At 43.8% G+C, this 288,358-nt stretch overlaps 1 protein-coding gene across 1 annotated transcript; it reads left to right on the forward strand.

Annotated features, from left to right (window-relative positions):
• The first annotated feature begins 72,553 nt into the window (after positions 1 to 72,553).
• Positions 72,554 to 216,783, forward strand: LOC126471387 (mediator of RNA polymerase II transcription subunit 12-like). Its single transcript, XM_050099511.1, has 6 exons — positions 72,554 to 72,664; positions 86,890 to 86,973; positions 159,573 to 160,722; positions 160,772 to 161,994; positions 168,267 to 168,710; positions 216,163 to 216,783. The coding sequence occupies exons 1-6, from the start codon at positions 72,554 to 72,556 to the stop codon at positions 216,781 to 216,783; spliced, it is 3,633 nt and encodes a 1,210-aa protein (XP_049955468.1).
• Positions 216,784 to 288,358: the final 71,575 nt, after the last annotated feature.

The raw sequence follows: 288,358 nt of genomic DNA on the forward strand, positions 1-288,358 counted from the left end.
AGAGGTTCTTCCGATGCGGAGTTCAGCCTCCTTCAGTAACACACGGAATTCAGAATGTATCCATTCCCTGAAACGACTCACAGCCGTGCAAGAAGTACCGATTTTATAAGAGCTGTTGATGTAGCATGTGCAGGAGAATGGGGCAGAGGAACGACCAAACTGCGACCATGCGCATTAGATACCTGGTACTGTTGTAATTCTGACGCTACTGTTTGTAGACTTCATCTGTCTATATGTAACCCCACCCGTAAGTGTGATCCACTGGTAGTATACATTCTCGTAGAATGGATCCCTGGGTCTCGAGGGTGAGTGCATGAGAAATCTTGTAGTGTGTGTGTTCATGAGAAATGTGTTCCCTTCAGCTTAGAAGGATAGAAGGCCCTGAGCATGCTGTGTGGTAAGGTGAAAGAATTGCCAAGGGCACAAGAAAAGCAGGATAATAAAGGTAGAATGTGATAAGCGTTCCAAGAGATCCAATGGCCTGTTAAGTCAAGAAGTAAATAAGTAGTCTAAGAAGAAATATGATGAGTTATCATAACATGTTAAATGCAGTCTCCAAACCGTATCGTATAAGCCACCAGACACTCTTGTGATGGGATTTTTTTCTGTAAAATGCGATATGGTATTCACTCGATGTCGTAATCGTAGATGTAGATCTTTTCTAAATGCTGACCCAGAAGCTATGTCTGACCATAGGAGTGGGAAGAGTGGTGCCATTACTATTTTGTGGGCAAATCTGTGGGAGTATGGTGGCAAAGCTTTGCTGCAGATGGTTGCTGCTGGCATGTGCGTGGTTTTGGCGTTTCATTTACAGTGACAGGGCTGTTTATCTGTTTATCCGACTTGAGACAGAGCAGGCTTGGCCCTGATAAATCTGCCAGCACGACTGTAAGATAAGGTTCCTGCATATTGGCACTCCACTGACAGGCTTCAGCGGTGTTGTCCAGAAAGCGAATGAAGGCGGCGCATTGGCATGAGAGGCGCACTGCTGTCCCGTAGCACTAGCTGTCATTTTGAAGCCAGCAGTACCAGCAGAACACGCACGCTTCACCCGCTGAGGCGACGATATGGAGCCGTCAGCAGCAGCCACAAGTTGGAGCCTCTATCACTATACCTCTCTACCACTGCAGGATAGGGCTATCCCAGGCTCATTTCGTCTTTGGGATTGGTGCCCGCCCAGGGCTCAACAACGGCAGCCGCTTTCGGCACTGTCTTAAGGGGAGTGGCCGCGGTGCCCACCATCAACCACGAGGACATAGCCGCCTGTTGAGGAAATGGCTATCGCTGCGAGTACGCCATCTGTCAGCGAGCGCAGCGGATGCAATGTGACTGCGTCATAACTCACACAACGGTGCAGTAGGCACAGGCGTCGTTAGTCCTGGGTACCCTTCTCACACTGAGCCAGCTGTCTCCACGCCGGCCGCGCAACGCCCACCAGATTCTGAGTGAAATAAATCGCTTTTGTTTTCATAGCGGTGTTTCTCTGAGTTGCCGTTCGATTCCCGGCTGAGATGTCGAATGTAATAAGACCTGCACCAAGGATGCAGGACCTGCCCCGTAAGGGGCCTCCCGGCCAATAAAGCCAAACGCACATTTCCATTTTTTCTGAGTTGCCACCCACCTGCAACTTCGCCACAACCCTACACCACGCACCTTCTCCCACTGGAGCCACCACATTCCTCCCGGGGTTTACTTCATTATCCATAAGAATGGCATAATTTACCTTGCTGGTACACTTGCTAACATTTTACTACTCAACGCTCAGAACTATTTTTTTTATTACCATTACAAAATTGGTTAGTGAAATTCGTTATTTCACAGGTATGTGAATGACATACTAATTTTACTTGGTGGATATATATGTGTATGTGTGTGTCTGCTTCTGTTTTTCGGGCCATTTTAGGTCTTGTGTTCTCATCACCTTCTCTTTTTTCCTGTTCGCCCAGTGTTCCATCATCCCTTAGCTGTGTTTTAGTCGAGTCTGTTCAGTCCATTGCGTTCGTTCGTTGTGTGGTATCTCTTGCAGTTTGTTTCTGATGATCACGTTGCTAAGGAGTATATTGTTTTGTATTGTTTCCTGTGTGATGTTGGGTTATTCCATGCCATTTCCTACTGCATTCATCCATTTGTTGTTTTTCCTTGTGCTAACCCAGTCAAAGATCCATCTCGTTATCCCACGCGGTGCCATTCTGCTGAGGTGTCCGTAAAACTGTAGTCTTCGTTTCCTGATTTGGTCTGTTATTTTCACTGTGTGTTCGTATAGTTCTTCAGTTGGCCTCTTTATCGATAGCCCACCTTTTTGCGTCGCCCCGAATATTTTCCTGAGTATTTTTCGTTCCGTCTTGTCTCCCTGTTTGATTCGTGTTGTCCTTGTACAACTGTGGTCTCGGCTGCGTGTAGTACTTCTGGCAGCACCACCTTCTCGTAGTGTCGTAGCTTGGACTTTCGTGAGATAGCCTCCCTATTGTAGTGATTTCAAGTCAATTTGTAGGCCTTCTCTAGTTTCGCCCTTCTCTCTTCATTAGATACCTTATTTCTTCCTGTAATTTGTATTGTTTCTCCTAGGTACTTGAAGTTTTCTGTTCTGTGCATTGTCTCATATTTTGTGTGTAGTGATGAGTGTTTTTGGGTGCTCATTAACTGTCTTTTCTCGTATGATATCTGTAGTCCGGTCTTGGCTGCGATTTCGTGTAGTTCCTCTATGGCTCTTATTGTCTCTGTTTCTCGTACATTTGAGATGGCTAAATCGTCTGAGAACGCTAGGCACTTGACTCTTACTTTTCCTAACATGACTCCTTTCTGTTACTTTTCCCATTCCTCCATTATTTTGTCCAGTACTATGTTGAACAGCAATGGCGAGAGGCCTGAGTCCTTATCTGACTTTGAATTTTTCTGAGAGCTCTCAACAGAACTTCACTTTAGATGTCGTGTTTGTTAGTGTTTGCTGGATTGTGGTTAGTGTCTTCTTATCTACTCTGTATTCTTTCAGTATTTTAAAGAGGGTTTCTGTGTCTATTGAGTCGTACGCCTTCTTGAAGTCGAGGTGATGGTTATGTTCTGTTTCTGTTGCAGTATCATTTCAAAGTTTTATGTCTGTTCAGCGCACGACATGTGTTTACGAAACCCAGCCTGCTATTCGCCAGTCTGGTGGTCTGTTTGCTTCTCCAATCTATTTGGCAGTGCTTTCGAAAGTATCTTATATGTGACAGGTAACAGTGAGATGCCCCTATAGTTGTTTGGGTCCGACCTGTCCCCTTTCTTGTGTAGAGGGTGTATCAGTGCTTAGCGCCATTCTTTCGGTATCGTTTCCGTTATCCATATCTGTTTTAATGAAATAACTTCCACAAAGTTATTACATCTATGATTAAGCATGGTCAACATAATAAAATAAACCTCCTCAGTCAAAACAAAACAATACAAATAAGACGATACATACAACGGCAAAAATCCACAATAGTCAACCAACTTCATATTAAATAGCTGCACACGAATTAAAATAAAACAAAAGACAGCATTACGCTAAGAAAAACACGAGGAAACGAAAGAGTTCTGTAAATGTCATAAACTATTTGGGAAAATTTTGAGATAAAATAATAAAATGCACTTCATACAACCAACTTGCCAATAAGTGTCAAATCAAAAACAGAATGCTACCATGTATATCTCACAAATTAGAACAATCCCACAAATTTACCCAATCCATTGTTTCTAAGTGAAAATAGATAACCTAGAGAAAACATACGCCGGACAGAGAGGAAGAAATTTCGAAGCAGTATTCACAGAAGATCTGAATCACACAGACGTCAAACTGTCTTCACTTTGCCCACACCTAAACCTCAGCCAATCACACAATATCATGTCTGTCAGTCCCCACAGCCGCCGAGAAAGTTAGCTGCTAAATATTTTAGAAGAAATAGAGAGTTTAACATATATGAGGAATCATCCTGACTTCATTTAGAACGAAAAGCCCGACCTAAAACGTAAAGAAATTTATCGAAAATTCCATCAGCGTTGTTGTAAATGTTGAATGTGGACGTAAATACCTTGTGTTTAGAAATTTCATTAACACACATAATACAATTTAGGAATGAAGTTACATAAGTTCTGTCACGATCAATTCAATTGTATCGTTAGGTATACGGCAGATCGTCACTGAAAACTGCACTGTACCCAAACGTATAGTTGACTACCACTGGCATACAGCAAGACAACAATATGTCTGTGGCTAAGAAAACAGTACATGTATAAGTCGAATTAAATTACACGCAGAAATGGCAGTCAAATTAAACATTATGGAACACTATACACTAGAAGTTAACGTGCTCTGGACGGTGCATGTATCAGTTGTCACGCAAAATACAGATCGCTGGAATAGTAAGTGAGACGTATGATATCATGGAAAGGTATTAAGCCACATAATAACTGAACAAAACATAATCACATTTATCCTGATTTGGCTGCTTCATTCAAATGCCCAAACGAGAACATAGAATGCTCTTGGTTCTACATAAGAACATCTACGACAGTGACCAAAGATTGCCTCTCCCTCACACTCCGCAGCATGTGCATCTATCCATCTCCGCCCCACCCCCTCTTTCATCATGTTTGCAGTGTCGTTATTAATTTTAGTTTAACTATATAAGCTGAATTGGTAATGCTATAACTTTTTATGAACACAGACCAACTGTGCTAGAATTCGTAGAAACGTGTGTGAAAATAAAGTGATGGAAAGGGTTTAATACAAATAACTGAATCAGGTGCGTTATTCAACTTGGGGTTAACGTACGTAGTTCAACTGAAAATTCTATGACGTTCATTACGACAGAGTTACATGGAGAGATAATGATTCTCAAACCTACCCAAAATCTGTAAATGAGTGTTTTCACTGGTCTGATGTCGATATAATACGTCGTTTCAATTTACGTAAACCTCGTCCGTAATTTCAAGCAAGCACACACTAGAAAATACAGTGTAATTGTAATAGACAAGTGGCAAACTTGATTGTAAACTGCTAAATGGAGTACTTATTCTCTAAACACGTGTGTTGGAGAAACTGGGCAAGAATTTCCGTTTCTCCCGATGATTTAGGTTTGTTTAGTTTATCTACCGGGTGATCAAAAAGTCAGTATAAATTTGAAAACTTAATAAACCACTGAATAATGTAGATAGAGAGGTAAAAATTGACAAACATACTTGGAATGACATGGGATTTTGTTAGAACAAAAAAAAAAAAAACCAAAGTTCACAAAATGTCCGACAGATGCGCGTCGTTTGGTGATGATCGTGTGCTCAGCCGCCACTTTCGTCATGCTTGACCCCCCAGGTCCCCAGACTTCAGACATCTCTAGGATGCTGAAAGACAACATCCGACGCCAATGCCTCACCATAGCTCCGGACATGCTTTACAGTGCTGTTCACTACATTATTCCTCGACTACAGCTATTGTTGAGGAATGATGGTGGACATATTGAGCATTTCCTGTATAGAACATCATCTTTGCTTTGTCTTACTTTGTTATGTTAATTATTGCTACTCTGTTCAGATGAAGCGCCATCTGTTGGACGTTTTTTGAACGTTTGTATTTTTTTGGTTCTAATAAAACCTCCTGTCATTCCAAGCACGTGTGTCAATTTGTACCTCTGTATCTAAATTATTCAGTGACTTATTCAGTTTTCAAATTTGTACTGACTTTTTGATCACCCGGTAGATGACTGTCTAAATTCTCCTGCAACAGGTAAGCGTCATTCCGTTCTCCAAGAGATTTAGCGCGCCGTCTGTGTTGCTCCCGACTGTGAGCGTGTATGACTTCTCATGTACTCATGATGTTTAGAGCTCTCATGCTCTCTCTTTCATCTATCAAGGCTTCTACTGTGATACTCATTGTACTGAACGTTGGGAAAGGCTAAGTCGATGACTCTTACGAAAGAATTGTAAAAATTCTCGATGTTGATCACTGTATTACGGTAACGTCAGTGCTATTAATTGCGTGGAACGAGTATAGCTACTTACACTCAAGATTACATACTCTCATACGCAATAATTTGTGTCTCATTTAACTTACCACAGTTTTCTTTATGTTTACTTGCGTTGTGAGGAGATCCAGCGGCATATACGGATAGTCGAGTTTCTGATTTGATTTAAAGGGTCATATTTTCATACCGATGTTCGTTGTTCTATAGTTATGATTACAGCTGCGTTATTAATCATGATACATTATTCTCATAGTGGTTTGTGGCAACATGTGCTAAGAAAAACACATTCGTCAAGTAAATGCTACCTCATGGCTGTGTTAACACTGATTATCAGTTATATATCGAGTATTTTGTATGTAACGGAACTTTCCCCCTTACTATAACTGAAAATCTGTTTTCTTCCATCACAGGTACTGGAGATTCCTGGAGTGCTAGCCGGTGCTCAAATGGAGAGCAGGAGAGACCTCTTAAGGTCTGTGGCACGATACCACGGCATCTGCAAGGTTTTTGGGCTGACGCCGTTCACAGTGGACACTGAGAGGTGTGAGCTACGGAGGACACGTCTTGGTACACTGTACGCAGCGGTTGTTCTCTTCATGACCCTGGTATCATCAACACTTCTGTGGTACTCGGTGCCAATTTTGCACGTCAGAAGAAAGGATTCCTTAAACTTTGTGTGGCTGGTTGCCTATGCTGCGGCGCTCTACGTCACCATGATTACGGCGGTCTTTACAGACCTGTTTCGAAACACCCGCACGTACCAGAAGATCTTTACACTGTTGTGATATCGGGACAGCGGCGTCTTGGATTCTCATCGTTTCTCCAACGGAGCAGTAAAGACCTCCTATGTGGCAGTTTACGCCATGTCTCTAGCTCTGATTGTTGCTCTTTTTTCGTTGGATTGCCGGAGAAGCGGCATGAGCTGGGAGCTTATCCCCATGTTCTTCACACATAGTATTGTACCAACTGCTGTTTCCAAGTACGTGGCACTTGTTCTTCTGGTGAGGGGTGACATACGACAACTCAATCATAGCCTGGGAGCTTCGGAGCAAATGATCAGCCAGCGCCGACCACTTGCAGATCGCTACCGGAAACTGAGGAGAGTCTACTCGGCACTGTGCCACATGTCGCAGGAGGTTCTGTCGGCGCACGAGCCATTCTTAGTTTCTTGGTTGGTGACAGCACTGTTCAGCATTTCCTGGAACGTTGTTGCGATAATGTTATTAGAGCGGGACAGATGGCTACACGTGATATATATTTTGGTTCTCTCGTGGCAGTCGTCACAGGTGTTAATGGTAACGTCGGTCTCTCACGCGCTGTCCAGGGAGGCGGCGCAGATAGCTCCTGTCCTGTGCCGGCTACTGCTGGGTTCGAATCTCAGCAGCACAGAAGCGGTGGAGCTGCGTTGTTTCTGGCGTCTGGCACGCAGCCAAAGCCCCGCTCATCAGCTGTACGGCGTCACTCCGATGGATCTGCGGATGTTGGTGACGTCCTTGTCCTTCATCACAACCTCTATTGGCATACTGTCGACTTTCTGGGCAGTATTCTGAAGAATCACTAGTTCTAAGAATTAATAAGAGCAGTATTGCTTACAGTGGGGAGTTCTCCAGCGAACCCTAAAACAGTGATGCTATGACTACGGTTTTATAGAATATATCATATGTTATATTAACTTGTACTTGAAGTGTAGGACACTATTTAATTTATTTAAGTTACGCGTCTACTTCCGTTGGACAAATTTGAAGAACAGATCTCTGTGGTCATGGAGTACCTCAGTTCATGAAATTACAACAGAAAAGGAGTATTAGACCAATAAAATGTTTATGAATCCCAAACATACGACTGACTATGAGTTTATATAAACGTAATCAATAATGTAACACAGGAATTAGTTTAATTTTGCAAGGAACTTCACTGCTGAATAAAAGGAGTGACGCATGAGGAAACTCTTCAGCTTGGATTTGAAAACGCGTGGATTACTTCTAAGATTTTTGGATTTTTTTCGTGCTGCACAATAGTGCACCCCGTTCAGTAGAAGAGTGAAGACGGTACAATCCAAATGCAGATTGGCTTTCTGCCTGGTATTAACTGAGTGAAAACTGCCAACTCTTGGGACGAGGCTGCCATTTTTAAACAGAAACGATATTAAAAGTCATGCTGGGTGGACCATTTTAGTAAATAAATGAGAATAATGTGGGATAGAGATGAGATACCTCAAATTGTTTTAGGTGTGAGTTGTAAATAGCAAAGACGGTCACGCAATGCTACTAATAACCCTGACCTAGATCGTGATTTTCAAGTTAACTTGGACGTTAAAGTCATTTTCTTTAAATGGGAACACTAATATTTGATTTAACATTTAAAAAGACGGCAAATTACACGCGTAAAATGATACATTATTCAAGGTCATGGCTAGCTCAATGAAGGTAAATAAGCAAATATGTTTTTTTTTGTTCTAGTAGAGATTATTCACATAAAATAGAGAAGGGCACAGCAAAATCTAATGTTCGATACCAATTGGAAGGAGCATCCCGAGGAATGAGAGAGGAGGGGGCTCATTAAACGACTTGTAAATCAATGATCTACGTTTTATTTATGTTTGTTCTGTTTTACAAATACCACAATAAAACCTAGACACTGTGATGCATTTATTTTTACCAATAAATTCATTAATTAAATCTTAACGACCAAATCTGTGTTTGCTCTTTCCAATTGCAACAACACGAACAGGGGTTTCCATGAAACGATGCTCAGCATTTGATAACTGCCTTTAAAATTATGGTTACGGTAATGATACGTGACCCCTTACAGTCTGTATCTAGCAACGTAGTTTGCTGTATCCCTCCTCTATTCCGAGTTAATCCCTACTAGAACTAAAAACGTATATGCTTATATCATCTTAACTGAACCTTACCTTGACCATGAATAATGTATCATTTTATACGTGAAATATTTCTCTCTTTTCAAATCCTGAATCAAATGTTAGGGTTACACTTCTGAAAAACTCACGTTGACCTCCAAACCACCAAGAATATCGCTTTCAGGTCACGGCAATTAGTAGCAATACATGACCCTCCTTGCCACTTGCAACTCCTATCTAAAACATTTAGCTGTATCTCATCTCTGTCCCGATTTATTCCCTGAGAGGCCAATACCAGAACATCCAGACTAATGAACAGAGGTAGACAATAGGTTCTCGACCATATGCCACTTACTGCCCGAACCGCCCGTTTCTGAGTCAAAATTGCCCTTTGAGAATGGGAAGAGCTACTCCAAAACATAATATTATACATCATAAGCAAATGAAAATAAGCAAAGTAGACTATTTTTCGTATCGAACTGTCACTTACTTCAGATACTGTTCTAATAATAAAATGGCAGCATTAAGTCTTTTAACAAGATCTTGAACATCGGCTTTCCACGATAGTTTAGTATCTACCTGAACGTCATCTGAACTGTTCAGTCTCACTAATCACATGGCCATTCTGTGTAATTAGAACGTTAGGTTTTGTTGAACTCTATGTTACAAACTGTAAAAACAGAGTTTTACTGTGGAATGTTTAGTACTATAACGATTCTGCTGTGATGAGGTCATTATTTTTCAAAGTAATATCATTACTTAATATTGCACAAAGTAGCTACACGGTAGGAAGAGGACATATTCAAGGCTTTTGCGTAAAACAGCCAGTAATGGTGGAATGAGTTTCATTGAAAACCATTACCCAACATTCATCTTAGCTAACTGAAGAACTAGAGCAGCTCATGAATCTCAGAGACGCTGGGCCGCTGGTGTACAAAATGCTCCCCACGTCTAAAAGCCATAGTGCTTACAAGCGGAATAGAGTCAGTCATGGTGCGAGAAATGCAAAATTCACGCATCCACGTACATTAACCGACAGCAGAAGTAGGTGACCTCTCCTATCGAAAAGCGTGCGCGTTTTTCGTACAGAAAAAGTGAATGCTACACCTGACCACACTGTCTCAACCGAAGAACTGAACCGATACTTCACATTACCCTCAAACACAACTTGTCCACAAACAAAATGGAGTCACATTGTTAACGTCATGTTGGGTAAGCTACTGTAGCCACGAAAAATTCTTTCTAAAGCATGTTACTCTCAATACCGTCAAATAGGCCGTTATGTATATCAGATCAGCTACTACTGGACACGATGGTATCACGACACAAACGATGGAGCACGTAACTGACCCACTAGTGGCCACTACAACAGAGGTCTTCAACCACTCCTCAACAACAGTTGTTCTCCTAGATATCAGATCAGCATCTAGTGGACACAATGGCATCACGGCACAAATGATGAAGCTAATAACTGACACATGTCTTCAGCCACTCCTCAGCAACAAGTGTTCTCCCAGATGCCTCGAAACAAGGACTAGTTAAGCCACTAACAGTGCGACTCTTATGTTCTTCTTACAGTCCAGCAAACTTTTGACACTGTCGAATTTGACGTTTTGCTTGTCAAACTTACCATCCTAAATTTCTCGCCAAGCACAGTGCAACGGTTTCCCTCACACCAGACATCTCGACAGCAATGCGTCATATCTGGCACCATACAGAGACAATGGAGGCAGGTTGTATCACGTGTGCCCCAGAGTTCGGTATTAGGTAATATACTCTTTTCACGGTGATGTGTCATTGATTTTGTCTTGCTGCAAACAGCACGTGTACGCTGATGACCCCCAGCTGCATCTAATTGCAAAAAGAATAGGCCTGAAAAACAGCTATCGGGAATCTCAATATCCATCTCTGCGCACTATCAAAATGGTTGCAGGATGTAGGACTAAACTCAACCCAAACAAAACACAAGCCGTACTGGTAGGTCATTCTAGGCTCATTAGCCCGAAATATCGGGAATCGCTACCATCTTTAACCCTGTATGGGAACGTATCAGCGTCTCTCCTTGGGCAAACAGTCTGATAGTAATAGATGAAAATCTAAAGTGGACTAAGCCCGTAACTTCAATGTGCCCTGCATAAATACTTCCATTTACTGATTACATTGATATTATACTGCAAGGGAATTCTCAGGAAATCTTATGCACTTGGAAGTGGTTATGAACGCCTCTGTTCATTATGTGTCGATGTTCGAGTCTCTGATCAGATTTCACCATCGTATGTGTAACTACACAGCTGGATGCACACAAGCGCAGAGATTTCGACACCCTTTGTTTTCTCTGCTGTTAAAGAACACTGTGCGTCATAAGTTTACTAAGCTTTAACACTCTTTTTTGAAAAAAGTAACAGTAACACGCGTTCCCATCAGAGTAAAATACTTTTGGTCTCACTCCACCGTTCGGCCATTTTCTTGTAACATTCTTAGTAGCAGTGACGCAACTGTGGAATAACGTCTCACGTCATATTAGAGAACTGAACAATATCTCCAGTTGAAGGAGACAGTTAATGACATACCTAAAAGCAATACTGATTATTACTATTATCCCTGTACACAGACGTTACCCTTGCACATCCTTCATTCAAAACAGATCTCTCTCATTTCCAAGTATTCTTCGATGTCCAGTCTCCTTAAGTTTCCTTTCCTAAGAACTCGCTATCTCATAGCACGTATATTTTGTACACCTTTAGTTTGTTAAATATCTTCCACTGTTATTATTGTGATGTTATACTGTGCAGACTGAAGCGACGAGTGAAAATTCGTACTAAGGCCAGGATTCGTACCCAGACCTCTTTCTCACTAGGCAGATTCGCTAACTGCTACGCCACCCTAGAATACTGGCGTTGCACGACTGCATGGACTATCCTAGCAGGCCTCGAAAATTCCATACAGGCCTCAGCCCACTTCAGATTCAGCCTACATATATACACCGTAGATGTTTGAGACTTGAAAAGGTCCCTGGAATCATATAGTTTCATTTGATTAAAGAACTTATGCCTCGGTTTGGTTCGACGCTGAGGTGATATTCCAGTACAGTCGTACAGCCTCTGCAGTGCTGCTGTTAGTGTCTAGGGGCAATAGCGTGAGGTCTGAGGGTGGATTGGCTGGAGTTTGGACAGAGGAGGGAAGTGCGCCAGGTTAGCCCGCGCAGATGTGCGAAACCACTGTGCCAGGGTGGCGCGGTGGTTGGCGCGTCTGCCTGGCGAGCAGGGGACTTGGGCTGGAATTTTAGTTTGTCGCTTTAGTCTGCATGAATACATCATAGATGCCTGAGACTTGGGAAGGTCTCTGAAGTCATATAGTTCTATCTGACCATCATTATTATTGCTATTATTACTATTACTATTATTATCATTATTATTACTATGAATATTAGTAGCAGTAGTAAAGTGCTGCCAGTATTCACTTTACTAGTTCATTATCAGTACTATTTCCTCACAGTGCCACAACAGACATTCATATCACCTTAATATTATTTGTCTTATTAAAACTGTTATTTACTAGGTGACTGTGATGTAGAGAAGGCACTGCGTGTTTGAAACCCTCGTGTGGTGTAACAGAGGGCTTCACTGTCGTTATGACATCAACCTCAAAAATTAATAATTAGAAAATAAAAGTAAAATAAATGAATAAATATCACTCGAAATATAACAGAGGGATTAACAGTCGTCATCAGAGCAAGCTAAACAAATGAATAATTAGAAAATAAAATAAATATCACTCTAAAACATAGGAGGCAAAATAATACTGCTGCTAGGTTAAAGGTGACAGAAATCAGAAGGTACATTGCTGGTAGCAGAGTGGCGGAAGAGAGGCTGTAGAAGGCTGTTGTCAGAATGAGCCTGAAGTTTGCCAGTGGAGGTGGACTGTTCAACGGACCTACGGGAGTGGCCACGGGGACGCCGGTCCACCGCAGCAAATAAATGAGGCTGCACAAAACATCTGACGTGGCTACGTGCAGGTAGTTTTCCACCATGCTATCTTCTATTGGACGTTAACTCGAGTAACCAGTTTCTGTATCGCGAAACGCCTAAGGCTACAATAATTTGATGGACGTTTGTCTTGCTAGAGTCCACAGTCCTCTAAATAGTTAACAATAATAAATTCCACAGAATCTACGCTTCTGCACTTCAGAAACAAGACAGTGCAGGAATTTTAAAACATAGTACCAAGAATGCATGAGGAATTGGAAAAATCAAACTAAATATTCCAATTTAGGAACACTTAAAACACCATACCCTTTATCCAACCAACTTAGAACGCGATATGAAAATAAGTATAGCAAATGTCCACAACAAACACAAGAACAGCATAATATTCAGAAAGTGTTAGGAGAGAAGAAACACGTTTAAAGGACTAGACACATATCGACGCAAACAGCCTGCTAAAATTACTAGAAGAAATGAAATAGTAAATATAAAAATTCTAAAATGGTACCCACCGAGGTGTCGGAGTGGTTAGGTTTACCGTAATTTCTCTAAATCGCTTCAAGCAAATGCCGGGATGGTTCCTCTGAAAGGGCACGGCCGGCTTTCTTCCCCATCCTTCCTTCATCCAATGGGACCTCTATCACTTCGCTGTTTGGTCCCATCCTCCCTAACCAACTAACCAACCCGAAATGTATACAACCATGTTAAATCAGTACATACTACCATGTTAAAGAACGCATGCTTTGCGACACAGGGATGGTTCACTAATAACAGAAAGAGGTATTCAACAGTTCGTAATAACATCCAACAGGAGGAAACAGCATTCGAAACATCAAGTAAAAAGATGTTCGTTTCCTAGCTTGCGAAAACGAAGTATCGTATGGCAGAAAACAGAAGAACAGCTGTAAAAGAGGAAAAAGAATGAATGTTGACTCGCATCTACGGAATTTGTAACCAGAAATTTATACTTCTCTATATCATAGATAAGATGAAAGTGCTGGAACTGTTTATAACCTCAATGCACAATGTCCAGAATGTAAATCAAAACAGCTTAAACGTAAATCCACATACATTCCAGGCCACGGAAGATGCCTTGCAGTTAATAAAGGTGAAATGTGTATGGAGAAACAAATATATAATGTGATCTTTGCATATCAGTGACAAGGGGACATTCTCAAGTATCAATAAAGGAGCGTAATAAAACTTGGTGTGTGTAGAGGAGGCAAAACAATTCAGTATGTATTGCTTTTGTTTCTGTGTAGCGTCACTTTCGAGCGCTAAAACACATCCAGAAAAGTGATGTGGAATATTTATATAGAAATATTTCTCATATAAAAGTTCATATACAATTAGTGTTCATGAAACTGATTTTTGTAATAACTGTACGTTTCGCAAAATATACCAACACCACCCTAATGTATTTTGAGAAATGAAAACTTTTGTTAGAGCATTAAATTAAAGAAGCTTTCAAGCGACATATGTCCCTCTATAATAAAGCTTGGATCTGAAGTACTATTTGTACAAAATAACCTATATACAACAGCTGACAGAGTTATTTCTACGTTCCTCATTAAAATAGCGAAACATTCTCTATTAGTGCTTTGTCCGCAGTTCGTGGTCGTGCGGTAGCGTTCTCGCTTCCCGCGCCCGGGTTCCCGGGTTCGATTCCCAGCGGGGTCAGGGATTTTCTCTGCCTCGTGATGAGTGGGTGTTGTGTGATGTCCTTAGGTTAGTTCGGTTTAAGTAGTTCTAAGTTCTAGGGGACTGATGACCATAGATATTAAGTCCCATAGTGCTCAGAGCCATTTCTCTTTATGCTTTTATTTATTTTAATTGTATTTGTTTCATGTATCAAACTGTTATTTTACATTTTACATTCTTTCCTTTGTTTATTAGTTTACTCTTTTATGTATTTGTATTTTGTTAATTGAAAATAATAAGTAATTCATTATAATGATACAAATCATTTCAATGAAGATATTGTGTAAATAATGCTTAAAATATAACGTTTTCCTTCACCATGCACATAACGTGAACGGAATTTCTCCATATAATTTACGTGACAGAGAACAGGAGAAAGTTGGTGATTGAAATATCGTGAGAAGGTGCTGGCTCAGTGAAAGATTCGTGTATCATATCCGTGACACTCCCTTCAATATTTAGCGATAATACGAAACGAGCTTCCCTTCTTTGAACTTTTTCGATATCTTCCTTCAACCCTACACTACCGGCCATTAAAATTGCTACACCACGAAGAGACGTGCTACAGACGCGAAATTTAACCGACGGGAATAAGATGCTGTGATATGCAAATGATTAGCTTTTCAGAGCATTCACACAAGGTTGGCACCGGTGGCGACAACTACAACGTGCTGACATGAGGAAAATTCCCAACCGATTTCTCATACACAAACAGCAGTTGACCGGCGTTGCCTGGTGAAACGTTGTTGTGATGCCTCGTGTAAGGAGGAGAAATGCGTACCATCACGTTTCCGACTTTGATAAAGGTCGGATTGTAGCCTATCGCGATTGCGGTTTATCGTATCGCTACATTGCTGCTCGCGTTGGTCGAGATCCAATGACTCTTAGCAGAATATGGAATCGGTGGGTTCAGGAGGGTAATGCGGAACGCCTTGCTGGATCCCAATGGCAGTCGAGATGACAGGCATCTTATCCGCATGGCTGTAACGGATCGTGCAGCCACGTCTCTATCCCTGAGTCAACAGATGGGGACGTTTGCAAGACAACAACCATCTGCACGAACAGTTCGACGACGTTTGCAGCAGCATGGACTATCAATTCGGACACCATGACTGCGGTTACCCTTGACGCTGCATCACAGACAGGAACGCCTGCGTTGGTGTACTCAACGACGAACCTGGGTGCACGAATGGCAAAACGTCATTCTTTCAGTTCTGTTTACAGCATCATGATGCTCGCATCCGTGTTTGGCGACATCGCGTTGAACACACATTAGATGCGTGTATTCGTCATCGCCATACTGCCGTATCGCCCGGCGAGATGGTATGGGGTGCCATTGGTTACACGGTTCGGTCACCTCTTGCTCGCATTGTCGGCACTTTGAACAGTGAACGCTACATTTCACATGTGTTACGACCCGTGGCTCTACCCTTCAGTCGATCCCTGCGAAACCCTACATTTCAGCAGGATACTGCACGACCGCATGTTACAGGTCCTGTACGGGCCTTTCTGGATACAGAAAATGTTCGACTGCTGCCCTGGCCAGCACATTCTCCAGATCTCTCAGCAATTGAAAACGTCTCGTCAATGGTGGCCGAGCAACTGGCTCATCACAATACGGCAGTCACTACCCTTGATGAACTGTGGTATCGTGTTGAAGCTGCATGGGCAGCTGTACCTGTACACTCCATCCAATCTCTGTTTGACTCAATGCCCTGGCGTATCAAGGCCGTTATTACGGCCACAGGTGGTTGTTCTGGGTACTGATTTCTCAGGATCTATGCACCCAAATTGCTTGAAAATGTAATCACATTTCTAGTCAGTTCTAGTATAATATATTTGTCCAATGAATACCCGTTTATCATCAGCATTTCTTCTTGGTGTAGCAATTTTAATGGCCAGTAGTGTATTTGATGTGGATACTACACCACGCAGCAGTGCTCCGGAAGAGGCGGACAACTGTAGCGTAAGTAGTCGCTTTAGATTGGGTTGGTTGTTTGGGGGAAGAGACCAAACAGCGTGGTTCAAAAAATGTTCAAATGTGTGTGAAATCTTATGGAACTTAACTGCTAAGGTTATGAGTCCCTAAGCTTACACACTACTTAACGTAAATTATCCTAAGGGCAGACACACATACTCTTGTCCGAGGGAGGTCTCGAACGTCTGCCGGGACCAGCCGCACAGTTAATCACTGCAGTGCCTTAGACCGCTCGGCTAATCACGCGGCCAAACAGCGTGGTCATTGGTCTCATCAGATTAGGAAAGGATGGGTTGGGAGGTCGGCCGTGCCCTTTCAAATTAACCATCGCGGAATTTTCCTGGAGCGATTTGGGGAAATGACGGAAAACCTAGATCAGGATGGCCGGACGCGAGATTGAACCGTCGTCCTCCCGAATGCGAGTCCAGTGTGCTAACCACTGCGCCACCTGCTTACATTACCTGTAATATATTAAGTGTTTTACCAATGAATCGCAGTCCTTTGTCTGCATGATCGTTCCATTTTATGTTATTCATAGTTGTAGCTCCAAAGTATTTATTTGAGTTTACAGCCTTAAGATATGTGTGATTTATCGTTTAACTGGAACTTAGCCGACTATTTTTAAAGCTCATGGGCATGACATCACAATTTTCATGAACTCGAGTCAATTGTCACTTGTTTCACCATATAAATATCGTGTGTAAATCGTTTTGCTATTCCTTTTGATCATTTCATGGCATTATATGACGGTAAACGATAGCATCATCAGCAAAAAATGTTAGAAGACTGCTCAGATTGTCTCCTAATTCCCTTACGTAGTCCAGAAACAAAAAAGGGCCAAAAACGCCCGCATCTCGTGGTCGTGCGGTAGCGTTCTCGCTTCCCACGCCCGGGTTCCCGGGTTCGATTCCCGGCGGGGTCAGGGATTTTCTCTGCGTCGTGATGGCTGGGTGTTGTGTGATGTCCTTAGGTTAGTTAGGTTTAAGTAGTTCTAAGTTCTAGGGGACTGATGACCATAGATGTTAAGTCCCATAGTGCTCAGAGCCAGAGCCAATAACACTTCCTTGGGGAACGCTAGATATTAGTTTACTCGATGAAGTTCCAGCAGATATTAGGAGGTGTGACTTTCGTGAGAGGAAATCGAGAATCTTGTCAGACAATTTGGAATCAATTTGATTGCCCCTCTCGACAACACTCATTACTTCATGTGAATAAGAACCAAGCTGCGTTTCAGAACAACTCTTATTGCATGTTGGCTATGTGTCAATAAATCGTTTTCTCCAAAGTGATTCATTATGATCGAGCATACCTTACAGACTACTTGCAGTCGCCATTTTCGGCTTCAGACTCGTTCGTCACTGTCTTGTCGCGTACTCACCGCCATCAAGGTCTGTGGAATACGAGGTGCAGTGTAGCACGATCGGGCTCCTGACACCTGGCAAACTGAGCCTGCAGGTTCCGACTGGACTTGTAAGACTGGTTCAGGGTACGTTATGCCGCAGCCCTGCTGCTGGGAGCCCGCTGACCGCTGCTGTCACATCGCACCTCCCTGCCCGCCCGGAGCGTGCCTCGCTTCTCACTGGGACCTATTACATTGCATCTGTACACACCTCTAGGTGAGTGCATTAATGTAAGTGTGCGAGGTAAACTAAAAGCTAAACTCCATCCAAACAGGCCTTGATGGTCCAACGGTACCGACCGGCTGCCGTTTCATTCTCAGCTCATAGGCACCACTTCATGCGGATATGGAGTGGCATGTGGTCAACGCACCGCTTTCGTGTCCGTTGTCAGTTTTCATGACTGGAGGCGCTACTTCCCAATGAAGCAGCTCATCAATTGGCCTCACAAGGGCTGACCGCACACTGCTCGCTAGCAGCGCCTGGCAGACCAGTGCAGACAAGTGCTAGCTAAGCCCGACGTCACTTAGCTTCCGTGATCTGACAGCAACTCGTGTCACCACTGTGGCAAGGCTGTTGGATTCAGGGTGGGAAGCAATAACTACAAGGGGATGCAAAAAGACAATGCCACCAAATTTCTTGCTCGGTTCTGATTATCGCTTCAGATATTACACGCTTTTCATGTTACTCTGTCCAGTTAGACCTTAACTGACGAAGGCTGCAAGCCTTTGTCGCTACAGTGATCCCAATTGTACTGTGTAACATGGTGCTGTGTAATGTAACTGTCTCGGTGTGTGAGAAACAGTGCCCGTAATCGAGTTTGCATGATGATTGCCCGAAATGCAGATCGGCCCTGGATGCACGATCACATAGCCAAATCAGTTAAGGCACTTTCGTAAACTGGGAAATACGGGCTCAAGTCCAGGTCTGGCACAACATTTCTTTTTGAGCGTGAGACTGATTGGCTCCTTAGCAGTATTGTGACAGGTGCCGAAAGCTACATTCACCATTTTGACTCCGAAAACAAGAGAGTATTAGTCGAGTTCCACTACAAAAGATCACCAGCCATGCTGCCAGGAGGGAAAGTCACACACATAGTACTGTAAGATGTTCAAGTTCCGGTGCGTTTGGTATTCACTTCCAATGGCACCACCACTAGCACTGGAACGTACTGCGAGACCCATAGAAAACTGAAAGCACGAATTCGAAGAGGTCGTCCATACATGGAGCATCTCCTCCTTCAACGAGACTACGCTAGAAAACACATGAGCCCTGCGGCATCTGCAGCAATCCGACGCGATGCATTTGCTGTCACTGATCATCATCTATGCTGCCCCACCCTTATCCGCCCCCCTTCCCCCCCTCCCCCTTGATTTTCGTCTGTTTCCAAAACATATACTTCCAAACACTGTTGATGACTTCACTTTGATAGTGGTGAAGCGGTACAAGCAGTGGCGATATTGTCGCTCTGTCAACAACGTTAAACACTGCGACGCAATCAATGAATTCCGCTCTCCTCACGAGAAATGTGTTCGTCGCCAGTTGAGTAATAAATATTTTCACATGAAGAATAAAAATGTTAAAAATTTTATTTAAAGGGCTTTAAAAATTTCACATAAAAATTAACGAGGTACTATTTTTCACAATACCCTCTTGTATCCCAAGCATCGTATAACTGCGTAATACTGGTTTGTTCACATAAAAAATGGAGCTATTGACAACGAGAGAGAAGAAGTGGTAAGGATGTACCCTTTTTATGCAGACCATCCACATTGCAACAGCTCAAAATTCATGCAGAGCACTTTTTTTCGAGCAGTTACTAACGTCGTAAATAATTTTTCATTTTATGGTAAATATCAGTGAACGAGAATTGTGTAAGATATGAAGATTCGAACGAATATTATTATAGTAATTTCTCTTAATGAGCATTCCGCAGGTCTACTTACTCTGAGGTAGCATTTCCTCTGGCATTGCCCACAACTGCTACATATAATACATCTGACACTTCTAGATTGTCGTTTTGATATTCTGATAAAAACTCAAAAGGATAAAGTCCGTGAAACAGGGGAAATAACTTCCCAAACTTATTAAACCCAATATCATCCATCATGAAGCCCATGTTATGTTCTTTATGCCTTGGCTCCAGATACCTTTCCGACAAAAGGCGGCTGAAGTACACTGCCAGAAAAGAAGTACACACTTCTAGAGGTTTCCAGTTCACTTTCGATTTATTGTTGCAACAGTGCATATTAAGTACAAAAAATGATTACACTTACAGATCAGTAGCACGAAGCATAAGTCGTTCTAAGGTACCAGGCATCGACCGTTGGTGTGACACCCGTATTACTTCGTAGTGCGGCGCCCACAGGCGGCAACGTTGCGCTGACCCTGGCATCCAGTCGATCGTGCAGGTGGCGTGTACTGTCCTGCGATACGCCGTGCCTCGCCTGGTCGACCTGTTCACGCAGCTCTGTGAGAGTTGTCGGTTGACGAGTCGCACGAGTCACTTCTCGCCACGTCACACCGCACAGGTACTCGACTGCTGACGGGTCTGCTGATCGTGCTGGCCAGGGAAGTTGCTGCGCGGCATTCACAGAACGTCGACTTTCACGGGCACTGTGTTAGCGAGCATTTTCCTTTTGCGACAACACATCGCCCTCCCATTGCAAGAACGTCGAGAGAACGTGTTAACAACACTCTACATAAGCATCTCCTCCAGAAGAACAAAAGGTGAAAGAAAGTTGTAGCTTATCGCACCCCAGACCATGGGGCCTCGAATTAGGCCAGTGCGTCTTCGACGAATGCACTCTACGAAACAGAGGTCAACAGGTCAGTGTCGTAAGCACGAACGACCATCGCTTGCATGCAGGCAGAATCTGCTTTCATCGCTGAAGAGCAGCTGCGTCATTCCACCTTCCAGGTGATCCTCTGACGTCACCAGTCGGGTCTTGCACGTCGATGTTGTGGTGTTGGAAGGGGATGATAAATAATAAAAAAGGATAACGAATTTTTGGCCGTATATGTACAAAATTTATTGTCAAAATCGATTTTTCATTAGTAAAATAAATTTTCGATTGATAGGAATATCCTATGTCCTTAAAAATGTCCCGCAGTATGGCCTGGTGTTAATTGTACTGAACTTGCCTCTAAACGAGTGCCCCCTTCCTACTTCGAGTCATACAGCCTTCCGCCAACACGTGCTACTCGACGTAGCAGTTCAGTGGAAATTTCGAGCAAAACTCCTTCTCCTGCCTAGTTTTTCAGAAGAGCCAATAGCTGTTGGTTTCTCCAAATCCAAGCTGTGGCCGCTGGACTGCGGCTGGGCTGGACCTGCTTTGCAGCACCGGGCTTCACTTTCCACTCCTCCTTCTGTAGAGTCTCAACGGCCCGAGCCCCTACAGACGTGTACTGCTGAGAGACGGCTTTCAGCCGTCGGGCCCGCACCCCCTGCTGTGCCACTGACTCCGGAATGTGGCCGTCCCAGCGACGCAGGCCCTCAGGCAGCCCAGAAACGCTGATCCATCCGTGACACGCAGCACGGAATGGCCCGCTAGTTCACAACGTCCGTCCTTGTTCCGTGTCGTTTCTCAGCAAAAACATTGTGCCGTACTCTGCTTGCCAATTATACCTTGAGCAGGTAAACAGGCGATTAGTAACGTCATCCTCATTGCCTGCTTATGTTAAGGTTCTATATGTGGTGTCACCGCCAGGCACCACACTTGCTAGGTGGTAGCCTTTAAATCGGCCGCGGTCTGTTAGTATACGTCGGACCCGCGTGTCGCCACTATCAATGATTACAGACCGAGCGTCGCCACACGGCAGGTCTAGAGAGACTTCCTACCACTCGCCCCAGTTGTACAGCCGACTTTGCTAGCGATGGTTCACTGACAAGATACGCTCTCATTTGCCGAGACGATAGTTAGCATAGCCTTCAGCTACATTTGCTACGACCTAGCAAGGCGCCATTATCAGTTGCTATTGATCTTGTGATTCATGTACCGTCAGACCGACGTTCACCATTAATGGATTAAAGTTAAGTATTCCACCAGCTACGTGCGTTTTTCTAAAGTTTAATTTCCCCGTCCTGTTCCAGACTTCACGCCAGCCTGCGTGAGCTAAAACGCGTGCCTTTCGGCTTCCTCTTGTAACCCGGTGTTGGCTCTCCTGCCAACCCCCAACACTATATAACTTGTACTGGGTCTCTTACAGCTAGTAAAATACAAGTGCTGTACATCTTTCACTGCTGCCACGACGATCTTGACGGGTGTCTGCGTTATGTGGACATCCAGAACCTTATCTGCAAGTATGAGAATATTCGTGTGACCACTGATACTGGTACGGTTACGCAGCTGACGCAGCACACCCATCCTGTGTGGAAATTCTCCGAAAGCACCATCCCACCACCCGGAAGGCCACAATCTGTACCCTTTCAGACTCGCCCATTTGGCTGCAGGAAGCACGTGCAGCTGCCTGCGTGATCCCTACCTACGCACCAAACTGAGCCTCCTTGCTCCTATCAGAGGGTAGACACAGATGGCTCTGTGGTAGCTGTGCCACTGCACTGTGTGTCGGCGGACGGCGTTTAAACCATTGTCAGTACATCTGCTGTCCGTCAGGTGGTGCATGTCGTCACTAGATGACATCTTCTTACATACCGAGTCAACTGTCCAAATAATTTCAGCTTGGCGCCAGTAAGGGTACGACCATCACAAAAGATTTCATTCCTCCTTTTTTGATTGCTCTCTACTTTCGAAAATATTGCGTTATTGTTTTAAAGGGTCTAGGTAAAAGCTTAGGGCCTCTATTTGTCATTATAAATGTTTATTCGTGCCGTTTTTAATTTCTGAATGTGGGTCAAAGGGATGCTTCTGGTTATGAGGGTGACATTAAGCGCCAAAGTAGCATGTGACGAGTTCTTCGTTTGTCATACTTTTAGGAATACTCAAAGAAGTCATGAAACAATTTCATAAATTGCGTATGATTAATAAAAGCACCAAAGCAGAAGTAAAAACACTGTCATGATGAAATAATGAATTCATTAAATGTGTGCTTGTCATACTTTTAGTTTTCATTGCAGGACTTCCATACAACACTTTTCCGATATCCCTTCCGCTACTAGGAGGACCGAGCAGCCCCACGCGTGAGCGCCTCAGCTGCAGCGCGAGTTTCTCGCAGCGCCGCCTCCGAGCAGCTGCCGCGGACACCAGCTGATCATTACGTGCGTGCCGACTGCCTCTGCCACAGGCAGTCACTTGCTCATCTGTCACTGCGGGAACTCGCCCTCGCTCCACGTACGGCCCCCGCCCTCCGCCACTACGACAAGTCGCCAGCTGCTCCCCCTCCCCCCCTCCCCGCCACTCCACGCCACTCTTCTATGGAGAGACAACCGCAGCTAAGGTATAATACACGAATCAAAAAGGAGAAATAAAAAAATTGTTGTTACTGTCGAGATCTTTTGCACAAGAGTAAGCTTAGCTGGTTGTAGCACTTCCACTATCAGTGAAAAATACACCAAAGAATCCATAACAGACTACACGAGAATCAGTGTAGGCATCGACGGCGAATTAAACTTACGTAGAAAAAGGAGACTGCACTTTGCCGAAGACCACAGGCATCGGTCGCTAATGCGCTGTTCTGCGACGAAAGCAGAGTGGTATCGATGTTCGTACCGGGGTATGGAGAACTCGTGAGGTACGTAATAAGGAAGCTGCAGTGTTTCCAACAGTCAATTATGGACGGTACTCTATAAAGCTGTGGTAAGGAATTACCGCGTACACTGGAACAGAATTGGTTATGGTTCACAGGAGGCATAACACACGTGCAATAGGGGAGAAGTATATCAACGAAATGCTTGATCCTTTGTACAACCTTCGGCAGAAGATGTTGGGTAAAGATTTCTTCTAATGCACGACAACGCTAGTGACCATGTTGCAGCTCCAGCGCAAAATTTTCTTCGGCGACACAATATCAGTGTTCTAGAGTGGCCAGCATGTAGTCCCGAGGTAAACCCCATAGGACACGTATGGGATTTACTGAAGAAAGAGTCAGGACGCGTGCAAATCCTCCTGAACCGCTGCAGCGGTTGCAGGGAGCCTTACTAGTGGAGTGGCAAGGAACACCACAGGATTTCATTCGAAAGCTGATTCGAGGTATGCCGAGACGCTGTGCTGCCATTATTGAGCAGCAGAGGTCAACACGGGCTACAAGTGTGCATCGAGGCAAACAAACCTGTTTTTAACAATATTTTGAGAAATTAATGCTGCCACTCACCGTATAGCGGAGATGCTGAGTCGCAGATAGGCACAAAAAAAGACTCTCACAAATAAAGCTTTCAGCTATTAAGATCTTCGTCAACACTAGACACACATACGCACACACACACACACTCATGCAAAGGCAACTCCCACACACAACTGCAGTCTCACGCATCTGAAACCACACTTTTTTATGTGCAGTAAGATCTACTTCACTTTTGTGCTTCTTCACAGTTTTCTATACAAAAAATTAAGCATTTTCTTGTGATAAGACGTGGACTGTTGTGTAAACTAAGTTTTTTTTTGTAAAATCTAATATATTGACGTGTCTGGGACACCTGCGCAATCTCGATACTTCACCAGAAGGTGATGAGAGTGACACTCATCGAAACGTCACGGAATTTCGACGCAGCTGCCAGGACTGGAACTAGAAAAGATTTTATCAGTACCAGTAACGTTCACCCACTAGCATGGCACATTTAAAAGGCGGAGAGGGATACATGACAAGTGAGTATTGTTATTCTTAGCCAAGTCTTTGACATCAGTAACCTTTTCCTGTAATACAAAAAGGGTTGATAGATACACACAAAAAGCCGGTCATGGATGGTTGGGAGAAGAGGGTTGTACGGGCGCACGACGGCAAGGTCTTCAGCGCTCGCTCATTAACAGATTGAGACGGGTGTCAACAAAAGACTCAGAACAAAGGTAAAACACAGGTAACAAGGTTGGAAAAATATGGGCCTACCCACATCGAAACGTGGGACGGAGCATGCCGTCAAAAGTAAAACATGGACAACACAAGACGAAAGTGGTAGAGGGATCTAAAACAATATATCAGATGGAAGTGGCCGGCTGACCGCAAGGAAAAAAGGGAGGAGCCAGCCACTTTGCAGTACAATAGAACCTCCAGCCTAAAAGTTTAGGCCAGAGTCCAGACACATCACAAAACTTTAGAAACCTAGACACACACGTCTTATCATTAGCTAAAACACGGGGCAGATCCCCATCAACTTGTGCTTCTGCCCTTGCATCACGGTATAAAATGCAGTCTGTTAAAATGTGCCGGACAGAGATCTGCACACAACAAGCATCACAAAACGGGGGATCCTCCCGCCGTAATAGAAAGCTTTGTGTGAGGACAGTGTCCGATCCGAAGACGCGTGAGGGTCACTTCTTCCCGCCTGAGCAACCGGCAGGAGAAACGCCATGGCCGAGTTGTTGAGTTCACCAACCGCAATTTATTGGCCGTCACCGCCAGCCATTCTTCCTCCCACAACTCCATGCACTTCTTGTGGAGTGCAGAAATGACAGACTGCAAGGGAATAGTACACTGGACCACATCCTGCTCTCTGCAGGCTTCCTTGGCAGCCCGATCTGCCTGTTCATTGCCCCATATTCCTACATGACCAGTCACCCAGCAGAAGGACACCTCCTTACCCCGCCGCTGGAGCAAGTACAGTTGGTCATATATCAGCTGGACCATCTCCTCAGTTGGGTACAGATTCTGTAATGATTGTAAGGCACTAAGGGAATCGGAGCAATCGATTGCCCCGAACAGGATTCATCTGCTCCAGTGCCTTCAGGATCCCGTGGAGTTCCGCTGCGAAAACAGTATATTCATCAGGGAGGCGAATCCGGGTAACATGACCATCGAACACTACAGAACAGCCAAGGAAATTCTCCTGTTTGTAGCCATCAGTGTAAACGACGGTGAAACCGTGATGCGCATCTAAAATGTTAAAAAACTGAGACTGGAATGTAAAATCTGGTGTACTATCTTTCATAAAATTAGTCAAATCTAAAATAAGTGTGTCTCCGGAGTAGCCAAGGGGGAAATTTGCTCCAACCACGACGGAAAACCTGAAGACCAGCCATAAACATCGCAGAGAGGCAATCCTGTGCGCGAATCCCATAGGGCTGCGTCGCTCGTTGCCGGTTATGAAATAGCCGTGCCAGAGGAAGCTGAGCAACGGTATGATATGCTGGTGTGTCAGGTGTGGACAAAGTTTTATACGCCTGGCGCACCGTAAGTAGCCGTCGCCGCATATGAAGTGGCGGTTCACCAGCCTCTGCACACAGGCTTGGTATGGGACTAGTTCTGAATGCCCCAGTGGCCTACCGAAGCCCTTCATGGTGCACAACGTCCAACATGTTTAAGTGTGAAGGCCTCGCAGACCCATACACCGTGCACCCATAATCGAGCCGAGGTCGCACAAACGGCCTGTAAAACTGGAGCAGACAAGTCCTGTCAGCTCCCCATGTACTGTGGCTAAGACATTTTAAAATACTTAAAGCGTGATGTGACCGTCGTTTCAGGTCTTTAAGCTGAGGTAACCACGTAAGCTTCGAGTCAAAAACGAGACCCAGAAATCTCACCGTGTCTTTAAAAGTAAGGACAGTGTCCCTCATCCTCAACTCAGGGATGGTTAAAATCGAACGAGAACGGTGAAAAAGAACACATACGGACTTCTCGGTGGAAAACTTAAAACCACTCTTCTGCGCCCAGTCATCCAAACGTCTAAGAGTAAGTTGCAACTGATGCGTTGTCGTTGGAAGGCTTGAAGAAAAACAAAACAAAGAGAAAACATCCACAAACAAGCACCACTGGACAGGACTTTGCACTATAGAGGTAGTGATATCAATAGCTATGACAAAAACAGTCACACTTAAAACGATACTCTGAGGGACACCGTTCTCCTGCTCAAAGCGGTCAGACAGGACGTCACCAATTCGGAATCTAAAATATCGTCACGAGAGGAAACACTGAATAAAATAGAAAGAGAACCACGAAAACCCCATTCGTGAAGCTGCTCCAGAATGAGACACCTCCAAGTGGTATCGTAGGTCTTCTCGATGTCAAAAAATACAGTTGGTTACCAAAAAATTACAGGTCAGTGGATATGGAAACATATTAAGTAAGTGAGTATTGGCGAAGAAACGTGACACAAAGAAGAAAATGTACAAGGATGTCAAAGCTTTTCCAGCAGTCAAGACAGAAAGGCCTACATGGTTTACATGTTCGTCTTGAACAAGGTATGGCAATGTAAAGCGGTTATTCGGTGTCATGCGTAAATCATAGGAACCCACCAATTTCATATTTGATGGAGTGGAGGTGGAGCCCCTCCACGCCCACGGCAGGGTGGCCAAATCGAAAGGTCTATCGCCATCTGTGCATAAGGGTTAGTGATCACTAAAGTGAGGTGTCGCAGGATGTGGGTACTGCGATGTTTGCGTACGTCTGGTTAAGGTTAGCCATTTATAGGTGCTCATCTGGAGATAGATTGGGTCGAACGTCGAACGAAGGGTAGTGGTTTGAAGGGCAGAGGCAAAAAAGTGTGATAGTTAGGTCGGGTAGTAAGAGCAGTAGCGGATGCCTTGCTGACTGCGACAGTTCATGCAAGGGTAGATTTTTCGAAATATCGTGCACGAAGATATCGTGTCAGTGCCGTGGTCGTTATAATTAAAGGAGACCGGTGCGGCAGCGCAGTGCGTTTCCTCGAGCCCTCTGCTGCGCCGCTTCGTCAGTGACCTGGCACAGCATGTGCTGTCGGCCGGCGCCCCCTGCTGCTGCGTGGCGAAGTTCTGCCGCAGCCGCTCCTCCGGCAGCTCTGCTTGCTCGGCGGACTGCGCCGCGGTATCACCGGAGAGCTGCAGGCCGTTCTCTCGCGCATGCGCGACGTAGGCTGCCCTTTTGGCTTCTCGGTCCCTAGCGGGTCTGCCCCACGGCGGTCGGCGTCGCCGCCGCTACCGTTGGGGCGGCGTTCGTCTTTACGGCATTCTTCCCCTGGGGCGCTGCTGGGGCGGCCGGCGGGGGAGGCACCAGAACGCCCTTCTGCGAGGCTGCAGGAGCGCTCGCACGGGTTCGAACTTCTGCTGCACGGAGGCCTCGGGCGAGAACTGCACGCAGCTGCGTAAAGGCCCCTTCCTTCTCTGCAGCCAAAGCGGCTTTGAGGACTGCTGTGGCCGTCTCCACGGCGGTGCTGATGTCGACGCCGCTGCTCTTCACAGGGGCGCGGGCTGCCATTCGAACGTCTGCCTCCGGCAGGTCGTCCCCGATTTTGGCCGGAGGAGCTGCCCTCGGCTGAGCACGGCTGGTCTGCACCCGCCGTCGTCGCCGACGTCGTCGTCTCTTCCGCTGCGTCGGTGCGGCCGCGGTCGTCTCGCCGTCTTCGGCGCGACTGCGGACTGAAAAAGCCGGGCAGCCGAGCCAGCTGGCGACTTGCGGGCGCAAGTCGGCGAAGCTTCTCTACCGCGGTCGCAGGCGCGGCTGTCGTGCTCTCCAGAGCACTTGACGCACCGCGCCGCGTTGCGGCAGTACTTCGCGACATGGGCGCACTGGCGCTGGGGGTCTGTGGCGGTGGGGAGAGCCTCCGTCGTAACCGGTAAACCCAGCAGCTTCCGCAAGTCGGTCACCCTCGTTGTTGGCCGTTTGGACGGTCACGGCACAGGGCGGCGCTCTCTCCTTATTGGTCTGGTTGTGTAGCCTTGCGGTTGTGTTACCGAAACCTGCTCGCAGCAGCCCTTCCCGAACCCGAACCGTTGCTTCGTCACAGCAGCAAGGCAGCCCCCTTAGGAGTGCCTCGGTCGTCTTCTTCCTTCCATCGGAAGGCGCCTTTTCACGCGTCGGCGGCGCGTCGATAGTGTGGGCGGCCACAGCACTTCTGATCGCCCTGTGGTCGGCCAGGTGTGCTGCCCGAACGCAGATCAGCGAGTCTGTGGCGACAGGCCCGTAAACCACCTCGTTCTTGGCGCAATTCGTCATTAAGTCGAACAGCGCCGTAAACTCGCCTTTACACTTGACATACGAAGGGGGAACAGGCTGCGACTCACCTTCTCGGGTCTTCCTTGCTTGATCGGCAGACTGAGTGATACGCAAAACCGAAGGCCCCCTAGTGGCAGCAGGTTTCCTCTGCGCGTACGTCTTTCCCATGCTGTGGGGCGCAAGACAAGACAATTTGCTGGCGTTGTGAGAACTACACAAACGACAATTTGCTTTTCGCGGCGCCCACAGCACATAAGTGAATCTGGAGCTGTCCTCGGCCGAGAAAGCGTAGCCCGCAGCGGCACCGATGCGCGCGCCTCCCTGGCTCAGGCCGAACCGCCGCGCGAACCACTCCGCATCACTCCTGATCTTGTCACATGGTGCATTGTCGTACTTAAAAATGTCACTGGCGTCGGGAAACACGATCGTCATGAGGAGGTGTGCGATACTCCTTGGCGCGTCATGGCGCCTTGCTAGAGCTGCACTGGATCCACGGATGCCCACGAGAACGTTCCACAGCGCGTAAAGGAGCCGCCGCCAACTTACCGCCGTCCTGCAGTGTAGGTGTCAAAGAGGTGGTCCCCTGGAAGACGATGGATTCGCACCTTCTCATCGGCACGATGAAGATGGTATCGGGATTCATCAGACCGTGCAACGCTCTGCCACTGCACCAACGGTTCAAATGGTTCAAGTGGCTCTGACCACTATACGACTTAACTTCTGAGGTCATCAGTCGCCTAGAACTTAGAACTAATTAAACCTAACTAACTTAAGGACATCACACACATCCATGCCCGAGGCAGGATTCGAACCTGCGACCGTAGCGGTCGCTCGGCTCCAGACTGTTGCGCCTAGAACCGCACAGCCACTCCGGCCGGCACTGCACCAACGTCCAGTGCCGACGGTTACGTGCCAATTTCAGTCGTAGCTGCTGATCTCGTGGTGTTGAAATTGGCACATGCATGGGTCGTCGGCTGTGGAGGCCCACAGTTAGGAGTGTTCTGTTCTCTGTGTGTTCAGACACACTTGTACTCTGCCTGGCTTTAAAGTCTGATGTTACTTCCGCTGCAGTTCGCCGACTGTCCTGTCATACAAGTCTGCACAGCCCACGACGTCAAACATCCGTAATGAGATGTGGCCGCACACCCCACGACGTTTGGACGCGGTTTCATTTTAGTTCCGCCACTTGTTGAAGACACCCACCGCAGCACTCCCCGAACATCCGACAAGTCGTGGAGTTTCCGAAACGCTCCTGCTGAGCCTCAGGGCCGGCCATCACAATCTGCCCTCGATCAAACTCACACAGGTGGCGCGGCCTCCCCATTCCACACGCGGACAGCACGCCCACATATACTACGTGCGCCGTGCGTGTCTCTGACTACCACTCATTCCTGGCCAGTTGACGCTGGTGTCTTCTTGAGTCGTTTATATCGACAGTAGGCTGGTGATCACAATGTCCTGGCTCATCAGTGTATATCATTTATAAATGTATACGCTGTTGACCTTGGCTACGAGACGATGCATTCGCCCGTACAATCTACTAACTTAAATATTTGTGTTTAATCCGGCATGGGGTTTTCTTATCAATGCTTCCGAATATTGTCTTTGTCGTATGATACCTTTTACAAGGAAAGAGAATCGACAATAAACTAACACCGGCAACAACAGCTCAGGAATACATGCTGACGTCGCAAGTCGAATGTAAAGAGATAAAGAACGTGTATGCGGATATTGAACGGGTAAGTCAGCATGTAAAGAGAAATGAAAATCTAATAGTCATGGGGGACTAGAATGCGGTTGTAGGGTAAGGAGTAGAAGAAAGGGTTATAGGAGATTGTGGGCTTGGTAATAGGAATGAGGAAGAAAGCTTAAATTGAGTTCTGCGATAAATTACAGCTACTAACAGAGAATAATATGTTTAGGAAACACAAGAGGATGACGTATACTTGCAAAAGACCTGGAGATACAGGAAAATTTCAGTTATATTATATCATGGGCAGACAGACATTCCGAAATAAGATACTTGATTGAATGGCATATCCAGGATCAGATATAGACTCGAATCACAATTTAGCAGCGATGAAGAAGTTTAATGAGCCTAGTCAGGAAGAATCAACGCTCAAAGAAGATGGATACAGAAGAACTAAGGAATAAAGAGACACGCTTGAAGTTCTCAGAGTATAGATACTGCTATAAGGAAACGTTCAGTAGGCAGTTCAGTTGAAGAGGAATGGCTGTCTCCAAAAACGGCCATTATAGAAGTTGGAAAGGAAACTGACGGTACAAAGAAGGTAACTGAGAAGAAACCGTGGCTGATAGTAGAAACACTTCGGCTGATCAGTTTATCGATGAAAGAAGGAAGTGCAAAAATATTCAGGGAAATTTAGGAATACAGAAACACAAATCTCTTAGGAACGGAATAAATAGGAAGTGCAGGAAAGCTAAGACGAAATGGCTGCACGAAAAATGTGAAGAAACCGAAAACGAAATGATTGTCGGAAGGACTGGCTCAGTATATAAGAAAGTCGGAACAGCCTTCGCTGAAACTAAAAGCAGGGACAGTAACATTAAGAGTGCAATCTATTCCTCCAAATGAATACATAACATTCTATGAAAAACCCACATTCACAAACCTAATCACAATATTCCTTAGGGGATGAAAGTGATGGAATTCAGAAGTGGTAAATCTATCGAACAGGATCGGTTTCGCACTTAAGATTCGTCGATTTTCGCGCAGCCTAATTTTCTTCCACGTATTCCTGAAAACTTGCATAACGGTCTGGTGACAGTCGGGACTGCTGGGACCTGTGGGCCAGGAATCACGATGAGGAAACAACTGGGAAGAATGTTGCTTGGAAAAGAATGTGCGATATTTATGCTGGTAATGATTGGTATCTGGCATTTAGTAACTAGAAGCTACAAACCTGCCCAGATATCCGGGCGCGTTAATGCACCACTTCAGGGATTCGAGGAGGTGAACCTGCCTCAGATTGAATCCCCCTAGTGGATTAACGACAAGCGCTCGTTAGCCAGTCACCCTAGAGGTGGTTTCTACGCGGTTTTCCTCAGCCATCTAGGTAAATACTGGGCCGTCTCTTCTGTCCGGCGTCACATAGTACCACATAAACGTTTGGAAGAAAGTTGTCGCACTTAAACATGAGCAGTACACTACAGGCAGACAGATCTGGTACACAGACTCTGTCCCACGGGGAGCGGTGGCGTTAGGGAGGGAATCCGTCGCTAGCAGTCACTATCATTACTTTAACCCATATAACAATATCGATCACGTAGGAAACTGGTAAAAGCAAAAGTGAAGGAGAAGAACCAGGAGATACATAGTACTTCACTTCTGTGGGAAGGGAATGAGCTGGGGCCTTCACTTCTGATGGGACGAGTGTGCTACATTAAAGCCAATAAGATGGTTTGCTCTCTGGAATTACTTTATGCCTTGTGACGTGGAGATTGTTGAAACGGAACTGGAAAAAAGTTTTTAAGGGTTGAAATACAAAAGGTAGGTGGAAAGTGCTGATATAACATATGCAACAGATCAGAGCGGGAAAGGATTGGTGGTAGAATAAGGCTGACCTGACAAATTATCCTCTAGATTATATTCTTATTTATTTCTATACGGAATAGAATTGAGACATGTTGTATATATGGTTCTCGGGCGAGGCTTCTGATATCATAGTGAAAACTCCACAATATTTCGTCAGCGCAACTGGCCGACATCTTCAGGTGCGACGAACACGCTTCTAAGGCAGGACCAGAGCTCCCTATTTATGCCAGTCTTGGGCAGGAAGTGCGCTGGCGTGGAGGCGCCAAATTCGATGGCCAATAGCGACGATATCAACCGATAGCTGGAAGGACAGCAGCACCACCTACAGGATGAAGAACCAAAGACTTCGACGCACGCGCGGAGGCTGCCGCCGCTGCTCTGCGCTGCCATCGGCCGCCCCAGCGACCTCTGTCGGAAGCCGCAAGCAAAAATGCGCGTCCACGTAGGCGCCTTGATTTCCTCCCGTTGTCAACAGAAAAATTTATGTTGGTGGCGAATCGTCATTCGTCTTATGACCAATAGTACTCCTCTCTGCTCGAAGCGACTTCAATATGGCCAGTGCTGGATACCAAGCTGTATTAAGCTGAAAGCCCGTGTCTCTGTTTACAAGATTCGTCGAGCTACGTACTTCCACTGCTTCCTTAATAACACTGTCCCAGTACGAACTCGTCGATGCGAGAATTTTGGTATGTTGATAATTCATAGAATGACTTGTACTGAGACAATGCTCGGCCGCTGCAGACGTTTCTGGTAGCTCCAGACGAGTGTAGCGTCTGTGTTCAGTGCATCTCTCTTCTACAGTGCGACAAGTTTGTCCGATGTACGACATGCCGCAGCTACAAGGAATCTCGTAAACACCGGGTCTTCTTAGGCCAAGGCTGTCCTTAGATGAGCCCAAGAGAGTTCTGAGTTTTGCCGGCGGACGAAAGACACATTTAACTTTATGACTCTTCAATAATCAACCTATTTTTGAAGAGACACCGCCGGTGTATGGCAACACGACCATTCCCCTTTGTTCTTCGCCTTCTTCCACTTCCTCACGTTGGGTAACCCGCTTCGGTTGCAAGGCACGGCGAATCTCCCGTTCGGAGTATCCATTTTGTCGGAAAGTGGTACGTAGACTGGCATAAATAGGGGGCTCTGGTCCTGTCGTAGCAGTGTGTTCGTCGCCCCTGAATATGTCGGCCAGTTGCGCTGACGAAATATTGTGGAGTTTTCACTATGACATCCGACGTCTCGCCCTAGAACCATATATTCAACATGTCCGTCGGGAAAGCCTCAAGCAACACAGAATTGGGACATGTACCCATCATCAGCGGTACTTGCGCTACAGAGTACATTTACCTCAGGTGAAGAGTGTTCCATATCAGTTTTTTTATAGTTCAACGTAAAAGCTACGTGTACAGCTTTTAGGATTTGCGAACGATTTTTGCCAATAATTTACCCATTATTACCTCAGCATATACCAGTGATATTCAGCACATACAGTTGAGTCATAATTCGTGCACACTGTTTGACAGAAATTATTTACTCAGGGATGTCAATATATGGAGTCTCAACCTGACAACCAACACGATTGATGCACTCAAATCAACGTGCAACAGTACAGTTTTGTGATAATTGTCTGCTACTAATCGAGTTGATACAAACGTTCTGGTAAATGCGATAAATTGTTAAAAGAGTTGGCGGCCATCTGTAAGGAAATCATTCTACAAACCTTCGTCACACTTCTGTCGCCGACTGCACAACGTTCCTTAAGCTATCTCCATTCTTCCCTGTTCAAATCTCTTTCATCTGTGAGTATCAACAACATGAAATAAAAAACGGTAAATTAAGATTGTTCATATTATTTTGAATCGCACTGTAGATATTGTTAATATTTAATTGTCAAATTTGATGTAATTTACATCCAAAGGTAATGATTAACTGGACTGATCTCAGACTATACAAATTCGTTTATATATTACATTATTTTTGTTAACATAATATCATACAAAAGAATGTATTGCAACAACAGACACTTACAACAACATGGTTGAAATTTTCGACTATTTTTTGTTGTTTAACACTGTCTCTTCGTTGGAAACAATGACAGGATGTTTTGTCAAGCGTGTGAAACTTCGTGTTTTAACTAAAGTAGTTAGTTTAGTACGTTTTTCATCAGTTGCTGGGACTACCAGGCATAGTTTTATGTCACTAGCTGAATGTTTTTGTGTCTTTAGATGTAAACTAAATAAAGAAAGCAGAGGTTGAAAATACCGCTTCAGTTGTAAATTACTTTATTTTCACTCGACCAGTTTCGGACTGTTAAGAGCCCATCCTCAGGTGTCGTAGCTGTGCTGTGGTCCCCGATCACCGCGTGTACCAGACGCGGTGTGCTTCCTATGAGCGGAGAAGAGGGTGAACAGGGAGATAGGTTTCTGTCAGTGGCGTTCACATCTTCTACGGATATTGTTTTCATTTCTTCGTACCTTTCCCATGTATGTTATCTCAAGGCTATGCCTCTTTAACTTATAGACTCCCCAGTGAGTGAATTTATAGCATTATTCCATGGAATGACAACTTCGTGTTCTGGTGTGTGTTCTGATGTTTATTGTCAGCTTGGACATTTCAATTGAGCGTTTGATATCATTTGATAATCTCCTCAATAGGAAAATCTTCGTACTTTCTGTGAAATAAACACTAACAGTGTAATAGTAACTGATGAATGGAATACTGTAGGAGGCATGTTCAAAATAGTCTGCATAAAAAGAATCGACTGTCCAACAAAAATAACGTGATTTGTACAAAAGGACATCCAGCTACTTGATTTCTGTCCAAATTAAAAATTTTACTTGACAAAAGAGAAAGAAACATATTGCAACACGGTGAACCCATCTGCCAATAAACTGTAGTAACTGCCAAAAATTCATAAAGAGAGTAACCCTATCAATCCAGTAATAAACTGCAAAGTAGTTATTTATTCTGACTAAAACAAAGGTAATTTGTATACTTGCTCATGACTGTACATATGGAAATCAGTGTACAGTGAATAGTTCTAGTGGAGTGATACAACAAATTACAGACATCGATATCCCATCCGATTTAAAACATGTTTTGTTAGATAAAATCAACATGTACACCACCTTAATAGTTAATGAGACCATTGAAATTGCCGAAAAGAAGGTTCCCACACGTCGTACGTCGAACGCAGTATTTGTGGGGGAATTTTATTACTTTACTAAAACTGTAACTTTCCTACAACCATTCCAAGTTCAGTAACCAAATATATGTACTAGAATGCAGTTTAGTAATGGGAAACCAGCTTGCTGGAATACTCGCTAATATTTCACTACACCACACTGAGAACCAGTTCCCTTATAGCCATCCTAAATGGATTAATATGATCCGTTACCTCTAGAAATAGGTAGATGACACACTACTGTTACAAGACCGATCAGAAACGTAAATAGAGATGTTCCTCAGAATGGAATAAATTACACAAAAATATAATCAGTACGGAAAGAATAGATTGATACTCATCACATGAGGAGGCGCTGAGTCACTAAGACGCTCAATCAAAAAGACAGCTGAAGTATTGAGCAGTATAACAATATTCCCCTTCGGAAATAGAAAACACACACACACACACACACACACACACATTCACTCGAACACAACTCTCATAAAAATGGCCACTGTTTCTGGACGCTGGAGCCCGACTTATCATGAGCCAGGCTCCAGTGCCCACCGGCAGTGACCAGGTCTGTGTGAGTTTTTCTTGTGGGAATATCTGTTTGTTTTCTTCTTCTGAAAAAGCACTGTCTTAAAGCTCAGTATTTAGCCTGTTTTTTCATTGTGCCTGTCTGCAACTCAATGATTCCTTTATGCGGTGAGCGGCAATACACTCGTCCCACATTGCTGTTATTCCAGTATTTGATTTCACACAATAATATATTTATAATCGAACATGAACACCACGATAAAATAAACTTTCTAGATATAACTCAAATAGCAAAGTATTAGCAGAAAACGATGGCTACGATCCCATGTTAGCCAACAAATTTTGTATTAAGAAGCTACACGTAAATGGAAACAAAATTAAGGACAGCATTACGCTAACAAGAAAACATAACAAAAATAGCTCATTTCACTGCCAAAGCACACTGGCAAAAAATTTCAGATCAAATATAAGTTGCTAAACATGTATATGAGAGAAATGGAGTATGAATTCCGATGTTTCCACATGAATTAGGTTTTCTTGGCTTATCTTGAAGATTGCCGACACTACTCCTTCAAGTCGCAATCGCCACTTCCATCTCGAACTGATTTAGTGTTCCGTCGACAATGTTCCCGGTTATGATAAAATATTGCCTCTTGACGTTCCTTCTTTTCAGTCTTATTTATTTTCATTTACTTACTTACTTTACTCAGAATTATTTAAATGTTTCAGGCTCTGTATGTGGTGTAACGAAGACTCACTAAAGACACTCATAACAGTAGATTTTGCGATGTGCTTGATGGGTGTTTTTTACGAAACAATAGTAACACTTGTAGTAATTAATAAACATATTACAGGGAAGTCAGTCTTATTCGTTCTGTTAAGAGAACATAAAACAAACAGAACTTACGTACTCCTCATACTCAACAATTTATGAATGATTCGAACTGTCTTAGATTTCACTATTTGCGGTTTGTAGGGAAGCGATAACTATACTGGACTGCAAGATTATGTTTATTATGTTTTGTTTACCTATTTGACATGTCGAAAAATAATGATCATCCCTGTGGTTACTCCATTATTACCGTAATGGTTTTTGAAAACATACGTTAAGGAAAACTCATTTGTCATGAATGTGCTATCTCTGAGCTGAGTTTAGTCTGTTAATCATTTCTATGTCGATAATTTAAGATTTGTTCTCTATGTAATGCAAGCAACTTTCTTATTGTAACTGGGGACATGTTTTCTTTTATCACAGGTACTGATGGTGTCCTGTAGTGCTATCCGATATTGAAATGGCGAATAGAAGGGGCTTCTTACGATACCACGCCATCTGCAGGGTTTTCGGGCTGACGCCGTTCACAGTGGACACTGAGAGGTGTGAGCTATGGAGGACAAAATGGTTCAAATGGCTCTGAGCACTATGGGACTCAACTGCTGTGCTCATCAGTCCCCTAGAACTTAAACCTAACTAACCTAAGGACACCACACACATCCATGCCTGAGGCAGGATTCGAACCTGCGACCGTAGCAGCAGCGCGGCTCCGGACTGGAGCGCCTAGAACCGCACGGCCACCACGGTATGGAGGACACGTGCTGGTACACTGTACACAGCGGCTGTTCTCGTCATGAGCCTGATACTAGCAGCGATTATGATAAACTGGATGCAAGCAATGAACGCGATGAAAAATGATTCCATCACCTTTGTGTGGTCTGTGGCCTATGTGATGGCATCCCACGTCAACACGGTGGCGGCGGTCGCCGTAGACCTGTTTCGAAATACCCACAAGTACCTGAGAATACTCACTCTATTGTCTTACCGGGACAGCGGTAAGTCGCAGTGTCGCCATTTCTCCAGCACGGCGGTGAGGATCTGCTGCAAAGTGCTGTACGCAGGCTCTCTCGCGCTACGTGTAGTTGCTGTGACGTCAGTATATCTGATGGAAGGGATGAAATGGACGTATACGTTATCATTGTTCTCAAGTGGTATTCTACCTACAGCTGTTTGCAGGTATGTGGGGCTCGTTCTTCTTGTGAGGAGTGACTGGCGCCAGGTCAACCAGTGTCTGAGAGCTACAGCCCAAGTGAGATGCCAGCGGCGACCGCTTGCAGACCGCTACCGCGATGAGAGTCTACTCCGCACTGTGCCACCTGACCCAGGAGGTTCTTTCAGCCCACGAGATAGTCTTAATGGTGACTGCACTGTGGAGTATATCTTGGAATGTAGTTGCCGCAGTCTTAACACGTCAGCAGAAACAGCTAGTGGCGATACACATGTTGTTTCTGTCGTGGCAGTCGTCACTGGTGTTAATGGTGACAGTAGCCTCGCAACCGCTGTCCAAGGAGGCGGCGCAGACAGCTCCTGTCCTCTGTCGGCTACTCCTGGGTTGTCCGCAGCTCGTGGTCGTGTGGTAGCGTTCTCGCTTCCCGCGCCCGGGTTCCCAGGTTCGATTCCCGGCGGGGTCAGAGATTTTCTCTGCCTCGTGATGACTCGGTGTTGTGTGATGTCCTTAGGTTAGTTACGTTTAAGTAGTTCTAAGTTCTAGGGGACTGATGACCATAGATGTTAAGTCCCATAGCGCTCAGAGTCATTTGAACCATACTCCTGGGTTCGACTCTCCGCAGCTCAGAAACGTCAGAGCTGCGCCACTTCTGTCGCCTGGTCCGCAGCCAGAGTCCCACTCATCAACTTTACGGCGTCGTTTCCTTGGATTTGCAGATGTTGATTGCCTCCTTGCCTTTCTTTACAACTTCTACTGTGATTCTGTTAACTTTCTGGGAAGCGTTCTGAAAAAAAAGGACAGCCTGCTAAATATTGTTACAGCACTATTGGTAAACAGGGACTCTTCTGCACTTAAATTCTATAACTGTGTTTCTATGATTAAGAGCTATTAAGAGTCTGCAGCATTTTAACAGATGAGACCATTCTTCTTCAAAGTGTTTCCTTGTTTAGCATTATACTAGTATAGCACAGCGAAGGGGTGCGCAGATGGACGTGTTCAACTCTATTGTGCAGTGTATCTAGTTACAGGGTCTAGTTTCGCTCAAAACCAACAGGATATCTCCCATCGATTGAAACAGGGAACAAAACTGCTGCAGTTTCCACACTGAATTACATTTTCACACAATTGGTAATTATTAATAGCACGAGAGAAATGAATTACTTAAAATTATAAATCGCACGAATTTGTAATTCTTGGAACACACGTGAAGTTATTTCACGTAAAAGAAAGAGAAAAGTTCAGGAACAACAACTGGAATATTTTAGTGGGGACAGAAGCTGTGTTCCTCAGAAGGAGGCGGAAGGTTGACAAAGAGGTTCAGATGCGACACGGAGCCACAGTTACCAACAACAGGACGCGACAACAGAAGAAGACCGGAAACATTAGCTGACGCGGGTGAACGTTAACGGTGTTTCATCACTTTATGCAGTTGGACGTCAAACATGATTTATTGCAGCTGAAAAAACGTACCGCATCAAAAGTTACACTAGCCTTAATCTCGGACGTTAACGTAACTGCTACTTGCATTGTTGCATAGCGAAATCGCGGTACTACAGCCTTGAACACCACGACAGTCTCGAGATACCATCATAAAACGTAATCAAGCATCAATGAAACGGAATCCATATCGCGATCTTAATCACAGTTATTACTTGCCTTGACACAATCAGATACGTCCCAAGCAACCCGAGTGAATCATTTTTCTTTTACACCATATGGACATACATATTTTCTTTCAGCTGACCAAGTTCTTCAAATAACTCTCACACCAATTCCATCGATAGTAATAGATCTACAAACACAGACACGGTGCAGAACAAGAGTAGAAAACAACATATAGCATGAAAGACAAAATATGCACTGCCTTGGCAGGAAAGACTTTGAACTTTCTACAGTCATCACAGACACGGTCAGTACAAGCCGCTGAGCACTAAGATGGTAACCTCACTAAACATTATATTCACTTTAATGCTCACAGTGTACCCACTCTGGCTCAAATATCGATCAAACGAAACATCTGTCACATCATATACTCATCTTTACAGACCAGGACACAACAACTGCAAATCATAACTCACTTTTCAGTATACTAGGACAGAATCGTCTCGTCATTTGGAACACAGTAGAATCATAAAGCCATATCTCAAACGTCCGCAAAATATAAATATCCACAACATATCAGATTGTGCCCACACTTGTCTTGCATACGAATTGCTCTCTATCAAAGACGAATGTTACTCATTCAAGGGAACTATCATCAAGTAAAATATCTAGTAAAGGCTAAACATAACTGGCATAAATCCACCTTTATATCATGCACAGTATGTACTGAACCTCACTAGATAGATAATATCCACTTACAATCACACGTCACAGTTTCAGACTCACAACAAACAAACGAAAATTCCTAAGTAGTATCATCTCATTATATCATACATTATTCTGATAAACCCAATATCACTACATCAAAATATTCATAACAATGATACGATGAAAATGGACGTTAATCAAATGCAGATCTGACACTCCAACAAGAAACTGCACAGTGCATGCAGAAAATTACATCATTAATGAATAAAACAAAAATAAGAAGGTGTTATGTATCTATGTGAGACATGGTAATCACATCTCTAATTAAATCATCATGTGTAAGAGCACTTCACTCTGCCTCACTCGTCCCCATAATCAAGAAAAGCACTATAAATTGTCTCATCAATAGTACTCCTCAAGAACATTAAATTGCTCATCACATGTTCCACTATAATAATAATAGTCATACTGCACAACAGCAAATCTCTCAAATCCGATGGCACCTGGAATATCCAGAAGATAATCCATCCAAGTACTAACCAAGCCTGACATTTTTTAACTTTTTTTAATCTGCGAGATCCAATGTGGCGAGCTCATTGGCTATATCACCACTCATACAGAAGAAATTATTTATACATCAGGCTAATGCCTCAGTCATGAAAAAAAATCTATGAAACGTGAAAATATACTGAAAAGAGAACACGTGGAATGGTCTCGATAGAAAAAGAAACTTAACTGGCTCATAAGTAAAACACTAGACATTTTACACTAGATACCTTAACATCAGAAAATATGGTAGCTTCACACTATCACAAAGTAAGATTTCGACTTGACACTATATCAATTTTATATGTTCCTATTTGTTCTAAGACTATTGTTTAGCTTCTGATTGATACTGAGGTCATTAGAGATAGTTATCCAGTAACAGAAAGAAGTATGTGCTACATTTCAGAAAAAAAAATTTCATGTTTGCTATTTATATCCTTTGTTGGGGCAGCATTCACAAAACCACTGTAGGTGTGAAGTAACTTCTCTTTAAACTTCAGTTTGCTATCTCATTATTTAATAACACAGGCCAAGGATGGAAAAACCTTTTTTGCTGAAAATACCTTATTCTTATGCTTTTAGGGTTGGGAAATCTTAATAATATACTTAAAGAAACTGTTGTTGTTGTTGTTGTTGTTGTTGTTGTGGTCTTCAGTCCTGAGACTGATTTGATGCAGCTCTCCATGCTACTCTATCCTGTGCAAGCTTCTTCATCTTCCAGTACGTACTGCAGCCTACATCCTTCCAGGCGCTTCAGTCAAGAACCGCGCTGCTCCTACAGTCGCAGGTTCGAATCCTGCCTCGGGCATGGATGTGTGTGATGTCCTTAGGTTAGTTAGGTTTAAGTAGTTCTGAGTCTAGGGGACTGATGACCTTAGATGTTAAGTCCCATAGTGCTTTTAGCCATTTGAACCTGCATCCTTCTGAATCTGCTCAGTGTATTCATCTCTTGGTCTCCCTGTACGATTTTTACCCTCCACGCTGCCCTCCAATACTATATTGATGAACCCTTTATGCCTCAGAACATGTCCTACCAACCGAGTTTGGTCAGGACTGGCTCTCCCAAGGCCGTCAGTAGTTCTACTGGAATGTTGTCTATTCCTGTGGCCTTGTTTAGACTTAGGTCTTTCAAGTGCTCTATCAAACTCTTCACGCAGTATCGTATATCCCATTTCATCTTCATCTACATCCTCTTCCCTTTCTATAACATTTCCCTTGGGTACATCACCCTGGTATAGACCCTCTATATAATCCTTTCACCTTTCTGCCTTCCCTTCTTTGCTTAGAACTGGGTTTCCGTTTGAGCTCTTGATATTCATACAAGTGGTTCTCTTTTCTCCAAAGGTCTATTTACTTTTCCTGTAGGCAGTATCTATCTTACCCCCAGTGAGATAAGCCTCTACATCCTTACATTTGTCTTCTAGCCATCGCTGCTTAGCCGTTTTGCTCTTCCTGTCGATCTCATTTTTGAGTCGTTTGTATTCCTTTTTGCCTGCTTCATTTACTGCATTTTTATATTTTCTTCTTTCATCAATTAAATTCAATATTTCTTCTGTCATCCAAGGATTTCTACTAGCCCTCGTCTTTTTACCTACTTGATCCTCTGCTGCCTTCACTACTTCATCCCTCAAAGCTACCCATTCTTCTTTTACTGTATTTCTTTCCCCCATTCTTGTCAATTGTTCCCTTATGCTCTCCCTGAAACTTTGTACAACCTGTGGTTTATCAGTTTATCCAGGTCCCATCTCCTTAGATTCCCACCTTTTTTCAGTTTCTTCAGTTTTAATCTACAGTTCATAACCAATAGATTGTGGTCACAGTCCACATCTGCTCCCTGGAAATGCCTTACAATTTAAAACCTGGTTCGTAAATCTCTGTCTTACCATTATATAATCTATCTGAAACCTGTCAGTTGTATACATTGAAGAAGGCTGGAGATACTGACAAAAAACTGTGTCCCCTACCGTTTCTTCATCCTTTACAGTTAAATTTATAAAGCAAAGCAATTTTTTAAAGAATTTGACAGCTTTTATATAGTTAAAATAATTTAAAAATGAGGTGTAATGTATGTAGATGACGTTGATAACACTGCCGAAAAACATTTCCTGGGAAAAAAAGGCCGATTCTATTTTTATATTAACAGATGGTGTTTTGTTTACTGTCAACCTAACCTCACTTTACTGTTTCCTGTAATGTGCTCAGTGCAATATCTAATTGCGCTTGTAAAAGCTCTGCTGACAGTTGTTGTTATATTCATGGTGAATTTTGATTAAAAAACACAGAAGAAACATTACAGACTTTGTGAGAAAGGTTTATCTATCAGTCTTTGGATATAAACTTGGGGATGAACACAAATCTTGGGTGCTGTACAAGGTACGTTATCTGTGTGTTGAAGATCGGAGAAAATGGCACAAAAAGGAGAAAAAAGCCTTTATATTTGCTGTTCCCATGATGTGGAGGGAGCAAAGAAATGATTCTGATGATTGCTACTATTGCAGTGTTGATATTACTGGTCATAATTCGAAAAACAAGAAGGTATTAAGCTATCCTAACCTTCTGTATGCCATCCAACAAATAGGGCATGGTGCAGATTTGCCAGTTCCTGAACCACCATATGATTTAAATTTTATTCCAACAGAAGTATTTTCTGATGAACAATCTGATTTAGATGAAACAGGTGATGATGAATTCCATTGTAATACAGAAAATCTACAGTCCAAATTGTTCACTCAGACCGAGCTTAACAATTTGGTTAGGGATCTGTGCTTAATGAAAGAAAAAGCTGCATTGCTTGGCTCTTGATTAAAAGAAAAAAACCTATTGGCAGTTGGAACCAGCATATACATGTATATATAGAGAGAGCAGCAATTTTCCAATTTTTTTTAACAAGAATGTGAAATAGAGTACTGCTCAGACATTCCCGGTTTAATGAATGAGTTTGGTATTGAATACAAAAATGAAGACTGAAGGCTGTATTCATCTCAAACTAGTTTAAAGTCAATTTTATTACACATTGGTAACATGTATGCATCTGTACCTGTTGGAGATTCTATACATTTGAAAGAAAGCTATGAAAACCTAGCAATAGTGCTAAATAAGACAGGATATTCTGCTCATGGTTGGATGATAACGGGCGATCTAAAAGTAATACGCATGTACCTTGGTCAGCAAGGTGGCTTTACCAAATTTCCCCATTTACCGTGTAACTTCGAATTTTTGTACTATATAATAAAAAGTATATTGCTCGAAAACTATAGGTGATACAAAAAAAACTAAGGCTATATATGGATTCAGCTCATAAAAATTTATCAAGAGCAGCTATCAAAGTAAAAAGCAGTTTTTCAAAAAAAGTTTTCGTTGGCCTTGTAATAGTTTCCCTTCAACAAGGCCCATGACAGGCTCTGTACCAAGTTCATCACATTCTTCCACTACCATAATGACCCCTAACTCCTATTGTACACTTAATTTAAATAATTCTAACATAGATTCATCTCTCAATGCTGGTTTTACATGTACTGTGTGGTGAGCAGGTGCATCCACCAGCTCCACCTAACACGCTGTGAGCTCAGCCACAAACACTGGCTTGCACTGGGCTATCCGAGCTCTGCTTACCACTGACAGGCAGCTGGGCTACAGCAGTAGCCAGTTCATCAGCCTTGTATCTTTCCTGAAATACTATTTTCTCTCATCTGACCACTCAGTATAGCTACAAGTTCCTCTTGCACTAAAGCAAACGAACACAAGTAGAAAGCATAAAATATTGCAGTACACATTTATTACTTCAGTTCTATTTCCCAAAACCATGGTTTCATGAAATCAACCGAACCTATTAATACGTCAGCCTTCATATATAATGATTTATCTACACACAAATAATGGCACCATAAAAGAACAGGACAGTAGTTTAGTTTAGCAATAAGCAATGGAACTGCACTTGGCCACATGTTAATGTAACATTCCTCTTAGTGTGTACTCAATGGACTCTATTAACATCGTGAGAACAGGAGTGCATATACGTGTGTATCAGTTATTGTGTCAGTATTTAACAAGCAGTATAGAAAAAAATAAAGAATCACTGTCATGAGAAATTGTGTATCGTTAGAATTAAAATGCACGACTAAAACAGTTTTTCACTCGAGTATATTGCAGAATATATAAATTACTGTTCATTAACCGAGACCAACTTAAAATGTAGTTTAAAGATCGAGTGAAAAAAGAAAGTACCGTCACAGCAACGGCACATTTTAAAATATGCATTGCATTGAATAAAAAGGGCACATGCTGTGTGATCTTTTCGCAGAAATTGTTGTTCTTGTAGGTACAGAACCCCTATATTTCCGAATATTATTACACATGTTTAGTGGATTAAAGTAGTTGTTTAGAAGTAGACGGACACGTACGCTGGAGTTTGCAATGCGTGTTTGAGATGCGTGTTTCAAAGTTTTACTCACCTTCAAAATGGTCACCACCGTTGTATATAACCCGTTGACAGCGATGTGGAAGTCGTAGGATACTCTTAGCAGTGCCAGTTGTGTTGACAGTTCGAGCGGCGCGGCCTGTTGCCCGACGAATTTGTAGCAGTTCTGAAGCGAATGCCTTGAAGTGTTTCCTTCAGTTCAGAAATCGAGTTGAACTTACGAGGGCTTAAGTCAGGGGAGTGCAGTAGGTGGTATAGCACTTAGCAGCACCATTAGTCAAACAAATCAGTACCAGCTTTCATTGTGTGTGCTTTAGCATTGTCGTGCAAAATGATGTCAAGTCCTGTAGAAAGTGTTATCACTTTGTCTCTATGCTGTTCATTTTTGGAACACAACCTACGACCAGTTTAGTGGATGTGGTAAAAGAAATATATGATCAATTATGTTTTCAAATAATAACTAAACTGACATCTAAAATACGTAATAAAATGTTGGAGAGATTTCTACCAAGTTTTCTGCTGACATATGAACTAAATGTGATCAATTGTCCACTAAATTATTGGCGAAATTTCCACAAAGGATGAAGAGCCTTGTAATGATATTTTTACACAAATAGTGGATTTATCGGCGGGTGTATCAGAATTAAGATTAAAGTGTAATACCACGATAACCGATGTTACAAATTTATCGCTGCAACAAACGATATGTTGTTCCGACAAAATGAAGTGAATGCTGAAGTAACTACACTGAAAGATGTAATCAGTGATTGTCTGATAAATGAAACGATTGTCTGAAGAGATCAAACGTAATGGTAAGACTGTGCGTAAATTAAATCTTAAAGTAGAAAAATTTACTAGTGAACAACAGGATAATGTTAAACTGCTATTACAATCACAGCTACTCAGCTATGATAAAGGTAATTCTGAGTGGCATCCAAACAAAGATAAGTTTGTAAATGGACGTTTAGATTCTGAACTGTCACACGTAGTTCGGAAGTATGTGAATGAGCTATTGCCACAAGGAGGCAGTCCAGCCAAGGTCCTTAACTGAGAAAGTAAACAATTAAAGGTCTTAGCGGATAGAGACTTCTCACAGTGGCGAGAGAATTACAGGTCACAAGTCCAAGAAATGCAACAGGAATTACCCAGCGTCAAGCAATGTGTAAATAGTTTGTCGCATATTAGAACTAGAGCAGACGGCAGCTCTAGCCTTGTGCCTTGTGGGCATGAGCTAAATCATAGTGGTATGTCTCCTATCGATGTGTTGTATGGTATGCGGATAACGCCATAATTATCGTCTGTCCTACTGGATGAAGGCTTAATCAAACACAGGCAGTTTCAAACATTCATTTCTGAGAAAAAGTGTTTATGCTGTTGTATAGATTAAGGATTTTCAATGTGTACTGCCCAGGTCATTTACGGACAAACAGAACATACATTACCTTACAGGTTTCATACTGGAGGAAGACATCCCTTGGGCCACAACAACACCTGACTATTGGCAAGATTATGCTCATTTTGAGCAGGCATTTCTAGCAAAATATTTGTCTATTTCTGTGCAAGAGAGACTTACGAATGTCTTTAGCACAGAGCCCTTTAACAGCAAACAGGGCAGACTCCATAAATACTCCGAAAATTATATAAACAAGACCAGGTACTGGGACGACTTTTATGGATTTCCTTGGCCTGATACAAGAAGAGTCAAGAGCGGACAGCCACGGGAACGATGGTGCGGCTCAAGCTTCGCCATCGTAGACACAGTTGCGTCACCACAGACAACACAGTACATTGAGTGGCACAGTCGGGGCCGTCTCATATGCAAAATTCGCTGTAAACAGATACAGGCCCGCCAAGGAATAGTAAAAGAAAACGATGTGACACTCGATGCTCTGTGGCTTATTATGGGTATGGAACTGGGGACTGGCTGAATTATCATAATAACCTTGACAACAATGGAAACAACCGTAGGTGTATTTCCGCTACAGGGATTGATGAGCAACACTAAATACTCGATAAATATGATAGACACGAGATGTAGGAGTCAACGGTGGAACATATATTTACCGTTAAAGGAGACTGGCGGAATAGACATCTGACTGTAAACATAATTGTAGTGCAAACGAACCACATTTCTCAGACACTGGGTCAACAACCTAGACAAGGTTACATTAAGCCTCAAATGCAGACCATGGGTTGGTTCTGGAGGCATCGTAGGAAATACACTTAAGCTGCTACATTATAATGACGATAATGATATCAGGGAAGAATTAGTAATCAGTCACTTTAAAAGTCATGTGCAAAGCAAAGAAATTGCACTGGTTACTGCACATGCGCTAGTAGGAAATATTGCAGCTGATACAGGGACAATGGTAAATATTAGCTCCATCAGTTTGAGTAATAACCCTCTCAAGAACTATCGACTTCTGGATGCTATCGGGGTTAAGTCACAGTATTTCAGCATCTAGGCACTACTAGAAGTAACGTTAGGAAATTGAGTGATATTATGCCTGTTCTTAATCACATATGGACTAATAGTCAAGTTTATTTCGGTCCCAGACGTTTTACATGCGAAGAACGCGGTAATAACCTTCTCCATGGGTAAATGCCAGTTGTACGTCGACAACCTAAGAATCCAACAGATCTGGAAAAAGGCAAAAGTAAAACCTCGTAAGTACTGCCAAGAGATAAAAGTTCAATTAATTTAACCCAAAAGAGCACCACGTCTTCACACAGTGGTCAAGTTGATGATACAGGGAGTCAATAAAGTAATTCACTCTATCACTGTTGCCTCACGCATTGAGTTAGTAAGCTTAGTGCTGAAACATGTACACATATTTAGTGAGTGACCTGGTTTCAAAACCACTTACCGATATCGCATCAGTGTCCATTCGGAAGAGATTTGTTGCTACAGTACATATTCCATTCCATTGTCAAATAAAACAGCAACTAGTAATGAAATGAAACACATGCTGTGCGGTACATAACGGAGCCACCAATTGCACCACAGAGTCCGTTGTTAGAGTATCGAAACCTGAGGGCAATGTTCGTTTGTTTTAGGATGTGAGGCCAATTAACGAAACTATCTTTCCTGTACAAACTCATAGATACTGGAAGAGGAATTACACAATTTTTTGGAATTACATTCGTCACTAGTACTGGTTTCCGAAGTTCCTACAAGGAGATAAGACCAACCTAAGAATACAGGAAACACACGGCCATTATTTACGTTGGTGGAAGCTATCAGTTGTGTATGCTGCCACTTGGCTTACATGTAAGCGCAGAAGTAATCGTAACTGCACTGCGCACAATATTGGATCCTGAACTACTTGACCATACATAGACGGGAGAAGAAGATACACAGTCACTCGAAAAGACACAACACAAGTTTTCAAAGGCAGAAGTAAAAGCTAAGTTACAAATATCAGAATTTGTCAGCGAAAAGATTAAATTTCTTGGTGATGTTATTACCTCAACTGGAATTACACCTGACTGTGATAAAAATCAATTCCACCAACAATTTTCCGTATCCAAGTATTAAGATGCAACTTGAAACACCCTTGGCTTTATTCTAGTATTTCAGTAGATTTGTATGTGATAAGTTTTTGAATAGTTCAAACTTACTAGCTCTTTCAAACAAAAATGCGCTATGGATATAGACGACTGATTGTATGATCCACTAAGAAGAGTTAAAAGAAGCCTTAGCAAATTACTATATTCTGCATAAATCAGATTTCTGTCTAGTTACTGACATACGAAGTCACATGTGATCCCCACTCTACAGAGAGAGGTGCTTTGGAATCCACTGTTTTGGTGGATGGTGGAGCTCCACCTCACACTGGTCATGAGGTCAATCGCTTGCACAGCAACACATCTGGAGGAAACAAAATCATTGGCTGATCGTTCCAAATTGTGTGACCACAAGATAACCAGGTTTGTACACTTGTGATTTCTGATTATGTGCCTACTTGAAGGACAGAGTTTATCAATGGGACACAAACACATGTTGGAGGCTGAAGATGAGCATAGAGACGGAGGTAGTCGAATGCCGCATGAGAAGTTTCGGCACCAGTAGAGCTATAACTAGCGCTTCGTAATAAACCGTGACAGGCACGTTTATTAGAGGGTGACCTGTTTCGATCATCACACGACCATTTTCAGACCCACAGCCATATTGATGGACGATTCCTGTGTGTGGAGCAAGACCCGCTGAATGACGACAATCAGCAATTGCCTATCGTCAGTCAGTGCTTCCTGCTCCACAAGGAGATTGTCAATCAATATGGCTGTAGGTATGAATACGATCACGTGATGATCTAGACTGGTCAACTTCTAATAAACGTGCCTTGCGATCTAGACTGTTAGGATTTATTCCAACGATTATATTTTGTTCGCTGATTTCACCGGTGATGTTTTCAAAACTTTTATCTCTAGTACAATCCTGCCTATCGTGGATGAATTTGGCTGTCGAACTGGGCTACATTCTTAATCTGGGACATAACCACTGTTTGCTATTAACAAATGTTAGCGACTCATATAGAAATAAAAATATGTTACTTTGAATGGTTTACTTGTTATTTCTCTTCCTCATGATCGTACGAGCAAGGAAGATTGGTGTTTAATGGAGTCATCGGAGATGTGGTGCGAGGTCGTACTAGGACAGGACAGGGGAACAAAACCGGCCACGGCCTTTCAGAAGTAACATCGCAGCGTGTGTCTTAAGTAATTTAGGAAAGTCACAGAGATGCTCAGACGAAGATTTTGACCTTCGTCCTCCCGACTCCGAATCCAGTGCGTTAACCGCTGAGCAGCCTCGCTCACTTACACTGATGGACCATCAAAACAGGCTGACCACATTTCCAAAATCAATATATTGGACACAGCTTAAAAGCTGAAATGAATGGACATTTTGCGTATATTAGATTTTTGTCAAACTACTTGGTTTACGGAACAACTACACAGATCATCGAACAAAATACCTTGCATTACTAATCGAGTAAATACTTTACTGTTTTATTGTTGCGACATGCAAACACAGTATATGACTTTAATATAACTAAGTCCTTGACTAGGGTAGAAAATTAACTACACAGGATACTTATTTTGTCCACGCAATTGGTCTGGAACATCTTCAGTAGATAGTTTCTGAAAATGTTTCTTTCTTATATTTTGCAGAAGAATGTATGTCATTATGAAAGTAGCTAGGATGATTGCAGGTACTAGTAGATGGGAACAATGGCAGGAGGGTGTCCGCAATGAGGAAATCAATGAAAAACTGGGAATGAACTCTATAGATGTAGCAGTCAGGGCGAACAGGCTTAGATGGTGGGGTCTTGTTACACGCATGGGAGAAGCAAGGTTACCCAAGAGACTCATGGGTTCAGCAAAAGAGGGTAGGAGGAGTCGGGGCAGACCAAGGAGAAGGTACCTGGATTCAGTTAAGAATGATTTTGAAGTAATAGGTTTAACATCAGAAGAGGCACCAATGTTGGCACTGAATAGGGGATCATGGAGGAATTTTATAAGGGGGTTATGCTCCAAACTGAACGGTGAAAGGCATAATTAGTCTTAAGCAATGATGCTAATGATGATGATGATGTATGTCATTCATGAATTTTATACATTTTCAAGCAGAAATTTACAAAAATCAGCACATGAATAATCCTGAAATGTATCTTACTTCTGTGATGTTTAAAGCTTTCCCAGCGTACTGATTATTCCATAAAAACACGGGAGAACTGCCGGATATCAGTAACGTCCTACCACGATATTTCGGCGCAAAGTCTTCTGGCCATCTTCAGGTGAGTACCACTGTAATAGTACTGGCGAGTACGCGCTGAGCTCCGCTATTTAAAGCCGTGCAGAGTGATGAAGACCTACAAAGGACGGAACAAGGAAGAGGCAGAGGCTTTCAGGTCGATTGCTTATCTGCCATTTATTGCGAATATTTCTTCACATATAGGCAGAATATTGCGAAAGTATCAAGTGAGATTTATCTTCGCCCTCCTTCCAAAATTTCATCACTGGTGGGATCCGTTAATGACGACCAGGGTCTGCGTAAATCAGATGTTTACAAAATTCCGTGTGAATGCGGCAAACAACACGAACTGTGCAGGAACGCATTGTGGAACACCAACGGCATACTCGCCTTCTCTAAACCACCAAGTCTGCAGTCGCCGAACATTGTACTTCCACAGACTATTCCACGAATTACAATGACACAAAAGTTTTGGCTTATACATCAAACTTTTGGAGTTCGATTATCAGTGAATCTGTGGAAATAAGATTGTCTGACAACGAGACTCTCATCAATCGAGATAGCGGTTATCAGCTAAACTCTGCCTGGAATCCTGTTATAGAGATACTTCGCAGTCGACGTAGTTATCTGCATAAATATGAAAATCGACCTGATATCGACACGCCAAGCTTTCACCGTGGAGGGCGCGAGGCGCAGCGCACGGAGTTGTTATGAACGCGCACGCTGAGCAGCGCATGCGCAATGTCACCTCAGTATGGCTTTAAATAGCGGAGCTCAGCGCGTACTCGGCAGTATTACTACAGTGGTAATCACCTCAAGATGACCAGAAGACTCTGTGCCGAAGTATCGTGGCAGGACGTTACTGATATCCGGCAGTTCTCCCGTGTTTTTATGGAACTGTCTTACTTATAGTTATTTTCTTGACAGTTTCCACACTAAACCTCTTCTTTTGTCCGGTTCGTCAAGTGTTTGCGATCGAGAACACCATTTATGTAGTAGCGTTAGTGCCAGGTAGGGCTAGCAGAAATTCAGTAACGAGCTGGAAACTCCTGTTGAGATGCAAGGAAGTTGAAGATGAGAGACCTCCTCCAGTTTATTTTAATCAAGGAGTTCGTTTTCTTCGTCCCTTGGGTATGACCACATTTGTTCTCCATTTGGTTATGCTGCTCATTTCGTAATAACACAGTATTTCAAAATGTACGGGACGGTTAATGAAAAACGGGACAACATGCGTCCCATATGTATTTTGTGGCGCCAAAGGGACTCTCAATCTAAACAGGGGACGATCCCGTAAAATACGGGACGTGTGGTCACCGTACATTAAAGGCAGTGCTGTACTGGAGGGCGATGAAACAGTGCGGCGCAGTAAGTGACCGGTCTGACGTCACACCTTTTAGCAGCCGTCGAAGAAGAATGGACTGCACGGTCCAGACCTGCCCTTTTCATGGCGGCCGGACTGTGGGTCGCTGATATATTATAGAGATCGCTGTCTAGAGCATGCTGATGACAAAGATCGCTACCGAATTTTGTGGATTGTGGCTACCTGTAAATCAAGTAGTGTGCAAAAAGTCACTCGGTAATTCAGTGATGGACAACACAAACCGGATTCTTTCAGGAGCCTTCCGGAACCACATCATACTTTTGGAGAAAGGAAGCCGCAGCGAACAACGTGTAACTCTGCTTCCTGTGCTTAGTGGACCGTCATAAGCGCAGGAACATCGCTGCCGTGTTGGTATGTGGTCACCTGGAGCGATAAGTATGCCTTGCTGCAGGACCACATCTCGTATTCAACCGAGACGCCAAGTAGGAGAGATTGAAATAAACTTGTTGTTTAACTTCTAAACTCAGCCAACCACACGCTTCAAGTTTGCAAATTGCCATTGACGTACCGTCTGTAATCAACAAGGCTTCTTGATGTCTTCTTTATCTCATAAACGATGCCATTTGTAGGTTCTACTGCAATTATGTTTACGCGGTGACCACGACCTAGGCGAAGACACGGCGCAATATTTGTTTGTCATACATTATGTTACGAAAGACAGTGTCCAACTGTAAAATAATACACTGGTATAAAAACCTTTGAGTAAATGTGCGTACGAGACTCACTACATGAAAATAGATAAAGTATATGATGGAATGACATATAGAATTCTGGTACATCACACTAATGGTTGTTGTTTTCTGTTTCATCGTGGAGCTGGAATCAATAAGCGGCTCCACATTCATTCTTAATATGGTGGAAGGCTAATAAATGACAGTCGCCTTTAATCATATAATCTTCCTGTTCCATCACAGTTTAATTTTTTATATATTTACGATGTACCATCTTTTGTCGTTCGTTCACAAAACGCAAAGTCAACTGCCCCAGTATTTCTGTGGCAATTTTAGCGATCACAGCGGCCGAATAGCGTTTCTTAAGGACTCAGAACAGGATCTGCGAACTCTCGGTAGAAATGTTCGTGCTTGCTGGGCCAAATGATGTACAAAGCTGATCAATGACTGTGTAGCACGAAATTCTGAATGGGAGAAATGAAACTACGTATCGCTGCGCCTCGAAAAAGTTTTGTGTGAGAAATATAGTTTTTTTTTTTTTTAAGTTTCACCCAGCCGTAGTCAGTTAGTAGCGATGAGCACAGCCGGTGTGCTAAAGAAGTAAGCTACAGGGCAGTATTGTTGACACTGCGAACGGATGAGCTTTGCGGCACCTGTCACGGCTGAGGCACACGGGACCGCTAACACTGCAGCACAGTGTGGCCCAGAGTGTGGTGAGCAGCCCGGCTGTGCTTCATTCCCCAACCCCCCTTCACCAACTTATTTCCCAAGAAATCGTTGGAAAGTATTAAATCAAGGCATCCTGTAATGGAAACTTAGAAAGACTGTCCTCCTCACCTCTTCCCTCCCCTCCGTATCTTCAAACATTCAGAGCAAAGTACTCTTTATGTCGATCACTATATTAAAAGTCTATGGTGATGGAAACAGACAAGTGCGTATTTTACTCCCCCTCATTTCTCTCGTCTTTCCAGTTCGTCACAGTGTAGTATGAGAACATAGCCTATTTGCATGAATGGGAAATTAAAAATATCTCCCCATCCTCTCCCCGAATCTTCCCAAGTCCATATTTCTAATGAATCATAACACAGGATTAAAAGTCCGTTATGACGGGAAGAGATCAATTGCGTGGTTTATACCGCATGACCCTCCTCTCTATCAATAAATAACCATACTATAAAGACGGTGGCAAATTACGTTATTTCTGATGCATTCATCAAGTAAAAAGTAAAGCCTCTTCCTCTCCTAATCTCCACTCAATTGTAATGACGGAAGCACATCGATTGTGTGCCTGAAACCCCCCTCCCGCGAATACCATTCATGTTTCTAACTCATCAGTGTAGTGTTTAAATGCTGTACCAGAGATGTAGTAAAATCTGTGGAATCTACACTTGAACGTGAAAAATATTCATTGTTTACTACGAAGTCAAAGATGTGCATTATTTCCAGCATAAAAATTGTGGCAAATTACACAACTAACGTACAGAATGATTGTGTATTTTATAATATACCTCCTTGTGTTTTTCTACCAATCCCAGGGAAGTAATAAAATTCCAAAATGATTGAAATTGATGAGTTTTATGTTTTATGCCCCACACAACGTTCAGTAAATGCTAAACGGTAGACATTAAGCATGTTATGGCAAACAGTAAATGCTACACAGCACAAACTGTGCAATAAATACTAAGTGGTAAACGTCAAACAGTGAACACTGAATGCTAATGGTACATACTAAATGCTAGACGGTAAATACTGAACCCTTAACTCTGACTGCTAAATGGTAGACACTAAATTGTAAATGCTGTATGGTAAACAGTAAACCTTGAACACCTAACGGTAAACACACAGCGCTTAATTGTAAACACTAAACGGTAAATGCCCAACAGTAAATCTTAAATGATGGACAATAAATGGTGAACTTCAAATGGTGAACATTAAATGCTTAGTGGTTAAATGTTAAACACTGTTGAAATATCCGAGTGTATCTACAGACCTCTACGAAATTTATCATGCGTAAAATATGTGTTTAAATTATTTCTATGAAGTCAGTGCTGTATGTGTACATTAACACACCTCTGGAATAATATTAAAAAGTGACTCGAAGATCAAAGTTATGCATATTTATATACACACATATATCTGTATCTCTTATATAAAAAATGCTATACTCTTGTGTTGCCACTATAGCAAAGTAATAATTTCATGTCTTTCTCCGACTGGCTCACTCCTCATCTCTCTCTCTCCCCCCCCCCCCTCTCTCTCTCTCTCTCTCTCTCTCTCTCTCTCTCTCTCTGTCACACACACACACACACACACACACACACACACACACACACACACACACACAAAGTGAGAGACAGAGAAACAGAGAGAGAGAGAGAGAGAGACAGACAGAGATAGGAACAATACTGTATCATAATTACTTTATTATTTAATAACAGATTACTGAGGACGAAAGGGAAAGACCAACAATATACTGAAGAGCTAAGAATTTTTTTAGATAAAAATTTTCTCAGAGAACTGTTACAATCTATAATGTTGAAATATAGGAATTTCATGCACATTATTAATCGTTTTCCACACTTTTTTCGTATTGTCTATGGTAAGCAGCAATTTCTTTCGGTCTGAGATCGTATTTGAATTAACTCGAGTAGGCATCCAGAATTTCACTGCTGGATCTACGTTAACGAAATCGAAACAGTACTGAATAGTATTTTGCGTGCAATCTGCGCACATTACAAATAACATATTTTAAATATCGGTATCTGCTAGCTACTTGTACTGGAACTGAAACTTTACTGTCGTTTGTAACATCGTAGTCTTCTATAACAGCGCCGTACTTGGAATCAGTAAACCACTGCCCCTGAAGCGACTGTCTTATGTGCTCAGTGACTACTATAAGGGCTTTTAACTCACCAATGACCTTTTCTGTGAGACAGCCTCGTGAATATAGCAAGGAATCACGTCAGTCTTATCAGAGATCTAATATTAACATGTCTTATAGAGAGTAGTACTTTGTGAATAGAAACTGATATTTTCTGACAAAAAATTACCTAATAAAATTTTCTAAATCGACTGTGCCTGTGTTTTTGTCTCTTCTAGGATATATTATGCACAGTCTACCACTTTTGAGAAAGTATAGTTTAGTGAGACTGATGATCGAAAATTTTGATGGCAGATACACCTTGCAATCCTTAAGATGAACCAGCACCGTTGCTCCAAATTTGTGGGGAACATGTTCTGTGCTCACTATTGGATGGGCCCGCCCCTTCTCCAATGCCGATAGGGCATACCGCACTCCTCAGACACTTCCTGTTTTGTAATGTGTTACCCCTGTTTTCATGTATTACGATAAGTAGTCGATTAGCAAAGCGTATAAATTCTTATTAGTAGCAGGAAGGTTCAGCATCAGATGAAAACTTCCTAACGAATTTTTCCCGCATTTATCTTACGCCCTCCTTCTGAATCAGCATGAAAAATATGTGATTAAGAGGTATTAATCAGTCAGTTAATCACGATATCAGATAACGTTGCCATAGCTTCCGAACTGTTTGTGTTAGGACGTTAAAACTGCACGGTTGGCAGCGAGGCATGATTGGAATTATTACGCGCTGTATGTTTCGGGTTAGTGACAAAGCCCGCTTTCATTTCGATGGGTTCGTCAATAAGCAAAAGTTGGCGCATTTGAGGAACTGAGAATCCGCATTTCGTGATCGAGAAATCTCGTCACGCTCAACGGGTGCAATTTCCTGTCACGGAGTAGTCAGTGCGATATTCCTTGATCGTGCGGTAACTGCCGAAAGCTACGTGAAGGTTTTGGAAGATGATTTCATCCCCATTACATAAAGTGACCATGATTTAGACGAGATGTGTTTCACGCAAGAGGGAACTCGACCCCACCGAAGTAGGAGAGCGTCTGATGTCCTGGAGGAGCACCTTGGGGACCGCGCTCTGCCTCTGGGGTACCCAGAGGCCACTGCGATGGGCCTCGATTGGCCGCCATATCCTTCGGATTTCAGCACATGCGACTCCTTTTTGCGGTGCTATATTAAAGACGAGGTGTACAGCAACAACCCTGAAACCATTGCTGAGTTGAAAACAGCCATTGAGGAGGTCGTCGATAGCATCGATGTTCCGGCACTTCAGTGGGTCATGAAGGATCTCGCTATATGTCTATGACACATCATCGCGAATGATGGTAGGCATATCGAATGTCATAATCTGCTGGTATATCCAAATACCTGTAGTGACGTTTACATGTTGAATAAAGTGTGTATCTGCCGTAGCTTGTAGCTAATTTACGTTTCTTTCATACAGTTCGATAATTGTCTCCCTGTACCATTCCCGGAGACGGAGTCTCTCTCTCTCTCTCTCTCTCTCTCTCTCTCTCTCTCTCTGTGTGTGTGTGTGTGTGTGTGTGTGTGTGTGTGTGTGTGTGTGTGTGTGTTGGAAGGGAAACCTAGTTAAGCAGGCGGATTTTGATGGTCCAAAACAAAACCTATCGTTAACAAAGGTATTGCTGCAAAGCATATTTTTAATGAGTACGCCATAAAAATTGAAGTGGCAATGCACGTGTCATAGGTTCGATGGTAATGTGATCCTACTCAGCATTCACTGCAGCCATGTGGCTGATAATTCTGCGGCGTAATCTCGTGCAATGACTGTAACTTCTTCTTGCTCACATATCTTGCCCTGTACAATGTAAACGTAATCCTGACTCAATTATTTGATTAACATTTTCAGTTCATTTGAAGAAGCAAATATGACCTCCCACACATTATCCATTCTAAATCCACACCTGTAATCTGTCTGTGAACCACTTTCAAATGCATGGCAGAGAATGCGTGCTATTGCAACATTTATTAGTGTTCGTTCCCATTCCATTCACATACGGAATGTGTTAATAATTATTCTTTAAATAACTCATAATGCCTATTGGAGAGGTATGTGGATATGTAGGTATCATTTAGTTTTTTATTATTTTTAAAATTAAATATCGAGTGTTTTTAGCGAGTTATAATTTTTTCGTTATTTAATGGTTGTGCTCTTTTTATAGATGTGGTAATAACCTCTTTTTTCTATCTAGCCCAGTTTAAGTGGTATTTTTGTCAGCTATTATTCTTTCATTTGCTTTGCCATTGATTCTATAATCTGTGTTGAAAAACTTTCTCTGAAAGTATTTTTTCGGTGTCTGTAAAATCTACTGACTTTAATATTTCTTTTCTACTTGCAAATGTTGGAAAGGTTCCTATTTGAGCATCATAATGCTTTGGTAGAGTAGGTAAAAGCCATTCTAACCTTTTGTTATGCGTGGCAGTAATGTGATCAGATAACTGTTTAATTTTGTTCTGCATTATTCGTGGGACTCCTTTAAACTGTTTCTCGGTAATATGGTTTAGAAACTATTTTCTGTCCTAGTTACTTCTTCAGTCACAAGACGATTTTTGTAAAGATTTGTTGTTAGCAATCTGACCCAAATTAATTCTAATTTACTTTTCACCTTTTCCGCAGTGTGAAACGTACTTTTATGGTAAATTCTTGTTTAATTCGTCGTTACGTTGTGTTTAGTACATACCTTGTTAAAAATAATGTGTAGGATACACTCCTTTATTTTCTGTTTCGTATCCTGTAATATATAGGTTTCCTATAGTGCGTGATGGGGCATAACTTGATTGAATTTTCCTGCTTTGTGAATCCTGAAGGAGTGATCTGTTATACTTGCTAAAAGCATTCAACATCTTAGATATCATAAAACACTTCTTTATTTACGACGACCAGTTTCGACAGACTTGCTGTCATCTTCAGGTCTGTAAGAAAACACACATACATGGAATATGTTTCATAACATGAGTTGTGACGTAATATTTGACATAAAAGATTTAGTTTGGCATTACAGAAAAGTTGAACTGTACATTTACATACCTAAAACTCTTTTTGTTGTGCAACGTTTTCATTTTACATTGGACCTTATGCCAAGTTGTTATGTGGATAAAAATCAACAACTCAACAAGTTAGGAGTCAAACTTTGGCATAAAATAGAAGACCATGAGAATAAGTATAACTGCATAGGTGGCTATAAATTAAAATGTGATAAATGCAAAAGATTTTGTGTCTTTGATATTTTACACAAGTTTGCGGAGCACAGTGGAAATTATAATACCACTAGCTTCAGTGAGCGCGTAAGAGAGTCCAAGCCCAGTATAGTTAATATAGAGCATGACATGAAAATTTTACGCTATTCCCCTAAAGCTGGAAAACTAGACATTCTTTTAAAATTACAAGTATATAGCCGAGGAAAAAGTCAAGCAAGTGATGTTCTTAATGAGCAGTTCGAATTTGTAGATAACAATTCCTTCATCCTGTATAATCATGTGTTCTAATACTTCCCTTTAACACCAGCAGTTTCATGCCTTTTCTTATATGAGAAATTAGTAACAGAGTATGATATAAATGACTAGCCTGAAAGCGACTTTACATTATATGATAATATTCGTCAGCACTTTCGATAATGATTGCTCTACCATCTTCCATATGTTGGAAAAACCCTTATATTTTATTTTATTCATGTCACATGGCACACAGAAACATAGCATAACGTAAGTACAGACTTTTAAAACTATGCTGTTATACAGGCATGCTATATGTTGCACACTACTTAAACTATATATAACATATCTAAATAATATTAAATACTTCTGGCGCCTATAAAATATGTTGCACTTTCACATTTTTAGCCTTTACCTTGAAATGTTAATTGTGGTTTTTTTCCACCACCCACCACAACGCACTATTATGTTCAGTAATAGTTTCACACGAATTTCTTTGATATGGTCTCTCCTTACAAATATGTTACATCTTGAAGTCATCTATGTAACTAATTTACAATTGCTGTAAAATCATACTACTGTGTGAACCAGTGAGAAGCAAGATATGTCGAAATAGTTTTTAGCCTATGTACTAGCTTCACCTAACAACGGAATCTCCCTCTGACATCCCCCTCAGTTTTAGTGATAAGATGGTCCAGTGAAAAGTCTGTCAAAATCTGAACCCAGATCAAGCATGAAAATAAGAAGAAGGTATACTGAACTGTTAAGAAAAAGCGAAGTAGAAATAATGAGCTGTCCAAGCTTAACAAGTTCAATATTCAGCGAATATTTATAGCTGCGGCGTCGTGGTTAAGTGTTCAAGGGTTGGACTGTGTTCAAACCTCCATCAGCACAATTTTGTTCTCTGTATTCGCTGTATTCAAATTTGTGTACGTCTCGTGGTGTAACATCCATTTGCAACAGTGGGATGTAAGGAAGGGTCCCATAACGTAAGGTGTTATTATTGTATATTTATGTCAGTAATTTGCCATGTTCTAAAAAATTAAAAGAAAATTTGACTGCACATAGGGAGACAAGCTATGTCAGCTGTTAGATTACACCATCTCCTAGTATCCATAATGTTACTATATGTACATTGATATTATGAGTACACCACATTTCTCACAATGTAAAGATCTACCAAGACTCTTTATCTTAAATGAGTGTAATCTTATGTTTTTAATGTTTGAGACTCTTTGCACAAATATAACGGGACTTCTTAGTTATACCTTTAATTACCCTTCTGCAGTTACCCACTGCAGAAATGATATGCACCCCAAGTTGTCACTACGCTAAGATCGTTATTCTTAGAAATATTGTACTCCAAACACAGAAATAGAAAAGCAGCCATGTTGCTACCTGCATAACATAAATAACAGGTACTATTAGTTTTTGTCATGGTTGGTCACATACTGCTGTTTATGTGATAATTTCTCTGTCATACATATCCATATACATTTTCCTACATTGCAGTACAACACCTAAGTATGCACAGCCCCACATAGCAAAATACGACTGGCGCCTGTCTATAGCAACTTTTGTGAAGAAAAACTCTGTCCATCTAAAGGACGATCATCTATGTGGCATGCTTGAACTGTGGTTGTTTCTGGTCTCACCAGGCTCACAATATTAGCATTCTACGCTTTTACACATAGCTGTATGTGAATAATTATACTTCAAGGTCACAATAAACTAGTTGGAAAGATTTGTACATATTTTGTAGTTTGAGGGTATTTACTGAACCTATGCACTGCAAGTGCTACTCTATCATTGTTCAGGATGTATCCTACCAAACCCACTCTCGCCCCACTCCCTCACCATCACCTGCAGCAATGGACCTGTGCGCTTTCGCGACTGTTGCTTTGCGGTATGGATGCGGGACAACAACAAAAATGAAGTAAACTGTTGCAAAGTAAATACCTGAATTTTTCTATTATGCATGCAGTAGTAATAACATGCGAATTGGAAAATATGAATAAAAATGTAATTCAGTTGTAAGTAAAGTGCAGTTTTGTAACTGTTATTATTCGTAAAGGTCACTCATTAAAGTAGTTAAATCTAAATGTGAAAAGAATATTTTTTACAGTCTCTTACACGGTGCTGATATAAGAGTCACTTAGCGATTGTAGGACGCTTTACAAATGTTATCTTTTGCGATGTTACCGGTCAGGTGTATCTTATACACCGTTTCAAGCGGATTTTCACTGTTTAGGTTACGTCAAGCTTACTTAAATAATGTGCTGCTGTGTTCTGCGTTCATGTGATGTAATATATTTGTTAGATCACATGAACGCAGAACACAGCAGCTCATTATTTAAGTAAGCTTGACGTAATCTAAACAGTGAAAAAAGCCCATGTTGCCATTATATATATATATATATATATATATATATATATATATATATATATATATATATATATATATATATATATAAGTAATGGCAACATAGCCATTTGTTAAAGATGCTCTATGTTTTTTTTAAATATTTTAGTTATGGCAAGCCTTTTATAATGTGCTGATTTTTATAAACATGACTACTTCGCGTGACACGCAACATAAAATAAGCACGTTTCAAAACAAAAAAATTAAGATATGTAAATTTACAGTTCAACTCCCGTTTATGTAATGCCAAACTCAAACGTTTATCACAAATGTTGTCTCTTAAATAATATTATGAGACACTTTCCATGTATATGCTCTTTCACACAGACCTGAAAACGATAGCAACGTCCGTCGGAACCGATTGTCTTACATAAAGCGATGTTTTATATGGTTTGGGCTGTTGAGTGTTTTTAGGAAACAGATAATAAGTTACCATCTAAGAAGGTCACTGTGGTAAAAACGAATTACGTAGACTGTGAGATATTGCAAATAGAAGCAATAGCGAAAAAACCAGGGTCGTAATGAGGGGAAGAGAGGGAAGGTGGGAAAGTTAGATGTTGAGTGGGGGAAAGGAAAAGGAAGGGGGGAGGGATAGTGGTAGGGTGGTTAAGATGGTAAAACGAGTATAACACACAAAAATAACATAGCTGAAAAACTGTGAACAACAAACCTCTAGAAATATATTTACATCATAACGACGAAGAAACACAGAGCCACTTGCCTTAACTGACGGGGAAAATGATGTGTCCATTAGTCCTAAGCAAGCTCAAGCTACTTCTCTGTTACGTTAATGACAGTGGGAGTCTTCTGTAAAACACTACACAGAAACTAGAAGACTCAAGACTTTTGCACAAAGGAGGTAGAGGTTATAGGCTTCATCTAGTAGATGAATTAGAGGCATTTTAAACATTGTACTTACAAAGATGGAGCCATTTTAAATGAACTGGTGCAACTTAAACATAGACATTATATATCTGTGTGTGTGTGTGTGTGTGTTTTCACTGTTAACGTGTTTACATTCTCAATATTTGCTTCTAAAGAAGACGTTTTTATGAACGTTGAAACTGTGGTAAAGGGGTTTAAATAAATCTTCAATTTACCAACTGTTTCGATGTTATATATATATATATATATATATATATATATATATATATATATATGTGTGTGTGTGTGTGTGTGTGTGTGTGTGTGTGTGTGTGTCCATTCATGACAGTTTACTCCTCTGCCCTCTGCAAGGAATGACACATCCTTTGAAGTACACCCAGTTGTTGTTCTACTTACTCACATGCATTGAAAATGCGACACTCTAATGTTCGTACGTCAAGTTTTCCCACAACCAAACGTCTAGGGGGTGGTGATGTGGGGGACAAGCAGGCCATGGTATGGGGCTCCCCTGACCAATCCAGCGGTTCTGGAATGTCTGCGTCAGATGTCTGTGCTCATTGTGACTAAAGTGTGTTGGTGCGCCACCATGCATGAACTACACTCATAATCGTTACTGCACTGGTAGAGCTTCCAACAAGGTAGACAATACATTAATGAAAGGTTCTAGATAATGTGCCCCAGTTAACTTTCGTGGTCGCACATTAATCTATCGCCAACTATTTGAGCCCATACATTGTTTGAGAATCAGTGTTAATGTCCTCTTTCCTGAAATGCTTGCGGATTTACATCTGCACATATGCGACGGTTATGAAAATTCAAAACACCATCTCTTACGAACTGTGTCTCATTGGTAAATAAAATATTGGATGTGGACAGGGGATCTGTGGCACACTTCTGCAAAGCCATTTACAGAACCACCGTCTACTATGATGATCCTGTGGCCTTAGGTCCCGAACACGCTGTAGATGATAAGAGCATAGCAATTATTCATGAATTACCCCACAGATAGGAGAGTGAAACTTGCCTTCTGCTGTTGTCAATCGTCACACGCCGATAATATGGTGCTTTTTTGTTTTTCACCAAACACAGCACACATTCCTCCATAACAGGATATCAGGCGTTTGTACCGTGCAGCGCCTTCCACTATGAGTCTTCCGATGTGCAAGGGTACCTGAGTCCCTCAGACGTTTGAAATGTCTGATGAACAGAGTCTGCTGAACAGAGTTTCAGAGAGCACTCTGTACTATGGATTTTTTTAATTATTATTTCTTTAGCGTAGATGGCACAGGCTCGCACTCTACGTCCATTTGCTAAACCATAGCAGAATATCATATCCGCCATTTCATTTGTCGAGTAGTAGGCTTCCGTTGGTAAGAAGTGGTGGAAGAGAGAAAATGTAAATATACTACACCATTTGTACGTACAGTAACAGTAAACAATAAGTGAAGAAGATAAAACGCCATGATACCTACCCACGGTTGACAGTAGTGTATAGTATGGCACAGAAACACGACGAAAACTAGCGTAGCCGACAACACGACTCGAACCGCACAACTGACAGCAGACCACCTAATGGTAGGTAGGATACTGTGAGTCAGACATCATAATACCCTGCCGACGCTTTTGATGGAGTGCCAATACAAGAACTGTGCTAATATCAGCAACCAACCGACATGCAGCCCTTCCTATAACAACGTGTTTATGTCGGAAAGTATGTATTTCTGGAGCCATGTTTATCGGACTTAGTTTTCTTCTTTCGGTGAATACGACGACCTCTCGAAGTAATCGACATTTTTTGAACAACCTATATATCCTGATAACTCATACCTGTTTTTATTTTTATTTAATACGTATTTCACTATTAACAGTATTACTAAACACTCATGTGTGTTTCGTCATTTAATGTTATATTAATTATCGAGCAGCAACAGCATGAGAAGCTGCAATAGCAGAAGAACACCTGAAATTTTTTGGACATCGTCATCATTATCATGACCGCCGTTCTTAGTATCAAACCTAAGAAAGAAGTATATAACTATAAATAATGGGTAACCCATACATAAGGCGTTTTGATACCAGAGATTATTGTCTAGAATGTGTTTGCAGGATTTCAGTTTTCAAAAATCGAATATTTATTGGCATAACGGTCAACCATGATGGGTTCAAAGATCCCAAACAGTTTCTTGTCGCATTACCTCTCACCACAGACGATGGAGTCGCCGATGGCCTTCACTTAACGTCCGAGATCAGCGGCGTTTGAGCAGAGTTGTCAGTGCTAACAGACAAGCAATGCTGAGTGAAATACCTGCAGAAATCAGTGTGGGACGTACGACGAACGTATCCGTTAGGTCAGTGCCGCGAACTTGGCATTAATGGGCTTTGCATTAGACGACCAACTTAATGGGCTTTGCATTAGACGACCAACACGAGTTCCTTTGCTAACAGCACGACAGCACGTGTAGCGCCTCTCCTGTGTTCATGGCCATACTGGTAGGACACTACAGTGGGACACCGTAGCCTGGTCAGATGAGTCCTGATTTCAGTTGGTAAGAATTGATGGTAGGTTTTGTGTGTCATGGAGACCCTATGATGCCACAGATACAAGTTGTCAACAAGGCACTGCTGTGCAAGATGATGGTGGCTCCATTACGATGTGGACTGTGTTTACATGGAATCGATTGGGTCCTCTGATCGAATTGAACCGATAATTGACTGGAAATGGTTATGTTTGGCTTCTTGGAGACCAGTTTCTAACATTAGTGGCTACATGTTCCCAAACGTGTCACTGGGCCGCAATTGTTAGTGACTTGTTTGAAGAACATTATGGACAATTTGAGCGAATGATTTGGCCACCCACATCACCCGACGTGAATCACATTGAATAGTTATGGGACATAGTCTAGAGGTCAGTTCGCACACGAAGCCCTACACTTTCACAGTTATGGACTCCTACAGAAGCAGCACGGATGAATATATTTCAGCAGGCGACTCCCAGCGACTACTTGAGTCCAAGCCACGTCGAGTGGCTGCATTCCACTGGGAAAAAGGACGTCCGACAGAATGTTAGGAAGTATCCAATGAATTTTGTCACCTCAGTGTCACGTAAAACAAATCATGAATGAGAATATATTGAATATAAGCACTGAGACTGTTGGTTTGGAAAGATTCGTATTTAAGCTGCACATAGCCTCATCCAACCAGGAGAGACCACCGTTTTCCCACTTTCTCTAGAGGTGTCAATGGATTTTTCCCAGCCATGCTGTCTCAGTTATTCTCAGTTAGCGTTGCATTCGAAATTTCACTCAGTGCTCGGATGTCAAGGAGTAGCTGAGCATACAGCTTACGTGTTATGGCTACACGGTGCAAGTCGCACAGAATGAGCCGTTAGATGCTGTCTGCACCTCTTTATTATGACAAGGCTCGGTGTGGAGATGTACTATGAAGAGTGCTCTGTCTACTGCAACAGTGCACTCCTTGTGTCCCCTAGAGTCTGACTGTGACTCGCAGTGTGAGCCAGATCTGATTCTCTGGTGTTTGCGGCAGGTAATAGCTACAAAAATTTATACACGCATCCGTGAATTGAGTAGGGTGAGCAACACTCTTCGTTCTATGCACTGTTCCCATTAAACGTTAGTGACTGTCTCTGCCTCTCAGCTGGACTGTATCTTATCAGGATAGGTGAGACGTGCAGAGGCATCTCAGTGTGGGCTGTGTTGCTATCGCTGTGTGGCAGTGGCAGGCGAAGAGCTGAACTGACAGTAAGTAACACGTGTAATGTGGCTTGCTGATGAGCACAATGTTTCAGAGGTCTAGCATTTATATTGTTTTGCAGAAAAAAAAGATATCTAGAGATGATATTTAATGACGAGACAGATGCACACAAGCTATGTAAGAGAATTGATTTAATGAGGAAATTAAATTACAATGTAGTGCAGAGGGTAACTTCATGGAAAATTTATTGCAACTTCTGTAAAACCAACCAGAACTTATTACTGATCACATGTGTGTTTAAGGAGCCTAGTTGTGTTTGATATATGAAGTACCAAGATATGTGTGAGCAAGAAGGAGGCAGAGGGAGGGAAAGGGAAATGATTACCAGAGGTCGCAGCATTTGACATACTTAACACAGATATATATATATATATATATATATATATATATATATATATATATATATATATATATATATATATATATATATATAATGTATACATTTGGCCTTGGAGACATTTTGATCTTTAGCGAGAAGTAAATAATGTACACTCCTGGAAATGGAAAAAAGAACACATTGACACCGGTGTGTCAGACCCACCATACTTGCTCCGGACACTGCGAGAGGGCTGTACAAGCAATGATCACATGCACGGCACAGCGGACACACCAGGAACCGCGGTGTTGGCCGTCGAATGGCGCTAGCTGCGCAGCATTTGTGCACCGCCGCCGTCAGTGTCAGCCAGTTTGCCGTGGCATACGGAGCTCCATCGCAGTCTTTAACACTGGTAGCATGCCGCGACAGCGTGGACGTGAACCGTATGTGCAGTTGACGGACTTTGAGCGAGGGCGTATAGTGGGCATGCGGGAGGCCGGGTGGACGTACCGCCGAATTGCTCAACACGTGGGGCGTGAGGTCTCCACAGTACATCGATGTTGTCGCCAGTGGTCGGCGGAAGGTGCACGTGCCCGTCGACCTGGGACCGGACCGCAGCGACGCACGGATGCACGCCAAGACCGTAGGATCCTACGCAGTGCCGTAGGGGACCGCACCGCCACTTCCCAGCAAATTAGGGACACTGTTGCTCCTGGGGTATCGGCGAGGACCATTCGCAACCGTCTCCTTGAAGCTGGGCTACGGTCCCACACACCGTTAGGCCGTCTTCCGCTCACGCCCCAACATCGTGCAGCCCGCCTCCAGTGGTGTCGCGACAGGCGTGAATGGAGGGACGAATGGAGACGTGTCGTCTTCAGCGATGAGAGTCGCTTCTGCCTTGGTGCCAATGATGGTCGTATGCGTGTTTGGCGCCGTGCAGATGAGCGCCACAATCAGGACTGCATACGACCGAGGCACACAGGGCCAACACCCGGCATCATGGTGTGGGGAGCGATCTCCTACACTGGCCGTACACCACTGGTGATCGTCGAGGGGACACTGAATAGTGCACGGTACATCCAAACCGTCATCGAACCCATCGTTCTACCATTCCTAGACCGTCAAGGGAACTTGCTGTTCCAACAGGACAATGCACGTCCGCATGTATCCCGTGCCACCCAACGTGCTCTAGAAGGTGTAAGTCAACTACCCTGGCCAGCAAGATCTCCGGATCTGTCCCCCATTGAGCATGTTTGGGACTGGATGAAGCGTCGTCTCACGCGGTCTGCACATCCAGCACGAACGCTGGTCGAACTGAGGCGCCAGGTGGAAATGGCATGGCAAGCCGTTCCACAGGACTACATCCAGCATCTCTACGATCGTCTCCATGGGAGAATAGCAGCCTGCATTGCTGCGAAAGTTGGATATACACTGTACTAGTGCCGACATTGTGCATGCTCTGTTGCGTGTGACTATGTGCCTGTGGTTCTGTCAGTGTGATCATGTGATGTATCTGACCCCAGGAATGTGTCAATAAAGTTTCCCCTTCCTGGGACAATGAATTCACGGTGTTCTTATTTCAATTTCCAGGAGTGTATAAATTTGACATTTGTGGTATCGACAGTTCCGATGCCACAGTGTAGGTTGGCACTACGAGAGCGGACGATCTACACGGACGACAGCGCCATCTAGGAGACGCTGTGCAGCTCCTCGAGCGCCGCTCCACTTTCACCCAGTTCATGGAGAGCAGACGGCCGAGAACCATCGGTTCAGCTTAGCTTACTATGGAGATTTTCTTATCCGGACTTTGGCTTCGCACCTACGTGCTCATTTGTACCAAAGATACATATTCACTTGTATATTTTCATGCACCAGTGAAAACTTCTTTCACTTTACTTGCAGTACCGACGTACTTTACCACCCCTGCTCCTACTCGCTTCCTTTCATTCGGCCTCTTTGTCAGTTTTAAGGAGTAGAGCCACGCGCTGCCTTCCAAGCGGGATACAAAAACAATGACATCACATTAATATTATGTCACAGATAAAACTGCATATGTAAATAATGTAACATGGCACCACTTTTATGACGGAAATGATGAGTATTATGGACTCTGAAAGGATATGGTGAAAATCTTTATCTTTCAACACTAAACTGTGGCTTAATGTATGTAGGGAGGACAGTAGAAGGAAGTGTACTCATACGTCGGAAATATTATAATTTGACACCATTTTAAAATTGTTTAAATACTATGCTCCCATCCCTTGTTCGTCTGCAATATATTAAAAAATAAAGTAATTTTGATGTTGTTGTGTGTGAGAAAAGAAATTATTACTTTCAAAGAGAGACAACGGTAAAGTGTACAGCACTTAATGATGTGAGAAATACAGAGATATGTTTGTATGTCAATGATGCATAATGTAGTCCTTGGAATCACTTTTTAACATTATACCGGAGGTCTACTTGGATTGACAATCATATTTCACTTTTCATAAACTGATTCAGCTAAACAATATCTTTATCCGTCACCACTTTTCGTAGACATTTGTAATATATTTGCATGTTGCACTTGATATTAGCATTCACCATTAAACATCTCGTGTTTACCATTTAGCATTTCCCATTTAGCGTTTCTCATTAGACTCTTAGCGTTCATCATATAGCATTTTGGTTTACTGTTAAGTGGTTAGTATTTACCATTCACCATAAAGAATTGGGCTCTTGTTGTTTATCAGTTGCTGTTAGGCGATTAGCATTAGACATTTAGCGTTTATTGTTATCAACTACCTTCAGGCAGTCAGTGCTTACTTTATGGCATTCACCATTTTGCGTTCAGTGTGTGGTGTTTAGCTTTCACCATTAGGTGGTTGACGTTGACTGCAACTGTTGAGCATTCACCGCTTAGAATTTAAAGTTTGCTATTTAGCGTTTAGTATTTACCATTTAGTGTTCACTACTTAGCATCTACCGTTTAGTGTTTAGTGTGTCGTCGTATAGCGTTCCCCGTTTACTATTATGTTTAATGTACACTCTAGCTTTTACTGAAGGAGATGTGGGGTATAAGGCTCACAGGTGGTCTATTTTCATCATCTTGGGTTGTTAATATTGCACTATGAGTGGTTGAGAAGAAACGGACTCTGATTATAAACCACACAATTGGTCTTCTTAGATCATCTTGGACTTTTAATAAGGTGATATGATTGTATGGAAATACAGAAAAAGGGGAGGGGAAAAGTGTTTTAAATTTCCCGTTATCACAGCTGGGCTATTTGTTAATATTACACTCTCATTGCTTGGAAAGAGGAAAGGGAGGAGAGGGCATAAGCCAGATAATTACTCTGTTTTCGTCATCTTGGTATTTTAATATTGCACTGGAGATGAGCAGCACTGTACTGCACTTTGGTGAAGATGAGATCAGGAGGGCAGAGAGGTGGGTGGAGGTGTGGGGGAAGTGAAGAGGGGAGAGGGGAGGGGTGGGTATTTTAAAAACTACATTGACAGGATGCCTTCTTTCAATAATTCGCTGTGGTTAGTTGGGAAATGAAAGGAGGGGGGCTGCGGTATAATACTTAACTCAGCTAGTTGGATTTTTTAATTTCCCAGCAGTTCTTTTTAAATTTCCCAACATTGAAATCTTTAATTTACTTGAATTTACTGCCATCTGCAAACTTTGACTTCTAAATTTTCTGCATTACAGTACGCCGAGAAGCAGGTTTGTTTTGAATGTCCTTCTAACTTTTGTATTTGCTACTGCCTGCCAACTTGGACGTTTTTAAATTTCTCTCCAAACGCGACTACTGCGGCCCAACTATGGTGCCACCGAGCGGCAAAAACTGATACAATGAGGCATAACATGCATAGAATCACTACTTACAGATGCTCACTGTTGCCATTTTCTAATGTCAGGAAGATCGGAGCAGGTGCAGCATGGCCAGAGCACATAGTATTGGGCAAAACTGAGCGTGACCAGCAGTATCAGCATTACAGAAGACAAACCATTTCCAAAATACATTTACGTCATCTTTTGAGTGTTTACTGTTAGTTAATGTGATTCATATTTTGTTCATATAGCTTACATACACAGTGAGCAGCAGTGCATGCAGCAGCTACAAACAATTGGACTCCCAGAAGAGGTTCAATACGGCAATCGCTGCCGCGTTTTTCCCTTCGGAAAAAGACGGCATGCATCGTGTTGTTTTCAATTGCGACGCAATTTCTATGTCGCATCATTACTGGCCGTGTTCGAGGGTTACAGTAAACGGGCAGTGGTGCGTCGGATACAAACTACTGAACTTTCAAAAGAGGCTCCATGCGGTGACTGCACCCGCCTTAGTCTCTTGGAAAAAGTCGGCATGGAGCCTGTAGTTTTGAATCGCGACGCAATTTCCATGTCGCATCCTTACTGGGTTGGTTTGAGGGTTACAGTGAGCAGCAGTGCTGCATCAGCTACAAACTGTTGGACTCCAAGGAGAGGTGCAATACAGCGAGTGCAGCAGGCGTGTAGCACGTTCGTTTCCATTGCGGCGAAATTTCTGTTTCGCGTGCTTGCTGGGAGTGTTCGAGGGTTACAGTAAGTGGCCAGTGGAGCATCGGATACAAACTACTGGACTCCCAACAGTGCTCCATGGGGTGATAGTAGCCATGCTAGTCTCCCTGAGAAAGGCCTGCATGGGGCCTGTAGTTTTTAATCGCGACACAATTTCTATGTCCCATCCTTACTGAGATAGTTCGAGTGTCCCAGGCAGACGCACGCTGTTTCAACTACAAACTATATGGATTTCCAGGAGTGGTTTAATACGGCGAAATCAGCCGAGTTTTTCTTTTCGGAAAAAGACCGAATGGATCTTGTTTTCCTCAATTGCGACGAAATTTCTCTTTCGCGTTCTTACTGGGAGTTATCGAGAGTTACAGTAAACATTGGTGCATCGGATACAAACTACTGGACTCCCAAGAGAGCCCCTTGCGGTGACCGCAGCTGTTGTAACTGCGACCGGGACGACCGCGGGGTAGAAATGACGTAAAGCGCGGCGTGACCCGCGGACAACAGCACAACGGGAGAGGAGGGACACGACCAACGAAGGACAGAACAAACAACCACAAGACCGAACAACAGATTCACAAGAAAACCTAACAAACACGTCCAGTCGTACACAGATCAAGTCAGTAAGCTGCCTAACAAGAGGCGATGTGACAACAGACGTACTCGAGATTAGACTTCCTGGCTCAGCGAAAGGCAAGCGCTTAAGTACGCTATCGGGGGCGCCGCTTTTGGCCGCTGGAATCACGTGTTCCACTGTGACGCCCTCACACTAAAAGCGGACCAGGAGGCGAGCGCCGCCACAGCTTACGGCGCGTCGGTGCAGAGACCTCTACGTGTCTTCGACGTCCACGACGTCTGGCGCGGATTCAAATTCCGCGGCGCGCGGTGCCAGATCCCTCCCCCCTGAAACTTGCGCGTGGGGGCGGAAACGCCGCGGACGGTGCCGAGGTGGGCGGCAGTGGCAAGAGGAACTGGGAGTATCAACCGCAATTGGCGTGGAAGAAGGGACCCCCGAGGTATCCGTGACAGCCGATCCCGAGACCAGGGCGGGGGATGGAGCCGCCGATCCACCCGGAGGCTGAGAGGGCCGGCGGCAGGCCCGCGGAGAGACGGCAACCGGGGGCTGGGACGGTGACCCGAGGTCTCTGTACGTACCCAAAGGAGGTAGGGAAGGAGGCGGCGGCCCGAGTCCGTGGCAGCACGAGGGCGGAGCTGATTATGATGGCGGCGCTCCAACCATTTCGACGTCTGCACTGACTTAACACGCCGCCCACGGGCCGCGACGACCGTGGCGGGTGTCCAATCCGCCTTGCGCCCGTACTCGCGGGGCCACACGGCCGTGCCAGGGGTATACCGCTGCGAGGGCCGGCAGTGGGGGCGGGAGGAGGGCGGCAGCAGCAAATGGAGCAGGGGCCGCGGCTGTCGCCCACGGAGGAGCTCTGCCGCACTGCATCCGTCAATTGGCGTAGTGCGATAGGTTCTCAAAAACGGGGTGAGGGCCGCCATGGTTGGCCTCTCTGCCTCGCCATTGGACGAAGGGTGGAAAGGGGGGCTACGGATATGTTTGATACCATTGGCCTCACAGAAGTCGTGGAAGGAGGACGCCGTGAATTGGGGACCATTTTAGAGACCGACATGTGTGGGCGGCCATCAGTGGCGAGAACCTGGGCCAGGGCCTCTGTGGTGGTGGATCTCATGCGGACAACATATGGGTGTTTGGAGTAGGCATCGACGATGAGTAACCACATGGACCCCAAAAACGGCCCGCAAAGTCCTCATGGATGCGATCCCAGGGCTGGCGAGGCACAGGCCAGGGTGTAAATGACTGAGGGGTACTTGCTTGCCTGGTGATGCGCACACACAGTGCACCCATGGACAAGGCGCTCAACATCGCCATCGATGCTGGGTCAATACACATGCCACCGAGCCAAAACTTTAATACGGGACATACACCAGTACCTGCAGTGTGACAAACTGAGTACCCGAAGCCATAATTCCGGAGGGATGATCACCAGGTGGTATAATATTATGGCGAAAATGGGCATGTCCTTGTAATCCCCGCGTCTGGAGATTTGAGTAGAAAAGCGAGGAAGCAGGGAAGCAGGTTCGGATTACAAACAGTAACGCATTTGTGTCGAGGGATAACGATCGTGAATTTGTAGAACAGTTCTGAGCGTGACTTTGGTACACTGAGGGTGCTATGATGTAAAAGGGATGATTTTGTTTGGCAGAGGATATGAACTGTACGTTTATTACATCGACACAGAACATGGTGATATATTGCTGAGTTGGAGCTCCGTTTTGCGCACGAATATTCAAGCTCCTGTCCTGGGTGGGGGAGCACAGTAATTGAGTAGGATTCTTCACGTATTTGACGTTATGTAGGCTACAGAGTGATATATTGATGGGTCGTAGGTCGGTTTCACGTTGTAATATTCAAGCTCCTGTCCTCGGTGAGGGAGCAGTGTGATTGAGTAAGAGTCTTCCCGTGTTTGGCGATATGCATGGCGCTTTGCGACGTTTAGTTGTCGTTGTAATATGTTGATCTGTGTAAAATAACCGCTGAATGTCTTGTCCACAGAAGGAAAAAAAGGCTGAGGAGCGTCGATAACGGTGGCATCAGTAGTTCTACAGGTAAATTCGATAAGAGCGAATCATAATGCTCTATTCGTTCACATCCTTTGTACTGGGATATAGGAACCTCTACATAGCGGTGAGAACATTTGCATATGTTGAGAGCAAGAAGGGAATCACGTTTGGAGCGCTGGGAAGAGTGCATTAGGCATTATTTTCAAGAACAGGTTCTGTTAGTGCAAGAATTTCTGTACATACAAGCTGAGACGTGAAGAAAGCGAGCGTTAACTGTTTCTGGGACAGTATACAATTGCTGAGAGGTCGACCTGGCTGTTATTTTTTATAAATCCATGTGACATAAGAATAACATTGAGCAAATTTTAGATGGCGAGTCGCCACGCAGACATTTCATGGCTACGCATGGCTGAACGCACCTCATATGTTCCGTTAGGGGGAACTTTCACATGCATCTGGCGTCGATTCGCGGCTGTGCGCGCCCCGGGGGCGTCTGCACCAGTGTCCAAGTGAACACGTATGTGGATAGGAATTTGTCAGGTCTCAAGTGTGTAAGGGATGTGGCCACCTCATGCTTGAGGGTAGCTGTGTGTGGTTTGACAGCTGACAGCTGCGTCACTTGGTGAGGGTTGCGGCTAATCTCCTCTGCACTCTAATTTACAGGGGGTGGCCGGAGGTGCCTGCCCACATTGATTGCATTAATTTGTGAGCAGGTCTGTAGGCTGTGATATCCGTTATTTGGACAGTTTATGAGTACTGAGTGTTTCTACACATCACTGTGCAGAATTATTTAACAACAGTTTTCAGGTCTGTACTGAAATTATTCGGGAAAATTAGGAGTTCTTTGCGTGTCTGCAGACTGTGTACTCTGACCCCAAGCATGTAAGGGCGAGTGTTTTGTGTCAGTGTGACAAATATATTACATCGCTAAATAAAATTTTCCAAAATAAATAGAGTGCGCTGCTTCTTTAGTCTCCTCAGCAGCCCAGCACAACCTGAGTCATTTTAGCACCATTTTACCCATACAGGCCACCATCTGGGATTAGGTCACAGGAGGGATGACAGTACCCTCAAGTGGCAGTAATGTGTACTAGGTCAGTTGGAGCCAAGGTCTCGTGGTGGAGTCATTGCTTTCAAAATAAAAACTTATGTCCATCATAGACACATTAGTACAAGTTAGTGCACATTAGTACACTTTAGTACACTTTAGTACGCATTAGTACACGTTACATTAGCCCAACAACATGGGTTTGTAAGGGGACGTGGTGGTTGGTTGAGGATAATGGTATTTCCTTCCAAGTGTAGGTGGGTGTGGCATTTGCGAAACTTCATTTTTAACTCCACAGTAGCACTCTCTGATGGTGTCAATATGTACTAGGCCTCGTGGTGACCACAATGTATGTCGCCATCTTGAATAACGATAGTCGCATCATCAGATGACGTCACATACAACAGCGCCCTCTGGTGCTGGTACTGTGTCCTATGTCAGTTAGAGTCTGGAGCCCTTGGTGAACGCACTGTTTGCCGTCATCTTGGATTATATGACAGATGGGAGCAACCTCTGGTGGTGACCATGTACACTAGGTCTCGTGGTGAACACACTGGATGGCCCTACTGCGTGAAAATTATTAAATAAAGAATTATTTGCAGGTCCTTTCCCCACAATTTCTTAGGAGTAGGTGGTGGTTAGGTGACTGATGTTACAGCAAGTGCCCTTTCTTTCACGCCATTTTCTTAGCTTAGTAGAGATATGCAAATTAACCTTTGTTTACTGCTAAAATTCAAACTTGGTGCCAGTACACAGGAAGAGGTGGCAGTAGGGTGACTTAGGTTAGTGGAGGTAGGCCAAGTGAGCTATCTTCCCGCGATTTTCTGACCTTAGTAGAGATAACCGTAGTGCGGTGCATTATCCTGTTGGAATTTGAACTTCCCGCCACTTTTCTTGGGGAGGGGGGCGAGGCACCAAAATTCAAACTTCCTGCCAAAATCCGTCATCTTGAATGACGTCATGGCTGCCATCTTGGATGAGACCATGCGCTGTTGCCAAGTCTACATGACACCATATTGGATAACGTCACTGCTGGCATCTTGAATGCATCTGGCAACAATGCAAAGAGTCCTCGTGTCCCCCTTGCTCCAATACTTACACAAACTGCATAATTTTGAGATCGGTGATTGGCCTTTAAACAATGCCCTCAGTCAACGTTCTTGTCGGTCTGATTAGGGAATATGATGCTGGTTTGCGAAATATAATTCCATCATAAAGAAGTAAAAATTTTCTATGCACTATTTTCGCATTTCAGAAGAATTGCCAGCAGCAAAAGTGGTTAACATAATATTAAATTTTTTTAAATACCAGTAATATTATACTATGATTCGAGTTTTAACGACCACAAATCTTATGTCAGGGGTAATCCTGTGGTTTGCCTGCTCAATGAGCTCGAAAGACTTTCATCGGATGTTGATAAGCTTTACAGCGACAACGTTCCCCTTGACCCAATCGGAGGAGAATGATGATTTGTATAATAATGCAGTTGACTGCTATATCTGTGAGCTGCCGTTAGACAGAGAAGTGGGAGCTCCTCATAAATACCACTGACAGTTCTGTGTGCAATTTGAAGTACCAGCTACCAAGGCACATACCCATTGTCTTCCATAATTTAAGTGGGTATGACGCTCACTGTCTAGTTGAGCACTTGTCTGGTTGTGGTTGGGAGTAGAATAAGATCAGTTTTGTACATGAGAACATCGAGAAATGCATTTCATCTTCCAAATGAATGACGCCAAAAATTATGCTCCACTTCCTTGATAGGCTACGTTTCTTCAGGCAACACTCCTGAAAGTCATTGAATCTCTGCCTCAAGCTGCATTTCCCGACCTGTACACATTTCAGCTTGTGACTAGGAAGGGGTTTTGCCTTACGAGTATGTGGATAACATGGCGAAATTCAATGAAAGCAAACTACCCAACATAACTGCATTCTCCAGAAATCTTACAGGCAACGCCATAATGGATGCAAGGTATGAGCTTGCCACAAAAGTCTGGTAAGAATTCAAAATGTCCACTTTAGGAGAGGACGTACAACTTTACGTGGACACAACTGTGTGCTTTCTTGCAGAAGTTTTTGAGAAATTCTGAAGTCTATGCATGGTCACATACTGTTTGAATTCCGTCTTTTATTACACGGCACCCGGGTCATCTTGGGACGCAGTGCACAAGTAAACGAAGTGCAGTGTTGAATTATTGACCAATACTGACATGCTTCTTTTCTTTCAGCGTGGGATCCATGGGAGGACTTTGCCAATGTGTCCATAGGCACGTGAAGGCAAACAGCTCACGGATGAGTGACACGTTCAATGTATTCCTTGATTCAAGTTACATAATGTATCCGGGCATAATTAACTTATATGGACACGCCAGCAGCAATCATGGGTGACCGAAGACGAATGCAAGGGATTACGTGGAAAAATCATTGGGGGGTGTGGCAGCTGATTCTGATGTAAGGCCTGTGGTGGAGGCAGAACTCAAATACCCTATTAGTTTGCATGATGCACACGCCTATTTGCCGCTCTGTCTAGAGCGAGTTCCACAAGAAGGCTCCACCCCAAAACTGATGTCCCACAGAATAAGAAGGTTATCAGCCTTATGAAGGACGAGGCGAATGGATGGCCAAATGTGGAGTTTGTAGGTCTGTGATCAAACATGCATGCACTCCCGCACTGGAAGGTTCCAAATGGTTCAAATGGCTCTGAGCACTATGGGACTTAACTTCTAAGGTCATCAGTCCCCTAGAACTTACAACTACTTAAACCTAACTAACCTAAGGACTTCACACACATCCATGCCCGAGGCAGGATTCGAACCTGTGACCATAGCGGTCTCGCGGTTCCAGACGGTAGCGTCTTGAGCTGCTCGGCCACTCCGGCCAGCCATTGGATGGTGCCACCCAGAGGTGGGATAAGGATGCGCATCGTATGGCATTGAGAGTCCTCTCTATCGAAGACTATAAGCGGTGCCTGTGCAGTGGTGTTCATGGTGCTTCACTACAGCTGCCTGATATGGTACGACAGACCAGTATCCAGTCGAGAGCACATGAGGTGTACACTGTGGTGTAGTCTAAAATTGGCCTGTCATATCATGATGATAAAAGGCTCATTTGTGATGAGGGGACTGAAACTCTCCGATACTCACACACTACTCATGTTTAGCAAGAGAAGGGATGGTAGACTCTGAGTGAGAGAGAGACAATGAGGGAGACAGAGAGTGTGTCTGCAGAGCAGTAGTAGAACCCTATTTCATAGTATAAGTAATTTTGTGTGTGTGTGTGCGTGTGTGTGTGTGTGTGTGTGTGTGTGCGTGGTGTAAATATTTGTGTATACTGGATTCAAGTGTATATACACACATGGGCCAAGTGTGGAAAAAAAATAAAAAAAGTAAAAGAAAAATGTATTTATATGCACACCATGTGTGTGAGAGAAAAATGTTAAAAAAGCCTACACAAAAATATTAAAAACCTAAACACAAAAAAATATGTTTATATTTATTTATTTGTTCATATGCAATGCATGTGCAGACTGTCAACATATATTTCTAAGCACCATGTGCGTCTGGTAAATGGAATAATTTTTTAGGTTTTTCACCTGCCGTTAGCCATCTAAGTTAGAATAGCTTTTAAGTGTATATATATCTATGTAACTCAGAGTCCATCAGAATTGTTATTGTAAAAATCTTTACTATTGTGGCTGCTCAATTTAGATTCTAAGTGAGCACAGTCGACCATAATTACTGTAAAAGCTATGCTACTGGGACCGTGGAATTTAGTTGTAGTAAAGAAAGTATCTCCACATTAGTTTTTAGCGTAGATTTAAAAAAAATTCCTGTGTTATTGGAAAAAGAACTGTAAAAAAATATTCTTGATTTTGTAGTATGTAAGGTAAAAGTATCTGAACTGGAATATAAGAGTGAAATTGTACCTCAAGAATACTATGTCTTACCTCAAAAACTACATTGGGCCTCAAGAATTATATTGTACCTCAAGAAGTATGTTATATTTGTGTCAACTGAATAAACGAAAAAAATTTGTCACTATACGTCTTTGTCGTCAGTATTTACATGAATCCTGTCCCCTGTAGCGTTATATATATATATATATATATATATATATATATATATATATATATATATATATATATATATATATATATATATATATATGTATATATATATATATAGGGTGAGTCACCTAACATTACCGCTGGATATATTTCGAAAACCACATCAAATACTGACAAATCGATTCCACAGACCGAACGTGAGGAGAGGGGCTAGTGTAATTGGTTAATGCAAACCATAAAAAAAATGGACGGAAGCATGTTTTTTTTAACACAAACCTACGTTTTTTTAAATAGAACCCCGTTAGTTTTGTTAGCACATCTGAACATATAAACAAATACGTAATCAGTGCCGGTTGTTGCATTGTAATATGTTAATTACATCCGGAGATATTGTAACCTAAAGTTGACGCTTGAGTAGCACTCCTCCGCTGTTCGATCGTGTGTATCGGAGAGCACCGAATTACGTACGGATCCAAAGGGAACGGTGATGGACCTTAGGTACAGAAGAGACTGGAACAGCACATTACGTCCACATGCTAACACTTTTTTATTGGTCTTTTTCACTGACGCACATGTACATTACCATGAGGGGTGAGGTACACGTACACACGTGGTTTCCGTTTTCAATTACGGAGTGGAATAGAGTGTGTCCCGACATGTCAGGCCAATAGATGTTCAATGTGGTGGCATTCATTTGCTGCACACAATTGCAATCTCTGGCGTAATGAATGTCGTACACGCCGCAGTACATCTAGTGTAACGTCGCCGCAGGCTGCCACAATACGTTGGTTCATATCCTCTGCGGTTGTAGGCACATCACGGTACACATTCTCCTTTAACGTACCCCACAGAAAGAAGTCCAGAGGTGTAAGATCAGGAGAACGGGCTGGCCAATTTATGCGTCCTCCACGTCCTATGAAACGCCCGTCGAACATCCTGTTAAGGGTCAGCCTAGTGTTAATTGCGGAATGTGCAGGTGCACCATCATGCTGATACCACATACGTTGACGCGTTTCCAGTGGGACATTTTCGAGCAACGTTGGCAGGTCATTCTGTAGAAACGCGATGTATGTTACAGCTGTTTGGGCCCCTGCAATGAAGTGAGGACGAATGAGGTGGTCGCCAATGATTCCGCACCATACATTTACAGTCCACGGTCGCTGTCGCTCTACCTGACTGAGCCAGCGAGGATTGTCCACGGACCAGTAATGCATGTTCCGTAGATTCACTGCCCCGTGGTTTGTGAAGCCCGCTTCATCGGTAAACAGGTAGAACTGCAACGCATTCTCTGTTAATGCCCATTGACAGAATTGCACTCGATGATTAAAGTCATCACCATGTAATTGCTGATGTAGCGAGACATGAAACGTGTGAAAACGGTTACGATGCAGTATGCGCATGACACTACTTTGACTCAGTCCACCGGCTCTCGCAATGTCCCGTGTACTCATGTGTGGGTTCATGGCAACAGCAGCTAACACACCAACTGCACCCGCTTCTCCTGTGACGGGCCTGTTACGGACCCGTTTGCGTGCTACGACCATACCTGTTGCATACAGTTGGAGGTAGATGTTATGCAATGTGCGGCACGTTGGATGCTCTCTGTCCTGGTACCGTTCTGCATACACCCTGCAGGCTTCAGCTGCATTTCGTCGACACTCGCCATAGATGAGTATCACCTCCGCCTTTTCAGAGTTCGAATACACCATGGTCACTGTTCCTACAACACTACACTATCACAGACGTCTGGTAACACGGTGTACTACAGTTGGTCTGCGTGCGGAGACGAATGCAGAATAACAGTAGCAGCAAGCGCTACATGCGGACACTGCGACAGCTAGACCAAATCACAACAGTGCACTACAGCCACACTCGTAAACACGGTCGTCATCGTAAACATGTCCCTGCAGATGCTGCTCGCCGACCGTGGCCCGTGTTTGTTACAACACGCAACTGAACGTCGGATGTTTCAAGCGTCAACTTTAGGTTACAATATCTCCGGGTGTAATTAACATTTTACAATGCAACAAACGGCACTGATTACGTATTTGTTTATATATTCAGATGTGCTAACAAAACTAACGTGGTTCCATTGAAAAAACGTAGGTTAGTGTTAAAAAACATACTTCCGTGCATTTTTCTATGGTTTGTATTAAACAATTACACTAGCCCCTCTCCTCACGTTCGGTATTTGGAATCGGTTCGTCAGTATTTGATGTGGTTTACGAAATACATCGAGCGGTAACGTTAGGTGACTCACCCTATATATATATATATATATATATATATATATATATATATATATATATATATATACGGCTGCCTGTTCACAAATAACATTAGTTTTGCTGAAGAGTGAGTGCTATAAAGGAGATCAAGTTTAAGATGGATGATAGCAAAATATACAGAATGGCTGCGTGGAATTATCCCTATCGTGCAGCCCGAATCGGGTTATGGGAGCAGGAGGCATGTGACCGTGTCTACTTCCAAAGACATACAGCACACATGTCTAAAATTATATCTCTGGTGCTTGAAGAAACTCACAGACGTAGTATCTGGTTAAAAATGAACACTGTCAAAGCTGGAACAGGGTTGAAAAAAGAACACAGAGATTGTAAAGTAAAAAATAATTTATTTTTCATCCAGCCTAAAAGTAATTTTACATCTTCTTCTTCTTCTTGAGTCAATGGAGAGCAGGGCACCTGTAGAATTACAAGTCTTGAACAGTAACAAACATGAGGATTCGATGCATTCACGAGATCTTCTCCTACCCCTTCACGTAGATAATGGTATCTGTGTGGTTGAATAGTAGACGCGACATCACCATATCGTTATATGGTATGGCAGGATCATCTCAGTGAATTCCAACGCACTTCACATCCTTGAAAGACCTCGATGACGCTTTGTTTGCTGAGAATGTCTCTATTATTACGGCATCTTCTCTGTACACTACGAATGCAACATCTTTAAATATGAACTGTCTACACTCACCATCATAGAAACCCTGAGCGTCTGCAATGATGTTTACACCTTGAGATGCCATTGTGGAATGCTCTAGGTATGGCACAGCACCTGTTCATTTATACAGCTCGTTGTACAACGCCTGTGAGCGAGCGGTAGTTGATCACACAGTCATGTGGAACTAGAGCATACATGGCAGTGTGTTCCAGGAAATTTGCAGAAGATTTAAATTCAATACGTACATCTGGTGCAGATTTAATTATCTCGTTGTGTTTCGAGCGGCCTATTACGATGATCGGTGATGGCTTCTGTGGACTGAGTAGACAACCCCTTCTTCAGCACTTTCACATTAAGAAGCATGTTACCTAGCGTACATGTCATATGCTAGACTGTACAAATTTCATCCCACTGCAGGTGTAAATTGTCATATGGGCAGTGTGCCGTTTTGCAGGGGGGCGGGGGCGGGGGGGGGATGGGGGGGGAGAGGTATGGGGGGGGGGATTTCCCCCAATCTGCATCAGACCATCCCCTCCTCTGGTTTTAGTTTATGCATCCCAACCTGGGATGTTTATTTCCCATGCACTGGAGTAAAACTTTAAATATAATTTAAATTTGTGCAGCCGAACACTGAAAGTTTTTAATACAGTCTTACTATTAATAATATTAATATGTTTGCTTACTATTTTGAAAAAGTGTTATGTAGTAGTTAAGCATTTCAAAACATTTAGAACTAAATCATCATTAACATGTTGTCATTGTTGCTTTCGTCTAAGGTGCGTCATCCGTTTACTTGCGAGCTTGCGAGGGAAGTAGTGTGGCAGTGATACCGTAGCAGTCGTACCGCAGAGTTGGGTGAGCTGGGGGGCTGAAATTCCCACCCCGGGCCCTGACACGGGGTGGCGACCGGCCCGGTACCTGTGCGAACATTTACCGTTAGGCCACCTTTTGGCAACGGTATGATGCGGACTAACAGGGACGAAAGCACAAAGTGGTGCGAAGTGAGCAACGGTACTGGTCAGACGGGATCGGACAGTCTGACTTCGCTAGCCGCGAACCACGTGGGTGGAGCTTAACACAGGCTCCCCAGCATCGCGTACTCCAAATTAATTGGTGCCGTTCGTTCTTTGCCGCGTGTCCGCCAAACACACGGCGATCTTCACACGTTCCCGCTTCAGTAGCTTCATTAGTGAGTTGAGTGCGTCCGGGCCTGTAAGAACTACGGAATTTCAGGATGTCATTCAAACAAAGGAAAATTTCTGATTTCCTTAAGAGCAGTGCATTACCTGATACGTGTACAAACCGTGACAGTCAGGATACTAACAGTGGTGCTAAAAAGAGTTAAAATAGACAGTGAATGTAAAAAAGAAAACGGTAATGATGGTGCTAATACAGGGGAAGAGACTGAATCTCCGGTGACTGAAAACTGTGACACGTCAAAGGTAGGAATGGAAGTAACAGTTCTCTTGGAATTATAGTAGGAAATTGTGTTACTTTATCACGTTTTCAAAACTGGCAAAAGACTAATGCGTGGCTGCCCGTAAATGACAAAAACTTAGTAATATGCACAGTGTGTTCACGAGTTTGTGAACTTAAGGTGGAAAGCAGTGAACGTGTGCGTATCGATAACGCGTTTTTAGCTGGTGTTTCTGCTAATAACGCCAAAAAAATAAGTGATAAAATCGGGGATCATGCAAAGTGTAAATCACACATGAAGTGCGTGGAAAACACGAGTATAAAAGAGAAGAAAAGTTTACAAAAATGCGTCACTGAAATGCAAAGTTGTGGGGAAAGCAGCATCAAGAAAAAGTAATCGCAACTGCTTCGTTGTTCAAATCTGCATATGTAACAGCTAAACAGAAATTATCATTCAAATCGTATCCTGCAGTAATAGAACTACAAAAGCTTAATCGTTTATCAGTCGGTAATATGCCTCATTCTGACCATGCATGCCGAAATATCATTATGCTCGTAGGAGAAGAAATGAAAAAGAATCTTGCTCACTTCCTTGTAGAATCGGGTAGAAACTTCAGTATCATGATGGACGAAAGTACAACGGTTTCCAATAAAACTTGTTTAATAATATATTTACGTTTGTCCTTTGAGGAAATTGCTTGCAGTTATTTTTTTGACATTGTTGAATTAGAAAGTGTGACAGGAGAATGCATTTTCAGCACACTGTTAGCAGCTCTTGAAAAGTATGGCATTACAAATTATGTAATAAAGAAACACCTTGTAGGTATCACACCAGATGGTGCCTCAACAATACTCGCCCCTTAAAAAGGCGTAGCCGCTCTACTGCATAGTCATTCACATAACGATTTAACTGTCGTTCATTGTATGAACCACAAAATGGAATTAGCTGTCCACGATGTTATGAATGATGTAGCAGATGTATACCATGTTGTTTTTGTTGTGGTCTTCAGTCCTGAGACTGGTTTGATGCAGCTCTCCATGCTACTCTATCCTGTGCAAGCTTCTTCATCTCCCAGTACCTACTGCAACCTACATCCTTCTGAATATGCTTAGTGTATTCATCTCTTGGTCTCCCCCTACGATTTTTACCCTCCACGCTGCCCTCCAATACTAAATTGGTGATCCCTTGACGCCTCAGAACATGTCCTACCAACCGATCCCTTCTTCTGGTCAAGTTGTGCCACAAACTTCTTTTCTCCCCAATCCTATTCAATACTTCCTCATTAGTTATGTGATCTACCCATCTAATTTTCAGCGTTCTTCTGTAGCATCACATTTCGAAAGCTTCTATTCTCTTCTTGTCCAAACTATTAACCGTCCACGTTTCACTTCCATACATGGCTACATTCCATACAAATAGTTTCAGAAATGACTTCCTGACACTTGAAGCTATACTCGATGTCAACAAATTTCTCTTCTTCAGAAACGATTTCCTTGCCATTGCCAGTCTACATTTTATATCCTCTCTACTTCGACCATCATCAGTTATTTTGCTCCCCAAATAGCAAAGCTCCTTTACTACTTTAAGCGTCTCATTTCCTAATCTAATACCCTCAACATCACCCGACTTAATTCGACTACATTCCATTATCCTCGTTTTGCTTTTGTTGATGTTCATCTTATATCCTCCCTTCAAGACACTGTCCATTCCGTTCAACTGCTCTTCCAAGTCCTTTGCTGTCTCTGACAGAATTACAATATCATCGGCGAACCTCAACGTTTTTATTTCTTCTCCATGGACTTTAATACCTACTCCGAATTTTTCTTTTGTTTCCTTTACTGCTTGCTCAATATACGGATTGAATAACATCGGGGACAGGCTACAACCCTGTCTCACTCCCTTCCCAACCGCTGCTACCCTTTCATGCCCCTCGACTCTTATAACTGCCATCTGGTTTCTGTACAAATTGTAAATAGCCTTTCGCTCCCTGTATTTTACCCCTGCCACCTTTCGAATTTGAAAGAGAGTATACCATTCTTTGGTAGACAATATAAAAAACCGCTTTGAGGACTTGGATTTCTTTTCGGGTGTAGCCGTTTTAAATTCAGATACATGGCCTTCAGATGATGGTGTATTATGGTGACATGTCAATTTCTCGCTTGTGTAAAAAGATGGATTTTAAATTACGTGAATGCTCGTGTGCGTCACTGGTTAAAGATTTTCGAATCCATAAAGAAAATCCTCAACACATGCCCACTTCTGTGAAGGAACTTTTGAAAGCAGTCGAAGTTATACCTATATCTACGGCTGAATATGAACGCGGATTCAGTGACATGAATTTAACAGTGACTGATCAGAAAATCACTTACAAATTCTGACACTTTCAAATCTACTTCTCATTTCAATAAATGGACCTCCACTGCATTGCTTCGATGCAGAAAAATTTGCAACTAGGTGGATAAGAAAAAGAAGCCTTGCTTCTCAGCACCATAGCGCCCTTGACAAACCAACAGGCAAACCCTCGAACCTTCAGGAGCAGTCTCATTCATCTCGTCTCTTCAACTAAACTCTGTAAGTTAAAATGACAATTATATGCTTTTGTACTGGCTGAACCGGCGAACCGGCCACACTTTGCTGTGGCTTTGTCATAATACAATGATTTACAAATTAACATTCACTAATAATTTCAGAGTGTTAAAGTTAAGCACAAAACAAAACAAAAATTATAATTTTACATTTTATTCATCACGTATTTTAGTATAGTTTGAGTATCGTATGTTACATGAATCATTTACAAAGTTGTTAATTAACTACATATGAAGATTTATTAATTTTGTAAATGAGGTAAGTAAACTCTGCATTGCCCGGATGTCTCTACCTTCCCCTTATGTCCATCTCCTTGTTTTCCCACTCCCCATCTTCTCTTGCCCTTCTCTTTGTCCATCTGCTTCTCTCCTCTATCACCTTCTACCCCTCCGTCACTCTCCCCTTCGCTAAGGTCAATTTCTCTCCCCCTCAAAGTCAATCTCCTCCTCCTCTCTCTTTCTGTCCCTGTGACATACAACATATTGAAAGCAGTAATTTGCGTCTACAATTGCCATAAGGACAATGCCAAATGTTTTTTTGTAGTTGATATATTCACTTCCAGTATTCGGAGGACACATAATTTGCACAAGTTTGCCATGTATGGCCCCTATGCAGTGAGGGAAATTCCACTTCACTTCGAAATTTCTTGCTACCTTCTGCCATTCTTCAGTATCCTTTGGAATCTGAAAAGTAAAACATACTCATTACTTTCCCTACTTTTTCAGATTGATGACACAGAGGACACAGTATCAAAAGGTGACGGCGATGTAGCTCTTGAAGAACATGTACCTCCCACATATGTCAAGCACGTACCTTCAAATGTTCTTTTTAAAGCGCCCTTAGGGGAGTATGAACAGCAAATTCCGAGCATCGAAACATTGGTTGCAAAACCTAGGTGTGAAATTGTATATGTGGACAATAATAATTGTAACGAATTTGTTCAAACAGAAACAGAAGAGCTCAAATAATTCGATTTTAGAAATAAGTATTTTTAACAGTTCTTTAATATTCATTTTAATTTGCTTAAAAATGTCAATAAAACATTACTTAAATGAAATCAGTATTGAATGTTGCGTGCTTACCTTTATGTAATTCTTCAACACTAATGAAAAAGCTTCACATACCTCTGGCACTATGAGGGAAATAGCAGAATATGATACTTTAAATAAGTACATTAGTGACTTGCATAAATCGCCAGTGGCTAAAAATCGTGATGTGATGGCCCATCGAATTCTTGGTGAAATACTGTCTTCACAGTTGTTATCTTTCTTTACAATAAATGGTGTAGTTAACCGCATTAAGTAATTAAAGTCTTCAGTCGACATTCTCGTAAAATACTAAATAACGCACCATCTTCTGCTTCTAGTTCCTAGGATACTATTTCGTGGACCTTCTTTAAATACTCTTCCACCATCGTTTTCTTTCCCTTCGGTTTTCATTTCCGTTGTTAGCTGCATTTGCAAGTACCAAGTAGGCCCCCGCTGAGATCACTTTATCACCCATCATACTGCAAGACCGACACACGTGTAGCACAAATTCTGTTACTTCGGCATAAATTAACCTGCCGCATGCAACATACGCCGTAAGATGTTGCCTGTTGTAGCATTCTACAAGACGACGCACGCCAAATTTCCGTAGCATGCCACAAAGTTGCAAGACGTCGCCCCAGCGTAAACGAGGCTTTAGAGCCAGGTCTGTATTGTATGGTGGATGTGATGTGTTCCGTACGAAACTAAAACCTGCAATCAGATCCAAACGTCGTGGAAAACTGAAGAGGTGTCATCCTGCAGCAAGATAATGCTCGCCCACATTCTGCCAAACGGACAGCCGACGCAATAAAAGAGTTGATATTCGAGGTGCTGGAACATCCATGATATAGTCCAGACCTGGCTCCAAGCAATTTTCACATGTTTGGACCCTTAACGGAAGCACTATGGGGAAAACGATTTGAAAGTGATGAAGACGTCATTGCTGCGGTGCAATATTGGTTACAGATACAACCGAAAAACGTATTTTCTGATGAAATAAAAAAAAAAATTCGTAAAACGTCGGGAAAACTGCATTAAAGTCCAGGGAGGTTACGTAGAAAAAAATGCATATTTCAAAAATGGTTCAAATGGCTCTGAGCACTATGGGACTCAACATCTTAGGTCATAAGTCCCCTAGAACTTAGAACTACTTAAACCTAACTAACCTAAGGACATCACACACACCCATGCCCGAGGCAGGATTCGAACCTGCGACCGTAGGAGCCTCGCGGTTCCGGACTGCAGCGCCAGAACCGCACGGCCACCGCGGCCGGCTGCATATTTCAGTTTTCTATCATCAGAATAAGTACAGCTTTTCACAAATGTGCCTTTACTTTTTGAATTCCCTTTGTATACCTGTATGTAGATGATTTTGTAAATAAGCTTTACCTATAATGTACTTTTAAAGATATAACTAGGGATGACTTTTCTGATAGTGCCTACGCGTGAATAGTGAGTTTCGGCATTAACTTCTATTTATAAATAACTGTTTAAACATGGGTAACGCCACGGTCCAAGCTACTAACAGATATAATTATACTAACCCCCTAAGGCGTCCCCCCCCCCCCCCCCCCCTCTGCTAAAAGCGCAAATCGCACACTGCATATGGGTAGAATTCTGAATTCACGCATACTCTGGCGTTAGTTAACTTGCAGTTGTCGAATGCAGTGGAATCATTAGATATATTCCCGCTTTTGTCAGTCTGAAAATTAAGTATGGTGAATGTAGATGTCTGCAGATGTGAACAGGTTTTAATACCACGTGTTTGTCTGCTTGCAGACGGTAACATTCGATACTCGAAAACCCCCCCAAGAGAGAAATGTTAGTGATAGAAATGTACCGGAATTCAGGTCTTTTAAAAGCTTCAAACGCTCCTCGTCTGATACACTGATGTGGGGTATATTCCATATTATCTTGCTAATTGTGATCATATTCTCCTCTTGAGCTCCTTTAATGTACGAGTAATTATCCGTTGCACTCCGTACCAGAGTGAGTTCCTGTTTAGCATTTATAGTAATCTGTCTCATGTCCTAAAAGTAAACCATAAGCATTTTTAGAGGAATGCATGCAGTAAATCGCTTGTACTCTGCAACAGCTCTATCCTCCGGATCGTCTATGAATCATCCCACATTTTCTAAGGCATTGAAATCCGTGGCTGATGTAGAGACATATGTTTTAAGGGTTGATGTTATGCCACATTGTGTGCACGGTCGATCTCAGACCAATTGCGTTCATAGCGTATCTCTTGATACAGGGACACTAAGGCGTTACGTGTAAGCTTGGCTCTCACTGTACCCGCCGTTGGTTTCGTTGAATGACTCCTCCAAATATATGAAACTCTTGCATGGAAGCGTCAGCGCTTCTTGGTGCTGGAGGAAAATCATAATTTCATCATTCTTGTTAAATGTGGTTGAAATGTCAGGTTTATGCGAGAAGTATTTCTGACGTATAATTCGCTCATCATACTCTTCTGAACTGGTTATACTGAGTGAGGTCATCATTGCGAGGTTTCAAGCCAACTGATTTAAGAAACTCGTAGTTCACACGAAGTGACGTGCTATGGATTGCGTGCAGTGATTTTGTACTGTGCGCCGATCTTGGCTTAGATGTAATCGTACAATGATTTCCTCACCACGAAAGTCAACAACTTGATTATTCTGATCCACAATACGCTACTCCAACTGAACTGTCACTGGAAGGTATATTGCAATGGAAGGAGTTTCAACAATCTTGTACCGCGTTGCAACTCAAGGGAAGAATCCGTAAATAATGTGCATCAGACGGTCGTTGAGATAGGAGTTCGTTGCAACGTTACACTCGACTCCGATTGTGCTGACAGGCAGTATATCCACAGCCTGATCTGACTTGTAATATTTACTTGGATCTTTCTTCAAAACATGTCAGTTTGTGAAACCCCATAGGCCCTATTGAACCTTTCTGGTTAAAGTCAATTGCTGCATTTTCAGTCCTTATTTCATATTTAAGTGTATTGATGTTTGCATGCAGCTCAATAACTTTTCCAGACTGTTTTAAGACTTCGTTTAAATCGTGGATATCGTATGCGCCCGGTTCTATTTCCACAATGCCTTTTTTACCATTAATATCCAGATGTAGTTTGTTGTTAGTCTCAGTGATATTTGGGATGCCGTTGTACGGCTCCAGTCCAATCGATGCTATACTTCATACACCAATGCTCAAATCAACTGGAGGGAAGTAATTTGCACGCAATACAGATGATCGTTCTTTTAACGTCAAAGTGTACGACATTGCATCTGTACCTCAACTGATGAAGGAATGTTTTAAGCTCCTCCTTATATAGCATGCTTCTTTTTCTTTGTGAATGTCAAGAGAAACATGATGCCCAGATGTCCACAGAGGTATGTATTAAAGTCTTGATAGCTCCGATAATTGTAGAGCGCTCGTCTTCTGTGAGTGAAGTATCGCTGTATTTATTCTGGCGGTTGCAGGTCTCCAAATGAGCCTAAATAGTAGACAATCCGCATTTATCATGACGTGTGACACCCAGTGGGTGCCAGGACCTTCAGCAACAACTAAATTTACGATGGCACATTCACCAGTTTTCCACATAGTCTTCGGTAATGTATCCCGCATAAACACATCATGAAATCTCGGAATGTTGAATTTTTTCTAACAAGCTCGAGAAGAGCAGCATTTGTGATCTGGTAGGACTGCTAAAGGGCTTTTCTTTAATTTATGGATACGCCAAGCCCTTTCCTGTAAGATTTCAAGTATAGTCCTTTCCCCAACGGCTGTGGCTTCCATCAAGTGGTTATGTCTTCTTGCCCCTTCTAACTGCGCTTCGGAGTTCTGCGCGTTCTTGACTGTTCCAGCAACAGTTGCAGCACCACCAGCGAGGGACCCTACCGCCGAGAATGCTGGGATGAGGAACAAGAAAACACAAGACATCTTTCGTATTGGTGAAATTAGAGGTGCTTTAAGGGATCTTCTTCTTCTTCTAGCGCCTTTCAGACCGTTTTTAGCTTCAGGATGCAGTTCTTCAAACAACTCTGCTTTCACCCTTCTTCTTTTTCTTGTTTAAGGCACAACGTGCAGCATTCATAACCCGCTTGAAGTTCATCACTCATAAACTTGAAATGCTGCACTGCATTGATCTACACCAATATTCTTTCTTTTCCGTATCGCCTTAGCCTTATCAGCTAAAATTACCTCCAATGTGATGACTTGAGAGATCTTTATTTGCAACATATGCAATGTCATGTTCCATACACGCTTCGTCTGCACTTATCACCTCCTGCCAAGCGTTTCAGAATCTTTGTTCCATGTCCGCAGTAGTTATACCCCGGAATGTGGAATACCTGTGGCAGTTTGTCTTGTCTAGAATACCACCCCTCCTATAATGCGTCTCCTAGCACGCATGTTATGCTACTGCGGTGGTTATGGACTGTGCATGTGCAAATCGTTAGCATTAATCCATCTGTTTTGTGCTGCAGGAAACCCATGCAATTTGACTAGTGCTCTATTTCCCCGACGTCGTATGACTCTCTCTACGAGAAACATATCCGGTTCTGAGCTTTTCTGCAACTCTTCGGAGTATATGCAACCTGCAGTTTCCTCGCCTTTACGATCCTTTAAGATATAAGTTCTAGGATTCGTTCTTTGCACTTTGCAAACTGTAAATATCTCTGTTGACCACTTCGGTAGATATGATTTCTCAAATGCTTTCTTATATTTTGAGATACCTAACAAATGATCTACATAAATTTTCTGTTTGCATGAATCCGGCATTTTAATGCGATAGTCCACCGTATCCATGAGTACATTATCATGAAAATCGCTTCGTCTGATTTTTATTGTGGTATGTATGGTTCGATTATACTGAGCAATTATTTCTTGGAGGATATCTGTCCATTTGTATGATACGCGAAGATTAAAACGCATCCACATTTGACCTTTTATTGTCCTTTTCAGACGCTCCACGAAACTTGCTTTCACGTGGGTGAATGTTGTAACGTATTCCTTACCGCTGCATCACGGTCTTGGAAAACCTATTGTAAAACTCTCCACTTTGATCGGTTTTGAGGTTGTCTGGGGATCGATTCGTCCCTGTATGCAGCAAGCACTCAAACACATTCGCGAGCTTTCTACCCGTTTTTGTTTTAACAGGTAATGCCCAGGAAGGTTAGGAGTATGTATGAATAACCATTTAAATATAATTTAATTCATTATTCCCATGTGAATATTACCTGATATCCATAAGATCAGCCTGCCGTAAGTCACCCAAACCTCCAGTCATAAACTGCTTACGAGGGTATGTTTTGAGTGCTGCTTTGTGAAGTTCTCGAACTACTGTCTCCACACTTATTCGATGATGGCTCTCTCTCTCTCTACGCTTAGAAATTATTGCAACGGCCTCATCCGAACGAGCTGTATTACCTGCAGCAGCTGATGCCATGAGCAGCCATAGTCGATCTATTCTCTCGTCGGGGTCGTCATAATATATATACTGTGGTATCACTGCTGTATGCACAATGTCAATACCATCGCCGCTACTGTTATTGTTCTTGTTTTCGTCATTAGGTATTGGTTTTATAATGGTTTTATATTTCTTGTTGCTCAGGATTTTTGCTGATCTTATGTACATCAGTCACATGCGGTATTTCTCGGTACACTTCCCTAACTGAATAATTTATAAAGCCAGGTGTCCTCTCAAAGTCGCTATCACCAATCTGTGTTGTGTCACCAGTTACGTTTATAGGCTGCGTGCCCAACACGTACAGTCTTCCCCTGCTAACGCCGAATGTTCTGTCTATCTAACCAGGGACGTGACGGATAAGGAATTCGTCAATGCAACACCATCGTTATCGCGTGTTTTTGCCAAGAGTTGCCTGTGAGGTACAGTAAATGGCTTACCTCCTCGACTGCTGGCACGCTGAGGCGCTGCGGCCTGCGCGGCCACCCGTGTACCTGCGCTAGTGCGGCTGACCCTCGAGCTGCCGCCTGGGGCGGACCGCCCCTCGCTGCCCCACCCGCCCTGTGCTGAATATTTCTGCAGTGACTGCGACTCCACGCGAAATATTGTGTGCTCTCACGGCTGACACAGAATTATCGTAAATGCTCTCACTACGTAGTTCACCTGCAGGTGAATTACTACAGAATCAAACTGTCTGGTAAAACTATTTTCCTCCACCAAGAATGATATCTTTCTTGTAGTTTTCTTGCACTATTTTTGTAGATTATGCCGAAAGCGACGTGATTCGTTAGCTTTACATCAATAGTTTATTTTCTTCGATACCTGTTTATAATGTCTGCATTTATCTACGCGTTCCTCACCGTACTAACTCAAGAAAGAATAAAATAAGCCATAGATTATAGATTACTGTACGTCATTTTTGTTGTTCAGAACATCGTATTACGTCGTTTATAGGAGAAAGCGACTTACAGATCGTCTTTCATATCGCACTACACCATCGGAATTTACTGTGAGCAACGGTAAGAACAATTTTACTTTACGTCGTTAAATTTGTTCTGGTGTGATAAGAAATTTGTATCGCTGAATTGCCCGAATATTTGTTGCGCTTTGTAATTACCCGATTGTGCGTAAATTTGTTTCTTTGACCAAATACTTGTTGGAAAATCTGTTGAATACTTATGTTCAACAACCACATTTGAAAGCTGTGAAATCTCTGTCTTTTTGTTAGCACATGAAATTCACTTACAGAGAAAATTCAAAGTCATGAACTGTAAATTTAGGCGTTACTTTTACACTTTGTGAATATGTTTCCCATTCTTTTTGCTCCGGGCTTTGAACCGGCACTGACGAAGTTAATAAAAAAATTTTGTTTTTCCATTTTTATAATTTTTTTTTCGAAGTTTTTTCCCCATACCATTATTGTATTCGTTCTATGCTGCAATTAGTAATTCTGTTTTGTGTGGTATTTTCAAAACAGGATACGACACACAATGGTACCTTGCAAGTTTACATTCGTACCTGCTTTCTCGACTCACTTTTTATTTCCAGTAAACAATGCATCTACGCGTTAGCGCACTGTTCTTGGATTGCTCACTTGTTATAATGTCTGGAAAATGCCTTGCCACAAATCCTAGAGGATTATCATCAAAACACCTTCCACTGCCAGCTTTGCTGCGCTCTAACGCATACGTTTCTGTAAGTTTCCTTACCAGTGCAGATGAAACTGTGCTATCGTCATTTTACGACCTGTTAGCGATCTGTGTAGGACATGAGCATTTAAAACACACAGATCTAGAACGTGAAAAAAGAACTTTTTATACCACTTTATAGTTTTCCGTATATATCCGACAGAGCTAAGCAGCATATCAGAACGGTCAACTGCTCCCATATTCAAGTTATAATCTACAATGCTTTGTGGTTTCTTAATTTTTTCTCCAGTATTCCTGTCAATCTTTCCTGTGTCAACCATATCTATGGTGTTACATGTGGTCAACATCCACACTTCCCTTTTGTCACACCACTTTATAGCAAGCTTTGTATGAGTACATATAAATTGAATATCTCCACGTTCCAGTTTCTTTTGTGTCTGTTCTTACGGATAGTACCACATGCGTTCGTCCCATGCCTGTGAAGTCAAGCAAACAAGTCTGGGCTTGAGTACCAGTTATTGACGTAAAGGGTATGTCCACGCTCTAAATAGGGCTTCATAAGTGTAGTCAATATGTCACCACTCTTCCCCAAATTGTGGAACTCAGTTTCTGTCGATGCCCCTGTATAAACAATGAAATCCAAGACATAGCCAGTCTTACGATCACATAACACAAATATTTTTATACCGAATCTACTCCGTTTCGATGGAATGAATTGTCTGAAAAATAAGCATCCTCTGAATAATAACAAACTTTCATCAATGCAGAATTTCTGATATGGATTAAATGCACAACGGAAAGCTGTACGAACTTTATTGACAATGTTCCTAATTTTGAATAATCTGTCTCCTCCAGTACTGTCAAAGTCGTCACTGAAATGTAACATTCTCATAAGTAACAAAAAGCGGTCTCTTGTCATGAGTTCACTAAAAATTATTTAGAAGAACATCTCTGATCCAGTATTCGCTAATTTTCAGTTTTTTCACGCGAGGCATCAGAAGACAAACAGCTATGAAACAATACATTTCTTCATATCCAGTATCTTTCCACTGTGAGATTCGAGAATGCACTGATTCAGGAGTATTCTCCTTGGTGAATAAATAAAACCGATTCGTTTCGTCAGCTATATATTTCATCAGTTCTTGTGTAAAGAATATCGTGAAAACTGACAGAACACTTGACTCATTCCCTATTTGACACACATGTCCCGACAGCGTATCATCAAATGCGTGGTTAACAGGCTGAAAGTCATTTTCTTTCCAGTCAAATATATCACTAAGGCGCGCTTCCTTTGTAGGCGTTTCACTGTCACTTTCGATTCTTCAGATTCAGAACAACCAACATCTCTCGTTGAATCATGAGACCACATTGACAGCCCTGCTGACGTGAACGGTTTATGAATAGAGCTTTCGGACTCTGTGAAAGAGCTATCACTTTCGTCACAATCTCCTCGTAAGAATCTCCACGATTTCTTCCTCAGTGCAACCACGACGTCTCGCCATTTTCCTTGTAAAATACAGGACGCGAAGAATACTGATGTAAATACCGATGAACAGTGAACTGTAGTGCGAAGCCTAGGCTGACGACAGACAAGCTAGCGGCCAGAACTGCGAAAGGCTACTGAGACATGGGACGGGAAGTCCGCTGTCCGAGTTATCTCGTCATCGGCACTCGGGCAGCGGCGCGCCTATACTCGTCATCAGAACTCAGGGGCCGGCAAGCGGCCGCGACTCAACTCGTCAACACCGCTGAGGGGAAAACCGGCGGCCGCGACTCAACTCGTCATTAGCACCCAGGGAGCGGCACACAGCATGACGAGTGAACTCGTCTACAGCAGTCAAAAAGTTAAAGGCCTCGTCTCTTGGTGTTTGCTGTCAATCCCTATGCCCTAACCTTAATAACCGTAATTTCTCTCGAATGGCCTTCCGCGCTTGAATGACTTTCTGCTTCGTTGACATCTCGGTGAATACTACTCAGACGTCTCTACAGCCTGAGACTTTACACATCCGCTCTTGTTCCTCTTATTATCTGCCTGCTCCCCTTATCAACAACAACGACCTCTACATCTATTTTCCCCTCAATAGCCTCGACCTTATCAGTTAAAACGGTTACTTTCTTTCCGACTTCATTAATTATCTCATTTAATGCAATGATCATTCTCAGAAGAGTCTGGCAACACGTCTCTAGCTCCTTGTGCATGCCTCAAACTTCGTACCCAATACCTTGAATCCATGTACAAGCTAGTGTTCTGTCTGTGTGCACCCATCCTCTCGGGTTGAGAGCTAGACATGTGCCCGAATTTGTCCATGGTGATGTACTCAACTCTCTTACCAGGTTATATACACAGAAACTCTTGGAAGTTTCGCTTGTACCAACCATCATTCAGTTTTCTTGTTTTATCAATAACGAGAAACCCATACTGCGAATGATTCCAGCAATCAGCACGTATTTTTACAAAATCATTGAACAACATGTCAGTTCCCACATGTGCATGGTAAATGTGTTTTAAATTCAGATTATCTTGTTTGAAGGTTATAATGAGGTTCGCATTATCCCTAACCAACTGTTTCCGGAATCTGGAATATGTTTTTCCTAGATAAAATATATCAGCACCCATATGACAACCGCAACAGAAATATTTTCGAGTTTGCTCTTGGTTTTCCACAGGAACATTTTCAAATACGAAGATTGACTTCAGGTGGGAGGATATCACTGCTTTCACTGAACGTCTTGTAGGTAACACCTTTTACACCGCGCAATGTCTCCTGTAATGGTTGAGACTTGGGCTGAAATACTGTTTTTGACAATACGGAAATACGTTCAAATCGGACTCCATCTACATGTGTTAGCAGCGTCATGACATAAAATGGTTCAAATGGCTCTGAGCGCTATGGGACTTAACATCTGAGGCCATCAGTCCCCTAGAACTTAGAACTACTTAAACCTAACTAACCTAAGGACAACACACACATCCAAGCCCGAGGCAGGATTCGAACCTGCGACCGTAGCAGTCGCGTGGTTCCGGATTGAAGCCTCTAGAACCGCTCGGCCACCGCGACCGGCACCATGACGAAATAAGTCTTGTCAGACTTGGATGGATCCACAATGAGAAAGTCCTTGTGATGATATTTCACCCACCCTGCCATGATACTGACTGCGCCAGGTTCTGACTTGTAGTTGGCACATATTCACTTGTAAGGACGGTAATAGTATGTGTAACCACTATACCTGCATCACTTAACCAACTTAGCTACACTGGCTGCGTAGAGAAATCAGCTATATATTTTGCCCTTGAAGAGTCACTTCATCATTCATTTTGTCAATGACTGGTGAAGATATGTTTGGGGCATGATATAGGTGTAGAATTGAAAATAATGATATTAATAAGTGTAGAACTTGGACTATGATGAGAGAGGTATGAAACAAAACACGAACACTCTTTGAGATTCTATGTATATATATTATTTATTTAAATTTCATACATGAGGTGCAGTATTTAAAAAAAATCATCAGACTCTTTCTTTACCTTCTTCTTCTTCTTCTTCGCACCTGTGCAGTATTTCCCAAGCAAAGCTTTTTGACATGGAATAAATTACGCACAGACCTCCTTCAAGGCAATGGGTGCCTCACATTACTCTGGTTATTCACACAAACATTTAACCTGTTTCTCTTTTGGTTCTGCGTTCATGTGCAAATAAAGTTAATGCTCCAAATCATCACCATGTACACTATGCAGACGTGGGAAGTTTACATCATTGCATGCGGATTCTAGGCTCGACAACCAATGACTCAAGCTCTCCAATGCAAGGTGTAGCGCAGTATCCAGGTCGTGTAAGTTCATAACTGAGGCGTGCCGTAGATAGACACACTTGTCAGCCGATTTCACACTGCAGAGTCACTCTGTTGTATGTTGCAACAGATAATGTCACACCACTAAGGCGAATGTCCGGGGGACGGGGGGGGGGGGGGGGGGAATGAGTTGGATAATACTCTGTAGTCACTCAAAAATAGGCACTTTAACACCCTTCGATGCGTTTACAATTTATATTCCTACATGCAAGCCCCAGTCACGATGTGCTTCTATACCCACGTTTGCATGTTTTGTTCCACTGGGAGTTAATCAGCATATTGAACTGAAATACATGGGTACACTCGATACCTTCTTATCCACAGCATCTGCCCTGTGTGCCAGTACTAGCAAAGGGATGTTCAGCTTGCATGGGTCGTATATCAGTGACCAGTACTGTCTTGTATCTTGCTGTTGTTTAGGACCACCAGCAGCGTTCGATGTGTTGGGACGAGACTGCGCGTCCTCATCACACAAATCGATGAGTGGGACAGACAATAACAGCTCCTTGTCCTGCTCCAGCAAATGGGCTACGTGTGCTACAGGATCCCACGTGCTCGCTACGGGTCAGACGTTCTGGAGGCTGTTGCTGCCGCAGGTTCAGAGGTCGGTGCAGGTCTCGACAAGATGGCAGCTGAGGTTGCTACAAGTCTGGCCACCGCAGAGATCGACATGTTGGCGCTCGCCCCTGCAAGCTTGGGCTTGTAAGACATCAGATCACTTGAAGTTTGCTCCTGTAGTTTATTCATTTATTTATTTATTTATTTTGTGCTCTCATGTTATCACCAGTCTGATTAAATTACTTGCCATTACATCGACTTTAACACGTGTAAACAAGAAAAAATTGCATCTCTGAGCAAAATGGACCTACTCCATATCTTTCCGCCAAGATCTTTGCTAGAATCAACAGCTGGATGCTGGCTAAGTTTCCTTGTCACAGTGTAAATAAATACAGACTGTTTAAAAATATGTCAAGTGATGTACCAACTGGCCAACAAAATGGAAGCCGACAGATGGCTACTAACGAAAAAAGCCGTCCACACTGTCCGAATAAGTAAGAAACAAAATTATGCATCCATATTGATAGGTAAACAATAGCCATGGCGATACTTTAAAGTGTGTTCCATCTTCTTGTCACAGAGCCTGCAACCAGCATTATGCTAGAAATAGTGAAGTAACTTCTAGAAAACCATCTGAAGATGAACCGGTTCACGCAATAATAAATAAATATTAAAAAAGTGACTGGGTGCAGTTTCATATATTTACGTCCAGTTAATGGTCACAGGTTCTAAAATGGCCATAATGGTTAAGCTTAATCTCCTTCCTGTTCTTCCTCTGCTGCTGCTGCTGCTGCTGCTGCTGCTGGCTGACTGAGCGAGGCTGGGGTCACAGAGCTGATGAGCCTGCCCCATACCCCCTCCAGTGACGTCGCCAGATACCACCATCCTACTGGCTGAAGTCTAACACATGACCAGATTTAGGGTTGCTATTGGTTCTTGCCCTTTTTTTTCTGGACCGCCATCTTGGACTACATCATGGGAGAGATGATGTTGGGGGGAGGGGGTGGGGACAGTACTCTCTGGTGGTTGTGTTGTGAAATAGTTCAGTCGGTCCCCAACCCTCAGGGTTAACACCTATAGCTCATGTGGAATAGGGCAAAGCTTATGTGGAGTGTTAGGCAATTTCAGAAAAGGCAGGCGGTCCCAGCACAAGCATCTATCTACACGAGTACTGAACTGAATGTTCGCCATGCCATTGCATTGCCTTTATTGGCCGAAAGGCATTATCTTTTCTTTCCAGTCATTATGTAAGGGGCTATGGATACAGCCCTCAGCTGTGGGCTTGCATGTAGTACACATAAATTCATCCCTGCTCATCATCAGCATTTCCTCAACTGTTCACATGGATGCATGTGCCAGAGTGGGAGAACATCTCGCCTCTCGTGCTTCAGCTGGACTTTTATCGAACACTCTACATTTACAGCACACGCATTCATCAGTTTGAGCTGCGAAGCGTAACTTAGTCTGTATTTGTTTTCACCAAATATCAATGCTATCGACACAGTCCTCAGATGCTAATATACTACTCCTTCTCCAGCACAGACATCTCGTCCATTGAACATAGTAAACAGTTGCATCCATCCTCCCAGTCCAGCAGCTACACACAGACTTGAGTCCTTTCTCACCATTTTTCCTCAGATCACCATCTTTGATTACGTCATGGGTGGGGAGAGGGGGAGGGACGACTGTGGTCTTCGGTGGCGATACTGTGAACTTGGTCAATTGGACCTGGACCTCATGGTGAACATACTGTGTGGAGCTACTGTCTGTAACAACTCATACTATTTAAATAAACAATGCAATGCAAAATAGAGGCTAACGTCCATGCGATCCAGCAGCCCAGCATAGACTGAGTACTTCTCCTGCCAATTTCCAGATGGTGCAGGGGAATATAAGGCTGGTGAGGGGATGAGAGAGGGGAAAGGGGGCAGGGGGAGGGGAGGGAAAGTGAGTTAGGCTAGTGGAGATAGCCCAAATGTCCTATTTTCCCGTCAAAATTTGAATTTCCCGTCACAACGTCACTGCAACTTTGCCACAGCTATGGGTGTCATCTTGGATTCGCCATGTTGAATAAATTTGGCAACAATTCAGAGTGGGGTGACGCTGGCTTTGACCTACTACTACTACATGTTTTACTCTCACAAACAATTAAAATTTTAGTGATGTCTGATGACCTCTTCACACCAGTTTTTGTGCGAACAGTTTCCACAAGAAAATTAGATCTAGTAAAAGTATCACATTTAAGACACCCCTTGAAGTTTGATCTGTAGGTCTTATGAACAGTTGAATCCTCTCTTATACAAATAATGAAATTAATTTTGTTCTGCCGACTTCTGCGAACCACGAATTCCACAACCAATATATACTCCCTTCTTGTACTAAATTGTGCCTCCCTACTTTATCACATACATTTTAAATTCATGAATATATCATACAAAACAGAAACTCTTAAAAACTATACATGGAAAGACCCTTATTTATACACAATGTTTTTCACACTACACTCTTCATCCATAAGGTACAATTCTGTTGCCGTTGACACACATAATATTTACCTCCCCAGTTTGGATATCTTTTGAATCTCACTTTTTCCGCTTTTCGCCTGCTGTAATTCGAGCCCTCTTACCACCGGACTTTTGCGTTTACAGACAAATTTTGTGACTACCGCTGGAACACCATTTTTAGTTACGAGAAATCGATTTCAGCTGAATATCATCATTAGCGGATAACCCAACACATTTTATCTCTCTTGCTCCGTTTTTGTGGTTACGCTGCTTAAAATTACTCAGCATTTTATCCATATTAGTGGCATTTTTTCTATTCAAACGTCGAGAAGTTCGCCGATTCGTGGAATCGACATGTACCCCGTTTGCAGTATTTGTCAGCTGCTCTCTAAAATTGCGCTTTTCCCAGAAGTTTACAATTTTGCATTGTCCGTCGATACGTGTATACATATAAATTTTTGACCAATTTGCATAAATCTTTCGTGATGCGTCGTTTTTTGTCTTAGAGTGTATTTATGTTTTTTGTACACTGAAGTACCAAAGAAACTGGTATAGGCATGCGTCTTCAAATACAGAGATATATAAACAGGCAGAATACTGCGCTGCGGTCAGCAACGCCTATATAAGGCAAAAAGTGTCTGGCATAGTTGTTAGATCGGTTACTGCTGCTACAATAACAGGTTATCGAGGTTTAAGTGGGTTTGAACGTAGTGTTATAGTCGGCGTGCGAGTGATAGGACACAGCGTCTCCGAGGTAGTGATGAAGTGGGGATTTTCCCATACGACCATTTCACGAGTGTACCCTGAATATCAGGGATCCGATGAAACATCAAATCTCCGACATCACTGGGGCCAGAAGAAGATACCGCTAGAACGGAACTAACGACGACTGAAGAGAATCGTTCAACGTGACAGAAGTGGAACCCTTCTACAAACTGCGGCAGATTTCAATGCCGGGCCATCATATCATCGATATGGGCTTTTGGAGCCGAAGGCCCACTCGTCTATCCTTGATGACTGCACGACAAATAGCTTTACACCTCGCTTTGGCCCGTCAGCATATACATTGGACTATTGATGAATGGAAACATGTTGCCTGGTCGGACGAGTCTCGTTTCAAATTGTATCGAGCGGATAGACACGTACGAATGTGCCGATAACCTCATTAATCCATCGACCATGCATGTCAGCAAGGGAGTGGAGGGTCTGTAATGGTGTGGGACGTGTGCAGCTGGGGTGATATGGGACGCCTGATACGTCCAGAAAGGAGTCTGACAGGTGACACGTACGTAAGCATCCTGTCTGATCACTTGCATCCATTCGTGTTCATTGTGCATTCCGACGGACTTGGGCAATTCCAGCAGGACAATGCGACACCCCACACGTCCAGAATTGCTTCATAGTGGCTCCGGGAACGGTCTTCTGAGTTTAAACACTTCCACTGGTCACCAAACTCCCCAGACACGTACATTACTGAGAATATCTCGGATGCCTTGCAACGTGCTGTTCAGAAGATGTTAAATCCAACCTTGTCGTCAAATATGGGTGTCTAGGAAACCTTCATTCTCGGATCGCTACACAACATTCAAAGCAATCGTTTTAATAAGTTTTATTACAAGAGGAAAAGATTACAATACTTTGTCAGTTTCACAGATGTGTCGCAAGCAAAGGGTGACATGAAAAATAAGCAATGTTGTTTAGTATAAACAATTCCCAAGTCTGTGTTACATAGATTGTACAAGCAAAGTAAGTAGAGTCGATGCTGCTACAGAACTCGCTAATCTTGGACTCTTCAACTGGGCCGCGACCAGTCGGGAGCGTGGACGCCTTGACGTCCTGATGGGCTGGAAGCTGTGGCTGCAGGGAACCTCACTTTCAGTCGTACCCCACCACCCGGTTTTCGCTCTGTTGGAAACGTGCCTGGAAAACAACAAGAAGCGTACGCGTCCACCTCTTGAGGCCCATAGCTAGATGTAAAGGGCGTCGGTTGCTGCGGCGTGGGCGGCTCCAGGTGCATCGGTAGGACGAGAGGAGGCGAAGGCTCCGTCTCCACGGGATCGTCCCGCGTTGTCGTGATGACACCGTCTGGTGGCTGCTGTGGCCACGCCGTCTTCATAATACGTGAATCTGGGGGAAGAGACACAGGAGGATCACCGGACACATGACAGTGGCGAAACTGACTGTGATATCGGCGCTGCAATCCGTCTGGGCCTGAAATAAGGTACACGCATGCTCCAAGTTGACGAAGGATCTCGCCTTGCGCTCACCGTGTGCTGCGGCAAAGAACCCTGTAAAAGACAATAACACACGGCACGAAGTGGCACTTGCGACCTTCCTTCGGCGCCGGGCTCAGAGGAGGGTGGAACAGGTAGAGCGGTGTCCGATGGTGGCGGCTGTGACAATTCCGCCGGCGATGGTCCATCTCGTGGATGCGAACGATAAGAGGCGAGAAACAGTTGCAATGCTTGATCCCTAGTGTGTGCGGAGTGAAGCTTAGCAGTCTGCTGCTTGAGGGTTCTGAAAAAACTTTCCGCTTCGCCGTTTGACTGTGGGTGGAACGGTGCACTAGTTAGATGCTGTATGCCATTGGGCTGCGTTCACAGAATGTTTCAGATTCATTTGACGTGAACCGAGTGTGCCGTGCGCGACTCGTGTTCGCTCCGTATCTTATTTTAAATCCTGTTTCTAACCATACTGACACCTCGTTATGTTAGTTTCAATTTCTGTTGTCACTGAGTTGTTGCTTTGCCTGCCCTTGAGCGGCAGCAGCAGTGCTTATCGATATAGCCCTGCCACATTATCTTTGCTGTCTGCTACTACTTCCCAGTTGACGTCTGTCGTGCAGCGTGTACGAATGCGCCTGCAGTGCAGTCCGGACGTGGCAGCCGTAGAGTTGGGACGCGGTGGAAGTCAGTCGGGTTGGAGCAGTAGTGAGGCTTCGACAGCCGTGACTCACCCGGCCGTCGCCGGCACACGTGGCTTGAACTGGGGACGGTCTCGATTCATCGTCGGTTGGTCGTCTTACCAGACGACGTGTATTTGCTCTCTGCGGTTGGTTTGTGAGTTGGCGGTGTGTGTCTCAACTTGTGGGTCGACCGTGTCATTGCTCGGTCACTGCTTTTAGCATTGGTTGCGTTCTTCGTCCTAGTGTTTGTGAAATTGTGTGTAGCTTGTGATCTCAGCTGCTCTGTTAGTTTAGTGCTGTCTCCGTGCTGATGTGCGAGCAGTCGGTTGGTTGGTGTGGGTTAACCAGGAAATTCCGCGCGGCACAGTGGGCAGGGCCCGCTGGCGGTCTACACGCAGTGTCGGAGTGTGTGGGAGCTGTTCCGATTGCTACGAGGTTCGTGGCTCACATCGAAGCCAGTCTGTTCACATTGAGCCGTTGGTTTTCATGGTTGCCTGTTCCAGACTGAAGCGAGGGGCCGGTCAAAGTCTGTGTCACGGCTAATCGGAAGACGTGAAAGTGCGTCCGCATTACCATGTTTAGCTGTCGGCCGATACACAATCTCGTACTCGGATTGAGACAACAACTAAGCCTATATTTGCAGTTTTTGGGCGGTTCGCGCTGGATGCAACAAGGACTGCAATGGCTTGTTATCCGTTACTAAGCAGAATTTTCTGCCATACACAATAGCCAATGCCTCTTTCTCTACTTGTGAATAGTTACACTGAGCCTTGGAGAACACTTATGGTGCGAAAGGAATACGCCTATCTTAATCACCAGTTCTGTGCGACAGCACTGTTCCTATTCCGTAAGAGGAAGCGTCGTCTTGCAACACAACTGCTTTGTCAGAATCGGAGTGAACCAAGCATCGATCACTGAGCAATGCTTCTTTAAGTTTTTAGAAAGCTTCTTGGCACTCATCTGTCCAAACAAAGGCGACGTTCTTTCGACGCAAGCGATGCAAAGGAGCTGCGATTTGTGCAGCATTCGGTATGAACCGAATATTATAGTTCATTTCTCCTAAAACTAACTGCAATTGTGACATTGCGCGGAACTGGCAGGTCACGTATGGCTAACAAATGTGATTGTAGAAAATGTACACCGTGACTGTTTATGACATGACCAAGATACTGCAACACTTGTCCAGTCTACATTTTAGTCCTGCATCAGGTAACACTCGAAACAAAGCAAGTAAACTTTCAATACGATCTTCAGGTGTACGACCTGCTACGACAATATCGTCCAAGTAGTTTGAACAGTTGGGCTCTTGTGCAGTCAGCTGTTCCAAATACCGTTGGAAAATGGTATGTGTGGAAGTACTGTCAAAGGCAAATACTGAAATAAGCGCAAATGAGTGTTCACAATACACACTTTTTGACATTCTTCATCTAGTGATATTTGAAGATAAACGTCGTGCCAATCAATTTTTAAAAAGTAGCGACCAGCACTTAAGCTGTCCATGAGATCCTCTGGGCGTGGCAATGTATAAGTATCATTGACAGTTAGTGGGCTGACTGTTTACTTAGGCAACACAGAGGTGAATGCGACCTAAAGGTTTTGGGAGCAAAACCAGTGGACTTGCCCATCGACTTGCTTGTGCAGGCGCAGTAGCTTCACTGCCTTCCAATTCTTTGAGTTCCGCAGCGACTTCATCACGCAATGCAATTGGAACAGTTCTGGCCCGATAACATTTCGGCTGCGCATTGTCTTTCTTACAAGGGAACCTCCCCATCGCACGCCCCTCAGATTTAATTGCAAGTTGGCACAGTGAATAGGCCTTGAAAAACTGAACACAGATCAATCGAGAAAACAGGAAGAAGTTGTGTGGAACTATGAAAAAAAAAGCAAAATATACAAACTTAGTAGTCGATGCGTAAGATAGGCAGCATCAAGGGCACTATAAACTCTGAAGCGCCGTGGTCCAGTTGTTAGCGTGAGCAGCTGGGAAACGAAAGGTCTTTGATTCAAGCCTCCCTCGAGTGAAAAATTTTTTATTTTCAGACTATTATCAAAGTTAAGGCACTCAAACATAATCAACTTCGCCCCCCAAAATTCCAGGACATGTTCAGATTTGCTTGGACACATGCAGGATTTGACGGTCTACACACGGAAAAATTTGAAAACAAAAAACATATGTTTTGACATAGCACAGGGAAAATTGTGCGACTGTGCGACTGTGAAACTGTTGCATTCATTTGTTGCAGTTCATGCGACAAACTTTTTTTTTTGTTTTGGTTTTAGGGCTCAAAACTGCTATGGTCATTAGCGCCCGGTCAATGACTTAGGAAACCGTAAAAAACCGAAATTGAAAACCAGCAGCAATGGGAACGAAAGTCAAAAAATTATAGAAACTAAAAGCAGAAGGAAGGCTTAAAAATCCACTACAGAAAGGGGTTGGTTGTCCCCAAAAAAAGCTTCAAATGACTGACGTCATTTCACTGGCACTAATAAACTGGAGAACGCGGTCGGCTGAGCGCGTGTCATCTGCTAAAATCGACGATATATCAGGCGATGGCTGTAGACGGGAGCGTAACGGATTAAAATAGGGGCACTCAATTGAAAGGTGTCTTACCGTCCACAGCTGTGAGCAGTGGGGGCAGAGTGGGGGAGGATCGCCGCTTAAAAGATGTCGATGGCTAAAACGACAGTGCCCTATCCGGAGACTAGTTAAAATTATCTCCTCCCGACGACGCGTTCGGGAGGAAGAGGTCCAAGCACAAGGAAGAGCTTTCACGTCTCGCAATTTATTATGGGGAAGTGTCGACCAATGCGCGTGCCATAAATGAACAACATGACGACATAAAACGCTCCGTAGATCGGCGAAGGGAATCGATTGAATAGCTGGCCGAAGAAGAGAGACTGCAGCCTTGGCTGCAATATCGGCCGCCTCATTTCCACAGATACCAACGTGTCCTGGGAGGCAGAGGAACGCCACTGAGACCCCCCCCCCCCCCAGGTGGAGCAAGCGCAGACAGTCCTGAATCCGGTGGACCAGAGGGTGCACAGGATAAAGAGCTTGGAGACTGAGGAGAGAGCTGAGAGAATCTGAGCAGATAACGTACTGTATCCGCTGATGGCGGCGGATGTAGTGGACAGCCTGGAGAACAGCGTAAAGCTCCGCAGTATACACCGAACACTGGTCGGGAAGCCGAAAGTGATTTGGGGTGTCGCCAACAATATAGGCACTCCCTACACCTAACGATGTTTTCGAGCCGTCGGTGTAAGTAAATGTGGCGTCCGTCATTTGTGCACATAGAGCAGCAAATGCCCGACGATAAACAAGTGAAGGGGTACCATCCATGGGAAATCGACAAAGGTCACGGAGCAGGCAAATCCGGGGCCGGAACCAAGGCGGTGCTGTACCCCAAGTTGTCAAGAAGGTTTTAGGAAAGCGGAAGGAAAGAGAATGGAGCAGTTGACGGAAGCGGACTCCCGGTGGTAGTAGGGAGGAGGGGCGGCCTGCATACTCTACATCAAAGGAGGCGTCGAAAAAAAGGTCATGGGCTGGATTAGCAGGCATGGAAGACAGATGGCTAGCATAACGACTCAGAAGGACTGCTCGCCGATTGGACAGCGGAGGTTCAGCAGTCTCAGCATAAAGGCTTTCCACAGGGCTGGTGTAAAAAGCTCCAGACACTAAACGTAATCCACGGTGGTGGATAGAGTCGAGACGCCGAAGAATAGACGGCCGAGCAGAGGAGTAGACTATGCTTCCATAGTTCAATTTCGAGCGCACTAAGGCTCGATAGATGCGGAGAAGGACCACTCGGTCCGTTCCCCAGGAGGTACCATTCAGGACACGGAGGGTGTTAAGGGATCGCAGACAGCGAGCCGAAAGGTAGGAAACGTGGGAAGACCAGCACAGTTTTCTGTCAAACATAAGACCCAAGAATTTAGCGACGTTTGAAAACGGAAGGTTGACAAGACCTAGATGTAAGGAGGGCGGAAGAAACTCCTTACGTCGCCAAAGATTAACACAAACGGTCTTACTGGGAGAAAAACGGAAGCCGGTTTCGATGCTCCAAGTGTGGAGGCGATCGAGACATCCTTGAAGACGTCGTTCAAGAAGGCTGGTCCGTTGAGAGCTGTAGTAGATCGCAAAATCGTCCCCAAAGAGAGAGCCCGAGACATCAGGAAGGAGACAATCCATAATTGGATTTATGGCAATGGCAAACAGTACAACACTCAGCACGGAGCCCTGGGGTACCCCGTTTTCTTGGGAGAAAGTACGGGAGAGAGTAGTGTTCACCCGCACCCTAAATGTGCGCTCTGCCATAAATTCGCGAAGAAAAAGGGGCAGCCGACCTCGAAAGCCACAAGAGAACAGTGTGCGGAGGATACCTGTCCTCCAACAGGTATCGTATACAATCTCCAGATCAAAAAATATTGCTACTGTTTGGCCTTTACGGAGAAAATTGTTCATGATATAAGTGGAGAGAGCAACAAGATGGTCAACTGCAGAACGATGCTTTCGGAAATCGCATTGGGCAGGTGTTAGAAGACTTCGGGACTCCAGCCACCAATCTAAACGGCAATTCACCATACGCTCCAAAACCTTACATACACTGCTCGTGAGAGCAATGGGGCGATAGCTAGAGGGGAGATGTTTGTCCTTTCCAGGTTTCGGAACAGGAACGACGATAGCTTGCCGCCATCGTCTGAGAAAAGTACTGTCGGTCCAAATTCGATTATAAAGGCGAAGGAGGTAACGCAGACTATGGGGTGGTAAATGCAGCAACATTTGGACGCGGATACCATCCGGTCCTGGGGCGGAGGAGCGAGACGAAGAGAGTGCATGTTGGAGTTCCCGCATGGAGAAAACAGTATTGTAGCTTTCGCGATTTTGAGAGGAGAAAGCAAGATGTCGCACTTCCGCTGCACGTTTCTTCGGGAGAAACGCTGGCTTGTAATTTGAAGAGCTCGAAATCTCAGCAAAGTGCTGACCCAGTGAGTTAGAAATTGCGACGGGGTCCACTAATGTATCATGCGCGACAGTGAGCCCAGAGACCGGGGAGAAACTAGGCGTGCCTGAGAACCGTCGAAGCCGACTCCAAACTTCCGAGGAGGGAGTGATGGTGTTAAATGAGCTAATAGAGAATTTCCAGCTTGCCTTCTTGCTATCGCGGATGACACGTCGGCATCGCGCTCGGAACTGCTTATAGCGGATACAGTTGGCCAAAGTAGGATGGTGGCGGATAACGCAGAGAGCACGTCGCCGCTCACGTATTGCATCACGGCATGCCTCGTTCCACCAAGGAACTGGGGGGCGCCGGGGCAATTCGGAGGTGCGTGGTATTGAATGTTCCGCAGCTGTAAGAATAACGTCGGTAATATGTGTGACCTCATCGTCGACGCTGGGAAAGTGACGGTCATCGAATGTCGCTAGAGACGAAAAAAGTGTCCAATCGGCTTGGGCAAACTTCCAGCGTCGCGGCCGCATATATGGCAGTTGAGTCTGCAGTCTAAGGACACATGGAAAGTGGTCACTTGAGTGTGTATCATCAAGGGCGAACCATTCGAAGCGCCGAGCTAGCGGAACAGTACCGACCGCAAGGTCCAAATGAGATAAATTTGTCGTGGAGGCAGACAAAAATGTAGAGACCCCAGTGTTGAGGCAAACTAGATCCGCTTGGTGGAAGACGTCTAGCAATAGTGAGCCACGTGGACAAGGATGTGGAGATCCCCAAAGCGGGTGGTGGGCATTGAAGTCCCCAACCAGCAAATAGGGGGGTGGAAGCTGACCATGAAGATGAAGGAGATCAGCTCGTGCCATTGGTGTAGACGATGGAATGTATACAGTACAAAGAGAGAATGTGTATCCGGAAAGGGAAAGACGGATGGCGACAGCTTGGAAGGAAGTGTTTAAATGGATTGGGTGATAATGGAGAGTTTCATGGAGAAGAATCATGAGTCCCATGTGCCTGAGTGCCTTCAGCAGAGGGGAGATCATATCGGATGGACTGAAAATGAGGGAGAACAAAGCAGTCATGGGGACGCAGCTTTGTTTCCTGAAGACAGAAGATGACCGGCGAATAGGATCGCAAGAGGATCGACAATTCATCCCGATTGGCTCGAATACCGCGGATATTCCAGTGGATAATGGACATAGGGTGAACAGAAAATGGAGGAATGTGACCAAGGTCGCTGCCAACTCAACGACTGCTCAGAGCTTGCGACCGATAGCATGGAATGGCATTCAGCCGAAGGCAGAAGATCCTGATCCATAGGTTGGTCAGGAGCAGCTCCTGCCACAAGCGATCGGCCGGTTGATCGGCCGCTAGCAGTGCGCCTCGGCGACACAGAAGACGACCGAGGGCGATATCCGCCAGGTGGTGCTGTAGATGGGACACGCCTTGGCGGAGAAGGAGATGAACTGGGTTTCTTTGTAGCCTTCTTGGAAGTGTGATGTTTAGATGAAGGAGGAACCGATGGTTGGGAAGTTGCGGTACGTAAAAACTCGCCACGAGTATGCTCTTTTTTCGAAGTCTTGGTGTCTGACTTTTGGGCTCGAGATTTAGCAGAACCTGACGAAGAGTGAGCCAGAGAGTGGGCAGGCGAAAGTGGTGAGGTTGAACGGGCGATCTTTGCGCTGGCTGATCTGACGACCGTGGTACTAAAGGTGAGGTCGCAAGAGAAGCAAGGACAGTGCTGTATTTTCCTGTCTGAGGCATGGTGGGCTGTCGACTGGCGAATAATTTTCGAGCATCAAAGGTCGACACCTTTTCCTTCACTCTAATTTCCTGGATGAGCTTTTCATCCTTAAAAATGGGGCAATCTCGAGAGGAAGCAGCGTGGTCACCCATACAGTTGATGCAGCGAGGGGATGGAGGTGGACAAGCACCCTCATGGGCATCCTTGCCACACATAACACATTTGGCGAGATTGGAACAGGACTGGCTGGTGTGATTGAACCGCTGACACCGACAGCAACGCGTAGGGTTTGGGACGTAAGGGCGAACGGAAATTATCTCATAGCCTGCTTTGATTTTCGATGGGAGTTGAACTGTGTCAAATGTCAAGAAGACAGTGCTGGTTGGAATGATGTTCGTGTCAACCCTTTTCATAAACCTATGAACAGCCGTTACGCCCTGATCAGACAGGTAGTGCTGAATTTCTTCATCAGACAATCCATCGAGGGAGCGTGTGTGAACGACTCCACGCGAGGAATTTAAAGTACGGTGCAGTTCCACCCGGACAGGGAAGGTGTGTAGTAGTGAGGTACGCAGCAATTTTTGTGCCTGGAGGGCACTGACTGTTTCTAACAACAGGGTGCCATTCCGTAATCGGGAACAAGACTTTACAGGACCTGCAATTGCGTCGACACCTTTCTGAATAATGAAAGGGTTGACCGTGGAGAAGTCGTGACCTTCGTCAGACCGAGAAACAACAAGGAACTGTGGCAACGATGGAAGAACTGTCTGTGGCTGAGACTCAGTGAACTTACGCTTGTGAGCAGACATAGTGGAAGGTGAGGAAACCATTGCGGAAGAATCCCCCATGATTACCGGCGTCTCCGATGGCGCGCTCCTCCCTTGTGGGGGCCCTCTCTGAGGGCACACCCGCCTTAGGTGATTGTTCACACCTGAGGTCACACCTCCCGACAAACGGACGGAGGGACCAATCGGCACTTTCGGAAGGTATCAGCTCGGGTAATCACCCCTCCCTGGGCCTGGCCGTTACCAGGGGGTATGTACGTGTCCCACCTGTCTACCCGGGGCGGGGAATTACGCGTTACCCCGTCACCGGCTACGCATGGAAGTGCGTCGGTCGGCCTTCAGACACGCACAGGGAGGAAAAAAGAGAAAGGGAATGGAAAGAAGAGGGGTCTCAAACGCCGCAGCGGAGAAAAGTGCAAAGAGAAGAGGGAAAGAAAAGCGAAGGACAGAGGAAGGACAAAGACTTGCTAGTATAGAAAGCAAGGAATTTGTAACAGTTTCGAGCGTCCTTCTCCAGACGTAGGCACAAACCATACTCCCAGAGGGGGAGGAAGGGAAGGAAAGAGCCAGAGGTGAGGGGTGGGGGGAAGATGGGGGACAGGGAAGGATGCGGAAAGGGAGGGTATGCAGCCTGAAAAGGAAGGAGGACCACATTAGCTCGGGCTCCCGTGCTCGCTACGCACGTATCCACAAAAGAGTTGTGGACCCCCTGGGGGGATTACAAAACCTGAGGGGGGGGGGGGGGGGTGCGATGGGGAGGTTCCCTTGTTAGTAGTATGTGCAACAAAACTTTCAGCCTTGCCTAAAACTTCAGGAAAGAGTTCAGGGAACTCTTTCAGTAACTGAGCTACACTCTTTGGCATTGAGTGCAGTCACTGACAACACATTGTCCTGAATTTGAAAACAAAACAAAACAAATCAAATGCATCAAGGCGAAATACATTCTCATAATCGCGTGATTGTAGCACAGTGAAAGTCACAGTTCGCGTATGCGAGTGATACACGGCAGGCAAAGTACATTTTCCGAGAAAGAGAATGTCTTGTCCATTCTGAGCCATCAGTTGCGTACTAGTTTTAGACAGGTGTGGGGAGCCTAACAGTTCGTGTGTGTTCAAATGGCTCTGAGCACTATGGGACTTAACATCTGAAGTCATCAGTCCCCTAGAACTTAGAACTACTTAAACCTAACTAACCGAAAGACATCACACACATCCATGCCCGATGCAGGATTCGAACCTGCGACCGTAGCAGTCGCCCGTTTCCAGACTGAAGCGCCTAGAACCGCTCGACCACTGCGGCTCATCTATGTTACACAATTCAGCAATGTAACAGAGACACCCGTGTCCAACTAAAATTTCACACATTTTCCACTAATATGCAAATAAACAAAGAGTTTGTTGAACTGGCGTAGCTTTGAAGAAACTGTTTCCTGGCTAGTTTTTGTGAATATACTTTGAATACACTGCATTGATCACATCGGCCTTGTGACGAGATTTTTGTGAGTGAGCAGAATTCTTGTTTGTTCCGTTGCAAACATGCGGATTTACGTAACCTTACTTGCCACAAGCCTAACGCTGTGCTTGCCTGGATGGGAGATTTTGGCGTTTGTGCCGTGAATAGCACCGAGCGCACGACCTAATTCTGTTCACCTGTGTAGGGAAGTGTTTAGGTGGGGTGGCTCAGGTGGGCTGTTGCTATCTAATGGGCAGGTCGTAAGCAAGGGATGACAAATTGGTGGCTGCTCAAATTTATCGGCTGCTGCTGCTGTTGCTGCACCTCAATCACTCATCTACAGATTGTACAAAGTGCTGAAATGATGGATCTGACTGTTTCACAACTTGTTCTCTAATCCTGATTTAAGTTACATTGTACATGATCGCATCACGCAGCATTTCATCCCAATATAAAGCACGACATGTACATCTGATTTTGCATTTCCTCGTCACACCGTGTAAATCTGTTACCCACTCGCGATGAGTTTGTTCTGACCTTTTCTTGCAATTAAAGAATTGGTACCTAGCTGTCACCACATTCACTTGTTGGTCATAATAGCTAGTTAGGGAATCTTCAAACTGATCATAGGAAAGTTCACTCGGAGTGGCGTTAGGGAATCAATTCTGTATGAGGCGAAAGACTGATCTTCCTATCATGGGCAAAAACTAATGTAGGTTCACAGCACCTGGTACATTATGAACTATTACGTGGGCTCCGTCTGCCCCCGGTAGCTGAGCATGTTCGGTCAGAGAGCTGGTTGGCCTCTGTAATAAAAAACTACGTGGAAGGATCAACAAACGAACATGAACGGATGTCATGTGACGTCCGCAACAACCAAACAACGAAAAAAAAAAAAAAAAAAAAACGGTCACCGCGACAGAATGCCAGAATGTCAATCCTAAGGGCCCGGGTTAGATTTCCGGGAGGGTCGGCGATTTTCTCCGCTCAGGGACTGGGTGTTGTCTTGTCCTAATCGTCATCATTTCATCCCCATTGCCCGCAAGTCGCCGAAATGGCGTCAAATGGAGACTTGCACCCGGCGAACGGTCTACCCGACGGGAAGCCATAGTCACACGACATTTATTTTGCGGGGCTTCATATTATTGCTACCACTGGAGCCAGTCCTCGAATTTTTTGTTAGACTGGTGTAAAGGTGGAATGACCGTCGGAGCCACAATTGTTGCCTGTTGCTCTGTACTGGCGGCCTGATTGGTGAGCAGCTGCTGTACCATGTTTAGCAGCGTGACGACCTGCTGTGTCTGCATTGTATCTGTCGGTTGCAGCTGTGGCACCTGAGCAGGGGGTGGGAGGGGTGGGTTGTTCATACTGCAATAGACAAATGCAATAAACAAACAATGTAAACAAGGAAAAGAAGCACACAAGCAAAGAAAATTTCTGCAACGCCCACCTGAAAACACTGACTAGCAAAGACACTATAAATACTGCAAAGAAAAGACCAGGTTAGAATTAAAGCACAAGCAAAACACCAAAGCCCACAACAAAAGAAAATTCATGGTAGCCAGGCTCTGGGATCTTCTTACGCCTCGTCGCCAATGGTTAAATCAAGCTTAGTCGTGAAATATGCCAGCGGCCTTGTCGCAGTGGTAACACCGGTTCCCGACAGATCACCGACGTTAACCGCTGTCGGGCTGGGCTAACACTTGAATGGGTGACGGAGCGAAGAGGGTGCACTCAGTCCTTGTGAGGCAAAGTGAGGAGCAGTACTTGATGGAGACGTAGTGGCTCTGGTCTCGTAAACTGACATACGGCGGAGCGGTGTGCTGACCACATGCCCCTCCGTATGCGCATCCAGCGACGCCTGTGATGTGAGGACGACACGGCGGCCGGTCGATACCGTTGTGTCTTCGTGGCGTGTTCGGGCGGAATTTAGTTCGTTTTAGTCGTCAAACACTGTGTGTCGAGGAAACCTGCTTTCTTGGATCTCCAGACAACATTCAAACAAATCATATTAATGAGTTCTATTACAAAAAGAAAAGATCACAATACAAACTTTGTCAATTACACAGATGTGTCGCAAGCAAAGGGCGGCGTGCAAAATAAGAAATGTTCTTAAGTATAAACAATTCCCAAGTCCGTGTTATATAGATCCTACAAACAAAGTAACTAGTGTCGACGCAGCAATAGAACTCGCTAATTTTGTAGCTACTCTCCAACTGGGCCGCGACCTGTCGGGCACGACGCTTATGTCCTTTTCCCATAGGGACCGCTGCTGTCGCATTGTCGTCCTGGAGAGGGGTCGGTCAGCGTGCTATTAGCTGACCTCTTCTCACAGCCATCTCTTCTCTGTCGTTCCCGACTGGCTCTCCGGCGCTTGACTATACGCCGCAACAGAAGAGATCTCCATCGCCTCGTGCTTTTACTGATTTATGGCTAGCCCTACAGGATTCATAGTGCCAGTTTCCTCCGGAAATACTTCAGACATAAGTCGAGTCCATGTCACGTCGTGTTGCGGTATTTCTGCGCGCCCGCTTGGACCCTACACGATATTTGCCAGGTGAACCAGTTTCTTTGGCTCTTCAGTGTATATAACTTATGTTTTTCTCGTACTAATTTGACAAACACTATATCACCATGAGACGGCACTTGCATGATAAATTTCTTATCCTAATATTAGTGGCATGGCTTTTAACTCCTAACCATTAATAGACTTCGTAATTATGTTCATCGTTTCTAGCTTCGTTTCGTAACGTTACCCTGCAGTGCCTAAGTGGTGTGAACGACTACAGAATAGGTCTATCAGTACATCAAGTTGGAGATCTCCGTCGCCATTTTACACATTACGGTAGTCATCAAGGCATGGAATCGCTTGTGTGCAACAGCGTCCCCCGAGAAACGATTCACGTGACCTGAATACATGTGAGGTCTTCTAACAGTTGCTCACTGTCGATGCAATGTTAGCTTTGCTTCTGTCCAGCGTTTCTTGTCGCGTGCATTTAACCGTGATCTTCCTTTGTGGTCACTATCCCCCAGTGCAACAGTATTCAGTTATGGCTTTTCTTTCTGGGATATCTTTTGTAAAAAAAAAAATGTACAAACATAGCTGTCGATAACCACTCTTCCATCGTCGCACCCGTAAATACTACATCAACACATGCATCTACATAGATACTTCGTAATCCACCATACAGTGCGTGGCGGGAGATACCTTGTTCCACTACTATTTTCCTTTCCTGTTCTACTAGCAGACAGAGAGAGCGAAAAACGACAGTCTACATGTCTCTGTACGATCAGTCATTTCTCTTACCTTCGTGACCCTTACGTGAAATATATGTTGGCGACAGAAGAATCGTTCTACAGTCAGCTTCAAATGTCGCTTCTCTAAACTTTCTCGATATTATTCCTTGAAAGAAAGAACGCCATCTTCCCTCCAGCGATTCCCATTTGAGCCCAAGAATCATTCTCCTAACACACTATGTGATCTAAAGTATCCAGACACATGGCTGAAAATGACTTACAAGTTCGTGGCGTCCTCCATGGGTAATGCTGGAATCCAATATTGTGTTGGCCCACCCTTAGCCTTGATGAGAGCTTCCACTCTCGCAGGCATACGTTCAATCAAGTGCTGGAAGATTTCGTGGGGAATGGCAGCCCATTTTGACAGAGTGCTGCACTAAGGAGAGGTATCGATGTTTGGTCGGTGAGGCATGGCACGAAGTAGGCGTTCCAAAACATCCCAAAGGTGTTCTCTAGGATTCAGGTCAGGACTCTGTGCAGGCCAGTCCATTATAGGGATGGTTCAAATGGTTCGAATGGTTCGAATGGCTCTGAGCACTATGGGACTTAATATCTGAGGTCATTAGTCCCCTAGAACTTGGAACTGCTTAAACCTAACTAACCTAAGGGCATCAAACATCCATTCCCGAGGCAGGATTTGAACCTGCGACCGTAGCAGTCGTGCGGTTCCGGATTGAAGCGCCTAGAACCGCTCGGCCACAGCGGCCGGCTACAGGGATGTTAGTGTCGTGTAACCACTCCGCCACATGCCGAGCATTATGAACAGGTGCTCCATCGTTTTGAAAGATGCAATCGCTATACCCCAAGTGCTCTTCAACAGTGGGAAAAAAGAAGGTGCTGAAAACATCAATGTAGGAGTCTGCAGTGATTCTGCCACGCAAAACCAAAAGGGGTGCAAGCAAGGTGTGGGTGATTCGTCACTCCACACAACGTTTTTCCACTGTTCAATCGTCCATTGTTTACGCTCTTTACACCAAGCGAGCCGTCGTTTGGCATTTACTGGCGTGATGTGTGACTTATGAGCAGCCGCTCGGCCAGGAAATCCAAGTATTCTCACCTCCCGCCTAACAGTCATAGTACTTGCAGTGGATCCTGATGCAGTTTGGAATTCCTGTGTGATGATCTGGATAGATGTCTGCGTATTACACATTACGACCCTCTTCAACTGTCAGCGGTCTATGTCTGTCAATAAATGAGGTCAGCCTGTACGCTTTTGTGTTGTACGTGTCCCTTCACGTTTTCACTTCACTATCACATCGGGAATAGTGGACCAAGGGATTTTTAGGAGTGTAGAAATCTCGTGTACAGACGCATGACACAAGAGATACCCGATCACCAGACCACGCTCGAAGTCCGTCAGTTCCGCTGAGCGCCCCATTTGTAACACCATATCTCTCATACTCTACTGATTTATTTTGCTTTTGTTTTATTTAATGTTACATCGTTGAGCTTCTGTAAATGTTTATTGATTGAATTTATAACACGAAACTGTATACTCCTTCCTTTGTAAGAACTTTGATGTCATGGTTTGATTCTATGCAATGTAGTGTATCTGTCATTTAAATTGTTTGTCCTATTTGGAGGGAACAAAACGTACTATATATAATTGTAATTTCTGTGTGAATAATTTTTTGTAGAAATGTTGATATGTGCAAATGTTCTGGTTTATTTAAAATGTTTGTTTGCTGTTATGTAAATTGCTAACCTTCACTTTGGATTCTTAGTTAGTTTGTATGTAAAAGGTGTAGTGGTTCCCCTCCGGAACGGAACAGTGTAGCGCGCGCAAATTGTGGCTGGCCTAGGTAGAAAAGGTGGAACCAAGAGTCAGTCGGGGACGAGCTACCAAACTGTGCACTGCCTAAGTAAAGGTTGCATATTGTGGTGGTTCCGAGAGAGGCTTTTTCTGCTACTTTCCAATGCCTCGTATGGATGGATACATAGCTGGAACGATTCTAGAATTGGTATTCATCATCGCCACCAAGAAGGGCCAGAGTCCAGCAATTCTGTCTGCAAATCCGCCTACCAACATACAGTTGCCACCACATTGCGCAATCACTGTAAAGGAGTGCTATAATAATGTACAGTGAAGGATCAGCTTATTGGGCGATTTAGTGTGCACATATATAAGGTAACTTATAACAATTTATGTACCTACCTTGATTTTTTCCCTATTACAATAGCTCTGAGGCTCCTCTCCATTTGAACTATGATTACCGAGTGTCCTAGTTTGTGTAAAAAATGAAAGCCTAAAAAAATTAAATGATGTTTGATCTTTGGTAATAAGAGAGTATTCAGGTTTACTGTGGATTTCATGAAATTATGGGAGGTAGTAAATGTAGTTTTGTGAAAGCCTCCCAGTGATGGAAATACACTCCTGGAAATGGAAAAAAGAACACATTGGCACCGGTGTGTCAGACCCACCATACTTGCTCCGGACACTGCGAGAGGGCTGTACAAGCAATGATCACACGCACGGCACAGCGGACACACCAGGAACCGCGGTGTTGGCCGTCGAATGGCGCTAGCTGCGCAGCATTTGTGCACCGCCGCCGTCAGTGTCAGCCAGTTTGCCGTGGCATACGGAGCTCCATCGCAGTCTTTAATACTGGTAGCATGCCGCGACAGCGTGGACGTGAACCGTATGTGCAGTTGACGGACTTTGAGCGAGGGCGTATAGTGGGCATGTGGGAGGCCGGGTGGACGTACCGCCGAATTGCTCAACACGTGGGGCGTGAGGTCTCCACAGTACATCGATGTTGTCGCCAGTGGTCGGCGGAAGGTGCACGTGCCCGTCGACCTGGGACCGGACCGCAGCGACGCACGGATGCACGCCAAGACCGTAGGATCCTACGCAGTGCCGTAGGGGACCGCACCGCCACTTCCCAGCAAATTAGGGACACTGTTGCTCCTGGGGTATCGGCGAGGAACATTCGCAACCGTCTCCATGAAGCTGGGCTACGGTCCCGCACACCGTTAGGCCGTCTTCCGCTCACGCCCCAACATCGTGCAGCCCGCCTCCAGTGGTGTCGCGACAGGCGTGAATGGAGGGACGAATGGAGACGTGTCGTCTTCAGCGATGAGAGTCGCTTCTGCCTTGGTGCCAATGATGGTCGTATGCGTGTTTGGCGCCGTGCAGGTGAGCGCCACAATCAGGACTGCATACGACCGAGGCACACAGGGCCAACACCCGGCATCATGGTGTGGGGAGCGATCTCCTACACTGGCCGTACACCACTGGTGATCGTCGAGGGGACACTGAATAGTGCACGGTACATCCAAACCGTCATCGAACCCATCGTTCTACCATTCCTAGACCGGCAAGGGAACTTGTTGTTCCAACAGGACAATGCACGTCCGCTTGTATCCCGTGCCACCCAACGTGCTCTAGAAGGTGTAAGTCAACTACCCTGGCCAGCAAGATCTCCGGATCTGTCCCCCAATGAGCATGTTTGGGACTGGATGAAGCGTCGTCTCACGCGGTCTGCACGTCCAGCACGAACACTGGTCCAACTGAGGCGCCAGGTGGAAATGGCATGACAAGCCGTTCCACAGGACTACATCCAGCATCTCTACGATCGTCTCCATGGGAGAATAGCAGCCTGCATTACTGCGAAAGGTGTATATACACTGTACTAGTGCCGACATTGTGCATGCTCTGTTGCCTGTGTCTATGTGCGTGTGGTTCTGTCAGTGTGATCATGTGATGTATCTGACCCCAGGAATGTGCCAATAAAGTTTCCCCTTCCTGGGACAATGAATTCACGGTGTTCTTATTTCAATTTCCAGGAGTGTAGTCCAATTTACAGTGTTGTGGAGTTTCAAAGTCACCTATTTAATCATTTATTTGCAAGTAGAAGACATTGGTAATAAAGACAATTTGCTGTTTCTTTTAAAGATTAGAAGTTCATAAAACTGAGGCTTATAAAGTTTTTCTAAGCAAATGATCAGATTGCTGCCTGTAGTAAATTTTAAAAGGTGAGTCAGTTTCTTGCAATTTTGTCAACATTGTGTTTCACTGTAGTAAAAGTGGAAAACTGCAATAGTAGAAAATTATATGTTCATGATTGCTAAGTGTTTGTCTCTCTTGTGTATTGGAAGTGCATATTAATAGTATAACAGGATCCACAGTTTGTCTATTGTACTAATGCTAGGTAACAAATAACGGGAAGACCACTATTAATGAAAACCATAATTTCTTTATTCGAAAGAAAGTGAGAAGCAACCTGTTAGTAGATCCCAATTAACTTTCATTTTAAATAGTAAAGTATTTAACTGAGAGAGACTTAACCTATGTCCAATTTATGGTCCTGCAGTGAACGTTAATAGTAATGTTATAAAGACCATTCACTTTGAACAAGCTCTGAAAGTAATAGTGTGTTTCGGTATCTGTTATATTTTCGCAAATAATTTGTGCTGCTCTAGCTGTTAGTTTCAATCTTATCGTACACATATGTATGTGTCAGGGTTCATTGCACTCGCGTGTGGCCAAGTATAGGTTGTGTTTGTCCGTTAAAGTTGCTCACACCTACTTTCTTAAACGAGAACGTTCATCTTTCTCTTGCCTAATTAGGCTGGCGACCGTTTTCCTTATTCTTTAAACAGTATTGCTAGGCAAAAATATTGTTTGTTACTGTTCAAATATTTACGTAATTCTGACTTTCACTTGCGATGTCTTCCTTCAGTCCGACCTGGCGACAATACCAAACGCTCTAGCAGTTCTCAAGAATGAGTCACACTAGTGCCATGCCGGCAGCTGTGGCCGAGCGGTTCTAGGCGCTTCAGTCTGGAACTGCGTGGCCGCTACGGTCGCAGGTTCGAATCCTGCCTCGGGCATGAATGTGTGTGGTGCCATTAGATTAGTTAGGTTTAAGTAGTTCTAAGTTCTAGGGGACTTATGACCGCAGATGTTAAGTCCCATAGCGCTCAGAGCCATTTGAACTAGTGCCATATATGCGCCCTCCTTTACAGACGAACGACACATTCCTAAAATTCTCCCAATAAACTGAAGTCGGCCATTCGCGTTCTTCATGCCATCCTTATACGCTCGCTCCATTTCATATTTCTTTGCAACGTTATGGGTAGGTTTTTAATCGACGTGACTGTCAAGCAGCACACCACTAGCGCTGTATTCAAACATTACGGGTTCGTTTCTCCTACTCATCTGTATTCTATTTCTTTAGATTTAGAGCTAGCTGCCATCATCACACCGATCGGAAATTCTGTCTTATCTTGCGTCGACTCACAGTCACTCAACTACGACACCTCCCTGTACACCGCAGCGTCATCAGCAAACAGCTACAGACTGCAGCCCATCCGTTCCGCCAGATCGTTTACGTAGACAGAAAGTGACAGACGTCCTATCACACTTCTCTGGGGCAATCCTGACGATATCCCCGTCTCTGATGAACGCCCGCGGTCAGAGAACTACGTAATGGATTCTGTCACTTTATAAGGCTTCGAGCCACTCACGTCTCTGGGAACGTATTCCGTATACTCGTACTCTTCGTTAACAGTCTGCAGCGGGGCAGCGTGTCGAACGCTTTTCGGAAAGCTAGGAACATCGAATCCACCTGTTGCCCTTCGTCCATTGTTCACAGGATGTCACGTGAGAAGATGGCACGCTGAGTTTCGCAGGAGCGAAGGGCTCTAAAATCCTACTGATTCGTGGACAGAAGCTTTTCCATCTCAAGTAAATTTATTATATTCGAACTTAGAATATGTCAAGAATTCTGCAGAAAACCGATGCTAGAGTAATGATCTGTAATTTTGCGGGTCCGTTCTTTTACCCTTGTCATATACGGGAAACACATACTGTGTTTTCCTTCGCTGGGCGAGAGATTCGCGATAAATGCAGGCTAAGTAAGGAATCATTACCGTAGAGTACTTTGTACAAACGGACTGGATATCCATCCGGACTTGGCAACTTATTTGCTTTCAACTCTTCTAGATACTTTGCCACGCCGCGGATGCGCATTACTACGTACTCCAAGACCGTCAAACAGCGGTATGTTTGTACGATTCTGCTACCTGAACGATATCCTAAATGTGAAATTTAAAACTCGGGTTTTCCTTATGCTATCTTCTACTGCCCCACCAGACTGGTCAACGAGTGACTGGATAGAAGCGTTGGACCCGCTTAGCGAGTTTACTTACGAACAGATTTTTCTCGGTTTCTCGATAAGATCTTTTGCTAAGGTATGACGGTGGTAGTTGGCTTATGCTTGGAGCATCGATCTTTTTACAGCCGCAAGAATTTCTACAAACTATTGTCCCTCTGTTCTATGCGAGGGTAAATGTTGTCGGTATTTAAATATTTGAACTACTGGGTTAGTTACTTAATTTCTTTGTTCACTTGTAACTAGTTTTAATGCACAACTACGTTCCCTTTAATGATGCTGATCGGTCATAGCGTGTAATTTAAGGACCGATGTCATCAGCACCTCATGCATAATTAAGTTTGGTTTCTTATGTGTTATACATTTCTAAACAGGCGTGAATACAAAACTCCTGCATCACGTCACCAGTAATAAAAGCTTCCGGGTGAGGTCTGTGTAACTCAGGATATTTTTCTGCAGTGACGATCCCTGGGAAAGTTCGCAACAATGCACAGTCGGTGTAAGGGGTGTGTGTCGTTGATTAGCAATACTGCGATTTCAGCAGAGGCTGTAACAGCGGCGTTGCGAAATCGTGCGCTTACTGAAACCGAGAAGAAGCTGTCGATGTTGCTCACTGAAGTGATACAGCTTATCTCACAGCACGAGAGCCGCTCTCTTAAAAACTCTTTTCGGGCTTGGGAGCTTTTCAGGAAGTCTTAGCTCCACCTTTTGGGGCGCGGGACACATCAGTGCTGATAGGTACGACCCAAGAAGCTTGCTGTCAGCCTGTTATTCTTCTTACAACACGAGTTATAAACAGGGTGGTCCATTGATAGTGACCGTGCCAAATATCTCACGAAATGAGCGTCAAATGACAAAACTACAAAGAACGAAACTTTTCTAGCTTGAAGGCGGAAACCAGATGGCGCTATGGTTGGCCCGCTAGATGGCGCTGCCATAGGTCAAACGGATATCAACTGGGTTTTTTTAAAATAGGAACCCCCACTTTTTATTACATATTCGTGTAGTACGTAAAGAAATATGAATGTTTTAGTTGGACAACTTTTTTCGCTTTGTGATAGATGGCGCTGTAGTAGTCACAAACATATGGCTCACAATTTTAGACGAACAGTTGGTAACAGGTAGGTTTTTTAAGTTAAAATACAGAACATAGGTACGTTTGAACATTTTATTTCGGTTGTTCCAATGTGATACATGTACCTTCGTGAACTTATTTCTGACAACGCATGCTGTTACAGCGTGATTACCTGTAAATACCACATTAATGCAATAAATGCTCAAAATGGTGTCCGTCGACCTCAATGCATCTGGCAATACGTGTAACGACATTCCTCTCGACAGCGAGTACTTCGCCTTCCGTAATGTTCGCACATGCATTGACAATGCGCTGACGCATGTTGTCAGGCGTTGTCGGTGGATCACGATAGCAAACATCCTTCAACTTTCCCCACAGAAAGAAATTCCGTTGCCCAATAGTGCATATTATGCCGGTTTACGTTACCGCTGTTGGTGAATGACGCTTCGTCGCTAAATAGAACGCGTGCAAAAAATCTGTCACGTCCCGTAATTCGTAATTTCTCTTGTGCCCAGTGGCAGAGCTGCGCACGACGTTCAAAGTCGTCGCCATGCAATTCCTGGTGCACAGAAATATGGTACGGTTGCAATCGATGTTGATTTAGCATTCTCAACAGCGACGTTTTTGAGATTCCCGATTCTTGAGCAGTTTGTCTGCTACTGATGTGCAGATTAGCCGCGACAGCAGCTAAAACACCTACTTGGGTATCGTCATTTATTGCAGGTCGTGGTTGACGTTTCACATGTGGCTGAACACTTACCGTTTCCCTAAATAATCTAACTATCCGGCGAACGTTCCGGACACTTGGATGATGTCCAGGATACCGAGCAGTAAACATAGCACACGCCCGTTGGGCATTTTGATCAGAATAGCCATACATCAACCCGATATAGACCATTTCCGCAATTGGTAAACGGTCAATTTTAACACGGGTAATGTATCACGAAGCAAATACCGTCCGCACTGGCGGAATGTTACGTGATATCACGTACGTATACCTTTGTGGCTATTACAGCACCATCTATCACAAAGCGAAAAAAGTGGTCCAACTGAAGCATTCATATTTCTTTACGTACTACACGAATATGTAATAAAAGTTGAGGGTTCCTATTTTAAAAAACGCTGTTGATATCCGTTTGACCTATGGCAGCGCCATCTAGCGGGCCAACCATAGCGCCATCTGGTTTCCCTCTTCAAGCTAGCAAAGTTTCGTTCTGTGTAGTTTTCTCGTTTGACGCTTATTACGTGAGATATTTGGTCCGGTCACGATCAATGGACCACCCTGTATTTGCAGTCGTCACAACGTAGATGCTTCTCTTTGACTATGTGTATAGAAAGTTACTATTGGTAAACTAAAGGTTTGTTTTCGGATGCAGATGAAAGTTCCAGACACCTATTGGTAACTTGATTTCGTATGATAAACTTTTAAGTCAGTTTTGTACATTGCAGCACTTGTTGGTAGCTCGTGACTCAGTTGGAAAACTTCGTTGTTTGAATTTGTGTGACCTGCTTACTAAATTTGTGACTGTATATATGTAATGTATTTGATTATCATCAAATTGTGTCAGACGTTTAATGGCATAAAGTGGGAATTGAGACACTGTATGTCTACTCGTATATGGTCAGCGATGTAATCAGCAAGGTGACTGTGCATCAGACTATGTATTCAACGCGATAACAAATTTCTGGCAATCTTTTGGACTGTTAATGAAAGGTTGAGTTTTCATTACAGGAATTATATCAAGACGTGAATGAGAATATTAGATACAAATACGGTATTCAGTCTTAGATTAATAGTACGAGACAGAGAAGACGAATCGAGTACAGCGAAGAAAGCTGCACAGCGGTGCAAATTTTTATTTTTACCACAGAACACTATCGTTCCTAACACATTGCCAAGACAAAACAATTTATCTCGACATCAGCAAAAATGTGGAGTCGAACAACGCCATAGAGCATTTCAGTTCTAAGTGTACTACGCGAGGTGACGTCACAAGAAGTCAATATTATTCTGTCACAGGTCAAAACTGTGTATTTAGTAGTATCGCAAATTGCTCTTTAATCTTTTCAAGTTGTCATACTGCCATTAGCCGTTTCCCCTGGTCGATGACATACGGATAATCCATGTGACCATTCTTGCACCGCGATACTGCCGTTTTCTTACATCTGTCAAGTGGTAGCCATTACAGCTGGATAGCGCCATGTCGAGTTGAACCGAAGTGTTTTCAGCTGCAGTCAAATAGGCGGAGAGAACATTTGCCACAAAGTTATCGGGGCTACAACAGCGGTGGTGAGCACTGTGCCAGGTAAATGTTCTTTATTGCCACTTTACTGGGCGTTTTCTCACTGCAAAATTCAAGTATTTTGTCGCGTGTGTAGATGTTGTGCCTGCACGGTGGCGAACGTTTCACTCGGACATAGGGTCGACACTGTGTTCTTTGGGAGTACTTTGGGAGACAGAGCAGGGTGGGGTGTAGGGGCCGGCCATCGGCAGTGCCGCGAGTGCCCAGCCAGGCCCTCCAGACGCCGTGGAGACGTCCGTGGCTCGACTCGCTGACCTGTGAGCCCACGTCCCCTGGAACACGCTGCCAGCGGTTCTGTCAAGTCGCGGCACCGCTCTGACTCGGCGGCGCTGTGATGAGCGGTGGCACGTTAACGCACGTCTCTAGGGAAGTTAGACGACTGTGGCGTTATGCTAAGGTTTCGCTTTTGGAAACAGATGCAGCTCCAGTTGTAGACGTCTTTGCGTACCAGCTATAACTACTCGGGGACCTCCAAATAATATGGAGTCTATAGATGCGTAATAAATTTTAAAGTGTGCTGACGAGAAATATGTGCAGTTTCTTCGTGATACATAAATTAAATGGGGTTGGTGGTAAGGGGTATCGTCATCTAAATCTCTGTTTTATTTCAGTTTCCATCAACACCAAATAATTTTGACACAATCGCTTCTGCCGTTCATTGCATAACTCTTATGAATCTGTGTGAAAGATCTTTACCCGTAACAGATGGGGTGATTTCTGTCTGGTTTCCTTGGAAGAAGCTGTTCCATAGCCAGTTAAGGCAATTTTTATGTTATTCTTTAGCTTATTACACATACATTTTTATATACCACCGTATCCTGACGCTTTTTTTTCTTAATGTTGATCAGTTCATGTGTTCAGAATGAGTGTGCGCTGGTATGAGACTTCCTGGCAGATTGAGATGTGTGCTGGACCGAGACTCGAACTCAGGACCTGTGCCTTTTGCGGGCATGTGCTCTACCAACTGAGCTACTCAAGCATGACTCACGCCCCAGCATCACAGCTTTACTTCTGCCAGTACCTCGTGTCCTACCTTCCAAACTTTACAGAAGCTCTCCTGTGAACCTTGCAGAACTAGCACTCCTGAAAGAAAGGATATAACCTCTAGTGGCAGTACTGTGTGCTAGGCCAGCTGGACTCCAGACCTTATAACGAACACACTGGATAGAGCTGCAGCCTATGAAAACTCAAATTGTTTAAATGTATACTTCATGCAAAGTGAACACTTACAGCCATCCTATCCAGCAGTCCAGCACAGGCTGAGTCCTTTCAATGCCAATTTCAAGGAAGATGTGGTGGGTGGATGACTTAGGTTAGTGGAGGTAGCCCAACTGACCTCTTTTTAGCGTCAAAATTTGAACTTCCCGCCATTTTGTTTGTGAACAGAGTGGTGGGACGGGAGGAGATGGATAGGTTAGTGGAGGTAGCCCGGTTGACCTGGTTCCGCGCAAAAATTTGAACTTATATCATGACATCATTGTGAATTTGCCACGTCCGTCGCCGCCATCTTGGAACCGCGATCTTGAATAAATTTGACAACAGTGCAGAGTGGGGTGATGCCCCTCTTGTCCCACTACTTGGGTATCTGAGAAGTGACAGCTAGGAGTTTATTTTCTCAAAATTATACACACCAGAAGGCAGCCCATTGGATAACTTGTAAAACACTTGCAAAATGGTGTGTTGGACTAGCTGGCCAATATTTAGTAGAGCCTTCTCATTGGTGTACTATACTTTTGCACTAGTTTTGTGCAGAACCTAGATGAAACAAAGAATTTTTTTTGGATGGATGGAGACAGGGAAGCAGATGTTCGATGCTTCGAGATGGGCAAAAGCAGACGTTCTGACTCTGCTGGCACTGCAGAGGCCGGACTCGCTTTTCTGGGGGTCAGCCGATCACACGGCGGGCGGTGACCAGGGGCTAGCAGCAGGCTCCGCTGTGTGACGAGCTCGACGCTCCGACACGTCGCCTGCAGTGTGAATATCTCCCAGAGCAGCCTGACTGGGAAGGAAAGCAGCATCGCGCTTTTCGGTCTTGCTTCTGAACCTGATTAGGTTCCGTCATTCAACGCTAGATCAAGAATTCGAGTGCTCCTACGTGACTGACCAGCTTTTGTCAGTTGCATGCACGGAACATCTTTCTTGCACGATCAGCGCGCGGTGTAGCTGCGCGGTTTGCTGCGCCATGTCACGGATTGCGCGGTCTCCCCCGCCGGAGGTTCGAGTTCTCCCTCTGGAATGGGCGTATGTGTTGTTCTTAGCGTAAGTTAGTTTAAGTTACTTTAAGTAGTGTTTAAGTTTAGGGACCAATGACATCAGCAGTTTGGTCCCTTAGGAATTCACACACATTTGAACATTTTTCTTTTTCTTGCACGATGGAGCCAATCATTGCACAGACATATGTTTTATATTTTAGAGAATGATCTATTTCGACGATGGTCACTCCCAAACAACTTGTTTCTTACGGACGTTGCCAAAGCAATCCACCTCTGGTTCAAGTGCGCCTCGTTGTTCGTAATTCGTAGTCCCTCTAACCTCGTAATTCGTTGCTCACATCAATATATAATTATTGCTTTCTTGCTTGTCTATGTACTTACATGGAATGATTGTAACATATTGGGGTTAATTCGGTAGTTCGATAAATCCTCTTGTAATTAATTACACGTTTACTTATCTGTGGAAGAACTGACATCCAAAAGTCATTTACGAGGGCCATTCCATTCACAAAATTCAGGCCGTTGTGTGACAGTCATTCCCATTTCCGAGTTCGTGGGGAGTGATTTTCTCTCGGTCGTCACAGCAGCCAATACGGCTTGGTAGTTCGGTTGGCATCTTAAAGCTGCGAAAGCTTCATCTTGACACAATTTTTGAGACCGCTCACCTATTCGTTACATTAAATTGCGAAGTTTTGCTAACTGGTACAGAACATAAGTGGCTAGAAAACATGATTCTACCAACATACTGTCAATCTCATGTGAACCTACTGCATCTCATACAAAACGAACAGTGAGCGAGACACAATTATCTATGAGCATTACAGCTAGTAGTAACAACTCTGTTAGCGAAGTGCACTTTTTCCTGTTGTATGGAAAGAACCTCGCTGAGGGAATTTAAATTTTTTTTACAGTTAACTCCCCTGCCCCGTTTTAAGCTCGTCATGGCTGATGTGTTCTTTTCTTTAAACACAGCAATTACCGTTACGTTTGTGACACATTTGAATGGAGGATGTGTTTACATCACTTGGATTTCCGTGAATTTGATTGCGGGAAGCAGAGTACCTATCGCATCTAGTACTTAAGGCAACAGTTAAAGTAGTAAGCATGGAACAGGGAACCTCACGCATACTTAGCAAGAACAAATCCGCCAGAGCATTCGCAGCCCGATATACAATGCGGAGAACTCAGTCCTCACGACGATCGTCATATACTCACATCACGCATCTTTTCCAAAAATCAGGCACTGATTTGAGAAGTGCGAACAACAAAACCAAGGATGCTGTGTAGCATGTAGGAAGTAACATTTCGTGCTCAGTATTCGAACCATCGACTTTCTTAACTTAGTCGCAATCGTAACGTGTGGAAAAAAAGAGAGTTGAATGATTCGCACGCTGATCTCTTAGATTCGGAATGTGAGACTTAGTCTACTGCACACGCTTATATACGAGGGGTCTCAGGAAGTACGTAGAAACCAAAACCAAGATTTCTTGTCAGCGGTCAAAGGTTAAGTCGTTTCGGATGGCGTATGTCACTTCTGGATAAATGATATCTTCCTCCATTCGCTCACGCATTCGATTCACTTTTAAATATACTTCAAGTTCATGGCCTAGACTTGAAAATAGGTAGAAGCATAAAGCACAATTTTGTATCAGTCTCGAGAAAATCTCATTAAAAATTATTGATGCTGTTCGTAACAGATAATACTTTAAGATTATGTTTGGAGATTTGGTGGCGCGGATATGAATGTATCTATGTGTAATGCAAGGTCCTAGGATCGAGCCCGACCACCGGTAGGTTTTTCTTAAAATGTGGACACATTTATTCGAGTAAAATATTTTCACTCTATATATTTGATATTTAAAATACATAACCATATGTCCAATAACCACTTTGTAAGTTCACACAATGGATCACGTAATCAAATATTGGACTAATAACCGAAATACGTTTTTCAATGCTAGATGAAAATAGTGTTGTTACTTCACTCTCCACTGCGTATGCAAAATCTGTTTGTGGGCGGATGTTCTGAGCAGATCACCACCACAGAAGAAATGGAACGGAGATACTATGATTCATAGTATGAATAAATAGATAAATAATATATATCACTTTCTAAGAAATATTTATAAATCATATACACAAACCTACCCCGTGAACCAATCTATTAACTAAAGCCATACCAAAATCCTTACAGTGGTCCCTGAGAATTGCCTGAAAATAGACATAAGCTGCAGTGGTTGACTTTAATTTATTATTAAAAGAAATAGATCGTATCCGTACGGAACTAACTTTTGGCATGTGTTTATTCCATGTCGTTATGTATAAAAAATAAATAATGGGTGTTAGATCGTCACAAAATGGATCATTCGCTTGTATGCAAAATTACAGATTATAAGTTGTTGTTATACCCAATAACGTGGTTACAGGTTTGAGGGTCCTTGCTGCTGTTGGCAGTTTCCACGAGAACATTGCAGTCGTGCAGTAGAGCGACTGAGAATCGAACAAGTGTGTCTCCCTGTGACAGTGCATTCGCAGCAGATAGTGTTGACTGAATCCTCCAGTGCATTTAATAAGCGCCTTATTTGGCTGAGGCAGCAAGGGTGCTGTGACAGCACTACAGGAGTAACGGTTTCCGTTCGAATGGCTGTAGGTCAGTGACTGTGGACAAGTCTGTACTTAGGATTCATGAGACGCCCCTGAGCAAAAACATCTCTGCTGCCGCCGCCCACCACCACCACCACCACCACCACCACCACCACCACCACCAACCCACCGATATGAAACACAGATAATTATTTAAGATTGACTTTCGAACTTAAAAGAGTGATTTTAATAAAAATACGAACAGAAAAAATTAATAAACATTCACACAATACATATAAATGTAAACATTGAAATTGTGCTTTTACTCAAATTAAACAGAAACAATACAAACAATTTGCATTACATTTAGGAAGGTATCAGGACGCAAAACACTGACTACTGAAATAAGAAGGGATTTTGTCCCGCCGGCCGTTGTGGCTGAGCGGTTCTAGGCGCTTCAGTCTGGAACCGCGCGACCGCTACGGTCGCAGGTTCGAATCCTGCCTCGGGCATGGAGGCGTGTGATGTACTTAGGTTAGTTAGGTTTAAGAAGTTCTAAGTTCTAGGGGACTGATGACCTCAGATGTTAAGTCCCATAGCACTCAGAGCCATTTGAACCATTTGATTTTGTCCTTGCTCTGTCATTGGAAAACAAATTTACGATTTTCGCTTACTTCAGTTTCACTGTCAAATCTGACTCGACAGTAAAGCCACCGAAATAATTAAGACGATCCTGTTTTTGTGATTTTCTTAAATAATTATTTGTGTATTTTACAGTGGAAGAAGACCTTACTGTGGAGTGTGCCAGAGTGTATTTGAAGAGCAATGTTCAGTTTTGGCTAAAGATTCGCCAAGTTGCTACCTTTTGGCATCTCGCAGAATCCTGAAAGAGTTTGACTCACTTTCATTCTTTACTTGAGAGGTGTCGTGTATGAAGTGCAGTATCTCGAGTACAAATGCTTGTGGGGACGACGGCGTCGCTGACCAGTGAAGGCAGCTGTGTGGACTCGCTCTGACTGTTTAGTTCGCGCAATCCTCGGTCGTGTCAACATGTCCCGTGACACTTGTGTCGACAACATCATTATTACTACATGTACGGGGTGTGTACCGCGTGTATTGTGTATTAAACTGCGGTCCTAGAAACGACGGAGACGGTTCTTCCCGCCGTAACACCCAGTGGTCCACAACCCCACAGCAGTCCACCCCTCCGCCGCCCCACACTTAACCCAGGGTTATTGTGTGATTCGGCCCCCAGTGGACCCTGCCCCCCCCCCCCTTCCCAGGAACATCTCGTACCACAAAAGTGGATCCCGAAATGTCTGTGTGGTAGTGTAATGATGGTGTACGCGTACGTGGAGACAGTGTTGGCGCAGCAGTCGCCGACATAGTGTAAGTGAGGCGGAATAAGGGCAACCAGCCCGCAATCGCCGCGGTAGATGGAGAACCGCCTTAAAAACCATCCACAGGCCGGCCAGCAAACCGGACGTGACACGAATCGGCCGGACTGATTCGTGCCGGGGACCGGCACGCCTTCCCGCTCGGGAAGCACGGCGTCAGACCGCGCGGCTAGCCGGGCAGGCGTGTACCTCCTACTCTACACCCGTCCTCCACTGGTGGCCCGCAACGCAACACTCGAGCCGCCACGGCAGCCACTGTGACCCTCCCACACCTCCGACGTCACGGACCAGAGGAGCGCCCCCTTGACACGCCTACAGGACCTGCAGCGCCACTTGTTCCTCCTCCTCCTCCACCTCTGCTGGTCGCCTCACCGCACAGTGCTCGGGCCTCCAGGCAGGCGGCTCTGTGCAGACACCCGTCCCAGAGCCACCCGACATCTTTGTACGAGGGCCGGTGTGGAAGCTCGACGAGACAGCGCCACGCGACAGGGCTGCGAGCTGGACAGTGCGGTGGACCAGACGCTGTGTACCAGTGCTCGGTTTAGTTTTCCTTCCAGTAACTCGTACTGGCTCCATGTGGGTAAAGAGACCGACTTATGTTGTTGGTGGCTCAGGCCGAAAGTGGTTCATTTGCTAAACAGAAGGTGTATATACGTTTCTTTCCCATAATTCTGTAAACATGTTTAGGTGGTTGTGATTTTTTTAAAGTCAATTGAATTGTTGTTCAGAGGTTACTATGTATGGCCATTAACTTATGCAGACATTTAATAGCAATGAAGTGCACTCATTTCTGGTTTCAAGTTGTGGATTATGTGGGAAAATTGCTTTGAACAGATATTAATTAGTAAACAACTGAATGCTATTTGTGAGTTGAAGTTTATTGTGTTTCAAAACATATTAACGATTATTTTTAGTAGTTCACTTATGCAGTTGGGCGATTTAGAAGGCGCTACGGTCGCAGGTTCGAATCCTGCCTCGGGCATGGATGTGTGTGATGTCCTTAGGTTAGTTAGGTTTAAGTAGTTCTACGTTCTAGGGGACTGGTGACCTCAGAAGTTAAGTCCCATAGTGCTCCTAGCCATATTAATTTACAAGGCCTGTTGTGTTGTTTCCTTTTAAAAGTATTATCAATGTTATTAATAAAGAAGTGTGTTGTAAAAAAAATAAACAGTGAAGGAAGTACCTCAAATGTCCTTGGTCCACACCTTCCGTCATTCACCCTTGGGTGGTATTAACAAACCATGGAACCCCATTTCAGTTCGCAAATCTTGTTTCTTCTCCGTGGATTTTAATTCCTACTGCAAATTTTTCTTTTGTTTCCTTTACCGCTTGTTCAATATACATATTGAATAACATCGGTGATAGGTACAACCCTGTCTCACTCCCTTCTCAACCACTGCTTCCCTTTCATACCCCTCGGTTCTTTTGACTGCCATCTGGTTTCTGTGCAAATTGGAAATAGCCCTTCGCTCCCTGTCTTTTACCCCTCCCACCTTCAGAATTTAAATGACAGTATTCCAGTCAATACTGATCCGGTCGTGTCTTCTCTATCGGCGGTTTACTACAGCCATGGTATCCTACTAGATACGTGTTAAATTCTCGAGATCTGAACTGTAGACTTGTTGAATCCTGGACTACCCTTCCTGAATTTCGAGTGGACTTGGCTTCTTCAGTTCTGACACAAATACAAATGTTGTTGTTGTTGTGGTCCTCAGTCATGAGACTGGTTTGATGCAGCTCTCCATGCTACTCTATCCTGTGCAAGCTTCTTTATCTCCCAGTACCTACTGCAACCTACATCCTTCTGAATCTGCTTAGTGTATTCATCTCTTGGTCTCCCACTACGATTTTTACCCTCCACGCTGCCCTCCAATGCTAAATTTGTGATCCCTTGATGCCTCAAAACATGTCCTACCAACCGATCCCTTCTTCTAGTCAAGTTGTGCCACAAACGTCTCTTCTCCCCAATCCAATTCAATACCTCCTCATTAGTTACGTGATCTACCCATCTAATCTTCAGCATTCTTCTGTAGCACCACATTTCGAAAGCTTCTATTCTGTTCTTGTCCATACTCGTTATCGTCCATGTTTCACTTCCATACATGGCTACACTCCATACAAATACTTTCAGAAACGACTTCCTGACAAATCTATACTCGATGTTAACAAATTTCTCTTCTTCAGAAACGATTTCTTTGCCATTGCCAGTCTACATTTTATATCCTCTCTACTTCGACCATCATCAGTTATTTTACTCCCTACATAGCAAAACTCCTTTACTACTTTAAGTGTCTCATTTCCTAATCTAATTCCCTCAGCATCACCCGACTTAATTCGACTACATTCCATTATCCTTGTTTTACTTTTGTTGATGTTCATCTTATATCCTCCTTTCAAGACACTGTCCATTCCGTTCAACTGCTCTTCCAAGTCCTTTGCTGTGTCTGACAGAATTACAATGTCATCGGCGAACCTCAAAGTTTTTACTTCTTCTCCATGAGTTTTAATACCTACTCCGAATTTTTCTTTTGTTACCTTTACTGCTTGCTCAATATACAGATTGAATAACATCGGGGATAGGCTACAACCCTGTCTCACTCCTTTCCCAACCACTGCTTCCCTTTCATGCCCCTCGACTCTTATAACTGCCATCTGGTTTCTGTACAAATTGTAAATAGCCTTTCGCTCCCTGTATTTTACCCTTGCCCCCTTTAGAATGTGGAAGAGAGTATTCCAGTCAACATTGTCAAAAGCTTTCTCTAAGTCTACAAATGCTAGGAACGTAGGTTTGCCTTTTCTTAATCTTTCTTCTAAGATAAGTCGTAAGGTTAGTATTGCCTCACGTGTTCCAACATTTCTACGGAATCCAAACTAATCTTCCCCGAGGTCCGCTTCTACCAGTTTTCCATTCGTCTGTAAAGAATTCACGTTAGTGTTTTGCCGCTGTGACTTATTAAACTGAGAGTTCGGTAATTCTCACATCTGTCAACACCTGCTTTCTTTGGGATTGGAATTATTATATTCTTCTTGAAGTCTGAAGGTATTTCACCTGTCTCATACATCTTGCTCACCAGATGGTAGAGTTTTGTCAGGACTTGCTCTCCCAAGGCCGTCAGTAGTACTAATAGAATGTTGTCTACTCCCGGGGCCTTGTTTCGACTCAGGTCTTTCAGTGCTCTGTCAAACTCTTCACGCAGTATCGTATCTCCCATTTCATCTTCATCTACATCCTCTTCCATTTCCATAATACTGTCCTCAAGTATATCGCCCTTGTATAAACCCTCTATATACTCCTTACACCTTTCTGCCTTCCCTTCTTTGCTTAGAACTGGGTTTCCATCTGAGCCCTCGATATTCATACAAGTGGTTCTTTTCTCTCCAAAGGTCTCTTTAATTTTCCTGTAGGCAGTATCTATCTTACCCCTAGTGAGAAAAGCCTCTACATCCTTACATTTGTCCTCTAGGCATCCCTGCTTAGCCATTTTGCACTTCCTGTCGATCTCATTTTTGAGACGTTTGTATTACTTTTTGCCTGCTTCATTTACTGCATTTTTATATTTTCTCCTTTCATCAATTAAATTCAATATTTCTTCTGTTACCCAAGGATTTCTATTAGCCCCCGTCTTTTTACCTACTTGATCGTCTGCTGCTTTCACTACTTCATCCCTCAGAGCTACCCATTCTTCTTCTACTGTATTTCTTTCCCCCATTCCTGTCAATTGTTCCCTTATGCTCTCTCTGAAACACTCTACAACCTCTCGTTCTTTCAGTTTATCCAGGTCCCATCTCCTTAAATTCCCACCTTTTTGCAGTTTCTTCAGTTTCAATCTGCAGTTCATAACCAAGAGATTGTGGTCAGAGTCCACATCTGCCCTGGAAATGTCTTACAATTTAAAACCTGGTTCCTAAATCTCTGTCATACCATTATATAATCTATCTTATACCTTTTAGTATCTCCAGGATTCTTCCAGGTATACAACCTTTTTTTATGAATCTTGAACCCAGTGTTAGCTATGATTAAGTTATGCTCTGTGCAAAATTCTACAAGGCGGCTTCCTCTTTCATTTCTTCCCCCCAATCCATATTCACCTACTATCTTTCCTTCTCTCCATTTTCCTACTGACTAATTCCAGTCACCCATGACTATTAAATTTTCGTCTCAATTCACTACCTGAATAATTTCTTTTATATCGTCATACATTTTATCAATTTCTTCATCATCTGCGGAGCTAGTTGGCATATAAACTTGTACTACTGTAGTAGGCATGGGCTTTGTGTCTATCTTGGCCACAATAATGCGTTCACTATGCTGTTTGTAGTAGCTAACCCGCACTCCTATTTTTTTATTCATTATTAAACCTACTCCTGCATTACCCCTATTTGATTTTGTATTTATAACCCTGTAATCACCTGACCAAAAGTCTTGTTCCTCCTGCCATCGAACTTCACTAACTCCCACTATAACTTTAACCTACCCATTTCCCTTTTTAAATTTTCTAACCTACCTGCCCGATTAAGGGATCTGACATTCCACGCTCCGATCCGTAGAACGCCAGTTTTCTTTCTCCTGATAACGACGTCCTCTTGAGTAGTCCCCGCCCGGAGATCCGAATGGGGGGACTATTTTACCTCCGGAATACTTTACCCAAGAGGACGCCATCATCATTTAATCATACAGTAAAGCTGCATGTCCTCGGGAAAAGTTACGGCCGTAGTTTCCCCTTGCTTTCAGTCGTTCGCAGTACCAGCACAGCAAGGCCGTTTTGGTTAGTGTTACAAGGCCAGATCAGTCAATCATCCAGACTGTTGCCCTTGCAACTACTGAAAAGGCTGCTGCCCCTCTTCAGGAACCACATGTTTGTCTGGCCTCTCAACAGATACCCCTCCGTTGTGGTTGCACCTATTGTACGGCCATCTGTATCGCTGAGGCACACAAGCCTCCCCACCAACGGCAAGGTCCATGGTTCATGGGGGGAAATTGTTGAATGGTTCAGGATTCGATCCGGCGACCTTCGGATTACGAACCCCAGCGCTTACCGCTGCACCACGACGCTGCGGAATACATATAGCTCACTGAAATCCTTATAAGACTAAAAATTCTTGTTCTGTTCTTCAGCCAGTTTATCCAAAATCAAAAGGATATCCGCACCTCATCTAATCCATTAGCTTCTTTGATATCCGAATCATATTCGTCGAACAATTTCTTCGTTTTTCTTATCGTGTTTCTTGTCCTAACTTCACTTTCTCGAACTTCGAGCAATTTTACGAAGTGATTCAAATTTCTTCTGACATTGATTCTTGAAAAATTGGTATCCCATTTTAATTTCTTCCGAGAGACTAACTACGGAACTGTGCAACTGCGGAACACTGGCTGACTTACAACACTGAACCTTTCGAGAATTGTACCCCAACTCGCAATCGCAAAGGATGTTTCAAAACTACACAATTTCTCCGTTATGCCTTTAGCTTCAGAGTTCAACAAAGGCTACACACTTTAATTCCCAATAATTGACTGTGATGCTCTGACCACTGCCTCGCTATCTATGTTCGAAGTTTTGCAAACTTTTTCTCTTGCAGCCAGCCTGTCCAGTTGTAGAGAGGGATTTAATAGTCAAACTGTATTTGACGAAAAATGTGCTTAAGTATTCGATCGCTGACTACAACCACTGAAAGAATTAAATACAGCGTGTCCATAAGTTTTTACCCCACTTTGTATATTAAATATCTATGATGGTATTTTTTTGTTACAGGTCTGCTAGGGAACCCATTAAATTTCTATAGCACTGTGTCTCATTCGACACTTTTGCGAAAAGTAGCGCCTTGTGAGCTACAATGTAAAAACGGTTCCCCCCGCCACCACAGAAAACAGTGTGTTGTGTGGCTAGAAGAAACTAAATCATCGAACACAGTGAAGCGAAACTGTGTCCCATTTAAAAAAAAAAAAAAAAAAAAAAAAAAAAAAAAAAAAAAAATCACCTCAAGCTGCGGCAGACCACTTGTTTCGGGTGATTCTGGGCAGGTAGCTCAAACTGCATTCACGAGGTCGCCACCGAAACCGATTAGACAAGCTTCGATCGCCCAAGAATACAGTTCATAAAGCTGTTCGCAAACGTCTTAATCTTTATGTATACGAGGTCCCAATTTTTCACGCAATATAAGCAGATGATGGCCCAAAACATGAACGATTTGCAGTGTAGATGCTGAACGGTTTGGATGAGGACAATGATATCTTGAAGCGTGTGTGTTTTTCCGATGAAACTACATTTCACGTTTGTGACAGAGGTAACAAATGTAATGCCCGGATCTGGGGATCAGAAGATCCTCATATTGTACGAAAACAGCTTTGGGACATTGGAAACGTTATTTTGTGGTGTGGGTTGTGTGTGATCGAGTGACTGGCTTAATTTTCTTCCTCGAAATCAATATAAGTGAATATGTGAACCCCTAGACATGTTGGTGAATTATGCCGTACCCCATCCATGGGATATACAAGACACTGTCATCTATCAAGGAGATGTCGCTCCCCATCACTGGGCTCCAGGGATCCCTTAATGAAAGCCTCCCAACAGGTGGACAGGCAGAGGGGCCCAGTTCCGTGGCCGCCGCCGTCACCTCATCACATCACCATCCCCTTAGATTTCTTTCTTTGGGGATGTGTGTACAAAACAGCAGTTCGTGATATTGTGACAATGTAACACCGCATCAGAGAAGCCATTAGTACAATCACACCACACGTGGTGTAGAATGTGTGGCAAAAGATAGAATACTGTCTCGATATTTTGCGTTTACCAGTAGTGCACACGGTGAAGTTATTTCAGTGTTGAAGTGAATACCTATATTAAATGTCTATGTAATGTTCGAACCTTGATGAGTAGACACCCATGTGGATACCAAATCTTTCATTTGTCGTATTCAGTGAAGAGTTACACTGTTTGTTATCAGGGTAAACGATGGATTTATCACAAAATGTCAAAAAAAGAAGTGGAATGATAGCAACATTTTACTGTACTTCAGCCCACTAAATAGAATGTGTGTGCTGAGTAAGGAATATAGTGAGTGTACAGAGAGACAGTTTTAATTGTCGCTTCCAAGACAGGGTAAATACAGGGTGGTTTTAATTAAAGTGCAATTACTGCTGGAGGTCCAGTGCGGGCTGTAATTATCGCATGACAACGAAACTTGTACATATTCTAATGCGTTAATGCGAAACTGATTTACACGGGAAAAAATATTTGTTTTTTCCTTCAGGTGCAAATCTGGTGCTGCAAACTGTTTGTATGACAGTATGACAACCACGCTCTCATCTGGCTAGCCATAACGTGAGTGAACAGTGTGGCTATGGAGACGAGAAACAGTGCACTGTTAGTGAAAGTGGAATTTGCTGCCGCTCGCATAAAACAGTGTTGCATTGAGAGAGCATCGCTGACGGAAAGGTCTGGGGACAGGCCTGATGTCATTACATGGTATAATGAAGGTGGTAATAAAATTCGGAAACACGGCTGAGCTTGATGTGGCATCTGGAAGGAGAAGGCCTCCTACCACAGTGGAAGTTACTGATGAGGTTGTTGCTGCTGCTGCTGCTGCTGCTGCTGCTGCTGTAACTGACCACGCAGTGTGTCTGGGAAGTGCTAGTGCATGTGTAGTGTCACGAGAATCATCCATATCATGGTCAACAGTACGGAAAGTTTTGCGATACGTTTTCCCTCTAATTCTCTCCCATGACCCCAGAGACCTTGGACTTGGTGCGGAGGCTAACGTGCGTCAGGGATAAAGATAGCCGTACCGTATTTGCAGCCACAACGAAAGGGTATCTGTTGAGAGGCCAGACAAACTTGTGGTTCTTGAAGAGGGGCAGCAGCCTTTTCAGTAGTTGCAGGGGCAACAGTCACGATGATTGACTGATCTGGCCTTGTAACATCAAGCAAAACGGCCTTTCTGTGCTGGTGCTGAGAACGGCTGAAAGCAAGGGACTACAGCCATAATTTGTCCCGAGGGCATGCAGTTTTACTGCATGGTTAAATGATTGCGTCCTCTTGGGTAAAATACTCCAGAAGTCAATCAGTCCCCCGTTCGGATCTCTGGGCGGGGACTGCTCAACAGGATGTCGTTATCAGGAGAAAGGCAACTGGCGTTCTACGAATTGGAGCGTGGAATGTCAGATCCTTTAATCAGGCATGCAAGTTAAAAAATTTAGAAAGGGAAATGGATAAGTTAGAGGTAGATATGTTACAGTGAAAACCCGTTGTTAGTTAGAACGCGTTCTTACTAGTTAAAACTAGTGCATACTGAGCCACTTCATCAAAACGCGTTTTGCCTAGTCGAAATAAAAAAATAAAAACATTTTTGTATTGTGCAATGCAATATTTATTGAGAATATTGATAATATATCTAAGTCGTTAATATTAACTACAGCAATACAAAAATAACCACACACTGAAGAAACATTTGAAGGAAAATTACAGCCACTTTAACAATATTAGTTACGAAAGTGGAAACAAAATAATCATACAGTGAAAGTATATAAATTACTGATACATTTGACAAAAGTTGCCACAGTCTTAATAAAGGAGAAACGTGCCAAAAAATTTTACAATTAAATTTTGATTATATGTTATTGCAAGGCAAACTGTCTTGACATTTTGAGTTACAAAGTTTTCCTTTTTCCCAAGAAAAGCACCTTTTTTAAATACATGCCTTCTTACACACACACAGCGAACAAATTCTTGTCCTGATCCTAAGGCTGCCATCTTGGCAGCAGTTCTTAATGATACCTTTGTCTGTGGCACGTCTTCCAGCAGCAAGAATTTCTCTTTGGACACGTCGAATTCGGATCTGGAAGAGAACTTTTAATTAGTTTGTTTGAAAGGCGATTAGGTACTTAATACATATAGAATATATTACAATGTAAGTATTCAATCTTAAAATATGAATGAATTACTTGAATAGTTAGCGACGTTTTCGGAGCATTAAATCAATTAAGTAATGACTGTCTAACATTTGTCCTTAATTATTGAAATCAATTCAGAAATACATACCTGCAATACAATTTGTCGAGTATCCCATATATCTTTCTAATCTTGTGCAAGCCCTGTTCATCATTCTGAAGAACAACTTCAATAAGATTGGGGAGATCTGCTTTTGCGCTGTCGATAACAGGAATCGGTATAATTATATTGTCACAGATTTCTAGAGTAGCGCGTATTCATTGTGAAGCCATCTTCATCCTTTTGGCCTGTTTCGTCAGGTTTTCATGAGCGTTTTCTCTAGCTGTTCGTATTTGAGATTGTCGTTTCGTAATAGCTTCAGCTTCTGGTTCTTTGTGACAAGCTGGAGTTATCTGAGGCTCCGCACTCGTACTAGCTAACGGCTTCTGGATCCTCTTGCTTGGCTACTGCTGTTGTTGGAGACTGTATACGTGTACTGGGCAAAGCTGCTACATCATCTTGTCTGGCTGCAGCTGTAATCCGTCCATTGCCACTAACCATAACCGCTATCTCCTCTGAGTCGTGTGAGGGTTCCAGTTCGTCAGGTGTCTCATTTTCTGCGTCTACCACATTAATTTTATTTAAAGCCTCTTTAAGATCATGTTCATCTTTTATCTCCTTAATAACATCTAGAGCCAAACTCGAAGTCATAAACCCTACTCGTGGTTCTGTGCCAAACACAGCTTTGTAATGTGTTTGTTTGATACCAGAATGATATGCCCGATTTTTCATAAACTGTACAAAGCGAAGACCGTTTGACCAGTTGGTGGTAATGTTGTCTTTCATACACGAAGAAAATATTTTTTTTCAACGTCTTGGTTGGCGCGTTCAACAATACCTTGCCTTTGGCTGTGCGTCTGTGGTCCGTGAACCAGTTTACACTCAGGCCAAAATACAGCCAGCTCGTTTATGACAGAATTAACATATTCTCTGCCGTTGTCAGAGTGGAAAATACAAGGAGCAACAAATGTCAAAAATATATCTGCTAAATGATGTGCTATTTCCTCTGCCCTCTTGCTTTGCAGTGCACGTAACGAAACAAATTTTGTCAAGTGGTCCTGATACATCATTATATACTTAAATCCGCGACCTTCTTGAGTCTGCATGTCTTTTTTTGTGGTTTTAGGGCGCACAACGTCAATGGTCATTAGCGCCCAGACTACGTTAGGAATGCACCGCGAGGCACAAGTTTAAAACAGCAACTAAAAGGGAAAAAGATAAAAGACAGACTGACAGGCACTGGATTAAAAAAAAAAACAGCATAATCAAATGTCCTTAGAGAGGTTGGTCAAGTTGATAAAACGAAGAACGCGAGCAGCTGCTCGTGGGTCATCCGCTAAAATGGCATCTAGACTACATGGCAGGCCAAGATCAAGACGCAGTGTGTTAAAATCCGGACAGGACGTTAAAATGTGGCGGACCGTCAGCAGTTGCCCACATGGGCAGAACCAGCACCCCCTATAGAGGAAAGCCTGCGCGCCCGCTCAGTGACGTCACGCACGTAGTTTGGTGCCGATGCTCGCAGTCCGTTTGGCCACAGCAATAGACTGTTGCGGGAACCGCACGAGGAAAATTCGTAAAGAAATCTGACATACCTCTCTCATGAATTACAAGATTTCCTTTCTCAAATGACCCAGTTCTTTTGTGTGTAACTTATTTCTGCATACCTTTTAGCCCCGATGTAAAAAGTGGCTGTAATAACTTTCATTATCTGAGGCATCAAAACTCCCAAATGAATGGACCCATTTCATTGTAGTTTATTTTAAAGTTGCTTTAATGCGGATTGTCACGACTTGTTTGATGGCAGTCTGGTTAGCCGTTCAAAGATCGTCAGCTACAAAAAGTGCAAGTGTTTGCCACCAGTGTGCTCTTTCCCAATACCATTCCTAAACTGTAAGTGCTGTAGTATAAATTGTAAATCTCGAAAAGGCCAATCTAAACGTCTGCAACGGTATACATTTATCTTTTATGGCTGACCACCATTCACCATTCTTCCGTTTTGCAGTTCCTGTGTAAGACGATTTTGAATGACAAAAATTTTGATTGAAAGCCACCCGCGAAAGATTCTCGTATACTCTCGCGGACTTTCTTTTAGGGGTTTTGTTCTGTTTTTTAAGTTAAATATTGCATCACTTTGACGCAGGTCTAATAATGTGGACGGCACTTTGCAAAGTAGCACACTGGCAGCTAACATTTTACGGACACTGTTATTGCCGCTGTTTATTCCTTATGTAGCAAAATCCATTTTAAAACCTGATTGGATGATATACCTGTGAATTAAAAAAAGAAACACGAAAATTGGGCAAATAATGTTCGAATTATAACACACCCTATAGAGAGGCACTGGTAATAAGCAATAGTATGAGTCGTTTCAAAAACTAACACTGCCCTGAAAGACATGTTCTACATATGTTTTAGTCCACCATTTCAGCAACCTCGTATTCATGCTTTTTTTTTATTTAAAGAAATTTCTCCTGTTAATATTTTTTAAGTGAAATGCAGTTCTAATGAATGATATGATATCTCTTCTCAGTTTGTGCACCTTCCCCTAAGAAACTTTCTTTCCATTAAGAAAATCTCACTGACCTGAGATGAGTATGTAATGGTATTGCCATAAAGTTTTGGTATGCCAATACAAATTTCAATGAATTCTCTTTTCCCAGTAAGTTAACTAAATTTCCATTATGTATTGAAATTACAAGAGGTCTCAAAATACAGATTACCAGGTTAGAATTTCGCTGCTCTAAACTGAATACCTTTGAAGAAAGAATGTTTCTGTACTAAGAAGTATATACTTTGAAACAAACTGTTTGCATGAATTGCACATAAATAAATTTCAACTACAAAGTAAACTTTCATTTCATCTGTTGAGAAGTTTTATGACGTGATGTGACCTGTGATGAAATAATTGTGAAAAATGAACACTTACCTGCATTTGGCATCACATTCGGGCTGCACTCACCAGTGGCTTAGATACTTCATCCTTCCGTAAGTTTGGGGAAAGGGGTGGGGGTGGTGGTTCAGCTCTATTTAGTTGCAATACTTTAACAGATCATCATTCCAAAATATATATACTGGTAATTGTTTAAAAGTGGAAAACAAGTTTCATCTACTGACCATGCTGATATGAATGAATGCAAATTAAGTAAAAAAATTCTGTGTATGAATGAATTTATTTATTTCTTTTGTTCATCTTCCATACACTCTTGTCAATAATCACTAACACATGGAATGAGAAAAATTTTAGATTATAGTGGTTCACAATAGAAAATTATAGATGTACAGCATGAATACTATGCAGGGACAAAATAATTAAGACTTATGGACACCAAGGCCAAACATTAACAATAACCACATTCTTGAGACTTAAGATTCATAATTTTAGGAATAATAATGATAAATTTTGAACAACATTAATTATTAAATTGCTATTTTATAATCTCCAGGGTAGTAATGGAAGGTCTTTAAGTGGGACCCTAAAATAATGCAAATAAAACACTGCACCATAAAGTTTTGTGTAGGAAGAATGCATATGAAAGCACTGTAGTAGAAAAATGGCGATGCATATAGACATTATATTAGATCACCCTGTAAATTGCAAGTAATTACCAACTGTAAGTATGTGTTATGTGGCAAAAATGTGTCAGGTGTTGTTGGAATATGATATGGTTACATTAATTAGATTAGGTGAGTGAAAAGCAATTGTGACAGGCTTAAGCTTTTTTAATATTGTTTTATAAACAAATATATTCAAAAAGCCAACAGAAGGGCATACCTGAGAGTCCACCTCAGATATTTTTCTCCTCAGCAAAGATGAGCTAACAAGAAGGCACTTTATGGCACAGAGCAAGCATCTATTTAAAGAGCTCAGTAATTAGTCAACCTGAGAATTAGTGGCACTCAATAGTGCTTGTAACAGAAGTGAGAGCTGTTCCACAATTACATTACTATTAGATGAGGAGACCTGCCAATCATACACAAAGAAGGCCATGAAAGTACTGCAAAGCCCTCCCCTACCAGCTTCTCCATTTGTATTGGTAGTAAAATATATGCAAACATGATCTACATAAGAAAATGTTGAGAAAACAACAGTTATAACAGCTGCAGAGAAAGTAGTAAACTCAGAAAAAGAGAGGCAATTGTCACAGCATGCACATCTGCACTCATAACAGTGACAGTAGTAGAAGACAGAGGATCACCACAAACACTACGTGAAATCGAAATTTGTCTACCTAAAGAATGCATAAATACTATAGTAGCTTTTTCAACAGTAACAATTAATGAATCATTACAAATCGGCAGATTTCTCACATGTATCACAAGCTGAAGTAATAACTTCAGTATACAAAGAAAAGTGTTGCAGAGAATGTAGAGAACTATAGAGCAATTTTGCTCTTGTCTCCCATTTATCACCAAGACAAACTAACCTTGTTTGCAAAAAAAGTGGAGTCTGCTATAGCACAGTTTGTGTAAGTTTTTCTCAAAATAATAAAGGAAGGTGATCAAAATGGCGTTGTCTTGTCATTGTCAAAGGCATGTGCCATGTTGGGCCACATAACTTTATTACACAAATTAGAAATACTATGAATAAGGCATGCAGCAAAGAAGTGGTTTAAGTCATACTCGGAAAAGCAAGCGAATTGATTTCTAGGTTTCACATACTATAAAAAGATTACTATTGGTCCTCCCTCCTGTATATATCATTTACCACCCAACTTCAACTGAGAAAAAATTAGTGTAAGATTCTTTATATTAAAGATTTATTTCTTTGATAAAAATTTCACGTTAGGCTATTAGTGTTGATAGCTGTCAACAGCTGTATATTAAAATATTTATACAAACTCTCAGCCATAAGTTGCAATTTGGTAAGTTTGACTAGTTTCAGATTAACCTGACTAGTTCAGCTTAAGAGGCATTTGTTGATGTAGCAATATTACTGATGACAGGCTTTGTATTAATGATTTAAAAAGAACCTAAGATAAAGATTTCAAAGTTATGTTGTAAGAGTTTGCAGTTTTCGCTGAGTGTTTTTTGAAATTTTTTTTCCATTAACCTTTTTACAGTAGTTGTTTAAAAATATATTGACACCAACCCAAACAACACTTTTCATTATTGCCTGGGATGAATTTCCATTGCAGCATACCCCATCAAATAATAAAAAGTCATTTTCGTGAAGAGTAGCAGGTGCTACTGCACAGGCAATAGCACGTTGATTCGTACAGGCAAGAAAATCTCTTTCATGATCTTTGAGAAGTTTGCTGATGACAATATAAGTGTAGACAATCATATTTAAAATAGTGTCTGAAGGGTATTTTAGTCCTCCATGATCAAGTCTCTGTATCAAACTAAAATATTCGTTTATTGGCAACTCCTTTTCAATCACAATTTCATTAACGCAACTCTCACATTTCAGCTTCTTAATCACTGCATGAGCACAGTAGCCTGCAATGAAAGTTAAAGACGTTGCAATATCTTTCACTGAAAGAACGTTGTCTTGAGTTACACTGACTTCTATGTCTAATGTGTCTATTTCTTCAACTTCAGAAAACATAAAAATTTTTATGGCCCCTACTGTGATATTGCCATAGGAAGGAGAACATAAAACTAAAGGCATTACGCTTTGAATTCGAAGCTTCTTTTCTGCTTCATAGACTTGTGTCACTGAAACATTGTATTGGGAACCTGCAAGCGGTCTATACTTTCCAAAACGCCGCTCAAGCACATCTGTTTGTAGCTTGGCTGTCAGTAAATAGCTCATACCTAGCTCTTCAGTACAGTATCAAGCAATCTCTACAACGGCATATGTTGTATGCTGAATAGCAAAAAATGTTTCTTTTGTCAGAAACCCACTTGACAAACCTTTTGCTTTCCACACATCAAGCCAGTCTAGAAAATCTAGCAAAAATTGCATAGAAACGCTATCAGTTGTCAACGGATCCATATAAGGATCCTGTTTGTGTTTCCCTTTAAACACTGATTTCACATTCATGACATCAAACCCCCCCCCCCCCCATGAACCATGGACCTTGCCGTTGGTGGGGAGGCTTGTGTGCCTCAGCGATACAGATAGCCATACCGTAGGTACAACCACAATGGAGGGGTATCTGTTGAGAGGCCAGACAAACGTGTGGTTCCTGAAGAGGGGCAGCAGCCTTTTCAGTATTTGCAAGGGCAACAGTCTGGATGATTGACTGATCTGGCCTTGTAACAATAACCAAAACAGCCTTGCTGTGCTGGTACTGCGAATGGCTGAAAGCAAGGGGAAACTACGGCCGTAATTTTTCCCGAGGGTATGCAGCTTTACTGTATGATTACATGATGATGGCGTCCTCTTGGGTAAAAAATTCCGGAGGTAAAATAGTCCCCCATTCGGATCTCCTGGTGGGGACTACTCAAGAGGATGTCGTTATCAGGAGACAGAAAACTGGCGTTCTACGGATCAGAGCGTGGAACGTCAGATCCCTTAATCGGGCAGGTAGGTTAGAAAATTTAAAAAGGGAAATGGGTAGGTTAAAGTTAGATATAGTGGGAATTAGTGACGTTCGGTGGCAGGAGGAACAAGACTTCTGGTCAGGTGACTACAGGGTTATAAACACAAAGTCAAATGGGGGTAATGCAGGAGTAGGTTTAATAATGAATAGGAAAATAGGAATGCGGGTAAGCTACTACAAACAGCATAGTGAATGCATTATTGTGGCCAAGATAGATACGAAGCCCACACCTACTACAGTAGTACGAGTTTATATGGCAACTAGCTCTGCAGATGACGAAGAAATTGAAGAAATGTATGATGAAATAAAAGAAATTATTCAGATAGTGAAGGGAGACGCAAATTTAATAGTCATGGGTGACTGGAATTCGAGTGTAGGAAAAGGGAGAGAAGGAAACGTAGTAGGTGAATATGGATTGGGGCTAAGAAATGAAAGAGGAAGCCGCCTGGTAGAATTTTGCACAGAGCATAACTTAATCATAGCTAACCCTTGGTTTAAGAAGCATGATAGAAGGTTGTATACATGGAAGAACCCTGGAGATACTAAAAGGTATCAGATTATATAATGGTATGACAGAGATTTAGGAACCAGGTTTTAAACTGTAAGATATTTCCAGGGGCAGATGTGGACTCTGACCACAATTTATTGGTTATGACCTGTAGATTAAAACTGAAGAAACTGCAAAAAGGTGGGAATTTAAGGAGATGGGACCTGGATAAACTGAAAGAACCAGAGGTTGTAGAGCGTTTCAGGGAGAGCATAAGGGAACAATTGACAGGAATGGGGGAAAGAAATACAGTAGAAGAAGAATGGGTAGCTCTGAGGGATGAAGTAGTGAAAGCAGCAGAGGATCAAGTAGGTAAAAAGAAGAGGGCTAGTAGAAATCCTTGGGTAACAGAAGAAATATTGGATTTAATTGATGAAAGGAGAAAATATAAAAATGCAGTAAGTGAAGCAGGCAAAAAGGAATACAAACGTCCCCAAAATGAGATCGACAGGAAGTGCAAAACGGCTAAGCAGGCATTGCTAGAGGACAAATGTAAGGATGTGGAGGCTTATCTCACTAGGGGTAACATAGATACTGCCTACAGGAAAATTAAAGAGACCTTTAGAGATAAGAGAACCACTTGTATGAACATCAAGAGCTCAGATGGAAACCCAGTTATAAGCAAAGAAGGGAAAGCAGGAAGGTGGAAGGAGTATATAGAGGGTCTATACAAGGGCGATGCGCTTGAGGACAATATTATGGAAATGGAAGAGGATGTAGATGAAGATGAAATGGGAGATAAGATACTGCGTGAAGAGTTTGACAGAGCACTGAAAGACCTGAGTCCAAACAAGGCCCCCGGAGTAGACAACTTTCCATTGGAACTACTGACGGCCTTGGGAGAGCCAGTCCTGACAAAACTCTACCATCTGGTGAGCAAGATGTATGAGACAGGTGAAATACCCTCAAACTTCAAGAAGAATATAATAATTCCAATCCCAAAGAAAGCAGGTGTGGACAGATGTGAAAATTACCGAACAATCAGTTTAATAAGCCACAGCTGCAGAATACTAACACGAATTCTTTACAGACGAATGGAAAAACTAGTAGAAGCCGACCTCGGGGAAGATCAGTTTGGTTTCCGTAGAAATACTGGAACACATGAGGCAATACTGACCTTACGACTTATCTTAGAAGAAAGATTAAGGAAAGGCAAACCTACGATCCTAGCATTTGTAGACTTAGAGAAAGCTTTTGACAATGTTGACTGGAATACTCTCTTTCAAATTCTAAAGGTGGCAGGGGTAAAATACAGGGAGCGAAAGGCTATTTACAATTTGTATAGAAACCAGATGGCAGTTATAAGAGTCGAGGGGCATGAAAGAGAAGCAGTGGTTGGGAAGGGAGTAAGACAAGGTTGTAGCCTCTCCCCGATGCTATTCAATCTGTATATTGAGCAAGCAGTAAAGGAAACAAAAGAGAAATTCGGAGTAGGTATTAAAATCCATGGAGAAGAACTAAAAACGTTGAGGTTCGCCGATGACATTGTAATTCTGTCAGAGACAGCAAAGGACTTGGAAGAGCAGTTGAACGGAATGGATAGTGTCTTGAAGGGAGGATATAAGATGAAGATCAACAAAAGCAAAACGAGGATAATGGAATGTAGTCGAATTAAGTCGGGTGATGTTGAGGGTATTAGATTAGGAAATGAGACACTTAAAGTAGTAAAGGAGTTTTGCTATTTGGGGAGCAAAATAACTGATGATGGTCGAAGTAGAGAGGATATAAAATGTAGACTGGCAATGGCAAGGAAAGCGTTTCTGAAGAAGAGAAATTTGTTAACATCGAGTATAGATTTAAATGTCAGGAAGTCATTTCTGAAAGTATTTGTATGGAGTGTAGCCATGTATGGAAGCGAAACATGGACGGTAAATAGTTTGGACAAGAAGAGAATAGAAGCTTTCGAAATGTGGTGCTACAGAAGAATGCTGAAGATTAGATGGCTAGATCACATAACTAATGAGGAAGTATTGAATAGGATTGGGGAGAAGAGAAGTTTGTGGCACAACCTGACCAGAAGAAGGGATCGGTTGGTAGGACATGTTCTGAGGCATCAAGGGATCACCAATTTAGTATTGGAGGGCAGCGTGGACGGTAAAAATCGTAGGGGGAGACCAAGAGATGAATACACTAAGCAGATTCAGAAAGATGTAGGTTGCAGTAGGTACTGGGAGATGAAGAAGCTTGCACAGGATAGAGTAGCATGGAGAGCTGCATCAAACCAGTCTCAGGACTGAAGACCACAACAACAACAACGACATCAAACCATTTTGTTATTATTCGAATGTATTCGGCTGTTGATGGTGCATGTCTCAAATCAAATTTATCACTAGCTACCTCAAGGCCTTCTGACATGTCGATTGAATATCTGCAGCACTAGTTTCATACTCTGTTTTTCTAATGATGTAGGGCAAAGTGATTTGAGAGACAATGTGTGACAATATTTTACTAAACAACTGGAATGTATGTCATAAATCTGTTTCAGTGTTTTAAAAGAAGCTACAGAAAACTTATTTTCTTCCACTTCTTTTCTAACTGGAAACTGAGGATAAAACATATCTTTACCATAATTTTTTTGGTTCAGCCACACATTTCTTATTCATTTAACAATGTGAATGACATCAATTAAAAAGAAAAGTGGGCGATTAGGATCAGATGGATGTTTAAAAACTATATTAATAGCTTTATCCAGAGAAAACATTGACATGGTTTTGCTATTGATTTTGTTGTTGTCAGTTACCACACAAAAAACCCTATAGCCTATTAGTTCAAGGCCATTTATTACGGCCAGTAGCACATCGTATAATGCATTAGATGAAATGGTTTTCACTGGTAAAATGTGAACAACATCCCTGTACAAAGACTTGACACTCTGCAACATAAATACAAATGCTGAATTTGCAGCACATTCAGAGTTATATGACATGCCCAAAACACTACCTCCTTTATATTCCAAATAAGAATTTAGATGAATTTCATCTACACTCAAAACAACATTGACATCATCGCTGTTCAAGTATTGAAATTTCTGTCTTGCATAGGACAGGGAATTACTTCCCCCAAGCCTTTCGTGAGATGGATTCACGTTAAATTTGCTGCAGATACTACGCAGAGTGCTTGGATGTGGCATTTTCATTTTCATTAATGAGCTGCTACGTAAAAAATTGTAAGCATGAGATGAAATTGAAAATAGCAAACAACACAGTATGATAAATGTAGAACTAAACCTATGATTAAATTTCTTTACATTTAAGAGACTAACTTGTTCATATATAAAGTCTACCATCTCCTTTTCACTCTCCTGTAAACTGTCTTTCAGCACTCCTACTCTGTCTTTCACTATCTCTACAATACTATCTATAGAAGTTTCTGAGTGCCCACAATCTGTGCCTGAAAACTCCTGCAGTACACTGACAATTTCATGGATATTGGTTACAATTACAGGAAAAGATCTTTTTCCTAATGTCTTAATTTGTACATCTTTCTTAAACAATGAATCATTTAAATTACTATCTATAACGACAGAATGTGTGATTAATGGTGCTGGATTTCTTATCTTTAAAAAACAAACAAAATCACTGTGTTTTTCGATCACACTCCACTCGTTGGGCAAATCCACTTCCTTCGTACGCAACATCAACTCTTCTAAAGAACTGAAGCTGAAATTGTTTTCATAGTCCTTCTATGATGCTGAACTATATTGTAACGCTGCAGCTAACTGCTCATTTTCAAGCCTTTGCTTTTTCTCCTATGGCCCTTCACGTCTACTTTCTTCCTTTGAAAGGTACGAAGGACAGTTTGGGAGTAGTGATGGAACTGCATCTGGTCTCAAACGTGGTTTGAGTAGGGGGGCTCTTAATAACTGAACAGTCCTTTCATCCAAAATTTGTGTTTCCCAAATAACATCATCCTTGTGGAAGTGAACATGACATACCTGTAATTAAAAATGAATAAAAAATGAAAAAGGTGCTTACAACTGAATGTGATGACAATATTAATAGTGTGAAAATAATTTATGAATATAAAGTTAGTTTCTAGTTCTAAAATACAAATAGACTCCCAACTAAAATGCAGAAGAATACTCAAGCGATAAATGTGGCCATGGCATAGTAACTCTATAAAACAATAACACTACAATATCAAAACACATGCAGTTACATCTCATGGCAACAAGCTCTTAAAGAGATGGTGAAATGAAGAAAGTACTTTCCCCATCAAAAATTACAAACATTGACTAATGTTTGTAGCATAATTCAATAACAGTGACATTTTTTTTATAATTTAGCCTTGAAGCTCATATATTCACAAGAGGGGTGGGATTTTTGCATAATGTCTTGCTCTATTCCCCCCCCCCACCCCCCCCACACACACACACACACACACACACACACACACACACACACACACACACACACACACACACACACACACACACACACACACACCCCCACCCCTCAGGCACAAGAAAGCATGATGACACCAAACTCACACAGGTGTAATCCATAGAAGCAACTGTGACACAGTAACAGAATAATACAAAGTAATTGTCAACACTGTGTAACCTTTCGAACTATGAAATACTTAAAGGTAGTGCTTTTTATCAGACACTGTTTTGCTTTTGATATCAGTTCATAACTTACATAAAAACTGACAGTATGATGAACTAATACATTGCCACTTATGTGCTACCTATTAGGCTAAACATGAGCACACAATTGCTTTCAAGTACTTTAGCTGTGTATCTATAAGACAGCTGTGTAGGCCACTGGCATGTATCTGAAATTCCAGAACCAAAAAGTAAGAATTTGTAAAATCAACAAGTATTTTTTATATGTTTTCACAGTTTCTCCCTTTGCATTTTGTGATGGCCTGTTAATCCATTTATGTACTCATTCATTTTTCCTGTCTATGGTTCACTGTTAAGTCTAAAGCCTACTATATTCCCTAATAGTAACATTCCTTGCAATGACTTCAAATTCCCACCAATAATTTATTAACAACAAGCGACTGAGACACTGTTTTTACTTCATTTTCAATTTCTGGGTACACCGCATTACTTGTATTTGAACAGGCAACTTCCTAAAGACTTTTACAGCAAAAAGAAACACTAAATACAGAAGCAGAATACATCGAAAGTCGTCTGTATCTTAAGTGCACGTACTTAATTATAAACCGACTTTTATTCCTAACAGGCAGCATAAACAGTAAGTATAAAGATATACTGAGATATTTAACTACGTAAGTATGACTGTGCTTAGGCTATACTGGTTGAACTTGCAGAATACAGAATTCATATAACCTATACCAGCTAAACTGTACAATTACCAGCAAGAAAATGAAACGCTATTTTCTTCGGCACTTATTCAGTTAAGATCTGATATATTAGTCAAAATGTCGCTGACCTTCCTTACTGCATAAGTGCCTATTCTTTGTTAGCACACTTAACCTCTTATGAAATAAAGAAAATAAATACTTACTCTTGAACTTGAAGGAGTGAAGTTATCTCTGCGAATACTTGACAACCATTTCTTCCTCGTTGCTTCATCCTCCGGAAATTTAAACACGGTTACTTTTGGTCCACCGTCGTAATTTCCACTACAATTCGGCACACAACAACGATACGGCATTTTGCAGGCAACGAAATTTTCACAGGCAAGAAAAACAGATCACCAGTTTAGTGCACAGAAACTAAACAACCAAATCACGTACACTAACGCAGGAACACCATTCACTATAATAGTAAACTGACGCGAAACTCGCCGAACGACTATTCACAAGCACTGTTCCGTGAAACTGTTGAAGAAGGGACTTTGTGTGTAGCCATCTTGTGACGTCACGCACTACGTAGACAGGCTATCTTTTACAGGGTTTTTTTTGTGGTTTTAGGGCGCACAACTTCAATGGTCATTAGCGCCCTGATGACGTTAAGAATGCACCGCGAGGCACAAGTTTAAAACAACAACTAAAAGGGAAAACACGATAAAAGACAGACTGACAGGCATAGGATTAAAAAACAGCATCAAATGTCCTTAGTGAGGTTTGTCAAATTGATAAAACGAAGAACACGAGCAGCTGCTCGTGGGTCATCCGCTAAAACGGCATCTAAAGTACATGGCAGGTTAAGATCGAGACGCAGGGCGTTAAAATCCGGACAGGACAGTAAAATGTGGCGGACCGTCAGCAATTGCCCACATGGGCAGAACGGCGCCGGCGCAGCCGTCAGCAGATGGCGATGGCTGAACCGGTAGTGTTCAATTCTTAACCGGGCCAAAACTACCTCCTCCCGCCGAGAAGGGCGTGAGGAGGACGTCCAAGCCAGGGGAAGTGGTTTCAAGGCCCGAAGCTTGTTGGCTGTAAGGGCAGCCCAATCGGCATGCCACAGCGATAAAATGCGCCGACAAATAACCCTGATAAAATCTGATGAAGGGACACAACAAGAAGCTGTCTGAGGCTGGAGGACCGCAGCCTTGGGCGCGGCATCTGCAGCTTCGTTCCCAGGGATACCGACATGGTCAGGGACCCACATAAAGCTAACCGGAGAACCGACATCCACCAGCTGCCGAAGAGAGCGTTGGATCCGGTGCACGAAAGGGTGAACCGGATACAGATCACTGAGGCTCTGGATGGCGCTCAGGGAGTCGGAGCAGATGACATAAGCAGAATGTCGGTGGTGGCAGATGTAAAGAACAGCCTGGTAGAGGGCAAAGAGCTCAGCTGTGAAGACCGAACAATGGCCATGGAGCTGGTATTTGAAACTTTGTGCCCCTACAATAAAAGAACACCCAACCCCGTCATTGGTCTTAGAGCCATCTGTATAAATGAAAGTCCTATTGATAAACTTCGAACGAAGTTCCACAAAACGGGAGTGGTAGACCGAACCGGGGGTAACCTCTTTTGGGAGCGAGCTGAGGTCAAGGTGAACACGGACCTGAGCCTGGAGCCAAGGTGGCGTGTGGCTCTCGCCCACTCGAAAGGTTGCAGGGAGTGAAAAATTAAGGTGTTGGAGGCGACGAAAGCGAACTCCAGGGGGTAGCAGGGCAGAGACATACAACCCGTATTGACGGTCGAGAGAGTCGTCAAAAAAGGAACGATAAGACGGATGGTTGGGCATTGACAGTAGCCAACAGGCATACCGACAAAGCAGTATATCGCGCCGGTAGGTGAGTGGCAATTCGCCAGCGTCAGCATGAAGACTCTCTACGGGACTAGTATAAATGCTCTGATCGCAAGTCGTAAACCACGATGTTGTATGGAGTTGAGGTGGCTTAAGATGGATGGCCGTGCAGAGGAGTATACGAAGCTCCCATAATCCAGCTTGGAGCGGACCATCGACCGATATAGACGAAATAGGACGGTTCGATCCGCTCCCCACGACATACCACTGAGAACACGGAGGACATTTAAAGAACGGGTACAACGGGCGGCCAAATATGACACATGTGGAGACCAGCTAAGGTTCCTGTCAAATGTAAGGCCTAAAAATTTGGTTGTCTCCATGACTGGGAGAGCAACGGGACCGAGTCGTAAGGACGGTGGGAGAAACTCTTTGTAGCGCCATAAGTTAATACAGACCGTCTTCTCGGCAGAAAAACGGAAGCCATTGGCGACACTCCAGGAGTAAAGACGGTCAAGAGAACGCTGAAGACAGCGCTCCAGGACACGTGTACACTGTGCGCTGCAATAGATGGTAAAATCGTCCACAAAAAGGGAGCCTGATACATCAGCTGGGAGGCAATCCATTATTGGATTGATCGCGATGGCGAAGAGAGCGACGCTCAAAACTGAGCCCTGTGGCACCCCATTCTCCTGGCGAAAGGTGTCTGACAGGACAGAACCCACACGTACCCTGAACTGTCGATCCATTAAAAAGGAAAGAATAAAAAGAGGGAGGCGACCACGAAGGCCCCATGTATACATGGTGCGGAGAATGCCCGCCCTCCAACAGGTGTCGTAAGCCTTTTCCAAATCAAAGAACACAGCCGCGGTCGGGCGCTTCCGCAAGAAGTTATTCATAATGAAGGTCGACAAGGTAACCAGATGGTCAACAGCAGAGAGGCGCCTACGAAATCCACATTGTACATTGGTAAGTAGGCGTCGAGACTCGAGCAGCCAAACCAATCGGGAGTTAACCATTCGCTCCATCACTTTACAGACACAGCTGGTAAGCGAGAGAGGTCGATTACTGGAAGGCAAGTGCTTGTCCTTCCCCGGCTTAGGAATCGGGACAACAATAGACTCGTGCCAGCATGCGGGAACATGTCCCTCAATCCAGATGCGATTGTATGTACGAAGAAGAAAACCTTTACCCGCAGGAGAAAGGTTCTTCAGCATCTGAATCAGGCCCTGGAGCGGAGGACCGTGATCGGCCAAGTGCGTTTTCGAGTTCCCGCATGGTGAATGGGGCATTATAACTTTCACGATTCGAGGAGCGGAAGTAAGGTGGCCTAGCCTCCTCTGCCCGTTTGCGGGGGAAGAAGGCAGGGTGGTAATGATCGGAGCTCGAAACCTCTGCGAAAAAGCGCCCGAAGGCATTGGAGACATCCTCAGGGGCCACAAGGACGTCATTCGCGACCGTCAAGCCAGAAACTGGTGAGTGGACCTTAGTGCCAGATAGCCGGCGCAGGCTACCCCAGACAACAGAAGAAGGAGTAAAACTGTTGAAGGTGCTTGTGAAAGCAGCCCAGCTGGCTTTCTTGCTTTCTTTAATAATACCACGACACTGAGCACGTAATCGTTTATAATTGATACAATTCGCCACTGTGGGGTGGCATTTAAAGGTGCGTAAAGCACGTCGACGAGCACGTAAAGCGTCTCTACATGCTGCGGTCCACCAGGGGACCGGCACGCGACGTGGAGAAGAGGTAGGATGAGGGATGGAATATTCAGCAGCAGCGAGAATGACTTCCGTGAGGTGTGCAACCTGACGATCGCAGCTTGTGAAGGTTTGATCCTGAAAGGTCGCCCTGGAAGAGAAGAGCCCCCAGTCTGCCTTGGAGATGGTCCAACTTGAGGAGCATGGAGAGGGGGTATGCTGCAGGAGATGGATAACACACGGGAAGTGGTCGCTAGAATATGTATCAGAAAGGGCGTACCACTCAAACCGGCGTGCAAGTTGGGGAGTACATATAGAGAGGTCTAAATAGGAATAGGTGTGAGATGTGTCCGAAAGAATAGTAGGGGCGCCAGTATTGAGGCAGACAAGATTGAGCTGGTTGAAAAGGTCTGCTAACAGGGAGCCCCTCGGGCAGGATGCTGGAGAGCCCCAAAGGGCATGGTGGGCATTGAAGTCTCCAGTTAACAAAAATGGTGCAGGTAGCTGAGAAATAAGTTGCATCATGTCTGCCCTGGTAACGGCAGATGACGATGGAGTGTAAACGGTACAAATGGAGAATGTAAAAGTGGGGAGAGTAATGCGGATGGCAACTGCCTGCAGGCCGGTGTGCAACGTGATGCGATCGTAGTAAATATCCCGGACCAGAAACATAACCCCTCCATGAGCTGTGCTACCTACCACAGGGGGTAGGTCAAAACGCACAGAGGTGTAGTGTGCCAAGGCAATTTGATCGCATGGGCGTAGCTTCGTTTCCTGGAGGGCTACGACGAGCAGACGGTGCAAGTGGAGCAGCAACTTCAAGTCCTCTCGGTTGGAGCGAATGCTGCGAATATTCCAGTGAATAAGTGCCATCGTAAGAAGAAAAGGAAGATGAAAGAAGGGGTCACCTCGAAGGCTGCTGAGGGCCTGGCTTCGAGCGAGCACTGCCGCCGCTATCAGTAGGCGGACAGTCATCGTCCATTGGTTCTATAGGTTCATCGGCCATTTTGGTAAGATAGCCGGGAGGGGGAGCTTCCTCTGCTGGTGAACGGCCAGATGTTTGGCTACCAGCGGTGCGGCCAGGCGAAATGGATGACGGCCTGGGGCGGCAACCGCTGGGTGGTGCAGGAGGAGAAATGCGCCGCGGCGGAGAAGGAGAACTGTGCTTCCTATGAGCCTTCTTGGAAGGTCGTTTGGTGGAAGTACTGGTCGATGGCTGGGAGGTCGAGGTACATAGGAAGTCTGCACGTGACGGTTCCTTCTTGAAGGCCCATGCATCTGACTTCTGGGTCTTCGCCTTAGCAGAAGCTGATGAAGGTGCTTGTGTCTTTGGGGTGATGGGAGGAAGAGGAGACGTCGACCGCGCGATCTTAGCACTGGCCGAACGGACGACCGTGGTGCTGAAGGTCAGATCGCATGTCTGGGTTGCCACCTCCCTGGTAGTCCGTGGAGAGGCGAGGTCTGTACTGTATTTACCCGCTGGGAGCAATGTGGGCTTCCTACTAGCAAATAGCTTGCGAGCAGCTGAGGTGGACACTGTCTCTTTGACCCGAATTTCTTGGATACATTGTTCTTCCTTATAGATGGGACAGTCACGGGAGGACGCTGCATGGTCACCCTGACAGTTCACACAATGAGGAGACGGAGGTGGACAGTCACCCTCATGGGCATCCCTGCCACAAGTGACATTTAGCCGCATTGGAACAAGACTGGTGAGTGTGATTGAAACGCTGACACTGGTAGCAGCGCGTAGGTGTCGGGACATAGGGGCGAACAGAAATAACCTCGTAGCCCGCTTTGATGCGCGATGGCAGCTGAACACTGTCAAAGGTCAAGAAAAGTGTCCGGGTCGGTACAAGGTCTTTGTTGACCCTTTTCATGACCCTATGGACAGCCGTCACGCCCTGCTCAGCGAGGAAAGACTGAATCTCCTCGTCAGTCAATCCCTCAAGAGATCTAGTATAGACCACACCACGAGACGAATACCAAAGTTCAGTGAGCCTCCACCCGGACAGGGAACGTGTACAGGAGTGTGGCTCGAAGCAATTTCTGTGCCTGAAAGGCGCTCTCAGTTTCTAGTATCAAGGTACCATTACACAACCTTGTACAACACTTAACAGTACCGGCTATGGCATCTACGACCTTCTGGATAACGAAAGGGTTGACAGAGGAAAAATCCTTTCCATCCTCAGATCGAGAAACGACGAAGAACTGTGGGGCAGGCGGTAGTACTTTTGTCACTGTTGGCTGGTCATGTTTCCGTTTGTGGGCAGAAGTCGAGAGAGAAAAAGAGAAATCCATTGCGGAGGAATCCCCCATGATTGCCAGCGTCTCCGATGGTGCGCTTCTTCCTTATGGGGACCCTCTCAGAGGGCACTCCCGCCTTAGGTGAATGTTTACACCTCAGGTCACACCTCCCGAGAAACAGACGGATGGACCAATCGGCATGGTCAGAAGGTATCAGCTCACGCAATCAAACCTCCTTTGGCCTGGTCTTTACCAGGGGGTACGTGCGTGCCTTACTTGTCTACCCAGGGTGGGTAATTACATGTTACCCCGTCATCGGCTATGCGTGCGAACGCGTGGGACGGCCTTCAGGCGCGCACAGGGAGGAAGGAAGAGAGAGAGAGGACAGACTGTCTCAAACGAGGGGGCAGGGGCGAAGAGGGCAGGGGCGAAGAGGGCAAGGGAGAAGAGGGCAAGGGAGAAGAGGGCAAGGGAGAAGAGGGCAAGGGAGAAGAGGGCAAGGGAGAAGAGGGCAAGGGAGAAGAGGGCAAGGGAGAAGAGGGCAAGGGAGAAGAGGGCAAGGGAGAAGAGGGCAAGGGAGAAGAGGGCAAGGGAGAAGAGGGCAAGGGAGAAGAGGGCAAGGGAGAAGAGGGCAAGGGAGAAGAGGGCAAGGGAGAAGAGGGCAAGGGAGAAGAGGGCAAGGGAGAAGAGGGCAAGGGAGAAGAGGGCAAGGGAGAAGAGGGCAAGGGAGAAGAGGGCAAGGGAGAAGAGGGCAAGGGAGAAGAGGGCAAGGGAGAAGAGGGCAAGGGAGAAGAGGGCAAGGGAGAAGAGGGCAAGGGAGAAGAGGGCAAGGGAGAAGAGGGCAAGGGAGAAGAGGGCAAGGGAGAAGAGGGCAAGGGAGAAGAGGGCAAGGGAGAAGAGGGCAAGGGAGAAGAGGGCAAGGGAGAAGAGGGCAAGGGAGAAGAGGGCAAGGGAGAAGAGGGCAAGGGAGAAGAGGGCAAGGGAGAAGAGGGCAAGGGAGAAGAGGGCAAGGGAGAAGAGGGCAAGGGAGAAGAGGGCAAGGGAGAAGAGGGCAAGGGAGAAGAGGGCAAGGGAGAAGAGGGCAAGGGAGAAGAGGGCAAGGGAGAAGAGGGCAAGGGAGAAGAGGGCAAGGGAGAAGAGGGCAAGGGAGAAGAGGGCAAGGGAGAAGAGGGCAAGGGAGAAGAGGGCAAGGGAGAAGAGGGCAAGGGAGAAGAGGGCAAGGGAGAAGAGGGCAAGGGAGAAGAGGGCAAGGGAGAAGAGGGCAAGGGAGAAGAGGGCAAGGGAGAAGAGGGCAAGGGAGAAGAGGGCAAGGGAGAAGAGGGCAAGGGAGAAGAGGGCAAGGGAGAAGAGGGCAAGGGAGAAGAGGGCAAGGGAGAAGAGGGCAAGGGAGAAGAGGGCAAGGGAGAAGAGGGCAAGGGAGAAGAGGGCAAGGGAGAAGAGGGCAAGGGAGAAGAGGGCAAGGGAGAAGAGGGCAAGGGAGAAGAGGGCAAGGGAGAAGAGGGCAAGGGAGAAGAGGGCAAGGGAGAAGAGGGCAAGGGAGAAGAGGGCAAGGGAGAAGAGGGCAAGGGAGAAGAGGGCAAGGGAGAAGAGGGCAAGGGAGAAGAGGGCAAGGGAGAAGAGGGCAAGGGAGAAGAGGGCAAGGGAGAAGAGGGCAAGGGAGAAGAGGGCAAGGGAGAAGAGGGCAAGGGAGAAGAGGGCAAGGGAGAAGAGGGCAAGGGAGAAGAGGGCAAGGGAGAAGAGGGCAAGGGAGAAGAGGGCAAGGGAGAAGAGGGCAAGGGAGAAGAGGGCAAGGGAGAAGAGGGCAAGGGAGAAGAGGGCAAGGGAGAAGAGGGCAAGGGAGAAGAGGGCAAGGGAGAAGAGGGCAAGGGAGAAGAGGGCAAGGGAGAAGAGGGCAAGGGAGAAGAGGGCAAGGGAGAAGAGGGCAAGGGAGAAGAGGGCAAGGGAGAAGAAGGCAAGGGAGAAGAGGGCAAGGGAGAAGAAGGCAAGGGAGAAGAAGGCAAGGGAGAAGAAGGCAAGGGAGAAGAAGGCAAGGGAGAAGAAGGCAAGGGAGAAGAAGGCAAGGGAGAAGAAGGCAAGGGAGAAGAAGGCAAGGGAGAAGAAGGCAAGGGAGAAGAAGGCAAGGGAGAAGAAGGCAAGGGAGAAGAAGGCAAGGGAGAAGAAGGCAAGGGAGAAGAAGGCAAGGGAGAAGAAGGCAAGGGAGAAGAAGGCAAGGGAGAAGAAGGCAAGGGAGAAGAAGGCAAGGGAGAAGAAGGCAAGGGAGAAGAAGGCAAGGGAGAAGAAGGCAAGGGAGAAGAAGGCAAGGGAGAAGAAGGCAAGGGAGAAGAAGGCAAGGGAGAAGAAGGCAAGGGAGAAGAAGGCAAGGGAGAAGAAGGCAAGGGAGAAGAGGGCAAGGGAGAAGAGGGCAAGGGAGAAGAGGGCAAGGGAGAAGAGGGCAAGGGAGAAGAGGGCAAGGGAGAAGAGGGCAAGGGAGAAGAGGGCAAGGGAGAAGAAGGCAAGGGAGAAGAAGGCAAGGGAGAAGAAGGCAAGGGAGAAGAAGGCAAGGGAGAAGAAGGCAAGGGAGAAGAAGGCAAGGGAGAAGAAGGCAAGGGAGAAGAAGGCAAGGGAGAAGAAGGCAAGGGAGAAGAAGGCAAGGGAGAAGAAGGCAAGGGAGAAGAAGGCAAGGGAGAAGAAGGCAAGGGAGAAGAAGGCAAGGGAGAAGAAGGCAAGGGAGAAGAAGGCAAGGGAGAAGAAGGCAAGGGAGAAGAAGGCAAGGGAGAAGAAGGCAAGGGAGAAGAAGGCAAGGGAGAAGAAGGCAAGGGAGAAGAAGGCAAGGGAGAAGAAGGCAAGGGAGAAGAAGGCAAGGGAGAAGAAGGCAAGGGAGAAGAAGGCAAGGGAGAAGAAGGCAAGGGAGAGAGTAAGGAAGACAGTGAGATGGAGAAGAGCAAAGAAAGGAACCAACTAAAGGAAGGAAGAAACGAGAAGTGAAATACCGAAAATACCACAATTATAGGTCGTGGAACCGTCCGTCTCTGGACGCAGGCGCTAACTACCCCCTTGAGGGGGATGGACTCCTTTTTGTCGCATCTTACGACAGGCATGAATACCGCGGGCCTATTCTAACCCCCGAACCCGCAGGGGGGAGTCTGGATGTCGATCAGATCAACATGGCAACGACTGTTCATTTCTGAATGAAGTATGGGTTTCGACATGTGCCCCCTTTCCTTAATGCTCCTTTTGCGCTGACAAGTTTCACACATAGACAGATAAATGTGTATCGTGTCCACTGTTACGCTTTCGTATTTTCTTGAAGTTTCAACGTTTAATCTGTCTCTACCTCCATGACCGACGGCCTGATGTGCTGCTTCAATAATGTCGAAAAGTTCTTCGACACGTAAGTAGGACTCCACAGGCTCTCTTCTTGTCACTGACTTGCTGGTCCCACAAATATTAATAACCTTGAATCGATTTAATCTTATGTACTGCTTCTGTGTCTTTTTCTTATCTTATTGTGGTTCTTCAGTTCCGTCCACTAATTTATCGTAAGATCCTTTTGTCGTAACATTGTAATGGTTTCCTCTTTTGTCGTGTTCTTCAGTCTGTGACATCCTTCTCACAAATTATTCTTTCCATCGCCATTCTTGATATAGATCTGACATGATAAATACGTACAAACTGATCTGCACGTGCTTGGCCCCTCTACCGTGTTGTTTGTTGTGGCGAAAAGCGCCCACTGGCGGGCTGGGCTATTGTCGGCCGCTGAAGCGCTGCCCAGGCGGGGGGTTTTGGCGCCTGGAACTGTCCGTGTCGGCGCCTTCTTGTTTTCACTATCTGGAAGTGTTTGGATGTATGATCAATATTCCAATAAATATTACTTTGCACAATACAAAAAAGGTGTTTTTATTTCAATCAGTTGCTCTTTATTTTAATATTTGACCCTAAATAAATTTAGTGAAAACTAGTTCTGTATACCAGTAGCTTAATTAGAACGCGTTCTTACTAGTTGAAACTAGTTGATACTGATACTCTTAGCTACAACTAGAATTTACTGCTGGTCAAAAGCGAAAGCCAGTTAAAACTAGTTTTTACTAGGCAAAACGCGTTTTGACCAAGTGGCACAGTAAAAACTAGTTTTAACTAATAAGAACGCATTCTAACTAAAAACGGGTTTTGACTGGAACAGATATATTGTGGATTAGTGAAGTTCAGTGGCAGGAGGAACAAGACTTCTGGTCTCGTGAATACGGGTTATAAATACAAAATCAAATCGTGGTAATGCAGGAGTAGGTTTAATAATGAATAAAAAAGTAGGAACGCGGATAAGCTACTACGAAGAACATAGTGAACCTATTATTGTAGCCGAGATGGACATGAAGCCCACACCTACCACAGTACAAGGTTATATGCCAACTACCACTGCAGATGATTAAGAGCATGAAGAAATGTATAATGCGATAAAAGGAATTACTTAGCTAGTCAAGGGAGACGAAAATTTAATAGTCATTGGGGAAAGGAATTCGTTGGTAAGAAAAGGAAGAGAAGGAGAAGCAGTCGGTGAATGTGGATTGGGGGTCAGGAATGAAAGGGGAAACCACCTGGCAGAATTTGGCACAAAGCATAACTTGATCGTAGCTAACATTTGGTTTAAGTATCATGAAAGAAGGTGCTATACATGGAAGAGGCCTGGAGACACTGGAAGGTTTCAGATAGATTATGTAATGGTACGACAGTGATTCAGCAACCAGATTTTAAATTTTAAGACAATTCCAGGGACAGATGTGGTCTCTGACCACAATATATTGGTTATGAACTGTAGATTAAAATTGAAGAAACTGCAAAAAGGTAGGAATTTATGGAGATGGAACCAGCATAAACTGAACGAGACAGAGGTTATAGAGAGTTTCAGAGTGAGTATTAGTGAGCCATTGACAATAACAGAGGAAAGAAATACAGTGGAAGAAGAATGAGTAGCTTTGAAAGAAGGAATAGTGAAGGCACCGGGTAAAAAGACGAGGGCTAGTAGAAATTCTTGGATAATAAAAGATATTGAATGTAATTGATGATAGGAGAGAATACAAAAATGCAGTAAATGAAGCAGGCAAAAAGGAATACAAAGTCTCAAAAACGATATCGACAGGAAGTGCAAAATGGCTAAGCAGGGATGGCTAGACGACAAATGTAAGAAGCATGTAGAAGCATGCATCACTATGATTAAGATAGATACTGCCAACAGGAAAATTAAGGAGCCCTTTTTAGGAAAGAGAACCACCTGTATGATAATCATGATTGCTGAGATGGAAAACCCATCCTAAGCAAAGAAGGGAAAACATTAACGGGGAAGGAGTATATAGAGGGTCTTTAAAGGGGCGGTGTACTTGAGGACAGTATTGTGGAAACGAAAGAGGACGTAGAAGAAGATGAAATGGGAGATATGATACTGCGTGAAGAATTTGACAGAGCACTAAAAGACCTAAATCGAAACGAGACCCCTACTGATAGCCTTGGGGGAACCAGCCATGATAAAAACTCATCTACAAGGGTTGGAACTTTAATAGTGGTAACTATTTATTTACAGCTCCTGTGTTTCAAAGTTTGACTGACCTTCAAAGTAGTCACCAGCATTGTGTATGACCCGTTTGCCAGCGATGTGGAAATCGCTTGAATACTCTTAGCAGTGCCAGTTGTGTTGACAGTTCGAGCGGCGCGGTCTATTGCTGGACGAATTTGTAGCAGTTCTGAAGCGAATGACGTTAAGTGTTTCTTTCAGTTTAGAAATCGAGTTGAACTCACAAGGGCTTAAATTAGCGGAGTGCAGTAGGTGACATAGCACTTAGCAGCGCCATCAGTCAAACAAATCAGTAACATCTTGCACTGTACGTGCTTTAGCATTGTCCTGCAAAATGATGGTCAGGTCCTGCAGAAAGTGTCGTCACTTCTGTCTCTAAGCTGGTTGTAGGTTGTGTTCCAAATTGAACAGCAGAACAAAAGAAAAATTTGGAGTAAGGATTAAAACCCATGGAGAAGAAACAAAAACTTTGAGATTTGCCAACGACATTTTAATTCTGTCAGGGACAGCAAAGGACCTGGAAGAGCAGTTGAACGGAATGGACAGTGTCTTGAAAGGAGTATATAAGATGAACATCAACAAAAGCAAAACGAGGATGATGGAATGTAGTCGAATTAAGTCGGATGATGCTGAGGGAATTAGATTAGGAAATGAGACACTTAAAGTAGTAAAGGAGTTTTGCTATTTATGGAGTAAAATAACCGATGATGGTCGAAGTAGAGAGGATATAAAATGTAGACTGGCAATGGCAAGGAAAGCGTTTCTCAAGAAGAGGAATTTGTTAACATCGAGTATAGATTTAAGTGTCAGGAAGTCGTTTCTGAAAGTATTTGTATGGAGTGTAGCCATGTATGGAAGTGAAACATGGACGATAACTAGTTTGGACAAGAAGAGAATAGAAGCTTTCGAAATGTGGTGCTACAGAAGAATGCTGAAGATAAGGTGGGTAGATCACGTAACTAATGAGGAGGTATTGAATAGGATTGGGGAGAAGAGAAGTTTGTGGCACAACTTGACTAGAAGAAGGGATCGGTTGGTAGGACATGTTTTGAGGCATCAAGGGATCACAAATTTAGCATTGGAGGGCAGTGTGGTTGGTAAAAATCGTAGAGGGAGACCAAGAGATGAATACGCTAAGCAGATTCAGAAGGATGTAGGTTGCAGTAGGTACTGGGAGATAAAGGAGCTTGAACAGGATAGATTAGCATGGAGAGCTGCATCCAACCAGTCTCAGGACTGAAGACCACAACAACAACAGGTACAGCTGAACTGCATGAGCCCAGTCAGTTGTACTCTGTACTGAAAGGATTTCTAATTTATAAAATTCTTCGGCAATTTTCCTTAATTTCCCATATTTTTGGTATCTTCCCAATTTTACGCATTTTTCGCCCATTTTCGTAATTTTTCGGGCTTCCCTAAATTATAATTATTGCGTCGAATCACACAAGATCCACCCCACTGTTTCGACGTCTGGTCAATTTCTTGATGCCCTCAGGCAATCACAACGAAGCATAGGTCTTATTTATTTATCATTGCTAAGTCACCACTCAATCACTAGTGTGTGTGTGTGTGTGTGTGTGTGTGTGTGTGTGTGTGTGTGTGTGTGTGTGTGTTTTTGGGACGTCATCGTGTATGTGTTAGAAACTAATGTATTGGTAGAAATTATGTCATAGCAATTTCTATAAGCGCTACAGATGTCTAACCAAGTATGTAACATAAGAAATACCACACTCCAATAGACAAACCCCTTCCAAACCACCACTACATTACTATATTGTGTGACGACATAATAAAATACCGATACCTCCAACGGAAGATACTGTTTCAGACGCTGTACAGCGCTATCAAATACGCACCTAGAGATACAACCGTCCAATAACTGAAACCACCTCAGCGAACATCAGTTCGCTGACGGTAGCTTACCCCTTTGACTGCAAACTGTGGATGGATAGCCGCGGAAACTGCTGTTTGGAATATGACCGCGAACATGCGGAGCAACTGCTGAGAACGTTGGGGTGTGGTCATCTCCAGCCTGGTGGCTGACACTGCTGCCGTATCAGTTTTGGCCGAAAAGTCTCCTGCCCGCTGTAATATAAAAGCAAACAGATCCCAACACGTCGGTGTAAATTCGAAGAACGCTACTAATACATACCTGGATGACGAGGATCTCCTCCCCTGTGTTCACTGGATAATGCCAGCAGGGTACCGAACTCCCTGTGCGGTCGCGGCCACAGAGTCACGAATGGGAGAACACTGCATGTCTGCCTAACACTACACCAGACCGTCTCCCCAGGTGTGGAGCAGAAATTTGCGTTATTTAAACAATACGTATCTGTGCACACGCAAGAGACCTAGTGGCTCCCACAAATAGCACTCAGTCACTGGGGGAGAGGACAGTCCGCCACAGCAAACCTGTCGTAATGTACCGACGACCTTGCAGATAAATGTTGCTAACAAATTTAGCGCCGAGTACTCCCTTTCCCAACCCCTTTTCTCTAGACCAATCAGAAACAGGCTTGCTCTGCTACCGCCTACCATCATTCTTTTAAAACATCTGTGGGCTACTGCCATTGTTGTGTCCATTTTCCATTTTATATGGCTTTATGGCAGATGGATTACATATATAGGTTCTTTTACACAATCTGGTGATGCCACAAAGCGGTGAAATGCATCGTCGATGTTAAATAATTTCGCAATCCAGTTTGTTATGCTGAAATTGTATGGGTGACTTCATTTTCAGCCAGGTGGACTCCCATGTTGAGTGAAGACAAGTGATTACGATGTATAAACAAAGTAAACTCTGCAATATTGTTTCTATATGGGAGATCACTGTAAGTCTCGTATATTTACCAGTGGAAAACCAGAGTTTGATCATTTCTACTAACATTATTTGACTGATCCATAGAAATACAAAGACACACGCTGGAAAGCTAGTACATTGTAGTATTTAAACATTTATTGAACGTAACTTCTACAATACAATAGCTGGCTGTATAATAGATGTAGACGTCAAACGATCTAGTCAGATGTGGTTCCTCTCGGTCGACTGGTACTTCGATCGGCGGTGCAGTACAGCGGCTCTGGTGATATCTTCTCACAGACTCTGCTATAGCGGTTGCCATTAGATGCGGACGAAGACTGATCTTCCTTCGACTGGCCGGGCCTATATAGTGAGCTGGAGCCAATAGAAACCCAGTGTAGGAATCTGTGGCTGGCTATCTCGCGGTGACCTCTGCAAGGAAAGGTTCCTATTAATCGACTGGAATCTTTGACGTGTTTACCTGATGTCTTCGCCTGTTGGTTTGTTTCCCCACATAGCGTGGCTGTTATGCGGTGCTGCCTGCCATTTAGGGGAACCCGATGGCAGACAGTTAACACCACCCTTCCGGGGGGGGGGGCGGGGGAGAGGAGGGCGACGTCGTCCTACTCAGTCTTGACGGCCTCGTGTAGGAGGCGGTGAAAACTCGGCCCCGCAGAGTAGGGCGCGGCGTGGCAGGCCAGACGGGTAGAGCTGCGTTGTGGAAGAGGCGGGGAAGCCGGCCGCGATGGTTCCAGGGGCATAGGTTCATCGACGTCCGCGGGATGCTGCCCGAAAAGTGGACTGCGTGGGCGTCACTGGCTAGGCTGCGACACCGGCGGCGGCGGTACCAAGGTCACGGGGGCATCGTCAACGCTGGCGGATGGCGCAGCCGGTCGGGCCGGCGGAGGAGCCGGTGGAGCCTGCAGCCGCTGTGGAGATGACTGCTGTTGCTGCTAGATGGGGTCTGGCACCCCTGCACGCCAACCACAGGCGGAAGAGATCACATCCGGGCGGCCGGAAGAAGGCGGCAGAGCGGTTTGCCGGGAAGACCCTGATATCAGCGCTGGAGTTGGTTGCGGTGCCGGCAGACCACTTTGTCGGCAATGCGGACATCAAAGAGCTGACGGCCTTGCGGCTGGACGATCACCCCCTCAATCCATCCGGCTCTCGGGCCGAAACGTCGCGCCTAGATAAGGGATCCCGGAACAAAGGGAGCCTGTGCAGTCGGAACCCATTGTTTGGGTCCGGGCCGGAGGAGGTGCCAAAGGTACGAGGTTGCCGGCCATGCAGAAGTTCAGCCGGACTACGGGAGCCGATGGGCCTCGACCGATAGGAACTGAGGAACAATGTCCGCGACTCGTCCAAAGTGTGGGTGGAGGCATATTTTGACATTTGGGCCTTAAATGTCCGGACGAGGCGTTCGGCCTTGCCGTTCGATTGCGGGTGAAAGAGCGGAGTGAGGACATGTTGGATGCCGTTGGCAGAACAAAACGTCGCGAATATCTGGCTCTGGAATTGAGGGCCGTTATCGGTAACAATTGTTAGCGGCAACCCTTCCAAGGAAAAATCTTTCTTGAGAGCAGCGAGGGTCGCTTCCGCAGTGGTGCTGGTACGACGGATAACGAACGGAAAACGTGAAAAGGCATCGGTGACGAGAAGCCATTGGTAGCTGAAGAAGGGGCCGGCGAAGTGCAAATAAATGCGATCCCATGGACCCGCCGGCTTAGGCCAAGAGAGGAAGGTTTGAGGGGCGTTATTTGTAATTGTAATCCTTAAGTATTTAGTTGAATTTACAGCCTTCAGATTTGTGCGACTTTTGGCGCAATCGAAACTCAGCGGATTTTGAGAGCTCGTTTCTCAGAATGGAGCAGGATAAGGTTACGATTGTGGATGGAGCCGTAATCAGTTACTCTCAGTTGCACAACAAATACGTAAACTTTATTTATAGAAATTAAAATTTCAAAACGATCTCTTAAAAAGACGACTGACTGTGTGATAGCACAGAAAAAAATATCCACAATTTTAGGGCCGAAGGCCACCAACAATAACCTCAAACAACAAACGGCTGAAGGCCTGAATTAGAAGTCAAAAGAACAATTCCAAATTGCACTTTTAAAATAAATACGTTGCTTTTAAAACAAGTTTGCTTAAAAAACTTATTGTAACACGGCTGAAGGCCTTATCACCAAAGAAGTTCCTGAGGCCTTCTCCACCCGACATAACGGCGCCTAGAGCATCAGCAACGAAACTGACAGCCTGCAGCCGCGGGTTGCCCGCGTCGCGGGCACACCGAAGCACTACACGACCGGCAGGCAGTATTGATGAATGGCCACAGCAACAACCACAACACCAACACCACAGCAAAGACACCAGCAGCCACCAGGGGCCACTACCGGCCCACATAAACATAAGGAAGAGGTCGCTGCAGATCCCGGAACTATTTTCACACGTCAAACCACGTGACGGAAAATAGTTCCGAGGTACTCATCCGCCGAAGCGCTATAAAGGCCGGCGCTCGGCCACACACCGGCAGTTCATCGACCGCCAGCAGACGTGGATGGCTGCCGCCGCGGCAGCCCGGCTTTGATCTTCTCGCTGATCTCTGGATTAGGCTCGGTATATCGGAGAAGTCTCTGGCGGAGACTAGGAGGATATTATTTCAGTTGTTTTCTATCTTATTGTTGTATGTAGTTGTGATTCGAAGACGGATCACTTTTGTGTGTTGGTGTTATACTTGGAGAATTTGTTTTGGTTAATTGAACAGCCCAATAAATTCTTTTCGGACTTTGATCGTTAGTTTCTTCTGCTTACGCAGACATATCAGAAGTGAAATTATTGCTCGGCTGAAGGCCACATCAACAATAATTAGTGAATTACAAATATCCTTAAAACAAAGACCACAATCTAAGGAATCAGGACAAGCAGTTCTCAGCAAGTGTTCCGAGGGTCGGCCTGGGAAAGTAATTCAAACATAAGGTAGGGTGAGACAGGCAGTGAAGAGTAGTAGCGACGCAAGAGGATAGCAACTAAAACTACTCAAACTAGGGGCAGATTAAGCGTAGACCGACCGACTAACCAATGCGCCTAACGTCCAATCACTGGTACAACGATGGAATATTTTTAGGCAAGGGCGAAGACAGACAGCACTACGTCTTCACAAAACACCCAAGGGCGAAGGAAACACTAGGACCAACGTAAACCCCCCCCAAATTTATATATATATATATATATATATATATATATATATATATATATATATGCGCACAGTACAACACAAGAGGTTGTCAAACTACACGCCGTGTCGGACAGCATCAACGCGACGAGGAAAGGTACACTGCCGGAAAGGTACCCTAACCTCCAGGGCAGGTAACTGGGGCGTTAGCGGCCACAAGGCAGAAGATGCCACTGCTTGTACTTCACTAATAAGAGTAATACTAAATTCAGTGATGAATAACAAATAGAGAAAGACGGCTGCAATATTTCACCGCCTCAACACTTCACTCGTTGCCGCCAGGCTCAGCGGCCCTGGGAGCAACAACCCGCCTGCCAAAGTCGAGATCTCAGAATAGTCAAGGTTGCATTAGCAGTTAACTCTTCACTCAAACGTCCAGGGTTCGGTGTACAACGAAGTCGTCGCTCTCACAGCCGCCCCTCCTCGATCCGGCAGTGGCAGCACGCCGCCAGCAACCCCGGCTCGCCCCCGCGCTGCACGCACCTGCTCGCTGCTGCGCCCCCCTAACGACCTCATGTCCGTTCACCCTCCCACTGACACCAAATCCAGTACGCAGACAGCATTAAAACAACTGCTCATTCAAAACCACAAGATCACAAGATACACACGGAGCCCGGAAAACAATTCCGACAACAACTCACAATACTAAAACCAGTCACTAAGAAACAACATGGACGAATTACAAGTCGGCACAGAAGTGGTTGGAACACCTAATGTACGTCGTCCGCTGCGACGACCGAACGACCAACCAACGGTCGTCTCCACTCAAGTCAGGTACAGGAAAGATCCCAGTATAAATCATCGACTGGCAACTTATTTCCACGAGATCACTTCGACGGCCAGAGACAGGCGCACGCGCGCGCGCGCACACACACACACACACACACACACACACACACACACACACACACACACACACACACACACACACACACACACAAATAAAATATCACGGTCCATTCAACTAAACCTCGCTGGATCCGGTCCTTGACGTGGCCGTGCACTCTCGCGACCACATCCTTCCGCCGGACAGTGGATGTGTGTCGCGAGCGGTCGGGCGAGTACTGGCTGTCCAGACCTCACTGCTGCTCTCTCCCAACTCCTCTTGTTCGACACACGACGACCCGGAAATACTAAAGGCTGCTCCAAAGATGGTACCACAGTAAGCGCTATCGATAAGCGCTGCTGCTGCTGCTGCTGCCACTCACGGACAGACAACGCGAGCAAACGTAGCGGCGACAGTGAACACACTAAGAAAACTAGGCGCCACTCGCTATTACAAGATGCCAAGCTATGATCCTGATCAGTTACCGCTTAGCAGCCAGCTATTGTTGCCCGAACATCAGATTAGCGAAGCTGTTACTTCACGTCATCAAGAGAAACAAGGATATTCCTATCTTCAGTATCATTGTCGTCCAATTGTTTTTATTGTGATTATTGCGTCTGCTAAATCATCAAGTAAATATAGTAGTCGTAGTGATGGGAGTGCAATGAAAATGAAGGTAATCGCGGGTAATGCTGTTCAGATAGTTTCAATTAAATGTACAAGCTGTATATTTCGGTTTGTATAGCTCTCTATGGATCGGAGTGTGGAAACAGATCCCTTAATCTGGGAGGTAGGTTAGAAAATTTAAAAAAGGAAATGGACAGGTTGAGGATAGATATAGTAGAAATTAGTGAGGTTTGGTGGCAGGAGGAAGAGGGCTTCTGGTCCGGTGAATAAAGGGTTATAAATACAAAGGCAACTATGGGTAAAGCAGGAATGGTTTAATAATGAATAACAAAATAGGAATTCGGGTACACTACTGTGAACAGCATAGTAATGCATTGTGGCTGATAAGATACATTGAGGTAAAAAAAAGTCATGGATAGCAATGTCAACATATAGAGGTGGATGTAGTATCGCGTACATGAAGTATAAAAGGACAGTGCATGGATGGAGCAGTCACTTGTAGCCAGGTGATTCATGTGAGAAGGTTACAGATTTCATAATGGTCACAGGACGGGAATTAACTGACACTGGAGCGTAATTTGAGCTAGACGCTTGGGATATCCACTCCGAAAAGCGTTAGGAAATTCAATATTCCGCGATTCACGGTGTCAAGAGTGTGCCGAGAACACCACATTTCAGGCATTACCTCTCATCACGCACAGTGCAATGGCGACAGCCTTCACTTAACGACAGAGAGCAGCACTATTTGCGTACAGTTGTCAGTGCCAACAGACAACCAACATTCCGTGAAATAAGCGCAGAAATCAATGTGGGACGTAGGACGAATGTATCCGCTAGACACAGTGCGGAGAAATTTGGAGTTAATGGTTTACAGCAGCAGACGACCGATGCGGGTGCCTTTTCTGACAGCACAACATCGCCTGCAGCGCCTCTCCTGGACTCTTGACCATTTGGGTTGGATTCTAAAGGACTGGAAAACTGTGTCGTGGTCGGATGAGTCCCAATTTCAGTTGGTAAGAGATGATGGTGGGACTCGACTATGGAACAGGCCCCACGGACCCAAGTTGTCAACAAGGCGTTGTGCAAGCTGGTGTAACGGTGTAGGCTGTGTTTACATGGACGGACTGGGTCCTCAGGACCAACTGAACCTATCAGTGACTGGAAATGGAGTTGTTTGGCTGCTTGCAGATCAGCAGCCACTGACTGACTTCATGTTCCAAATAACGGTAAAATTTCTATGGATGACAATGCGCCACGTTATTGGGCCACAACTATTCGTGACTCATTTGAAGAACATTCAGGACAATTCGATCGAATGATTCGATTGCCCAGATCGCCTGACACGAATCCCATTTAGGGGACAAATAGATCAGTTCGTGCACAAAATCCTGCACTGGCAACACTCCCGCAATTATGCGCGTCTATAGAGGCAGCATGGCTAATTATTTCTGCAGGGGACTTCGAACACCGTGTTGAGTCCATGTCACATCCAATAGCTGCATTACGTCAGGCGGAAGGAGATCCGAGACAATATTAGGAAGTATCCCATGACTTTTGGGACCTCCGAGTAGTGACGAAACCCACACCTCTCTCTCTGAATTTATAGTGAATGAGAATATTCTGGGAGAAAACTGGTAAGCATAGTTTTCCCAGTATGTCACGGTAAGAAAATTGTTGGCTGTTTTACCCGTCTGCGACGGGCGGGAGGAAACCATAGACGACAAACGTAAGCAAAAAATACGAGAAAATGAAATTAATTACACTACTGGCCATTAAAATTGCTACACGACGAAAATGACGTGCTACAGACGCGAAATATAACCGACAGGAAAAAGATGCTGTGATATGCAAATGATTAGCTTTTCAGAGCATTCACACAAAGTTGGCGCCGGTGGCGACACCTACAACGGGCTGACATGAGGAAAGTTTCCAACCGATTTCTCATACACAAACAACGGTTAACCGGCGTTGCCTCGTGAAACGTTGTTGTGATGCCTCGTGTCAGGAGGAGAAATGTGTACCATCACGTTTCCGACTTTGATAAAGGTCAAACTGTAGCCTATAGCGATTGCGGTTTCTCGTATCGCGACATTGCTGCTCGCGTTGGTCGAGATCCAATGGCTGTTAGCAGAATATGGAATCGGTGGGTTCAGGAGTGTAATACGGAACGCCGTGCTGGATCCCAACGGCCTCGTATCACTAGGAGTCGACATGACAGGCATCTTACCCGCATGACAGGGATCGAGATGTGGCTGCACCATCCGTTACAGAGTCAACAGATGGGGACGTTTGCAAGACAACAACCTCCTCCACGAACAGTTCGACGACGTTTGAAGCAGCATGGACTATCAGCTCGGAGACCATGGCTACGGTTACCCTTGACGCTGCATCACAGACAGGAGCGCCTGCGATGGTGTACTCAACGACGAACCTGGGTGCACGAATGGCAATACGTCATTTTTTCGGGTGAATCCAGGTTCTGTTTACAGCATCATGATGGCCGCATCCCTGTTTGGCGACATCGTAGTGAACGCACATTGGAAGCGTGTATTCGTCATCGCCATACTGGCGTATCACCCGGCGTGATGGTACGGGGTGCCATTGGTTACACGTCTCTGTCACCTCTAGTTCACATTGACGGCACTTTGGACAGTGGACGTTACATTTCAGATGTGTTACGACCCGTAGCTGTACCCTTCATTCGATCCCTATGAAACCCTACATTTCAGCATTATAATGCACGACAGCTTGTTGCAGGTCCTGTAAGGGCGTCTCTGGGTACAGGAAATGTTCGACTGCTGCCCGGCCAGCACATTCTCCAGATGTCTCACCAATTGAAAACGTCTGGTCAATGGTGGCCGAGCAACTGGCTCGCCACAATACGCCAGTCACTACGCTTGATGAACTGTGGTATCGTGTTGAAGCTGCATGGGCAGCTGTACCTGTACACGCCATCCAATCTCTGTTTGACTCAATGCCCAGGCGTATCAAGGCCGTTGTTACGGCCAGAGGTGGTTGTGTTCTCACTTTGAAATGAACGAACAGTAGAAACTGCGTATAAACTACATTAAACAACTGACCAGACAAATATGCCAAGGAAAACTCTATTCAGCGCCGTGTAGTGGAAAACAAATGTTTTGTCTCTGTGATGCTGCACTTAATTTGTTTTGTATAAACGATGCTATGTTGCACATAGTTCAGCTCTTAGCTGATCATATTACAAAACTGTCTACGACAAACGGTAGTTTAGCGTTCTCGTAGGGCACAGGTTATTTATTCAGTCTTTAAAGTTTTTGTACTTTAAACAAGCACAACCATACGTGACAATAGTGGACTTGTTAAGCACTGTTACTGAATACCACAACGGCAGACATCAGTTCGCTTTGTTAGTACCACGTTTACCAGACGCGTTTATTTGTTGTCCCGTGCGAGAACACTTATGAAGATACACTTGGTTAAAAGCGTTCGTGCATACTTCATCCGATTACCTCCATAATCCGACGCAGCAGAGGTGAGTACAGATTAACGTACTACTATGGGCTTTCACATGTTTTATTTGCTTATGCTTGCACAGCCTTTCAGTATCACTTAAATAAGTGTGCTGAGTTCCACAGTGGGTTTTAAACTGCAATGAATACAGAATCGTTGTGTCTCTTTTCTCAGGAGTTTCTGTGTACATTGACAATCAAATAGTTGCTGTGCAAGTATTTTGTTCTCACGCAAGGTGAAGCGTAATACAACACTAGAATTATTTGTATATTAATATCTCTCTTGCGATTTTAGCAGTGGAGCTATGTCACAAGATTTATATATTCTCATAGTATTCGGTCATGTACTTAGTTACTTGGTTGATGTTTACATGTGAAATATCTTACATAAAAGAAGAACTTGTTTCCTTTCGTACAGGGCACCGCTATACGACCTTTACTTGCATAGAAATTACGGTGTCTACGAAATAAGCTAAAATTACCAGAGCAAAAAGTGGGTAAATAAACCGTTCGCCGCGTGCGCGAATCAAACGTGGGCATCCAGACACACACAAAGAGAACTTTTGTGTAACTACGAGATAGACAAGATTCAATAAGGAACTCATTTCCTAGATTTTTCTGTTAATAGTATGGGCTTACTTTATTCATATAGAAAAATTCACTAGAAAAATAATTACTGGTTCTTGCCAAAACTTAGCAACTAAGCTTGTAAAAATAAGCTAAACATAAGCCATACGCATTTACAGGTTTGTGCCTTGCTTGCATAGCAAAAGATTTTTATTTCTCTTGCTTGCTGGTATATCTTACCCATACTGGCTGTGCTTACAGTAAAAGTGTGATTTTATGGTGTACATTTTAATATTCATTCCCATACCATGTATCTCTGTCATACATTAGTACTTTCCAAAATTATTTTGAATTAACTATTGTACTGTTCAGAACATATTTAAAATTCCTAGCTTTACACGCCACTGTGGTTAGTCCATGAAACAAAGCGTACCTCTACTGCTTCAAAGCTTGTGTCCAAATCTTGATGAGTTGTTATACAAATATATTTTCATATATACATTATTCCACGAGATTAGTACAGCCGATCATCTGTCTGAGACTCATGAATTAAACAGAAATATTTACTATCTATAATTACAAGAAGTTCACTTAACTTTGAAGAATCATGCTTTAAAGTCAGAAAAGTTTTTTTTTCATTTTTAGAAGAGAAATTTGCCGGACTGACTACAAAATGCCATCATAACTATTAATACTATATATGAAGCTAAATTAAGTAGAAATTCCACCGCCTCTCCTTAGGCCCAGGGAAAGCAATACGTCACATGACAGTACTGTATATGCAGACGAAGTTGGTAGTCGGCGCAGTGACTGGTGTGAGTGACCTAAAGGCATTTCCCATTTACAGTTGCCACTGCGCGCTGTGTGAACTTAGTTTGCGCCTAGGATACATCTGATAAGGGACTACCTGCGCATGATATTCGTACCCCTTGATGATGCCAGGCTTACGTGGTAAGACATTTGAATATTTATTTAGCAAATCAGCTAGGTCAGCCTTTTGTTGTTATGTTAAATGCTCTGATTCGCCTATTTTCGTTTGAATGTGGGATAAAATATCCATGGCATCTCCTGTATTCTGACATTATAGTGCATTATGAACACAGTACTGCCCACCACTAGTGGACAGAGCCTTAGTTTTTATAGATTTGAGACTCTGACCTTCACTTTTTCGCTATACCTACCATGACATGAGGTTTTCCTCAAGAAACTTACAACTTGTTCCGTTCAGAAGGTCGATCTTTGCGCCCCCTCTTCGCAGAAATCCCATGCCTACCAGACAGGAAACAAATTCTTGACACAGAGAAACGTTGAGCCCGCGCCGAATAACGCTGCGAGAACGGCTGGGCACGTTTGGGGAGAGTGGTGGTGGTGGGGGTTAGGGGCACGCCCTGTAGAGGAACTGTAGAGCGCTGGAGGTGTAGTGCGTTCTTAACTGAAGCGTACGCTCAAAATTTTCGTTTAGTATTAAGTGGAGCCCTCACTTGTATGGTGACCATTCGAAAAGCTCTGCCACCTCTGCTTTCGTCAATATCAAAAAAGAATTCCGCTGAATTGGTTTTCGTCTGGTTTATTAACCATTTGTAATTTTCAGAGAAGCATCATGAGTGCCGAATTTTAATAAAACCTGTACTTTTAACTTGTTGCCCTGTTGAAACTTGCTTCTTTTGCCAGAGCACAGCAGAGTTTACAGTTTCACCTCACAAACATGTTGTGCAGAGACAATTCCGAAACAGTGGCTCATGAAGTTTAAGTAAGGAACTGAGGAAAAGTAAGATCGGTAGCTTATGGAAAAGCACATCCGCGGTACAAAAATAAACGTGTAATATCTTCACTTATGTTGTTCTGAAACCTATAGCATGTGCTTTCTTCGAAAAATTCTGTAGTTCGTGGAATAACACCGTAAATGAAGATGTTCTGCGTAATAAACATAAGGAAAAATAGTCTCTCTGCGTTTTATCATTTGCCATAATCTCATTTCGATATCTCAAACAGTTGTGGAAATATAAGAGATGATGTAGATATTACACTGTGGCTTCATTGATTCGTCAGAGCAGTTTTTTTCGAGATCGATGACAGACACCAAGTCCCAAGTCTAAAGAAAAATTCAGTATGTTAGCTAAATTTAATACACCGCTATAATATAATGTAGTATGCACCGACTCGTGTTTTTCAACAAAGAAGTGTATAATACGCGTAAGCTGTGTGGGTGCATCGTAATAATTCCCGATTATCGGCCAGGAAATCAATTCATTAACTAATACATGAATTGAACATACATGGTCTTTTACATTTTTCCGAAAAACTAAAAAAGGCGCGAAAACTGCCACTTACATAAAAATGTGAAATGCAAACTTTTTTGAAACTCGTGCAGCGCCTTACTTCCATGCAAATATGCAACTATGACTATTAAGGAAATTACGTGCACACATTATCATGTAGCTGATACTACTGTTCGGACCTCACCTAATTGTCCCTTGACGCCAGTAGCACCGGAGACTACACAGTTTTGGAATGGCATTATCGGTAGACGAGTTTTACTAGTTACACTTTTGAAAATTTCACGTCACGGAAGTTAATACCTGCTCCTCTGTCCAGTACAACTGCCGTGGGTATGCTCTCCACTACAGAATTCACGGCTGCCTGAACTAGTTCTTTAAGTTTCATGCACGATTTAAAATCTCCTCACAGTTCTTCTCTAATATCTGTATCCTCTTTATATCGTAGCATATGAAACTTTTCATCAGGTTTGCTCATAGGTTTATATTCTGGGTCTTCACAAATTTTTGAATTCAGGTAAATATGTCAGTAATTAATAGCATCTACTGTAAAACAGTTATGCTTATCAAGATATTTGTACAACTTCCGCCACTGTCTATAATAATAATAATAATAATAATAATAATAATAATAATAATTTTCAACTTGTCTGAAAAAAGTTGTGTATGTGGTATTTTGTTATTCTGTATATTATTTAGTGCAATCGATGGCAAGAATGAAACAATGTTTAGGGTTTCACTACTCTCCATTTCACATTTTTATGTAAGTGGCAGTTTTCGCGCCTTTTTTAGTTTTTCGGAAAAATGTACAAGATCATGTATGTACAATTCGTGTATTAGTTAATGAATTTATTTCCTGGCCGATAATCGGGAATTATTACGATGCACCCACACAGCTTACGCGTATTATACAGTTCTTTGTTGAATGTTCGCTTCTAGTCACGCTTATTTGATTTCCTCACTTTCTCAGACAACGAATGTCGTCTGAGAGGCCCTGCTTCCTTTTCCTGGTGATTCTGTTTTCTGTTAGCGTTTAATACAGGTTCAAGGGGCCCAGGTTGGATTCCCAGCTCGAGCAGAAAATTTTTTTCCGTTAGGGACTGGGTATTGTGTTTTCATTTCATCCCCATCTCCGACGCGCAAGTCGCCCAATGTGGCGTCGAATGCAATAAGTACTTGCCCTCGCCGGCCGAACTTCCCCAAATGGGGGACTCCCGGCTCACAATGCTGTACGCTCATTAAGACAGGTTCAACACAGCTGATGTTGACACTGCACAAGAAAGCCGATTCATGCGCAGTAAACAGCGAACTCCAAACACACACTGCCTTTCATGGAAACTATTAAATTCAAATAGTGCTATCTACCAACGAGTTCACTTGACCAGAATACAAATGAGGCGCTGAGAGCCACGAGGGCCAAAAGCACACTGTCCTTGACCCCCAAATTTAAGTGAATACTAGAGAAACCAGTGAGACAGCTTTTCTTGGATGTTCAGATATACATGTAATGTGGGCCCACAGAGCAGATATACCTGACCCACCGTAAGCTCAACAGACTTTAGAAGCATTGAATAAATGCTCCACTCTCACAATTGACAATCATGTGCTTTATGGTTCTGAGTGCCTCAAACGGATTACTGCTGGATAAAATCCAAAACTTATTGTACTATATCTCATTCAGAATCTCACAAAATAGGTGTTTTTGTCAGTATAAAATATACTAACGTCCGATCTAATGTTACCATATAACGAGTGAATTGGCGTATCTGCGCAGTGTGCTAACTGCCTCGTGGGATTTATGCCACGCAAACGACTGCTGCAGTGCGCTATCACCTGGTGGTATTGATGTAAACTTTTAGTTGAGTGCTGTAAACCGTTTACATTGCTCATCAAATCCGTATGTATTTGGCCCGTGAATGTGCGCCCGTGATCGTGATCCCAAGTTTCAGTTTCACTGAGTCGGGGAACAATGTAGCGCAGCGCGGTAGGTGCCATTTATTTATGGTTACCCCATCTACATTATGTTTAAAGCCTTCAAAGAAAAATAAGGAATAAATCAGCAAGGTGCCAAAAGTTACGGTGTTCACGTGCTCTTGGGCTCTTACCCAACAGCTGCCACTGCTCTTCATGCCGTCTATCACTTCCAATCCCCCCCCCCCTTTCTACATCTACATCTATACTCCGCGAGCCACCTTACGGTGTGTGGCGGAGGGTACTTATTGTACCACTATCTGATCCCCCCTTCCCTGTTCCATTCACGAATTGGGCGTGGGAAGAACGACTGCTTGTAAGTCTCCGTATTTGCTCTAATTTCTCGGATCTTTTCGTTGTGATCATTACGCGAGATATATGTGGGCGGTAGTAATATGTTGCCCATCTCTTCCCGGAATGTGCTCTCTCGTAATTTCGATAATAAACCTCTCCGTATTTCGTAACGCCTTTCTTGAAGTGTCCGCCACTGGAGCTTGTTCAGCATCTCCGTAACGCTCTCGCGCTGACTAAATGTCCCCATGACGAATCGCGCTGCTTTTCGCTGGATCATGTCTATCTCTTCTATTAATCCAACCTGGTAAGGGTCCCATACTGATGAGCAATACTCAAGAATCGGACGAACAAGCGTTTTGTAAGCTACTTCTTTCGTCGATGAGTCACATTTTCTTAGAATTCTTCCTATGAATCTCAACCTGGCGCCTGCTTTTCCCACTATTTGTTTTATGCGATCATTCCACTTCAGATCGCTCCGGATAGTAACTCCTAAGTATTTTACGGTCGTTACCGCTTCCAATGATTTACCACCTATGGCATAATCGTACTGGAATGGATTTCTGCCCCTATGTATGCGCATTATATTACATTTATCTACGTTTAGGGAAAGCTGCCAGCTGTCGCACCATGCATTAATCCTCTGCAGGTCTTCCTGGAGTACGTACGAGTCTTCTGATGTTGCTACTTTCTTGTAGACAACCGTGTCATCTGCAAATAGCCTCACGGAGCTACCGATGTTGTCAACTAAGTCATTTATGTATATTGTAAACAATAAAGGTCCTATCACGCTTCTTTGCGGTACTCCCGAAATTACCTCTACATCTGCAGATTTTGAACCGTTAAGAATGACATGTTGTGTTCTTTCTTCTAGGAAATCCTGAATCCAATCACAAACCTGGTCCGATATTCCGTAAGCTCGTATTTTTTTCACTAAATGTACGTGCGGAACCGTATCAAATGCCTTCCTGAAGTCCAGGAATACGACATCAATCTGCTCGCCAGTGTCTACGGCACTGTGAATTTCTTGGGCAAATAGGGCGAGCTGAGTTTCACATGATCTCTGTTTGCGGAATCCATGTTGGTTATGATGAAGGAGATTTGTATTATCTAAGAACGTCATAATACGAGAACACAAAACATGTTCCATTATTCTACAACAGATTGACGTAAGCGAAATAGGCCTATAATTATTCGCATCTGATTTATGACCCTTCTTGAAAATGGGAACGACCTGCGCTTTCTTCCAGTCGCTAGGTACTTTACGTTCTTCCAGCGATCTACGATAAATTGCTGATAGAAAGGGGGCAAGTTCTTTAGCATAATCACTGTAGAATCTTAAGGGTATCTCGTCTGGTCCGGATGCTTTTCCGCTACTAAGTGATAGCAGTTGTTTTTCAATTCCGATATCGTTTATTTCAATATTTTCCATTTTGGCGTCCGTGCGACGACTGAAGTCAGGGACCGTGTTACGATTTTCCGCAGTGAAACAGTTTCGGAACACTGAATTCAGTATTTCTGCCTTTCTTCGGTCGTCCTCTGTTTCGGTGCCATCGTGGTCAACGAGTGACTGAATAGGGGATTTAGATCCGCTTACCGATTTTACATATGACCAAAACTTTTTAGGGTTCTTGTTTAGATTGTTTGCCAATGTTTTATGTTCGAATTCGTTGAATGCTTCTCTCATTGCTCTCTTTACGCTCTTTTTCGCTTCGTTCAGCTTTTCCTTATCAGCTATGATTCGACTACGCTTAAACCTATGATGAAGCTTTCTTTGTTTCCGTAGTACCTTTCGTACATGATTGTTATACCACGGTGGATCTTTCCCCTCGCTTTGGACCTTAGTCGGTACGAACTTATCTAAGGCGTACTGGACGATGTTTCTGAATTTTTTCCATTTTTGTTCCACATCCTCTTCCTCAGAAATGAACGTTTGATGGTGGTCAGTCAGATATTCTGCGATTTGTGCCCTATCACTCTTGTTAAGCAAATATATTTTCCTTCCTTTCTTGGCATTTCTTATTACACTTGTAGTCATTGATGCAACCACTGACTCGTGATCACTGATACCCTCTTCTACATTCACGGAGTCGAAAAGTTCCGGTCTATTTGTTGCTATGAGGTCTAAAACGTTAGCTTCACGAGTTGGTTCTCTAACTATCTGCTCGAAGTAATTCTCGGACAAGGCAGTCAGGATAATGTCACAAGAGTCTCTGTCCCTGGCTCCAGTTCTGATTGTGTGACTATCCCATTCTATACCTGGTAGATTGAAGTCTCCCCCTATTACAATAGTATGATCACGAAACTTCTTCACGACGTTCTGCAGGTTCTCTCTGAGGCGCTCAACTACTACGGTTGCTGATGCAGGTGGTTTATAGAAGCATCCGACTATCATATCTGACCCACCTTTGATACTTAACTTAACCCAGATTATTTCACATTCGCATTCGCTAATAACTTCACTGGATATTATTGAATTCTTTACTGCTATAAATACTCCTCCACCATTGGCGTTTATCCTATCCTTGCGGTATATATTCCATTCTGTGTCTAGGATTTCGTTACTGTTCACTTCCGGTTTTAACCAACTTTCCGTTCCTAATACTATATGCGCACTATTTCCTTCAATAAGAGATACTAATTCAGGAACCTTGCCCTGGATACTCCTGCAGTTTACCAATATTACATTAACTTTTCCTGTTTTTGGTCTCTGAGGACGGACGTTCTTTATCAACGATGATAATGTCCTCTCTGGTAAGCCGTCAGGTATTTTATCGTTTCTCCCAAGGGGGGGTCCCTCTAACCTAAAAAACCCCCGTGTGCACGCCACACGTACTCTGCTACCCTAGTAGCTGCTTCCGGTGTGTAGTGCACGCCTGACCTGTCTAGGGGGGCCCTACAGTTCTCCACCCAATAACGGAGGTCGATGAATTTGCAGCCATTATAGTCGCAGAGTCGTCTGAGCCTCTGGTTTAGACCCTCCACACGGCTCCAAACCAGAGGACCGCGATCGACTCTGGGCACTATGCTGCAGATATTAAGCTCAGCTTGCACTCCGCGTGCGATGCTGGTTGTCTTCACCAAATCAGCCAGCCGCCGGAAGGAACCAAGGATGGCCTCAGAACCCAAGCGGCAGGCGTCATTCGTTCCGACATGTGCTACTATCTGCAGCCGGTCACACCCAGTGCGTTCAATAGCTGCCGGAAGGGCCTCCACCACATTACGGACGAGACCCCCCGGCAAGCACACCGAGTGCACACTGGCATTCTTCCCCGACCTACCCGCTATTTTCCTGAGGGGCTCCATAACCCGCCTAACGTTGGAGCTCCCTATAACTAATAGGCCCGCCCTCTGTGACTGTCGGGACCTTGCCGGAGAATCGGCCACTGGCCCAACAGGCGGGGCATCCTGTGGTGGCTCGGAAACGATGTCATCACCACTAGGAAGCACCCCGTACCTGTTGGAAAGGGGTAAGGCAGCTGCCACGCGGCCAGATCCCACCTTCGCCTTTCGGCCAGGCACGCGCGAGCCCACCACTGTCCGCCATTCACCCTGGAGTGATGGCTGACCGGTAAGATGCTCACTGCCGGAAGACGCAGCGACATCAGGGGTTCCATGTGATTCCAAGGCCACCGAAGTAGGCATAGGTCTCACCACAGTTGCCCCAACGCCACTACGAGCAGACGCCTGCGCCTCGAGCTCGATGAGCCTAACAGACAAAGCCTCCACCTGCCCCCGAAGAGTGGCCAATTCTCCTTGCGTCCGCTCACAACAACCACAGTCCCTACACATGACTGTTTACCCTACTCTATACGGTGACAAATTCCCAAGATAATCTTCTGATGAGCTACTCTGATAATCAAGAAACACTCACTGAAATACGAGACGCGAAAACTACGCTAGGTTTTCCCAGAAAAACTATTTAAAAGCTAAGCGCAGCAAATAAGTACAAAAACGCTTTATACAAACAGTACTCGCTGCTGCTGGTGCTCTCGCTCTGGCTGTCACAAGACAACTGCTGATTCAAGTGACTAGTGGCTAACGGCCGCGAAACAAACAAAAGACGGTTTTAGGGCGCTTTCTGTTCTAAACGATCAAGAAAACACTAAGAAATCTAACACGAAAACTACGTAAAGTTTTATTAAGAACTGTTAGTTACTATGCAGAGCAGATAAACACAAATAGAATCCCTTCCTTAGTGGAAGGTCGTAAACAAAATGCAAAATAAACGCTTTATACAAACAGTACTCGCTGCTGCTGGTGCTCTCGCTCTGGCTGTCACAAGACAGACCGTCGCAGTGAGTACGATGGGGGCGGTTTTAGTATGATCCGCCGGCGTTGCTAGAGGACCATTCCTCGGACACCTCTAAAGTGCTCACGGTAGGATTTTGCGGGGTTGGCGTCCAGTTAGGCGCAGGCCCCGTGTTTTGTCCCGATATACTGCGTCCATTATTTCTGTCATTGTTATTCAGCGACAGTTTCCTGGAATGTGATTGCAACCTATGAATTCTGTTCCGAGAGCAGCCATATCCTGGAGTAAATCAATGTCCAATACTTTGGTTACGATGTCGGCCGTTGCCACACTCACCCTAACAAACAGTATTTACAATTAGTCCAGTAGATTTAGCATTCCAATCGGAAATAATTGCTACAAAAATTTTACTGTTTTAATGGCTTTGTTTGTGTCCCAGTATGACTATCCTACGTTTTCCCCCACGGCGGAGTTGTGGAAAAGTGCTGGGGGGCAAAAATGTACCCGAAAGAGGGGTATTTTTCGCTTTCGAGATTATCTCTTAAATGACTTACAAATCGAAAACATAGCGCAATTGAAAATTGTAGGGCATGAAATTCTGCATTGAACGAGACCATCCGTATATTTCTTGGACCACCCGTTTCCATACTAGTGTTCTTCAAAATTAGACCAATTTCACATGCTCATAAAAAATTTTCGTTTTAACCTCTTTTTTTGTAATATCGTAGAAACTAACCCACCTATCAATAATGTCGTTCATAAAAGAGATATGGTGAGAGAAATTTGGCATTCGATGAAACCAGAAGTGAATTTTTTGAACCACCCATTTGTGTGCTGCTCCTCATTAAAGTTGGACCATTTCTCATCATACATTTCAAATGTAGTTCTTCAGTAATTCTTATGTACACTCTTTTAAACACAGAACTATAGCAACCAATTGCCTTGCACTTATTTAATATAGTAATAGAAAAATTCTAAAATTTTGTAAAATTTGAAACATTAAAAAAGTTTTTCATATGTCGAGGGTTAAGAACTGAGACCTCGTATCTGACAGATGTCAGAAAGTTCTGACTCAAAAAAACTTGTAAGTGTAAAAAATACATGTTATAACAAAATGATGCAAAAAAGACAATGCACAACCTGTGAGTAATAAGTGTTTATCTCTAAATAAAAAATCAAAACAATCAAAATTTTTATTAAAGGTTATTTTTTCAGCTCCCTTGTGAAATTTGTCTTGTCAGGTACGTGGTCTCCGTTCATAACCCTCAATATAATATAGTGATACCCATTCAACTGATATGAAGGACGCAGGAAGAGACACTCCTTGAAATTAAGTAGTGATTATTATATTTCGAAATTACAGAATTTTACATAAATGTATGAGATGAAAAGGTAAAAGTAGGTACGTACACAAATTTCACATACGTCAACGTTTGACTGTCATTGCACCACTCAGCTTCTCAGAGTCTGAAATTTCCGAGTCCGACGCCCCGTCACTCGGCTCCTCAAACTCAGTAATTTTCGTCACCTCATATATACAATCCAGGTCTTCGTTAACATCTTGTTCGTCGGTTTCGTCTGGTTGGAGGGAGCTAGTTCATGAGATCCCCTTGCAGTTTACACAAATTAATGAGCACTTAATACCAGCCTTCCGACACCCACAACTACCTACACAGCACTTGTTGCATTTGCAGGAAATTGTTGAGAGAAGAGACTGTGGAGCTGGTTCTTTGGAGGTAGGAATGAGGCAAAGACAAAACTCTGAAGCCTGCCATCCCCAGAGGAGCGGATCCATCTGGTGTCCTATCCACATTTGTACTTTTAAGTAGGTCCACAAGCAACGCTGGCGAACTGCTTCCGACGTTGGTGGTAGGGATGCTAGGGTGAATCTAAATTTCACAATCGCTTTGGAAAACAGGTCGAATCGCAAGTTGTCTGAAGTCTCTCCTGCCATACCTCCGTAAATCGGAGGTCAGCTTCGACAATAGCTTCAGCTTGAGTGTCATGCTGTAAGAATGATTTGATACCTTCCAGAAGACATTTATTTTTGACCAGTAGATTGACCACCTTCTTGCCCTGACCGAAGAGTGCTGAAGTTGTGTCATACACACTTATGGCGTAAAGAAATACGAGTGACCTGATCTTTGCCAGTTTGGAACTGTTAGAAACAAATATTTCTGATGAGGTCTTTTCTCTTCCAAATTTCAAGAAATTTATATTTGCTGATGGTGTGGCTAGGGCATTGAGCATGATGAGAAGGTCCGTATCCTCAGCAACAACCACAACCTTCTCATGCTCCTGTGAAACCTCAAGCACTGTGGTAACAATTAAGACAATTAAGTGGTCTGCGTCTTCAGTGGCTTGCCTTACTAAGAAGCCTTCATCTTCGAGCCTCGAAATAAGCAAGCTAATGAGATGTGCTTCATTTCTGGAAAGGAATTGCTCCTGAGTCAATCACCATCATTAGCTCGGTAAATATGACCTCAGGAGTAGTGTGTCTTTTGCTTCGGCAGAGGTGCTCAGCATATTTGATTCTCTTGGTGGGCAGGTCTTCTGGGTAGCCATCTACCACCACACTTGTCGCACTTCCGCTGTAGTGTCTTCTTAAGTATTCCACGTATTTGGTTAGCATTAACTTAAGTGTTTCACCATTCTTCCATACAACGCACTGGAGAAGAAATCCACCATCGATGACAAGTGCTTCTTCCAGGTTTACATCATTCTTTGGTGTGAACAAGTCGTAACACTGACTTGGGAGTCTCCCTCATTCCAGACGCATTGGACAGAGAGAGAGAGAGAGAGAGAGAGAGAGAGAGAGAGAGAGAGAGAGAGAGAGGGAGGATAGGGTGCCATCTCATATTGGAAGAATTCTTTAATAAAATGAACAAACCGCCTTCAGTCACAAGTTGCGTTTATTTACTGCACTATGCATTTCGAGCACTGGAGGCTCATCTTCAGGTGCTTGTTAGTGATTTGCATCAGGTTTTTTAGTTGTTTGCCTGTTATTACATTTTTCTGTTACAACATCGTATATTCTAGATGTAAGTTTAACAGCGTTAATAATGTGAAAATAAGTTACAGTTTAACATTGTATGATGTCTGCTTCTGTTGTGCAGTTGGTATACACAGTATACATCTTTACTTTTGCAGTACACACTGGGATACACACATAGTCACACACTTTTTCGCACATTGTAGTAGCAGAACGTAAACATGCCACAGATTCTCGTTCATACAGATGTTCTACTTCTAAATATAATCGATTTTCTTGTTTCACAGAAGATAATATGATAGTATTATTAGTACACAGGTATCATTAAAATAATTATTTGGCACCATGTTGTAGGTTGTCGACTGTTCGTACTCTTATGGATTTGATTTCTTAGGAAAAAATAAACTTTTGAAGGCGTAAAAAAATGTGGCTGTTAAACTTGTTCATTCAACAAGTTTTCGGAATATTTTTCTTTGTGTAGCATTATTTCTAACTGTTCTAGTAGATTAAATTTTTTACTGTTGGGTCCTGTGTGAAGCACAGTTAGGCTGTTGTGGATGCCGTCAAGTGTGTTTATTAATATACATGTGGTTAGTTATTGTAGATTTTTCAAAATGGTTTAGTCGAAAGGCGTCGGTGTGTTCTTTATACCGTGTGCGGAAGGTTCTTCCAATTTTTCCTATGTAAAATGCAGGGCAACTGTTACATTGTAATTTACATATTCCACTGTGTTATGTTATTGGCTTGTTTGTGTTCCCTGCGTGAGGTAAGTGGTATCCAAGTTTGCTGTTAGTGGAGAAAGATATTTTAATATTTTTTTAATAAGTTAGCTACTTTTTGTGATACTGTGCCTAAGTATGGGATGCTTGTGAAGATTTATTTGTGTTGGTAGTTTATCTGCGCCTAAACTTACTTGCATCTGTGAAGGATGACAGAAAGCGGATGGAGTGATCGGTTGAGATGAGGTTGTAACGAAATATGATCTAATGGTAGATGCATTCTAGAGAGAGGAAGATGTTGCGTCAGATCATTTAACAATTTTTTCCGTTCTGTTGGGGTGCATCAGTTGTGTGGCATAACCTGTGTTCGACTCTTATACAACTGTATGTTATGTCTGTGGCCTAGAGCACTGTCTACTCGTGATCGTTAACAGCAGATCTGTCATCAGAGGAGTTCCATCTCATGTGTGTGATTATGACGACGACGACGACGACGACGAAACATGCCCATCTTGTGTCGGCACTTTCCTCTGTATGAACGTAGATATTTGCAAGGTACTCAATTAACCTGCTGCATCTTTGGCATAAAATCGAGTCTTCAGTTTCAAAATTACGTTATTTCTATGTTACTGACAGTTTGTGAGATACTGAATTCCCATGCATACATCTGCTTGACAGATGTTCTGTTTACGGATTTAGTGATGGCATGTCTCGTAATTTCACATGTGGAACATCGTTGCTATGCGTTGGTCCGTTTCCTTGTGAGAGGTATTCTCCATTACTAACGATCATTTTGTATAGGACTGATGCAGGCATAGTATAATTTCTAAACCGTGATCGGATATGAACAGTGGATGCCATACACCTCTGCCAAGCTATATTGTGCATGTATCACAGGGAATCTATGTTTTAAGGAAGTAGTTTTTTCATTTTACAGTTTATCTTGTTACAGTTTTAGGGCGCAAAATTGCTACGATCATTAGCGCCCATTCTGGGACTTAGGGAAGCTTACAAAAACCAAATGGGAAATCTGCAGAAATGGGAGCTAAACTCAAAAAGAGGGGAAACTAAAAAACCCAAGGAAAACTTAGAAAACCACTGTAGGAGAGGGGGTTGTTTTTCCCAAAAAGAGCTTCAAATGGCCGACGTGATCACACTGACACTGATAAACTCGAGGGCGCGATCAGCTGAGCGCGTGTCATCTAAAATGGAAGGTATATCAGGCGACAGCTGTAGATGGGCTCGTAGCGGAGTAAAATAGGGGCACTCAAGAAAAATGTGTCTCACCATCCACAGTTGAGAGCAGTGGGGATAAAGTGGGAGAGCATCGCCACTTAAAAGATGTCAATGGCTAAAAAGAAAGTGCCCTATCCAGCGTCTAGTTAAAATTACCCCTCCCGATGACAAGTTCGGGAGGAAGAGGTCTGAGCACTGAGAAAAGGTTTCACATCCCGCAATTTATTAGCGGGAAGTTTAGACCAATGTGCTTGCCATACAAGAGCAACACGACGACATAAGACACACTGCAGATCGGTGAAGGGAACCATGCAAACAGCGGGCCAAGGAAGGGAGTCTGTAGCATTGGCTGCTATATCGGCTGCCTTGTTTACATGGATACCAACAGTAGGGGGACAAGGTATGTTCTATCCCACATTCCATTGTTGCCAAATTTATTCAAAATGACGGAAGATGGCGGAATTTGGTGGGAAGTTTGAATTTTGGCTGGAAGATAGGTCAATTGTGCTACCTCCACTAACCTAACCCTCCAGAAAAAAATTGGGTGGGAAATTCAAATTCCAGCAGGATAATGCATCACACCACGAAAATGGCGGGAAAATAGACCAATTGGGCTACGTCCACTAACCTATCCCCCCAAGCCCCTAGAAAATGGCGGCAAGCTTAAATTCCAGCACAATAATGGCACTAAAACCTGACTTGTCTTTATTATTACTTCAACAATATCTTGCAGGTGTGTTCGCCACGAGATCCATAGTCCAACTGGATAAGTTACATTGCCACCAGCAGAAGATGTCATTCAAGATGTCGGATTTTGGCGGGAAGAAGGCCAACTGGACCACATCCACTCAACTACCGTTATCCAGGACGGCGACTTATTTTGTTTCGCCACTCAGATGACCTGATTGGCGGTGCACATTTAGTCTTTGCTCTGTTGTCATCATCAAAGCATCGTCACATGTTCGATCATCGAGATGAATGCAGATGATGTAGACATTCAAAGGAGGACTAGCCACATTTCACTACATCATTTATAGAAGAATGTGATATTGCAGATGGCAGTTATAAGAGTCGAGGGGCATGAAAAGGAAGCAGTGGTTGGGAAGGGAGTGAGACAGGGTTGTATCCTATCCCCGATGTTATTCAATCTGTATATTGAGCAAGCAGTGAAGGAAACAGAAGAAAAATTAGGAGTAGGTATTAAAATCCATGGAGAAATAAAAACTTTGAGGTTTGCCGATGACATTGTAATTCTGTCAGACAGCAAACGATTTGGAAGAGCAGTTGAACGGAATGGACAGTGTCATGAAAGGAGGGTATAAGATGAACATCAGCAAAAGCAAAACGAGGATAATGGAATGTAGTCGAATTAAGTCGGGTGATGCTGACAGAATTAGATTAGGAAAAGAGACACTTAAAGTAGTAAAGGCGTTTTGCTATCTGGGGAGCAAAATAACTGATGATGGTCGAAGTAGAGAGTATATCAAATGTGCTGGGGGTCATAGTATTTTCATGCAGCACTCGACTGTTGATAACTTATTCAATCTACACATGGCAATAACTAGTACTAAATAGATGGCGCCAGTGTGTTCAAGGTGTATACAGTAACATCATTAACTGGCTTCAGACATTTAGCATTCACATAGAAGATATAGACCATTGTCTTAGCACCTGTATAACTGCAGTGCCGAAGTCTTGTGCTATTCCTCAAATAAGTGTTGAGAATGTTGAACTCAAATTTACTGATGGGATACCCAACTATTTCAATGGGTCTATAACATTATGAGATACACGTGTTGAATTTGAGGGACATAAGAAACAGCTATTTTCGAAATACTATACTTCTGCTGCACCATTTGAAAAAGAATGAACTTTTTGTTTTCCATGCTGATCATAATTTTATGTCTCGAGTAAATAAATGTATTTATAATATTAAATTTCTCTGTCTTTTTCATTTCTCTAGACAAAAATGTCACACACTTCCCTTTAAATATACCACGTGGAATTCATTCTGTCGTGTAGCTGTTGTAGCTCAGCTGATAAGGTGATTGCACTATAGTGGCTACACACGCGCACGCGCGCACACACACACACACACACACACACACACACACACACACACACACACGCACACACGCACACACGCACACACGCACACACGCACACACGCACACACGCACACACGCACACACGCACAATCATATAAAAGCCTATTGCACGCCAGTACATAGCACAATAGGTATCATGGCAGGCTGGGTGATGCACACTTGCTGCAAGGACTTTGTTGTTGGTGACCGGTCCTGTGATGATCAAGACCAGAAGACCAAGAAGAAGAAGAATGGAGCACTCCTTCCCAACAGCATACAAGCTATAATTGTAGGTCCTTCCAACTGTGGTTAGATAATGTCTTGATGGCTGTGTCAACACACACAGACTGAGTCCGCTTCAAGTACTTTTTCATCTACTCTGAAGCACTGCTTCAACCCAAATACCAGTTACTGCATAAAATATTAGATGGGGTGGATGGTGTAATGTTCAGAGCATTTAGTGAAAGCGACGTCATCCCCCCTTAACCTGAAAAGGTAAAGCCTAACACCGTCTTCATAGTTGACTATGTGGCTGTTGAAAAGCAGGATCAAATTCGTAGATATTTCTGCTTTGGTCGTCATATGGGTGTTGACGTATTTTGTCTGAGACATATTCCAGCATCCCAACACAGTTGGTGAGGGATAACGCCAACCTCATAGCCTTCAAACAAGACAATCTCAATTTAAAATACATTTACCACGCTCATGTAGGGACTGTCATGTCATACAATGAATTTGTAAACATATGTGCTGATTGTTGGAATCACTCACAATCCCGTTTCCTCGTTATTGATAAAAGGCGGAAACTGAATGATGGTAGTTATAGCCGGAACTTCCAGGAGTTTCTGTTGTGTCTAAACAAGACAGTCTAGACACAGGGTGAAGTTACCGAAAGGGCACGCGTCAACTCACGCCGACTGGCGTGAAGTCTGGAACAGGATAAGTTGTGAATGCTGATAAGAAAAGTATGCAGCTAAGTTAATACTCATCTTTAATCCATCATTGTGGTATATCGCTCTTTTTTTTGTGGTTTTAGGGCGCACTACTTCAATGGTCATTAGCACCCTGACGACATTAAGAATGCACCGTGAGGCACAAGTTTAAAACAACAACTAAAAGGGAAAACACGATAAAAGACAGACAGACAGGCATAGGATTAAAAACAGCCTAATCAAATGCCCTTAGTCAGGTTTGTCAAATGGATAAAACGAAGAACACGAGCAGCTGCTCGTGGGTCATCCGCTAAAATGGCATCTAAAGTACATGGCAGGTTAAGATCGAGACGCAGTGCGTTACAATCCGGACAAGACATTAAAATGTGGTGGACCGTCAGCAATTGCCCACAGGGGCAAAACGGCGCCGGCGCAGCCGTCAGCAGATGGCGATGGCTGAACCGGCAGTGTCCAATTCTTAACCGGGCCAAAACTACCTCCTCCCGCCGAGAAGGGCGTGAGGAGGACGTCCAAGCCACGGGAAGAGGTTTCAAGGCCCGAAGCTTGTTGGCTGTAAGGGCAGCCCAATCGGCATGCCACAGCGATAAAATGCGCCGACAAATAACCCTGCTAAAATCGGATGAAGGGACACAACAAGAAGCTGTCCGAGGCTGGAGGACCGCAGCCTTGGCCGCGGCATCTGCAGCTTCGTTCCCAGGGATACCGACATGGCCAGGGACCCACAAAGCTAACCGGAGAACCGACGTCCGCCAGCTGCCGAAGAGAGCATTGGATCCGGTGCACGAAAGGGTGAACCGGATACGGATCACTGAGGCTTTGGATGGCGCTCAGGGAATCGGAGCAGATGGCATAAGCAGAATGTCGGTGGTGGCAGATGTAAAGAACAGCCTGGTAGAGGGCAAAGAGCTCAGCTGTGAAGACCGAACAATGGCCATGGAGCCGGTATTTGAAACTTTGTGCCCCGACAATAAAAGAACACCCGACCCCGTCATTGGTCTTAGAGCCACCTGTATAAATGAAACTCATATTGATGAACTTCGAATGAAGTTCCAAAAAACGGGAGTGGTAGACCGAACCGGTGGTAACCTCTTTTGGGAGTGAGCTGAGGTCAAGGTGAACGCGGACCTGAGCCTGGAGCCAAGGTGGCGTGTGGCTCTCGCCCACTCGAAAGGTTGCAGGGAGTGAAAAATTAAGGTGTTGAAGGAGGCGACGAAAGCGATCTCCAGGGGGTAGCAGGGCAGAGACATACAACCCGTATTGACGGTCGAGAGAGTCGTCAAAAAAGGAACGATAAGACGGATGGTCGGGCATTGACAGTAGCCGACAGGCATACCGACAAAGCAGTATATCGCGCCGGTAGGTGAGTGGCAATTCGCCAGCGTCAGCATGAAGACGCTCTACGGGACTAGTATAAAATACTCCGATCGCAAGTCGTAAACCCCGATGTTGTATGGAGTTGAGACGGCGTAAGATGGATGGCCGTGCAGAGGAGTATACGAAGCTCCCATAATCCAGCTTGGAGCGGACGATCGACCGATATAGACGAAGTAGGACGGTTCGATCCGCTCCCCACGACATACCACTGAGAACACGGAGGACATTTAAAGAACGGGTACAACGGGCGGCCAAATATGACATGTGGAGACCAGCTAAGTTTCCTGTCAAATGTAAGGCCTAAAAATTTGGTCGTCTCCATGATTGGGAGAGCAACGGGACCGAGTCGTAAGGACGGTGGGAGAAACTCTTTGTAGCGCCATAAGTTAATACAGACAGTCTTCTCGGCAGAAAAACGGAAGCCATTGGCGACACTCCAGGAGTAAAGACGGTCAAGAGAACGCTGAAGACAGCGCTCCAGGACACGTGTACACTGCGCGCTGCAATAGATGGTAAAATCGTCCACGAAAAGGGAGCCTGATACATCAGCTGGGAGGCAATCCATTATAGGAATGATCGCGATGGCGAAGAGAGCGACCCTCAAAACTGAGCCCTGTGGCACCCCATTCTCCTGGCGAAAGGTGTCTGACAGGACAGAACCCACACGTACCCTGAACTGTCGGTCCATTAAAAAGGAATGAATAAAAAGAGGGAGGCGACCGCGAAGGCCCCATGTATACATGGTGCGGAGAATGCCCGCCCTCCAACAGGTGTCGTAAGCCTTCTCCAAATCAAAGAACACTGCCGCGGTCGGGCGCTTCCGCAAGAAGTTATTCATAATGAAGGTCGACAAGGTAACCAGATGGTCAACAGCAGAGCGGCGCCTACGAAATCCACATTGTACATTGGTAAGTAGGCGTCGAGACTCGAGCAGCCAACTAATCGAGAGTTAACCATTCGCTCCATCACTTTACAGACACAGCTGGTAAGCAGGAGAGGTCGATAACTGGAAGGCAAGTGCTTGTCCTTCCCCGGCTTAGGAATCGGGACAACAATAGACTCGCGCCAGCATGCGGGAACATGTCCCTCAATCCAGATGCGATTGTATGTACGAAGTAGGAAACCTTTACCCGCAGGAGAAAGGTTCTTCAGCATCTGATTATGAATATAATCAGGCCCTGGAGCGGAGGACCGTGATCGGCCAAGTGCGTTTTCGAGTTCCCGCATGGTGAATGGGGCATTATAACTTTCACAATTCGAGGAGCGGAAGTTAGGTGGCCTAGCCTCCTCTGCCTGTTTGCGGGGGAGGAAGGCAGGGTGGTAATGAGCGGAGCTCGAAACCTCTGCGAAAAAGCGGCCGAAGGCATTGGAGACAGCCTCAGGGGCCACAAGGACGTCATTCGCGACCTTCAAGCCAGAAACTGGTGAGTGGACCTTAGTGCCAGATAGCTGGCGCAGGCTACCCCAGACAACAGAAGGAGTAAAACTGTTGAAGGTGCTTGTGAAAGCAGCCCAGCTGGCTTTCTTGCTTTCTTTAATAATACGACGACACTGAGCACGTAATCTTTTATAATTGATACAATTCGCCACTGTAGGGTGGCGTTTGAAGGTGCGTAAAGCACGTCGACGAGCACGTAAAGCATCTCTACATGCTGTGCACCACCAGGGGACCGGTACGCGACGTGGAGAAGAAGTAGGGTGAGGGATGGAATATTCAGCAGCAGCGAGAATGACTTCCGTGAGGTGTGCGACCTGACGATCGCAGCTTGGGAAGGTTTGATCCTGAAAGGTCGCCCTGGAAGAGAAGAGCCCCCAGTCTGCCTTGGAGATGGTCCAACTAGAGGAGCACGGAGAGGGGGTATGCTGCAGGAGATGGATAACACACGGGAAGTGGTCGCTCGAATACGTATCAGAAAGTGCATACCACTCAAACCGGCGTGCAAGTTGGGGAGTACATATAGAGAGGTCTAAATGGGAATAGGTGTGAGATGTGTCCGAAAGAAAAGTAGGGGCGCCAGTATTGCGGCAGACAAGATTGAGCTGGTTGAAAAGGTCTGCTAACAAGGGGCCCCTCGGGCAGGATGCTGGAGAGCCCCAAAGGGGATGGTGGGCATTGAAGTCTCCAGTTAACAAAAATGGTGCAGGTAGCTGAGCAATAAGTTGCATCATGTCTGCCCTGGTAACGGCAGATGACGATGGAGTGTAAACGGTACAAATGGAAACCGTAAAAGTGGGGAGAGTAATGCGAATGGCAACTGCCTGCAGGCCGGTGTGCAACGTGATGGGATTGTAGTAAATATCATCCCGGACCAGCAACATAACCCCTCCATGAGCTGGGATACCTACCACAGGGGGTAGGTCAAAACGCACAGAGGTGTAGTGTGCCAAGGCAATTTGATCGCATGGGCGTAGCTTTGTTTCCTGGAGGGCTACGACGAACGGACGGTGCAAGCGGAGCAGCAACTTCAAGTCCTCTCGGTTGGAGTGAATGCTGTGAATACTCCAGTGAATAAGTGCCATCGTAAGAAAAGGAAGATGAAAGAAGGGGTCACCTCGAAGGCCGCTGAGGGCCTGGCTTCGAGCGAGCACTGCCGCCGCTATCAGTAAGCGGACAGTCATGGTCCATTGGGTCTATAGGTTAATCGGCCATCTTGGCGGGATGGCCGGGAGGGGGAGCTTCCTCCGCCGGTGAACGGCCAGATATTCTGCTACCAGCGGTGCGGCCAGGCGCGGCAACCGCTGGGTGGCGCAGGAGAAGAAATGCGCCGGGGCGGAGAAGGAGAACTGTGCTTCCTATGAGCCTTCTTGGAAGGACGTTTGGTGGAAGTACCGGTCGAAGGCTGGGAGGTCGAGGTACGTAGGAAGTCTGCACGGGCTGGTTCCTTCTTGAAGGCCCGTGCATCTGACTTCGGGGTCTTCGTCTTAACAGAAGCTGATGAAGGGGCTGGTGTCTGTGGGGTGATGGGAGGAAGAGGAGACGTCGACCGCGCGATCTTAGCACTGGCCGAACGGACGACCGTGGTGCTGAAGGTCAGATCGCATGTCTGGGTTGCCACCTCCCTTGTAGTCCGAGGAGAGGCGAGGACAGTACTGTATTTCCCCGCTGGGAGCAGCGCGGGCTTCCTACTAGCCAATAGCTTGCGAGCAGCCGAGGTGGACACTTTCTCTTTGACCCGAATTTCTTGGATACAGCGTTCTTCCTTATAGACAGGACAGTCGCGGGAGGATGCGGCATGGTCACCCTGACAGTTCACACAACAAGGAGACTGAGGTGGACAGTGACCCTCATGGGCATCCCTGCCACAAGTGACACATTTAGCCGCATTGGAACAAGACTGTCGAGTGTGATTGAAGCGCTGACACTGGTAGCAGCGCGTAGGTGTCGGGACACAGGGGCGAACAGAAATAACCTCATAGCCCGCCTTGATGCGCGATGGCAGCTTAACACTTTCGAAGGTCAAGAAAAGTGTCCGGGTCGGTACAAGGTCATTGTTGACCTTTTTCATGACCCTATGGACAGCCGTCACGCCCTGCTCAGCGAGGAAAGATTGAATCTCCTCGTCAGTCAATCCATCCATCGAGGGAGCTAGTATAGACCACACCACGAGACGAATTCAAAGTTCGGTGGGCCTCCACCCGGGCAGGGAACATGTACAGGAGTGTGGCCCGAAGCAGTTATTGTGCCTGAAAGGCACTCTCAGTTTCTAGTAACAAGGTACCGTTACGCAATCTGGTACAAGATTTGACAGATCCGGCTATGGCATCTACGCCCTTCTGGATAACGAAAGGGTTGACAGAGGAAAAATCCTTTCCGTCCTCAGATCGAGAAACGACGAGGAACTGTGGGGCAGGCGGTAGTATTTTTGTGGCTGGTCACGTTTCCGTTTTTGGGCAAAAGTCGAGAGAGATGGAGTAGAATCCATTACGGAGGAATCCCCCATGATTGCCAGCGTCTCCGATGGCGCGCTCCTGACTTGTGGGCACCCTCTCAGAGGGCACTCCCGCCTTAGGTGAATGTTTACACCTCCCGAGAAACAGACGGAGGGACCAATCGGCATGGTGAGAAGGTATCAGCTCAGGCAATCACCCTCCCCAGGCCTGGCCTTTACCAGGGGGTACGCGCGTGCCTTACATGTCTACCCAGGGCGGGGAATTACGCGTTACCCCGTCACCGGCTACGCGTGCGAACGCGTGGGTCGGCCTTCAGGCACGCACAGGGAGGAAGGAAGAAGAGGAAAAAGAAGAGAGAGAGGGAGAAGGAGGACAGACTGTCTCAAACGCCGAGGCGGAGACCAGAAAAGGCAAGGAGAAGAAGGCAATGAGAAGGCAAGGAGAAGGAGGCAATGAGAAGGCAAGGAGAAGGAGGCAATGAGAAGGCAAGGAGAAGAAGGCAATGAGGATGCAAGGAGAAGAAGTCAAGGGAAAGAGTAAGGAAGACAGTGAGGTGGAGAAGAGCAAAGAAAGGAACCAACCAAAGGAAGGAAGAAACAAGAAGTGAAAAACCAAAAAGACCACAATTATAGGTCGCGGAACCGTCCGTCTCCGGACGCAGGCGCTAACTACCCCCGTGAGGAGGATGGACTCTTTTTAGTCGCCTCTTACGACAGGCAGGAATACCTCGGGCCTATTCTAATCCCCGGACCCGCAGCGGGGGACATCGCTCTTGACGATACAAATGAGACTTTGATTAAAATCACTGTAAGGCTAATGGCGCCTTGCTAGGTCGTAGTCATTGACTGAGCTGAAGGCTATTCTAACTGTCTCTCGGCAAATGAGAGAAAGGCTTCGTCAGTGTAGTCGCTAGCAAAGTCGTCGTACAACTGGGGCGAGTGCTAGTCCGTCTTTCTAGACCTGCCATGTGGTGGCGCTAGGTCTGCAAGTACTGACAGTGGCGACACGCGGGTCCGACATGTACTAATGGACCGCGGCCGCTTTAAAGCTACCACCTAGCAAGTGTGGTGTCTGGCGGTGACACCACAGTTTCTCCATGTATAAATGTACAAAATAGCTGAGTGCGTCAGTAGACACTACACCATGGACAAATTCGCACGCTTGGCGGACGCTCAATCTGAGAGGTTAGGTGTGCATAGAATGCTCACATGTATACCGATATGAAATTTACGAATCTTGAGGCAAGACTCGGTAAGCTTGTAAGGGAATTAAAGGACACTCCTAAACTTCTTGCACTTAACCAAAATTGGCTAGAGAATAGATTTAGCGCAATTGGAGTGAAGATAGAAGCTGAGGTGGTTGTTATTGAAGGAGGTGATGTAGGGAAGAAGAAGAACGACAAAGCATATATAAAACCACGTGATATGCACAGCTCTGATTAGTATGCTCCGAGATGTCGACAAAGCATTATGTCATTCAGGCACACAAAGCAGTTCCAGAGAAATTGGGGCATATGGGTTGCGAGCAAACATTAAGAGAAACTTTTAAACCTGTTACCGAATCTATCAGTAAGATGGCTTCGCGTGATAATGATTCAATCGCAGAATTCACCAACCAGTATTGGGCGGGTAAGATAGAACATTCGGTGTCAGCAGGGAGAGACCATACATGCTAGGCTCTCAAACTAAGTTTATCCGATAGCACGACACGCCTCGGGGATACAGAGTTTAGAAGAACACCTGGCTTAATGAATCTAATGTTCCTAAGGCCCTCAAAAAACTTAAAATACTCTACCAATAATCGCAAAGTGTATGGTGAAATACTGCAATTGACTGAGCTGTATTAAATTCCTGACAGAACACTGAGAAACCTGCAAAACTAAATACAGAGCCATTATACAACCTTTAGTGAATGAGCATCCTAAAAGCATTGGTGAGGGTGTAGACTTTCAGCATAAAGGCGTGAGCAATCAACTCCCACAGTATATATATTACGATGAGCCGGATGAACTAATAGGCTTCGACTGTTGATGGCTTCGGCTGCTGCAGGCAGTACAGCTCATTCGAATGAGGTTGTTTCGATAATCTCTGAGCTTTGAGAGAGAGGTATTATTTAATAAGTATGAAGACGGTAGTTCGAGAATTGCACAAGCCACCACGCAAAACATATGCTCCGAGGCATGTCATGATTAAGCGGCTGGATGACTTGTGGCAGGCCAATCTTGTATATATGAGTCAATATTCACACGAGAATAATGGATTCAAATACATTTTAATGGTTATTGATATATACTCTAAATTCGCATGGGCATTACCTGTCAAAACTAAAACCGGTATAGATGTTGCTGTAGTGTTTGAGCGTTTGCTGCAGACAGGATCGATTCGATGCCCAGACAATCTTCAAACCGATCATGGTGGTGAGTTTTACTATGAACATTTCAAGACTGATGGAACGGTACGGGATACACGACTACTCGACGTTTACCCACCTGAAAGCTAGCTTCGTGGACAGTTTGAACAGAATGGTGAAAGCTCAAATGTGAATACCGTTTAATCTTCGCGGTTCTTACAAGTGGCTAGATATCATCCCACAAATAATTGCGCGGTATTATCGAACCAAACATAGTACAATAAAAATGAGACCGACCGATGTTCGCTATAATTCACTCATGGACGAAGTATATTTCCACATTAAATGCTGGACCCGCGCAAACAGAGGTTCAATGTAGGCGACTTAGTACATATTTCAAAATACAAGACAGCGTTCGAGAAATCTTACTTACCAAACTGGTCAGCGGAGATATTCACAGTATCCAAAGTGCACAGAACGAACCGTAGGACATATATCCTAAAGGATGGCAAGGGTGAAGAAATTGCTGGATGCTTTTACACAGAAGAATTGCAGAAGAGTTCTGAAGCAGATGTATTTCTCATCGAACGCGTGATAAGACGTCGCGGGAATAGAGCGCTAGTTAAATTGTTTGTATTTCCATCATCAGAAAATAGTTGGATTGACGCTGACGAGTTAGTGTATAACAGGGAGCGTAGACCTCTGTCTCCTCAGTAGCGTACCATGCATGATAGACAGCACACCATAAGAGGTGGAGGTGGTAATTTTGAAAAATTGCCTTTTGAATTGCACATTCCGGGGTACAACTTCTGTGGGCCTGAGACAAAGCTTCAGAAACGCCTGGCACGCGGTGTTAGCAGTATTAACCTACTAGACGAAGTCTGCCTTGAACACGACCTCGCATTCGCTGCAAATAAAGATCTCCCAGCATGCCACGTTGCCGACCGAATATTAGCCGATAGAGCTAAGCAAATAAGACGAAGAAAAGATCTCTGAATATGTCAACACGTTGCTGCATTCGTAGTTGATAAAACCATGCGTGGAAAAATTAAATTGGACATGGGGGTTATGAATTACAAACTAACTATGAATGCAGCGCGAACAGCTTTGGGGGCGAAGAAGGAGGAACCAGGTGATGTGTCGACAGAAGTGCCGACACAGTGTTATTTTGAGAGGGCCGATAGGCACGCTATCTAACGCAGACGGGCGTGAATTCTGGAACACGATAACTATTGAATGGTAGCAAGAAAAGTACGTAGCTGCTTTATACGTAACTTTATTCGTGGATGAATACAGCGTTCTCCTGGAGACATTTATACTATAACTTTCAATCTATGTAAGGCTAATGGCGCCTTGCTAGGTCGTAGCCATGGACTTAGCAGAAGGCTATTCTAACTGTCTCTCGGCAAATGAGAGGAAGGCTTCGTCCGCATTGTCGCTAGCAATGTCGTCGTACAACTGGGGCGAGTGCTCATCCGTATCTCGAGACCTGCCTTGTGGTGGCGCTAGGTCTGCGATCACACAGTGGCGACACGCGGGTCCGACATGTACTAAATGGATCGCGGCCGATTTAAGCTACCACCTAGCAAGTGTGGTGTCTGGCGGTGACACCACATTCCTCCCCCGCAAATCGGCGAACGGTCGTGAGATAGGGCTTCCGCCCTCCGTGAGGAGGACCCCATGTTGACGTATGCGATGAGGTGGGGAGCCTAACAACAGGGGAGGCTGTGCCACCCGCACCCGGCCATTCGGTCCGAGGGGAGCTAGGAAACGCCTGAAAACCTAGTCCAGGGTGCACGTCAACATGCGGTGTATGCGCCCGTAAAGAGACAGGAGGGGCCGAAGGGTCGACCTCAATTGCGTCGGGGTAGCCGACGCACGATGACGTCATGTGGTCCGGAGCGGGCGGGAGTTCCATGGCGGAGGACAGCTGGTCACGGGAAGCGATCGGCGGCGCGTGACCCTGGGAGGCGCTTGGCGGCTGCAGCGAAGCGTCGAATGCGGGCGGCGCCGGCGGGAGAACAGGCGACGGCGGCGGCGGCGGCGGCGGCGGCGCGTCGCCATGGGGCAAAATGGAAGGCATCGTCGGTAACACCTGGGGATGAGGCGAGCCAGTAGATGGGTCCCCAGGGCGTTGACCGGACGGCACCGTCGCTGAAAGCAGACGGGGAGCGGCAGAACCCGTGCGACGACAGAGGCGCAGCTGATTGAGATGCCGACGCACCTCACCAGAGGCCCCCAAAACCAAATACATCGCGCGGCCGAGGCAACGAAGAATGCGCCCTGCGAGCCAACGCCGTGAACCTCGATAGTTGCGATAGAATACAACGTCGCCTGGAGCAAAAGCAGGAGTCTGCCGCTGCACAGGAACCTGATGCGGCGGATGCAGCAAAGACATCAAGGTGCGATGAGAACGACCGTGGAGCAACTCAGCCGGCGAGCGACCCTCTCGGGGCTGAGAGCGATACGAAGACAAAAAGAGCAACAACGCGTCCTCCCGAGAATGCAACTCTTTCAACTTCAACATCTGTGACTTGAAAGTCCGGAGCAATCGTTCAGCGGCACCGTTTGACTGAGGCGAAAACGGCGCGGATGTCTGATGTTGAATACCATTGGCCTGGCAGAATGACAAATTCTGCGGACATGAATTGTGGGCCATTGTCGGAAACAATAGTCTGCGGAAGACCTTCAATGCAAAAGATAGCAGACAACGCTTGGATGGTGGCGGAGGACGTCGTGGAAGACATCGGGACAACAAAAGGAAAATTACTGAAGGCGTCGACCAGAACCAACCATCGAGCATTCCAGAATGGACCAGCAAAATCAATGTGCAAGCGTTGCCAAGGGGAAGTGGCTTTTGGTCATGCAAAGACTTTCCGCGGCGGTGCGGATTGTTGTTCGGCACACGCCATGCAAGAACAACACATATTCGTAATCGCAGCATCGATTCCGAACCAAGTACAGTGCTGACGAGCAAGTTGTTTCGTTCGCACTATACCCCAATGTCCTTGGTGAAGAAGACGTAAAACAGAGGACTGTAACGAACGTGGGACCACGACTCTGGACTGATTATCAGAACGCAACAACAAAACACCACGTCGAACAAAAAGTCTCTCCTTGTGAGCAAAAAATCGGCGAACCAACGGATCCTCGATCCAAGACTTTGACAAAGGCCATTGCGTAGCAACAAAACGCAAAACGGTAGCAAGGACAGGGTCAGCAGCTGTGGCTGTAGCTACACGACGAAAATCAATCGGAAACGATTCGACCACTTCATCTGTTTCCGAATCAATGAACATGCAAGCAAGATCGGAAGAATCGAATGCTTTATCCTCAGCAACAGGCAAACGGGACAACGCATCAGCGTTGCCGTGCCTAGCAGTGGACCGATAGAAGATATCGTAGCGGTACTGCGAGAGAAAAATAGACCAGCGAATGAATTTCTGCGCTGTACGCGGAGGTACAGGCTTGTTCGGATGAAAAAGCGATGTCAAAGGTTTGTGGTCTGTGATGATGGTAAAGTGACGACCATACAAGAAATCATGGAACTTAGTAACACCAAACACGAGAGCCAAAGCTTCTTTCTCTATCTGTGAGTAATGTCTTTGCGCAGATGAGAGCAATTTTGACGCAAAGGCAATAGGGCGATCATGCGAGCCAACTTTGTGCGCAAGCACAGCACCGATCCCGAAATCCGATGCATCTACCATCAACAAAAGGGGTTACCGGGGATCGAAAGGCGTGAGGCAAGTATTAGAAAGCAACGCCGATTTCAACTGGCGAAAGGCGCGTTCGCATTCCGTCGTCCAGACGAACGGATCACCTGTACGGCGTAAGCGATGAAGCGGAGCTGAAGGAGAAGAGGCATTGCGCACATTCACTCACACCTTGTGATTCTAAATCGTGGAATGTTCGTGCGACCTCATCACGCAATGCGTGAGTAACATTGCGCGCTCTGAAAAATTTCGGTTGCGCGTTTACTTTCAGTTCCAAACGTGCTGCATAGATTTTAGCGCAACGTAAGCCCGGTGCAAAAATGTCTGCAAATTCGTAACACAGACGAGAAACACTGTCTGAAGGCACAGGTTGATTCACTGATAGGACATGATTTACTATAGAAATGTTAAACAATTGAAATAAATCTAAACCAAACAAGTTCACTGCAGAAGAAGAACAAAGAACGTGAAACGACACAAGTTTTATTTGTCCCTTGTATGTGGCAAGAAGGCTGCACTGTCCTAACACAGGTATATTCTGTCCTGAATAACCATGTAACTGAACATTTGCGGCACGCAACGGAGGTGTGCCGAGTTGTTTGTACGTGTCGTGATTGAGCAATGAAACTGCAGCTCCGGTATCAAGCTGGAACGGTATGACCTTGCCATTAAAGTCCAAATCTACAAAAAGTTTGTCCTGCTGACGACAAAAGCGACTGTCTTGTGCAATTTGAACAGACACTTGTACAGAATCACTTGCTAATTGACGTGATTTCCGGCGACGTCGACGCACAGTTTTTGTGGGACGAACACAGTCACTGTTAGAGAAAGTGGCACTGGACGAATCAGAATTAACTACATGAATGTCCATGGGCGAAGGTCCACGATCCTGAGTGTCCTTGGTTCGATTCCGGCGCGAAGCAAAGTGCCTGGAATGATTGTGATTGTCAGATCGGAGCTTTTTCTGGCAAACACTTTGAACATGTCCTTTCCTATTACAGAAAAAGCAAATAGCTTGGCGCGATGGGCAATGTTCACGCGAATGTCTAGTAGCACACCGCGGGCATGATTTCACTGCATTTGTTGGCTGGCGCGGCACACCTGGTTTAGAGCGCGGCGGCAGCTGCGTTTGTGTGCGCGAGGGCAGTTGACCGGGCCGCGCAGCTCACCCGGCGGGCCGGTTAATCTTACACATGGCTGGCGAAGTTTCAAAAGATTCCTGAACACAGTCAAGTGTGTCTTGTCTATCCAATATGTCTATCACTTGTTGAAGGGAGGGATTAACTAGTTTCAAAATGTGCTCCCGTATGCGAACATCAGAAACGTTCTGTGCAATAGCATCACGTACCATTGTATCTGAATAAGAAGGCCACAGTCACAGGCACAGTCCCTAGTAAGTCCTTGCAATGTTGCTACCCACTCCCTATTCGTTTGACCGGCCGTATGTTTTGTACGAAAAAACGTATACCGTTTTGCAACCACATTAACTGTATCTTTGAAATAGGCATCTAAAGCAGACTAAATTTCCTCGTAGGACAGAGTTGCTACGTCGCGTCGGGGAAACAATTTCACTATCACACGGTAGGTGGACACACCGACACAGGAAAGCAAAAACGGCTGCCGCTCATTACCTTGAGTTCTGTAGGCGGCGAGATGGAAGGCGAACTGTCGGGACCATTCTGGCCACGACTCGTGCGCCGCATTAAAACTGCGAAACGGCGGTGCAACAGCATGTTGTGGCTGCGGTAGCGGTGAAGCGGCGGCTGGCGCATCGGTTTGAATGGCACGTTGACCCTGGACGAGCTGTCCAAGGGCATCCAATAACACCTGCGTCTGCTGATTCTGCAAGCGATAAAATTCAGACAGTACATCTGGAGATTGTGGCGAAGCCATGACAAATAAATCAGAGCAAAGCAATGAGTAAGAACACGATCCGTTAAGCCTCGGCGCCAAATGATGTGTGGACAGAAGTGCCGACACAGTGTTATTTTGAGGGGGCCGATAGGCACGCTATCTAACGCAGACAGGCGTGAATTCTGGAACAGGATAACTATTGAATGGTAGCAAGAAAAGTACGTAGCTGCTTTATACTTAACTTTATTCGTGGATGAATACAGCGTTCTTCTGGAGACATTTATACTATAACTCTCAAACTATGTAAGGCTAATGGCGCCTTGCTAGGTCGTAGCCATGGACTTAGCAGAAGGCTATTCTAACTGTCTCTCGGCAAATGAGAGGAAGGCTTCGTCCGCATTGTCGCTAGCAATGTCGTCGTACAACTGGGGCGAGTGCTCATCCGTATCTCGAGACCTGCCTTGTGGTGGCGCTAGGTCTGCGATCACACAGTGGCGACACGCGGGTCCGACATGTACTAAATGGACCGCGGCCGATTTAAGCTACCACCTAGCAAGTGTGGTGTCTGGCGGTGACACCACACCAGGTTCTTTGAAAAACTGTATTCTCACTTCGATGTGTACAGCTAAACGTGTGTTGAAGGGGGGGCGGGGGCGGCGAGTCTAAGAAGACTGCAATTAAACCACCTAGAGTCCTACCACTACCAAACACATCAGGTGGAATTATTCCGTTCCTCGTTCCAGCCCTTGCAGCTCTGTCGGCGGTAGGTTCACTCACAGGTGGGGCTGCAGCTGTAGCCAAAACGTCAAAAACACTTAGAATGCACAGGCGCATCTAGAGGAAGCCAGAAGACATAATCGGGCCACGGAAGCAGCAGCTATCGGAAAGGGTCTCTACTTTAAACCATACAGAAAAGGACTAGGTCTCTTCATAAATAAAAAAAGTTCGTTAGTTATCCTACCCGATCGAGCACTCACGAATAAAGATATTATTAATATTGTTAAAGGGAAACATCACATTCCTGGATTCCGTGGCGTCTTTATGCGGGATACATTACCGGAGACTATGTGGCGGACTAATGAGTGCGGAATTGTAAATTTAGATGTTGCTGGGGGTCCAGGGATCCATTGGGTGGCGTATGTTAAGGAAAGTGCGAATACAGTACAATATTTCGATTCATTTGGGAATTTACAGCCGCCTGAAGATTCACAGCGCTACTTCACCAGCAAAAGTCGTGTTTTCTACAATCTACGGCGATGTCAGGACTTTAACACATACCTGTGCGGGCATCTCCGCATTATGTTCCTCATCACAGCCATGGCAAATTAGCCTTCGCCTGCATCAGCGAACTTCTGGAATGCGCGCTATATTTAGACCGAACGGTGAGAAGTCTGGAATGCCCGCTTTCTCCTCTCCTTGTCAGAGCCGGTGTGCGAACATCCACACATATGAAACAGCCATAACTGAACGCACGCCCATCATTTGAGGTTTAGATGCTATGTCATACACACTGACTTTAAAAGAGCGAGTATCAGCATTACGTGCAGATTACTTTCCGCCGATTTAAGTGCAGGGGACTGGCGTAATGCTCTGATTGGTCTGGAGGCGTATAACAGCATTCCAAATTTCACGAAGAGCATCTGGAAATTGACGGTCGGAAGGAGAGTCTACAAATACAACTTGGTGCCTACGATATTGACGATTTAAACGAAGTGTTAAAACAGTCAGGAAAAGGTATTGAACTGCGGGCAAACATTAATATCCGTAAATCAAATACGGGCAGAGAGCTACGATCGACTTTAGACAGATTCAATAGGTCCACTGCTAGGTTTTGCAAATGATCGTGTTTTGGTGAGGGACGCCAGTAAATTTTATGCATCGGATCAAGCTGTAGATATACTACCAGTCAGCACAATCCACGTTGAGAGCAATATTGCCACAAACTCATACCTCAACGATAAGTTGATTCATCCCTACAGTCGGCACTGGGTATAAAATAGTTCAAGCCCACACAAACTATATATGTCCCAGTAACAGTTCAGATATTGGATTACCTAGAATTGCGTGTTGTTGACCAGAGTAATCCGCTTGTTAGCTTTCGAGGAGAAGAGATCATTGTACGCTTGCTCAATTATTGGAAGTATCACAACACATGGTGCAGAGTTGTGGGAACTAACTCAGAGGCAGAAAGATCGCCTGATGGCTGTCGAGATGGATTTCTGGAGGCGAAGTTGTGGATACTCCAGACTTGACCATATTACAAGTGATAGGACCAGAGAGGTTATGAATGTCAAAAGCACAATCCTAGACTAGATAGAAAGGAAGCGCCTACTCTGGTATAGTCATTTACAGCGTATTCCAGACACAAGATGGCCAAAACGGGTATGGTAATGGACTCCACATCAAAGAAGAAGGCGCGGTAGACCTGCGAGATGTTTGAAAGACGTCAACGAAGCAAGGGCGGCAAGAAGTCTTAATGAAGGAGACTGGATAGACCGTGAACGATGGTGATTGGAATAAGAGAGGGGCAGCAGCCGTAGAAACCTCGCTCATCTATATATGAACACCTAATAATGCCTAACCGGAGAATAAACGCGGGATAACTAAACCGTTGATTGTGGCAGGGTTAGTGAAGCTAACCGGAGAATAAGTTACGTAATTAGTCACGACAAGAATGTTTATTAGAACGAAGAAGCAGAAACGGGGACATCACACAAATTATGTAAGAATGAGACGATTCCAAAAAAATGTTGAAGTATGTGTGAAATCTTATGGAACTTAACTGCTAAGGACATCAGTCCCTAAGCTTACACACTACTTAACCCAAATTTAGCCTAAGGACACACACACACACACACACACACACACACACACACACACACACACACACACGAAGGAGGACTAACCTCCGCCGGGACCAGCCACACAGTCCATGATTGCAGCGCCCATAGACCGCTCGGTTACTCCCGAGCAGCGACGATTCCAATTTTATACAAAAATTTCGTACTACTACTTTCGATCTCATGCTTGGGAAGCTGGAGCATATGAATGAAATGTGTAACTACTTCCGAACATGAAGCTTTTTGCTTGTAGTAGGCTTGATAAGCATTTGATATTGGTACTTCGTGAATTATATTTTCTCGTGTTATAAAAATGACCATTTGTGCCAAAACTGTCTCGTTTATTTGGTGTTTGTTAAGATAGCTACAATATTAGACAGGCTTATTTTGTTTTATCTAGCAGTGACAAACACGTTATCAGATTGAGAAATCACCAAGTCTTGGGTATTGTATGTACTAACGGCTTTTTCAGTATTAGCCAAATAATTTCTTTTTTCATGTAGCAAAACATTTGACGATCTTTGATGAGGTAATAGATTCTTTCCCAGAAAGGAAAGCACGTCATGTAAATCTGTAACAAAGTTAGAGAGTAAAAATGCTAGGTTTAATGTCTGACGAAATGTACTGTCTTGCTTGTCTCTTCTACTGGTTTCATGTATCCTATATTTAATTTTATATCACACAAAAAAACGAGTTATTAGCTATAGGCAATAAATAATGCAAATTTTCTGAAGAGTTCTTGTTCTCCCGGTTACAAATTATCCCATCCAATATTGATTGCGAGTTTTTTTCTGATGCGCAAAGCAGTCTCAGTTATAGTGGGAAAGGTGATAATCTTCACACGACCAACGTTTACGTTCAGTGATTTTGCTGTTTTCTCTTCGTTTATTGCTCTCACGTCAAGTGAAAACAAAATGGATTTCTGTGGCTGAGAGCTATCAAGTGAATTAAAATACATTGACAGGAGTACGGAAGGCTAAATTATGTTATTAGTTTCAGATTTTATTTTATTTCCATCTTTCTGACAGTCAAGCATTAATAGCCTTACAGAACAATGAAGTTATATTTGTCGAAGAGATTTGGCTTTCATTAATCTTTTCCACTGAGGCAGTCAATTTATTTGAAACGAAGTGTTTAATTCCACACTACTGGCTGGTTTCAACGGTTTGCTGCATTTCGAAAGTGCATGTTTTCATCTTCTAGCACGTATGAAATTATGTCATAATGAAGAACCAAAGATGAAATAATACATTACTGGTACTCCAAGAAAATTTACATCCGAATCTGGACATAGGAATGTGCACATCAAGCCGAATTACGCGTTTTAGTGTGGTTCACGAAATTCCGATGCACTTTGAGTATACTCTGATGTCTTTTTCTTTTATGACAATGTAAGATCGTTTAATGTCTTACACCTACGAACATACGAGCTTCCAGAATCCTAGTAGCTGCGCAAGCGCGGTGACGCCTGTTATCTGGCGCTCTGGCAACTACTGAGGCGAACCTATTTATAACAGGTCGTGGGAAAATATTGCGAATGGTTGTTTGAAAATCGTTACTTTCAAAGTAAATTTCCTTTTATGTAAGATGTACTATGTGCGAGAATTTACGATGAACTCCTTAAATCACAGAGCGTTTGACTCATTTAAAAATCAAGTCTGGTACGAACATTTAGAAAAATTTCGAGCTCAGAAGATCAGTCATGTCCTTTGTGGGAAGTGTGTAAGTGTAACGCGCAAAAATCAATATGGTATGTGAAAGCTTAGCTTCTCTTGCAGCTTATTAATCTTAGAGACCAAGATTATATGTGAAAACTTTGCTTTTTTTGTAGTAACAAGATGTATATTAATTTGAACCATTATTAACGTTTCCTATCTGTGAACCCGCTACTGAACAGTGGTATTGCTATCACGTGTCATATGCTCGAATATCCGCTGTCATCGCCTGGCGAGATCACGTGACATGAGCTATGACTGGTTACAAAAGCGCATTGCAATCTTTATTTCAATGCTTTAGAAAGTGACATGCTGCGTTTGGTGGAATTTATATTTACACTTCCGTAATACGAAAATATGTAGCGTACACGTTTCCAAATTCATGTATTTTTTTTACTGAATGTGGCTTTCTAAAGGGCCGAGAAGTACTACGCTGGTGTATAAAGCCATAACCATTCAAAGGATTGATAAATTTTACAGGTTCGAGGAAAAGTACCCTGTCACTTAACAAGGAAAAAGTGTATTTTCACCCAGGAGAAAGTCTAATTTTCACCGAGAAATCCTGGAATTTTTTTTCTCATCCTCGTATACACCCTGTATTTACTCCTGTCAGCTTAACGTCTGGGAATTCGGTTATAAATTGAATGTTATTCACAAGAGACCAATATGTGCTTATGTGCTGTGTCAAATAATGCGCCTTTTATACGAATCAGTCCACATATATCAACCGTCGTAGAGAATTTTGTATTAATAATTTTATAACACAAGATTATAATACGGTTTCGGACTGCAAGAAGCCTCTTTGACATGCATACTTACAGTAGAAATATTTGACGTAACATCTGAAACGCCGACTTCTCGATAATTTGCACCTAGATGAATTAATTCTTAGCCTATTTCTTTGGAATTGTCATCAGAAACCTCTCACCTCTAAAACGTGTCACCTTTTTAGCACACATTGCAACAAACTTCGCTGTTTTTTATTACAACCTATATTCCTGAAGGAGATAGTGGGGGATTTCATACAACTGTATTTCTTTAAATGAGTGTTCGCAACTGGAAACACAAACGATCAGTTTACGCGTGACATGCTGTAGAATTTGTTTCAGTTTACAACAAATATTTATTCCTTACTTCGCTTTTTGGACTATCCCGCTTCCTCTACGTTTACGCATTGGTTTCAGTTTTACTTGTTACTGCAAATACTTCCTCACTCTGCATGATTACAAATACATCACGAATGAGAATCCTGTGGTGGATGTAGTTGCGCAGGGGTGAAGGTACGTTTGACGTTTTTGGAGTCTAACATTACGTATGACTTGGCCATGGCCTCTACGCTCGGCCACTGGTGCGGGCAGGCTGTCTAGGTAGGCTGTGCTCAGCACACCTCTCATTTTGTGCTCTATTACTCCGTCATGCAAAACTAGCCCGCCCCAACATCAACCGCTCTACTACACACAGTTTATTGACCGACCGACAAATTTCGTAACAGTCTACACAACACACGTCCCGACCGACTACATGATTTCAGCGCCCCCCTGCTCCTAGAGCTGGTTATGACGTTCTGTTCTACGCGATACCGCTTAGTATTCCACAAGTAAATAATTGGGATTTGGCTTGGCTGTTCGAACTAACAAGGCCAGAAAAAGCCGTGATAAAGCTGTGGGTAAAGAAATGGCTATTGCAATGGACCAAATGCACCTACGCTTTGTTACTTACGGAGCTGAGACCCGAGGATTTTCGGAATTATTTAAGAATGGATGTAAAATGCTTTTCGGAGCTCCTGAACGTCGTCATACGATAGCTAATACGATTTCTAGCCACTGGCGGAATTTACGAGGACCTCAGATTCAGCGCAATTAATCCCCAAAATTATCTAAAAGGATTCATGAAATCTGCAAGGTGATTAATAGTTGCTTGAGGAAATACTCGTGATAAAGCAGAAGCGAAACGATAATTAAAATATATTTATGTAAACTTTATGAATTTATGTTCGAATGTAATAATATCCCCTGTAAGTTCAAGAAATTCATTTCAGATTAGAAGGACGACTGCAAATGGCGGCGGCGCGTATTATGTAATAAATTCAGCAACATATTCATAAGAAATGAAGCACGTAACAGTTGTTAGAACTTGAGAAAAGCTCTTCACTTTGCTCTTCATAGCAGGAGGGGTGACGATAGGTTGAATTTTTGTAACTTTTCTAATAATGAACCAAATGTGTCTGTAATTCGGTTTTTAGTTTTTATTTTCGCTACGTATCGGAAATTAAATAAAAATCCAATCTGTCTGTATTTAAGATTATCAGACTTCCTTTCCGATGAGTATAGGAAATAAAATCGAGAAACAGACAGATGATTAACAGTTATTCACAAAAATGTGCATTTTAATTTCTCTGTTTGCCACATGAAACTACTACAGATTCGTTAAAAATGAAAGAAGCACTTCACTTCTTACCCTCTATTGCTATACTGCTCGCACGGCATGTCCCACAGACGTCCGAAGACTCGAAAACTTTCCAGGAACTCTCTCATACAAATTTCGTCTGCCTCGCCCACTGCCATGTTAGCCACATTCGGAGTGCACTGAACCCCGCGCGTGGTGACTGAAAAGGAACTGTTGTGGGCGGCTTGCACGACAGACTACACGATTTGCACGGCGAATGGGGTCGCGGGCAGGCAGGTGCGGCGGTCTGCTAGTCTTAGCCAACCAACCCACCGCAAAGAAAAATCTCTCTTCAGACCAACAAGCCTACAGGCGTACTGTTAGTCGGTCGGTCGGTCAACAAGCTACACGCGCACAATTTATCGGTCGGTCGGTAAACCGGCGCATGTGTAGGGTAGGGTCCTTTACTGACAGTGAGACACTGATAGTAACTGAATGAGAGAAAGAGCTCGAAAATATAAATTTCGCAATAGCAGATTCCGATGTCTCATAACAGGCTTCCGACTTCAGCGTTGAAGGATTTCAATACTATATGTAGTATACCGAAGCAACATTACGACAGATCACTGGCGACACACTATGGGGAGTTACTGACAATGCTTGAGGAAAGTTCTGTTGAGTGGCTGACCACGATTTCTCGCGGAGGTTTGCTTGTAACCTCAGAATCGCTCCTTCAAACTACTATGAAATTATCGAGTGAGGTAACGCAGTGGTTAGCACACTGGACTAGCATTCAGCAGGTTTACAGTGCAAACCTGCGTCCGGTCATTTAGGTATGGGATTTCCGTGATTTCCCTAAATTTCTTACTGCAAATGTCGGGATGGTTCCTGTGAAAGGGCACGGCCGACTTCCTAGTCCACCCTTCAACAGTCCGAGCTTGTGCTCCGTCTCTAATGGCTTCGCTGTCGACAGCACGTTAAACTCTAACCTCCACCTCCCAGCTACGAAATTTTTTTTGTCCAGATCTATGGAACCACAATTTCTCCACGGAAATTGGTGTCACTAAGAACCTGTGCTCCATACTTTGGGAACAATTGTCCATTTTTCATCCGGAAGTAATTAAAATTTGCGCCAGAGCGAAAACATCTATCCAGCTGCGCTGGCTATCATCAAAGACCAGGCAAAGGAAACAGAGGCAGCTCAGCGTCGAGAAGCAGAAATTACGGATTTGTCATCGGTTTAAGGTCTCAATGAACAGTATTTGCGTATACAAGGCTCCTACACACACACAAATTTATCGGATGACAGAATGACCAAATTGGTCGCAGCCTACACACGTCCGAACCGACTGTACTCGGCGATTATAGTGCCGCCCTGTTGTTTGTTTTATCTTCAGTTAATTCCGTTTTTGTTCTACGAGATCTCGCCTGGTTTTTCAGAAAAATAATAACGCGGTTTGCTTTGGCTGTTTTAAAGATGAGAAGGGAAAAAACAGAGAGAAAGCTGTGGGCAAAGAAGTGGCCAACGCAAGGGAAGAAATTCACCCATGTTCAGGCTGGGAGCTTATAATTTTCCTGATTATTTAAGAAGGGGTGAATCATGCATTTCGGGGCTGCTGGACTTAAAGGAGAAATAATGCAGTCCTGAGAGAGGTGCTAAACTCCGAGGAGAGACTGTTAGTTGCATTACGATTTCTCGTCACTGGCGGCAGACCTAAGATTCAGTACTGTCATACCGCTGCAATTATTACCTAAAATTATTCCTGAAACGTGCAACGTGATCTATAGTTGACAGAGGTAATAAATCATGATAAAATAAATAAAACAAAACGTTATTAATTTATTTACGGATGCTATACAAAAGATGATCTGCAAATTTCAGAAACTCATATCATATTTGAACAAGAAAGACTACACATGACGGTGGCGCGCATCATCTAGTAAATACAATGGATACGTAAGAAATGAAACATTTAGCGACTGTTAGAATTGTACGGTTGGGTTGTTTGGGGGAAGAGACCAAACAGCGAGGTCATCGATCTCATCGGATTAAGGAAGGACGGGGAAGGAAGTCGGCCGAAGTCGGCCGTGCCCTTTCAAAGGAACCATCCCGGAATATGCCTGGAGCGATTTAGGGAAATCACGGAAAACCTAAATCTGGATGGCCGGACGCGGGATTGAACCGTCGTCCTTCCGAATGCGAGTCCAGTGTGCTAACCACTGCAACAACTCGCTCAGCGTTAGAATTGCAATAAATAAATAAATAAAAATTAAAGATCCCACATTTGGTCTACAGGGAAATTAAAATCTAAAAACATAAATAAAGAAGATCAACAGACTTAATCTCGTGTTGCACATAGAGAAACCATTATGGATTCGTTAAAAAATGAAATAAGTGCTTCATTTCTTGCACCTCTATTGTTATACTCCTCACACTATGTGTCGCGAAAAGATGTACAGTCTTTGAATTTCTCTAAAAACTCTGTCCTTAAAGTTTCGTCCGCCTCGGACGTAGAAATGTATGTTACAACAGTATTTAATTCTGAGAGCTGTGTCAGAACTGGAGTTTTAGTCATGCGTTTGTCACGATCGCGATACACACGACACAATTTCTTGGGTCAGTTGTCGACTGGTCGGACGCGCCCGACAACCCGACAATAAAAATTCGTCGGTCGGTCAGTCAAAACGCCGACACACAGCCAATTTGTCAGACGGACGGTTGGTGGGGTGCCACGAGAGGCGCTGCTATCGAGTCATGTGATCTGCCTGACGGCTGCAACGGATGATACGAACAGCTGAGGGTTATTCGTCTTACTTGGTTAGATTTGATCACATCGAGTATTGAGCACGGAGTTGGCAGGAGTTGTTTTGTTGTTGTTGCTGTTTGGAGTGGAGTTTTGTTGTTGCTTTGGGAGGAGAGTTGTTTTGTTTCGAGGGGAGTTGTTTTGTTTCGAGGGGAGTTGTTTTGTTTCGAGGGGAGTTGTTTTGTTTCGAGGGGAGTTGTTTTGTTTCGAGGGGAGTTGTTTTGTTTCGAGGGGAGTTGTTTTGTTTCGAGGGGAGTTGTTTTGTTTCGAGGAGAGTGAGAGTGGTGCTGAGGAGAGTGAGAGTGGTGCTGAGGAGAGTGAGAGTGGTGCTGAGGAGAGTGAGAGTGGAGCTGAGGAGAGTGAGAGTGGAGCTGAGGAGAGTGAGAGTGGTGCTGAGGAGAGTGAGAGTGGTGCTGAGGAGAGTGAGAGTGGTGCTGAGGAGAGTGAGAGTGGTGCTGAGGAGAGTGAGAGTGGTGCTGAGGAGAGTGAGAGTGGTGCTGAGGAGAGTGAGAGTGGTGCTGAGGAGAGTGAGAGTGGTGCTGAGGAGAGTGAGAGTGGTGCTGAGGAGAGTGAGAGTGGTGCTGAGGAGAGTGAGAGTGGTGTTGAGGAGAGTGGGAGTGGTGCTGAGGAGAGTGGGAGTGGTGCTGAGGAGAGTGGGAGTGGTGCTGAGGAGAGTGGGAGTGGTGCTGAGGAGAGTGGGAGTGGTGCTGAGGAGAGTGAGAGTGGTGCTGAGGAGAGTGAGAGTGGTGCTGAGGAGAGTGAGAGTGGTGCTGAGGAGAGTGAGAGTGGTGCTGAGGAGAGTGAGAGTGGTGCTGAGGAGAGTGAGAGTGGTGCTGAGGAGAGAGTTTTTGCTTTGGGAGGAGAGTGCCATCAAGATAACAGCCATGGTAAGTGAACTCTGATATTTTTTGTAAATTGTATTTTGCTGGGATGTTAAGTTTTAAGAAAATGACAGTGTTCATATTTTATTTGATGTTCTTATTAACATGTTATGCATGTGAAATGAAAGTCCCCTATATTTATCTATATCTCTCTCATTAAAACTTCCCTCTGATACAATTTGTATAATAGCATGCTCATTGCGATTATTTGTTTTACAGTAAACATCAAAAACAGACTTTCTACATTATTATTTTGCCTGTTTCGACTCTATACATGGTTGATTTTTTAATCTGCAGTGGCTGCGCTGTTTACTTTCGCATTAGAGGATTTCCTTCAGTCATCTGATTTCATATTTCGTATCCATCCAACTCGAAAAGCTCTGGGTGAAGGGTGTGAGAAGATAAGTTTAGAAACCCACCAAACGTTGCATAATACGTTTTCAGAATTGTCAGGAAGAGGACAGGTAATTCATATAAATTTCGTTGTCTGTGATAAGGAAATTTACGAGTAGGTCATTGCTTCCTGCAGTGGGAGAAGTTGTCTGTGATAAGTTTCCAGCAGCTGTTTCGACCAATAACGAACGATTCTTTCCATTAATTTAAGGTTGTTTTCTTGTTAGTGTTTGGCAAGAATTTCTACTTCTCGTGGTTGGCCCGTTAATTTGAGTTTTTAGTAGTGATTATTACGCATGTTAAGTTTGTTCGCGGATGCAATGAGTGGCACTATGAGGGACATATTCTTTATGCTTGAAACCCAGATGGCCGGTATTTTCATATCATGAGTCAAAGCAGACATGTGGGATCGCAACCTATTGGTAATCCCGTAAACAGTGCTGTGCAATGAACATTAAAACTATACTGGTACATGTTTACATCCTGTTACTTTAAGCACAAGGTTTGCAATTGTAGTTCAGGGATTATACGCTCTCGTGTTCTATAAATTGCAAGTAATAGGTTGGAGTGAATGTAACGGTTGCTGCTCTAGTGGATCAAAGATACGTTCTAGACGTTCAAGAAAACGGAGGGGGGATGGAAGAGACTGCCGATTTACTTCGATACACAGCTCTCAAGGGACTTGTACGAAGAGTTCATAGTGAGTAGAAAGATAGTGCAAATCAGAAATTTTTTCCCTTCATTGGAACTTTGAAGGAAGGATCTGTCTTAGGAAAAAAGCGTGAACCTAAACGGGAAAAATGAACACCTCACGGTAAACCAAATAATATCCTTATAACCTTAGCAATATGGTGGAATGCCTCACATGAAGTGAAAGAAGCCCAGTATTTTGTTCTAATGTTTGAAGAGTCAAAAGGGTTTTCGAAAACTGAGAAAATATAGTCATTCGGTGCTATTTAGGTGGTAACGTATACGAAACGTCCCTAGTCTTCGAACCTGTAAAAACTTGGTCGCCTACATTAAGAAAAAACTACCAACCGTAATTTAAATTTCTGTTGCACAATCACATGACGGAGCTGCACATACGAGTGATTTTTATGGACGTATTCAAGCTGTTTTAAGCAAACAAATCCCACAAGCCACCTACACACACTATCATCGTCCTTTAAAGGATGAGGCTGTTGCCTGTTACGACCTTTGAAACACTCATACCCATCTTTATCCAGGCCTTCCAATATCTCCCATTTCTGCTTGTAGTCCTCAATCGTATGAGGAATTCTGTGACCTGGAATTATCATGAGGTGTTTGCTCCCAATCTTCACGATATTTCTTTTAACTTTTTCATTCATGATGGAAATATTTCTCATCTAATTCTTCGTTTTCAATCATATCTTCTTGTGCAGCTCTTTGTCTTTCTCAGGAACCCCATTTCTTCTGTTTGAATTTTATTTTCTTGTGGTAAACAAACTTTCGATTGTGTAAGATAACACCGGAACAGCCGTTACTTTATAGAATATCACGACTGTTTGTTTTTGTGCTTTATAAGCCAGTGTTCTGCTAGCGGTGCCACAGAGAGCTTGATATTTCTGTATTTAATTTTCAATATCAGGGTCCAAATCAAAACTTCCAGCGGATCCTAAATAAGAGTTGAGACACTTGTTCTAAAACTCAATTATCCAAAACAATTTTTGACCTGACTGTAGATTTTCCTCAGAATGCCATTATTTTTGTTTTGTTACTAGAAATTCTAAAGATGTACTTCCGTTCTGCTGATATATTGATCTTTGTTAGCTGGTACACTGATCTTTGGAGGTCAGTCTGAAATACATTCAGATATTGCTCATTCGTTATGTTAATTCCTTTGTTTACTTTACATTTGCATTTGAGGTAATGTCATTGTAGCATTAAAAAGGATAGGTGACAGTCCACATCCTTATCTAACCCGTTGGTTAATAATTATTTCATCTAATCGATTCCTACCTTTGTTTACTGCATTGCATGTGCTATTGTAAAGACTTCTCACTACCTCAGTTAGGTAGTACGTATATCAATATTTGGACATAATCTTCCATAGGCTCTCACGGCTCACGCGTCCAAAAGCCTTCTGAAGATCGGTAAGGCCATATGGGTTTGTACATTAAACTCTGTCTTTTTCCTATCATGTTTTTAATTACAACCACAATGACTGTGCATAAACGACCTAAAACCATTATGTTCCTCAGAAATAATAGTTTCGGTAATATTCTGCATGTCATTATTGTTCTATCTATATAGTATGTAGCCAGTGTTTGGAAGACTTACGCCGCGATAGCTCCTACAATCACTGTGTTTCCCTTTCCTGGAGAGAGATCACTTCTGCTATGTACCAATGGTCTGGGGATCTTACATTTCGACCAACATTCATTTGTTAATTGTAAAGTCTTATTTAGTGGTAACCCTCCATATTTAATTAGCTCTGCATGTATTCCATCTATTCTTTTTTTTTCTGTATTTCATGCCTTTCAAAGCGTATTGTAGTTCGTCCGTAGTAATTGCGCTACTGATTCATTGTTCATACTTTCTCGAGTGTCATTTTCAGCATTCAGTGTAATTTATCCATTGCTTATAATGTTTAGTAAGGCATCGTCTTTTTCTTTCTTGTTGAGCGCTTTCATGACCTCGTATGCACATTGCTGTCTGCCACGTACATCGTGTTCTAAGACGCTTATGAATGTAGTAGACTGTTGGTGAGATTTGCACAGTAATTGTTGGGCAGCATTCCGCTTTATTCCGTACGTCTGCAAACTTTCTGACGTTTTCATCTGTAGAAACTTCGACAAGCTACGTATTGTTCTTTAATCACTTCTTTAATTTGTGTGTTCCAAATTGAGTATTTTCCCCATCTGTTTTCTTCCTTCTACCAAGTGCTTGTAGGGCTTCTTCAATTATGCCGGTTTTGATATTCAATTCTATATTGATATCTTTATTGACTGGTAATAAAACAAGCTTTCCTTGGAGTCAGTACTGATGAAGTTTCCTAATACTGTATTCCGACAGAAGATATATTTTGAACAACTCGTGGTGTGGTTTCTTTAGGAGTTTGTCTCCTTTCATTTTGGCAGTAGCCTTATCTTACTGCGTAGAGGGAAGTGGTCACTACCTATGTCTCGTCCTCTACAAACAAATATATCTTACATCAGATTATTCATTTTATCATTAATCAGTGTGTACTCAATCACAGACATTAATCTTCGTGCACTCCACGTAAACTTGTTACTGTCTTTGTCTGCAAAATGTGGTAGTAATTTTAAAATTGTTGGAGACAACTGTGCGTAGTTCATTTCCATTATTATCAAGGATCTTTCCTCCAAATAAGCCTGATATTACTGGTGTAGGTAGATTTCCAGCTCTGCATTACAATCACCAGCGATGACAACACGGTCTGTCGTGTTGATTTTTATTCACTTTCTGAGGATCATCCTTTCCTCCTCTGGGCTGTAGACAGCTTTTAGATAATCTCTTGGAATTTGAAATGGGTCATTATTCATAAGGTTGAATTGACGAACCTGCCCTCTCCATTTATCATTGACTGAAATTGACACTCCAGCACTAGCTCGTTTTCTTTGTGGGAACCCACTGTAAGCTATCGTGTAGTCCGTCACATCTTTTGTTTCTCTTGGTTTTTCCTAGTTTCTGTTACAGTGTATACTTCCCTCTCCTTGCGTACTTAGTTTAACTCGTTTTCTGTGTTGGTTAGTCGTCTAACATTCCACATTGCCAAAGACACACAACCTGCGCACGTGATGGGGCTGCCGCCTCTTGCTTGATTTTCTGTCGGGGTTGTCTGGCTTGGGAAGCTGGATGCACAGCGCCTCTAGAGCCCTCCCTTCCCTATGTATGAACCATGACTTGGTATGGTGACATGTAGACGGATCAAGTCGGCTGTAGATATTTGACACTGCAGTACTGTTTTTACAAGTGATTCGGCAGCGCATTTAATTTTGATTAAAAAATGAGAATAAAGACTTCTGAAAGACATTAAAAAGGGACACTAAATAGGTCTGTCAGTATGGTTCACGAATGGCTTTGAAGTTGACAGTTTAACTCTGCTGAACATTCAGGCAGAAAATTCGGAACGAGCTGCAGAAGCATCAACATTTAGTGCAGAATTTTTCATTTATGTCTGTTCACAAGTTTTCTAGAAATGTGTAAGTTAATACTAAATTCCATTCAGGGGCTCGACTGTTACATTGTTGCTATAATCTTATTAGTAGGAGTAAATGAGATTATTTTTAACCAAATGTGTGGGGTCAGACTCAGGTTTCATTTATGAATTGAAAGGAAATGGTGGGTAGATATGGCAACAAAGTAGGTGCTGATATTCCCACAGCTTCGTGTTCTTTTCAAGGGTTCAGAAGTTGCCAAAATATCTTGGGTAATATGTAGGTGAAATGGCGAATAAAAATGACCTTTCAAGATTTCGCTGTCAGTAGGGTGTGTGCGTGGATACTAGAAGGCACGGCAGGGATCACGAGGTGTGTCCACAGTAGCGAGCCCGGACAGCGCCTAGCAGCCCGGGACTGCCACTATGTTGTAATTGCGTTTCCGAGCGAAAACAAGGTTGCTTGCGTCAATGTGAATTTTTATTACTGACTGGTGATTGAATACAGAGTTACGGCGTAATTATCGGCATGTTGAGGGATTTTTAGAGAAAGTTCTTAAGTGAAAAATAATGATTTGCTACGAGCCCTAGAAGCGGTGAGACAAAAAGAAAATAGACAAGTGTTTGAGACTTGCAGATTCGCTTCCAGTTGAAAATGCTCTTGTGGGTTGCGATTACGGAAGAGATTTGAAAAGAACTGTTGACTACTCGTTCTAAATGCAGATAGAGTGATGCTGTTCCAATTCTAAATCCATCCACTGCTGATTCAGGCCGTAGTAATGAGCCTAATAATGAGAGAAATATTCGGGCACGAAAATGGAGCTATCGCAAGGAATTAGAAAATATTTTCCAGGAAAATAGAAGTAAATTAACGACTATGGAAGAAATTGCTACTAGACAAAACGTTAACGACGAAAACCCACTGCTATGTGACTGTCAATGCGTGCCTGCGCAAGTAAATAGAAATTATGAAAATAGAAACAAAGGATCTTCAGACAAAAGAATACAGGATATAGCACTGAGTTACGGAAATTAAAATATGTTCAAAAAGTGATTCAGGGCTCTTTCTGTATCAACAACTGTTTATGGAGGGACAGCATACTAACTGGTCACTTTAAGATATTCCATAGTATGCGAATTTACGTTGCCTATCATATAAGGCGTTACCTTTTCTCTGATCTTTCCTGGAATGTTTCACAAGGGCACGCATTTTCTTCAGAATTAGAGCTATCAACAAGGAAAAAAATGTAATAAGTGAACTGAGAGGAGACAGAAACTGAAAAATGAAAGGTTATGTTATAACTTTCCAGAATAGCAAAGAAAACTTAATACAGTTATGGTTTAAAATGACAATATAGGGGGTTTCTCCGTACCACAGATTTGGGGTCTAAGGCTGTGTGAGCCTTTTTTAAAAAACTTTATTCACCAAAACAATTATACATAATAACCCACCAACTAAAACATTAGTGGGTCCTAAGTACATACAATGTACTGATTACCAATCAGCATTTACTATTCTTTTATCTACTAAATATTAACTACAGGATGGAGAGCTAGCTACTGTATGGGAAAGCCTACTATTCAACCTACTACTCTACCAAGCTACGTCCTGCAGCGTTAAAAGTGTGCCAGCAAAATACAAACCTCTTTCTTGGCCGTGCCCACTGAGCTAATCCCAGTGGGCGTACCCCAGACACTGGGCTGGCCTTAACTGGAAATCGCTGCAGGTCTTTCTAAATTATCCAGAAAAACTATATTCTACCAATGAATCCTAACTACTAGGGTCATAAACAGTGTGCAGTGTCTAATTTTGGTAAGTTCACACCATCCCCATAATCCAGGACGTGGCGGATTCCAATCGTCACGGCGGTCGGCCAGTCCGCGCGCCGTCGATGTGGGATGGCTGTGGGATGTTGATTCATTGCTCGCCACTCTCTCTCTCTCCCTTCGGTATACATGCAGGACGTTGGTGGATACCTCGCTGGCAAGTCTGTCAATGATGTTAAACGTGACCGGATTCCTGATCAAGTGAAATGTCTGTCTTGGGTAGTTGGTTCCTTAATTCCGTGGCAACATCATCAAACAAGGGGCACTTGTGGACGACGTGGTCCGGTGTACCTATCCCGGCACCACAGTCACACGAAGGAATTGCCCTTTTCCCAAACCGGCAGAGATATGCCGGATACGGACAACGCCCAATGAGGAAGTGCAGTAGTCCCTTACTAGGTTGAAAACGTTTAATTTGAAGACATTCCCTGATGTTTGGAAGTAACTGGTAGGTTCTTCTGCCTGTCTCGTCCCTATCTCAGAAGTACTGCCATAATTCTTCCCCCTTCTTCTAATCGACGGTTTGTCCCCCACTCGCACCCCCAAAATGCCCTCCATCTTTTCAACTTGTCCCCTTTTTGCCCAATAGCACGCAGCCTGCTCTCTGATTGTAACGTCTAGGGGATACAGCCTCATGAAAATCAGCAATGCTCCCCCTGGGGATGTGCGGTAGGCTCCAATCGATCGCAGTAGCATGTTGCGCTGCACCCTCCTCACGGCCAAAGCAGGAACGACCCCTGTGAGCCCAGACTCCACACCTGTAGCCCACGATGAAAGCAAGGATAGTGTTTGATGAGTTGTGGGGAAAGATGAAATCGCCTGTGCCCAATCATTATAAGGTTGTTAAAGACCTCTAGCGACCTATGAGTTGCCACTTCAGTGTGTTGGGCGAAGCTCCATCTCTCATCCAGAATAACACCCAGGTATCGTGCCTCTCGATGGTGCATAACTGGTGTGCCCTCAATCCTGACGGTTGGGTTCCTGGTCAATTGGCATTTTAAAAGCAAGCAAGTAAATTGACTAGTTTGGCGCCATTTTAACTTTGATCCTGTAGCACCATTGCGACAATATGGTCATAGTTCTCCCGATGTTGGGTTCTAGTTCCTCTCGGCTTCAGCTGCCAACCAACAGGAGGTGGTCGTCAGTGTAGGCTATCACCTCTAGCACATCAGCGCTGCTCTCAAAGTTGTCTAGGAGAGGCTCCATATTGATGTCCCGAAAGAGTGACCCCAGGACAGAGACCTGTGGATACTCCTTCGTTATCCACTTACCCACTCTCCCACTAGGGGATGATAGCCAGACCTCCCTTTCCACAAAATTGCTCCTAAGACACCCATAAAGAGACCCTTGGCACTCTTCCTCCCACAAGCGGCAGAAGAGCGAAGGCCACCACAGGTTGTCGAAGGTGCCACTGATATCTATCGTGATGCCAACTAACAAGGGAACCTCCCCATCGCACCCCCCTCAGATTTAGTTATAAGTTGGCACAGTGGATAGGACTTGATAAACTGAACACAGATCAATTGAGAAAACAGGAAGAAGTTGTGTGGAACTGTGAAAAAATAAGCAAAATATACAAACTGAGTAGCCCATGGGCGACATAGGCAATATTATGGAGACAATTTGCACACGAGCGCCGTGGTCTCGTGGTAGCGTGAGGAGCTGCAGAAGGAGAGGTGCTTGGTTCAAGTCTTCCCATCAAGTGAATATTTTACTTTCTTTATTTTTGCATAGTGTTTATCTGTCCGTTCGTTCATTGACGTCTCTGTTCACTGTAATAAATTTAGTGCCTGTGTTTTGCGGCCGCATCGCAAAACCGTGCGATTAGTAGACGAAAGGATGTGCCTCTCCAATGGGAACCGAAAACATTTGATCGCAAGGTCATAGGTCAACCGATTCCTCCGCAGGAAAACACATCTGATATATTCTATACGACACTGGTGACGGCATGTGCGTCACATGACAGGAATATGTTGTCGACCCACCTAACTTGTACACTTGGCGAATGGGTAAAAAGATTCTTCTACCTTGCCCGATTTAGGTTTTCTTGTGAATGTGATAATCACTCCCAAAAAAGTGATGAAAACATAAGAGTTTGTCACATAAACTGAAAATAAAAAATTAAACTTTTCACTCGATGGAAGATTTGAACCAAGGACCTTTCGTTCCGCAGCTGCTCACGTTACCACGCGACCACGGCGCTCATGCGTTTCCGGCGTCCTTGATGTAGCCTATCTTCCCATGAACTACTCAGTTTGTATTTTTGGTTATTTTTTCACAGTTCTATACAACTTCTTCCTGTTTTCTCAATTGATCTGTGTTCAGTTTTTCAAGACCTATCCACTGTGTCAACTTATAACTAAATCTGAGGGGGGTGCGATGGGGAGGTTCCCTTGTAAGTACTTCTGTGTGGATGACCTGCAGGCCTCAGCCGCCATGGCGATTGCGTCAGAGGCATATCGCCCTGGCCAGAAGCCGAATTGCCTATTGCTCATCCCACAGAGCACCTGGTGTGCCATCTGCCTGTCAGCTAGTAACCACTTCAACAATTTCCCAAGCAGATCCAACACACAGCTCGATCAGTAGGACTTGACTTCCTTAGGATCTTTATCCTGCTTTTCTTGATAATTACTACGTAGGCTTCTTTCTAGATTGAGGGAAACATTCTGAGCCTCAACCCCTTATTGTATATTCTTGTTAGAGGTGTTACCAGTTGAGGAGCGATGTATTGCACCACCTCCGCTACAATGCCGTCTGGTCCTGGGGCTTTACCTCTTTTAAGTGATTTAATGTGCGTCGCCACCTCGTTCTCGGAGAATAGATACACTATGTTGTTGTTCGGATATTCTTCCCTGCCTAATTAAGCCTTGTTCTTCAGTATCCTCCTTTTCCTTTTCGTCCTGGAGCAGGGATCGGCAATTTCCTGCCAAGACCCTGTCATCCGGTTCCCATCCTTAATAGTTGAAAGTACCATTGGTGACCGTATCTTTTCCCCTGTTATTTTTTAGGGTGTGCCCCAAGGGTCAATAGCCAATTGTGTTTGGACATACTTTTCCCAGTTTAGGAGTCTGACGTTTTTTAGTTCGCTTTGGAATTCTTCCTTGGTGTCCCTGTAAGTTTGCAGCCATCTCTGTTTCTCTTTTCAGACGACACTCACTGGTAGTACCTCCTCGGCCTCCTGGCAGACTGATGCGTCTGCCCTAGTTCAGCGGACCATGGAGAGGCAGTCACAGCCCTCCTACTGGTTGGTACGGCTGCCTTAACTGCTCTAGTAAGCGTCCCACTAGCTCTCCTGGATGCTTATTGACTTCGTCACCATCTGGCCTTGTCAGGACGTCAAACTCTCTTGCTAGGCGCTCCCAGACTGTTGTAGTTGAGCTGAACATCCCAACCTATGTCCCAGTGGCATAATGTCAGAAAGCGTGAAGGTAATTAAGTTGCGATCACTAGTAGTCACCTGGTCTCTGACCATCCAGTTTTGCAAGTGGCCGGCAACGTTAGCTGACACTTACGTTATGTGTATGTTAGTAGCTTCACCTCCCCCGCCAGTATAGTATGCTCCGTGAACTTACATTGGATATTTTGATGGAAAGAAGGTGATGTTTTCACGAAACACTCTTGATATCTCCAGCTCTGTTGGCTATGATATACTGCAGAGACATGATCGTTTCCTTCATTTTTTTCCCTCTTACATCCAGAGTGCCACTGTGCCACAGGCGGATTTCGCATTTACGTCTGCCACCACCACTATCCTTCGACCTTGCAGCGCCGTGGTTATTTGCACAAGTTGGCCCAGTTACTCTTCTATATCGTCACCATACTGAAAGTACATGTTCACTAGGTGTATGACTCCCATGGGCGTCTGGAGCTCAAAGACAGTACAATGGTCATGTGAGAGATATGCATGCACTGTGACTTTTAAGGCTATGTTTATTATGATGGTGGCCTCGGGATCATTGCGGAAGCTTATTATTTGACAGTCTACCGAAGTGAAAGCTATATTTCCCGCAGGAGAGTATGAAGCTTGTAGACAGAGTACGTCAAGACTCATCTCCTCCACCACCCTCTGGAGCTCCTGCATGACCAGTCTACTCTTACGTGCGTTCAGCTGCCCGAACTGAGTCGTAGCAGTCATGGAAAATATGTATGAACGTATGAATCAGGGACGGTCTTCCTCCAGTCTCATGTTATCCTCCCGTTTGCTAAGACAGCCTGATTGTAGATATCATCAAGATCAAATGTTTAATTCCTTCTTCCAGATTCGTTTTTGACGAGGTCACGCAGGGCACCAAAGTTGGTGGGGAGATTCATGGTTCTTAACTGTATTCTGTCAACAGCCTCTGTGGTCGAGAAGGTGACTTTACGTCCGTACTTACGTCCTACCACACTATGTGCCTCAATGCTGTTTTCAGGACAGCCAGATCCTCCAGACAACAGCAAAGAATGTGCCAAATTGGGATAAATTCTTATGGGGTCAACTTCCAAGCGTTAGACCGAGGGCTGCTCTAGGATAGCAATGGCATTCGTGCTACTAACTGCATTCATTTGCACTGGTTCTTCAGGTGTGAGCAATAGCCCAGGTGGCGAGTTCATTTTTCAGTGCCAATATAGCAATTTGGCTAATCTTGCCATTTTTAACATTGGACTCCAGTAACCGTGTGATCCATATATGCCTGTCGCTAACACTCCTGGATCTGCTCCATGTCCCCTGATGGTGCGGGAGCAGGAGGCATTGAGGCCCTCGCAGACGCACACGAGTCGCTTGTCTCTTCGTCAGCCATGTTTAGACAAGCGAAAACATGGGTTGAGGGCCCGTCTCTAACCCCGGACCGGCTCCTCCGGCATGGGGGGGGGGGGGGGGGGGACTACTGCAGCTCACCCACCGACCGCGTCGCTAGGTTAAGGGCACCCCTGAGCTACCGGGTTCAGCACACCGTTGCCAACGTACTCGTCCCCTTCAGTGGCTCCCTCATCGACGATTTCATGTGAGCTCGATGTATGAGCCTCTTCCCACAGGGAAAAAAGCCATGCCATCTGAGATTGTGAGAGAAGTTTGTCCTTCTGATACTTGACAACAGCAATTCACCGACCGTGGAAGAAAATAGTTCAGCATAAAGTGGAATAATAATAAACTAAAAGGAAAATCTCGATTACATTGATACCTGCATACGAGTTAAACATGTGTGCGCCGTTTTCCTAAAGCTTCAACGCAGCGCGGCGTGGCGAGAGGGTTTAGGGCGACGTGGCAGCTCGCAGCCCACCCTCGCGTGATCCCTTCGTCTATTCTTGTATCGTCGGTGTATGGGTACCGGAAAAAGTGACTAATGTATATAGGCGTACTTCCATTTCCAAAAAAAAGAATGGAAATCTTTTCAGATATTCTGCTCCTGCTAGGAGCGCGTGTATTGGAAAATTTTATGTATGTACGTGTGCTGTAGTTTCTGGTGCTCTCTTTTTTTATCTTGCCCCGCTTTGAAATCCCCATAATGTCGCTGGTCTCACGATAATTTGACTGGAATGGAAACAAATTTACATTTAGGGGAGAGTGACAAGAAGTGATGAAAGTAAGGTAGAGAAGACCCTGTCTATGGCCATAACAATTAAGAGAAATTGGAAATGTTGTAGAAATGACACATTGTTAAATTTTATTTCCATTTAAGTTGTTTTTATTAAAATTCTTATACAGTGCCACGTGTTACATTCTCGTCCAAGGTGGAATGGATTTTGAGTGGGTAACAGTACAGACATAAAACCCGGCAGCCGGGCGGCTGCCGTAGAGTCAGTAGAGTCGTTCACTCAAGCTGCCAAGTATAACCCTCCGTACCTCAGAATTCTAAATGCGGCCGTCTGCACAATCTGGCAATACTGCAGGATGCGCAAGTGTATGGAGTAATTTCTATCATACTTCACCAGCCATTTCAGGGGTATATCATGTGTTCTTCGTCTAGTGGTAAACGTCGCGCGATGTAAATACATAGTCGCGAGATAAACTCCTTGATGTTTTACTTTTAAATCATATTCGTGTCTGCTGATGTTACATCTGATGGAGTCACAAAGACAATCCTCTTCACTACATAGCCAACCAGTAATACCACAGTCTGGACTCTCGTGACAGCAGAAACTTCCAGAAACCATTCGCCCCGAACAGGTGGTGGCTGCGTAAACGTCGGAACAGATCACGCCCGAGACTTCCTCGCCGTGTATAGACTACCTGCCGCGTTCCAGGCGCCGTCCGCCAGGTTAACGCTGCGCGGGGCTGTGAGTGTATTTACCACCTGTCACTTCCTTACTTGAAGTTCTAGTGTTTATCTTGAAGTTGTGTGTTGGATTTTGCATGTTTGCTACTTAATCCATTATGCCAAAACTTTATTCTTCAATTTATTTCACTTTAAAGTGATACGTTCGTGATAAATGAAAAACTTTTCTGAAAATTTTTAATAGATGAGAATAGAACAAAAACTCTAGGCCGTCCCATTTCTGGGACGTTGGCAAAATTAGCCATAAAAAGGCGCGATATTACCACCTAAGCAGAAAACAAGAAACATAGTGAACAAAATACACACACTGTAATATTAGTGTGTCTATTCAGTGAGTAATGAAACAAAACACTTGGCATGTACACCAACAGAGTAGCTATGACACAGTTGTCATCTTTATGCAGTATGAAGACGTTTCCTATATTTTACTTAGCAGCTAAAGTGCTCACCTGTCCTCTCGTCAATTTTCGTCCTTGTGGTCTTCTGCATTTCGGTGTTGATCGTATGTTCTTTGAAACGCGCAACACCACTATTCCGCTTCAGTGAGAGCTTTTCATTTGGCTTAGAGATTTGGAACGTCCACCGTTGTGTTTACCATACAGATATGTCATCTGAGTGAATAGTGGCCACCACCGGTTTTATTTTTTTATCTTATCGTCCTATAAAGTGATATCTGCTTGTCCAGTACATCAATGCCACACATATAGGCATTGTATTCTTCAAAGAGATGTGGCACTGCAATAGACGTTTCCTTTCTCTTTGCCTGTGAGTAGCTTGCATCAGAGCTCAAAGCAGTAGTAGTACTGTTGTTTGTGGCTACACATACTGGTTTGCTATCCCTCAATTTCATTATCAGAACTTCATTCTCTTTGTCAGACTTGTAGCCATAGAACACTCATTTTCCTTCTCCTTTTTTTTCATATCGACCTCGGGCATCTCTCATTTTCTAATTTTTCTGTGTAAGGCGTGTGTGTGGCACATCGACGTAGGAATGCTAATGTAACACTTCGTTCTATTATTAGGATGGTAAGATGAACCGCTATTGCAGTTACTTCAGGAAATCTGAAATATACGGATTGTTAGAAGGGCATCCATACGTTCATAACACACCCAGGCAACTTAATCGCAATTGATTGTTGTGCAGAAACTACTAGCAGGCATAGAGTGCAGCCAAGTGCGAAACTAAAGAATAGGAAAACTGATCTCTTTCCAGAAAAGAAAGGTTTATTTTTTCAATTTTCAGCCATTATAGAGCTCCGTCAGTTTAAACTTTTAGAAATAGCAATCAAGGCTAAAAGTTTCATTGATTGTGTAGAAATAATTATAACATTTGGGTGCTAAAAATGGGTTGAGAACGTTGTTAAATAGTTGTAAAATATTTTCAAGTGGAAAACGTTCTAACATTTGTGACACATTATTCGCTTTGGGTTTAATAGAGGGATGAATGCAGCATAGACAGCTCTGAATCTTTGTATTGCGTGTGGGCGAGTGTCTTTGAGCGAAAGATTCCAGAAAAGGATATTGTTATTTCAAGAACGATCGTTCTCGCATGAATGATTTTCCACAGGATTAGAAGCCTGGCATAGGATTACTCCATGCTAAAATTGAAAGCAATATTTTACCCGAACGCGATCAATAAATACATTCAACATTCCTATACAGCACTCAGTGTGAACATAATTTGCATCTATGGAGGGTGGGAGGGGTGCTGTGCACTAGGACATAACGCATACTGCTGATTTGAAAAACAAAACTATTCAGGAGGTGGTTTGGAAAATCATACCACACATACTTATTTTTCTGGTTTTGTAACGTCAAATGTTTACCTTTCCCACTCTTTATCAAACAACCGTTAAGAAAATTCGTTTCCAGACTAAAATGCGCTTCAGGCCTGGTTTGACAACATCCTTAACTTAGAACCAGAAGGTTTCTACAGGCGTGGAATTGAAGTACCTGAGCATTGTCAGATGGTTTCAGATAATGTTGTGGCTAGGAGAGGTACATCGCATTGTGAAGGAAGAGATTACTTACAGTTTCCACGTGGAATTATCTTCCGGGATTGAAAACCATAAATTGATAGCCTTATGTGAAAATCGCAAAGATTATTCAATGGTAATGACACGTGAAATAGTGAATTTAGCGGTATAGGTCTGTGCCGACCAGAAAGTAACTAGTCGCTCACAGTTGCCAAACTTGTATGCTTCTTCTATGTTATACTAGCAGCAGGAAGAAAACTAGTTAATATGTGCATTGAGGGGGCTCGGAAGTAACAACTTGCCTCTCAAAGACGTCGCTTCCTAGGGTCGGAATACCAAAAGTATATGTCCCTGAATTTTGTCATTTCCGTAAGTAGTGTATTTATTTATAATACTTACTGTAGGTGCACCAACTGCAAATTAAATGCAGTAAATAAATATAGCAATTGTTGGTATTTTTGTCACAAGGTCCTCCCCCCCCCCCCCCCGGTCGGTGGTTCGAGTCCTTCCTCCGGTGTGCGTGTGCGTGTGCGTGTGCGTGTGCGTGTGCGTGTGCGTGTGCGTGTGCGTGTGCGTGTGCGTGTGCGTGTGCGTGTGCGTGTGCGTGTGCGTGTGCGTGTGCGTGTGCGTGTGCGTGTGCGTGTGCGTGTGCGTGTGCGTGTGCGTGTGCGTGTGCGTGTGCGTGTGCGTGTGCGTGTGCGTGTGCGTGTGCGTGTGCGTGTGCGTGTGCGTGTGCGTGTGCGTGTGCGTGTGCGTGTGCGTGTGCGTGTGCGTGTGCGTGTGCGTGTGCGTGTGCGTGTGCGTGTGCGTGTGCGTGTTTCTTTTGCCCATAGCGTAAGTTAAAGTTAGATTAAGTAGTGTTTAGGCTTAGGGACCGATGACCTGAGCAATTTGGTCCCGTAAGACCGTACCACGAATTTCCAATTGCCGTAAGGACACTGAATACTGAAAGATCATTCACCACAAAAGATTCACATTTTTTGGAGCGTATCAGTGGTTATACTGCAGGCATTGCGTACACAACATGTCTTGAACATTATTAACTTTCAAAATATTTTTGAGAGAACGCTTGCATTGACTCTATCCTCAAAACAGAGGAATGCAGATGAATAGATAACAGAATTGATGGCAGAACGTTAACTTGAACACACACTTTAAGCTATGACTAACATAAAGTTGCAGAAGTAGTGGTCTACTGTTCACAAAAACCATGTGCCATGTTCAAAACAGCGATCTCGAAAACAAGTGGAGAAAATTGAATTAGCTAATACGGAAAGAGTAGTTGTCAGCAGAAATTAAACAAGGAACACAGAACATTGGCACGTCTAGAATAGTCATTCAGAAGCAAAACAGTCATTTCGTCTATAAATACCGAAAGAAAGAAAATGATCATATGATTACAGCATTACTACTTTTTATACATTGTCAGTAAAAGCCAAAAGCGCTTGTTTTGAAGAGCTTTTAAAGTTGCAGTACGCTTAAGACAGAGAACTCGAAATAACTGGTTAAAAATCTGAGCGTGGTGCTAGGTTCTATATAGCATCTGCGCAGTGTGTTATAATTTAGCCCGTCATCCGAGGGACGAGTGTAGCGTACTGCAATATTCATATGAGAATTTTCGAGTTGTAATGCGACGGTGTAGGTGGGCAGACGGTTGTAGAATTTGCCGAAACTGTCCATTAGGGTGTTCCAGAGAAACTGATGTCCTTTGTTTTTAACGCATACCCTCTTATTTGTACAATGTCAAAACAGATGTAAATAAAATTTCAGAAACGTTGGACGCCGGCAACCCGTGCCGAGTTGTAAGTGGAACATGTCAGGTTGTCAGTATTTGCTAAGGCGGAAGCGCACTTCCGCGTCTGTGTTTTCGTAAATTGTTAGTAAACATATTGCTGTTAGTCGGTGAACATGTTGAATGGCGTAGTGTTACGAAAAGTGAATATTGCAATGAAATGTTCAGAACCGCCCTCCGATGGAATGGTTGTGGCAGTTTGATTTTATAATATCCGTGAGATGAATTTAACTGTCAACGAACGTTCAAATCTCACTATTCACGAATGCCTTGTCCTTAGCGTAAAGGTGCGTGTACCTGCCAGATCTTTGCATAAGTGTGAAGAAACTAGCAGCCTACTCAAATACTGGAAAGAGTTAAAAATGCACAAGAAACTTTAACGTATTTGAACAGCGCCGATGAGTTTGTCAACAAGTTAGGTGATTTGTTTGACATTGCATACGGCGACGCATCTCAATTGATGAAAAGAAATATAGACAAATGTCTTACAGCGACAGAGATTGAGGCAGTCTGATCTTCTGATGGTAATGAAAAGTACATGCATTTGCAAGATTATTTCCCGTCTGTGATTGAGAATATACAATTTGAAACCAGTGAAACAATTCTGCGAAAAAATCTCATTACTCCAAAATTAATAACAGCCCTGTATCTGTGTCAGTTAAGTATGAGAGATTCAAAGTTTATTCTAGAAACTGCCATTGAGACACTTGGATGCAATACTGAAGAACTTGGTGCAACTAAGAGCTCGATTCAAAGAATTCGTACGGGAGGAGAGTGTGGAAGCTATGAAAGCTAATTTAAAAGACAGGGTGTGGGGTGTTGCGCAATCACTGGAATGGCGAACTGCTGCCTGCTTTACATGATCAGAAATCAAAGGAACATCTTCCGATAGTTATTGCTCATGGAAATGAGAAACAAGCTATTGCTGGCAAACATAAGAAAGTTCCTCAGTATGCCAACAGATGGAGGGTGTTGGGAACGCGATTGTAGACTGGAATCTCGAAGCTAAGGCGCAGTTTGTAGCGACGCTGCGGCTCCGAATACAGGTCGTATCACTGGCGCCTGCGTGCTTCTCGAACAAAAACGTAATACAAATCTGCTTATTGTCTTCTTGCTGCCATCAAGTTTATGAACTGGTGTTAAAATACATGATCGAAGTAAGTTAGTCAAAACAAATCCTGATGTTCAACTCAACTTTTTGAAAAGTTCCGGTATTACTGGAAAAGTGTCGATCCACATAAAACAGTGGTATAAAGGAAACCTTGCTCTACACTCGACTGTCTCCGAGATGGACAATCTGCTCGCGTCTTACCGAACTGAACGGGCCAAAGTAGTTGTCAGAGATGGCTATTGCGACTTGACAGTTTTTTGTGATACTCGGAGAAGACACAGAAAGAACTCCAGGTGCCATGTACAAGCGTAAAATAGATGGTAGCTGTTTTTAGTTCGCAAAAGAATCTACCCTATTTCTTGGGACACGCAGCTGTCCGTGCCCTGCTGATACTTAATGCCACTACGTCGGCTCATAGCACAGACGTAATTTCTGCCTGTGGAAGAACTGCTGAACAGTGGGTGAATGGCATCAGCCGTGTGCGGCCCACCCGCAACAGACCCGTTATATGCCAGTGAATCGCAGCAAAATACTCTGTGATTGTATCTTTGTGCCAATGACTTTCTTTTGCAGCAGACTGTCGCCCCATTGTGGAGGTGAGAAGTACGTTCTACAGTATGTTAGACAGTTTTGTACACCCACTCCCTTCCTCTATCCGTCACACACACTGTGGATGTCTTAACTTACGACAGTGAGATGTAGATATATGTAGTTACAGCATAATTCCACGATGATCGTGCAAATTTTCGGGGATGGTGGAGAACAGTAATCGTATGAATTTGAAGTAAATGACCCTAGTCAGGAAAAAGAGTAGAGAGTTATAAGCGAAAATCTTTCATACCTCTGACTGGACCTGTCAGCTCTTAAGTTTCTATATTTTGTGAATGTGTAGTATGGACTAAAACGAGAAAAAGTCTAGTGAACATGGACAGCCAAATGCACATCTGAAAAGCTTCGATCCCACGGTCACTGGAAGACTTCGTTCCACAATAGCAGAGATGAGCAATTGCTCATACGGCTGACTTCGCAACCCATGTTTACTACTACCACCTCTCATAAATTTGGAAAGCAAAGAGCTTGCAGCAGCAAAGGTCCACTGGTAGAGGTATCGAAACGGTTTTCGCCTGTAACTGATGACCTGGTTGTTTCCAGACCAGGCTCCCTTTCCTTAAATTAAAAAAAAAATTACTCTCCTCCATCATCCCTGAAGGTTTGTACTGCCATCACGAAATCGGCCAATAGGTATAAATCTGCGTTCATTGTCATAAGTTGTGAAACATCCACATTGAATGTGGTAGGTAGCGGAGGGTGTGGGCGTGAACGATTGCGGGTTAGGTGGCAGCACCTGTTTCTCGCCTCCATGACGGGGTGATACTCTGCTGTGGAAGAATTATGTCTGTGGCAGAAAGATACAAAGATACATTTTGTTGCGATTAATTGGGACGTAATGAGTCCGTGTTGTATGTGGGGCGCAGGTTTGTCGATACTATTCACCCACTGTTTAGCAATTTCTTCACAGGCAGAAGGTCTGTGCTAAAATCGGACGTAGTCGCAGTTTGGCGTTACAAATAAGCAGTGTACGGATAGTCTCGGCAAGTTTTACAACCATCTGGCCATTTGTGCCGTCGCAGTACAGCTCGACAGTTCTAACATGGATACTGCGGTAGCCTAGGGGCGTCGCTCACATGAAAGCGTCGGGCTAAATGAGAAAGCTGCTTAGAATCTCAGCATCACGCCCAGCTTGGTGTTGTTTCGGGTACTCCCTGTCTCAGTTGTCCTAAAATACGCGCTTTTCACTTTATTGGCAATTCATGTACTCGTGGCGAGTAGATGATACAAGTCGTTCTTCCACTGTTCATAGACTGAACGGCAGGTTTGCTTAAGGACGACTTCTTATAGTTATTTCCGTCAGCGTTTTAGGTATGCTTCTTCCGCCTTCTGATAACTTCTTGTTTGCAAAAGCTAGAATCGAACATGGAGTGCATGCATTCGCTGGTTATATTTTCAAAAAATTCTTGAGCCCACATTTTCTGCTATTGCGTACGGTTTCCTGCACAGTAGCATTTCTTGATTTACAACTTTGTTGATCCTAGTTTACGAAGTCTCCCTGTGGATGGGCATGTTTTGGATTCATTTCTGTATTATTGTATCTTTATTAGTGTGGTTATCTCTTGGGAAGAGTCACAGTGGCGTCTTAAGTACTTATTTTCTGGGTCTACAACTATAATAAAGATGTACTGCCTGCTCATAATGTTTACAGTATAACCACTGGAAGCAGTATAATCACTGGGGATGCTCCAGATACGTGAATCGCGTCTGGTGAATGACGTTCTCAGTAGGCTTAAGACAGACAAACACAAATAATTGTGACATTTCTTCATTTGAGATGTTTAATTGACAGTCGATGCATCTGAGCATTATTAGTAACCATGTTCCATCTTGTTGAGATCAGCTGTCTTGCCATTGGTCTGCATCTTCCCCACACGATACTTTGACGCCATGTCAGGGAACACCTAATGAGGACGTAGTTACGGCGAGTTGGGAAGAAACGGACCTTTGGCAGAACACCCAATCTGAACGAGGTGACAACGAATCACTGGGAATATTAAGATATTAAAACTACGCTCTAGTCTCCAGACCTGGTTACTGATATGCAAATATGGCTCGATCACGTATCGAGTGTGTATTCCAGCCCTCAGCAGCTGCGTCCTCGAGACACCAGCTGTGCTCACTTCCCAGCATGTTACAGGAATCCATTGCCTGGTATTCTTCATACTAGTAGTGTAACTGAATCTTGGGACCAACGCAAGATATGTTTGGCAACTCTGTGACCGACGAGTTACTTCCACGATGTAGCAGAATTATCCTGCTAAATTCACATGATATTTGTATAATTTCCATGGAAAACGCTGAGTGGTATTTACACAAGGTGTGAAATAAGTCGATTAATATATGGTTTCGAGCTCAGGAAAGTTGTTACAGACGATAGTCGCAACTATATCGTCGTTTACATTGTGATTTAACTGTCCTAGCCACCTCTAGGGAAATACGGGATAGAAAAATGTATGACGCTTTGCTAGCTCTGTGGTAATGTGGTCGCCTTTAAAACGAAGGCTGCTTTGGTGTGTGGTTTCAGGCTCACTGAAAACTGGATTTTTAGCTGTTTCGTGATACAGCTACAGGGAGCCAAATCGAAAATCAATAATAGTCTTATTTGTTTATGACATGCCACATTTTCATACTACTTGAGTGACCCACGTCGGCAAGTACACACAGACCGTTTTGAAGTCTGGAGTGAATAATTCGTGTTAATATAGGCACATTCTAGTTGCAGACACCTTAAATTTTATTGAAATAGACTTTCGTCCTAAGGTTATTTTGGTATTCTGTATTCCACTTATTTTAGTACAGTGCATATTTTAAGTGTTCCTTTAGTTTCTTGGGGAAAAAAAAACAGTGAACGTCAGAGGGAAATAAAGAGTCACAATACATCTACGTTTATCTAAAACGGTCTGACAGTGCTCAGATATTTTACTGATTCCACTGGATCTGAGTTAAACATGCCTAAAAATCAGGTGGGAAGAGTATTTTCGCAGTGAAATGGATTTTCGTGACCGTTTTTCGTTACGGAAGGAGATTGAAACCATTTGAGGGCCTAACACGAGAAGACTAAATACATGAGTTACTAGCCAAATAATTTCTGGATAGTTTTGTTTGTGAAATAAGCAGAGTCCGTTTACGTGTAGCAATAACACGTGATGTAGTTTTATCGGTCGTTTTGTTTAACACTGCGACCATAAAGCGTCAAAAGTAGTTGTTAATAAATACCAGCTGAGATGGACACACCCCTGGGGAGGGATTTGTAGCACACAGAACCCTATTTTAGTCGTACGATGCAAAATTCTCTCATTGCCCTCCGCTGGAGTATGTATTTCGTTGGGACAGCTAATTAATTTCTTCATAAAAAGGTAACAAAGACGTAGTAACTCGCCACTAGTAACAATATTGCAAACGAATGCTCAGTGAGCTATCTGAGGATATTCGAGGAACAATGCAGTAACAGTCACCCCTTCGATTTTTGTTGCTCTGAATTAGAGCCTGCGGTACTCCTACTCGCAACTCCTGAACTAGGCTTATTCAATGCAAATGTCGCACAACACTTAAATGGTCGCAAGTAGTCACGTGTCAGTTGTTATGTTCGTGAATGTTTAAAATCATTCGTGCTAGAAAGATTCTTTTTTGTTAAGAAGAAAATGCTTTTCTGACGTATTTTGTACAAGAGCACTCGCCTCGTTCACACAATACAAGTTTAGCGCTCCCGCCGCTGCCTTCTGTGGTACCCAAAGTGAGTAATATGTTGCAAGCGTTGGACCTTTCTGCGCATGAGACTATTTTAAAAGCTCGAACAACATGGAGTTTGTGTTACAGGGAGGTTCTTGTAAAATACAGATACTTGAAATTAATAATTTAGATTAAAGGTGACTCCCTCACAGAAAAGCAGGCACACACGAAAGGGGCAAAACTTGCTAGCTTCAGGATTTTATCCTTTGACGAGCTAGAGCAATAAAAGTAAAACAGAGTAAATAAAATCCGAAAGTTAGCAACTTTTCGGCCTTTAATGTGTGCCTAGCAACAAGTCAACACTTTCGCTTTCCGCGGAGTGGTCTCCTTTAATCATGAAGAGTTTACATTCGTAAGTTTCAAGTACGCAAACTCCAACACGCAACTGGAAGACAAATACTCCAAGCTGAAATAAGGAGGTGGCAGTTGCTAAACACACTCCTCGGAAGGCGAGTGACGTCAGCGGTGAGCTGCGGCTGGCCGCTGCCACAAGCTGTTTCTGCACGTATTCGCTGGAAGGTGAAGCGACAGGCGGAAGTATGGAATGGAGTGAACGCTAAACTCCATATCCACATTGCGCGACGCCTACCACTTTTTTTCTACCGGCGATGGGAGCGGAATCTGGATTTTATTGTTTTTATTTCTAAACCATTTGCACGTATCGACACTTCCCACTTTTTTAAACAGGTGGGGACCGAGTGGGCAGGAGGCTTTCCCTCCTGTCAGAATTCTTAGTATGTTGCTCATGGCGCTCCCTTTTACCACTGCTCAAAAATTTGAGACTTCACCAATTATTTCCATTTTCGACCGGCTCCATGGACTATTTAATTATTACTATTAATTTATGGACTTCATGTAAGCACATCCCTTAAATTTACGAAGGTTTATAGAATTTGTTGGTGGTGTTTTGCAATACAATTGTTCAGTAATAATTCAATATGGCGATTAATAACACAGTGGTTGTGCAAGTAGTGTTAAAATTTATTGTTACGTAAAGGGTGCTTTACTCTGTCTGGTCGATATTTCTTCGTTCTCTCGGATGTTTTCTTTCTTCTTACGAGACGACTCTTCCTGTAGTTCTTCCCCTGATCTTCGTTTGGGGTCTGGTTTGCCTGTCTTCCAGTATTTTGGTTTTTTAATTATCCTCTATAATTTGTAGTTCTTATGTGTTCCTAAATTTCTGTGACGCATTTAATGTTGCTCTTACTATTCAACAACTTTTCTATTACTCTTGTGCTAATTCTTTTCTCTGGTGTTCTCATAATGTCTAAAGAACGATTCGCGATTCTTCCTGATGGTGTTCTTTATTAGTTCTGTTTTCTTGCGTATTGTTTACTTTGGAGTTACTATCAAATGATATGTATGCCTATGTACATTCTTCGATGCCCATTTAATGAGATATTGTTGGTCTCCTAATTCTTCTTTCTGTCTTTGGTCCATTTCTGCTGTAGTAGTTTTGAAGATTTTTCAGCTGCATATGTTGTTTCTGGTCTTGTAACTGTTTCATAGTTCTTTAATTTAGCATCTATAGACACGCTTTTTTGTTCTTTAATAATGTATTTTTCTTTCTTCAATTGTTGTATTTTGCCATTTTTGGTTCTCATTTAGATTGTTTGTTACGATTTCACCTAAATATTCAAATTTATTAACAGTTTTGGGTAAAAGTTGCGTATTGGACACCCCCCGCCCCCCATCCGTTTTTCAATATGGCACAGACGTAGATATTACTTTCCGCTACTAGTTAATTTGTTACCTCGACCATACTTTCTACTGTCACATTAGTTGGCTTTGCCACCTTGTAACATAACCTAGACACAGGGCTGTTCTACAGATCTTTGTCCCCACGGCCACAAATTCAGGGGGGAGAGGAGGTGTCCAATACGTAACTCAGTTTCGATTCCCTGTTATATTGTAATTTAATTTGCAAGTCAGATAAGACAACGTAATCTTGTTTTCCAAATGATATTTTAAGGCCAATTTGCTGTGCTGTTTCTTGTAGCGATTTAACTTGCATTATTTCTTGAGTATTGTTGGCTAGGTGAGCAAGAGCATCAGCAAATCCCAAGAAGTTGAAACTTCGTTTGTCGCACACACAATTCTTATTTTCTTTTGATTATCTTCTTACCATTCGCTCATTACATATTCCAGTGCACATTTGAAGAGTAGTAGTGTTAGCCTGTCACTTTGTCTGAAGCCAGTTTTTATATGGGATGCTTCAGAAGTCACCCCTGTGAACTACTTTCGATGTGGTGTTGGGTAGAGTAAGTTCTGTTACTGTCATTAAGCTGGTCACTTTTCCAAACGTCATTAGTTAGTTGGGTGATCAGTTAATTTAAATAATACATTCAGTAGTGATACACAATACATTCATCTTTACATATTACAATCGTGCCTTCAGCTTGGAATCCATTTAGTGCAAACACGTATTTACTAGGAAAGCTAACCCCCCTGTTTCACAAATTTTTAAAGTATGTGGCAGCTTGTTGAACCATACATACCTATTAAAACATGGACCATTCTTATATTTAATTTTGTCCTCTGCATGATCTTGTTATCCCACTTCTAGTGTCATAGTTGTGTGTATCACATTTGCTTGCTTTGTTTTTACCGTTCACAAAAAACTATAGTAAGTTAATACAAATATAAGGAATATATTGTTAAATATGTCAAACAAGGATTTCACACGAGGACTCTCCGGACCTTAGCCTGTGCGATAACCCCATTGACCTTGTTTACAGTACCAACTGTGTATTCAGGTGTAGTCCTGCCACGCAGCCGCACACTTCAGTATCGTGATTAACAAATTATCCCATGTTTAAGGATCGAGCTGGAACTGTTTTTGCCACTTCGCGTATCAGGTGGAACCTACCGCTTATTTTCTCGCACACAGAATATATGTGGTTTACGTGACGAAAACTTTAGTCCAGAAGGACACAAAGAAATTTGTTACCTATTTCTTCCTATGTAATATCACATATTAAAGCTAGGGGACAATGATACTGAGCTGTAGTTTGAAGCCTCTATTGTAGGTTACTTCGCTTCTTAGCACTGGTTTAACAGTGTTTATTTTTAGATTACTGTTTTTCTTAATACTACAGATTGAGGCCAGTTGTGGTTCCTTCTATGCACTTTCTTCAGGGCTCGACATAACAGCTGAGTAATTGTCCATTAATGTTAGGATTACCTTGCTTATTTCGTTTCCCTTAACCTCCTCTGGTTGAAATTTCACGGTTTTGAGTGGTGTGATTTGGTATCTGATGGTAGATGCCCATAAGAAGTATTGTATTTTCTGCTGGTGATACGAAATTCTTATTAAAAAGAATACATACTGCTTTGGATTCTTTTACGATATTACCGTACTGCACTATGCATAAAGGCTTGTTGACTCCAGATGCCTCAATCAGTTTTCAGAAGGCTTTGCTGACGTTAGTAGATTGCAATATTTCGGCACTGTTAATGTTTCCCAACGTTAGAAAGTTCTGCTTTAAACGTTTTGTACTGTTACATTTTATTGGAAAATATGTAGTTTTTTGTTTTGTACAGGACACCCTATGTTTAACAAGTTTGGCTGGATGTCTGTTTGTCATTCCTTCTACTCCGTGTGTGTTGGCTCTTATTTCTGTAATGGAGCATCAGCAGTCAGCATGCCGGTAAAATGGCGAAAGCTGATTCCGTTTATCTGACGCTTCCGCCTGGAATAGTGTATCCAATCCCTCCTTAGCTACCTTATTTTTAAAGAAATTTGAGCTTGCTGTTATTCAAAGCTCGTTCTTTTCAACACTTTTTGTTGTTTTGTAAGAACTGTTATTTATTGTGTGTGTTGTGGAAGGTCGTTTGAGTAATGGGAAGTCCACGTTACTTAAGCAGTCTCACCAGCAATTTTGAGAATTGTTGCGTGATTTATCCAGGTAGATCTAGAAGCTGAGACCTTGGTGTCAAAGTATATTTTACGATTGTATGTTCTTAATATAGCTGAGTTTCATGATAGCTAATTTGCTGAAGCTGACATCAATGTTAGTCTCAAAGTACATTGTCATTGGAACCAGTCTGTTTAATTTCGTCACTGAAACTGTAGGTAAAATGGGTTGCATCTTCACAAGGTCTGTCTTGCCACAGAATCGGTGGTTTCATGCTAAAAGGACAGGTACTAAAAAAAATTCGTTAAACGCTAGTTTCAGGTTGAAATGATTGGTCTTTGTTGCTATGCCAGCCAAAAGCACATTAAAATCCGTTAGCTCGCATTTCAAATAAAATTGCACATGACACTGTCAACGTTTCAAAATTAAATGACTCATTTCAGCGAATTCAACTGCACGAGTTTCGTCAGAGATATAAGAAGCTTAAACAAAAGATATAACACTTGGTCAAAGGCTCATTACTACGTATGCCTGAACTAAGTTAGGCAGAAAATGTAATGATTAAAATGTTTGAGAGAGAAGCGAAACTTCAAGACAAAATACTGTCTTGATCTACGGATGGAGGTACGACTACGTTCTAAAGAAAAAATTCTCACGTCTGCTAATCATATACTGCATGTGGTAGAAACATTCATAAAGTTTCGTCTTATTGTTGGGAGGATCTGAAGTGCGAGCCAACGGATTTTAATGCGTTTTATGGTGGAACAGCGACAGAGACCCTTACAAGGGTTGCAATTAATCACTTGACATACAGAATTGGCATCTGCGAAAGCTGTAACGTCATTTAACGGTGATACCAAAGTTAATTCATGTTTTTACATTTTATGTGGAGTGTGCTGTCTAGTGATATCTGTAGGTTGTGACAGTTACCACCGCTTTCATAAGTGACTTCTTGAAGCTGCTGCAACTTTCGTCATGTGACAATCAGGTAGCTTGAATATGAACAATGTGACAAAATTAGCTAATAGCGAAAAATCATGAATTAAGTGTTCGTTTCAAAATTAAAAATCGCATACTCAGGACAATTACTTGCTCAAGAAACTAACATGTTCGGAAATACATCTGAGGACAACTTAAACATTCAGCAGATTGCCTAAGAATCACCTAAAAAAATTTATTATGCTATATAGTACGCGGGTAAGTCCATAATTGTTTTGCTTTAGTTTGCGGTTCTGTTATTGACTGTGCAGAAGGAAGGAAATGAAGCTCAGGGGGTAGTTGAAGATGAATTTTTATTTTCCGCAGGGTATTTCAGAGGCAGGTGCACAGTTCGTGAATTATTCGATTCAATTTTAAGTTTATTTAAACTACACTGAAAGCAGGCATGGGATTGGTAGTAAATACGCTTACCCTCATTTTGCTCTCATTATGAGATTGACGAAGAACTAGGTAGTATGAGAAACCGAGAAAGTAGGTACAGAGAAGACTAAAATCACAGTAGTATTTGGCCTTATTTGTCTCCCGAAAGCCATTATTCCCAGAAAGCTTGCAGCTCTTGGTTCGCTGACAGCTCCGTTCACTTTCAATAGCTGTAGTCCCTAAACGCGTCTCTCGCATCTTTTCGCGATACTGGCGCGTTTTTTAGTTTCCCTCGTTGCAGTGGAAAAGCAATTTTCTTTATTACATCCATCACGCTTGTGATTTGGCACGAGATCTCTGTTTATGGAATCCACAGTCATGCATCCCATTACCCATACAAGAGGACACGTTTTGAAACAGTAAGAAGTTATGGACTGAACACTTAGTCAGGACTGTTTGATACTGTGTTTGGGTTAAAGTACAATGGCTTTCTTAATACTCTAAAACTGATAACTAAAATGCCGAAACTTTTTGTAGAGTCGGCGGTTAAAAACACGCTCTGATGCTGGTTGACGTCTAATAGGGCCTGGATTCAGCAAGAAAGAAAAAGCCGGAATTTCTTTGTATTTTGAGCATAGTTGAAAAAATAATGAACACGTATTACGCTACAAAGCAAATACAGAACCAGAACTTTCAAAAATATCAATGAAAAATTACCAGTGTTGGAATTCATTACAAATAATGAGATTTATTTCTTTTCCAGTCAGATTGTTTGCTTAGATGTTCACATTCCTACATGCAGATATTTAGCTTTCAGAGCACCGTAGTTGCTTCTTTAATGATCCTGCCGATTCTGCAAACAGGGTCGCGAAAGGGATACTGTAGGCTGCCGCACGAATCACATGAAAAATGCTAATTGGTATTGGAACGCAGTACATTTAAATGTACGGTTTTTGTGAAATAAAATATTTTAAGGTAAGGTTGTCCCAGCTTTTGCAGTGAAGCGGAAGGTATTACTGTGGTGCAATCTTACTACTTGTCTCACTTTTCTCCCTTTATGAACGGAGTCTAGAAGAAATGCCACCTCGCCGCTCGTCAATCGGAGAAATGGCCCGGCTTCGTGCTCATCCTCAATCCGTAGTTCCCGAACTAGCGTATGGGCTGCGCCCTATCCTGTTCATCCAGTTTCACTCACAATCTTTCACGTGTACCGTGATGAGAAATATGAATCGTCTATGTACACGTTAGTATCATTTCTAACTCTGACTAAAAAATATACGTATACGTATTCAGTAAATTAACACGTCACAAAACCTTTTGCATCACCCCGGTTTCCAGAACTTCTGAAGATAGATGTTGACTGTGGATATTATATCACAGACACAGTCCTTTGATTGTTCAGAGATGTCACTAAACCCACGCAGAGATGTAAACAACCATTCAGGAGCAGCGCCTATTAAACAAGGGGGTCCGACAGTCGATCAGTTCCAGTCATTCCACCAGGAAGCAGGTACAGGACTAGTGTTTTCTGTAGTTCAACCATGCCTACACGGTCAATACTGGGGTTCCATCGCGTCCGCATTGTTACTTTACGCTAGGAAGGGCTCTCAACAAGGGAAGTGTCTGGGCGTCTCGGAGTGAACCAAAGGGATGTTCGGACATGGAGATACAGAGACAGGAACTGCCGATGGCACGCATCGCTCCCCCCCCCCCCCCCAAGGCTGTTACTGCAGTGGATGACCGCCACCGACGGATTATGGCTCGAAGGAACCCTGACAGCAACGCTTTTGTGCAGCCACAGAACATAGAGTTAAGACTCAAACTGACCAATAGGCTGCATGATGCGCAACTTCACTCCCGACGTCCATGGCGAGGTCCATTTTTGCAAACACGACACCATGCAGCGCGGAACAAATGGGCCCAACATGATGCCGAATGTACCGCTCGTGATTGGCATCACGTTCTCTTCACCGATGGGTGTCGCATATGCCTTCGAGACAATCGTTGGAGACTCACTGTCCAGTGAGTGCAGCAAGGTCGAGGTTCCCAGCTGTTTTGGGGTGGCGTTATGTGGGGTCGACGTACACCGCTGGTTGTCATGGAAGGCGCCATAACGGCTGTACGATACGAGAATGCCATCCTCCGAGCGATAGTGCAACCATATCGGCAGCGTATTGGCAAGGAATTTGTCTTCATGGAAGACGATTCGCGCCCCCATCGTGCACATCTTGTGAATGGCTTCCTTCAGGGTAACATCACTGGACTAGTGGCCAGCATGTCCTCCAGACAAGAACCCTATCGTACCTGCCTGGGATAGTTTGGAAAGGGTTGTTTATGGACGACACCCACCAACTCCTCTGAGGGATCTGCGCCGAATCTACTATTCACACAGACGTAGACAGCAAACAGTCTGCATCCCTGATTTGGAACGATCATTATAGTTTCAGCAGTTGCAGACGTTGTTTCGCGTGCAGAGGAACTGTCACAATATTGTGATGGTATCGATGAAAGGCCACTCTTGGATACCTGGAATTAAACAAGTAGACGGCCGTGCAAAGCAAGTATCTTTACATGCAGCTCATGGAGCTAGTATATATATATATATATATATATATATATATATATATATATATATATATATACTTACTTATCGCGAATGGACCCAGAAGGATCACGCAAAGCTTTCTGACGTCGTTTCTTCCATACCTCTTTCATTCGTTCTCCATGTTTTCTTTTTCTTTCTTCTGTCCATTTTGTTCCTGGTCTCTTTAGTGCTTCCTTCTCCGACAATACAATCCACTTTTCCACCTTATTTCTAAAAGTTTTTCTATCTTTGACATCTTTAAGTTCAATATTTGCTTTTTGTAAATCTAATTTTACTTGGCTAATCCATGGTGTTGTTGATTTGACTTTTTCTATGTAAGTGAGAATTCTGTTGGTGAGTCGTGTACTTCCTTTTTGCTTGCCTAATAGATTTTGAAACCTGTTTTCTAACCTCGTTAAATAAATGTAGACTTTCTTGTGATTTTTTACTGTTATATTCTTGAAATGCCTTTCTCCTTTCCAATGCATTTTCACAGTCTGATCCCACCAAGGGTGTTTGAATATCTTTTTCAAGGGAATAGTTTCCTTAGCTATTCGCGTGATTTTAGAATGAAATTCTTCCCATGTGTTTGCCTTTTTCTTCTCCCATTCTTCTTTTACTTAATCTTCTTGGTGTCATATTTCTGTATTTCCGTTTTCTTCTGATGACTTCTTCGTGCTGTAAACTTGATTTTAATTCTAGTTAGGTAATGGTCTGAATCAATGTTTGCTCCTCTGCGTACTTGGACGTCGTAAATTTCTTTTTGTACTGGGTATGAAATCGCCACATGATCTATTTGAAACTCGCCAATTTGTTGTATACGAGATCTCCATGTCTTTTGTTTTCTTGGACATTTTCTTAGAGATGTTGACATTATCTTCAGGTTATGCTGCTTACATAGTTCGACGAGCCTTGTACCATTTTTATTGGTAAATTTATGTACAGGATATTTGCCTACGGTTTTTTGGTGGATTTTCTCTCTACCAATTTGGGCATTAAAATCGCCGAGTAGAACTTTTGTATCATCTTTTGGAATCTTGACCATTATATTCTCCAAATTTTCCCAGAACTTTTCTGTTTCTATGGGGTTTTTCTTGTTGTCTCCGTTTGTGGGAGCATGAACATTAACCATTGTGTATGTTTTGTTGGCACATTGTAAGCGCATCGTCATTATCCTATTATTTACGGGAGTAACTTCCTTGATGGAGCTGAGCACGCTCTTGTGTATGATAAACGCCATCCCGAGATGGGGGGCTCCTCTTCCGATTCGTTTATCCGGGAGCTTATATATATATATATATATATATATATATATATATATATATATATATATATATGTGAGAAGCTCCCTGTCAAATATGATATCCATGCTCACGAAGCAGTTGTCTTTGGACTGGTAAGAGGAATGGTCGCAGACCTCTAAAGTCGAAGGCGATCACTACACGTTATTTCGTCCGACATTTCCGAGAGTTCGAGTATCATACGAAACAAACATCAATGAGCTTCACAAAAATTTCAGTGCGGCTGAAATTTCACCATCGGAAGTTCAAAACAAACACTTTCATCGACTCGACATAAGCGTCATCCAACCACATATTTATGCAATGTCTTCGGGGCACGTATCACATCAACGTCCTTAAAAGTAATCTTAGTGCTCTTTGTCGTGTGTTCCCAAGCAGCCACCGACGCTTGTTGACACCGAACGCTGTAGCAACATATAAGCTACCATACGAATTCGACAACAGTGCCGACATCAGGACATAGCTCCCAGTTGCTAATTAACGCTTAATGTACTTACAATTCCAGAGGAAGACCAAAGCTCAATTGACAGTATCTGCCACTCTGCAGAATATGGAATGCTCAGTCTCTAAATTTATGCCGCTGTGTACTTGCCCATGTACTGGTGTATCAATGCGTGTGGCTGTAATGCACAACTTTAGTTCTTGTGAACTGTTCTGCTGTTCTGTTCTGTGTAGATGGAACTTACAGACCTGTACAATCATTCGATTCTCTATCCGAAGCTTTTGAAACAATTCTCAGAGAACATACAAAGAAAATTTTATTGTTAATTTAGATATATAGTCATCAATGTGGATTGACCTGGGAATATCCCAATTGTGAACCAACGGCGAGTTATCATTTCTTGTTGTGTTACCAGTAGAATTTTTATAGTATACTAGCACTGTGTATCTTGTTCCATTTTCGTCCTGTTCACACGTTTTCCTGTACTCTGATTGTAAATCTTGTTTTATGTCGGATCTGACCTTTCTTAATCCTATGTTACATCATACCAGGAAAAGAATTCAAATAATGTCTTGCATGAACTGTCGAAACCAACTGTAATAACATTTCCTGTGTTTGGTTGGCTGTAAGTGCACGTTCCGAAAGCCAAGAAATTAAAAAAAAAAATTTACGCCTCTTATAATTTCTGCTGTATTCATACACTTGCTGCAGGGACGTCCAAGGATCAGGTAATGTGCTATCATTCGACAATGCACTTCCACAAGCCTAACACTTCTACTGCTCTGCTGGTCATTCCTGAACGAAGTATAGCACCTGCCAAATCCAACGTTTAGGAATTTTATTGGGCCTTTAAGGATTTCATTTGTCAGCTTCGTACAACATGACCTTTACGAAAGATCTTCGGCAAATTTATGGTGTAATGTAGGTGCAAGGGTGGCACACAATGCGAGAGTAGCCTGACCACAGTGTGTCTGGAAACCCAAGAGCGACCACCTGAGTCCCACCTATCAATCTCTATCCAGTTATGTCAAACGCACCCACTAACGGCTGATAAACATTCCTTTAAATGAAGACTCTACCTTCCAGGAAACACTGAGGACACATTTTACATTAAAGACTGTGGAACACGAATATTGTACTTCAGGAATAGAAAAGCAGTTTCAAATTAAGACACTTGAATATGTGGTAAAAGCAGCTGGTACGAGGATTGGCGATACCAGTCCTAAGACATGACTGTACCAGTTTACAATTGGGTTACTGATCATCCATTGGGGCTTGGCTACAGACGATTCATACTGAAGTTTGACACACTTCTAGTCAACGATAAATTATGCCTCTAGGTACGAAACTCTTGCAACAATTGTGCAAGGGCTCATGCAATTCATTAATATGATTTGAAATACCAATTAAATTTTTATGTAGATGCTTTATTGCGGTTCACAAGTAGAGTGAGCCAACTATAACTTCATAAATGCGATTCGTCTACAAGATTTGTAGGACGTGGAAAGTAATTTACAAAAAGCCCGGGATAAAAGAACAATTGGCAAGCTGGTGTATATGAAGAAGAAAACATATGAAGAAAATTCAGGAAAATTCAGAAATCTAAAGATCCTATGCAAAATACATTTATGGCTCACTACTGCAGATAAGTAGCAATTGTAGCAGCGGGACTGTCCTTTCTCAGACTAAAGTCTTTAGGTGTAATACTTTATGTATCTGGACGCAGATGTACCAATCACATTCATGAAATTCGTGGATATCACTGGTTTGCCCTCATCTACGTTCCTGTACGTAATCAAATCAAGTGGGTCTACAACATGCGCCATTTTTTTCTACCTGACACGAAATAATACCTGTGTCAGCGCTCCGATTACCTGGCCAGGCATAGCATAGCAGCGCTGTGTTGGGCCACAACAGGTATTCTCCACCGTTGTTGGGTGATAGCGGTAACAGCTTGGAAACTGCCTGCATCATCGTCTTCACACAGAAATGTTGCGAAGCCATACCGTAAAAATGCCACGTGTTGCATCCACACTGCTGCACTCTTACAGGGAACACTATTTCGGACACACACTGTCGTGAAATATGGGCCATGTAAACGTCCTTTGAATACCAAACGTTGCCCAGGGATTATCCTGATACAACGTATCACGACAGTCACACGTCCGCAACGTCGTGCCCATTCGCTCTACAGAAACCGGCGCAAATGTTCCAAGAAACTGGATGTAACTGGGATTAAACGGCAAGTAAAGATAAACAATAATTGTTATATGAGCACAAGAGTAATACACACATCAAAGAAAGTTTTGCATCACCACAACCTGTACAGAAAATTTGAACAGAGATCAACATAAACATCTTTTCCGCCAGAATGAGATTTTCACTCTGCAGCGGAGTGTGCGCTGATAAGAAACTTCCTGGCATATTAAAACTGTGTGCCGTACCGAGACTCGAACTGGGGACCTTTGCCTTTCGCGGGCAGGTGCTCTACCGAATGAGCTACCCAAGCACGACTCACGTCCCGTCCTCACAGCTATACTTCTACCAGTACCTCGTCTCCTACCTTCCAAACTTCACAGAAGCTCTCCTGCGACGGGGCGTGAGTCGTGCTTGGGTTGCTCAGTTGGTAGATGACCTACCCGCGAAAGGCAAAGGTCCCGAGTTTGAGTCTCGGTCCGGCACACAGTTTTAATCTGCCAGGAAGTTTCTTTTCCGCCATTTATATTGCTCATGAATACGACACATTTCAAGTTGTACCACCATACAGCGAGACCTTCAGAGGTAGTCGTCCAGATTGCTGTACACACTGGTACCTCTAATACCCAGTAGCAGTCCTCATGCATTGATGCAGCCTGTATTCCTCGTGGCATACTATCCACAAGTTCATCAATTCACTATTGGTTCAGATTGTTCCACTCCTCAACGGCTTATCATATATATATACTAGCTCCATGAGCAGCATGTAGAGATACTTGCTTTGCACGGCCGTCTACTTGTTTAATTCCAGGTATCCAAGAGTGGCCTTTCATCGATACCATCACAATGTTGTGATAGTTCCTCTGCACACGAAACAACGTCTGCAACTGCTGCAACTATAATGATTGTTTCAAATCAGGGATGCAGACTATGTTTGCTGTCTACGTCTGTGTGAATTATAGGGCTTCCAAAATAGCATTCAGCTCGGCTGCCATAATCGTGTAGTGTGGACCCATCTTGTGTAGGCTGTGTTGTTTGCTTTGGGGTAGCCAATAAGCACTAGCAGCGCCTTCTTTAGACTTGGACCGCCGGCCGGTGTGACCGAGCAGTTCTAGACGCTTCAGTCTGGAACCGCCCGACCGCTACGGTCGCAGGTTCGAATCCTGCCTCGGGCATGGATATGTGTGATATCCTTAGGTTAGTTATGTTTAAGTAGTTCTAATTTCTAGGTTGACTGATCACCTCAGCTGTTAAGTCCCATAGTGCTCAAAGCCATTTGAACCATTTTTAGACTTGGACCCATTCTGTATACACCACGCACGCGCCGTGGTGGTGAGACAGGAATTCCATTGCCGTTGCATTTGATGGGTCCTGGTTTTGACATGCTGAACTGGACCTGACGTCAATCTGCAAAGTCGGCGTTAGTGCGGTAGAAGACAACTTTCCCATGCCTGGTAACTTAAACTGCGTAAATTCAAGTGCGGCCGGTGGAAACTGATATTTATCCAACATCTTACACACACACACACACACACACACACACACACACACACACACACACACACACACACACACAAAATGTTTCGTCAAAGTGCTAATATTCGTCCAAACAGTCGCAGAGAAATATTCGCCGCAACCTTAACGGTGGTTCATTACTTTGAACCAGTAATGCTCTCGTAGAGTTTAACATAAACGCCCCATTAACTGTTCAAAAATGGTTCAAATGGCTCTGAGCACTATGGGACTTAACATCTGAGGTCATCAGTCCGCTAGACTTCGAACTACTTAAACCTAACCAACCTACGGACATCACACACATCCATGCCCGAGGCAGGATTCGAACCTGCGACCGTACCAGCCGCGTGGGTACGGACTGACGCGCCTAGAACCCCTCCGCCACCGCGGCCGGCTCCATTAACTGTCCGCGGGGCTTTGTACTCCACAGTGTCTAGTGTTTGGAGCGTGCTGTCTGATGCTCATTCATGGCATCAAATCACTGTGTCCTTAGTAGGGACCGGTATAAAGACGTTGCTCTCCACCGATCACAGGCCCACCATAGTCCAGTTGTAGGCGTTTTCACATCTGGTAATTACACGTCAGATACGAAGAGCCCATATAAACTTATCAACAACAATCATCCCAAGGTATTTAGTTGTTTTGGCTGCTGTTGCATCGTTAGGGGAAGTGGAATCCTAAGTCGAGTAAAAATCGAAAGAGACGACTATCGAAAGAGAGGACTTGCTATCATATTCCGAAGGCACTTCCTACAATTCACTCATGCAGACGTACTATCACAGCGTGCTTTTCAGATGTCAGGACTAAAGAGTACTGGCTTCAAAATATATGCATACGTCATCTGCGTACTGTAATATTGTATGTCACTGGCAAAGAGGTCATGAAGGTCTGCTGTATAGAGACTGAATAAAAGATGAGCCAAGACTCATCCCTGTGGGGAGTCCTCTGCTAGTTTTTTTGGATCCCAGAGTAATTCCGTGTTGCAGAATGATTGGCTTCCTGTTGCACAGGAAGCGTACAACGTTGCGCACGAGTGGTTTTGATATCTGGAGTTTCTTCAGTTTTTTCACAAAGATTGACTAGAACACGTTGTTGTATGTTCTAATGAAATCTATGAATGCGCAACTATCATATAATTCGACAGAGAGAAATTTAGCTGTATGTCGATAACCATCAGTGAAAGTGTCAGTTGTCTCTTTTGCTTTTCAAAATCAAAGTATTTTTTCCGGTAATAGCTTGTTTTTACACCGCCATTCTAAGCGCCATATTAATCCTTTCCATTACCTTCGCCGAACACAGTAGTGTGATGAAAAGCCGATATCACTCACGTTTATCAGATCTTTTTCCCGACTTGTGGATGGCGACGGCACGACGTGTTTTCAGCGAGTCGATTTTGATCTTTTGTGTCCATCAACAATTGCAAAATTTGAGTAGCAGCAGTTTTCCCTTGTGTGGGATGTGCCGTAACCTGGGTAGTCGGTATAATCCGGATCCGTATCAGGAGCAGTAACCTTCCCTTGCGAGCGCGCAGTCTGGAGTTCCTCCAGCGAAAAGGGTTGTGTAATGCCACTTCTCCTCTCTTCTTTCCACCTCGCCCCTTGTCTGTTACGCCAGGTGGAGCTATCATACACAAGAACGATTCTAAAAGTCGGATGTCTCTTGTCTGATAGGTTTTATTGTTCTGTATTACATTCCAGATCCAGGTTAATACAGTTTCTTCGCCGACCGGAGTGCAGAAATTGTCAAGATTTTTAGTTTTTCCTACGTGAATATTTTCTTGGCTACAGCTTATGCTTTCTCAATGGCAAGAAAGCTTGTGTCATTAGAGATACTTCTGTATTTTCTTAATGTCTCCTTGCGTTCCTAGAGGACTGCATCACATTCTGAACCCCACAATCAGGGTGATTGGCGAGTAGTTGTCCGCATATGTCGCTTTTCAGGTGTTGAGACTACCGCTGCTTCATCGATAAGCGACACAAACACGTCATAGACTCTTTCATGATTCTCAGTATAGGCTATAGATTAGTTTTTCTTCCAGTAGTATTTCGAATAGGTTCCAGTTCGCTTTGTTTGTGTTAAATTTCCGTCTGATTGCGCGGTTGACAGTCTCCATAAATTGTACGTTTTTCATAATTCGAGTTGGCAATGGATCCGCACCGAAAGTATCCGCTATTACTTTCCATGTTGTTCTGGTACAGAGTGCAGTTGATGCTATGCTAAAACCCACTGCCGTCAGAGCTTCATTTGGTCAGACTACTCGTGTGCATGATAACTATCCTGTCAGTGAAGATAAAAAAAACATCGAAATTGGAAATTCTTCGAGTAGCCGCAAATCTTTGTTCAGTGGTAGCACGTTGTAAAAGATTACACAGGCCAACGAAAAAATTTTTAAAAAGTTCCTTTCTTTGAGAGCCGATCTTTACACGAGATTTTTATGAGCTGAATTCAAATCTAGCCTTAGTTTTTTGTGTCTGCCATAGTTTTCGAGCAGTATGCTTTTTACTATGTAGTATAAAAATCGTATTCTATACGGTGACGGGGAAATTAATGAAACGCTTTGCTACAACATAAGCATGGTTTATATTTACAGTAAGCTACTTAAAACAATGATACGTGTTAATAGAAGTTTCACTTGTCAGCTGGAATTGGTTTGTATTTTCTTTCTCTTTTTCCTTTGAAGCTTCTTGTGTAGCATTTTCTGCGATGAGTCGCTTGCTGAACTTCTCGGTGAAGTGACACAGTAGTCCTCCATAATGTTGGCCTTGGTAGCGTTTTCCCATCACTTTAATGTCCTGGTGAAAACGCTATCGTTGCTCCTCACTAACATCTCCAACATTGTCCGGGAAGTATTCAAGGTGACTGTTCAAAAAGTGAATTTTCAGGCTCATTAAACATCCTAAAGTTTTAGACCTCTTTAACATTGTAGCTATAATAGAAACATATTCTGGAACTTTTCATGCCCTAAGAACTTTGTAACGACTTGCTTGAATGATACCCATGCTTCTTTCTCATTTAAGGTCATTGTGGATTCAAAGTTAACATCAGACATCAATTTTCTAATGTCAGGTCCGACAAAGACTTCTTCTTTCAGTTTAGCTTCTGAAAGGTGTGGAAACTTTTGGCAGAGATACTTAAAACATGGTCCATCTTTAGGCAAAGCCTTTACAAACTGTTTCATTAGGCCCAACTTTATATGTAAAGGTGGAAGGAGAACTATGGATCTAAAAGATTTTTGCGTAGAATGTCCTTCTCACCAGGTTTTACAGACTCCCCTCACAGGCCAGTTCTTTCGGCACCAGTGTTGATCCCTAACCCTACTATCTCATTCACACAAGAAACATGTAAATTTGATAAAGCCACCTTGCTGACTAAGGGGCATGCATGTTACTTCGTCACATATCATCCAACCACGAGCAGAATAGCCTATTTTATTTAGCACTATTTCTAGGTTTTCGTAGCTTTCTTTCATATGCACAAAATGTCAAACAGGTATACATGTTACCATTGTGTAATAAAACAGCCTCCAGTCTTCCTTTTTGTATTCAATACCAAACTCATTCATTAGACTGGGAATGTCTGAGCAGTACACTAAATCACGTTCTTGTTAAAAAAAAAACTTGGGAAATTGCTGCTCTTTCTTTCTATAAATGTATATGCTAGTTCCATCTGCCAATAAGTTCTTTTATTTAATCTAGAGCCCAACAATTCAGCTTTTTCTTTCGTTAAGCCCAGATCCCCAACCAAATCGTTAATCTCTAGACTTTGTGTATTACAGTGGAATTAATCGTCATCTGGTTCATGTAAATCAGATTGTACATCAGAAAATACTTCTGTTGGAATAGAATTTAAATCTGGTGGTTCAGGAACCGGCAAATCGACAAAATGCCGTACTGGTCGGATGGCGGACGGAAGGTTAGGGTAGCTTATAACCTTGTTTTTCGAATTATGACCAGTAATATCAACACTGCAAAAGTAGCAGTTATCGGAATGATTTCTTGGCTCCCTCGATATCATAGAAAGAATAAATCTAAAGGCTTTTCCCTCCTTTTTGGACCATTTTCTCAGATCTTCAAAACCGCACGCACGCCCCCCCCCCCCCCCCCCCAAGATTTGTTTTGATCACAAAGTTTAGATCCAGAGTATAATAGATAAACATTTTCACAGAGTCTGTAACGTGTCTTTGGTGTTTTTAAGTCACAAATTCGACACGAATATAACAAATTGTCGACAGAGTTTTTACAACCACGATTAGACATTGTACTGAGCACATGTACAGGAAACGGGAAAGTAAAGTTCGGTTGACAGTTAACAAAACATCATCTGTTAACATAAAAACAGAATCGACGGTTTTTTGTCAGCAAATGTTTTTCACCAGTGTTACCAACGTCATATACATTCATTATACCTCATTTTAAAATTATTTTAACTATAATTCTTTAAAAATCGCTTAAAATAATAAATTTAACAGAAAAATGATTATTCCTTGGGATTCACAAAAGAACAATGGCCATCACCTTACCAACTGACCAAATGGTCTTTGACTTCTGTGGTGCACTTTCAGCAGCCTTTTTCCATTCTTTTGACTGCTGTTTCGACTCTGGAGTATAATGGTCTGATCGTTTCAGGTTTGATCAATAGTCACAAGTCGGCGTAAAAATTCTAGCGGATTCTGATCAAACATCGCCAGACATTATGTTGAAATGCTGTGCCGGATGTGCTTTTGGTCAACAGTGAGCAATCGAGACACCCATCTCGTACAGTTTCTTCGTAGTCAACTCTCAGTGCAGAATACAATGCACTCGCTCAGTTCAGACGTCTACAGTCTCAGCAATCTCAGGAATTTTAATTCGACTGTCTTGCATTACCGTATCGTGGATTTGTCAGCGGTTTACTCTGTGGTGACCTCAGTTTGCTGATGGAGCGCACTTCGTCTTCGGTACTTGTACGACCGCGTTTAAATTAATTAATCCAAAATAAATCGTTTTACATGATAGTGGATGCATTCTTGAAATTCTTCGTACGGTTCTTGGACTAATAAAGCGTACCGACAGTGAAGGCGTAACAAAAGTTTTCACTTCTTTACGCTGTTTGCTAAATCTCAATTTTTGTTGTTTATTTGTTCGAAGGATTTGTAATTTTTCAGATGACGCAATCTGACGGTAATAAAATCTTATCAGGGGACCGCCCCTACTCATCACAGATTCCGTCCAAATTTATGGTATATACAGTGCTTCACAATGAAAGAAGGAAACAGGAGCTCCCAGTGGACAAGCGTTTAGAAAAAAATTGCATTTTTAGCGCAGGTCGGCGGATGCATGGGCCGTCTGCAACGATTGGCATAGCGGAAGGGATACACAACGGTGATCAGAGGGTCGCTGGGTCGAGTCTCTGTGTGAAAACTATGTCTTCCTTTCCAGTGTTCGTTTACGCAAGTGGCACTGCAAAGCAACCGAAATAATGCACAATGAATAACGTTTATTAATATTCTCATGGAAGGCATGAAAAGGAAAGACAAAGGAAAATTTGATACTGCAAATAAGTTTCCGGGAAAGGACTGTAATTGAAATGTACAGGACTTGGTACTCCATTAGTTTCATTCTGGCGTTTAATAGTGCTCAGCAGCTAAACGCAAACACTATGGTCTCAGTGAACTAAAATCGACCAATCCAGAGTGAAAAAGAAATCATAGACCGAGAAGACATCATCACAGGAAATTTTATTTCAACAACACCGGCGCTTATGACCTCAGTTGCTTCTGTGCACTCTAACAAATCCAAAAACAAAATTCCACATCACCAACTATCCTCATCAAAATTGGGCGAAATAATGGGTATCACTTTGTTTACATTCATCGTACAGTTTGCAAACAAAGTTCGTTTCTCTATAGAAACTTCAAGGCAATCATGTCGCCCAAGTCGAAAGAATGTGGTGTGTACGACACGTGCAAGATGCAGAGACAATTACTGCGTCCCTCTTTTCACTTCGAATATTACCACAGCACGTGTAAATGAACTATAAAATAATATAAGTATCCAATTGCATATACCTCCCCGGAAATTTATTTCCTATTCCTAATTTTCCTTTGCCCTGCCTTTTCATACCGTTACCAAAATATTAATACTCGTAAATATGATGTATTGAGAATTATTTCAGCCTATCTGCAAAATATAAAAAAATGCTGCGAAGGGATCAGACAACCTTCGAACCACCGCTCTGTACTAGATCTGCTGCCTCGTAACTGAGCTAACATAAATAGTTAATGACTCGTCCGACCAGCGCCAAAATACGTACTTTTTTCCAAGCGCATGGCCATATTTATTCTTAAGCACTGAATGTTTAGAGAGTTGTGATAATGTATCTTCTTCTTTCGAAGAACTAGACCCCTTTATGAGGTTTGATAAAAAAATAACGAACTTTCTGATTTCGCCGGCTTTATGGATTCGGTTTTCAAACTCTTTCATCTTGTTGTTACACATGCTTCTTACGTATGTCCGTATTTTCAGCTGTTCTGAATGTTTTGTTTGGCAATCGAAAAGGTTAAAAGTGTTGTAGAATGCTGGGGAATTTTTACTTTTCAAGATGATGTATCAAAGAATTTGAATTAAATTTTGCTTGAAAAGAGGAATAACGTGCAGCACCGCAATCGAAACGTTGACTGCGGATCTTCTATAAATAAGACAAGTGTGTACGGTGGTATAAGCGTTCAAAAGGGCTTGGAGGAGACATTGAAGACGAATACCGTTCTGCACTACCTAGCACATATATTGGACATGTGGAAGAAGCAAAGAAAACGGTTCTGGAAAACCGCCGAATTACCAACAGAGAGGTTTCTGACGACGTCGGCATATCGTTCGGCTCATGCCAAGTATTATTGTTTCCGGATATTTTGGGCTTGAAACGTCTAGCAGAAAAGTTTTTCCAAAATTGTTGAACTTCCACCAAAAGCAACGTCACTTAGACGTCGCTCAGAAATTGGTGAATGAAGTCAGCGATACATAACTTCTAAATAAAGATTAACAGGTAACAAATGATGGGTATAGGAGCTAAACTGTCCTGTTTTTTTGCCAAAAACATCACGTATTCCTTACTGACCGTACGACTCATGATGCACTACCCCATTGTAATCGAAGAAATCAGTGGAAACTGCCTGAAGAACAAACACCGAAAAAATTCGACAATCGCGATCAGATGTGAGGTTTCATCTCACTGAGTTCTTCGATTACAATGAAATAGCGCATCAAGAGTCGTACGGTCAGTAAGGAATACGTGATGTTTTTGGCAAAAAAGAGATCATTTATGTGGCCCCAGCCAACGTTTTCGCCGGGCATGCCCCCCCCCCCCCCCCCCTGTACCCCGTGACTTCAACGACGTTTTGCCACCACTGATGAGGTAGAAACAAAATCGTTGTCGGAGTTGAACGGCATAACGGAAAGCGGGTTGCAGAAGTGCTTCCAAGATCGGTAAAAGGGCTGGCGCATGAAGGGGATTAATCTGAAGGGCACAAGGTTGTGTTGATTAACAACAGTTTTTTCAAGCGAACCAAAAATTACCGTTACTTTTTGACCACACGTCGTACAATCGAATGGTACGGTGTTCCGCACCTGCGAGATGCTAAGTTCTGGTTAGGTCGATCTTCCCTTGTTCACGATTCGTTGGAAATCCAGTAAATTACAGAAGAGACCTACAATCATTCACTTTCGAATTATAACGTACAATGAGTTTATTAGCGCCTTCGTAGTTTTTTAAGAGAATCTTGCCAATGCGAGACTTTTTTACTCCAGATAGATGGAGCGAATTACGGAAAAATTTCGAAGTTGTCACTGGTTCAACATTATCGTAAGCAAACAATCGGTCACTTAAAACAACGAGAAATTCTGTGCTGAACCTGGAGCTCCTTCAGCGATGCGCGCCCTGCCGGTAGTCGTGTGGTCGTCTGACCACCTTGACCTCAGCACCCGCGAGTGCCCGAGTAGTGGGCAGCAGCAGCGGGCGCCCACACAGCCCTCGCTCCTGTCTTCTGCGGCAGATCAGTGCGACCAGCATTTTGAGACACTGCGGCGGCGGGAGGCAGTCTGCTTCCCTGTCAGCAACGTGGTAGGCTGCGAGCGCAGTCAAGCTCCAGCGCGCGCGATGCTGACCTGCGCACGGTGAACCTTGTCAGCATCGCCACTTTGTGTTGGCCAGCCTTCGTGATCGCACGTGTTGCGAATGTTCTCCGTGTAAATTTGACAAGATTCAACATGAGCGAGTGTTTGCGCCGGATAATTATGCCTGCCATTTGTAAACTGACCGGCTGACTGCTTGTAATGCCATTTGGTTGAGACAACATAGCTATGTTTGTTGTGTGCATGTAGATGGTGAGAAACTGGTGGAAGACACATGTGCTGGTTCTCTAGTCACAAGTGTTAAAACCTTAGTCGACTTCGTAAAGTGCAAAGATGATCTGGAATCTGTTAAATCACTGTCATAGGTATTCGTTAAAAAACAAGAGTGGAACTATCAGTTTACTCTAGTTTAGAGTTTACATGTAAAGATCTTCGCAGATGAGGTAAGTTTCTAGTTACTCAGTGGTTTGCAGCGCGTCCCACATAACGACCTTTGTTATGTTACGGTTTCTACAAATATAATTTCAACTCTCTATCTTCGATATTACACTGTGCAAACGATCTGTAGCAAAGTGCTGTGTGTTCGGTATCGAGAACAGTCGCATAAATGGTATACTCTTGCAAACTTCGTGAAAATACATGACATTCCGGAAATTTATCGTATGCTTCTCGACGGTTTCAGCACAAAAGTGTCACAAGTACGTAGTTTTTTCTTTTTTGTGTAAAATCGTATGTTGCAGCTGATATCGGTTTCGAGATGGGTGAATTAATTCGGGATTGACGAAGCATTTCTTATCGACAGTGTTCAGAAATTAAATGTTCTTGTGATCCGAGAGTTCAGAGATGATCGCACGCAACTCGTTCAGAAACCACAGCAGCAAGCCGGCCAGATCTGAAACAGTACCGTCAGCGGACGTCTTTGTGCCAGGGAAACCAGCCCTGCCTGTGTACACGATGTACACCTGTTCAGAGAGCGACCGCTGTCCGTGGAAGATGCTGGCATCAGGCCAGTGTGTGTGTGTGTGTGTGTGTGTGTGTGTGTGTGTGTGTGTGTGTGTGTGTGTGCGAGCGGTGGGGGGGCGGGCGGTTGACTCGTGTTCATTGGCCGGCCGCTCCGCTGTGGACGACCGACCGACCTCGTGCTGAGACTACTAAATACGGTGCCTGTGGTTTTCTTCCGATCTGTCTTCGCGGTACGTGTGTGTCTGGTGGTAGGTAGTTCTGTGCAGGATGCTCAAATGATGGTTTCTGGCGCAGGACACGATTTAATACAACGGTATGGTGTGGTGGTACAGTCGCTTGTGGTGATATAGCCTGGTTGCATCTACATCTACATCCATGCTCCGCAAGCCACCTGACAGCGTGTGGCGGTATGTACCCTGAGTACCTCTATCGGTTGTCCCTTCTATTCCAGTCTCGTATTGTTCGTGGAAAGAAAGATTGTCGGTATGCCTATGTGTGGGCTCTAATCTCTCTTATTTTATCCTCGTGGTCTCTTCGCAAGATATACGTAGGAGGGAGCAATATACTGCTTGACTCCTCGGTGAAGGTATGTTCTCGAAACTACAACAAAACCCGTCTTCCACTGCAGTTTACCTATCATCTCTGTAACGCTTTCGCGATTATTAAATGATCCTGTAACTAAGCGCGTTGCTCTCCGTTCGATCTTCTCTTCTCTCTCTCTCTCTCTCTCTCTCTCTCTCTCTCTCCTGTCAACCCTGTCTTGAGCGGAGCCCACACTGGTGAGCAATATTCGAGCAGTGGGCGAACAAGTGTACTGTAACCTACTTCCTTCGTTTACAGATTGCATTTCCTTAGGATTCTTCCAATGAATCTGTCTGGCATCTGCTTTGCCGACGATTAATTTTATATGGTCATTCCATTTTAAACCACTCCTAATGCCTACTCCCAGATGCGATTGGATGCAGACGACTCCAGTAATATACTACGCCACCCGATCAGAAGAAAACAGTGCATTTGCGCTAGGTGTTGCAGGTGTTTCACATTTACGAGCAATTTTAGAAGTGATGTCATGATCGCATGGGTAGAATTGACATAAAATCGATAGAATTACGAAAATGACGGAAAATACATATAAATTGAGGAAAAATACACTGAAATGTGGGGAAATTGACGAAGTACTTCCGTGTCTTTTGGCTGGTGCAGAACAATTCTTGTATGTAGGAACGAGTATGTGACAGCAAGAGAAATCGGAGATACGTTGACATGGAAGCACCAGGAACTAGGGAACAGTCACTTCTTTTTCTGTGGAGGCATCTTTCTAATGTATGTATATTGAAGTAACAGTGATACACCCGAGCTGACCGCTGTATTTGACGCTTTCCAAGAAAACACCATCTGCCTCTAAACTTACATGCATCTGCTTTAAGGGATAACAAAGTGGATGCGTGATTGAGATGGAGCTGTAACGAGGTATGATTTAATGGCTGACTGATGATGCATTCTAGAGGGGGGAGGGGGGGTAGAGATGCTGCTGCAGGTCAGTTGATCATTTTTTCCGTTGTTCTGTCAGGATGAATCAGTTGTGTGACATAGAGCACTGTCTACTTGCGATCGTTAACAGCGAACCTGTCTGTCACCAGAGGACTTCCATCTCATGTATGATGAAACGTGACCACTCTGTTTCGACACTTCCCTATACACATACGAAGATTTACATGACACTCCATTCCCTTGTCGCATCTTGACTGAAAAATCGAGACTTCCATTTCGTGACAAGAATGATTACAAGTTAGCAACAAGTGTTCGTAAGGCGCTGCAATCCTTTAACCATCTGCTTCACGAATGTCCTGTTTACAGAGTTAGTGGCGGCATGACGTATAATTTCACATGTCAGACACCGCTGCTATGCGTTTATCTGTTTCCTTGTAAGAGGTATTCTCCATTATTAATGATCATTCTACACAGGTCAGATGCGAGCATAGTATAATTTCGGAACCATGATCGGATGTGAACACAGGACGCTAAACGACTCTGGAAAGCTAGACTGTGCGTATATCACACAGAGCTGATGTTTTAATGCAGTAGTGTTTCCATTTTACAGTTTGTTACCATAGTTAATTGTAGAGAAACCTGCAGGTGTGCCATGTGCAGGAAATATATTTCTTACCTTAGAATATTAACAGTGCTTCATTCCACACAACTGATAGGTCGGAAACTCTAGCGATCTAACATTATAACCTACTTAAAGTGCAGAACCGTGTAGCCATAGGAGTGCATGTGTTCGTTCTCTCAAACGAATAACCTCCTGGTACTGACCACAGACACTAGGACAATACTTCAGAATTGATAGCGCAGTTGATTTACGTAAAATGCTTCAAACTCCATCTGTCTGGAGCTTGACCATGCATAATAACGGCCCGGTTCTTGTTCTTCTTAACCGTCTATTACATCACAACACTTTCAAATCTACTACTATATATCTATAAGGGGTGCTAACCACCTCGACATAGGGGGAATCTAGAGAAATCTTAGCACTTGGATGGGTGCGGACTTTGCAAGCTCCATTGATCCACAAGATGCGGGATGTACTGTTCTACCCCTGGTCATTTGCAGGTTTAATCAGTAACGGTGCTGCAGGATGGGTTAGTCGAAGAAAGTGCGAGGGATCTTTCAAACTTTATTCTAAGATTGCGAGAATGCCCTGTGACACCCATCCGCATAGAGACAGATCGTAAATTAGAAACTATGCTCAAAGTGCTAGAAATATGTAGATCGCTGTCTGGTATACATAGATGATGTATATGTTCGAGAATTAACAAAAGAATGAAGTACTGCAGTCATCTATCTACATTCGCAATGGTACCTGGAAAGTACAGAAGGGGCGGTTTAGCAGTGATACTGAAACTGCGAAGCATACTGTCCCAAAATTGGTAGGTGTCTAGATGACTGTAAAATTGTTCACACTATCTGTGTTGCCTATTATTCCAGTGCATCGACGGTGTCTTTTCCATCCCACCCGTCCACCGGTAAACTGTTGATTGCCATATATTGATTGACTGATGTCCCTTGTTTGAGATGGAGCAAGAGTCTTGGTGGAGGGGCGGCAGCTAGCACCGAAACAGTGATCACATACATAACTGCAACATGAGGAATCAATCGAAACGGAACACAGTATCACCAGCTATCCCATCACTGTGACAGATGAGTTTAAATGTAGAGGTTGTCAGTCACCTTGGGACAGCAGTTTGGAAAGGCTCCACAACACTGTGAAACTCTACCAGTTTTCTTACTTTGTGACTCTCTTCAGTAGTAACAACATGACTTACACCAAGCGATGTCTAGTTTTCTGTGAGAGATAACGAATCAGAACATGTTAACGTCAGTTTAGAAACTGACACAGACCTCGAACTTGTGGCAGTAAAAACGGAATGTATGGCAGTGTACAAAGCCGGTTACAGTGGAAAAAGAACGTTTCAAACGACGACACAGGAAGCCTCTCTTGCGACTGACGGTATAGTCTGTGGGATATGGTTGTCCTCCTATAGTACGGGCGTTGACACTTCACACTGGTCTGTGGATCAATACCTGTGTTTTTTATAGGATCACCACGTGCACTCGATGGCATCACGCAGATGGTATTTGTTTCCGATATATGGGAAGAGAGATGTGGTAAAACTCTTATCGAGTTCTTAATCGGATGAAGTTAGCAGAGGTTTTACAGTTCCTAATTTTTCTCTGTTGGGTGGTACAGAACAACGATGATAAAATGCTGGGGTGATAGGCGTGAAAGGACCCTGAGGTACACGGATCTGCTTCAGAGTGCAGCACCTGTATGTAGTTTGGAGACGCACCACAATACAGTAGCAAAATCCTCGTCCTTCTCCCAGTTCCCATTCTATCTTTTATACGACAACATATTCCCATCCCCATCAAAAGGTCAAAACACAATGCTGTTGCACTAACTCAGCTTAGCCTGTTTGTACATGGGCTGCAGAATGTTGTAGATATAGCTCTCTCCAACTTCTGCTCAGTTCTGACTTAAATTGGAACGATCACATGCACAAAGCTGCAGGGTGGCAGTGCAGAGTCTGATGGGGCAGTTGCAGGATGCATAGGGACAATCTAAAATTTTACTGGAGCAGGTTCGAAAAGGTGACTCGTTTCGAGATATGAAAGTGCCAGAAATATGATTAAAAGACTCGTCCATAGGATGCAACGTAGGAATGTGATTGAATCGAATGACTTGACTCCAATTCATAGACAGAATTTCTACCGGAAAACGTAGCACTAGTGATCTGAAAAGCTAGTGTACATTTCTTACGACCTCAATCAGCACACCATCTACTGTTTGTGATCCTTCGCAGTCAACCAACACTATAACCCAGTGGATATATCGCAGAAACCCTGACGTGGCAATGAGACAGAATGCCTTACAAATACTGGCTGCAAGGGCGATCAGCAAATATCGGGTTCATACGTCGTTCCTTAGCTGAATCGCTTTCAAAAATCGGCGTTTTTATTAAGAGCTTAAACCAATCGGCGTGTAACCACACTGTTGGTCTGATAATATACACTCTGGCAATCACCGTCTATATTCAGTGTTGCAGTGTTTGTCTGGAAAAACCACATTATTCGGAGGTAATGCCATACCTCGATTTATAAGGCTTGTATAGTTTTTAACACAGATATCATTACCGATGCTTGTGCGCACCTGTAGAACCCCTTGTGACAGTAACATGGTCGTTGCGAAAGTGTTATTAACATCTGGCGGCTTGTAAGGCGATTACATCTCTCCTTTCAGTCCGGAACCGCGCGACTGCTACGGTCGCAGGTTAGAATCCTGCCTGTCCTTAGGTTAGTTAGGTTTAAGTAGTTCTAAATTCTAGAGGACTGATGACCACAGATGTTAAGTCCCATAGTGCTCAGAGCCATTTGAACCATTTGAACATCTCTCCTTCTAAGACACAATGGTACCACTCACAAGAAAAACTTATGATACATGTCCACTCATCGCTGATTTTCGGTCAGCATTATTTTGTGTCGGAAGCCATCAGTTAATTGACAGAGTATTGTACAGGGTATTTATCAATGAATATTGGGGTTTTAACGCTTTATAATATTTATTATATTAAACTTAGTTATAAATGCTATGCCAAATGAAAGAGCAACTCAGTTTTACCAAGAACTTGTCATGCAGCACACATCCAGCGCTCGTCTAGCGGATTGCAGCGGAAGCATTGCGCGCTGCGCATGCACACTGGTGCCAAACACAACTGTTTGAGTTGCTCTTTCATTTGACATGTCATTTATAACCGTAAGTTAAATATAGTAAATATTTTAAAGCGTTAAAACCCCAATATTTAGTTATAAACGCCCTGTACGTAGTAGCAGGGAATGCATGATAGGTGAACTTTGAGCATCAGGCTTATAAAGAGAGGGCGCGCGTGCGCGCGCGCAAAGAAAATGAATATGACCTGTCGTAAGGGAAGGTATGGATTTGTAAGGCACAAAGGGAATGGAAGATTTTATTTATTTTTTACTTGGAGAAGTACGTAAAGTCACCAGTGGTACAGATATTTCTATTTCCATAGCCACAGCCGTCAGAAGGGGTATTTCTGATACTTCGCTCTTTGTCGAATGTTGTCGTATTGAGACCATAATCGTAATATTTAATTCTAAATATAGTGATGAGATACGTACGAGTGTGTGGTCGGTTTCCTGGGATGATTCTGTGCGGGGGTGCGTGGCCTGTGGCGGGAATTACTCACATGTCCAGCAGACAGCAGGAGCCGCCCAAAGTGAGAGACCGGTTGGGGTACAGGAATGTAGTTGACCTGTCCGTATCGCCCTCTAGACGGCTAAATAGCGAACTAATACCCTGTATATGCTGGGCAGCCTTCGTGATCACATGTTTCTTCGTGGAAATTAGATTATTTTATATGGACGTGTATTTGCGCCGGCCCATTATTCACTCCCATGTAATTGTCCGGTAACTGCTTCTGCATATTTCCTATCTTTATTTTGTTGAGAAAACATCGATTGTGTTGTGTGCATCTAGCAGGTGAAAGACGGGTGGAAGACCCGTTTGCTGCTTCTTTAGATGTGAGGAACATCTTAGTTGACTTTGTAAATTATAAGGATGATTTGGAATCTGTTAGCTCAGCAACATTGGTATTCGGGAGTGGAAACATCAGTTTTCTCTCTTTTTTTTTTTTTTTTTTTTTTTCAGTTCTCATGTAACGGTATTTGCAGACGGGATATGTTTAAAGTTACTCAGTTGCTTACAGTATGCTCCACCTTGCTAAAGTTTCAGGTTTCTAGAGAAACAATTTCCAGTCCATATCTTCGGAATTGTTGCGTGCAAGCGATCGGTAGAATACTGCTGTGCTTGATGTGGAGAATTATCGTGAAAATGGTATGATATTCTGGAAAACTATGGTCCTGTAATCCCAGAGTGTGGAGATGGGAATAGCAGGCAAGCAGGTAGGGGCCAGAAACAGTAACGCCTTTGTGCTGAGGGGAACCGACCCAGCCGTTGTACACCAGTTCAGAGTCCGAGAAAGCTTCCGGATTACGACGATTTGGCTTGCGGCTCCACCTGGTTGGGTGAATAGTGGACTAAAACCCAGTTTGCGTTGATTCGCCTTCAGGAGTGTGTGTGTGTGTGTGTGTGTGTATGTGTGTGTGTGTGTGTGCCGCATGTACACTCTGCAGGAATTTGAAAAGATTCAACATAACGAGTGTTTGTGCTGGGGATGTTGATAGCATTCGGACTGCTACCACTGCGGTCCTCGTCCACGGCCGGCTGGCCTCTCTCTGGCTGACGAGCCCTTCCGCGGCTGCAGTCATGGGCCGCGTTTACAGTGGCAGTTTCCTCCGCTGGTGCTGCACTGTGGCGCGGTGAGTATGTGGGATGTATTTGACGATCTGTAGACCACGTTTGCGTGGTTGAACGGTCAGTGCAATATGGCGATCTGTACAAAATAGTTTTGCCGCTGAAAGTCTCATCTGCAGTGGTAGTTTCTTGGCGGAACGGATCACCACCCTGTTTGTAGGGGTTCCTTGTACGTTTGGAACTAGACTACAGGTGTTTCGTTCATGAATCTCCATGTCCGTCTCTCTTACACTGTCTCAGTACTATCCACCACCGTGGCACCCGCTTCGCCAGTGGCACCTTTTCCACTAGCCAGACTGAGATGTTTTGCCGAAGCAACTGAACTACCTGTGTCATACCGCCGTGACTTTCTCCCCGGAAAATACGCCTGCCGTTTGTCTGCCATGGCACGGCCATCCATCCTATGCCACCTTCTTCGGTGACTCCTTTGATTCCCAGTAAGGGACACATCCCTCTTCTGTTGCCTCCTTGAGTCTGTTTTGGCTATTGCTCCGTCAACATAACTTCATGCCACTTGCTACTTTCCCAGTGGGTGTTAAGTATTCATCGCCTTGGCTTTGTGCAGTTGCCCGTGTTCAACTCGCAGTTCATTCTCTTCCAAAGGACACTACTCCAGACTCCCTCTACTCTCATAAGTAGGACACTACTCCAGACCCTCTATATTCTCAAAAGTTTCTCGTCACAGAACTTCGCTTTGGTACCTTTAAGTATACTGATGGTTCTCAGACTGACCTTTGTGTCGAGTGTGCCATCGTCACTGGCGCTGACGTTTTTCAGTATCGGCTTCTGGAACACTGCGCAGTATTTACAGTAGAGCTCTTCAGCCTGTATCAGTACATGCAGCGATGTAGGCTTTTGAATAACGTCATGTGCTCCTATCCTCTGTGCCCTACAGAGCCTCTATGTGCTGTACACCATCCATCCCTTAGTGCAATGAGTCCAGGAATGGTTTCACTTGATGGGGCCACTATGATGTTTATGTGGGTCCCTGGGTACATCGGTCTGATGGGAAACGAGGTGCTGACGCTGCTGTGCCACAGCTTCAGTCCTCATTCCTTGGCCTGCTAGTTCTTCCAGTTCCTCATATGATCTTTTATCTATATCATACTCCACAAGCCATGTAATGGTGTGCGGTGGAGGGTACTTTCTGTACCACTATCTGATCCATACAGCCCTGTTCCACTCGCGAATAGTCTATGGTTCCAATTTCTCGAATTTTCTCCTCATAATCCATACGAGACATGGATGTGGGGGTAGTGAAATGTTGTCTGACTTGTCCTGAAAAGTGTTGCCCCGAAATTTAAATAGTAACTCTATCCGTGATTCACAACGCCTCTCTTCTAACATCTGCCGGTGGAGTTTGTTTAGCATCTCCGCAATGCGCCCTCGCTATTTAAACGATCCGGTGACGAAACGTGCCGCTCTTCGTTGGATCTTCGCTATCTCCTCTATCATTCCTACCTGGTAGGGATCCCAGATAGATGAACAATACTCAGGAATCGGGAGAAGAAGCGGCTTATAAGTCACTTCTTTCGGGGATCCGTTATATTTCATTAAGATTCTTCGGGTGAAACGGAGTCTGGTGTCTGCTTTTTTTCCCCATGTCTTTTTTTATATGGTCATTCCACTTAACGTCCCTCTGCATAGTTACGACTAGTTATTTTACGGCAGATGCTGTCTCGTGCTGTTTGTCATCAATAGTGTAGTTGTACAGCAGTGGATTCTTTTCCTATGTATGCGCAACATGTTACATTCATTTACGTTCAACTGCCAGAGCCTGCACCAATCATCAGTTCTCTGCAGGTCGTTGTGCAAATTCTTACCGTCCTCTGGCGTTGCTGTCTGTCTGCAGTTGGTGTCACTTTAGCATCTCCACTGGTCATGGGGAATTAAACATGCCCCAGCAGCTAGGACTTCCTCTCGGCTTTCTCGCCAGAAAGAGATCATCTTCTGTAAGTTGCGTATTGGGCACTATATTTTTGGCCATCGCAAATTAAGTGGGGATCCCACTACTGTGCTGATTGCCCTAAACCTTTCACGGTTCATTATTTCCTGATAGAATGCCCTTTTTTTAAAAAAACTGCCAGCATTCTCATTTATATTTGCCGTCTGAGCTATCGGCCGTTTTAGCGAACGACTTATGGGTTGGCAACCGCGTTTTGTTTTTCTGTCGTAGATATATGGAGAAGAAAATTTAATCTTCAGTTCAGAAATTTAGTTCAGGACCTCCTTTGTATCTAGGGCGTATTTTATGGACCTTTCTCGAAGTCCATGTTTATAGCTGTCTTTCCTTCCGTTGATTGGGCTTAACGTTTAGTCGTTTTTAACTCCTTTTTTCGTCTTCGTGTTGTACAGTTCTGATACGGGCGCATATAATCCTAGGTGTTTTTCTTCCCTAAAACAAAACAAACGGAAACTGTGCCCACAAACACCACTACCGCCAGGTCCATCATCATCGTGGTACTAACTGGTGATACCAACTCGTTCGACAATGCAGCTGTACCCTGGACTGTCGCATTCCCTATCATTGACCTACACTGCATTGGACCTGGCTTCGACATTATTCTGTATGTAGCAACAGTTATACCCCTGCCCACCCTGTAACAGATTACCAAATACGCCCTGCAACTGCATTTAAATATTATGGTTGTTATCACTTCTGGGACAGAATTTCACAAAGGTTCATTGATAACTCGAATGTGGACTGCTAGTACCCTGCAACTTCCCACAATGCTTGTGAAGCCATTGTGGAAAGGATGCTCTCTTAAATGGTAACTACATGTGGTATACTTCCATGAAGTGTAACACAGTTCTGAACTCTGCTCGAGCACCCTACAAAGGACAGTAGTGATGCTGAAGAGAGGACCATCAACCAAATTTTGGTGAGAAATGGCTGCCAAATAGCAGGCGGGTTTGGAAGTTTATCAAGAGTCATACTCAATCACTGTTTTCAGCGTTCAGGAAGGGGGGTTAGGTAATGCATTCAGCCATGTACACCTCGGTACATGCTTATATATCTCTGATCTACTTAATGGAGGTGAGGTCCAGTTTCATCCTCCTTCTGAAAGATATTGCCAGTAAAAGAAAAAGGACACATTAATGTCGAGACTCAAGATGAGAGGGATGAATATTACATTCCAAGGTCACTTTTGGCTAGCAATAGAAATTACCCAACAAATGCAGTCCTTTGTAATAATTAAAATATGTCTAATGGCCATGGCCATTATAATTTCTAAGCCATTTCGTTCTTAATAAAACTCCAGGACATTTCAAATGCACACTGGACTCGCATTTACGACGACGATGCCGGGATGGTTCCTCTGAAAGGTCATGGCCGACTACCTTCCCTACTCCGATGAAACCGATGACCTCGCTGTCTAGTCTCCTCCCCCAAACAAACTAACCCCAACATTTCAAAATTCGTCAGGGAGTACACTTAACATTCGGTTTATATTTACAGACTTGGAGTTAATAGAAAGCCAGAAGATGACCATGAACACACATTGCAAAAAAAGGTAGTAAAGCATAAAGTAGTTGGACCACTCTACTTTTCAATATTTGCTCCCTTGGCACCCCAAACATGTAGATTTCTTGCAACTATTAAATATTGGGAAGCAACACTGCTTGTGAATCAAAAGAATGTCGCTCCTGATTTATCAAAACATTTCGGTACAAGACATTTGTCACAGATGCGTCAAATCTTTCACAAAGAGATATTATCTAGGAGGACACCTCATAGTTTGCTCGAGCCAGGAACAGCCTTGTGTGGAATTGCCTGCTGTCCTTAGAGGTCAAGAACATCCACTACCAGATCCAATGTTCCTTCATTGCGTATACAAACTTAGTGCCTCCTAGCTCCTGTGACACGTTTGTGATTATGACCCCACTGCCACCCATACAGTCGTCACAGAACATTTACCACCATACTCAGCAGAATATGAACTTGTATACTCGTATGACTCGTATCACCAGTTTGATTCACATGTCGGGAATAATCCTGTAAGACGGTGGTTGGCTTAGCTCGAGAACCTGGTATGGAAGTTGATGGGATTTATCGCAACAACATTTTCGTGACTGACTCGTAGAACAATGATGCCCTGTATGAGCAGGCAGCCGATCGTCGTGTTGGTGGGCTGCCATTGCATAGAGAAGACGAAAGTCCTTGTAGAGACCATAGTGATATATGGGGGATGTTCCACAGTGCATCTCACAACTAATGCAACTTAGAGCCAACTATCAAGCTCGTCTCCATCCTCTTTCACAATTTGAGTAGGCGTGATGCCCACTTACTCGTTCAACACTTGGTTGATTCTGGGTTGAAACGTGATAGGGTTACTCATTCCTGCTACCATTGGAAAGCATATTTCATCTTCCAAGAGAACCACATCAAATATATTGCTTTAATTCGTGGAACCGCTTTGCCTCGTGAACGTCTCTCTTCAGAGTCTTCGCCTCAGGAAGTCATGCATATCACCAGACTACATATTCCAATGATGCAAGGTTTCAGTTTGTGATAAAGAAGGGGGTCTGTCCACATGAAATCCTGGATTTGTTGGAGACACTCTATGAAACGGCATTGCCTGACATAACCACACTGTCCAGTATACTAATGGGCACTGCAATAATGGAAGTGGAGGATGAGCAAGATCGGAATCTTCGTCTGGAGTTTAGCGTCCATTGTTTAGGAGAATATGCTAGATTATAGACTAATAGCAATGTACGCTTCCTCACGTACATTTTAGAGTAGTTCTGCTTTCTATTTCTTCATGCCAGGTCTTTCGTGGGATTCGGTACACGCAATATGTCAGCATTGAACGGAATATGTCAGCATTGAACAGTTGACTGGTGTTGACATCTTGCTCTTCTATGAACGCAGAATTCATGGAAAACTTTCCCAGTGACTGCACAGTACGCCAAGATGAGTAACTCATGGATGTGTGACGAGTAGTACAGGCGATATAATGATTTATCTAAAATCATTTACCTAGATGTAAACCACCTCTGTGGGTTCGCCGCACAACAGAGCCAGCCATTTCCAGGGTCCCGATGAATGTGTGAAGGAGAAACTGCCAGACTAAAGGATAAGATCCGTGAACCAGGTGGGGATGCTGGTGAAAGAAAGATCTTGGCCTTAGAACTGGCGTATCTCGCCCATTTGCATGATGAAGTAAGGTGCCAATACATTAACTTTGGGATGGAGCCCTTTTGTGGGAGTGGGCTCTCTGGACACGGCCAGGGAACAAAGAGCGTTATACGAGGTGCATTCAAGTTCTAAGACCTCCGATTTTTTTCCCGATGAAACTGGCGTTACTTCTCGACGTAATCGCCCTGCAGACGTACACATTTTTCACAATGCTGACGCCATGATTCCATGGCATCGGCGAAGGCTTCTTTAGGAGTCTGTTTTGACCACTGGAAAATCGCTGAGGCAATAGCAGCACGGCTGGTGAATGTGCGGCCATGGAGAGTGTCTTTCATTGTTGGAAAAAGCCAAAAGTCACTAGGAGCCAGGTCAGGTGAGTATGGAGCATGAGGAATCACTTCAAAGTTGTTATCACGAAGAAACTGTTGCGTAACGTTAGCTCGATGTGCGGGTGCGTTGTCTTGGTGAAACAGCACACGTGCAGCCCTTCCCGGACGTTTTTGTTGCAGTGCATGAAGGAATTTCTTCTTCAAAACATTTTCGTAGGATGCACCTGTTACTATAGTGCCCTTTGGAACGTAATGGGTAAGGATTACGCCCTCGCTGTCCCAGAACATGGACACCACCATTTTTTCAGCACTGGCGGTTACCCGAAATTTTTTTGGTGGCGGTGAATCTGTGTGCTTCCATTGAGCTGACTGGCGCTTTGTTTCTGGATTGAAAAATGCCATCCACGTCTCATCCATTGTCACAACCGACGAAAAGAAAGTCCCATTCATGCTGTCGTTGCGCGTCAACATTGCTTGGGAACATACCACACAGGCAGCCATGTGGTCGTCCATCAGCATTCGTGGCACCCACCTGGATGACGCTTTTCGCATTTTCAGGTCATCATGCAGGATTGTGTGCACAGAACCCACAGAAATGCCACCTCTCGAGGCGATCTGTTCAACAGTCATTCGGCGATCCCCCAAAGCAATTCTCTCCACTTTCTTGATCATGTCGTCAGACTGGCTTGTGCGAGCCCAAGGTTGTTTCGGTTTGTTATCACATGATGTTCTGCCTTCATTAAACTGTCGCACCCATGAACGCACTTTCGACACGTCCATAACTCCATCACCACATGTCTCCTTCAACTGTCGATGAATTTCAGTTCGTTTCACACCACCAAATTCTGAAAACGAATGATTGCACGCTGTTAAAGTAAGGAGAAGTCACCATTTTAAGTATTTAAAACAGTTCTCATTCTCGCCGCTGGCGATAAAATTCTATCTGCCGTACGGTGCTGCCATCTCTGGGACGTATTGACAATGAACGCTGCCTCATTTTAAAACAATGCGCATGTTTCTATCTCTTTCCAGTCTGGAGAAAAAAAATCGGAGGCCTTAGAACTTGAATGCACCTCGTATTCTGCCCTGTAGAAACATTAAGTAATGCCACAGATTTGGTATGGGATGTTAGAATCACGCGCAAAAACTACTCTGAGCAATGTTGTCATGGATTTCCATGTTAATGAAAGACTGTAGAGATGTCCTAGATTCCAATGCAGTCCATGAAGGCTGTCTAGATTGGTATGTGTGTTGTGGACCTCTCCAAACTCCACATGTACCGCTTTCAGTATGAGTTTGCGAAGCCAAACTTCGTCAATCCCAAGTTACATTGTATGGATGTAGTCAGTTTAATCTACTGGGTTAAAGGCAGGGATCCATGTGAAACAATTAGATACTCCTGAAGAACTGAACACTTCCGGACACGCAGCTAATAATCCTTTTGAAATAATACCAGAAAACAAGTAGGTTATTGGCGTAATCAATGATGAAGTGAATGGATCACAGAATGTGGAGTTTGTTGGCACTCATATCAAACATATGCGAGTACTGTGTAGATGCAGATGGCGCCCAGTGGCGGGCTAATGGTGTGCATAGTGTGGTCTCAAATGTTATCTCGATAGAGAATTAGTGTGCCTGCTTTATGGCATTGCTGCGGCTCCATAAACTGTCAGTATATAGAGATTTGATGAGGGCTGCTGCATCATAACATACGGTTCATCTGTGCAGATTAACAAATGACACTATGTGATCAAAAGTATCCAGACATCTGGCTGAAAGTCACGTGAAAGTTCTTGGCGCCCTCGATTGGCAATGCTGGAATTTAATATGGTGTTGGCCCACCCTTAGCCTTGATGAGAGCTTCTCCATTCAGGCGCTGGAAGGTTTCTTGGGAAATGGGAGCCCGTTATTCATGGAGTGCTGCACTGAGGAGAGGCATCGATGTCGATCGGTGAGGCCTGGCACGAGGTCGGCGTTCCAAAATATCCCAAAGGTTTCTATAGGATTCAGGTCAGGACTCTGTGCAGAACAGTCCATTACAGGGACGTTGTTGTCGTGTAACCACTGTGCCACAGGCCGTGATTTAGGAACACGTGCTAGATCAAGTTGAAATACGCACTCACCATCCCCAAACTGCTCTTCAACAGTGGGAAGCAACAAGGTGCTTGAAACATCAATGTAGGACTGTCCAGTGATAGTGGTACGCGAAACATGGCGTGCACGCCCTCCCCATGAAATACACGACCACACCATAACAACACAGCCTCCGAATTTTACAGTTGGCATTAAACACGCTGGAAGATGACGTTCACTGGGCATTCGCCATACCCGCACCCTGCCATCGGATCGCCACATTGTGTACCGTGACTCATCACTCATCACATCGTTTTCCCACTGTTCAATCGTCCAATGTTTACTCTCTTTACACCAAGTGAGGTGTCGTTTGGCATTTACCGGCGTGATGTGTGGCTTATGAGCAGCTGCTCAACCATGAAATCAATGTTTTCTCAACTCCTCTCTAACTGTCATAGTACATGCATTGGATCCTGATGCAGTTTGGAATTATGGTGTGATGGTCTGGATAGATGTCTGCCTGTTACACATTACGACCCACTTCAATTGTTGGTGGTGTCTGTCAGTCAGGCGAGGTCGGCCTGTGCGCTTTTGTGCTGTACGTGTCCCTTCCCATTTCTACTTTACTGTTACATCGTAAACAGTGGACCTAGGGATGTTTATGAGTCTGGAAATCTCGTGTACACACGTGGCACCCAATCGCCTGACCATGTTCGAAGTCCGTGAGTTCCGCGGAGCGCCCCATTCTGCTCTCTCACTATGTCTAATGGCTACTGAGATAGGTGATACGGCGTACCTGGCAGTAGGTTGCAGCACAACGCACCTAATATGAAAAAATAAGTTTCTGGGGTTGGCCGGATGCTTTTGATCACATAGTGTAGTAAATAGACGCATTGTGTGTACATCAAATACATACCATTGTAAATAAAAATGAAAGATATTAATAAGCAAAATACAGTAAAAATGTATTACAAAAACAAAATTGTTTATAATCTGTTGGTTAGTTTGTTGTAGGGACTATAATAGTTACATCCAAACCCTGCCGCTAGATAATTATTAGTTGCAGCAAACATGAGTTTCTTCCCAGTAATGCTCAGACTTCGAATGGAAAAGCCTACACAGTCGACTTAGTTATTAAGGGTTATAATGAGGGGGAGGGTGGGGGGGGGGACGAAGGTGAGCTCGGATCTTATTGGTCCACCTTGGTTTCCTACTATTTTATTGTGCTCCAATTGGCTGAGAGACGTGGAGTGGCTACATGCGAGTTTTAAGAATATATCAAATAACCTTTATCGAGTTAAGTCATGATCTTGAATATAACTCGTAAAATTGCCTAAGGAGTGCGGTTAGTTCCCCTGGATGACCTTGATAAAATCCCAGTCGTTTCCTGTGAGAAGGGGAGTTATCTTGAATATAAACTGGCGAAGTGGGTAATCTGACGCTGGATGTTAAATAAGTGGTAAGATTATCTTCCCTGAAACATGCATTGCTATACTGTTGCCCTTTAAATCGCGTCCCCTTGGATCCGGTTCTCTGTAGATGCCAGTCCCTTTACATCTGGAATATACGCTGCTATCCTGTCCCCAGACAAAGCTTATTTCACTCACATGTGACACTTTTTTGGGATAGAATTTTCAGTATCATTAGTGCATAACATTTTTGTAATTAAATGATGACTCAAGGAACCAGATTCCTATGTATTGTAGCATTATTTTTACATGTCAGTAAATAGTTCATTAATTGTAACAAAAGTTCCACCTCATTTTGCCACTGAAGTTATATTTTATGATGGTTTTCGTTTTGAAATGAGTTTTCCTCCGGTATTAAGATGAGCAATAAAAGGAAATGCATATTAACATTTTGAGGACTGAGCAGCTAGGGTTTAGTTCAAACGACGGATCCTGTGATATTTCAGTTTCTTGACTTTGTAAGAGGGCGCTTTGCCTATGAAATCCTGCAAAGAAACAGACTTAGAATTAGAATTTGTTATATATGCCTTAATATGAAAAAATTTCAGACATTTTAGAAATGAAGTCCTGTTTTATTAGCACCAGGGATATTCTTAGTGTTGCGGTTAATTATGTTTGTGACATTACTATTAAATTACATTATTACGTTGTACAATGTGTGCTCATTCATTTCTTACAGTTCCATACACATAAAAGGTCGAGAAGACAAACGATGTCGCCCTTGGAGTTAGCAGAGGAGGTAAGTGCTCTTGAAGATTATTCAGTCACTCTCGGGGGGGGGGGGGGGGGGGGGGATATTTAACAACTAAAATATGCAGCATTGATATTGCTCAATGAAACTAACTGAAAATGTAATTTTACATTGAAGATTGGTTACATTTACCTCATTGTGTAGAATTTCCAAAGGTTTTGGAAAATGAATCTGTATATCACAATCTTCAAAATAGTGCATGGCATCTTCTCTCGCATTTGTGGAACATCATTACTTTGTATTTAAGTTTTTAGTGAGCGTATTTCTTTTACATGGTTAATTTCTTGGAAAATGTACTTCTGTATTTTCTTCATAATTGCTAGGAAATCGTATCATATTGCTCAAAAGTGTAAGTTGTCTCACATTTTTTCACTTGACCTTCTTTGTCAATGAGTTACGTTGAAAAATGAAAAACATAATGGTAGGACACACAAATGTTAAAGGTATTTTCGGTGTCTTTTATGTATGGTGTGTTATCTACAATACTTATAAAAGCAAAAATACTTGACAGTATTTATAGGTTGCTAATATTTTATCTTATTGTCGATGTACACACATAAAGTTCTGCATCACCGCAATTCCCAGAACTCCTGGAATTAGACGTTGACTGGATGTTGTATTACAGACAGTCTGACTGTTCTGGGATGTAAAGAACCATGCATGAGCAACACCTGTTACACAGAGGAGGCCCGACAACCGATCAATTCTAGTCATTCCACCAGGAAGGAGGTACATGTTGTGTGTAGGTCAACCATGTCCAGACAGTCAATACCGCGCTTTGGTCGCTTCCACATTGTTACTTTGTGCCAGGAAGGGCTCTCAACAAGGGAAGTGTCCAGGCGTCTCAGAATGAACCAAAGCAATGTTCTTTGGGCATGGACGAGATGGACAGAGAGAGACAAGAACTTTCGATGACATGCCTCGATCAGGCCACCCAAGGGCAGAGGATGACCGCTACCTACGGATTATGGCTCGGAGGAACCCTGAGAGCAACGCCATGTTCCGTAATGCTTTTTGTGCAGCCACAGGACATCGTGTTAAGACTCAAACTGTGTCCAGTAGGCTGCATGATGCGCAACTTCACTCCCAAAGTCCATGGCTAGGTCCATCTATGCAACCACGACACCATGCAGTGCGGTACAGATGGGCCCAACAACATGCAAAATGGACTGTTCAGGATTATCATCACGTTCTCTTCACTCATAAGTGTCCCATATGCCTTAGAGACAATCGTTGGAGACCTGTTTGTAGGCAACCCGGTCAGGCTGAACGCCTTAGACTCACTGCCAAGGCAGTGCAGCAAGGTGGCGGCTCCCTGCTGTTTTGGGGTGGCGTTATGTGGGGCCAACGTACGCCGCTGGTGGTCATGGAAGGCACTGTAATGACTGTACAATACGTGAATGCCATCCTCCGACCGACAGTGCAACCATATCTGCAGCATATTGCCAAGGCGGTCGTCTTCATGGACGACAATGCGCGCCCCCATCGTGCACGTCTTGTGAATGACTTCCTTCAGGATAACGACATCGCTCGACTAGAGTGGCAGCATATTTTCCAGAAATGAACCCTATCTAACATGGCTGGGATAGATTCAAAAGGGCTGTTTATGGACGACGTGACCCACCAACCACTCTGAGGGATCTACGCCAAATCGCCATTGAGGAATGAGACAATCTGGACCAACAGTGCTGTGATGAAGTTGTGGATAGTATGACACGACGAATGCAGGCATGAATCAGTGCAAGAGGACGTGCTATTAGGTATTAGAGGTACCAGTGTGCACAGCAATCTGAACTACCACCTCTGAAGGTCTCGCTGTATGGTGGTACAACATGCTATGTGTAGTTTTCATGAGCAATAAAATGGGGGGAATGATGTTTATGTTGATCTCTCTTCCAATTTTTTGTACATGTTCCGGAACTCTAGGAACCAAGGTGGTGCAAATCTATTTTGATGTGTGTACTTAGTTCTTGTTCATTAAACACGTTTTCCATATTTGGTCTCCCCCCCCCCCCCCCTCCCTGAGGCTTGGGGTTCTACCATAAGTTCATGCATGGCTTACACGGGACCCATAGTTATACCAGCCCTTTCTTCCTTACCGCTCTGCACTTATCCTCCTTTCCTCCCTGTCGTAACCCCTCCCCCTCTGGCCCCTCTGGCCCCCCCTTAGTTTTCATACCTACAGTATGTTGACCTGGCCAGCCATCTGGTTTTCTGTGTTCCTTCCAGTTTTGTTGCCATTGCTTTTTCTTTTTGATCCTTCCTTGTTTAGTGTTTCTGGTCCCTCTTTGGAGTTTGACCTCCACTTATAAATTTTCTCTCTGTAGCGTGAGATAAACCATTTGGGGAATAACTCCCTCCTAGTACCTATGGCGTCGATACCTCTCCCCCTTCCTTCCCTGGGGTAGCTCCACATGGCATTCTCTCGTTCAACTCTCCCATTTGGCGTCTTCCACCCTCTGCCATTTCGAATTGGCCATACTAGGTTGACCAGTAGTTTTTTACCCAGCAGTGAGCCTAACTCCCAATCCTCTTCACCTTGTAATTGCGGGGCCCCCCACCACCGTGATTCATATTTTCTGGATTGCCCCTGCGTTTCGGCCCTTCTTACTACATATCCCCTACAACCTTCCTTGTCCTGCGTGTTAGCAGATGATCCTCATATGGTAACATCTTTCCTCGGTTTTCTTCGCGAAAATGGTCTCTTCCGGTGTTCAAATCATCGAATATTCGTGTGGAACTGGAGGCCATTAGTTAGCGTTCACATTGCTTATGGAGCCGTTGGCCTTAGTCTCCACAGTGGCCGGGTTCTTCTCCCCTTTTTCCCCTGCATTTTGCCTGGTTTCTCTGCCATTTTGATTCCCCTTTTTTGATCTTCTCGTGGTGTTGCCCACATTGTCACGATCATGGGATTGCGCATGCTACGGTATTCTGTATGGTATGGTGTGGTGTATGATATGGTATGAATGGTGGAGCTGATGCCCCAAAGCGCATTGCGTATCTGTGACGGTCCTGCTCTCTCTGTTTGCGCCCACCCCATCCTGATCTGTCCTCCCCTGCTGCCCTTTCATACCTTTAACTTCTTTCTTTGCCCATTTCACCTTCCCCTTGACTGACTGACTGACTGTCCTTTGTGTTGTCTCTCTCTGTTTCTGCCACCTTAGATCTCAGGACTGATGACGTTGCTTTTTGGTCCCCTCCTGCCACCCCAGCCCATCCCCAATCAACCAACGAAACAACCAACATTCTTGATCTGCCCTTTACACTCCTTGATGTCGCAGTTTCGCTGTTTTGGAACAAATATCTTCAGGTACTGTTTCCTTAAAATTGAGTAATTTACTGTTACTAACTTTATGGTTAAGGCTGTGAGATCGACGTTTTGTGAAAACTGCCTGCATGTTAATTCCACTACATTGGCTGACTAACAGCTACAGAATATGGAAGTGGAAAACTGATCTACTGTAGAAATACAGTAGATTCTGTACTACCGCATAGCAGTGTTACTTCCTATACCAGAAATGTGTCTGTATAAATGGCGCAAGTTGAATACTTATTTAGTTTTTCTTTCCTTTTCCATATTGATTTTATTACGTTTTTGTACTAGGAAAAAGCTTCAGCGTATCCCGTAAATACTTGTCTCTGAAGGTACAATAGCAAAAAATGTACGCTAGACTTTTATACTGTCAAACCCTATCTTGGAACCTTTCTCCTAGATAAGTCAGTACTTATCATTAAGTTCCTTCTTTTGAAGAATTTACGTAACAACATTATAACAGAACTCGCTCTGTCCATTCTTCATTCAATTTTGATTCTGTTGCTTACTTTTCTAAAATCTTGTCTTGGCTGCAAACAAACACCTACACTAGTCACACACGTCAGTAAATATTGTATTTATATTACATGTGCCCAGTACTTTGCAACCTCCAAGGCGCTTGGAGTGGCTTGCAGGAGATCAATCTTCGTGCAGGATATAGGGCACAAAAGGCACTGGAGCATGTGGCTTGCGGTTTGTTCTTGTCCACAATCACAGGACGTATCTTCTGTTATGAAGCCCCATCTCTTCAGGTTGTCTCTGGATCGTCCAACTCCTGATCGTAATCTGTTTAAAGATTTCCACACCAGCCAGCTCTCGTTGTGTCCAGGTGGTAGTTCTTCAGCTTCTGGCGTCTGCAGGTGAGGCGTCGACTTCTTCCATAACTCCAGCCTTGCCTTCTCTGGTGAAATGGTGAGCTTCTCGGATGTTCTCTGGAAGCTCTTTTCTCTGGAAGCTCTTTCTCGATCTCAGCCGTTGCTGTGGTGGATTATGTCCGTGCAGTGGATGGGCACTGTCCTGTTCCACTTTCAGTCTCTCCTTGTTAGCAACCACTGTTCTGTGTACCCATGGTGGCGCTATTCCAGCCAGGCAGTAGAGCATATCAGTTTAGGTAGGTCTTAAGCAACCTGTGATCAACCTGCAGGTTTCGTTGAGAGCAATGTCTACTTGTCTGGCATGAGATGACCTGTACCAGACTGGAGAAGCTTATTCAGCAGTAGAACAGCACAGTGCCATTGCAGAACAGCGAATAGTTTGTGGATGTGATCCCCACTGTGTCACCGCTAGTTTGCGAATTAGGTTGTTTCGAGTGGAGATTTTAATTTTAGTGTTCTTGCAGTGAGTTTTGAATGTCAGAGATCTATCGAGAGTGACTCCCAAGTATTTAGGTAGATGATGATGATGATGATGATGATGATGATGATGATGATGATGATGATGATGATGATGATGTAGTTGGATGCCTGACCATGCAATATGTAGCTCACGATTAGCTTCCCTGTTCCTTAAATGAAAGGCACACACTTGTGTCTTCGAAGGGTTTGGTCTGAGTTGGTTCCGATTGTAATACTTTCACAATGTTCTAAGTGCTGTTGTCCGGTTTCTTTCCACTCTTTCAAAGCATGAGCTCTGTGTAGCAAGGACTAGGTCATCTGCATATAAGAATCTCTTTGTGCCTGGGGTCAATGGCTGGTCGTTGGTATAAATGTTGCAGAGAAGTAGAGCCAAGACGCTTCCCTGAGGTAGACCATTTTTCTGCGCTCTCCAGCGACTGTGTTGTCCTTGAAATTCAACAAAAAAACCTACGGTTTTGGCGGAGGGTGCTGAGTAGTCTAACGAGGTGGGCGTTCTTGATCATATTGTATAATTTTGCATGGAGTAACCGATGATGGACAGTATCATACGCTGCTGTGAGATCCACGAAGACCACATCAGTTACTTGACGGGTTTCAAAGCCATTCCCTATAAACTGAGTGAGATTCAAAAGTTGCCCTGTGCAGCTTCTGTTTGGTCGAAATCCTCCTTGTTCAGGTATGAGAACAGGGTCTATTACTGGTAGGATTCTATTCAGAATCATACTTTCGAACAGTTTATAAGGGTGACACAAAAGGCTATCTGTTCTGAAATTCTTGGGATGATTTGCTTCCTTTCCACGTTTCAGAAGAGCTATCACCCTGCTCTTTCGCCAGATCTTTGGTATATGGCACTGGTTCATGCAGTTGTTGAAAAGCTGCAGGATTCACTTTCTTGTTTCTGGACCGAAAATCTTGAGTTGCTCCATACGGAAGTCATCTAGACAGGATGCTTTACCAGTTTTGCTCTCCTTAATAGCCTTGTTTAATTCAGAAATCTGGAAAGGAAAAGTCAGATTCCTCGTTTGTTCTTGGGCCTCTTGCTGTACTTTCGGAACTTTGATTCTATGGCTTCCTTTCCCATTCATGAGCAGTTAGTTTGCTATCTGATCTGCAGTAATGCTGCAGTGTGATGTGGATCTGGTTGGGCCATTATTGAGGCGTCTCAATAATCTCCACGCTTTGACTGTTTCTGATGAGATCAAGTTCTTCCATCGTTTTAACACCAGAATTCCTTTTGGATTCTTCAGAGATGCAATAAGTTTCTTCCCAGCCAGTAGCATTGTCTCGTCGAATGGATCTTCTTAGAATAGCACCTTATACTCTGTAAATTGGGCAGTGAGTTCTGAAGTTAGACCAGGAATGTATGATGTTCGACAACCCTGAGGCATTGCAATTCTGGAGCACCTCTTTACAGCCCTCACAAAAGTGTCATATGAGTCAGGTGAAGGTTCTGTATTGGGAATTGCAGCGTCCAGCGTTTCTGTAAACTTCGGCCAGTTGGATTTCCTGAAGTATAACCTACTTCTGAACGGAACTGTCTGTGGTCTAACTGCTGCGTAGATTTCGCACATGATCGGTCTGTGCTGTGTATTTGGAATAGGATTGCAGACAGATTTTATGCACTGTTGTGAGATGTTCTCGCTGCAAAATATCAGATCAGGATTGTATCTGCTTTTCCATCTGCCACTGATGAGATGCAGGTTGCTTAGGGTCATGTATAAGGCTCAGATGGTTGCCTTCCGCCCATTATTGTAATACCATTCTCATCATCATGCTCATAGACCCCACGTGGTGCTGTGACAGTTGAAGTCACCAGTCACTATTTGCGTGTGTTGACTAGAAAAGTTATCTGCTAGATTGATTTTGAGATCAACGTCCGGTGGTTTGTATACGGATGTGACTGTACAGCCTTTGATTTCCAAAGTTTCGACTACTTCTCATAGTGCCTGAAAATGTGAAATGTTTCCCATGTCTTCAACAGCAGCATTCCAATTCACACCCGACCTAAGCAGTATTGGCATCCTTCCCTATCTGAACACAACACCCTACTCCTTGCTACACACCACGTATCAGTAGAACATACATAGATGTGAGACCTGTCCCGTGTGTCCTACCACTGTCACCTATTTTTGTCTCATTGTGGGTATCTCCTACAGTGTCAGAGGCAGGGCCACCCGTGAACGTGGCCACACAGTCTACTGACTCGGCTCCAACCATTGTGCCGCACCCCCCAGTGGGGCTCGCCACTTTTTGGTGGGTTTGTGCTCGGCTACCGTGGGGCCCCAGCCTTTGCAGCATTTTCTCCCTTCTGTGCTGCATGTATGTCCTCTCGCTATTCTTTTTCCCCTCCCTTGCGGAACATGTCTGGGGTATTACTGGGAATGTTCCGCATTATCTGTTCGTTCCCTTTTCCTTTCTTTGTTTACCTTCTCCTCTCGTTCCTCCGCTTGGGTGTTCGAGGGTCCTCGTTTTCTTCTTCCTCACTGTGCACTCCTGAAGGCTGGCTCATGCGTCTTATATGTAACCGGTGAGTGGGTAACGCGTAATTTTCAGCCCCGTGTCGGCAGGTAGAGTTGGCACGTACCCCATGGTACAGGCCAGGCCCAGAGAGGGATGATTGCCTGAGCTGCAACCTTCCTAAATTGCCGTATGATTCCTCAGTCAGGTGTTGGGTAGGTGCGAACAGTCACCTAGGGCAGGTGCCCCCATTTGTGAAGGAGCGTGCCACCGGAGATGCTGGCAATCTTGGGGGATTTTCTCGCCGTGAACAAATCATCTTCACAGTCGACGTCTATGAAACGTAAACGGTATGAGGCTAACGATTCAAAATCCCTTCCAGCTGCAACACGGTTCCTCATGGTCTCTTATACTGAAGACTGTCAGTCCTTCGCCGTGGTAAATCCGTTTATTGTTCAGAAAGGTATTGCAATTTTGAGCCCTGCTGCTTCTGATTCTCAATCGCAACAACCGCTTACCACCTAACTTCTCCACAGCAACACTGTTTGTGTCGAGGCCCTTGGACCTCTGAATTCTTCCTGTGGCTTTAATTAAACTAGGCTGCTTGACTGTTTAACTGAGGCTGAAATCCAATCTTATCTCTCTGATCAGTGTGTCATTTCCATAAATCGGGTTATAAAAATGGTAGACTCCTCTCTAATGCCCACCTGCACTATTTTTATCACTTTTGATATAGTGGTGCCTCTGTCCAAGATCAAAGCAGGCTATGAAATTATAACAGTTAGACAGTACATTTCGAACCGGATGTGCTGCTACCAGTGTCTTCGTTTTAACCACACTAGAACCTAATGTCGACACCCAGCCAAGTGTGTAATCTGTTGTAGGGATGTGCATCAGGGCAATCGTCTGCCGCCTCCTCTCCGCTGTATCAAGTGCAATGGCGGCCGTGCCGCCGCCTCTCTGTATTTTCCTGTGTTCCTTGATGCGTGGGCTGCCCAAGAGATCTGTGTAAGGGAAAAAGTACCTTACCCAGTCACTCGCAAGTTATTGGTTAGTCGCAAATACTGTGTTCTCCCGTCTGGTACCTATAGTTCTGTTCTTAGTACGTCTAGATTCATGAAGGACATGCCCACACAGACATACGACCTCAAATTCAGCTCTGAGGTTGTGAAATAGCCCAGCGTCACGGTAGCATCGCCATCCCCCCGTCCAGATGTGCAACAAGACATCAAACTTTCAGCTCAAGGGGCGAAGCCACCAGTTACACAACTGGTAGGCCAGAAAGGGCAGGAGTAGTACTCCCATGGAGACTTCCTACATCCCTCCAGCCAAACAACCCCCAACTGTCCCTTTGCTAACCAGAAAGGCTTGAAGTAGTCCACCAAAGGCAAACGATCTTCCACTCCGCCAACTCTGCGATCCTCTTCGACAGTATTGCTATGTGACACCTTAGCCTGGCTGGCCTGAGTGTTGCCTGTGCGCACCACCAACCGTTTTTCTGCGTTGGACTCCATAGACCGACAGCACAAGCAATCCAATGCTTCTGTGCACCCCATGGAGCGGGATCCTCCTGCATTGTGCCCTGAAGCAGTGACTCTTCGCAGGCTGACACTCGGCAGCCACCGAGGTGACACTCCGTCTCGTCCACATCGTGACTCTCCTCCACTCGAACGTTCGTGGCCTTCGGTCCCAAAAAGAGGATTTACGGCAGCTTTTAGCATCGCAGCATCCCCTTGTACGCTGCCTTCAGCAAACGAAATCGCACTCTCGCGACCACTTGAAGCTTTGATATTCCTTCCTGGGTCGTTTTGACCTTCCCCCTGGGGTCGGCAATCCATCTCATTGGGCTGTCATGCTGCTCGTAGGGGATGACAGTTCGTAGTCTACCCATCTTCAACCTGTTGCAATTCCCCTTTATCTTCCTCACCTGACTTTTTCCCCCTGTAACGTTTACATCCCTTAGTCATTTGATGTCACCAGGGCAAACTTCCTTCAGCTTATTGCGCAACTACCTCCTACATTTCTGCCACTCGGCGACTTTAATGGACACCATCCCCTTTGTGGTTCTCCCAGAGCCTGTCGGAGAGGTTCCCTCTTGACTGACCTTCTTAACCAACTCTACCTCTTCTGCCTTAACAGTGGAGCACCCAAATTCCTTTCTGACTCCTCCCACACATATTCTCATATGGACCTATACTTTTGCACTTTCCAGCTCTCCCATCGTCTTGTGTGGTCCACTCTTTGTAACACCTACTTGGGCGTCCATTTCTCATGTGCTATCAGTCTGCTGACTCCTACCTGACCTGTGTGCACACCGAAATGGCATCTTACTAAGCCTCATTGGCGGCTTTACTCCTCCCTGGCGACCTCCAAAGAACAGTATTTCCCCAGCTGTGATGACCAGGTGGAATATCTCACAAATGTTATCCTTACTGCTGCAGAACATTCCATTCCTCGCAATTACTCTTCACCACGTCGTGTCCCAGTCCCTTAGTGGACTGAGGCATGCCGCGACGCAATTCGCGCACGGAGATGTTCTCTCCACGCTTTTACTGCCATCCTATGATGACAAACTGCATTCATTAAAATCAGATGCGTGCAAAGTGTCGTCGCGTTTTTCGGGAAAGCAAAAAAGCTAGCTGGATTGCATTCATTAGTTCTTTTAACGGTTCCACCTCTTCTTCTGTCATGTGGGCCAACTTCAAACGACTGTCTGGGACCAAGATCCATTTGCCAATTTCTAGCTTGAAAGTAGCAGACGATATCATCGTGGACCCTATTGCTATTTCAAATACTTTGGGTCGTCATTTTGCCGACCTTTTGAGCTCTTACCACTATCACTTTGCCTTCCTCCACCAGAAATGAGCGAAGGAGGCTCTGGCGATACCTTTCCCTTCTCAGAATAGTGAGTGCTATAATGCCGCCTTTACTATAAGGGAGTAAGATCGTGCTCTCAGCTCATCCTGATCCTCCGCCCCAGGGCCAGTGTTGTGCAAATTCAGATCTTGCAGCACCTCTCTCTTGTAGGCAGGCGTTTCCTACTTAACATGTACAACCGCATCTGGGCAGAGGGCACATTTCCTGGCCATTGCCATTAAGCCACTGTCACCCTCATACCTAAGACCAGTAAGGATAAAAACCTTCCCTCTAGCTTACGCCCCATTTCTCCCACTGACAATATTTGCAAGGTGACGTATGAATCACGCCCGGCTCGAGTGTCATTATTTACTAACGACTGCACAGTGTGGATTTAGAGTGTGGCGTTCTGCAGTTGACCATCTCGTTAGTTTGTCCACCCGTGTCATGAATGGTTTTCTGCGGAAATCCCAGACTTTGGCCGTGTTTTTCGATTTGGAGAAGGCATACAACACCTGCTGGAGAACTCTTTACAAGTGGGGCTTCCGTGGCTGCCTGCCCCGTTTCCTGCGGGAATTTTTAGAAGGCAGAGTTTTCAAGGTGCATGTGGGTTCTGCCTTGTAGGACACCTTTATCCAGGAAGACGGTGTGCCTCAGGGTTCTCTCCTGAGCATCATCCTATTAGCTATCGCCATTTACCCTATAATGGCCTGTCGCCCACCGGATATCTTCGGCTCCCTCTTTGCCTTCTATTCCAGTTCTCACGGACCTGTCACTGAGTGGCGTCA

The sequence above is a fragment of the Schistocerca serialis genome, chromosome 3, assembly GCF_023864345.2.
Source record: "Schistocerca serialis cubense isolate TAMUIC-IGC-003099 chromosome 3, iqSchSeri2.2, whole genome shotgun sequence".
In the NCBI taxonomy this organism is placed as follows: Eukaryota; Metazoa; Arthropoda; class Insecta; order Orthoptera; family Acrididae; genus Schistocerca; species Schistocerca serialis.

Coding starts and splice junctions, on each gene's coding strand:
- LOC126471387 (XM_050099511.1), top strand. CDS start 72,554: ATGGAGCCGCCGATCCACCCGGAGGCTGAGAGGGCCGGCGGCAGGCCC. Junction 160,723..160,771: donor AGAGGGCAAGGGAGAAGAGG/GCAAGGGAGAAG, acceptor AGAAGAGGGCAA/GGGAGAAGAGGGCAAGGGAG. Junction 168,711..216,162: donor GGCCGGAGGAGGTGCCAAAG/GTACGAGGTTGC, acceptor TGTTTCGAGGAG/AGTGAGAGTGGTGCTGAGGA.